At 42.8% G+C, this 288,358-nt stretch overlaps 2 protein-coding genes across 2 annotated transcripts; one reads left to right on the forward strand and one right to left on the reverse strand.

The window, feature by feature from the left end:
- Positions 1-377: 377 nt before the first annotated feature.
- On the forward strand, positions 378-182,262 carry EXT1 (exostosin glycosyltransferase 1). The gene is made up of 11 exons (XM_063173264.1): positions 378-1,431; positions 151,731-151,824; positions 154,462-154,569; positions 158,133-158,252; positions 163,162-163,294; positions 164,642-164,760; positions 165,482-165,577; positions 168,664-168,753; positions 172,506-172,666; positions 173,648-173,819; positions 176,798-182,262. Exons 1-11 carry the CDS (start codon positions 485-487, stop codon positions 176,981-176,983), a joined length of 2,226 nt encoding a protein of 741 aa, XP_063029334.1. The 5' UTR covers positions 378-484; the 3' UTR covers positions 176,984-182,262.
- An 83,810-nt stretch (positions 182,263-266,072) lies between these two features.
- MED30 (mediator complex subunit 30) lies at positions 266,073-283,449 on the reverse strand. Its single transcript, XM_063173274.1, has 5 exons — positions 283,353-283,449; positions 282,825-283,029; positions 281,822-281,980; positions 278,644-278,754; positions 266,073-267,625 (listed from the first exon to the last, which is right to left on the reverse strand). Exons 2-5 carry the CDS (start codon positions 282,996-282,998, stop codon positions 267,530-267,532), a joined length of 540 nt encoding a protein of 179 aa, XP_063029344.1. The 5' UTR covers positions 282,999-283,029; positions 283,353-283,449; the 3' UTR covers positions 266,073-267,529.
- Positions 283,450-288,358: the final 4,909 nt, after the last annotated feature.

Here is a 288,358-nt window from a genome sequence, read left to right on the forward strand (position 1 = left end):
CGTGGGGTGCCGGGCGATGCGGGGCTTTGTCAGGCTGCGGCGCGGCGGCCGCGGGCTGTGAGCCGGCGGGGCTGGGCTGGGCCGGGCCGGGCTGGGCTGGGCTGGGCTGGCGGCGCGGGGCGGAGAGGGGTGGGCGGGAGCGTGGCGGAGCCGAGCGCCGGCAGCGGCGGGAAGGCGGGAGCGGCGCTGCCCGGTGCCCGCCCCGCGCGGGGGGCCGGCCCTGAGTGCATGCGGGGCGCCCCGCCGGGCCGCCGCCGGGCCGCCGCCCGCCGCCCCTGAGACACCGGCGGCGAGAAAGTTGCGGCGGTCGCCCACATGCGCGGCCGCGGCCGGCGGCTTGGGGAACGGCGCCGAGCGGAGGTGGGCGAAGAGAGTTTGAAGCGCTCGCCGGCGGGAAGATGGCGGAGCGGAGCTGAGAGCGGCGCCCGGCGAGCTCGGGCTGCCCCCGCCTTCCTCCGCAGCCCCCCGGACCCCCGCCGGACACATGCAGGCCAAAAAACGCTACCTGACGCTGCTCTCTGCCGGCACCTGTCTTGCCCTGCTGCTCTACCTGGGAGGTGTGCGGCTGCGGGCGGCCCGGCACTCGCCGCCCGGTAGCCGGCATGGCCCGCGCCCCGGCGGCGCCGAGCGGCCCTGGCCCCGCTTCCCCGACGCCCTGCGGCCCTTCGCGCCCGCCGAGCGCCCGGGCCCCGAGGGCGGCGGGCGCGTCTCCCCCCGTCAGCGGCGGGACGCCAGCGCCGGCCTCTACCGCGGGCGCCGCTGCCGCATGGAGTCCTGCTTCGACTTCGCCCAGTGCCGGAAAAACGGCTTCAAGGTCTACGTGTACCCGCAGCAGAAGGGGGAGAAGATCGCCGAGAGCTACCAAAACGTCCTGGCCGCTATCGAGGGCTCCCGGTTCTACACCTCGGACCCCGGGCAGGCCTGCCTTTTCGTCCTCAGCCTGGACACGCTGGACCGAGACCAGCTCTCGCCCCAGTATGTGCACAACCTCCGCTCCAAGGTGCAGAGCCTCCACCTGTGGAACAACGGCAGAAACCACCTAATTTTTAATTTATACTCCGGCACCTGGCCCGACTACACTGAGGATGTGGGGTTCGACATTGGCCAGGCTATGCTGGCCAAAGCCAGCATCAGTACTGAAAACTTCAGACCCAACTTTGACGTTTCTATCCCGCTCTTTTCTAAGGATCATCCTAGGACAGGAGGGGAGAAGGGATTTTTGAGGTTTAACACCATCCCTCCTCTCAGGAAGTACATGTTGGTATTCAAGGGGAAAAGGTACCTGACGGGGATAGGGTCAGACACCAGGAATGCCTTATATCACGTCCATAACGGAGAGGATGTTGTCCTCCTGACCACCTGCAAGCATGGCAAAGACTGGCAAAAGCACAAGGATTCGCGCTGCGATCGAGACAACGCCGAATACGAAAAGTAAGTGAGCGGTGCCCCTTCCCCGTGCTTGTGTCCGCAGGGCATGCCGGCGTGCCGCCGCCGGGCAGATGGGAGCAGATGTGTGCCGGTGCGCTGGCGGCGGCCGGAGGAAGGCGTTCCTCGCTGCTTTGGGCGAGCTGGTGCCTTCATCGCTGCTTTGGGCGAGCCCGTGCCTTCTCCCGGCACCCGTGAGGCGGCCGGCCGGCTCCGTGCTGCCTCGGCCGGGGAGCTGGCGCGGCGGCACTGAAGGGCGATGCTGTGTCCTGCCCGGGGACGGTGACCTGCATGCGCAGCCTGATGGCTTTCCAAACCTTGCCAGCGGCCGAGGTGCTCTTGGAGGATACGCTGGCATTTGGCACTGCTTTTTGTCCCCCAGTGCCTCTTAGGCCCTGTGCCTTCCCTGCCCTGAGACAAAGTTTGTACGAGTGTTCAGGTCTCTCCAGGTCGCATGTGAGCCAGGCTCCCAGAGTGGGTTTGTTGCTGAGGGTGATGTCTGGGATGCGCTTTCCAAAAAGCACTGCCTGGCGTGTGACCTGTGTCTGTGTATCTCCACAGACAAGTCTGTAACTTGCCTTGCCGTGTTTTTCCTCTTAGTTCAAACCAGCACAGTATCAGTGAAAGAAGGAGTGTTGGCTGTGTTTGTGTCCTGTGTCTGAGTTTCTGGTTTTCACATGTGAGAGGATACACCAGTGATGCGAGCTCAGTGTGTGCTTTCTGTGAATACCTGGTTGCTTACCTTTCCTCGACTTTTTTTTTTTATTTGTTGGTAATGTCACTGTGAAGCCAAATTTTGTCTTGCTGTGCTGCTGCCCTTGTCTTCCAGTCTGCTTTTTAGGTTTGTATATATAGCTGCCGGGAAAATCGCTTCTGGGAATTACCTCCAGGATTGCGATGCTGACTAAGCCCTTTGCAGCTGATTAGTTTATTTAAATGCCGACCACCGCTATGTTTGCTGCAGAATAGGTTCCTGTATATGAAGTTTTTCACATGAGAATATTTCCTGGGTAGCACGGATTACACGCTGAATTAAAACAGACCAGCCGTACAGCAGTGCGTGATGTGCAGTGGAGCTGCACCCAGAGCTGCCAGCGGCTGGAGGGTTTTGTGGTGCACAGGGGAACGTGGGTGGAAAAATACTTCTGGAGAGCATTTGGGAAGAAACTACGCTGGCATTAATACTGATGAAAATTTCCGACTGGCTGTCTGTTTCTCCACCGAAACTATCCCCGGGGGTTGGGAAGAGACCGGGAAGGTCAGCATTGCAAAGTCGAGAAGCCTGCGTGAACTCTGCTCACCTTTTGGTTACTGTAATTCTGCTGCAGAGGGGGAGGAAAGAGCAGTGCAAATACTCAGTGGACTTTTAATCCCGTTCATTTTCAGGAAACTGATGGGCAAATGGTGAAATAATGCACATGTGCAGGTGATACAGCATCAGTGCCAAATGATCAGTAGAGATACTAAGCTAAGCTCATGTTATTTATCACCTGGGAGTCCCTTTGGCTTGTGATCTCCTTCAGGGAATATATGCTTTGTGGGAAAGAAGGGAGACCTGACAGTTGCAGGCTTTCAGGGTGTATTGGTTTTTTGGTTTTGGATCTGGGCAATTGGAGCTAATTTACAGATGGGGGAAAATCCTGTTTATTTGCTGTATACTACAGTGTGTGTGCTGTCAAGTTGTCATAAAACCAAACATACTTGCCTGTGGTTTCACAGGTGTGAGTCTGATTTTTTTACAGCTATACCATTTGGTCTAATAAAAGATAGACCTCTCCCTGAGAGTTCTGCTCCCCCTAAGTGTCTGTGCCACTTATTGTGGTGAGATTTGTCTATAGCAGCCCTCGGGGGTAGGATAGCGTGCACCCAGCTGTACACACTATGCCACGCTGTTCATACAGGAAGCACACGCTGCTAGGATGCAGCTGGATCTGGGGGGGGTCTTCAACATTTGTTGCAATGCTGCTGTTAAAAGACAGGAACTAAAAACTGATGCTGTCAAGAAAATAAGATTACGCCAAGAACTGAGGCAAGCTCAGTCTGTGGTCAGGCTGCTGAGGTGGAGGGGTTTGCTCTAGTGGACTGCAGCAGATGTGCAGCTCTTTGACCCCACATCTTAGGGGAGCGAGGACACCTGACGGGGTGTGCTGCAGCCCCTTCCCCCGGTGCCTCGGTGCCGATGCACAGCCGAGTGTGCCATCTGCTGCTCTGCCAGCGCCGCGTCCTGCCAGCCCCTGTGTCTTCTGCTGCCTCCTCTGTGCCCGCAGGGACCGTGCCTGGGGCTCCACTCCCTTCATAAAGTCTGCTAGGGTCACATCCCCAAGGTAGCATGACACAGCTGTCCAGTTGAAATGCTTCTGCGCTGATGTGTAACTCAGATGTGAAAGCTGTGGGAAGAACTCCATTTTTCATCCCACATAAAGCAGCATCCGATCTTCAGTGAGGCTGTAGTGCTTGGAAAGAAGTGTCTCTAAATATATCTGGGCCTTGAAAACTGCACATGGAGTGGCTCTTGTGAGGCATTTGGGACTTGGGTTTAACAATGCATCTTCATGGTTTTAATAAAAAAAAAGGAAAAACATACTCTCCAGGATACGTCTGTTGGCATATCCATATACAATTGGCAGTTGCATATTGTGCTTTTCTGATTTTTCTATCCTCTGCCGTGATACTTACACCACTTCATGTGAAAGACAGTAGTGTAGGTGCCCTGGCCATGGAGAGAGCTGGTCTTGGGATACCAGTGCTTGCCAGGGTGATGTATGAATGATTTGGTCTAGGTTAGAGGCCTTGCCAAGCCAGGTAAATTAGGTGACCAGATTATAAAATGCGCTGACCTTGTGTTAGCAGGGTAGTGGTGTTATGATGTGTTGGGTGTGGGGCTGCACAAATCAAATTAATTTGTGATGGGGTTTCATCTAGAGTGTAACATTTGATACTGGGTTCACATGAGGTCCACCTGTCTGCTGGATGTGGTGTTTCCTCTCTAGGAGATTGAAAAGGCCAAGCAAGGTGACTTCCTGACCTCTGGAAAAATGTGTAGAGTGTCTTTCTTTGTTTGGGGAAAGCATGGATGGGCATGTGTGTATTTGACTGTCTCTGTGAATTGTATTGAAAGATCCATCTGTATGTCACAGCTAATTAATCTGCATCCTAGTTATGCATCTCAGCAGATAAAGCTGAGGCAGACTAAAATGAATTACATTATCATGATTAGACCGCTGGCAAACAGGATATAAAAGGAAACAAAGAAAACCTCTGGTTTTCTTTACAGTGTCCTTGGTTGTCAGTGGTGGCCTTTGTCACCCAGCTAAGGCAGCTGGGCTTTCTGAATTCCTCCACAATAAGATTTCAGCCTCAAGCTTTCCATTTCACAAAGGGTTAAGGGAATAAAAGCTGCTGCTGCTGAAGTTTGAAGACAGCCTCTTAAATATTTAATGACGGTCTAAATATATACATATGTACAATGTGTTTTAAACAAAGGCAGAATTCATATACAGGCTTAACTGGTTCCAAATAATTACTTTTTGGAAGGTAATATAAATTACTGTGGATACCAAAAGAAATGGAGGAATGTGATGTTCTAGTGAAGTCAGATGCAGAGAAGAAGTTTGCACCAAAATGAGAATCTTTCTAGGAAAGTAAAATAATGTCTGTGGTATATCCCCTGACCTGCAGCAACCCTGCCCTCAGAGGATGGAGAGGGTAGCAGAGATAGTATCAAAAAGCATAAGGTCTCACCAGAAGCTCATGCAGAGACACTTTTTCCTCATCCATGCTTGATATCTAAAGTTAATTATGAGAATGAAGCAAAAGGGGAAAAAAAAAAGGAGTAGAATGGAGGAGGAAAAGTGACAAAAAAATGTGTTTTTGGAGAAAAGTGAGCTATGGTGGAGGACAAATAGGTTAATGAGGTGTTCTTTATGGACTAGGTTTTTGACTGGTCAGTGCTCAAAAAGCCTGTGTGATCATGACTGACCTGAGAAAAGGAGGTAAAACATGCAGGACCTCATGAGTGGGACTGGTTCTGCCGGACGAGGTTGGAAGCATGTGGTGGTGGAGGAGGAGCCTATGGCAGGAGCTGCTCACGGATCTGCATGGGGCTGTGGGTGCTGGCAGAAGGGGAAAGCAGCAGCACCTTACACTCTGCGTGCTTACACCGGGGAGACATCTCTGCAGGGCACACAGTAGCACTAGGCAGGGCTGGATGTGTGCTTCTACAGGAGAATGTACCCAGCTGAACATTTTCATTGGTGCCTGGTACCCGGTAGGTTTACCTGGTGTGCACTCTACTGGTGGAACATGTGCCAATCACAGCTGAACCTGCCACCCTTGAAAAGCATGAGTGATGGTCGCTCATGCAATAGGCACAGAATGGGAAGAAAAGCAGGTTTTAGTTTTGCTTCCTTCCCACTAGGAATAAAATACACATACTGAAAAAAAGAAGTGGTAGAAGTACACATGAGGGATGACTGCCACTCAGCAGACTGGCAGGAGAATGTGAATTAAGGCTTAGGCTTGCCTGTCCAACATGTGATGATAATGTGAATGCTCCATATGCATGTATGTGCATGTTTCAAACAAAGGTGAAATTCTTGTACTTGTAATATACTGAGCTTCCGTGTATTGTACTAAAATACAAATGTAAATGCCACACTTAATCACTCACTGGATTATTTTTTTAATTATCTAAAAGCCTTCACAAGGCAGCTCATTTGCAGCTATTTAGGATGGGTCTGAGAAATCACCCAGGGTCAGGGTGGCTATTGTTCAGGACATCTGAAGTGAGATGGGGACCAGTCAGGGCATCTTGTATATCACCAGGCTGTTTTGGGAGCTTGGATAAAACTCAAAAACTACTGGGACTGCTGGGCATTTTCCCAGAGTAACTTGGCTCCTACAGAGACCTGTCCCCACCAGACTACTTTTAAATATTGATTTTTTTGAGGAACTGGAAATTTGCCTGGTTTACAATACATTTATCCAAAATGCAGTAAACAGGTAAATAACAAAGCTTTAATGAATGTCTGAGAATATAGGACTTGCTCTATTGTGTTCTTCCTCTTGCTCTCTGTATGTATTGCAGAGTGTCCTTATGTGCCTGTTGATGCTGATTTAATGCAAGTAGGGCCCTGAGGGGTAGGAGCTTCCAGAGGCTCCAGGCTGATGCCCTGACAGGAGCTGGGAGCAGGGGCAACAGGGGCATCCCTGAGCTCACAGGCAGCCGTGCACTCCTGAGCCTGGCTGCTTGCAGCAGGCTCTTCCCTCGGTGGATCCGTGTGGGAGCGGGTGGATCCGTGTGGAAGCGGGTGGATCTGCGTGGCACGGGTGGATCTGTGTATGGGAGCGGGTGATCTGTGTGTGGGAGCGAGTGGATCCATGCGTGGGAGCGGGTGGATCCGTGTGTGGGAGCGGGCGGATCTGTGTGGGGGAACGGGTGATCCGTGTGGGGGAACGCGTGATCCGCGTGTGGGAGCGGGTGGATCCATGTGCGTGTTCCCGGTGTTCCCGGTGCTGGGCACTGCCGCGTGTGTGGCCGGGTTGCAGGGTCAGGCACTGGCAGAGGAGCCCACCCTGCCCGCGGGCCTTAAACCAGGCGCCCTCCTAACCTCAAGTAATTAAGTTTTCTTGTGGGGTGAGTTATTATTATAATTGGTTGCCCCAGGCCTTTCTATGTCTTTCTATGAAGCATCTCATATGAGGCTGTGTGGTGACAAAGCATTACAGTAGATGGGTGATCTGGTCTGCAGCAGATGTTTTCTGCATGCAGAATGTATGTCAGCACAGCTTTCACAGCTCAGGGGGCTCTGCTTTTATTTTTCTTGCCTAGGAAAATTGATCTAGGATAGTTTATCGATAAATACTCATCATCGAAGAGACACCTGATGACAGAACAAAATTCAAAGAAAAATATTATCTGAGTCATCATTTTAAGTAGAATTAATCTGGAAACAAGTAGTTTCAAGGGCTTGTTGAACCCAGATCAGAATGGAGCTGAGAGTAACAGCTCCAGCTACCTATTTTGGCAAGAGAAAGTCCTCTTGTGCCTCCAGTGAGGTGGCCTCAGCAAGTAGGTGCTGCAGAGCATCCCTTGGTGTTCCTGCCTTCTTACCCTCCCTGTCTGGGTATTTCACAGGGCAAAGTCTGATTTCTGCAGGATGTTCTGTAGTGGCCTAAAGTAACCACTGAAACTGCTCCTAAGGGAGAGAGGTGACTGAATTTGGGATTCTCTGTGAGTTGTGTGCAGCTGCCTGCTGCTCCCTGCTGCATTGAGGGTGTTCCTGTTTGCATCCATGCATCTGTGAAGTGTTGCATCTCACTGGGAGAATGGGATGGAACAAGAGGAGTCCCAGCTCGAGACAAACCCGAACGGAAACGACTGCTGCTCTGACTGCTGCAGATAATCCTTTTGCCCCACATATAGTCCTGGAACAGCCTGCAGGAAAGTAAACCAGCAGCTGCTTGCAGGAGAGGGAAGTAAATGAAACTGGTCTGCACGAAGCACTTATTTACTCAACAGATGTGAGTCAAGAGAATGTGCTGTAATCTGATGATTTCTGGAGTATTATCTGTGATTGTTTTCCTTTTTTCTCTGAAGGCTTTCTTTCAGAAAATCCACAGAGTTTTGTGGTCTTGGGTAAACAAACTGTTTTGTTAACCAGAGAAGAATAATTGGTAGGTACATGGACAACTGTCTGGCCTGTGAATGGAGTTAAATGGTGTTCTGAGCTGCTAAGGTGACTGACTTCTCATGGACTTGGCTATATCTAGATGATAATGCAAGATTTATACTCTTGTCTCATGTCATATGGATATTAGTTTAGCCTGTGGGAATGTGTGAGTATAACTTTAGGTTATATTTAAGGTTCTACACCTTTCCACATTTCCATGTATTTGGGACATACAGGTTTCATTGAGCTGTAGATTTGTTCCTGTTCCTGTGTTGACCTAGCTATGCTGTGCTTTTATGTGAGGCTTTGTGTTGCTCTTTTTCAATACAAATTTCAGGAGCAAATAGGACATGTATCATCACTGTTTTGCCCTTAATTTGGGAGCCTCCTCAGTCAATTGTAAGGAGCATTGCTACTATGTAATGCTGATACAAGTCACCCCCAGTCTCTAGAGAAGCCAGGGAGGGAGGGAGCTGTGGCAGGGGTGCCTGAGATCCCAGGTGTGCGCAGGAGCTATTAAAGATTCTAGCCAGAGAATGGTGGGAGTCCTTTCTTCCACTTTTACGACAAATTGTAATTTGTAACAATTTGACAGCTGCACTAGAAGAAACTATCCTGGTAGTGTGGCTGGGGAGCCACATAGCCTGGGAGGGTGTTTGAAAGCCAAAAGGTGGGAGATCAGCCTACTGCTGTGGTGCAGGAGAAATTAGTTTAAGAAATTAATTCCAAATGAGAACGAAAGAGAAGAGATTCATTTCACATGGGAAGGGGGAAATAGTGTTGTAAGTAATACAGGCCCTATCTCAGCAAAATGTTGTCTTAACTGCTTTTCTGGGAAAAAGCTAGTATGAGTGCTGCCAGGCTGATGGCTTTCCAAGTGGAATCTGATTTCCTAAAATGTTATCATTTCTTAGAACAAGAAAACATAACTGTAAGCCAGTCAGGAGAGTTAGGCCTGCTCAATAATAGGAGAAAGAAGAGGCTGTTCTCTTTAAACATCTTGTGTTTCTGCACTTATCTCTCCCACCAGTTCTTGCTGAGATTTACCTTCAGTTTTTTGGGTGGTTTGGTGCTGTCTCCTTGGCCAGGATGCTAAATGGAGGTTCCCTGAAAGGTGGTAGGGGTGGGATGTTTGTGTCAGGGAAATAAGGCCCCCATTTCATACTCCAGTGAGACAGACTTCTCAACCCTCCTGCAGTCCCTGGGAGAAGTGAGGTGCTGGCAGAGCTGTTGCAGGAACTCCTGCCTTCTCTTGCCTGGATGTCTCAAGCCTGCAGTCTGACAGTCAGGATTGCCACTGGCAACCATGCTTATGTTTCCATATCCTTTTAAAATGGAAAGGAGTCATTGCTTTTCCTAGGCATTTTAGAGGTTTACTTTAGTGCTTTATAATGTTTAAAGCCTGCGTAAAACTGAAATACTACTTCTGTATCCCCTTCTCAGGAAGCATCAGTGAGCATCGGTCTAAAATTATTTTCCAATAAAAGGTGACAGTTGTCAGAAGCAGTACAAAGCAGCTCTAGCAGCTGTCCTCTGTGTGTCTGGTGAGGACAAATAACCTCTAAAGCTTTTTTCTGGGTTTTAGTTGTCCTGAGTGAGGACATGTTTGTATATGAACTTTTTAACTCTCCTTGCTTCACTCAGCTGCTACCAAAGACCATTGCTTTCCCAGGCACTGAAGCGCTGTTGTTCCTGATCACTTGTCCCAAGGACTCCTGTAGTGCAGTTAGCAAATTCAGTAAAGCTTCTGTAAGTTGACTTATTTCTCCATGATGGTTTCTAGTCCAGAAATACATGAGAACAAAATAATTCCTGGGTTCCTAAGTGAATTTTCCATTTATTCACTTTTTTCCCCCTCTAATATCCTCTTTGTGTTTATGAATGAAACAGAATTAGGGCTAATTTAGTTGATTGGCTGCAAAACAAAAGTATTCAATGCTAAGAATGGGAAATGAGAAGGCCTTTCTGAAATGTTACTTCTTTGCATAATTATAATAGATTATAATTATACATTTGGGTGTTTAGCAGTGGATTTGCTGTAAACACGGTCGTGGGAAATCTCTCGTCGCTCGCTTGTGTCGGTTCGAGTCCCAGTGCGGTCCCGCCAGTGGCTGTACCAGGATCCCTCACATCATCTTCTCTTTGGGCAGGGTGATGTGCCACAGAGAACACAGTCTCCACTTCCCTTCCCAGCTCCTCCTACGAAATTACAGCTGGTCGATATGGCCATGTCAGACTGTTGACACAAATCAATAAGATCAATCATTCTTCAGCTCCTAAACAAAATTGAGAGCGTGATGCTGACGGCCTGCGCGTAGCAGTAAATTCCTAAAGGAAAATTGCATACCGTAGTGTTTGCTGAGGGTATCTGTGGGGGATCCTATCCTGTTAATAATTAGTTCTCTGAGGCTGTAAAAAGGAGCATGGTATAAATAGTTTGCTAGAGCTGCAATGTGTGTTATGACCCCTGCAGCCTTCAGGTTGATGGAGAACATCACCTGACCAGCAGCAGTGTGGGAGACTGGGGAGCGTGGCAGTGTTTGGGTAGGAATCCTGTTTTTCTTCATTCTCCTAGAAGATCTTGACTTCTGATACTGGTTTTTGCCTGGCAAATAATTGCAGATATTTTATCACAATACTGGAATTCGTGGTGCAGTCAGGTAGTTCAGTGTGTTACTACCAGAAAGCCCATCAGAATTGTATTTTTTGTAGTAGTGAAGAATAAATTCAGAGACTGCTTCTAAAAATCAGAATCTTTGTCTGAAGGGAGGGAGAAATTTTTGTTACAATGTCTGAGTTTATATCTCTGAAGGCTTGTTTTGGTGTGCCTGCTCATAGGCTCAGTCAGCTGCTTCAGGAAGATAAACACATGAATGTTTAACTCTTAGGAGTTTGCCACTAACCATTGTGCTGGGTGCTAGCAGATTTTTCTTTTAATTAAATGTAATTTATCTAATCCTAATGGGAAACATAATTATAGGATTTATTTTTTAATACTGTGATTTCAGAATTATTTTGTAAAGAACAGTAACACTTCCCCCTTAAGGGCAGTTTAAAAATCAGCAAACAAAATAGAAAAAACTGAAGTACACTTTGCTAGAAGTAATAAATCTCAGACAAGATGCAAAAAATAAAAGGCAGCTGAAATGTTGGAGCTGCAGTAAAGCTGAAAATTAATGATCAGTAGGTTGCTGCTGCAAGAGAGAGTGAATGCATTATGGATTTGAGGAGACGCCTATAGCTTATTAAATGCCAGCAAATTTTTGCATAAGCAGTAGAAAACCCTGATCAGAAATTGTAAAAGGGTGTGAACTGCAGCTGGAAGATCCAGTGTCACAGAGGATGTATGCACCAATGTGTATGGTTGAAACATAAGAAAGTGCTTCACAGGATCATGCTCTAAAGTTGCATGCTAAGCTCCTTTAGTTTCTTATCGGGGGGATTTAAATGTTTCAGTAAGGCATGACTGTAGTTGCAGGAAGGGATTTATCATACTTTACATAAGAAGGTGTGTATAACTGTTCAAAATAATTTAAAACAAATAATATCCCTTCACCCTTCCACACTCCCTTACATTTTTTTTTCTCTAAACTCAAAAGCTAAGACTACTACTTGAATTGTAATGGAATAATATATCAAGTGAGTGATCACATCAGGCATGGACACTTACCAAATCACAGCGAGATAACTGTGAATAACTCTCTAGTTTCAACAATTTGCATGGCCATTAACAATTGATGGGTTTCCCTTAGAACCGCATTATCTGTGGCAGCAGGATCTATTCCTGTGCACTGCTCCTGCATACTAAGTGCCAGACAAATTCTCAAAACTGAGGATAATAAAAAATCTGATAGCAGCAAGGTGAATGAAGTAGGTAGAAATTTCAAGGCAACAGTTTTTGAAGATAGAGAAATATTTCAGGCAGTCCTGCATTTTAGTAACTGTTCTTCATCCCCTGTCCCTGCCTGCTTTTTTACTACAGTTCTGCAAGTTTTACTTCAGGCTGGTGTTACGTTTCTCTTCTCTGCCTGGCAACACTTCAGGTTTGATAGTCAGTGTGGCCTGTGGATCAGTTAAAGTAAGATTTTAAAATACTTTTTGTTACAGTTTTGTGTTGGATAGTTGTCTTCAGAAGCTTTTATGCATATTTGACAAAAGATAAAAATGGCACTGAATTTAGGTGTCCCAGATTGTTGGGTGGCTCTTTCATCGGAGGGATTTCAAGGAGGTGCCAAAGATGTGCTTTCCTGATTAGAATCATACCACGATTTTAATAAGTGAGCGACCCATCCCTTATTTCTAGTGCTTTCATCTCTGCTTGACAGCATGTCAGTTCTTTCCTGATTCCTCTACCAAGCTGACTTTTCCAGCCCCAAATCTTTCTCTTTTTATTTCTCTTTTTCACCTCTTTCCTCTCCCCGTTTCTCCTCACGGGCTGTTGTTGTGGCAAGATGAAAGCAGCTGAGTGAAGCGGTGGCGGGGAAGGCTCAGGAATCAAAGCACACAAGTGGCTGGAGCTGTGGGAAGGCAGGTGGGTGACACATCAAAGTCAGGGCTACGTGTGCTTGCTGCTCTCACCTCTCCTTGTAAATGACCCCCCTGCCATAAACAGAGTTCCTGGGGTTAATTTGTGAGTTCACACGCACACAAATGCAATTACTTCTCTATGGCCTTCCCAAAATTTACTTGCAGAGACCAGTAATAAAATCTCAGCTTTGTTCCTTGGAATATGGCTTTTGCAGATGTGGTGTGTAAGGAACAAGTACCTAAGCTGTTGATAGCAGGAGGTGGTTGTTCACCTTCAGCTGAGGGTAGCCCATCACCTTGTCCCATCTGCCTGTCAGTGTTGTTTCAGGGTTGCTGGAGGCAGGATGAGAGCTGGAAGGGCTGAGCAGCATCTGGCTGTCCCCAGCTGGGCCTTGCATGCCCAGAGACCCTGAGAAGGTGTTGTCAAGGGACCCCTTGGCTGGGGCAGGGAGCACCCGTCACTCAGCCGCAAATGGATGGTGCTTCCTGAGCTCTGTGCCCGGTGTGAAGGCTCCAGGTGCCCTCAGCTCAGTAGAAGCCCCAGACTCCCACTCATCTCTAAACTCTGTGCATGTCTCTTGATGTGGAGCTAACTATGGGGGTGGCTGTTTTCTCAGCTGTTGCCTCTCCTCAGATCCTCCTTTGTCTTTGCTGTGGAGCTCAGCAGTTGAGTACCTTGAGGTCTGGGTTGACTCTTGCTCTGTGTTTGTGCAGGGGGACCTGGTCCTTGTCTTAAGTGTTTGTGCTAAAGGTGTCAAAAAATCATTGCCATTCGTTGACATGGCTCTTCCTCACTGCCTGCTGATGGTTGTTTCAGTTACTGTTGCTGAGAACCAAAATAATCAGGGCACTTGTCTCTTTACTTTCTGTATCACAACATTAGTGAATTGCAGTGAAAACAGGTTTCCATCTTTTGTTTTATTAGCTATTTCTGATGACCTGTAATAATAACCCTTTTTAGCAAAAAGTGTTTTTACTCTTTCATTTTTAATGAAAATACTTTGACACAGGTCATAGTAAAATAATTCACAGTGTGTGAATTATTGTATTGTTATTACAGTGTGTGTGTGTTGTTTAGGTCTAAAACTGGTGGTATAAGAATTTAGAGATAGTGGTGTGATCCCTGGGTGCTCTGATGGTGTAGTTACTGGTTATAGCAATAGCTGTTACTTTAACTTTGGTCTCAGGGTAGCCATGTTTCACAATAATCAATGCACTGATTGCTGTAATTGCAGCTTGTGGTACCCTGGTCTAGGCCAAGAAAGTATGGAATTTAATGAATATTTGTAAACAAACTTGATTAGGAAGTAGGTTGAGGATATGCAGTGGTGGAGGGTAATAGAAGAGACCCATCCTCAGCTTTGATAAACAGAACAGATGGAAACGTGAAAATGAGCAGCAAAGCATGGAAACCATCCCACTGCTGTTTACCTTGCATTTATTGCTGCACCAGGTCCTAAAAAATCTCTACTTAAAAAAAAAAAATAGAAGCTGACTCCCCACTGCAATGAGATTTTGTGTACACAATTTCTCCTCTGCAGTTAAAGTTCTCCTCTGCAGAACTTAAAAGTATTATCAGACCTAATGTTGAAAACTGGATTTACAATGTAGGGCTGGTATCAGCCTTAAGTAAAGAAGTGTCTATTGTCACCCCATGATTGAATCATAATGCACTTAAAATGAAAAAGGAAACCATTGAAAATGGGAAGTAGATTTCATAGTGGTGCCTCTGGGGAGGTGAATGGCTGACATCTGGCAGTTGCTGGAAAGTTGGCTGTGTTTTATTGTCCTTTAGGAACTGCTTCCCATTTTTGCTGATTATTGGCTCTGGTTTTGTCCACATGTTTCAGATGCATGTCCTTCATCTCAGGTATAGAGGCTTGTTCTACACCTTCTGTCAGGCCATTTGGGAGTGTTTTGTATGAGTCTGGCAACTTAGCAGTAGAAGGGTATGTCAGGTTTTGGATGGTTTCTTTAAGGTTGCCTTTACACCTCCTTGCCTTCTCTCTTCTCTTTCTCCATCTTTAAGAATTTGACTTTTATTTGCAAGTTTTCCTGGCTGAGTGCATGAGTGTCTCTAACAAAAGTAGCATTAAATCCTGCTTACTTCACCTCTCCTTATTTTTTTCTTTTTTTTTCCTTATTTATTTAAAGCTTTTGGTTATCTGCAAAGTTTGGCATTAGTGGAACTGCATTAAAGGGAAATGCATAAGGAGCCTAGGCTGATGAATGGTTGCTCCTGCTGCAGGAGCTTGGAGGGGAGGGGGTTTCTCAGCATCTACAGTGCATTTGTTTGCTTCCTACCTACTGGTTTCCAACAGTATTAATTTTTATGCATTTATTGTATTTAATTAAAAGCAGAGCTGCTTACAGCAATGCTTGCGGAGATTCTGCCTCTCCCCCAAATGCAGCAAATAGGCATCTGGTATTTGTTTTGTATAATACAGTCCTCATAAAATGAAAAGTAATAAAACATAATTATCTGTAAAGGCTTGTTTTATAAGCCTAGGAATGAGCTTGTTCCTGCCTTGTTTTTGTCTAGTTGTAAGATGGTTTTAGCCCCTCTCCAGATTAATAGAGAATCAGTTATTACAGTGTTTTAAACCTTGGTGTGTATGAGTAGAAGGTGGGGTGAATGCATGCATGAGATAGCTCTGCTGGATCTCTAGAGGTGAGGATAGTCTTTCGGTTCCCTTTAGAAGTTTTTCCCTTACAACCAATGGGTTTTATTTGAAATGTTTGGTAAAGTAAGAGGGAGGAAAATCTGTGGGACTGCATGAACAGTATTTCTGAGTTATAGGCCTTAAAGTTGGGTTTGAGCCCTTTGTGCACACTGCTCATCCTTGGCAGTGTGAAGGACAGGTGTCATGGGTCTGTGCTCATGCTTGGATGTGTGTAGGATTCCTTGATTTGGCCCTCCCTGCATTACTGAACAGACTTTAACTGCTATGTGTCTTCATTTCTCAGAGTATTGCTGGCTTGATCCACCTCCAGCGGTCGTCAGGATTCCCAGCTCAGAATTCAGCAGTTTTGAGGAGCTAATTATACTAATTTCACCTTAGATTTGCTGCTTGCTATTTGTTTTTAGGCAGCTATGCCATTTGCTTGCCTTTTGCTTGCTGTAACCCTGCACAGTCCTGCCTGCTACCACATGCTACCCAGTATATTTTTCTGGGAAAAAGTGAAATCAGATCATCTAAACTGATTAGATTGTAAGGTGAGACATGCGAGCGGCTTATGGCTGTCTAATGATGAAGTGTGAAAACCAAATCCTTTTAGAAAACTCACAGTCTGAATTTATTACTTTTTTATTTTTCTTTAAATTAGTAGTAAGCAAGAATCCACTTTTTTTGTAGTGAAAGCTGAAAGCCATGGGGCTGCAATGCACCTTCAACTTCAGCAAGCTTTGGATATGTTTGCTTCACTCCTGTTCTGTGCATAATTAATTAAAGTGATAGAGGAGAGCTTTGCTAACCTTTATGTGAATTGTAGCCTTCTCAAAACCAGATATAACTTAGGTATTGCTTTTTCTCTGCAAGACAAGTCTTGTGATTTTGAATCTTGATGAGTGGCTGCTTTTGTTCTGCAAGTCTCAGAAACAATGGGGTTGGGAGCATAAAACAAATTGCCAAATGATAACACTTTGGAGAAAAAATCATCTTCAAGTGCCTCATTCCCTACATCTTTCATTCTGCAGAGGCTGCCTTGATGCAGCCCCACTGCTAGGGCAAGGAGATGCTCCCCCAGCCAGTCCTGCTTTCTGGGTGGCACAGTGCCTGGGCATGGCCATGTGCTGAGCTGCTGCTGCCCTGTATTGGAGTAATTTTCTTGAAAAACATTTTCCTTGAAATACACTTTTTATTCATCATATCTGGGGATACTGGTGTAATCTGCTCATTGCTGACTTCAGTTGTTTAACAGCACTGTTGTGGCTGCTCTGAGTCCTCAGCCAGAGCACGGCCAGCAGCAGCAGGGGAGGTGTTAGGAGGCTCCCAGCTGCCTTGTGTGATGTTGCTTTCCATGGCCAGAAGTCTTTGATCTATTCAAACAGAAGCCTGAGAAGTGGGGGATGGATGCCACATTGCAGGCTGATGTGTAAATGCATTCTTTTGCACCAAAGTCTCATTTAACCTCTAAGCTAAATGTGCCATGTATGTCAGAGGCTGCAGAGTCTGGCTACAAGTCAAATGGTCTGAGATGTTTGTCATCCCCACACAGTATATAATGTTCCATTTATGTTTTCATGCAAGATCTGGAATTCAAATGTTGTATTTTTTATCTATTCCTTATTGCTCTACTTAGGTGTAGAATAGGGATATATCTCCCTGGGAAGTTAACTGATCCTTATTTCATTCATGTCTCCAGAATGTTCTGAGACCAGTGTTGCTTTGCATTCACAGCAATAGAATTGAATTCAAAAGTTTAGATGCCTTCTGATTCAGACTTCTTATTTCTCAGGAATAATTGGGTTTTACTTTACTTTAGGCAAATTTGAAATGAAGCTTTTAGCTTCAGTCCTGCTATCAGTGTGACATGGACTCATCATTTGTTCTCTTAGGCATTGTGTGCGGAGTGATCGCTTTTGGCACGTTTTCTTTTAAATGCAACGCAAAGTGAAATCCTGTTATTTGCACACATCCTGTGGCATGCATATTCAAAGTATCTAGGCAACCTTTATGTAGATGACACTTTTAACTCAAACTTTTCCATCATTATGAGTGTGGTCCTGTGAAAAGAAGCAGGATAAAAAAGGGGGGGAAGAAAGGGCTGGCTTGAACTCACTTTGGGCAGCTTGAGTCACTTGTAAGACTCTTTATACGAAGTATGACACACACTGAAGATCTCTGCTACCTTACACTTAAAACATCAACTTCAAACTATTCTATGTTTTTCCTTTGAACTTGGGCAGGTAGGGGATCTCCTGGCTCTGCTGGAGATGATAGTAGATCTATCAGTAAAGGGGGGTTTCAGAGCTTCTGCAATCTCACACCAAGGAGTGGACTTCCTTGTGTGGTTCTTGGCTCCAGGCTCAGGAGGATGAGTGGTTCAAAATATCTGCAGCTGTAGCCCTGGGAGGTATGTGTGTTCTGACAGCTTTTGAGTTCAGCTGTGCTTCTCAGAAAATGAGAGCTGAATGGAAGACTTGAAAGACTTAAGGGGAAGCCACCATTGCAATCCCTGCAAGGAAGAAATGAAGCTTACACAAAGGACATTGTTTGAATAAAAGCGTGTCTGTGGGGTCAGGTGTGACCCTGACCCATCAATGGTGCAGATGGAGCAGGCATCACTACTGCAGCAGTTTGATCTCCGCTTGGGAATTGGTCTCCAAAGCCAAGGTCGCTGAGATATGTTGCACAAAGAAAGTTGTGGCCCCAACTTTGTATCAGGATGAATGTAATCTCTTGGAGCAGTTCTGCTTTAGCTAGATGGAGCAAGCATCCTCCAGGCAGGCAGGAAGCAGGGCCAGTGCAAACATCACACCGTGTGCTGTGGTTGCTTTGGCAGAAATGGGATTGGTGTCCTCATGCTTGATACTTACTGAATTGGGGCGAGGGTGATCAGCATGGTGCATGTTGGTGTTAAGGAACATGGTGGTGCTGTAGGTCAGTGTGCACAACAAAACAATCACATTTCCCCCCTGCCCCCCCCCCCATCAACAGGCAGCATACACAGATCTCACTTTGCTGCCCTGGTCTGGTGCTGGGGAACATGATATGTTCCCTCTGACCAACACTTGAGAGGATGAGGGTGTTTGGAGGACTGGTGCCAGAAGCCTGGGACTGTGGTTTGGGGGGATGAAAGGTTGTGTGTCTGTGATTTACATTTACTGGGAGGTGATTCCTTTGGGCTCTCATTGCATTCAGGGTGTCAGCCCACATACGAGTGATGGCATCTTCCCACATGTGATTGAGTTGGCCCAGAAGAGCAGGCTGAAGGGAAAGGTGAAAGGGATGGGAGGCACTGGATGCCATTGTTGCCTTGGGTGCTGGGTTTTAGGAGCTAGCAGCCCCAAGCAGCCCACTGAGGTCTCCCTGGAAGCTGATTCAGAACAGAAAATGAAGCTCAGGTTTCTCAAGAGTCTGGTTGCCAGATCCCCTTCTGCATACTCATGCCACCCCTCTGGTCTTTATCCATAGCTGAGCTGAGTGTTTAGCAATAGTAGGACAGTGAGTGTAGCTGTTTCTTAGGGAGTACTAAAAGGAAAAACCTGGGAATAGCCTGGAAAAATATTTTAAGTGTGGGGAGAAAAGATCCAGATTTTTGTGTTTGAATGCTTAGGACAGTAAGTGAAAGCTTCCTATTGCAAGTTAAAGCAACTATGCTTATAGCCAGAGGTTGGGTTTGGGGTTAAAAAAAAAATTATCATTATTATTAAAGGCCAGCTGTTTATATAATCTTGACTTAATTTCTGTGCTACAAAAGGCTAAAGCTGTTATCTAGGACTTCGTGATTAATGCCCAGTTTGCCTGTAATGAGGGTACCACTGCTAAGTATCCCCCTGCAGTGATTTCTTTATTTGACCTCATGTCCGTGGGTTGGTCATGAAAGCTTGGATGGATATTGACTACTCTGATCTTGACTGTGCTTTTAATTGCAGGGCAGCAAGAGTCAAGTGGGATAGCATTTTGGGTGGTTGGTGTGGGAATAAAGTGACATGGAAAACTGAACCCTGGTAGCTCCCATGGGACAGTGTGAGTTGTTACTGCACGATGGTGGGAGAAGCTGCCAAAGGAATGCCACAGTCCCGTTAAGTGGGACTGTTAGTGACATGGCTGAGTGAGTTCAGCAGTGGGAATGGTGTATTCTTGTATCTGCTTGTCCTCAAAACTGCTGGGGGAAGATACTCGGGTGAAGCAGCACTGGTGGAAAGAAGGGAGGAGGAAGAGACTCTGAGGATCTGGTGCTGAAATGCAGCTGTTTCTTGGGTGGGTTGTACTGAGTACTGGCAGTTTGCTGTCAGTGGTGCACTCCTGATGAAACATCTTCATGTAGGTGCTGTCTGTGTGCATCTGATTGTTGGGTAGGTTGGAAACAAGTGGAGGAAAGGACAGATACTCTTCTGTCAGGTGTAGGCTTATCTGCAAAAGGATTGAATCAGGGAAACAGCTGCTTTTGGCAGAGGATATATTCTCAGTTACTGGTGTTTTCATAGGCAAATAGCAATAAACTTGTGTGGGTGTGTGAGATATAAGAATGCATAGACAAAGATGCCATCTTTGAGCTTCCAAAGAAAAGCTAAAGTGAAGAGCTGGAGGCTGTAGACAGTGCAATATTTTCATAAGTATAGACATAAGTCTGACCTCTTCCTGTTTATCATCATATTTGTTAGAAATTATTCTGCTGAGGAACCTTGTGATTTTTGTAGTTAAGGGGAGATAATAAAGATGACCCTAAAGTAGGAGTGGCTTAGAAGAAAACCAATACACTTAAACAGTAAAATGCACTCCTGTAGCAGAAAGCATACTCATGATCAAGGGTGTGAAGGTTTATGCTTGCTTCTGTTGAAAAAAGGGGTCTCTGTTTGAGCTGTGCCAGGGTGTGTGGGATGACCTCTGTCCTGCTGGGGTGGCCCAGCGCCAGTGTTGATGTGTAATGGGTGAGACATCTGGGCATTAAGAGAAGTAGGGTGAGCATTAAGGAGCTCTCAAGGAGATAAATATTGTGTGTGAAAACCCAAGGATGGAAGGAGGGGGAGAATTAAGAATTAGAAAAGCAGCACTATATCTTTTATTATAACATCTTTTTCTTCCCTCTCAGCTCTGTTTCCTGTCATGTTTGTTAGGAGTAGGGTTGCAGTGTTTGGGTACTGAGCAGGTGAGAAGGTTACTGTCTCAATTTTTAATGTGATACAGTTGAAACAAATATGCCTGCAACAGAAATGCTCATCGTGGCTTGAAACACCTCAGTGTTGACCTGGAGAACTTCTGGTGTGAGGGCATTTGTATCTGGCATCTTGATTCACAACCAAACCAAATCTGAGAGCTGGCAGTGCTGAATTGTGCACCACAAGCCTGTGATTTCAAAGCACACACCTTGTATGAACTTGCTCCACTGCTCCAAATTTCATTAGAAACCAAACCAAAATGCCAAAGTGTGATCATCTGAGGTAGGTCTGGCAGGGTTTCTACTGAGACAGCTATACACTGAGGCATCCAGCTCTGTTCAGGTGCCATGTCACCTGAAACTGGTGTGAAACCAGTGTGGAGGCAGAAGGGGGTTAGCCTGCAGGGAGATGCATCTGCCCCACAGGCTTCCTGGGTGTTGCAGCCAGGCCTCTGGTTTAAAGAGTGTGATTTTCTTTTAAACATGGTAAAATGATGTGCAAGATGTATTTTTAATCAGAGCATGTTTGTTTTGTATCCCTTTGGCAGAGAGTTTATGTCGGTGTAATCACTGTAGCTAAATTGTCTTTTCTGTCTCACACCCATTATGCAAATGTTATATTACATCCTTATGTGTTTTAGTTTTGATTTTTGTTTTGTACAGAATCAGGCATGGCTGCATTTGGAAGCAGGTGTTGCAGTGGTATTTGAGACACTCTGCTGCTGCATGGGAAGGGGGATGGAGGAGCAGGCAGGAAGGGGAAGATGTGCATTAGGCACTGCCTGCTTTCTGTCCCTGTGCAGGGGCTGGTTCAGCAGCCACCTGAGCCTCAGCTTCTGGCAATGGAAACATCCAAAGGATATAATTGTCTGTGGTATTAAAATGCAATGCTTGAAAGTGTCTCACAACACAAAGATTTACTAAACATTGCATTTGGAGAACATTGGAAAGTGCTAAAATGGCCCTGGGTATGTATTTGGATAATGGGAACACAAACTGGATTCTTTGTACAGGATTTTTCTCCCCCTGCTTTCCTGTTTAACGCCTGTCTCTAAATAGTGGTTAATGAAATAAACTCTGAAGCCTGTTTGGATGCTGTATATTGACAAAAGCTGACTATTTCTCTTGTTAATTAAAAATCCTGCCTCTGTTTTTGCTCCAGTTTTTTTGTAATATCAGAAAAGCTGATCCAACATGCCTTGCACATTTTTCCTGTTACATTATGCCCTGAAAGTTTTGACCTCTAGCTTTTCATAGTGGATTGTAAATTATGTATGAAAATATTCTGTATTGTTGCCATATGAACTTCATGGAGATGGGGCGTCTTGAGTTGCTTGGTTTGGAAATGTTTCCATGTGCATCCCCAAACTCACAGCAGTATGCTATTTTGCACTCACTTGTACTGAAGATAACTTTTGTCTGTGCCGGCTGAAAACCTGGAGTTGCTCTTAGCCAGTTTAAGATAATGGATCACTTGTAAGAATGTTGCCTAGTATTTATTGCTGCTCACCAGAGGATAATTTCAATAAGAGTTTATCATATTTATTCAGCAGCAGACTAATAAATTCAGATTTGTTTAAACAAAGACTCGAGGAAGAACCTGCTAAACGCTTACGGTTTTATTCATGGCAGGCATAAGCTACTCCATTCCACTCAATGTGCTTCTACCTGCTTATGTCAGCAATTAGTTTGGCTCTTAATATCTTATTTTCAGCACTTTTTTTTCTTCTGGGTACAGCAGTTATATTCATCTCTGATGTAAGTGTGTTGTGGATAATGACATCTCTGATGCTGTTTGTCTGTTTAGGGGTTTGATTTGTTGTTGTGACAAAGTCTAGATAAGGAAAAATGCTGTTGCAGGAAGGAATGATCTAATATGCTGAACTCCAGTCTGGGAAGGTCTTGAATATGAATTCTCCTGTGCTGTGCTTGTGGCTTTGAAAAGTTCACTCAATCTGTCTTTCCCCTCCATATTTAAATACAATAAAGTATGGTATTTTTGTATGGAAAATGCGTGCAATTACATTTATAGTTTGAGATTTTTGCTAGGAGTCAATCTAAAAATGAAGAAACCAGGAGTGAAGTGAGTGGTCAAATGATGCCTGAGAGCACACATGAATGGGTGAGTGGTACATTTTGACATAATACGAGCTTAAAGCTGTATGTTAATCTCATATAACTTGCTCTACCTGTGTTTGGCATTGCTTCTGGAAGCCAAATGGATATTATTAAAACAAAAGCTTTCACCCAAACTGAAATTTCTGCACCAAAGTTTAATTTGCAGAACCATATCCTTTGTGGGAAGGGAGATAGTTTAAGTAGGTGAAGTATATTATTGGTGGTGTCCAGATTTTTCTCTGCTGTGGGCTGTATGTGATTTAAATGTCTCTGCAGGTTCAGAACTGATGTATGTATAGATCCCAGGTTTCATTTACACGCCTGCACATACACACACATCTTAAACAGAATTGAACACACCATGACTTTCTCTGTTTTGCTGGTTGTCATCCCACCAACTTGCCCCTTCTTTGCTTTTAATCATCTTCACTATTAGGTCACTGCAAACTCTCTGAAATAACACGCATTACATATGTTAGCTGTGAAAACCAAACAAACCCTCAGAGGTTAAAGAGTTGGTCTTACAGAGCACAGGCACCACAACTCAGACACCTGAAACAACTCAGCACATGAAATGAGGTTAGTTTTGCAGGCTTTGGTCTTGACTCTTTGGTAAATCCATTTCACATCTAGCCAGAGCAGTGGCAAGAGCAGCACAACCTGACCCAGGAGTCCTGTGCCCCTTTTTCTGCTGGGTGGTTTAAGCAGTGCTTGTGCTCCACCAGATATTTTGGCATTTACAGAAGATGGTGATATCTTAAAAAGCTCAGTGAAAGTCTGGTGTTTGGACCTGCAGAGTATGGAGGGTTAATATTGGGAGGAAAATGTAATGGATGGTGACCTTTTCTATGTAAAATTAAGCAAAGGAATGCCATGGTTATTAAACTGAAAATGCCTACTAACAGTTGTTGACTTTCTAGGAAACATTTGCATGTGTTGGTTTCTGTTCCATCACAAATGGATTTTTCTGTGTCCTGGGAGTGAATCATAATTTTTTCCACTTCGTTTTTAGTTAAAAAATAAAAGAAAGAAAACCCTTTTATAGTAGTGGTTGGAAAAACCAAAGAAGCCATAGGAGATAAATAAACTGATAGATTATTGAACTAAGCAATGGAAGTGACAGATTCTTGTGCCTTCAAATCCTTGCAAAAAAATTATTACTATGACCAATATGTTGGTTTCTTAACGTGATCTCCTCTTGCACTGCAAATGATTTTATGTGGGCACTGTGCGTTCTGAAATAGAGAGTAAAACAAAGAAAGTGGTGTATACATTTTTGCCATTAGCAGTAGTGTTTGAAGTCCAGTACTGGTGCAAGCTTAAAACAACAGAGAGTAAGAGAAATCTGCTCAGTTTTTTATTTCTTAAAGTCTTCCAATATAGATTTAAAACACCTGGGCATGTGTGTCTGTGCAGTCTCTGGGCCACAAGTGGTTATGTGCCTGATGACCTTCCTCAGGCACCACTTACCTGGCAGCCTCAAAGATAAACTTGCAGTTAGTATTTGATGCACAGATGTTACAGGGTTTTAATTGCTATTGTGTCTGGACTGGTGGCAGGGCTCTGTGATTGTTGTGTGCATGGAATTAATGCTAGAAGGTGGATATCAGAACTGAAATGGTGTTGTGCTGGGGCTCATGGATGTGTGGATGGTACAAGATGGGGCTCTTAACGCAAAGCTGCTGTTGTTGGCTGCATCTGCCCTTCTGGAGAGGCCAGAGTCTCCATGTGGTGTTCAAAGCTGATACTTTTTATTCCACCTGATGTGATCTTGCAAGACCTCTCTGTTAAAATAGCCAGAGGTGGTTTTAAATGGTGCTCTCCTGTGTTATCAACAGGGAGTGTACCACACCACCAAGCTGTCTGGAGATAGTCACTCCCTCTGTCTACACTGCTGGGGGAGAGCTGGGTGTTTGATGGGAGAAGCTGGAATTTGGCTGGCACTGCTTCAGTGCCCAGGAAACACCAGTGTTCCCCTGCACGGCCTGGAATGGGGTGAGAAGTTGAACTTTGTTGTTATTCAGAGCAAAACAGTGATGGAAACTGAAAAATTCAGTTTGCAGCTATCAGTTTGGGGTAACTGATTTATTTTGAGGATAAAGGTGAGGAAGAGAACTGGGTGCCTTGGCAAATTGTATTTGTGCTGGCCTTGGAGTATCAGATGTTTGCCACTCCTAAATGCACAGGGACATTGAGGTCTGTATGTGGCTTTGTTACTAAATGGAGGTAGCAAAGATGAATGGCCTGCATGAGGTTTCTGCAGAGATACTTTGTCACTAACCATGTCAGTCTCACTTTAGGGTGGAGGTTACTGGCCTTAGGTGGGTTTTGGCCCTGACCTGTTAGCATGGGACTGGGGAAGGTGACATTGAAATTGCAGAGCACTGTCCTTGGGCCTGGGAGCCTCCTCTTAGCTAGTGACTGAAATCTGGTGTCAGGATTGTAAGGGGAGATTATAATGGCTGTGCAGCTGGGCAGCAGCTACCAGGAATACTGTTAATGAATGTTTATGACCCTTCCTGGTGCCTTCAGTGGTTTGGTGCAATAAATGGACACCTTTTTAGTGCTAGTTTGAAAAGGGACAAACTATTTTTGTTAGATTGGTCCTGATTTGCACCAAGCATGCTGTGACCTCTGCCAGTCTCTGTGCATTAACCAATTTCTTAAAGGTTTTACAGATATTTTCCATTAGCCACAGCATAGCTGTTGCCATGAATATTTAATGTCAAGAGCTGTACTTTTCATTACTTTTGTTCCTTTTTTCACTGCTCTCCTTTGACAAAAGTGGATATCTGCCCTCACAGACCAGGTGGTGGCTGCATGTGCTGCACACCCCACCTGTACCTTCCCCTTCTCTTTTTATTTGCAGTTTAGCGAGGCCCTAAACTTCTCCTCCTCCTCCTCCTCCTGGCCCTCCTCTGTAGCCCTCAGGGAGCAGTGCCCTTTCCAACAGGATTTGCAATTGAACTTCACTGAGCACAATGGCTGTCCCGTGCCTCTCTGGGCGCCGGGAGATGAATTCCCCACGCTTCATGGGTCGCTGGGCCTTCTTTATCTGCAACAGGAACAGAGGAATGCCTACAAGACAGAGCCACTTCTGAGGGCACACATGGATCTGCCGAGTCTGGGACACCCTCTGACTTTTATTTCTTTGCTGAAGGAGCCACATTCTTCTGATCTGTAGCCCAAGTACTCTTTGGTGGTAATTTGTTTGGTTAATACTTCTTCCCTTGTCATCCTTCTGTGTCTGTGTTGGCTCCTGTTCCCCACTTCCTGTGCATATCCACAGGCTGTGTTTTGTTCTCAAGGAAAGCTGTCTTCCATTTTCCAAGAGGAAGAATAATGCATGTCCAGGATACCCAGCTGCATGGGGCAAAGGTGGAGGTGTTATGGCATTAGGTTAAGTTTTGCTAAGTGAGTGAGGTATTGCTTAGCTACATTTGAATGTTTCCTAAACTAACGCAGAACAGCCCTGCCATTGCTGCAGCATAGAGGGGTTTGTGTCCCCAGCTGGCCAGTGGAATTGTAGGATGGGTGACGGAATTTGTCTGCACTTTGCAGCAGCTCTGTGTCAGCGCTGGGGGCAGGACATGGGACCCTTCTATGGCCATCTACATATCTTCTTCAATACAGATTTGGGGCTGAAGCTCTTGAGTTTGTCTCATGTGAACTGTGGTCACTATTGAATTGATGCCCATATGTGCATGTGCTGGTTAATGTGTAAATTGCCAAATCTGTTGGAAAGCCCCAGCAAGCCCTTTGTGCAGAAGCAGATTTCCACCCCTGCTGTGTTATGGTGGTGTGCTTTAGCAGCCTGTGCCTCACATTTGGGTTTCTGAAGTTTCAGAGACACTGAAGGGCACGCTGCTGTAACCATTGAGTGCTTCTGCAATTATCTCAACCATGGTCCATGCTGGCCCAGCTGGGGTAGGATGCTGCATGTGTTTGTCTGTTCAGAGAAGCTTTGTGCTGGTTGAAGACATCTTCCTGCTGGGGATTGTATCAGGAGGTCTCTTTTTAATTGTTAATTTAGATGTAACTTGTTACAGCCAAGTTATAACCACACATCCTGGATTAGTTTGTATGCCATCTCTTAGTGTCAGGCAGGACCACTGAGGGTTAGAAAAATATTTGATGGTACAAAGAAGGCTTGAGGGCAAGAGACTTATCCTTCACCATTATCTTTATGACTGGAGCAGCCACAATGCTTCATTCTCCAAAACTTCCTGCAAACTCTGGTCTCTGTAGTTCTGACACCAAGCTAAACCTGATCAATGGAGAATTTGAAACCTCCTGCTTTGCAAATTAGTTCCTGAAGCCTATGGTCACAGTTGTTGTGGGTACTGTAACTGCAGGGGCTGCATGTGCCCAGCATCTCTTATGGGTTTGGTTTTGCAGGATGTGAAAATTGAAACGTTCAGGTCTGGAGGCAGGTGCTGAGGAGTACATGGGAATGGAGGGCTAAGGCTTGAGAGGCCAAAGCACTTCTCATTGCAGCCTGCCTGGAGTGATGCTGGATTGTGACAACAGTCTGATTGGATTGGGCTTTGCACAATCTACTTAAAATTTTGCAATTGCTCTACAGGCAGGTAATAGCTTTGAGGCAGCAAATGCATTTGTTCTGTCTCACAGACCTGCCACTCTACCAGCCACCGCTGCTCATTGCAGCAGTCACAGACCTGTGAGGGGATGGGGCTGCTTGGTGCCACTCTGCCTGGCCCCCTGCATCTTTAGCAGAGGAGGGAGAGATGATGTGCACAAGACCTTTTCAGAAATAAAGGGAAATGCTCCTGGTGCCCTGCAGGCATGGAAAAGTGCACCGAAGGCAGAAGGAGTACAATTGGTGAATATTTAATCCTGGCTTCAGGTTTTACTTTCTAAGAATAAATAAGAAAATGTTTCTTGGGTGGAGAATTTTGAAGAAGTGTAAAGCATTACTGGAAAGCAAGTGGTGGCTGTATTGAGCTTCCTTTTTTCCCCAAGCAAAAAGCTTTTGTCTCCTTGCAGGTATTCCCCTTCATGTATGATATGCTTCCATGCCAGATTAAACTGTTGTAAGTAATCTTACCTCTTTTGGATTGAGGGAGTGACAACCGTGCTTGATCTCTTTGCCTTCCTCTCTGCACTGAGAAATGAACTGGGGCTGGGGTGTAGTTTTGTAGTGGAGAGCCTGGCTGCTGTCTTGTCAGCACAGGATTGCTAAACTACAGTCTCTGAATTGGACATGCATAATAAAAACATTACTAGCAAGCTTCTCTCTTTTTAAGCACCTTGGTAAGACACGCATTGGAAACATCCAGACTTCTCCGCTCTACTCTGTCCTGTCCCTGGGGGAAAGTCTCTGATTGCTCAAACTTGGATTTCCCTAAATGAGAGCTTACAAGCAATTGGGACACTTCCATCACTGCTCTAGCCTTCTATTCAAGATAATGTTAAGAGACATCATAACATCACAGTGTCAGAACAAACAAAGCACTATGTAATTTTATCCCATATTAATGCAGAGCGTCGCAGATGGTGCTATCATTAGACAGCAATCTATAAAAATGGCCCATGAGACAAAGCCCTGGCACAATTATTTATTCTTCAATTATTTATTCAGCCCTTTAGGATGTGTAATACTGACAGACAGCACAGAATGTACTGCCTACCAATTTGCAGATCTTGACTGAGTCCTCCATCCTCAATGGAATAAAACATGTATGGGGGAGGGTGATGTCGCATGGCTTTGAATTTTAGTTTTTGTTTGTTTTCCTGTTTATTACACGACTTTAAGGTTACCACTTTGAAGCAACCTCATCCACCCTGTTGTTCATCTGTTTATTTCAGTGAATTGCAAGGAAGATTTAATGTTCTGAACCTGAGGTTTTTAATCTCATGTGTGTTGGAGCCAGGGGTTGATTTCCCCACAGAACTAACATCAGCTGGCCAGCCTTGCAGGGCAGACTAATTGAGTGGGCGCCTGCTTTCCTGCCAGCCCTGTCAATCCAGGGAGCTCTGCTCTCAGCAGCTGACAGTGCTGTGTGTTCTGCACAGACCCACTGCTTTCCAGTTGGATTAATGGGTGAAGATGCAGGCTTGTTTGGTTGAGACTCTCTTGCCCAAGACATGACCCGGTCCTGACAGCTATTACTATTGTAGTGGCATTTTCAGTGAAGAATTTAACCCCTTGATGAATTTTTACTGTTGTTTTACCATCAAAGTGGTGTAAAAAAGTAAACACTTTCATCAAAAGGAACACATCTGCCTCTAAATGTACCTTTGCCTTCTGTGTGGTAAGACAAATATTTTTGTGGTTGCCCAGTAAACCAGAACTGGGAACTGATCTGGTTTAAAGCTAGGGACGGATTCAGGTTTAGGCTCTAAGTGACAATGAAATTGCTAAAGTGTCATTTTCTGAAATGGCTCCTATTAGTCAGAAAAATCCTCCTAAGCACCTATAGTATATAAACAGTAACATTAATTCTGTAGGATTTTAGAGTCCAAATAAATTGCAGATTTATCTGTCACTAGTGTCTGCTTTCTCTTTCTGGTGTATGTTGATTAGGTTCATCTCTTGACATCCATATTGTCAAAGACCCTGCCTTTTTTACTGAAACGTACCTTAAACTACTGCCTAAAGGTATTCTTCTGTATTGTTGGGTTTTTTTTATAAAATGAATCTATAATGTTCCATTGGAAAGTCTCCCCTCCTTCCCTACAGCACTTGTCTTCACATCTGTGATAAAAATTAACAACGGCCCCTTTCACTCAGAAAACCTGTTTCAGTTATTTATAGATTATATTAACTACATGTATTTAAAACTGTAAAATCCAACCCCACTCTTTTATTTGATGTTGAGTCATTCTGGCAAGCCCTTTGTATTAAGCTGGTAAATTTTGGGCTGGTGTAAGTAACCTCCTAATTTTTTAATTTGGTGGTAAATCTAAAACAAGTGTCTTATAACCAACAAGATAAAGTCTCTAATTAGATTAGTTTGCAATTTCTTGGTGCCTGTTTAGAGTGCTAAGTTAGCTATTTTTTTTTCTTGATGAGATAGGATCTCTTGGTCATTTACTTAATTTAAATACTTTCTTAAATTTGACTTAAATCTTACTCTGGATTTTAAAAGTAGATGGAGAAAATGTGTATGTATTGTGTATCTCAGCCCTGCAGGCAGCTGGAGCTGCCATTGCTTGGCAGAGCATTTAAGTTGTGTGGGAAGGAGCTGGGGGCTGCTGTGTTGTCACTTGTTTAACCCAGGCAGCCTCCTCTGGCTCCCCACTTTTACGTGGATCCCCTTCCCTTTTCCAGCCTCCATGAGTGAGGCTTTGCCTGCTTCAGCATTCCTGAGGCAGCAGTCCTGATCCAGGCTGTGCCTGTGTGGGGCTGGTCCCGTGTCCCCTGTGGGACATTTTGTGTGTGCTGGGCCCCGGGGACTTGTGGGGCTGTGCTGTGCTCATGCTGGCTCTGGTGGGAGAGCAGTGAAGCCAGCCTGACACTCCTCCATGGCTGCCAGCAGCTTGTGTCCAGGAGAGCTCTCCTGCAGGAGTGGGCTCACCTGCTGGGGTAATTTCACAATTTAATCCATTTTCAACCATCCTCCATTGTGTAGCTCATAGTCACACAAGCAGAAAAGGGAAAAACCTCACCTGCTTATTGCTTTGAGCTGTTTTTTTCTCCTGTGATAGTTTTAGATTTGAAAAGCTCCTGGAGTGGGACAGCAGGGAAAAGGGGCAGGCAGTGGCCATGGCTGTGCCCACCTGCAGCAGTCCAGGCCCACTTCTGCCATTGGAATGGAGAATATTCCCTTTCTGGGAAGTCACTTCCCAGTAAAGGCCACCAAAGCTTCCTATCCTCACCCTCCTGTTAAAAGAGCGACTAAGTGAATTCAGTGAGGGTGACTAAAAGAGCCAAGAGCAGTTCCCCAAGCACCATTTTTGCCATCTGTGCCCCTTAGGAGAGCTCTGCCATGGCAAATCCCCAGGGTCCTGCTCCCGCCCACCTTCCCGGGTGTGGGAGGGCAGCCAAAGCCGGATCCTTGGGATGTGACGCTGCTCTGAATTACCAATTGCTACGCTTGCCCAGGTCTGTTTGTCAGCACTATTCAGTGCTGCTTAATCCCCTTTTGTGTCCACTCTGGAAGGCCAGCTGGGGTTCTGTGAGTTGGTTCATGCTGTATTCACAGCCCTGGGGAGAAGGAAGGTGAGACCACAAATGGAAAGGTGCTGGGTGTGGAGATGCATGTGCATATGTGCTTGGCCTTCATGAGGTGTTCCTGTAAAGTTAAGAATATATCTGACCGATGCTAGCAACATAAGTAAAGCAAACAAATTAGTGGTAAAGTCTGGGAAATCTCTGCTGACATGCAGGCTTTAACCCAGGCAGTTGTGCCAAAAGATCCAGAAAAGGCTTAATGGCAGGAGATAATGCTGCTGTGTCAGCACGCATTTTCAGCCCTGGCTGTGAATTTCCTGGCTTTTGTGTACTTGAGTTAAACCCTGATGTTAGTAGCCCATCAGCCCCTCCAAATAAGTACCCTCAAACAAAGAGAGAATCAAATCCCAGCAGTTGGCTACTTAGTGGGGGAGACCGGTGGGTAATAACCAGGCATGAACCTGATGAGCACTGAGAGCAATGTTACAGTCTATGAGTGACCTATTATACCTACAGTAGTTTGGGTCAGTATGGACATTCCTGGCCAGAAATTCCCAGAAAAATATATTTAGTTCATGGATCAATAGCTAGAGCTAACAAGTCCTTGGGAGTCAGAGGTGCAGCCACCAGTAATCTTTGTGCTGTTGCTGATAGTGAAATGTGTGTGCTAAAAAAAAAATCTTTCTTAAGCAATTGTTTGATTATACTTTTAATGAATGCAGGCTGCAACCAAACACTTTCATGACAACTGTGTAATCTAATTACTGTAGCAATTTATCTATGGCTTTTTTATATTTTACTGTCTATTCCTTGCAACCTGCAAGTTCACAGGTGGGGGCATGTGCTGCAATAATCCCTGTTATGTCCTGGAAATGCCACATGACCTCCTGGGAGCATGGTAACGGTGGCAGCCAGGGCATTTGCTGTCTAAGGAAACATGATCCTTCTGACAGCACCAAAACAAGAAGACAGATACTGGAAAGAATAACAAAGATACCTAGCAACATTTCAGTGACAGCAGAATTTGATTTTGAGACTCAGAGTCTGTGCTGGAATCCATTAGGTTCTGATCCCCAGGTGTCCTACTCCTTCAATCTCTTCTAACAAGAAACATTCACGAGAAAGGAAAGGGAAATCTCTCTCTTGAACTTGAAGCTGTAACTGGTGTGTGAGTGAATCTATCTAATCCAGCAAAGCAGGGACAGGGTTTATCTTCTGCCTCAGCCAAGCCCTTCTCAGTGTCTGCAGTGTGGAAACGTACAAAAGTGTAATGTTCTTGGTAATCCATGCTATGTGTGTGCCTTGGAGTACTGTTGGGACAGCCATGCATTGAGTGTGGCCTGTTCATGCTATTGGCAGCCTGTCTGAGCTCAGCCATCCTGCTGGCCCCTCCTGAGCCCTGGGACTGGTGGATCCACCCCCAGTGACTGTCAAGGTTTAGCATGGTTGGAAGCATGGCCTTGAGTATCATCAGATCTGCTGACCAGATAAACTGGAGACATGAAATGTTAGAGGTGTTTTGGGCAAGGTGGGTTGTCTGGATTTGTGTGGTAGTTGCTAGAGAGAAATGCACACTCCAGGGTGCAATTCTTCCCCTCCTGATGCGGCATTAAAAATAGGTCAGATGACTCAGGCCCTAAAGCTCCACCATGAGCTCTGCAGAGAAGAGATGCCTAGTTCAGATTGTAGTTATTTGAAGAGGATATGACTTGTACTTGACTTAGATGAAAATGGGTTTGGACTTGTGCGTAAAACAAGTCTTAACAGAGGTGGTGCTCTCATGGAAGAACAAATGTTATTTGCACTACCTGTGGAATAACAAATGTTACTTCCACTACCTGTGGAAAAGCTGCATACTCAGGTTGCCTGGTAAATGAACATCTTTTTTTTTTCCCCTCTAGTTTTGGATGTTGTACTGTGACAAGGTTCAGAGGTACCATTCTGCATTCTTTTGGCATTGGAAATTTCCCTGGGTGTGTTTGCCCTTGCAGCAAGCTTACCCATGCGCATGTACAACGACCCATTTGCCCTCTCCCTTGGAATTGTCACAGTGGCCTTGCTGCTAAAGGGTTTTGTGTCAAGCAGTCTGTAGAGTTAAGAGTGGGGTCATCTATGTGTTTTAAGTCATGGGTTCTGTGAGCATGTTTGATTTGCAGAGATGATTTCTAAAAAGACCTGATGACTCTGGTTGCATACTGCTTACCATTATGAGTGATGTGTGCAGTCCGCTGTGAGGACACAGTGAAGGGCCCAAGAAATTACAGCTTACCTAGCTTCTGCCTTTGTTTAGTAGTGTTTGAATGGTGTGGTTGATATCTATACTATGGTGATTGGAGGTAGGAGGAGGAGATCTGTCCACAAGCCAATTCTTCTTTTAAATCACCGTAGCCCCCTGTGTCCAGATTGCTGAACAGAGCCTTTGGTCCTACTTCCCTCCTCCACCTTTAGTGAAGAACTTTGCCTTACACCATTGAACCCAGTGTGAGTTCAGGTAAAACCAGCTGTGCACCAGACCTAGTGAAGATAAAGTGACTGCCACACTTCAATACTGAAAGTGCTTCTAAAAAGCTCCTTTTCTATAAAAGGCAGCTTTTTGTGTCCACAGCTGACTTTGGAAGCTGGTGTTCTACAAGTGTCCTGTGCTCCTCATTCAGATGTGTAGTTGAAGAGGGACTGATGTTCAGAGGCTGGTGCAGCTGCTGCAAGGTTTTGGTCTGGAAACCTTCAGCTACATTTCACCCAAGGAGTTGAAAAGTCCTTAAGCAACCAGCACTTCCAAGTGGTAAGAAGGAAATGGAGCATCTTCATCACTTCATTTTGTGGAACTGGTACAACCCCTTACCTCTGTGAGTCAGATAATCACCTTCTACTTATTTTTCTCCAATGGGCCTCCAACTTCTCCAGTTGTATAAATACTGATGTAGCTGCCATGTAAACATACAGATCGTGCTTTCAGTAAAATCTGAATACACTAAATTTGAAAGTGAAGTTTATTCCACATTAGTCTGATATGCTGGTTTATGCTGAAAACACAATTTGGCCCATTCTTTCTTTGGGTTTTTAAAGAAGGGGAATGTCTGTTACTTTTACCTCTGTAGTACTTCAGATATGCAAATAAGAGCTAAAACAAGGACTATGTTTGTCAGTGATTTGTTGGCATACAAGAGTCATTTTTTACACAAAAGAAAGCAGAAAGGTTGGATGAAGCTCTGTCTTTGAAGATTTCTCACAGAGTTGTGGTTTTCACTGTTGGCTTCTGTGTGGTTTATTGTCCTTCTCAGGGTGGTGGTGGTGGTGGTGGACATGTTTTTCTGATTGCTCCAAGCTATGGTTGGTAGCCTGCCTGCAAGCCAGCTCTGAGTCCTGCAGGGCAGGATTACAGCATCAAAATATGCAATTAAATAATTTTTTTCTTTAAGTGACAGCAAAATAAAATGAAATTTTATAAAGGACGTGGGAGGAGGCAGGAATGAAGATTCTCTTTTCTCAGTTTCCCCTTCTCCACAAGGTTCTTTTGGATTGTAAAACCTGATGAAAAGGATGATATGGGAATGTTGTAGTGGTCCACAGTGCTGCACTTCTGCATTGGGCCACAGGTATGGGAAGGCATCTCACTGACAGACATGGAGAAAATTGTAGCTTCTCATAACTACATTGGCTGCTTCAAAAAAATGTACCATTTAATGGATATAATATTACAGAGCCTTAAGGGTGAGCCATGGTATATTGTTCAATAGCTGAATTCTGTCGTATACAAGTCTTCATTTTGGAGAGAAATGCTTTCAGGCCATGCAGAGAAAAATCCAATAAAGGTTTTAATCTGTAGGAAGCTGAATTTCCTCTGTGTTGTGTGAGACCTAGGTGCCACTTATATCTCATGTATCTGTCAAAATACTTCATAGGTGAATTAAAGTGGCATCTTGCATTCATGGTGACCCCCTGTTTTGGTGATAGTTTCCTCCCTGGGAGCATCGCAAGGAGCAGAGGTGTCTTTGTTTCACTTGGTCACTCACTTGCCTTTCAGTAACATCTTTTTTCTCAGGCCTCTATGCTAAATTAAGAAACACCAATCCATCTTCAGCTGGCATCCCACAGGCTGGCCTCATGCACTCCGTGCACAGCCTGTGTGCTCTAGGAATCATAGACCTGAAGTGGAAAGGAACCTCAGTGATCACCTGGTCTGGCTGTTCTTGGCAAATACATGAGCTAGACAATTTTCCCAGCACCCCGTCCAGCCAAACCCTAAACATATCCAGTGCTGGAGAGTCCACCACTTCCCTGGGGAGAATATTCCAGTGGCTGGTTGTTCTCATTGTGAAATTTTTTTGTCTTGTCATCAGTTGAAATCTCCTCAGAAGTAACTTGTACCCATTGCTCTTAATTTTCCCCTGTGACAGGAGCAGCGTCCCTGGGGCAGGAAGGTCTCCTGGCTGGGACAGTGAGGTGATGTGGTGTTTTTGCAGTTGCTCTTGAGCTGGGCTTTGCTCAGCAGAGGTGGCTGGGGCTGGCAGCTCGCTGTGTGCACAGAATGTGCCAGGCCAGGACGGCTCTGTGGCACCAGGGCTGTGCGTGTCACAGCCACCCCAGGCACACTTCTGCTCTTGCCTCCGTGTGGGGACAAAGGCTCTACTTGCTCATCTGCTTTAAAAGGGTCTGCAGGATGCTTTGAAACCAGTCATGAGAGTTTGATTTTGGGGAAAATCAGGATGTGAGTGAACAGAGGCAGTGGGGTGGGAGGGGGAAGCAGGCCAGCCTGTCTGCATGGCCTGGGTTGGGGTTTGAATGGGCCAAGAGTGGTGTGATGCTTGTGGGAGGATTAGAGCAATAAGGGCTTCAGTATCTCTGAAACAAGAAAAGAGTCTGGTGTATTGTGCTCATGTTCTTGAATAAAGCTATTTTACAGTCATTCTGGTAATAGGTTTTAGGGCCAAAGAGAAAATGTTTAGATTCTCTTTTTAAGGATAGTCTATTTGCATTAATTCCTTTGTGTTACATTGAAGTGAATGTCCTGGCAAAATGTCATTTGAAAGGATTATTTTCGAGTTTAAATGCATCCTGCCAATCCCTCCTTTCTTTGCTTCACCTCCAAGAAGAGCAGAGAAGTGTATGCTAAAAGAAATTTTGGCTTCCTAGCTATTTAGGGGCATAAGAGTAAAAATAATTTTGAAAGAACTTAAAGCTACCGAAATGGAAAACATTTATTTCTGCAGTTTATTGCAACTGAAGAAATTTGTTATATTTACCTCCTTCTTTTCAGTTTTGGTGTGAAGTGCATGGGTTTACAGCCTAAAAAAGGGTAGAAGCTTGGCTTGCATGGCCATTCTTATTACACAGTCTTGTCCAGCCCAGCTCTCACTTCTATCTTTGTTTACAACCCTTGTGAAGTTGTTTTTACTGAGATTTGATGTATGTAAATTCTGCTAAACAGTGATGAATTGAAAGTGAGGAATAATTTAGCACTTGATTTGGAGTAGTACTCTTGACACAGTGAAACTAGACTTTTATTGCATTCTAATTTTAATACATTTTTAAAAGAAAGGAAGATAATTGACTGTTTCTCACAGAATTTTATAAATGGATTTGTAACTCTTAGTGGTTCCAAAAAGAAGTAAACTTGAATGATGCATGAGAGGATGTGATCTATGACTTCTGGCACAAAATAAGCAATGCTCTGAGATGTACTTTACACAGATACTTCAGTATGAACAGAACTTTGCCATAGGCCCTTCCTCATCCACTTGTGAACATACTGTGTTCTTGTGACTGCTTATGAAGAGGTAGAAAAGTCAAGAATATTGGTATTTTCTGCTGTGACTTAGCAGATAAGCTTGATAGGGATTGAATATCACCTGTCCTGCTCTGTAAACCTAAAGCTATAGTCTGGGAGCTGTACATTCACAGGCAACTGGCCTTTCATTTTCTCTTGGTACTGATCGTGCAAAGCTGATTGTTGGTTTTGCTACAGCCCTCTTTTGCCATATGTGGTTATTACAGACTGAGGCCTTGCTTGTGTAGCACATTTTGTTCTTAAAAATACTTTAAACTTGTTTCTTTCTAGATGTTCACCTCTGATACCTTTTGACTGTACAGTGGAGATGCAGCAGGGGCCAATGGCAGTTCTGATGAGAGAAGGGATAGCAGAGAGCCCTTGCAGCAGTGATAGCACAGAACTCTTGCAGTGGTGATAGCAGAGAACTTTTGCAGCAGTGATAGCACTGCTAGAACAAAAGAGAATATTGCAGTATTTAAATCACAGAGTCTTTCAAACAGAGGTGAAGCTTCTGTGCTACCAAAACCAGGGTCTCCTGGTAGGTAAGCTTAAGTATGCTGTTCTGAGTCAAACAAAATGTATACTCTCCTCTGTGTGGTCATGCTCATAAAAGGTTTTACTCGAGGGAAACTGCCTGAGATTTTACATCTGGTTCTGTCATTCAGTTAAGGTGTCTCGTGCAGCACGACCAGGTCTTAACACTTTTCAGAAAAGAAGTTACCAAAAGCAGCTGTTTTATCAACTGGCTTACAGTTACAAAATTGTAACTGTACAATTACAATTGTAATTGGAAATGTATTCTTCTGATGCAATACATTACAATTTTCTCCCCAAAATACAGACATCAGCACATACATAAAGGCACTCTTTACCAAAAGAGACATGAGAATACTGACTGATATCCAAGAGATAGCATGCAGTTCATTCACTCGAGAAGTTGAAGAAATACCTCCTCAGCAGGAGGAAGAAGTAGGAACGCAGCTTGGAAAGCCTGAAAACCACACTGACATATGCTTCTTGTTCAGCAGCCACCTTGCCTAACCACAAGGTCGAGATTTCTCAGTTCCTCAGTCAGGTCTGTGCAGAGTGGTGCTGGGATCCATAAGTCAAGGTTATTCAGTATCATGATTGTTAAACTCCATTTGTCTTTCATTCTGTATTTATCAGAGAGATCCATGTAGAACTGAGTAAACAAACAAACAAAAAAGATATAATTTTAGTAGAGATTATTCTCAAAAACCCAGAGTTCAGAGGAAACTATGCAAAGTACATGTTTGTTTCCAAGGAAAACAGTAATGAGAAAGAGTTAGGTCGTTGTGGAAAAAAAACCCACATAAAAGATCTCTTTTAACAAGGACATGGTAACAAAGCTTATCTTCTTGGACAGCTTTGCCTAACAGATAAGGCCCTGGACTTGAAGTGGGTTCAAATCCCAGTTGTGCTGGAGAATTTTTGTCAATTTAGACCTCTCAGTTTGTGCCCTTGTAATTTCTTTTTGCAGAGAGGAAACAGTACAGTTTGTACTCTGAAAACTGTTCAGAGTAGAGATGAGGGCCTTGGGTGTGATGCAGGTGCAGGTTCCTGCCTGTGCTGGGATTTAGGGCCTGGGGCTTGAGCATGACAAGTGGTCCTGCTCACTTGTTTGTCCTGACTGAAGTACTTTCACCCTCCCTTGGCAGAAAAGTTGTTACCAATCGACAGCAATGTTCTCAGAGACCTTACACAGGTAAAATACCTCCCTTTTCCACCCCCAGCTTCAGAGAAAGCGAGTGTATTGGTCACTTCAGTGTGTTTGAGCCAAGGCCCAAATGCTGGTTAATTAAGCCTTGTAGCAGGCTTTTGGAGCGTCTAAGCATTGTCCCAGCTTTGCAGGTGGTGGATGAAGCATGGGAAGGTTAACTGGTGTGCTCAGGATTATACAGCCCTGTGATCCATCCCAAACCTACTCTCTTTGTATTCCTTCCTCTGTCTGAAGGTGAGGATTAATGTATCTTATGCTACTAAACCCAGCCTATAAGTGCTAGGCCAGTGTTAGAATAAGGTTGTCAAAGAGCTGGAGAATTGGAAGAGGGACAGAGATCTTACTTTCTGAATTGTGAGTCTTCACAGAAAATGAAGTCCTGTGTTGCTTGGTGTTACAAACCCTGGACCTGCCAACTCAGTGCTGGAACAAACCTTGAGTGATGGGTAGCAGTGCTTGCTTTTTTCTCAGTTCTCAGTATAATGTTGCAATCTTTGTTTTGTCTTTGTGGTATGCAGAGTTTTCTGTAAGCTGCAGAATTGCTGTAATATTGCTGACAGTGTCCTGAGATGTAGTGGAGAATGTGCTAGAAATGGGCAGGCAGTGCTGGTGGGCTCAACTTATTACCACAACTGTAAACTGTGAGAGGATGAAAACAATTGAATGAGAGTGTCTTAAATTTTTACAAAGCAGATTTAAATTCAGCATCTAATGAATTTTCACAAGGAGCGAGCCCAAATGGAGCATCTCAGTTAAATCAAAATTTAAGACTCACATTTCAGCATCCCACTGGGGAAAAACAGATTCTGTGTATTTTCTGTCATGTAAAAATTAACTGCAAAACCAAGTTCTTCTTCCCTACCCCCCAGCCTTCCAGGCCTACTTTAAATCTCCAAAAGAACCAGCAAACTATAGTCAGTCTATTGGGAAAAACCCTACAAACCCAAACCACCAAACAATTGCTAGAAAAATAATTTTCCGTTCTAGATATGTTTAAGGTAGTCATTGGGTCCAGCAGTATTTGTAGCATCAGAAGCACCTGCCACAGGGTTAGCCTTGGCCCTACTGCCTCACATTCCCTTCATGCATCTCTGCTTAACAAGCTGGAAACCTCTAAAGGGTGCCCAGGTACCTCGTGGAATTCTAGCTGCTCATAAATCAAAGTCAAGCAGAGGCTTTGTGAACCTTCTATTTAAGTATGTTTTAATTTTCAAGTGGTGGTGCTAGATTGTTGATAGTTATTTTTTCTTTAAACATTTTTTTAAAGTGTAAACATTATTTAATTAATTTCTAAGTGAGATAAGTAGTGGAAATCTGCCTGTTCTGAAGAAAGAGAATATTGTGGGTCAGTGAAAACTGACAAAAATAATGTTCTGTTTAAGAGCCTGTTAATTCCTTGGTTAACCAGCACAGTCCCAAACAAAATATGACCACAATCTGTGTGTTCATATTGGCCACAGCTCTTGGTATTACCATAGTATGGGAAAAAAATATTTCATGTTGAGCCTTGTTCAGAAGCCAGTGGTTAAGTTGTAGGTGATTTCAAAATGCAGTTACTCCCTACATAAAAAATGTACAGTAGAGAATATCAGCTTAACCATGTGGAGAAAAAAAGCCAGAAGAGAGAGTATGTTTTCAGTAGCAATTTAGTGCATGATTGATCTTACTGATAGCAGTAGTGCAGTGTTCATAGCTGAGTAAGCCCACCAGCAACAACTTGCTTGTAATGTCTGTGTGTTGGAAAAATGCAAAGGAAATAAAACAAATTTCAAGTAAAATTTACATTTGTGTTATAAAATTCAACATGTTAGAGTTAATTCCCTTTCCAAAACTCCTCTGTTTATGTGTTTATTTTGCCATTTCCTCTGACTCTTTTCTGTGTCTGTCTTGATATGTCTACTACATCTGGGTTTTTTTAATTAACACCTGAAAGACAAAAACAGTGTTATCAGAGGCAGTTGACTTTGCCACTTTGTGTTTATTTTCTTGTTAAATTGCCTGCAATGCTTCCTACCCTTTCACCCCTCCATTCCTCTGATAAGATACTTGATGAAGTCATTCAGTTTTTTTGCCTGTGAGTGTCCCAGAGGAATTGTCCATTGCCTGGGTTACAGAGACAAGAAACCATTCAGAGGGCACAGCATGGAGTGGCATGAAAGGCAGGTCCCCCCTCTGAGGACCTGGTGGCTCTCAGAGCAGCAGGGCCAGCTCTGAAGGGTGACACTGATTTGAGATTGTGCGGTTGTGCAACGTGGGCTGTGCACTCAGGGCACGGTTTTGCTCTAGTCATGCTTTGTGGTTGAGTTGTGACTTGGGTGTTAGTGAAGAAAAGCTTGTTTTCCCTGACGATGTGAAGGGAAGCTTGTAAGCTGAAGACTTCTACCTGTAGAAATTTGAATATGGAAGTTGTCAGAACCACGTGGCAGTGGGTGAGATGTCCCTTTTCACTCTGACCCATTCTTCAGCAGTTTCACATGTGTGTCTGGGCAGCCAGGGTGAGTGTACAGGATGTGTTCAGAACAGCTCTGGCACAGCTGGGGAGTCTTTATGTTTGTCCTTTCCTCTGCAGCCCTCCCTTCACTGCTTCCCTTTGTTACCAGGGTGCTCAGAGTAATAGGCATACTTCAGCATTGTAAAATCAGCATCTTTATATTGATTTATCCCTTTTCACTGCACAGCTTCTTTTCCCATCCAAAACAGGGCAATGGCTCTTACCTTCCTTTCCATCCCCTGCAAAGAATCAATTTGAGCACTGTTCTGGTAATAGCACCGAGTCCTGCATTGAGGCAGCAGTGACCCTTTCCCTCAAGCTCCTTGTGCTGCTCTGGCACACAAGAGAGTGTGTGCTCCTCCTTCTGTGCTCCTTGTCTGCTGACCTTCAGAAATAAGACTGCTGAGCTAAATTTCAGGTCCTGCCTGTTGGTACCTGTGTTCACAAACCTTAACATGGTCTGACAGGTTGATGTCTGCAAAATCTGTCTTCCCAAGAACAGAAAGTGTTCACATTGTTGGATGGGAGATATTCTTGAGCCTGATCCTTATTTGTTTGTCCAAAAAATTAAAATGCTGGAATAATAATGACAACACCTTGGAACACAGAACAGACTCAGTGTTATCTAGACCTGCATAGCCTTAACTTTGAAACAGCCTTCTGAATTTTCCCCATTTGGTTATATTTGTATATTGTTTTTCCTCTAAACTTCAGTTTTGATCAGTTTTGTGCCAGGACTGGGTTGTTGTTGTTTGGTTGGTTGGTTTTCTTGAATGACTGCAGTAGTTATGCCAGGATTTCTGGATTAATAGAACAGATTCAATGTCTGTGTAAGGGCCTGATATATTTCAGTTCCACTTGGGAGGATGCTGGTATCCAGCTTTTGAGAGTATATTAAACCATCACTGTGGGTCATAAATTGTTGTTGTAGTTTGTTCACAAAGTGCCTTGAGATTTGCATTCTCTGAACTGATAAATAAAATGAGTGATTGTGTTCTGAGTAAATTCAGGCTGTCATGGTGCTGTTCCTTTGAGGACTGGATGTTGCATGTTGGATTTTGTGTGCATGCTGTGTGAAGCTAGCCTTGTTTCATAAGAACTCACTCCACAGCCATTTAGTGTGAGGTGTTACCTTGTGGCCTGGGAACAGCGGGTTGTTTCAGCTTAGTTAGCTCAGTGGCAGCAGTTCTCCCAAGACCGTGCTCTCAGGTCGAAAGTCCATGGTTTGCACAATGGGCTTTAGACTGCTTTCAGTTCCTTTTGTGTGGTTTCCACTCCTTTTTACTCATTCATGACTGCCACATCATTTTTGTGCTGGGAAGAAGAAAGTGAGTTGTTTCCTTTGGGAGGTATCTTTCTGCCTCTAAAGAAGCAGCTTTCAGTATTTGTTTCCTGCTGCTGTACTTCTATCACCAGATCAGCTTCTGTTTTGCTTCTACAGTCTCTGCTTTCAGATGGGTTAAACAGGGCAGTGAGCTGTACAGACTATTGTAGGACATGCTCATCTATGCCTGTTCTGGTTTGTAAAGTAAGCTTAAGGTGCAGTGTCTGACTGATGGCCTGGGTGAGTGGTGATTGTGTGCCACTGGCATGTCACAGCAGTAAGGTGCTCTGGTGAGTGCTACTTCCATCAGTAATTTCTTAAAGAAGTATTTTCTTTGTCAAGATGCACTGAGTGAGATTTGTATATAAAAGTGTGTAACATCTCTGAGATGTATAAAGTACCTGCTGGTAAAGAGGAGTTTGTAGTGCTCTGAATTAGTCTTCTGAAACCTTAATACACCCAGGACGTGCAACCAACCTCCTGTTGTACACAGTGAAAAGAGAGAGCAGCTCCAGAGGCTCGTGTTGCCCTCCTCAGGTTGGTATCTACATGGTTTACATCCATGCCACTGCAGACATGGACAGATGGGATACACTGGGTTTTGAGGAAACCAATCTCTTTTTCTTGACTCAGAGAGTCTGTGGAGCTGACTTACAGTGCCTGGCTTTCAGGTGTCTGAGGTTAGGTGTCAGGAGACCTATCCTAAATCTCTCACTCCAGCTGTGGATCCTGAACAGAGGTCAAGAACTTTAATTAACACCTTTGTCTCTCATCAAATTATTTTACTATATAAGCTCTGGATATTGTGGCTGTAATTGTGTCCTATTTTGAGGCAATTTTAAGAAATAAAAAAATTCCTCTTCCTTAGGCTAGTTATGTCTGGGTGTGTTTACCCTGTTCAGTAGAGCTTTTCTTAGAGACACATCTAGAACGTGTGGAGCTTCTCAGAAAATGAACAGAAGGAGATTTCTGGAACGTCTGTTGTGAAGGAAAAGGAGTATTTTCTGTGAAGAATGTAGCAAGAATTAACAGACATAAAGCAAATTACCGTCTGAAATGTTGAGCCTTTGGGAGGTTTCAAAAGACCAAAGGAGATCATGGAAAACACATTCTGCTAATGTAGGACACAGCTTAGTCCATGAAAATTACTAATTTCTGGAAACTTCTTGTAATCATGTCAAACTCCTTACTAAACCATCTGGGCTTTTTTCCATTCTTGGCTCAGTTAGTATGTGTAGCCTCTTTTATTTGGCATGAATAGTATGGGGGCTGAAACAAAAGACTCCAGAGTAGGCTAAGGAAACTTTCTCAAAGATCAATTTTATTAAGAGACCACGTGAGACAGAGTTTTGCCCCACTTTGGGACTTTGTAGAATCTCAAGGAGCTAATGTGGCAGGTAGTGAAGGAGCAAGGAACAGTCATGCTAAATTGGGTGCAGGTGCAAGGAGATGGCTGAACCTTGCCCAGAGTCATTGAGTGAGTCAATGTGTATGTGCCTGCCTCCTAGCAGCACGAAATAACTTTAGAAGCTCAATTATCTAATCAAGATAACAAGGCATTTGAGGAAGGATCTTTCCCGTCTGGATCATTTTATTGGATCAGCTAAATTGTATGACTTTGTTAGCTGTAATGTGCCTCAATTGAAAGCTACAGCTTGTGGAAGAAGATGGAGAGGGTGGCCTGGAGTGAGCCATGCCAAATTGCAAAATTCAGATCTGGATCTTGTGCTCTCCTGAAATTACAGTAGTCTGGGCACACATCTGATCAAGTTGTTTGGCATATTTGGAAGTGTGTCTTTCTTTGTCCTCCAGTGTTGTTTGGTTGTTCAAGAGTCATCTCGCTTTGAAATGGCTGGTCTCTCTTCTGCAGTTGTCAAATGCCAGGGTAAGAATTTTGGAGGGAAATTGCTTTGTCTTGAGCTTAGGTGGATCAAAGATGTGTATGTATGTGAGTGTATGTGGAGATTTCACGTCACATGGTATGGGAAGAGATTCCACTTGGGAATGAGACAGGCAGCAGGTATCAACATGCCCAAATATATATTGACAAATGCATTTGATGTGCCTGTCAGAATAGAGCTTGCTCCCTGAGAGAGGGCAGCTGTCTGCTGCTGACTGGAGAGGTGTTTTTGAGCAAATGGATCTTTGTCATCTTTCCATCTGGTAATGTGGATGTGCTAAATTGGTGGAAAGGAAGTAGGAGGGAGGTGCAGGAGCCTACCTGCCAGTTGACAGTGTTTTGCTCAGTTCCTTTTCTCTCCAAAAAGCTGCCATCAGAACTGGTTTTCTTACCAATTCTAAAAAGTTATTAAAATACCCAGAAAGAGAATAGTTGTATTCCTAGACACTAAGTATGATCTATGTAGAACATTTTTGTAGTAATAAACTTAGTGTGGTCTTAAGCACCAGTGGAAAGGCAGACACACTTCCCAAGGAAGCTTTCCCTTGTTTCCTGTAGTTTGTGTTCTACTAATTAGGTCAGTTGGTTTACTTGAGCTATACAGAGATTTGTTGAAGTGCCTGCTTACAGAAGAAGGCATGGCCATCTCCCTGCAAAAAAGATGGCAGTTCTGAACAAAAATATTGTTCTTTCTTGGTCCCTGGTTTTATTTTTACCAGGCGACGTGATGTCTGCCAGTTCCCTTTGTAAAAACCTGTGTTACTTTTAATAAATGCCAGAAGTCTGGTGTGGAAACTGAAAATTAAGATATTTGCAAGTTTGCAACTGTTTGTGATTGGAATGTGGGTTGTTGCTTTCAGTCAAAGAGAGACTGAATATTTAATTATAAGGATGATTCCAATTAAAATGCTTATTGTTTTGCTTTCCCTCTAATATGGGAAAATGCAGACCCTGTTCTGTAAAAGTTCCCCATGGCTACTTTAGAACAAATATATAGTTATTCCTTCTTCATTACTCTTCACCACTAATTATAAATCACTGGATCACCAGTGTCTGACTCTACTTGCAGTTAAGAATTTATCTGCATTATTCTGGAACTTCCTCTTTTTCCCTGAGGTTTTAACGGGCGATGGCTGTATCAGATTAGAAGGAAAAAGAAAACTTAGACTCATTACATAGGTCTGAGTTGAGGACCAGGGGCTATGATCTGACTACATTCTCTCATTCATTTTTTACTCCACAAATAGTGATGCATTCTTGCCAGCAGGCGAATTTAATTCCTTGGCAGTCCACAAAGTTCCTTCCTCCCACTGCCGGCTGTTCAAAAAGTAACCTGCTATTAATGTTCATGCTATTAAAGATGTTCATAGTATATGGTCCTTTACTGTGTTCCTTATTTTCCAGGATCTATAAGGACCCATATTGTCTAATCTGGGATCCATTGGTTAAAATAGCCATTCCTTCCAGAGCTACAAAAGAGGAAAAGTGCTGTGCCCAGTGGTTGGGGTTTATAGGGTTGGTACTTTGCTGTCAGTGCAAATATTTGAAAGTTCATTTTTTGCATATTTTACTATTTAAATCTATCTGTTATTCTTAAAAACACATAAAGAATTTTTCTTATGCTAATTAAAAGCACATTATGTGTTTTTAGACCAAAACAACTGATGCAAGATTTTTTAAATGGATTGTTTCAGAAATTTTTTTGAGCTGTTTTAGGAAAGAAATTGGGCAAAGAGAAACTATTCTTTTCTTGTTTATTTTTCCCCCCCCCCCATCTCATGATTTTGACTAAAGATACTTTTGAGGCTTTAAAAAAAATATAGTTCTGTCTTGTTGGAAAAGATGAGTCTGTTGTAATCACTAGACAGACATTTGTACAGTAAAGGTGTGAAACCATGAGATAATCGGTTTGGAGATGCTGGGAAGAACAATTTGTCTTGTTCTTGGTCTTCTAGAAAGCAAACACAGTGGTAAAGGTTGTTTCATGCCTCTTAGTTTATTTTTGTGGTCATTACTTTAACCGTAATCCTTTTTTTTCTCTTGTTGCCTTGAGGATGGATTTTGATGAACCACCAAATTTTGTAGTATTGGCAGTAGATTGCAGGTAGACTGTTATGTAGAAAAGCATTATGATTTCTTTGCTTTTTGGCTCATTTGGTTGTCTGATTCCAGTGGTGCCAAATGCCAAGAGGTTAGAGTTCTTGTCACCCCTGTACCTTTGGTGAATTTGAATTTATACTTAAACTGTGCCATATCTATTGTTTCAAATTAATTTCTGGTTCACACATTTTTCGAGGCCATTCATTTGAGTTGCTTCATGCTTTCTGAGGGTTCAGCCCTGAGTGAAGTGACCGTGACAAAATCCATCCTCTGGGATTGGGGGTGGGAAGGAGTGGGACTCCTTCTGTAATGAAAGGGAATTCAGTGAGAGGTTCTGATTTCTCTCCAAAGAGTTCGTTACATTTCCTAGCAAAGGCCAGATACTTGTTACTAAAAACTGTTAATTGGATTGAATATGCTTGCAAACAATCATGGGGATAGTAACAAAGAGCTGTCGGAGAGAATGGACAATGCCTTGTTCTGAGCTTCAGGATAAATGACAGTCCCGTGCTCATTATGAACTGATGGGGTGTTTCTCCACAGTTAAGGTTGCAACTACTTTCCCATTGTATTTTGTTTCATCAGGTTATTTGTTTTGTTGTATGGGAAAACTTGGATTCAAAAATATCTTTTGTCAGTTAGTTAACTTTATTTTTAACAAAGCTTTTTTTGTGTGTTTCCAGTGCTAATTGAAGTCCATCAGTGGCTATATGATTTAATGGCCTTAATAGGAATCTCTGAGCACAAACAAAACAGAGTGCTATAAATCACAGCATGTGCAGAGAAATGTAATTCCTTTCTGTGGAGAGGTAAAGAGCAAAATTACTGAGCTGTATTATATTGCATGCCCTGCAGGTCATCTGAAGAACTGGGATTTCAGAGTTACTCGCTTTTGTAGAATAATGTCACATAAACAGAGTAAAGTACAAATATCAGTGACTTCTTTGTTTCCTTTGTGTGGCCATAAGCAGTGCTGCTGTTGCTGAAGAGTTTTAGCAGTTTACTGTGCTCCCCATACTCGTAGGTGCATGGACAGTAATTTAGCTTAGCACATTTGGTGGCAAATATTCTTGTAAAATAACTGAAGGTAGTTGTTTCTCAAATATCCACCTCTCTGTGGTTCTTGTAACCAAGGTAATTTGCCTGTGATATTATATGGAGATACCTTACTTCTATTGGGATAATATAATTGTATTTCATTTTCAAGTAGTTGGCAACTGTGCAGAAATTTTTGTGTGAAGATGAGGAGAACTGCTGTGCAATTGCTGGGGTGCATGGAATATTGTGCTAGCATCTGTTTCCCAACATACTGTATTTTAGTGTACGGACTATAGCATCAATCTTTTTCTCCTTTTGCTAGCAAGACAAGTTTTAAATTCAAAAAAAAAAATACAGCAAACATTCACAGACATATTCCAGTAAAAACTGCAGTTGGATAGGTGTGATTTCCTATCTTTTCTCTCTTAACCTTATTAGCTAGAAAATCTAGGATGTCATCTCAGACTAATTGTGCTGCTGGAGTGTATGCATTTTACTGAGCTGAGGGATATCTTTTAATGTACATAGAGATTTAATTATCAGTATACCTCTTGACAGCATTTCAGGAATGGTAGAGAAGAGAACAAGTGGGCTATATTTTAAGCTATCATTGACATCTTCAAACTCCATAGGATGTTGACAATGCATAATGTGATGTAAAATTCCATGGTGGGAAATTGAGAACTACTGTCAAGACTCAGATTTAAAACAAAAAAGAAAATTGCAGAAGGAAGGAAATAAGCTGTGGATGGCAGGTTATTTCTTCTTGAAATAATGTGTCAAAAATATGTATTTTATTGCTGCTCTTTGCATCCTTCTGCTACCTTACATGCAGAACTACCTACTGTATCTTCTGTGTTACCCCTTCCCAAAGGGAAACCAGTGGTGCAAAGATGAGTTGCTGAAGCTGGTAAACTCCTAAGCTGTGTTAGTCCATGTGCTGTTTCCTGCTCTGCACTAGGATTGATGGAAAAGGAAGTCAGTTAGTTGCTCTAATGGGAAACATGCAGAGAGTCCCAGTGTGAGGTGGATGCATCCAAACCTCTAAAGAGCACAGCACTTCTGGCTGTTGGCTGGGATCAGCTCTGAGGAGCAGGAGGTTCACAGGAGGTGAGCTGGGTTTCCTTTAATGAAAAACCAAACAGCACTTCAAGCTAGATAGCAAGTTCTTAGCTTGGGTTTGTATTTGTAGAAAGAAGTGAAATTTTATATTTATGATATTACCAACTTTTATTTCGAATAGTTGGGACTGGAGGGGGGAGGGGATTGTAGAGAAAGAAACAAACCTGAAAAACCACTATAAAATAAACCAAGACATTTCTAGTTACACATGCAAAACCTGAAGGTAAGATTTGAAAACAAATGAATCACATTTACACTCACTTAAATGCTCTTACCTTTTGATATGGTATAATGGCACATGTAGGTCCTTGAACCAAAGTGCAATAAACCTTCTGCCTTGTTTCTTTTGTTCCAGCAATGCTGTAAACCATTTAGGATTAACATTTGTAATCTGGTGCTGCTTCCTGGACTGAAGTATCACTGTGTAAAGTGCTCTTGTGTGTTTGCTGTCATTCCTCATTACTCACATGCAAGCAGCAGTCGGCGTTGATGGCATGTGACTTTGCCTTGCTCATGCTGCCTTGGTGTGGATAGGAAGGTCGTCTGCCTCAGTTGCAAATATTGGAATTTTAGACCACAAAAGCATAACCCTTTCCTTTTTTTTTTTCCCCTCACTGAAATGCTTTGATATGGTAATGATCAAAATATGGTGTGATTCCAAAAGAGGTATACAAACTTTCTTGTTCTTGGCATAAAAATATTACTCTCTGGAAACACCTTCTGTGTCAAATGATGGATATGTTCCTGTGATTTATGTAAGTGATTGTCAGGAGGTTTTGTGGCTCATCCAGTTTTAGCAGTCAAGTACTCTTTCCTTGTCACTTATGACATACTTGATGAATTTTCATGATTAGCTAACGTGCTTCGTAATTGTCAAAACTTTGCAATGGTATTCCTTGGAAAATTGAGAAGGAGGAAGTCAGCTCTACCTCCCACTTCTTTTGCACAGCCACACTTTTTTCTTCAGTTCTCTTTTATTTACCCTGTCCAGTAGCCTTTTGGAAAACTCTCAGTTAGCTTTGGTTAACTCTTTCTCAGATTCACACTTTGTTTGTCTGTTCTTTAACAAACAGCTGTGTTGTTCTTGGCTTGGGCACAGGAATACCACAGTACAGCAACATGTAAATTGTATTTAACAGGATGGCTTTGGTAGTAAAAGACAGAATGCTACTGAGAATGTGACACGGATATTTTTCATCTCATATTTTATCACTTGTGTTTTCTGGAGAAATACTGTCAAAACTGTGGGGTTTGTTTTCCTATACATAACCTTTTCAGATGCCCTTGGTCTCTCTTTTGAGTTGGTGTGCACCTCGTTGCCTTGCTGTCCCCATCATTAGTTCAGACACTCCAGCAACCTGTCAAGTACATCCTTCCTGTCACCAGAGAGATTAAGTTCTTTATGGTGTCTTTTATAAAGGTTTAAATCTGTGATTCTGTGATTTCTGGCTTGGTTGGTGACAGGTGAGGCCCCTAATGGGCAGCCTCTGTGCCACTGGGGAAGGACCCCACCATTAGAGGCAGCAAGGCCAGCACCTCCCTGCTGCTCTCGCTGCCCCTGTCACTTAGCTGTCTCACATGGCTGGCAGTAATTACAGTGCGGGGACCTGGGCAGCAAGGGAAAATGCAGAGGAGCCTTGTGGTCCTGCTTGGGGTCTCCTGCACTCTGGGAAAAGGCAGAGAGGGCACCACAGGGTCTGGCTGGCGGTTCCAGGGTCAGCTCTGGCAGATGGCCATGCCCGTGCTTGGTGTCACCCCTCTGGGCAGAGCTGGGTCCCTGCTCATGCAGGCAGTGCAAAGAGTGCTCCTGGCTCTGCTCTGAGCACTGTGTGCCTGTTCTTTAAGCTAAGCCCACTTACTCTTGCAGAGTGCAGGATTACTCCCTGAAAGGCAGAGGATCAGGTGTTCTTGCTGTGTTTGTGGGGCTGGCCAGGGTCCCCCTGACATCCCTCCCCGACGCTGGGTGTGCAGAGTCTGTCATGTCCTTCTGCCAGGCTCAGCTGGCTGCTGTGCACATACCTTGTATTGGGCTGTCACCCAGAGCTCCTGAGGGCAGGTGTCCAGAGATCCCTGTCTGATGTGCAACATCTTTGAGGGGAGAACACGTACACTGCACCCTGCAAGGTTCTGAGGGTGTATATTATCAATTCTTTTCCCTCCTACCTTCCATTTCAAACCTTTCTGTGAACTTTAATCCTGCCATTAATTTGCCTGAAGGAAACATGAGTCGACTGTTCTTGAATCTCAGTATTGAATCCTTGTTGCATCAGGAGTTTGTCTCTGGAGGCAGGGGCTCTGGGTGCCCAGAAGAGGATGCCCTGCTCCCGTGTTGCCAGCAACACAGCATCCATCAGGAATGCTGTGGAAGTGAGGCCAAGCAGTCACTGCTGTTGTCATCACATGTTTGACCTGCTTTGTGCCAGGGACACCAAGAAGTTACCAATGGTTGCAATTGGTGCAGCATTGCTTGTTGCTAAAATAGTGTGATGGGGTTTTGTATTTTTTTTTCTTTTCCTTGATAAAGTTTGGAAATTTAATCCTTTGTCCTTGAAAAGTCTCCACAAAAATAAAATCTCTCCGAGAAGAGAAACTGGTGGATGTGCTTTCTGAATTGCTTGCATAAATAACTAGAAAACTCATTTTCTTGTCTCTTCAAAACATCACAGCCCAGTGTACCTGATGGGGTGCAGTGTTCCAGGCTTGCCCCCTGGGTCACGCAGAGGCCGGTGTGTGATTATGCCAGTCTGTTTGCAGGAAAGCTGCAATGGTGAGACCTACTCAAATCTATAGTGAGTGTAAGAAAATATTCTACTGGGTTCTCTATTGCTTCTCTCTCCACAGTGTTTAGCCTGCTTCTCTGTCTTCTTCATCAAAACCCACTTGATTTTGTCTTTGAAATCTAGACTCATCACTTCTCATGAATCTTGTGGTGAAGTTGTTTGTTTTGTGGAAAAGGGGCATTAAAATTTTAAAACTTTAAAAATGGATAGTCAGAATGAAATTTGAAAATAAGTGTTCGTAGTGGAAGTTCCACAGCTGTTACCAGGTGATGGCTCTTCAAAGGCTTTGACATTTTTACTGTTGGTTTAAGTGGGGGTGAATCTATGCTGGAGTCTGGTCCTTCTGACAATCCAACCCACATGGCATTATAGGAAGACATAATGTAGAAGCAGAGGGGAGTGGGGAGTATTTTAAAGCAAGTAGAAGTGGACAGTAACTGAAAGCTTTCTAAAATCCCATGAACTGAACTTCAGTTTTGGTGGATCTTATTGCAGATGCCATTTTAAAAGCTGTCATTTCAGCAAAGGAAGGAGCAAGGCCCCCTCTCTAGGTCAGTTCAGCATCAGAGGCTTGAGAAGAACTTGGAATGAAAATGTAAAAATTAATTTTGAAGAGATTTTCTGATTTTTCTGTTTAGAAGGTTGACTGCATTAACAAAGTGCAATGATGGCTCTGTGAGTAGAGCAGTGAGTAGATACCCAGTGACATGGACACTCATCCCTACCCCTGAGTCCCCCCAAGGCTGGGGAAGGGGGGTGGGTGGCGAGGACAGGCTGCCTGCCTCAGGAATCCATCACCTTGGCATTTGGGCAGATCACTTGCTCCAACGACACTTCAGGGGGAGCTTTCTGGTTGCCTCTGCATTCCTGGATAATTCCGGAAAAGGCTGCCCCAGCAACTAACTGATCACAGAGCTGCTATAAAGCAAATTCCTGGATGACACCACGGTGCGGGGTTGCAGCCTGAGTTTGCTCTTTCTGCCCTGCACGGAGGCGTGCAGGGCTGCGCCTGTGCGGGCACGCTGAGCTCCATCCGCAGCCGTCCCTCCTGGCCAGGGGGAATGGGTGACCGGGGCTCTCGTGTGCTTTGGTGCTAACACAGAGCTGACAGCAATATTGATGAGTGGTGGTTGAGTTGTGCTGGAATAGCTGAGACTGGTAATATTTATGGCTGCATTAAACCCCACAGCCTAAATGCTCTCCCTCCTGCATTTCCACCTGCTTTAGATGTGTTTCCAACAGTGGATTTCCAGTGCATTAGTGTGTGTGTGTGTACATGTGTGCATGTGCACGGATTAATCTCCAAAGTGGTCATTTCCAGCAGAGTCTTAATCTGCAGTTTCCTTTGTGAGGAGCTGTCTGTCTGGAGAGTAAATTTGAGCCTTTATAGCAGCAGGTCACATGCAGGGCAGTCAGCCAGCGTGGATTTTCCTAGTTCTGCTATGCAGGAGACCTAAATCTTTTTACCTGACTGGGTTTTCCTTCTCAGCAGTGATTTGTCTGTGATCCTTCCCTGCTCAAGCCCAGATTTCTCTCTTGAGCAGGCATTACCCAATTTCTCTGTGTAGCTTATGCTTTTTTCTGCCAGTATCTTCCTGTGGCTTGGACCTTACAGCTCCTCAAGGACTGAGCTGACATCAGCAGTTCTGCCTTTATTTATTGTCCTCCCTCCAGCAAAGCAGCATGGATGGTGTTTAATCTACAGTGGTTCCTCCACTTGGCTGCCCCTGTTCTTCTCACATTTGTTACTGAGTCTAATCTTGTATTCCATGAATAGCAGCATATATGAAAATATCGACATGCTTTGTGCTGGCAAACACTGTGTTATGTACTGTGACCACACAGGGAGCTGGAAATTTCCCTGGGTATTTGTAATGGTGAAGTTGCCCTGGAGCATGGTTTTTCCCATTGTGACCATCACAGTAGCTGACAGAGCTCTCATGCAAAATTTCATGAAGATGATAATATTACAAATAGTAGGGCTGTTGCAGGATATTCTTTTTCTCAGTTACATGATACAAAGTGAGATTAAAGCTAAGTGAACTTTCTGACCAGTACAAGAAGAATGTTGCTCACAAAGGAGTCAGTGACCACCTTTTAAAGGACCAGGCTTCATTGCTAGAAAATCTGGATAAGCAAAGCCAGTTAGTGCTTCTGAAAAAAAGCAATTAGATTTTTGTAATATAGATGAAATCAATTTGATTTTTCTAATGCTTACAAATTCAGGTTCCTAAATGATATTAATCAACATGGCATAGGAGAATCAGTTGCTTTTTACAGTAACTAGAGCAGCTGTGCCCTGGGCTATGGCCCCAGCCTCTCCAGTTAAGGGATATTGTATGAGATATGATGTGAAGAAAGCTAAGAGCAGGCATTGCTGTGCTCTTCTGAGTGAGAGCATTTTGTTCTTTGTTGGAAGCTGAGATTGAAAGGGTGAGGTAACTTTTTCTGAGAATACTTGTAAAGAGTATCAGAGTTTTATTGATAATTATAGCTCCTTTTCCTTCACCTTCTGTTATCTCTTTAGTTATTTACCTGTGTGAAGGTGCAGAGGGCTGATGTGAAAACTGTGATGCACACAACCCCGTGTCCGTATTTTCAACAATTGTTGAGTTCAGAAAGGGATACTTGTCTCTCTGTTTTATTGTTCAGCTATCTTGAAGGAATCTTTTGTATTTCTTTTCTACTAAAGCTTTCTTTATTTTTCCTGGGTGTGTTGATCCTGTCTGTTACCTTCAGAAGTTTTGAATTCCGTCCTACCATGTGGTTTTTCAGCATCTCTGTCTTTTGACTGTCACTTGCAAACTCCTGGCCAGCCGGATGGTGTCACCTGGATTTGGCCTGGGGGCCCTTGCATATGAAAGGATCCTTGCTGGGTCCCTTGCTGATGGTGTCAATGTGCATTAGGACTTCTCCAGTGGAGCAAGGAGGAAAGGAGAGGCAAATCAGCATCCCCTTGTGAAGGCAAAGCACTTATGTTAAAATGTGAATGGTTTCATCCAGATGTGAAATGGCCTTCAGAAGTACTGGCATGGAAGGAAGTGGCGGGATTTGGTTTCAAATAGCACTGTCAGCTTGTGCCTTCTTGAAATCTCTCTTAGATCTTGTTTTGCATGAAGGCAGATGAAATGCTGACAGTGCATTTGAAACCAAAGCTGTTAACATCCATAAGTTTAATAAATGTTTATTTACGTCACCAAGGTAGACATAAGATCTGAAGAACATGTACTAGAGAAAAATCTTCATATTGGTAAAAGAGATATTGGGTCTCTCTGCTAATGGTTATTCAGTGGTTCAGTTCATAGTCCCCAAATGCTGAAATGCTGAATTTCAGGCTGGGAGCCACTGGGATGGGCAGGTCCCTGGGTGATGAAGGTGCTCCGTGCTGCTGAATCGACTGCAGGGGGCTGGAGCTGGCTGGGGGGTCTCAGACCCATCAGCAGGGTCTGAGGGTGGTGCAGCAGAGCTGGATGGCTCGGGCAGTGTGTGTCCATCCTGCCACAGCTAATGTCTGTCTGCTACAAGAAACGTGCAAGAGCTGCTATCCACATTGATATTCACATTCAGGAAGTTCTCAGCAATTAAGCACTTTCTTTTTAATGTAAGTTTTCTTTTGCACAGTGAATGATTTATGACAAGGTTTTAAAATTTATTGCTTTGACTATGCCTGCATACTTTGAACACTCTAAATAAAAATCAGAAACCTTTGAAACTAACTCGTAAATATTCAGAATATAATGCTTTTTGGAGGATGTGCAATGTAGTTATCACCAGTCAGTTACAGAAAGATATTTACACAATGTAGGCATTGTTACTTAAACTCCTAGTAATACAATTATTCCATTAGTTACCAAATCCTGAAATAACCTGAAGCCCCTGAGATCTGAGGTAGTTAATGCCAAAGGGAATATGTTGCATTTTAAACAAAGCAAGCTATTTTAAACAAGGATTAGTTACTTGTCTTTTGTCTAATGCTTTGCAGTGTATATTTGAAAAGAAGATTCACATTTTCTGTCTGCTCAGGTAACAGTGAACTTTTCTTACTGGATTTTGGAACCATAGCGTTTCCTAACCACACACAGATAAGGAAAAGCTGTCCCCTCCCCCCAAGTCATTTGAAGTTCTCAGCCCATTTGTCACAGAGAGATATGTCACCCTAAAACAAATCTGGTATGCAGGAGAGCACTCAGCCACTGTTCTCTGGGGTAGAAAACCAGCATTGGTCACCTTGCTGGTGAGAGCAAATCATCAGGACTGTCCATGCAAACCAGATTTATGTACATAAACCAGATTACTGGGTTGGAGGATGTGAGCCCTGCAAAGGTGGGTTCTCAGGATGTGGAGGTAATTTATTTTTGTTTTGAACAGATGGGGAAGGTGGATAGTTGTTGTTGTAGGGGGAGCAGATGGACGTTCTGTTTCTCTGACTGCCAGTGAGTTTTTATTCTCAGCCTTCAGAAGTATTTCCCAGGTGTTTTGTGCTGGGCAGGGGTCCATAGCTGGGGAGCCTGGCAGGTTTTTCTGTTCATAGCATCAGTACCCTTCACTAGTGTGTGACAGCAGGTCACACAAGTGTGACATCCCCAGACATCTATGTGAGTCCCCCCTGTGGTTTTAGTAATCAGGCATTTAGGTGCTTAAATCCCTGTTCAAGGCCTGGGAGAGTTTGGGTGCATAGTCACTGGCCTGTTTTGGCCCCAGGATGGTTGTGTGACCCCCAAATGATTTTTGAAGCTGTCTGTACATGCTGCAGGATTGGGCCTTCCAGACTTGCCTCCTTCACTTTGGCTATGCAGGGGCATGTCATTGGGTCAGAAAACAGGCTGGAAATAATAGTGAGGTAATTTCCTTAGCTCCCTTTTGACTTGATTCCTCTGATTCTGTGATGGTAGTTTTTGAAATTGTTTAAGCCATGCAGCAGCAGTGAGAGTATTAAGTATGTTATAGGGGTGATCAAAGGCTTGTGGCTGAGCTAATTTCAGGCTTGTATTTAGTTAAACACTCTCTGTATTGGGTAATGACAAAATGGTGTCCTTCATGAGAGTCCTTCCATTGTTTTTTCTCCAGCCCAAATAATTATTGATGGGAAAGTAGGAACAAGAGTAAGAAAGGGCTTAATTCATACAAGAGTCATCATCTTAAATATGTTCATTGTAGACTGTAATTTTCTTTTGCCTTGAGCATTGTTTAAGTAAGTTTATATTAAGCATTGATCCTATTTTGTTGAAATATTTGCATGGTTCATGCTTTTGATTTGTTAAACAGTGCATTTGTAGTCACACCCATTCAGGAAATCTATGCCAGCCAGCCATAATTTTACTTGATATTAAGTTGTACATGATGGCTTTGAAAACAAGCAGCTTGTAGGATTGTGTACTCTCTGTTTCTTTTGAGTCTCTTCCAGAATTACAGTATAAGTGTGTTTCTGGTTCTGCCTGAAATTTTGACTCTGTGGCATTTGCTTTCAAAAGACTTCTGGTGAGGAAAGAGTCCATGTGCTACCAGACAACCTAAAATGGAAGAACTAATAATGAAGCTCTGTTTCTCTGTAAACTTAGGTACTTTGGGTATTTGGATACATTTTTCTAAATCAATTCTGACAAGAGATTCAAAACTTTCTAGCAGCCTAGAAAATAGCTTCAGTAATTAAAATTTCTGTGTAAATAACAAAACTGATTTTTTAAAATTTCCTTTTAAGGAGAGACAATCTGATAAGCAGAATATAAGCAAGTACCCAGGTGGGAAACAGTTACTTTCTTGTGTTCTTGCATTCATGTTGGTAATTGAGAACAAAATCCAGATGCCTCCAATGTCAGGTATTTAGAACAAGTATGTGCAAGGTGCTGTTCAAGGAGACAAACCAAATCAAAACTGGAAACTGCTGCATTGCCAATTAGTTCTTCCTTTGATTCTTTGCTGTAGACTGAAACGTTACCGAATTAAGATTGTGGAGATAAATATTTCTTCGGCAAGTTTAGCAAAATAAATTTTAAACTCACAGCAGACACATTCTTACTATACAAATTTCTCTTTATTCTTATTCCTTGCTGTGGTCTGTGCCTGTCTTTTGAGCAGAGTGATTTTGTTTTGGGGTTGTTTCTCTTTGCAGGTAGTGCAGCCACTGCAGCTGTGTAATGGTGAGTTTTGCACTGGGCCAGGATCTGTTGTCAGTTTGGAGGTGCTTCACTCTCAGTGGTGATGATTTCCTTTCCACCAGCACAAACTCTCTAAGTGCACAATTGCTGCATTTTCTGTGCAATCAGAAACCTTTTCTGCACTAAAATACTTGTGTGCAGAGGTTATGTTTTATCCTGTGGACTTGTGAAACACTCACCTCCTTTAGGTGTAGAGGACTAAACTGTGACAGAAGCACAGTCCTGTAGGAATTAACAGGTCTTTCCTCAATGTGCTTCTTAGTCTGGAAATTTAAAGCCAATTTTGGTGAGAGGAATCTTTCCTGCCTCCTCCACGTTGCTCTGGTCACTGCCTTTTACTTTTTGTTTGCTTACCTTAGTAGCTGTAATTACAATATGATGTCCTGTCCTTAATGGAGTTTTTCCTTCTTTCTGTGAAATATTTCTGCCTCTTGTAATGAAACACATGGTTGCTTGATTTTTTTTTTTTTTAAAGATGAGATAGAAATTCTGATTTCAAGGCTCAGAGCATCTGCCTGTATGAGGGATTGGGTGCTGTATTGCCTGAATTTCCAGGGCCCAGCATTTTATGTGTGAGCAATTAAGTACTTCACCAGTTTCTGCTTTTGGGATTCCTGGCTACCTGTACTGCTTTGTCTGTTCTGTTGCAATACTCAGCACATAGTCATAATCCCTGGTTTGAGAGATAGTAATTATTGAGCAGATGCAGCATACAATGATAGTGAGGCTTTTAAGCAGCTTACTGATAAAGCAGTTTAAAGAATGTTTACCAGCTATAGTAACATTACTTCTGGTTGCCTGTCTTAATTCATTTCAGATTAATCTGTCTTATAGTCAGAAGGAAAATGAAGTGAGTCAATAACTTAAAGAGTTATGTAAAATCTGTACAGTGCTAAATAATTGTGCAGTTTTATGTATGCTGCTGAAATTGGAATGTCAATTTGACAGAAATTTGCCAAAACAGAATGCTAGATGATCCTACCTCTTCCTCAAATAAAAGCCTTGAAACTTCCCGTTATGTACTGCTTGGGAGTTTACCAATCTTGTCTTCTTTCACAGGATGTCTTAGGCATGCTTGTTTTTCTGTACGGCAGTTCACTAAATGTGCCTGTGTTGTGTGTGGGAATGTGGGGGTGTCTTTCAGAGAATGATGGTCAGAGGTGTATGTGAATATGTACACAAACAGTATGCCCCATTCCCAGCCACTCATGTTGAACAAATAACCAGCTGAATCAGATAAGGATATGACAAATGAGATACATCTAATTGTATCAAGAGCAAACAGACTAAAAGTGACTAAATATTTTGGCAGAGGGCCCTACTGAGGAAACTAGATAAAGTGTTTCTGTTACATTGTGTGGGAAGGAAGAGAGGGTCTGAATTCTCCCCTCCTCCAAAGCTCTTAAGCCCAAAATATGATTCTCTTTGACTGTTTAGAGCTGTTGAAAAATTGGCAAAAGGCAAGCTTGGGGCATGCCAGTGCCAGATATTAAAACTCATCATGTGGAACCCATGGCTAAATCTTTTTGCTTATTGAACTTTCTATAGTTTGTGACTGTTAGTTAGTTTTTCCTATTTATTTTAGAAAAGGGCCAGTGGGAAAAGTCTGGGCTCCCCACCCTAAAGAAAATAAATTGTGATTTCATCATGTTTTGGCCCAATCTCTGTTCTTTATTTCATTGCAGGCATTCAAATCTGCTCTGATTGTTGGTTCTGCTCTTTTACTGCATCCAACTCAAGCTTTGCAAATGTAGCTTAGGGCTTATTCCAATGTATAATTTCAGCTGCTCTGTGTCAGCTGTTCTGTAACAAGGTTCATCCAATTTCCTTAGTTGCTTAGTTCCTATTCAACTTCAAGCTCTGAAGGTTGCTTAGACAAGAATCTCCCTTTTTTGCATTTGATTTTTTTTTCTCCCCTCATGGTTAGTGTAAGTTGCTAGGAACAGGGAGTACAAACTGAATTTAAGGGCATGGTAGTCTTTTGCATCCATTAGAAACATTTTGTGTCCATCACCTCACTGCTCAACGTGGACAAATGTCTGTGCCTGATTGTTGAATGCAAGACAAGTTAGTTGATGAATTTGTTTAGGTTTCAGTGTGCACAGGACTCTGTTGCACAAAATTATGCCCTCTTTTTTATAACACTGGTTTCTTTGATTCTTTTCTGGGAAAGTGTGCATCTGAAGCCTATATATCTATTAGCTTTCTTCACTGCCATTTAGATTAAGCTAAAATGCAAGCTTCAGTGCAGTGTATGTATAACCTGATGTGTTTTGTAGTATCATCAACAAAGACTACATGGCCACTTTTTCATTTATCCATTATCAGTGACAGTTCATGAGAAAAATTCCTTTACTTTGAAGGCCAAATGTGTGACTTCATTCTGTGTGCCTTGGGACAACTTTTCTTATGTAGTAACTGGATATGCAGACACTGTATCAGTCTTGAGAGCTGAATTATTTTGGTAAATGAAGCTTATAATTGTTGTACTCCATTTTCTCCTGTGTAGCTTACTGCCTTGACCTGAGTTTGTAAATCAGACAAACAGTACCAAACATGTTGTAGCTCAGTCTCTAGATGGGAGTCCTGCTTCCTCCAGACCAGAGCCCTGAGCTGCTTTGAGTGTGGCAGTGTAGCAAACAGATGTGGAAGCCCCAGCCATCAGGTTTAGGGGTACTTGGAGAGTTGGAGTAGGGAGAGGAAGGAGCTGTTTGATTTTAATATCTGTCTTGGGATAGAGGAGGTGAGAGAGCATGAAGAGGAAACCCGCTCCTTTGGGAATCCTGGCTCATTGCAAATGGCAGTTTCAGCATGAACCTGACCCCAGACCTGGCTCTGCCCCCTCCCTTGGTTTCTGACAAAACTTGTTAAGTGCACACAGCTCCTTCTTATGTGACCTTGACCTCTGCAAAGGTCTTTGCAGAATGAATGCTGATTTTTGCCAAAGGTGGATGTTTGCTCGCTTGCTTGCAAAAGTGTTGAATAACATGTGCCAGCTGGAAAAGAGGAGATAGTTTTTTCTCTCATGTGCTTGTGAACACAAATAACATGTATTATGATAATAATACATCACTCAGAAAGCAACACTTCAGTGCTTCTCTGTATATGCTAGGATGTGAGTTAAAGTGAAGCAACAAAGATTGGGGAACATCCTGTGGGAAGAAAATACAGTGCTTTCTGCTTTTTCACAGGAGAATTGAGATTTACATTTGAAAACATTTGGTTCATCAGCTTTTGTGTCTTGTTTTTTGCCATTGAAAAAGTAGGTGAAATAGGATAGGTTGGCTGTGGAAAAGCAGAGCTACAGAAATGGAGCACAGCCAGCATTTGTTTCTGGCTTGTTAAAACAGACCATGCAGATGTCTAGTAAGAATGCCAAGACTCACTCTCAGCAAAGTTGAAGATTTTCAAACTTTCTTACATACCCTAACACTGATTTCGTACCTTATGAGGGAGAATCTGCTTCAGTGAAGTGCTGGTACTGTTTCCTGTATGACTTTGTAACTTCTGCAAAAGCCTTCTCAGTCTGAAGCCTTGACTGTCCTGAGCTTGTGGAGCTTGGGAGCCCTGTTGAGAATGGATGCACACTGGGTGTTTGAAGGTGGGAATGATCAGACAAGCATGGTTAGGGAGTATGGGTATGAGATTGGAGCTGCTCAAAAATACAGGTTTTTGTGTTTCTTGGGTTTTAGGTCATGAAACCACCATTAGTGCTAATAGGAATTTGTGTGGCCTAATCTTCATAAACAGCATTAACATGCACCCCACAATACTTCATGTGTTAATGTGCATGAAAACTGGCTTTCAGCTAGCATATTTGAAGGAGGCAAGATGGGGTTTTGGAGGTCATTATTACCACACATTAAAGTAAAATTTATGTTGCACAACTCAAAACTCTCAAACAGATGGAGCTGGAATTGCTCCCAGCATCTGGCTAGAACGCCAGAGCTTCCTCAGGAAGGGGGAGAAGCGATGTAAGAATTCAAACCATCCCTCCACTCCTTTTAAGTAAACCCTAACCATGCAAAGTGAGGAAGCTGTGGCACAAAAAGCTTTCTTTGCCACCCAACACATCCTATTTTGTCTTTCCTTGGGGGTTTAAAATTAACAGGATGGTCTCCAGGCCATTGCTGTTGGGGTGTGGGTTTGCAGGACAGCCAATGTGTGGTGTGTCCTTGTGGGAGAGGGAGAGTGACCCTCCAGCCTTGCACTTGCTGTGTGCTGGCATCTCCTGCCTGCCAGAGGAGCAGTCCTGAAATGTACCAAATGCAAGGCTTGAGGTCTTTGCTGTATAGCAGGAGAGCAGTGTCTTGGGCTGAGTCAAAGATGGAGAGGCACGAGAGGAGTGTAGTTGGAGGAAGATGGCTTTGAGGCAAGGTGCTTGCACAGGTGTTCTCCAGGCTTTTGTCCCTGACTTGAAAGAGCTGCTGAATACTATGGGATGTGTAAGCTGCCACTAACCTGGGAATCTGGGAGTTTCTGCCACGCTTGATACTGAGGGAGTCAGGCTGATTTTTCTTCTGGCGAGTCACCTTTCTGTGCAAACTCTTGTTTCTGTAGTGGCTCCCTTTTCACTTTTGTTTGATTACTGTGTGAAAATAAAAACACTGAGAAAACTAGATGTGTGCCAGTTTTTAACTTAGAAGTGAGATTACCTTAGCCTTTGCCACACATTATTTAAAATATTGCTCTTTATGTCTTGATATACATTTTAATGCCCTTATATTTCCCTGCTTGTAGACAGGATCTTCATGAGGAAGGGCCAGAAACATTACCTACTAAACCAGGAATTTTTGTAGTCTGTAAACTACACCATAAATTTTAACCTGACCATTTAGATAGAAAAAGGCCCGCTACCCATAATTAGCACTGTGTTCGAAGCCTGTGCTGCTTGCATATTGTTTAAAGAATTTAAGAGAAATGAATTTCATATGTGAGGCTTTCTTTGTAAGCAAAGGGTAAACCAAAAGGAATTTCCTGGGATTGTTGCATATATTAGATCTGAAGAGCTTTTGGGGCGGTGGTGTGTTTAAAATATTGTGAAAAGCAAACCTTAAGCACAGAAATTGAGGTCATTAGGATTTCTTTGTACTGAGAAATGCTTGCATATGGACCAAAGCAAGGAGTTTATCTGGCTACCTGCCACTGCCTCCTACCTCACTCTTCATAGAAAGCATTTTCTTCCAAACACAGCAGAATGGGAGCTCAGCTTAAAAGAGCCTTGTGGTTTAGATGCCTTTACAATCACTATGCAGGCAGGGGAAAAAACATATGACTGAGATCCTGTTACGTAATTCGGGGCTCCTACATGCAGAAAATGAAAACTGAATTTTAAAAAAATGAAACTGAATTTAAAAAAAATCTCCCCAAGGATGTGTTGTAGTTCAGTCAGGAATAATACTCTGTTCACAAGAGTGAAAGCTAGGGAAAAAACTTCTGGGTTAATGCAGATTTAATTTGTGATTTTTAGCTTTTGGTAAAGTAATTCTCTCACACAAGTAGAAGAAGAGCCTAAACTAAGGCAACTCTGCTCTTTATAACAAGATGCAGGACTTAGTCTAACAACAGAAATGATGGCTCTTTCTTTTGCTCTTCCCACTTGTACAATTTTAACGGCACGGGAGGAACTGTGTGTACTAGTAGCCTTGGGCTTTTTAAAATTCTGATCTTTGGTGTACTATAAAATATGTCCATGGGTTATAATTAGTGGAAGCCCCCCAATAATTAAATGACATCTGCTTTTCATCGGAATGGTGGCTCAGTTAACCCCAGAGCCGTGTTTTTCACTGGCTTTCCGCAGCCCCCAGGATCCGGGCACGGCTGTTTGCACTGCGTGCTGCAGCCCGTCCCTGCCCGGGAGGATTAACGCACACAGAGAGTCCTGCACTGTCCTGTTTGGCAGCCAGCACGGGGAAAGTGCCATCTGCATGGCAGCTGCTGTGCTCTGGCCTCCATTAATTTATCTCATATTGCATAATAGCCAACAGTTTTTTCCTTTGTGCAATATTTGACCTTCTGGGACAATCATTTTCTCCTGGCATGTGTGGGTGGGTTTTTTTCCCTTATCTCTTCTGTGACAAGCCTCATTTCAGGCCATGCTTTCAGGTCCTTTTGTAACTTTCTGCCACCTTGATCTGGTTTTGCTCTGCTGGGTGAGTGTGGGCTCTTAGGGTGGGAAGGCTCATGCAGCTCCTGCCTGTGAGTGTGCGTGCGGTCCCCAGTGTCCTGCTCCTCTCTCCTCACCTCCATCCCCAGCATGCTCATGGATTGAGAGAGAAGGTCTGCCTGAGACTACTTTTGAGACACATACTAAGGAGGGAAGTAAAAGCTTCTGTTGATGAATTTATGTTGTAAGTGCAAGTAGTGGGTCTTGTTGCTTTCAGGCAATCTCACAAGTTACTTAATTGAAACTCCTACAAATTTCACGTAGCCCCAGTGGTTTAGCTCCTATCTGTTTTGTTCTCTAATCAAACAGAAAACCCCAAATCAGCTCATTTGGACACAATTACAGTGCAACATCTGTTTGAAAAGCAAACAATGTTTGTGAATAGTTATGGTTATGAAATGGTTGCTCCGAAACAGAAACCAAACACTAAATGAAACAAAAGTCCCCAGCTTCTACAGTTTTGCTCCATGAATTTACTGCATCTGCAGAAGAGGACAAGGGAGTAAACACAGAATAAAGGAATGCAGCTTGAAAGTAACCCATTTATTCAGTTAGAGTTTTTCTCATTATTGTTGTCTAGTTGTAAATAGCTTTGAGGATTACATTCATATGATCTACACCAGGTTCATTCATTCAAACTATTTCTAACCAGGTATTTATTTTACCTGTAAATCAAGTTTATCTTACTGCTTTCTTGCAGAATGTGGCCATGTCACAAAGAGAATGTTTGATTGGAAATAAATTAAGATTGCTTTTGGTTTGGCTTTCATTCCTCCAGATGTGAATGGGAGTCTGTCTCATCCCCCACTCCTTTGTTTTTTTCTTTCTCTGGGGGGAAATTACTCAAATTACTCAAATTTTTATTTTACTATGACAGAGCATCATGCGTGGACCACTAGAAGCAGAGGGCAGATAAAAGGTTAAGTTTTTGTATTCTTCTATATCTGATAAAGAATTCTCACCATTTTTACCAGAGCTGTTCCAGCTCTAGAGCCCTCTGCCAGTCCTCATCTGTTGTGTGAAAAAAAAAAGAGTATATAGATGGATTTTACTTTAGTTGCTAGGGGGTTTTGTATTCATAGGTTAAAGGTATTTGTAGCTGGCTTTGAGATGTAACAACTCTACATTTTTACTTAGGATCAGAAGAAAGATACACATCCTGTCATTTTAAATGCACGAGGGAAATTACATTAAAGTAACATTTCCACACGAAAAAAATAATCCATTAGGTTGTTCATGGATTCTTCAAATGTGCTGAATATTTTTAGATGCTGCTGCTGAATTCAGTAGCACACCAGTGCTGTTTAGATTTGGCAATTAATCCCCTAACTTCACCTTTAGCGCTGGTTTTGAAGCTTTCTGGCTTGTTGTGTAATTTCAGCAAATTGCCCTGTTCTCCTGTGAGGCACACATGGAGGCCAAAGGAAGGTGGCCCCAGTTTGGGGGTAGATGAAGCTCCTTTGAGCAGCTGCTTTGGGGGTGCTGCTGTGTGTGAGGCAGTAGCAGGGTGTCCACCCAGGGAGCCTGTGGCAGGAGTGGGGCTTTGAGAGCCAGGGAGTCCTCCTGGAGAGAGGGTGGGAGACAGGCAGTGAAAACCCTCTGTGATTTGGTGTGAAATGCCCATGCAATGCGTCTCGTTAGAGCAGGCTGGCTGGGAACCTCCTTTAGTTAAGCCCTGGAATGAAGCACAGCACTGGTTTGCCTGCCTTGTCTTTCCCCTGAGATTTTTGGATAGGGTTATGCTGTTCCAACCACCAAGTGCAAGAGCCTTAAAGCTCTCTCCCCCAAGAGAGGTGGAAGAGGAGGTTAGGATGTTTTCATCATTAGACAGGCTATTCTTTTTGGCATGAAAAAATACGATTTGGAAAGATTGTTTTGTGCTCTGTGTGCTGCTGGACAGGTGCAGGACAAGAATTGGGGCCAAATCTCTCTTAGTTTTCCCATGGTCCTGGCCATCCCTGTTGGGCTGCCTGGCCCCAGGAGGCAAAAGTGGAGGGGCCATGGGGAATTTTGTGCCCCTCTGGCAGCCCTTGGGTGGGATGCCCTGGTGTCTTCACTCTCATTGTCTGCCTCTACTTTCAGCTGCTCTTGACACCAGGTAGAAATGAGTGGAAGAAGCAGGCAAGGCTCCTGGGATGCCAGCTGCAGTGTAGCAGGAGAAAAAATGCTCCATCCAGAGTGTCTTTCTCATCCCCCAGCTGATAGCAAAGCAATGGGGAGTGGGTAGGATTAAACCCCTGGTGGAAATTGAAAGTGCTCCCATCTTGCAGCCTTCAGTTTAATTTTGCTATTTTTAAATCAAACTTTTGCTCAGTGGTTTTGAGTCTAGACTTTTTGATAGGAAAGCAAGGGAATAAAATATCCTCTTGTGCAGGTTGTGTTTGCAAAATGAAACACTTCCTCCCCCACTTCCTCTTATACCAAACAGATCCCTCCCACAAGAAAACTGGCGAATCTCAGAGCTGATCCCAACCCTGTGAAAAGTGTCAGAGCAAAATAAAGACTCCCAAAGCAAGTGATATTATAAAAAAGGGAGGGAACAGGAAAACCCTTGACTTTCGTGTGAAGCTCAGCTTGTTTGGAGGGCAGTAGATGCCAGCTTTCACTGCAGACCCAGTTTATTGTCCCTGCCCTGGAGATTATCACCTCCTCTTTCCATTTGATCATCAAGGAAAATGGAGACAGTTTCTCAAAGTGCATACAAAATACAATGCAATTGCTACTGCATTACTTTTTCACAAGGTATTATATTTGCAGATCAGGGAAGGATCAGATCAAAGGAGAGAGGGAAAAATGAATGATGCCAATAGGAACAAATCAGAAATTGTGATTGCTGGGAGTTTGAGCTTTCCACATTAGCAACCAATGCCTCTGTTCTGCTGGGAGAACAAGTCAGTTTTGGACCTATTTCAGATGCTGGTTAGTCATGTTTTCCAGCCAGAGAGGAAAATTTTCCCAGTCTGCTCCCCATGACTTGTATCCAACTGTGTGGACAGTTTTCCATCCTGGAAAACTTGAAATCAGAGTGGAGTGGGGGAAGGTGGATGAAAGAGGTGGCTGTTCCATAATTTTGTAGGTAGCATTGGCATGTTGGAAGATGATGCTTCCTTCTGACAACAGAGCTAGAAGGAAATAGCATGTTTAAAAATGCTACACAAATGCAAAACAGATATTGTGGGTTTGATATAATGTAGATCAGAAGGCTTAAGTATGTTTTAGATGGGAAAACTGTTGAACTTCATTATTTTCTGTTGGGCAGCTGTCAAAAAACCCAGCCCAAACCCTTCTTGAATTTTCAAAGAATAATTCAGCTTTCAGAGTATTTCCATGGATGGGGGAAGACTTGATTTGCAAGATGATTTTCTTTGCCATGCTACTGGCACAGGCTTGCACTTAGTGTAGGTGCTTCTATTTTTTTTTTTTTGCTGTATGTGTCTTCTGTCACATAGCATATTTCTAGACAGCCTCTCTCTCTGGGCTCTGCACAAAAACATCTAATTGAAAATGAATGTAGAAACAGCTGATGTTCAGTGGTGTTCAAATTTTGGATTCAGCTCATCTACTGAGCTCTGTGTTACACCAGTGGAAAAATGCTGGCTGTGTTTCATCACATCTGACTGTTGACTAAGTTAGATGCATTTTAGCTGTTGCCAGATGTACAAGATACAGTAAAATGAACATTTCCTGTAGCAAATTAAGACTTTTTGGCTTTGTGACGATATTGGCAGAAGCTGCTTGTTTGCACTGGGGATTTGGCCAGATTGTGCTGGTCAATACAGACAATAAATTAAGTTAGAAGAGGAGATCTCCTGATCTAGCTGAATTTATCTTATTCTTCTGATTAGCTAAGTTTGGGGGTTGCAGCCTTCTATTGTCATTCCTGACTGTGATACTGGTGCTAGATACACCCACCATTAAGCACAGCCAAATGCCTTGTGGCATTTCTTAGCCAGACTGAACCAGTGAAGACAAGCTTTTCTGGAAGGGGGGCATCTTGGACGAAATGACTGACTGTGTGTGTTTCCAAATCCCAGTCTGTCATGAACTGAGACACTGTGGAGTCAGGAACACAATGCATGACTCACTTCATCATGTGACGGAACACATCAGGGCTAGGCTGGATGGGGCACTGAGCAACATGGAAAATGTCCCTGCCCATGGCAGGGGTTGGAACCAGATGGTCTTTAAGGTCTCTTCCAACCCAAACCATTCAATGATCCAGTGTTTTTGGGATTTTGGCAAAGAGATAGCTCGTCACATGAAGGCTTGCTAGTTTGTAGATAGACTGCTCAGAGACAGACAGGAGGTCCATGACTCTCTTAGCCCTGAACTGCTTGAGGCTGAAGTGCTTACTGGATTGTATTTTAGGGTCGTTTCTAATTCTTCATCATGCTCACCGATTCCCAGGAGTGGGAACTGTGCATGTATCTGGACTGTGGGGTGTTGTCCTGCAGCTGCTGCTGTTGTGCATTAGCAGTTGTGGAGTCTAAACGGTTTAGAGAGTTGGGGTTTGCTTTTCTGTGTCCCTGCAATTGCTTACTGAAGGGGTGCTGCCTGTTCTGAGCAGTAGATGAGTGGCTCTGGTGGATACAAGAAATAAACCAGGAAATTTGCCATGTTAACATGAGCTCACTGATGGATAGAGTAAGCAAGGATCACAGGGAGAGCAGAAGAGCTGGGTTAAGGCATTTCTGTCTCTTGTCCTCTAGCTGACTTGGAATTTACTGCTTGAAAAGCTTTTAAGTGCTGTTAGGGCAGGCAAACTGGGGTGGGGGAAAAAGGCAGCTGTTTGTTTAAGAGCCCTGGTTATGGTTGAGTATCTGTGTCAGAGGCCTTAGAAAAGCAGTGACATTGTAAATACCTGACATTTGCTGAGCTTTAAAGGGGAAGGTTATCAGCCTCTGAAAAAAACCAAAACTACTCACAGAGCCACCCAGCTCTGAGAGCTGAGCAAAGGAATTTTTTTTTAACTGGTGCAACATTTAGTATATTTAAAATTATTGTCACCTAGAAGTGGTTTAAAAATTCCCACCCATTCTGTTGGCTGCAGTAAGTTGACCTGAGTGGTGTCTGCGAGTGAGAAAGTGCAGAACTCCTGGCTTGGCTTGAGTGAGAGAAGGGGTCACAGCCAGGCTGGGCTAGTCTTGCCTGAATTTAGATATTCAAGAGAAGAACATCTGTGTTAATACCTATGAATGTAGTGCAGTCAGTAGAAACACTGTAGTCTTTGAGGGAATGGTTTCATCCATGGCACCTGTTTTGAGATGGAAAGCCATGGAGCTGTGCTAGACCTGAGACTTTTGATCTTCACAGAATGACAGGAGAGGTGGCTCCTCTCTGCCAGCACCAGCACTGTCATGTAATGGGAAAATTCCCACAAGCTGAAATTCAGGGATTGGAGGTATCCATCTGTCTCTTGTCATGTCTGGCCTGGTTGCCATTGAAGGAAGGCTGCCCTGTGCTGGAGCCATCCTAGCAACTGCATGGGAAGAAGTTACCTGCCTTGCACCTATTGTCTTGCTGTAAGACACAGGGTCCACAAAGCAGTAGCTGCAGCTCTTTAGGGAGCTGAAAGCTTGGAAAGCCTGGGGAAAAAATGCTGTGCTAATAATGTATGAAGTGTATAAGCTATGCCTTGTTTAAAACAGATGTATGTGTCCCCAAGGATTGTAGTAAATGGGGCAAGGAAAGGTTTGACCCAAGTTGTAGCATTGCTTTATATCTGTCTCCTTCAAAAATGAAAACAGGTTTAAAGAAGGTGGTCCCTTTGGGAATACCTTTAAATAAATAAATGCATTTACAGTTATCTACTATTACCAGATCCCTTGGCTATTGAAAGCAAAGCTCACGATTTGCATTAGCAAACTAACCCTGCTATTTTCGAAAAAAAAAAGTATTGTGGAAGGCTGGTGGAGGGAGGATATCTCTCTATCACATTTGGTGACCTGTATTAATGCAGTGGGAAAGACACTTAGAAATTCATCCAACTGGGGAATTCATCAATATCTCACCCAAAAGCCCCAAATCCTTAGGGCCAGTCTAGATCCTGTTTACTCCTGTAAATAATCCCATGCAAATCAATTTACTTTCATGGGTAGACTAAACAGGATTTGTCTGTAATTAGCATGAAGTGGAACAGATTGCAGGCGTGCTTATCTTCACATATAGAGGTGCAGCCAGCAGAGGTTGAACACTGGGTGTTGCATCATCAACAGAGCAAGGACAGCAGGGACTGGTGGATACTGGGAAGCTTTGCTTGAATGGAGGACCTTGGCCTTTGTCATGATTCTCCAGTAAATGCTATGAAAACAAGCTAACTTCAAAACAAGTTTTCCAGATCAAAACAGTGCAAGGTAAAACCTCATGTGAGATTGGATTCCTTCTGTTTTACTTTTCCCTGACACAGCACTGAGTTCAGAGATGAATGCAGCCTCAGTTGTTCTTAGTTATGTTGCATTTTTCAGATTAAACCCAGTGGTAGTTCTGACTCTAATTGTAAAGCATATTTCATCTTTAATTTATTAGTTCTAATACATTATTATTTAATATTTCATCTCCCAATTGGCTTTAAGTAGCTTTTTCTTAATACTTGAATCCCCCAAGTGACAATAGTTTACTTACTGGTTTAAGCTCAATTTGTGCTTCATATGCTGTCAAGATGAGGGCAACTTTAAATCAGGCCTTTTTCAAAGATTTTAGGTGGGGCTGTTTTTTATCTGTTGGGTGTTAAGCAGTGATGGCCCCACACACATATCATCACACCAAGTGGGTTATATCTAAGATGATGTTGTACATTTTAACATGCTGGATGATGCCTCCAGATGTGTTTGGATGGATCTCTTCCCAGCGTGAAACTTGTTTGTGTCCTCAGGGTCTGAGAACGTGTGGGCCCCTTGCTGCCATGGCTCATATGTGAATGCAGCCTTTGTCCTTAAAGTTGGCCTCCTAATGTTTTGTGTTGCATTTGAAGGATGTTTGGTTACACTCCCTCAAAATGAAGGTTTGATTTTCCTTTGTAGCTTAGATTGGTTTTTGGTCCATTAAGTATCACTTAGTTCCGTGCTTGCTGTGGCAGGGACAATAGTTCACATATAGAGGAGGAAATTCCCTCTCCTCTGATACAAGTTGAAGGTGTATTTTTGCTCTATATATGGATGGTAATAAAATGCCTTAGTAACCTTTTTAAAAAATATTTTAGTACTTCAATGGTACTTCTTATGTGCTGGATACCAAGCCAATATTTGCAAAAACTAAATCTTGTGTTGTGCAAGACACCACGGTCTCATCCACGTGACTCGAACTTGCCTAAGCCAAGTTAATATAGAAAAATAGGAGTGAGGTCAGTAGAACAGCATTAAATTTGCTCATGCAAAACTAAAAGGAAAAGTTGGCCTTTACAAAGGTTAGTTTTTGCTGGCAAATGCATAGGGAGTAGATGCATAATGATAATGGTTTTATGGAGCTTTTTCCTTTCAGTTTGGTGAAAACTATAGGTTTAGTAATTAACTTAGGAATAAGAAAGCCTTAGCCTGAATGAAATTAGAAGGAAAATAACACTGAATTTAGCAGGAGTTAAATTTGCTCAGGGATGAGTAAACCTGCCTTTTCATTTCTGATTTGTGAGCTGCTAGAGCTGGGGGTTTGAACAAACAAAAGTGGAATGGCAGCCTGAGGAGATTTATTTACACAGTATGTGCAGTGGCTGTTAATTGCGTTGGTTGAAGAAAATAAAATTGGATATGTTTGATATATTGATATGAATAAATAAAGCAGAATCTGTTTCCTAAGTGGAGCACTGGTATTTGCATTTACTCTGTGTGTGTGTGTGTGTGTGTGTGTGTCAATGGGGGTCTGGCAGTTTGCAGCCTGTGCAGGACTCCCTGCAGGGTAGGAACCCACCTCGTGATAACCAGTGAGTAAGCTCTTGAAAACCTAATACAGATAGGAAAAAAATCTTAATTGATTTGATGTGATAGCAAGCATTTTGGGGAAGATCTGTCACTGAGGCAGGAAATGACCCAGTGCTTAATATCTGGGTTTGACCTTGCTTGTCAGTTTTAGTAATAATGAACACTTAATATTTGCAGCTAAGCCTGCAAACAACAGAAGGGAAATTACAGGCAGGTTTCAAATCCATGTGCAGAAATGAGCAAACCAGAAATTTTTCATGCCTTGTACTGAATAACATAAATATTTTATTTAGATTTAAGGAATAACGTTTAAAGTGAAAAGTGACAGCTAGCTGAAAAATGGCCCTGAGTGTTGAACTGAAAGGCATGTACTTGAAGTAGATTTTTAGGGATTTTTAAATTTTTTTTTCAAGTTGGGTCACTTCATACTTTCCAGATGCAAACCCTCCTGGTTATATTTGCTGGCTCCCCAGTACTGGTGCATGTGTATCCTGTTGTGCAGCATCCACCAACAGAGCAGCCTCTGGCCCTTTTTCATGTTTGGGAAGTTCCCAAGCAACAGGGTGGGCATTGCAGAGCCCCAGAGCACCCAGGAGCAGCTTTTGGAGCTTGGGGCTGGCTGATGGCTCCTGCACTGATTGCTCCTGGGCTGCCCAGCCAAGGCCAGCTGAAGGGAAGGCTGGTGCTGCAGTGGAGCACCTGAGGTGAACGTGGGGCTGGGGCCCCCAGGTGTGGGGAGGGCAAGGACAGCCCAGGCAGCTCCTCACTGTGCTCAGGCACCCTCACCTGGGAGCTGGGGAGCCTGAACCCCGGGCACCTCGCAGGTTCTTTGCCTGGCTCTTGTGTTTTAAAGCTTCTTGATAATTGATCACACCAATTGGTCACCGAGGCCACTGGAGTCCACCTTCCCCAGGTGGAGACCCTGGCAGTGTCAGGGGCGAGCAGCTGGCTGCCAGGCTGGCCATGCACCCCGGGACACAGCCTGTGGACCCCTGCCTCAGCCAGGGGAGGAGTGGGCATGGCTGTGGTAATCACATATCCTATGAACGGAGAGAGACATTATTCTCTCCCAGGATTTTCCTGGGAAGCTGTGAGAAGATGTGAGAAAGCTCAGAGAAAACAATTCTTATCTCATTTGCTGCACCTGTCGTTGTGCACATGTGGAATGTGTTATGGAGATTGTTTCCTAAAAGGTAGTTTCCTAATTGGACTCTGGTGATGGTGTTTTGATTGATTGGTCAGTTAGGTCAAAGCTGTATCAGACTGTCTGGCAAGGGCCATTGGTTTTTCAAGCAGTGTAGTATGGAATAGTGTAGTAAGAATAAAGCAATTGATCAGCCTTCTGCAATCATGGAGTCATTCCCCATTCAAGGGCTCGATGCTGCTGTGCATGGTGGTGTGTGTCTGTGTCTCATGAGAGGGAGAGGAGGGAAGCCCATGTTTCTCTGCCAGCCATCAATGCAGTCAGTGGGTAAGGCTGGGCTCTCTGAAGGATTGCTTTGAGGTGGTCACTGGCTCCTGTGCAGAGCAGCTGCAGGCAGATGGTTCCTTGCATGAGTGTGTCCATGTGAGAGGCTGTGGGTGCTGCCAGCAGCCACAGTGATAGCCTGCCCATGTCCTTACCAGCTCCCTGCTTACATCCCAGCCACAGGAGTGCAGGGGCCACCAGCCAAATCAGCAGCCATGCTGGCACCTCCCTTGTCTTAGCTATGGGCAATGCACACTCCTATTCCCATGATTAATCTCTTTTCACTGTCACACAAACTTCAGGGCTGCCACACTCATTCAGCAGCTGACTGACAGGCCTGCTGTAGCATTTGATCTGCAGCTCAAGGAAGGGTGCTTGTCCTGGTGCATGTTTTGGCAGATCTGTCAGCTCTCTTTTAATTTTATAATTGCTACTTCAGGGTTCAAAACTGCTGCTTTTTTTTTTGATTGTATTGAGATAGTTGTAACTTCATTAAGACAGCTGTAAAAGTGTAGCTAAGGCTAGCACCACATGGGCTAGCGGAAGGAAGGTCTTTATTAACAAATAGATCTGTTTCTGTTCACAGTATCTGTGAAATTTGCCATGTTTTGCCCAAATCCAAAACCAAAGAGCAAGTGAGAAAATCTGCTCTTTCAATATTTTCTCATGCCATGTTTCTTGTAGCAGAGAGATAAGAACACTGGGCTGTTGTTGCAACTGGCAACCAAAGTCAGTTTGCATGAGAGCAGAGGTGACAAGCTGGAGGGATGGCTTTTGGGAGCCAGTGCCCTGGATCCATGTGTCCATTGACAGGGGGTCACATATTGCTGCACAAGCAGGGCTTGGTGTGTGTGATTCAATCCGTCACAAATTTTCCCATCCAGGTTTACAAACCATTGGGACAGGGCTTAAAACTAGAATTTCTAAGCAGCTCCAGCACTCTATGAACGGGGGCTCTGTTATAATAAGAAACTAGCAGACAACTGCTCCTTCTGCTGTTGTGCAGCTCTCTGCATGGGGCTGCCCTCACAGCAGGACCATGTGTCTGTGCAGGCTATAATGAGACAGAGTTCTGGCTGGTTTTGTTTATGAGTGAAGGGCAGAGCTTTAAAAAAGCCCACTTGCTAGCTGTGAGTAAAGCTATGTGGTTTGACCAGAGAAGGAGATTAAGGTATAAATTCACCCTGCTTTTTTTTAAAGTTTTAATTAAAAGAGGAAGGTCTGACCTTTCTGTGCCAAGACAGCCTTTCAAATTAATTTAAAATGCATTAGTGAGCTCTGCTGAGGTCTACAAGTAGATGACTCTTCTGTCACCACTGCTGCTCATTCCTTTCCCAAGAAGCAAGAAAACTAAACTCTGCCATCTGATACAGTTTTGAAACCTAGAGTTGAACGGCACATTTATTGGGCAAGGGAGAAAACAAATCTTGTTAAAACAAGATAAACAGCAATTTATAGTCTATATGGGAGCTGTGTGAAGGGTTGGACAAATAGGAAGGCAGCAGCTCAAGCTGGGTTTCCACAGTGGGCACCCTGAAGTTACTCTAAAGAAGTGGAAGAGCAGTAGTGCAATTCTGGCCTTGATTTACATCTCATTTTTAAACAGCAAATCTAGCTGAAGGGAATAAAGTAATTTCCATGCCATGGGAGTAGCTCCCAGATCTCTCTTCTGTGCAGCTGAATAAAGAGTCATTTTACAAAGACCTTTTCCCTAATAAATAGCAAAGCAATCTCATAAAGAAAGTAATGTGCTTTTTAGGCTCAGTAACCATATTGAATTAAATGTTATGCACAGTGTAATTACATTTGCCTGTCAGTTGTATTAATGTGAATTTCCTTGATTAATTTTTCAAGTTAGTTGATATTAAGTAGGTAGGAAGTTTAACATCCCCTTAGACCTCCTCTGTCAGCCTGGCTCAGCTAGTGGAGGGAGGGCATAGCTGAGCACAGTCAGTGTTCAGTGTTATTTAATTAACTCAGCCTCTTTAATAAGCACCTGGAATCTTCATCTTCCCAGTCATCTGTAGTCATCTGACACAGCTGGGTCCAGTGTGACTCCTGAGCTGTGAGGAGCACTCCTGTCAGGTGGGGGGCAGCACTTGGAAGCAGCGTGAATGCCCAGATCCACAAGTTTTTACAAGGTGGTGATGGTGGAGGGGTTTGTGAAATGGTGAACTGCTGCTTTGACCATGTGCCTGTGCCATGTTCAGAGTGGCACTGTGAGTGTGCAAGTTCAGTCATTTCCTTGAAGTTGTGTGGAGTATGTGACTGCCAAGGATGTGGAGGAGTAGTTTGAGAGCAGAAGTGAATAACAGAAGCCTTATCAGGACAAGATAGTGCACTGCTTTACATACACATCCCAGCTGATTTCTTCCAGTTATCATCCTGAATGTCAGCTCACTGCCTTTCCCAAAAGCTGTCACTTATTGTGCTGCAGAGGCTCTGTTTATTTCTTGAGGCTTTGTGTTTGGGTCTCAGCCACACAGAGGATATTCATTGCTCAGACATACCTGGCTGGCCAGTTACCATATCCAGTGATCTCACAACATGCAGCACAAACTCTTGAAACCAGTGGATGTTGAGATGTAAGTCTGACCTTCTCTGAATTAATAAAATGCTTGAAGCTATTTTAGAGAGGAAGCTGCAGTCATCTGCACAGTGGGGGTCTGTGCATTACAGCTGTGCTGCTTTTTGCTTGGTGTCTGCAAACTTTATATCAGGTTTCAGTTACTGATTCATCTCTCAAACATGTGTGTTTACTCAGGGAGCATGGGGAGTCCTGGCGTAAGTGTGAAGTAGGAATGAACTGAAACAAGCCCACGGACATGGGGACCCTTCTTTTGTGAATTGGTCTGGATTATAGTGATCCAAATAAACAATCATTTGGATGCATCCATTCTGCAGCACTCTAACACACAGCTCTTGGGAGATGAAAAAAGTTTGTTTAGTGTTTCCTTAGTTAGAAGGAAGAAATGGGAGCCTGGCTGTAGAAAAATGTTTCAAGACTGGTAGTCTGTTTCATGTTATAGGGCTTGCCATATTTGATCCACCAAATTTCTTAAATATTGGTGCTCTCCACAACTGATTAGCAGTTAACATCTGTAAAGCCATGGGGTGCACTGTATTTTGTTTCCAGTGCACATACCTTATGCTCCTTAATCCCATTCTTTAAATATTTCAAAGCAGTTTGGGAAAACATACAAAGCCAAGTACACCTGATCAAGTAAGCAGAGATTTGGGAACAACTGGAAGCACTGTATAGGAAGGTCCAACATAAACAAGGTTATTGCTTTAGCAGGATTTTATTTACTCTTGCCCTACTGTTCCCCTATGGAGCATATACTGTAGCAAACCATATGCTGCATGCAAAGTTCAAAGTACCCTGCCAAGCTGCAAGACAGTATGGTCAGGAACTGATTCTCCATGCCTTGCTTTTTTTGCTTTCTTTCCCCCCTGTTCCAAGTAGTTGGCATATTTGCCAGTTTTTAGCTTATTCTCATTTAAAAGAAAATTAAAAAAAGAAACCCCCCCCCCCCCCCCACACACACACACCTCCCTCCAACCAACACTTGGAAGAATTAATTGGAAGATAAAAGATTACCCACAGGCTTCTCTCTACTTTTAGAGCTAGCGAGAGGAATACACTGTTTCAGCTGCCTGTCATTTCCAGGTCCTGCCTGAGCTGGACTGGGTCCTTGCCAGGCCATACATGGTTTGTTGGGAGCAAGTATTTCTTTTTCTATGTGACCAGTGCCTTATCAAATAAGAGAAAGTGAGATCCTGGCTTGATTAAATAATAGTGTGAAAGTTGTTTGCTTGTCAGTTCAGTGTAGCCATTTTTGTACCTGGAGTTAAAGATGGCAGAAAATGAAGTGGATAGAGAAACTCAAATCACGGCACCTAGCTGTTGCAAGCCTCAGGGTACAAGAAATAAAAATGACCAGACTCCAAATTTCTTACATGGTTGGTTGACAACCTACAGTAAATGAGGCTGTATACCTTGTCTTTCTACAGAAGTAATTTCTTCTGTGGAATGGGAGTGTTCATAAATGTTGCATGAGTACGATGAGAACAAATTAATTCATTATTGCCTAAACGTTGACCAAACTTGTATTTTCTTGATTCAGTCATGTTTGTACCTAACAGCGTGAGTGAAGGTTTAGTAACCACAGTGTTGAATGTCATGCTAAGGAAGAGCATGGGCTTCACCATTGAGACATAGAAAGCCTGGATAATCAGGGGAGCAGTTACATTTTTAAAGCTGTAGCAGATTTACCTTCACATTTCTAAATAGCCTGCATCTCTTCTGTTCTTTGGATCAGCTTCTGTCTTTTTGCTATAGGGCAGAAAAGAAATTGGCCTTGTTCCATATTGAAGGGGAAGAAACAGTTTTGTGGGGAAATCCACTTGCTCAAGGGCTCTTATGGGTTGGAAGTATTTTGAAATACTTGTGATTTGGATCATAATGAGTTATGCTACTGATTCAAGTCAAAACTCCTTTTAACCTCCTTTAAGGAGGTGTGAGTATTCATGTGTATTGCTGGTAATGGTAAGTCATGTTTGGCATTGATTACAGATATTTTTGGTGTGCCCAGAGTGCCTAAATGCCTCTCAGTGGATGGTAGGGAATAGGCTGGGATTGCTGCAGGCAGCTGAGAGCTCTGGCACTGTCTCAGCAGTCAGACAGGAGCAGCAAAGCGCTGTGCAAGACCTCTTGGTGTTCTGGAGAGGTTATCTGGATGGCACTTGATAACCTTCTACAGATGAGACTCAGACCATACCTCTTGTGTTCTCCTCATGTAAATAAAGGCTGCTTAAGCAGGCCTGCTGCTCAGGAAAACCTGAGTTATTCAGGCAGTAATGTGCCTTAGGAAAAGAGCTGCAGCAGTTTCTCAGGGAAAGTCTGATTCATCACTTGTCTGCATGCCTGGACAAGAAAAGGGTCATATTTCTGCTAGACACCAAAGCAAGGGGGGGAGGGTGTTTTTGACTTGATTTATCAACTAGGAGAGATGAATTAGAACCCTCAGGGGAGGGAAAACTTCACAGAAACTGAAATATTTTTACATTGCAGATGATTGTGGCCTCCAGACTTTTTCTTGTATGGCATTTATGCAAGCACACATTCCAAAACAAAATTAAACAAACAGTCCCTTGAAGACTCCTAATTAGCCACTTTGCTCAATACTCAATTAGAATAACCATATAGGTAAAATATGACTGCAGTGCAGAGAATCTCATTTGAAGTAGCAGTCCATAAGTAATGTTTAGGAACAAGTAATAGAGTTCATCAATGAATGCATTTTGCTTGGAGCAAATTCGGCGCTGCAGACGATTGGCAGGGCAGGGTGAGATGCTATAAACCTGATGGAGTCTTGTAATTTAAAACAGAGGCCTGGAGTTCAGAAGATTAGGAAAGATCATGCCTCTGCCAGAAACCTTAATGTGACCTCAGGCAAGTCACTTTACCTTTCTGTGCCTTATCTGAATAAATATCTCTGTTTCCTATCTGTAAGATGAAGATAGTGTTCATACGTGTCCTGAAACGCAAGTGTTAATAACATAAACAGAAACCATCAGATAGGAAGCTCTCCAGAAGAACAAAAGCTGAGTTGTATACATTTGTACAGCCCTCGTTTGCAAGTGGTTTTTTCTTAGGCCACTTGCAAGTACATACTGTATTGGGACTTCCTTGGCTTGCCCTCCGTGTGAGGAGGGTAGGTCTGAACAAGACATTTGGATTCAGACCCTCTGAATACAGAGGGGCAGAGAGCAGCTGGATTTTGTAGCCGGACTTACAGTGGAGTGTTGGATATTATTGTTAGCTGCACAGTGATTAAACTTTGCTTTGGAGCCTGACACTAGAGCTCAGATAGGAAGTGAGATTTTGTGGCTAGACTCTGTTTCTACCAAAGCATGTTAACTAAAAAAGCATTAAACAAATTCCACTACTTAGAAATTACCATCTCTGCAAGTACCTATTAGTTTCAATTCCTCAAAAGGGCACAACTCTCACAACTAGTAAATTATACTTACTGTTAATGACATTTAAACTGTGCTAGTAGATAGTTTTAGCTGACTCACATGCTTTTCATAGTCCAGAGAGAATTACCTAGAAGTTATAACACTGTAGGCTTGTGTTCTCCCCGCCCCACATCTCCAGCTTCTCTTACAGTCACATTAAAGTGTGTGCAATGTACTTGCTCACACTTTGCTAACTGTTCATGCAAGTGAAGACCTTACTGAGGGATGCCTCCTCAGAAAGGCATTTTGTCAAGTGAATCATGCTTTTGAAGTGTTGTGTCCCAGGTGAGGTATAATGCAAAATTCAAGGAAAGATTAGAGGAATGCCTGAATATTTCTGGAAGAATAGCAGGCAACACTTAATATAGGTGTTAAAGTCATGGCTTTATTAAAGTATTAATAAATACTTTATTATTATTAAAGTATTAAGTTATTAAAGTATTAATATCACAGAATTAAACGAGCTGTCATTTAAAGAAGTGCTTTGCCTAAAGAACAAAAAAAAGAAAGGTTTAAAAACATTTTTTACAACTCTGAGGAAATTTTATATGTGTCTCAGGTGGTAACTTGAATTATCTGGGGACAGCATCTTTTAGCTATATTCCAGGCAATTGTGAATTACTGGATGCTGAGAAGACCAGGATCTTCTTGAAAATAAGTTGCAGCCCAGCTTGTGACTTTGATAATGCATTTCTGTATGTGAGATCAAACAAAGGCTGCAGAAGTGGCTGCAGAGCTGAAGCTGCAGACACTGGAAATGGGGGAGGGCTGTGAGGATGGCCACAGCAGCACAGGCTTGCATGAAGGAACACTTGCAGCTTTGTGTATTGTTCACAGAGTAGGAACATTTGATAGGTCATAAAATCCTTTGCTTAAATTCAAAAGCAGTGTTATGGTTCATGGAAGAACACTTTGGGAAGTTCTAAAAGATTTTGCTTTTCCAAGGTTGTATGCCCAGGATGTGGGAAACTGAGTCACTTTGTAGTTTCTTGGGATTCAGACAACCAAAAATTCAAAAAAGGCACTAATGAAGTAGGTGAAAATGTAGCCCTTTATTCATTCTTTATGATAGACAGGAAAGGAAAGGTCACAATTAGTAACAGTTTGACATAAAACTGTTTAAATATTTTGTACTTTTCCTACCTTTACTTGTAATATTCAAATCAGGTGTTCTACCTGCAGGAACTTTCTAACAGGTCATTAAAAACAACCCAGCAGTTATGAATCGATTTATTCTAAATTTTCATTTTAAATGACATTTGTATAATTTTCCAAAAGGGTTGAAGCTTTCATAAAACTTATTTCAATAATTTTTATTTTTCCCAAAAAAAGCTTCCCAAAAGGAGCCAGGTCGTGTATCTTTACTTATCATCCTGATTAAATCTCTCCATACTGGAGACAGTTATCATTTCCTTCCCAACCTTTCCTTGTCTTTTGAAAATACCAATAGGTAATTTTAGCAACATAGATAAGGAATTCCATTATAACTGGGAAGCCAATTATCTGTCAAGATGTTACTGCAATATTATTAGAAAACTGGATACTTAAGCAGCAGGTAATTTTTTTTGTATTTCCTGCATAACTATCATGTACTCTGTTTTGATTAGATTCTAATGATACTGAGAACATTTTAAACAAATACTCTCAGTCCGTGCAAATGAGAAACATTTTACTTCTCCATTGTGCAGCAATGGTAATTAATACATCTTGTAATATTCAAACTATTCCTGATTGAATCATGGTGCACCAAAGAGGACTTTGTAAGCTCTGGGAGAAAAAAGGAAATGTCATAAATTGCATTATTGTGCCTAAATGTGTCTGCCAACCGTGATGTTGTACCTATAGATTTCCTTGCCCCTAATCCAGCTCCTACCCTGGCCCACCCATGGTGAGTGGGACCAACTCAGTTTTCCATCATTTTTATGATGCCAGCAGGCTTTGCAGTGCTGGGCCCAGCAGACTGGCCAGTTCCTGTCCAACAACTCCCTCAGTGGCTTCACCCTGCACTTAGCAGTGCTTTGTCCTGGTAGTGCACACCCTCTCCAGAAGAGCAGTCCCAGCATCCAGGCACGTGCAGCCTAAGCCATTTCTGCCCAGGATGACCCTCACTGGCTGGTGGTAAGCTTGGATTCTGGTAGAAGTGTGTTTCATATTAGTCAGCATAAGGGCTGTGCCAAGGAGTATCTGCTTGGAACAAGCTACCTTGGTGAGTTGTCCCTTGAGGACCATTGCCAAGCTTACATGCAAGTGGCCTTTGGGATTAAAAAACCTTAAATGCTCCAGTTAATTACTAATTTTGCCAATCCCTTACCTCAGTGATGAAATATGTGCAAGCCAGAGAAAGAAGTTTGTTTTGGTTTTGAATTGAGTATATTCTAACTTTAGCAGCACCTTTCTTAAGGCCCCCTGATTAAGGAGGGGATGCATTTTTAGGGGAGCACTGCCAACCCAACAACAGCAGAGAAAAAAATAAATAAAAGAACCCTTGTGTTATTTTATGTTAGCTCTCTTATTCTCCAATTCCTTTACAGAAGTTTGTTGTAACTATGTAAATTTAGAGGAAAGAAATTGCTGTTTTCCAAATGCTTTATTTCAACTTTGTTAGGCAGCTTCACTCTTTCCCCTGTGTCATCAGCTTCCCCTTGTTGTTTGCATGGCTCTTTTCTGTATCTACAGGAAGCAGGTTTGTAAAAATAGGAAAATGTGCAGTTAAAACATAATAAAAAAGTCAGATAGCTCATGGGCATGGACACTAATCGGGTTTTAGGGTTTCCAGTATCTGTATTTTGTGTAAGAGCCCCCCTCTGTTGCTCTCCATATTGGTTCATGACTGGATGATAAGCAGGCAGTAGCCTTGAACACCATCATTTGCAAAACTTCATTTTCTGTGTGTTTGGGCATGTCAGCAGCCTTTGAAGATTTATTAATAACAGATTATACTCTTTTTAAGGGGTGTTTTCAAGTTCCTGCCTTAGATGAGGGAGTGGCTCATTTACCTCTGCAACCACCCATATCTAACTGCCTAAACCAAATAGCTTCAAACTCCTTTTATAACATAACTGCCAAAACCCGCCAGAAGATCCCTCCTGGGTGAAAGGTTGTTCAGAAGAGCATCCCTCCTGCTCCTGGGGATGGCTCTGTGGGTCTGTGTAGGTTGCACACGAGCTGCTGCACATTGCTAGACTTCTTTCTTTACCTGCTTGTCTAAAGCACCAGAATGAATTCCTTGTGCTTCTGCATTTTTTTCCCTTTGAAAACTGAAAGGCATTTGGTACGGGTAAAGTGTTAACAGTAAGTCACCATGAGTTGCACCAGAAGACACAGAAAGGAAGAAATTTGATTCAATTCAGCAGATTCAGTTTAGATGTAGTTTGGCAATTTTTTGTTTGAGTTAACCATGTAGGATTAGTACTTCTGAACACTTCTGTTTTGTAAAAAACAGAGTAAAAGGAGAAGCAGAGTGAGAACAAGAGGTACTTTAATACTTGTGAAGTACTACAGAAGTGCCAGTGAATCAACTTCCATTTAGCTGTTCCCGAGTTGTAGTTGTACCTTCCCAGTGCCGGTGCTAACATTTGCCACAGAGCACACAAATCTTGGATCTTTCTGTGGGAAAATACTTGGGGCTTCAGACACTGACAATTTTTTAATTATGGCCTGTGGCAATCCCAGCTTTACGGAAGGAATTTCATGGGGAACTGGCATTTCTGTCCATCAGTGTACCTCATTTACATTTTTAAAATATTTTGATTGTGCTTAAATAACTGGTAATCGAGTGCAGGTGGTAGATTTTGAGTATGTTCTTCATTACTTTTGGCAGGAAAAGAGAAAGCTATCTTTATTCATAAATACTTATTCTTTCCAGAACTTAAATGCTGAGATTCCTTCTTTGTGGGAAAGAGAGTTTCATTTCTCAACCCATGGTTCAGATCTATGACTTGCCCTTTTTGGGACACACATACTAAATACACTTTTAATCTCACAATATGCCCAGGTGTTCATTTTCTTTTTTCTTTCAGTTCCAGAGCTGTAAGTAATTCTGGACTCATTCCATCCACCTGGTTGAGTGTTTTTTTCTATTCTTGATTTCTATTTTTCTCCTTCTCTTTCCCCATCTCCCTCGTGTTTCATTTCCTCAGCTTTTCTGCCAGAACAGCTTTTTGTTTCAATCACCTCAGGGAATGGAGTGGCCATAATGAATTGGGTATTTTATAGGGGCTCCATGGAGGAGTCAGGTGTGGCAGGAGCGGTCATGAGGCAGCGCTGCAGCAAAGCTCCCAGCCCAGGGCAGCTGCCTGGCACAGGGCACAGGGCACAGGGCAGGGCACAGGGCAGCTGCCTGGCAGTGCCTGTGGCTGGTGGGTCTCTCACTTTTTGCAGTGGCTCCTGGTCCATGAAACACAACCTCCCTTCAGTGGGGTTGGGGAATATTTCTGGGAGCAGAGATACAACTGCCGCAGAGATCTGTGCTCTTCCGTCCTTACTAATCAAGAGTGCTGATGAAACATTTGTTTGTCAGGGTTGGGTGTTTAGCTAAATATAGGAATAAATTTTTTGTAGTATGAAGATGAACATCAAGGATCTTAGCACAGGGTAATGTCAGTGAAATGCAGATGGAATGAATGTCTCTTGTCAAGCTATTATCCTTCCTATGATCTAAGGAGGTGCTGGATGGGAGTGATTCATTTCTGTTTGCGCCTTTATTTGTTTGTTCTGTCCTAGGTTATTGTTACCTGTATTGCTGTCCCATCCTCAGCTTCAGGCATGGAACAGGATTCCCTAAGAATCCTAAACAATGATACACATTTGCAAGAAATGATCTCGTTTCTGGCACTGGGACAAGAAAAACTCTTGCCCTGATCTCATTTGTCTAAGCTGCTGTTGTAAAATTCCATGAAGTTAATCCTTGTTCCAGTCTTGGACACTGATGTTTTCACTTGATACCCAACTAAAATGCATTTTGTTGCAACTGGAGGTATTTTGTCCATTTACCATTGGTCATAGGAATCTTAAACTTTTTTTTTTAATTTTATTTTTTTTTCAGCTTAACTTTTTATGTTTTTATTTCTTAACCCTCTTTTATTTTTTTACTTTGTGCAACTAATTCTATTCTAATTCCTTCAGTCATTGGTTAAATTTCTTAAATATCTTCTGACTTTTGCTTCCCTATTCAGGGCCTGGGCTGCTTTAAATTTGTCTGCTGCTGTATCTCTGTTAATGCATTGTCTGAGCCTGGACACAGGAATGTGACTGAGGTCTCACAAAGGCTGAATAAACAGAGCAATTATCTCCCAATTATCTCCCATTTCTTATGTATGCCATTTCTGTTCCTAAAACTCAAGATTTTGGGGTTTTTTGTAGCAGCATAACTTTGTTGACTCATGTTTGTGTTGTGAATTGCTATGACCCTCATATTCTCATTTCTGGTTCTGGTATTTGTGCCTCAGTGTTTGCTTCCAAAGTGTATTATTTAGCTTGTTAATTAGCTCTTCTGAGTGTACTAAGTTCTTTGGAATCAAGAGTAGCTCATATTTTCCCATGTGGAGAGGTTTTTTTCCTCTTTATCCCTGCTCTTTCTTCTGTTGCTATGTGAAAGACAACACACACAGACAACAAAGAAACTGCCAGATATTCAGAAGAAACAGAGACGCTTAGAATATACAAAATAAGCAGGATTAAAAAAAAAAAAAGGAAAATATTTTTCTTTCTTAGCTGTGGTAATTTTAACTGCGTTTTTATGAATGGTAGGGGAAACAGATATCTAACGTACAGTTTTAATGGATTGAAGGGTAAATTGAGAGAGCAAATTCTAAAAAAAAGAAAAAGAAGGTAAAAACATGCCACAACAAAATGGAAGGAACTATTCAATATATTGCTTAGTATTTCTAGGGATGATGTTATGATTTAGCCAGCTAGAAATGGCCATAGGAGCTTTTGTATATATGATGGATAGTGGAATAATTCATGGTTTACTTTAATTTTTCAATTCAAATATGTTTGCACATGAATTACTGTTTGTCCTGGGTATATTAAAACATCATCTTACTGGATAAATAGATAGATCAATGCATTCAATGTTAATCAGGTCTTCAAATTTATTTTAGCTGAGAGTCATGAGGCTGAAGTCTTCTAAACATATGCATTTCTCAGTGATTTTGACTTTTAATTCAGCCAGGAAACGGGGGTTTAAAGTAGATTGCTAATATGATTGTTCTGGGAAGGGAAAATACGGGGTGGAATGAGCTTATTCCAGTAAAAATGTTTTGAAATTCACCAAATGGACAGTGAGCCTTCAGTTTGTATTGTCTGATACCACACCGTCAATGTTATTGGCCAATATAAATTCTTCAAATGTCCTGTACTGTAAATAAAAACCTTTTCCTGGGGAAATTTTAGGGTAAGAATAGCTCAGACTTTATGCCTAAGTAAATGCTTCACTTTTATCCCAAATTTGTAATAAGAATATTTGTGCTGCTTGTTACTGTTGCTCTCAAACCACTGAACTCTCCTCTCCAAATACAAATCTCACATGGCCATCGAGCGAGGTGGAGCACTTGTGTTTTGGGAGTGTTCGCCTTGCTGAGTCCCACCAGGAAGGATCCCTCTTTTCAGGGCAGCATGTACCTGCTGCCTCCTCCTGCCACGTCAGGACACTTGGAGTTTGGCTGTTACAACTTACCTGTCTTGATTCCTTTTTCTCTGTCCTCTGAGGCAGCGGGATTCCAAGGATCAGGAATACATCAGAGGATGCACAGTGACACACAGCTGTTGTGGATGGTGGAGTTCTTCATGGGCTCTGCTGGAGGTGGTCTGTGGCACAAAAGGTGGGACTGTGTGGCCTCGGAACAGAGGGGATGGGGCAGGAGCCAGCTGTTGGGTACCTTAGTTGCTGTTATCTCCGACCAATCCAATCTCCAATCCCTTTCCTTTTTCGTGCTGGTGGTGAGGCTACCAATGAATCCTGCATTTTGACCCACCCATGGCTACTATTGCCACTCACCCTTTCATTAGCCTTTGTCCTTTCCTTTTGCCCTAAGGAAGCAATTTGTGAGTACTCAGGGATGCAACAGCAAGCACTGGGAAGAGAGGTCATCCAAAGTTTGGAGGGTTGCTAATTAGATTTTTTCTTCATTAATTAGTCAAAGCTAATTAGTGTCTGTCTTTGCAGAGATCCTGCTGCAAACACAAGAAGAGAGTAGTTAAGTCAGGAACTTTAAAGCACCCTTGTGTTACTAACAGTGCCAACAGACATTAACCCCCTGTCCTCCTATCCTTTCCAGTTTTTGGACTTTCCGTGGTGGGTAAGATTTACCTGTTGCCAGACAATGCTATTGAAATGCCCTGAAGTCAGATAATGTGTCTAAATCACCAGCCAAGCCAGACAGGACAGCAATTCCTTCTGCTTACATCTTGGAGGCAGCTTTGCATCTGGAGGAGGGAATCCAGGGCTCGCTGGGGGCTTGCTTTGAACATGTCCCCTCTGTCTCTGCCCTTTCTCCTCCTGGGCTGACCCAGCTGTAAAAGTGTCAGCCTGGCTGGCCATCCCCAACCAGCCAGACATGATGCATCGTTCCTCTGGCTCTCCCCTGTGTTCTGGTGACTGCCAGGCTCAGGGAAGCTTTTTGCTGGACAGCTGGTGCAGAAGAGAGGTGTGGCACTCCCACTGCCAGCCTCCATGCTTATTTTGGTGAAAATCAATTGTTTTCCAGGCACTCCTGTTCCATAGAGCAAAGCTCTGGTGTTGTTTATCAGTGTAAAAGGAAATTAGGATTCCTAGCATTACCTGTTAACTTTACCAGGGAAAAAGAGATTCCTGGAATTTAAAACTACCCCGTTGGGGTTTTTTTCTATTTTTAATTATAAATTAGTATGCAAATAGTCCAAAGTCACTTGGACTGCTGTTGTAAACTTCAGTGAATGGGAAAAGCTCTCTATGATAGCTGAAGGGATGAAAGCAGCATGTAGAAAATGCCTGATAGCTGCTAAGTGAGAAGGGGAATAGGGCAAGGGACTGAGCTTGCTCACAGCCTGGAGGTCTTGTGACACAGCAGATGTCCCCTGTGTTTGGTGGCCTGGGCCCCTTGGGAGGGTGCAGCTCAGCATCAGTCTGTCATGCTGCTGCTGCCTGGTCTGGGGCAGGGTGTGCACTCAGAGTCCTGCTGTGGTTTGATCCTCGCCAGTGAGGATCCCAGCATCCCTCATGGGGGGCAATTGTAAATGTTTCCGTGCCCAGGTAGGTACCAATGAGGACATGCTACCCAAAGCATCAAATAACTCTGTGCTGCTCTGTGAACCAGCAGTACAGTGTGATCTGATGTACAAATATTTAGGCTGGAAACTCCCAGTTCAGGATCCTTGTGCAGAGCTGTGTGTGTCACCACACACCTGCTGTGAGCACTGAGTGACTTGACCACAATCTCCAGAAATGATCTTTGCTTACCTTAGTGAAGCTGAGATCAGAGTCAGATGTCTATCTGACGCTTTTGTTGAGCACACAGATATAACAACCCTACCTTCTCTTCCAGCATTAATTATTGATCACAAAAAACTTTTTTTGAACACAGCATTATATTATTACTATTACTTTTATATATATCTTTCCTTCTTTTTACTCTTCTTGGCTTATGGGCTGTTGCTGTCACAGAGGTTGTCAGGAGGGTGGCTGTCTACAGCTGTCAGCTAAGAGAGACCACTTTAATTACTTTTTTTTCATTTTATATTCAAGTCACCGTTTTAGCCATGCTGAGGTTGAGTTCTCAGAACTTGGAGATAGCTTCTGCTGAGCCCAGTGGGGAGCCCCATCCCTTTTCTTTGGAAGTCCTTCTTTGTTTCCCTCCCCACTAACACTGTTAAGGAGCAGATATTATCCTTTTTGATATGCTTGATACAAAAATTAGCTTTGATTCAATACCTGATATTCCTAAAACTTTCTATTGTACTGTTTAATGTCTGGCATTTATGGTATTGGAATTGTATCTATCTCTGTAAGGCTTTTTTGTTGGCAACATCTAATTTTTAATGAGTAGAAAATTCAGGAATGTTAACATAAGTATCAGACAGTCAGGAATATCAGTCTTTCAAGCCCTGTGCTGCTCTGATTTAATATGCATGACAGTCTCTTAGAAACTTCCTTCAGGTTATTTCATTAATTCAATGGTGTAGTTTTATGTTGGGCATTTACTGGCTGAGAGAAGGATTGGACTGGATCTCAAATATTTGCCATGCTGTGCCATCATGTGCCACACTTAAAATGTATCATGTATGGGAGCTGATAATTCAGATGTGACAGAGTCCAGGCATCAGCAGGAAAACTCAGGTGTGACAGAGTTCAGGCATCAGCAGAAAAGGTGGTGGTGGAAAGCAGAGCCATTTCCCCACAGTGCCTGGCTCTGTGCTGGCAGTGCTGCTGTGCCCTGTCTGCCTGCAGCCACACCACTGGTGTGTGACTTGGTGCCCTTGGCACTGCAGTTTCCCCACTTCTTGGGAACATCACTTCAGCTATCATAGGGAGCTTTTTTTCCTTGCTTGCATGTTGGGCTGGGACTGGAAGGGCAGGTGCTAATCTCTGAGTCCAGTGTAAGTCTGGAGTGGTCTTCCCTTTGAAGTCAGCGCTGTTTCCTCTACGTTTGCATCTGTGCTACTGAGATCCAGATCTGGTACAAGGTGACAGGAGCTTTTCTTGCCCTTTTTTGTTTTTTGTTGCTGAAGTGCTGCTACTTAGAGAAGATGTTAGGTTTCACTCATACCTAAATCAACACAGATGTTTCTCTGAACAGAAATTTCCACTATGGGCTAAGCTAATGTAGTTTCTTAAAGTCAAATATCTCTGAATCATTCTGAGTTTTTCTGTTTACAAGGGATTTTTCTAAAATCATATTAAATCCCCAGTTACTTCTCCAAGAGGTTTTATTATAGGAACTTGGTAATATGCTGCCAAGTTTCCTCAACCCTCCTCCTATCCCACTGCTTCCTAGATCTTAAAAGAAGGTTGAGAGCTCCTCATATCCATTGAAATAGTTACTGGTATAATTTTAAAGTAAAGTCTTTTCTTTACATGTGTGCTTTGCCTCTCTGTCCCAATGAACTCTGTGTTTGATCTGCCATGCTGGGTGGTGAGGTCTGATGGAGAGGCTGCTCTGCCCTGGCTGGCCTGGCTGCTTTCTGGCCCTGTGTTTAGTAAAGCTATTGCTAGTAACTGGTTAAATGGATAAGATCACTTGGGCAGCCTAATCCCAATAGCCTTATCTTACTGAGAGCAGTTTGCAATTATAACGAAACACGTTCCAATGTAAATGCTTAAGCACCTTACACATTAACCCACTCAGATGCCTTTCCTTGAGTGGGAGTCCTCATGGAGTTGGGGTAGACATAGCAGCTGCATCCCTTGTCCCTCCCCCTGAACATCCCCTGTGGGTAGGGCAGCCACTTCACCTGGAGAAGGCAACAGCTTGGAAGAGTGTGCCCTGATCAGGTGAGGTGTATGGACCCTGCCGGGAGGGATGGCCAGCTTGCTTCTCTTATGTCAGTTTGGATGTTTCCTGTACCAGAGCAGCACTGCTATCGTTTCACCCCAAGGAAGGAGTTGCAGTGGTGGGGAGGGATGGCCTGATGGGTGTCCTGAGAGCAAACATGGAGCTGCAGAGCACCACTCACTGTTTTAAACAGAGCTCTTGCCCCTGCAGGGACTGCTGCAGGCTCTGCATCCCCCTCCACCATCAGCATCACTTGATTGGCCAGGATGGTTCATAGCTTGGACAAAAAGGAAAATTATTCCCTTTGGCTGCATGAGTCTAGACAGGAGCAGAAGCATTTTAGGCATGTTCTATTTTGTTTTGGTTTGTTGGTGATAATTTTTTTTTAACTGAGGAGTGTAAGATGAGGCTGCATTCTTTGGTACAAAATTAGTGTTAGATTGCTCTGGCTCAGCAGAGCAGGACGTGAATTCCTGCCTGCAGTTAACTGTGAGAGCCTGGGAGTCACTTTGTAAGGCTTGTGGTTTCATGCTCCTGCAGCCCCATGTGCTTTTCCATTTTTCAGATTGTGGGGTTTAGGGGTTTGGTTTTGTTTTTTAGGGGTTTGTTTTTTTCTTTGCTTTTTTCCCGCTTTTTGTATGTTCCAGAGTTGTGTTCTGTTTTGGGGTTTTTTACCCTTTTTTTTTTTTTGATTGCATGCCAAACTGTAATACAGAAGACTTTAAAGCACTTCACATTCAGCCTTCCTGAAAAGTAGACAATTCTGGGCTGGAACACCATAAACTAATAGGGCAGAAAAAAAGCATCATAGTCCAAAACCAAGGATTCTCAAGTAAAAGGCAATGCAGACCACCCCAGTATGGATGGATGTCACGCTCTTAAATGTTTGTTTAGCTGGGACTTAGAGAGTATATTGTCAAGCTGCAAAACAGACTAGAAGATAAACTGTTGGGAAGGTCATTACCAAAATATCTAGAGAGTCCAACATTATCAGCTGCAAACTACTGTCCTTGGCAGTTGCTTGGGCTCTGCAGCCAGAGGACAATGGCACCTGTAGGCTTTAACCATCAGTTTGAGCCACAGGCTGCAATACTTGCATCAGACAGCAGCTCCCAAGTGCTGTTTCAGCAGATGTAATGAAGGGGAACAGAAGCCAAGCTGGAGGGAAGCAGGACCAGCAGCATCAGTTATAAGGCTTAGCTTCTGAGATTTCCTCCTCTCCTGCTTCTGTCTCCTCACCATGGGTCATGGGTGCATAAGTGGCCTTTGTGCTTATTATCCCTCTTAATCTTTCCCAGTGCAGTTCTCCATCCGTGATAGAAGTGCCTTGCCTTCTTATTTGAAAAGCAAATAAGGGCAAAATAATGGAGAGCCTTTTTATAAATATGGAAAGAAAGAAGCTGGGGCTTGTGTGTATGAAAGAACTCACAATGGAGCCTGCCTTGTGCTGTTTATACAACCTGGGTTTAGATCTAAACACTACCCAAGAAGTGTCAGTGACCATAAATGGGGAGGGCTAATGCACAGCTGGTTTTATGGGTAGGTTAAAGCAGAGATCACTGGAGTGAGACTCATAACCCTTGAAGAATTGAATGAGGAGCAGCTGCTTAAGGCCTTATTCCCATTCATAATGCCTGTGCAAGTGCACTCGAGGCTGGTTACTCGTTTTGGAGACACGAGGCAGAAAATGCATAAACAACAGAGCCGGGGAGAAAACCACGGAGATTGTTCCTACTCTGTTGATCTCAGTTCAAATCTGATTGCTGTAAAACCAAGTTTAATTCATGTCAGGCACCTCCGCTCACATAAAGCCGGAGTTGGGGGCCAGCCCTACTCAGTATCTGTCTTCTCAGAGGCTGGGTCAAATTCATAGGAGAGATGAACACCCTGTCTTTTGGAGACTGAGTGCACATTTTCTGAATACCTGACAGTCTTTAGATATTTCAGTCATCACCAGGTAGGAGGAGCTGTGCTCTGGAGGCAGGGGGTCCCTGCAGGGCCAGTTCCAGGGCAGGTCAGGCTGCTGGGGCAGCAGAGCGTGCCACTGGTGGGGCCCTGGCTGGGGGCCCTTCCCATGGAAATCTGGGCTGGGGAATAGCACTCAGGGAAGGTCCTGCCTGCCTGGGGAGGACATTAGCACAGGCATTGTGTAGGGATGTCCTGGGTTAGACAGAACATCTCTGCCTGCCAGTGCTGTTGCAGCATTCCTGCTGTTCTCCCTGACGCCCAGAAAGGTCGATGATTTCTTCTAAAATGTCTTTTTTTTAATTGTGGGGTTTTCTAAAGATCATTAAGTGTGAAAAGGAGAAAAGCATATTTATGTGAACTGTGGGTTAAAGATAAAGGGGAATGGGATATTTAAAGACTCATAAAAAACATTGAAGATTTTTAAATTGCAATGGTTCTGTCAGTGTGGATATGCAGGGGGTTGTGCATGTATGTAGATAATTTTCAGTGGATTTGTGCATGTCTTTCTTATGCAGTGTTGATAGTGTTCATATTGAAGAGAACATCCTATAAATGACTTTAATCAGTCTGTTCCTTTCCCTGTAACAATAAAATCTTTGCATTAGCTTTCCATATGTCTGCATTTCTAATAGAGACGCTGTGCTGAACGCAATTTGGCCAAGTTAAAAAATAAGTTTTGCTTAAGAATGAGGAACTGATGGAGAGCTCAACTCTTTTCTTGCTGGGGTTGATGTAAATCATGAGTAAGTTTATTGGAGTTGATTACATTATAGTGGTGCAAGGAAACTCTATAATGAGATGTGAGTCAGGCTCAGAAAGTCCCATGCAGAGATGCCAAATGGCAGCATGGGATCATCAGAAAATCCCACAGAGCAACTTGAAAGTTAATTATTAGGGACATTTTCTCTTCTGGAGCAAAGTCTGTTGTTTATTGAATCAGGTTATGAACCTGCACAAATCCTGCTATGATTATTAGGCCAAGATCACACCACACCATAGAAAAAATGTGTTTTCTTTCTCCTATTTATTTGTTAGTCTTATGTGTTATCCTATTTTATGCCTTGTGTTTCCCTTGTGTTTTCCATCTGGCAGCTTCTACTCTGTGTATCTTTTCAGATAAGGATGAGGGTGGAAAAGGAAGGTTTTTCCCCTGGAAATATGAAGGACTAGCAGAAAGAGTCCCTTCTGCTAGCAAGTAGATTAACAGTTTAACCCATAAGCACCTTCACTGAACTTCTTCAGAGTTGGCGGCATATTTGTGCTGCTGCACATGGGAGAAGGCTCTCTTGGCTCACATCTTTATGTCAGTTCCTACCAAGAAGACCAGAAGAAATTGATAACATCTTATCTGACTTGAGCAATAGCTTCGGCCATCAGCCAGGGAGGATTTCCCGTCATGGAACAGAGGGATGTTTCAGTTGAACCTCATTGATGCTATTTCTAATCCTAAACTAATTAATGAGCAAAACTGTACCCCAGAGAGACATTCTGGTATGTTCTTTATGAATTCACACTTCCTCATGAGTAAGAAATCATTGTGGTTAAAACTGATAAGAGGAAACTCTTGCAAGGACTGCAGGATGCTCATGTGGTGGAGGTTGTAGGTGTCCTTCAGCTTATTTATGAGTAATGCCAGAAGAGTGGGAAGGACAAAGAAAAGATCATTAAGGGCCAGTGCTATCCCAAAAAGGAAACAGAAAAATTTGGAAGAGAATCAGACATGAGTGCTGTATGCAAGAGCCTGTTTCAGGCTTCCTATGGGAGACTGGGCATTCAGAGGTTGGTGAGTGCAGGAAGGATCACTGTCACCAGGATAAATACATGCTGCTCTGAGGATGAAAGCTCTGGTTGCAAGGACATTTCCATAGAAATCTTTTGGAACAGGGAAATAAAAAGTTTCTGTAGTGGAATAGTGAACAAGTCCAAGATGTTTCACCAGCCAAGATATCTGGAGAGCCAAGAAGTGGGGACATACACCCTGGGGGAAGGGAGTGCCATGGTGCTGAGACTCAGACTTTAAATCCTGAAAAAAAACCTGATGGGGAAGGTGATGCCTGGTAGACCAAAGCCCCCCAAAAGGGGTGAAACACAGTTGCACATGGGATACTTCTGGCCTGAGCTGTTCTCTCTGGTATGCACTGATATGTTACTCTGCCCCATTTCTGCCTTTTCAATGTCAAACAATGCATGGTTTTTCCTCCCCACAGCTTCTCTGGGGAATGGGAAGTTTGGGAGTTTTCTCCTTGGCGTGATAACTAACATCCTTTGTGGTCCAGAAGGAACCTCCCTGGGCCGTGTGAGCAGCTCTGCACATCCAGCCAGATGCAATACTGCACATGAGCTGCTTACCCAAGGGAAAGCAGAGTGGGAAGCCAAGTTCTTGGGAATGAGGAGTGGAAAGCTGAGTCACCAGACCAGCCTACCCCTGAGCTTTGCTCTTTTTGCTAAAAAGTGGACACAAGGCTGTTGCAAACACAGTAATTGTACTCCCTGTGTCTCTACTTTTGAAATCAGGCTGGAGAAGAGCTGTGAATTAATCCTGTGTTAGGGAAGGATGGGTAAAATGGGCTGTTACAGGCAGGAGGTGAGAGCTGCCCTGCCCCAGCACATGCAGCCTCCCTGGGCAAGCACTGCCTGAGCCCTGGGAAGGATCTGGGGGCACCCAGGGGCTGGGGCTGGGACAGGAGTTGGGCTGCTGCATGGCTTGTCTGGTGCCAGGTGTATTGCTTGTGCTAGAAAGCAGTATAGCCTTTCAGAAAAATGAGACTGGAGGGAAAAGGAACAGTTATTAAAAGTATCATTAATACATAAAGTTTTCATAAAACTTGGCTCCAAAGAAAATAAAAAGAAATCTCTGTATCGTGTGAGTGGAGTCACCAAGGAAAGCATTCACAGGGCTTGGAACAACCAACGCCTGCATCGTGCTGGGTGCAGTGTCCTTGGAGCTGCCTCTGGGACAGAGGAACATTTTTCAGAGGGGTAAGAAGGTTGCTCTCTGGCACGCTGAATGTTTGTCAAGTAAAAAAAGTCACGCAATTCCCATGAACTTGTAAACTAGCTGTTCATAGTTCTGGCATTACCTCTTTAAAAGCAATGTGAGCCATCTCTGGCTGTGGATACTGTAGTCATCACAGAGTGACTTCAGAAATGTGAGTCAGATCATGACACCGGCTTCCTGCTTGCTGAGTAATCAGTCTGACTTTGGTATGCACACCCAGCCCATTCCCCCTGTGCCACGTGTTTTATCCGGGCTTTTTTATTCCGTTTCTTTCTTGAATTTATTTATGGGTTGATTTGTTGAGCAGTTGACTTGAGCCAAGCACACCAAAGCATTTTGCATTCCAGGGTGTATTTTATTAATTTTCTGTTTGGAATTATTACTGGTGTTGGTGAGAGCCCCGCAGGGGAGGGGGCTGAGAAGCCTCTGCTTTGTGCTTTGGTGCCAGGGTATCTGCTTGCTCAGGCTTTACATGAGCTTGCAGCACCGAGGACCAAGGAGGGAGATGGGGAAGTATGGCTCAGACTCCCTGAATCAGGGAGGTTTAGGGAGATGCTGTTTGAATTGACTCCCCACCAGCTGAACACAATACATCATGGATCTGGGCTGAGGCTGATGTTTTAATGGTTTGATTAGTTTAGGAAGAATACTTCTATTGTGTGTCTTCGATTATGTTAAGTACTGTGTGAAGTTGTTATATCAGGATGAGCTTAGATTGCTTTTCTGTATATAGTACAGTCTGCGCTGTCTATCCAGGATCCTACCAGTAAGCTGCTGGAATCCTCTTAAGTAAGGAGCTGTTAAATTAATAAAGCTGTTAATCACATGGGGGTAAAAAAAGAGATAGAGAGGAGGAGAAAAGTCTTATGTAGAAATGCCAAATTGTAGCTTGAAGGTTTCCACATGGGATGGTCTCGCAGTGCTGGGTAGAACAGTTCTTGTGTTAGAGAGCTGTTTTTCATACGGTGATTTTTATACAGCTTTTTTCTTAGATATCTTCTGTGTCAGAGTTTGCTCCTAATCAAACGTAACACTTAGATTGCACTGTGCTTCTTAAATGTTAATCCCAACAGAACCCCATTATACTCAGTAAAACCCTGTTATTATTATCCTCTGCACAGAGGCAAGAATTGCAGGCAGGGAAGTGAATTGCTAAAGCTCTTCTGCAGAGTTGCCATCAGTTCCAGTTCAAGACTGACAACCTGTGTTCACACCATGGCACTTTGCTTTCACTGTAAATACAGTTTTAGGACTATGTAAAAGGTATTTTAGGTGTATTTAAGTATGACAGAATTGACTTAGGTGTTACTGAAGTCAATAGGATTTAGGTGGCTTGCCATACAGTCCAGTCCAGTACTTTCAAAATTTGGCTTTGTCTCCATTACTCATCAGAGTTGCATGAAAGAAAAGGCTCTGAAATGGAATGTGATAAATAATTTACATAGAATATAGTTGAAAATTTACTTTTTCTGTATGATTAGCTATATGCAGCTCTTAATCTGTGTAAGCAATGACCTGGGTTTGATTGCTCTTTTTTTACCAAACATGGCTCTAACACAGAGTGCAGCTGTGGCAGACATGGATGTATATGTATCTGATTGTTCACATGTTGAAATAAACAGGGTCCTTGCCAGACAGTTTGATGTCAGTGTGGTTTTAGTCTTTGCTCCTTTTTTCAGGGAGGAAGTGATTGCTATGGCTCAGCCTTTTAGCACAGGATGCCCTGTCTCAAGTGCATATTTTGACTGAGATCACAGAATCAGAATAGTTTGGGTTGGAAGGGATTTTTAAAGGTCATCTAGTTCCTACCACCCCACAAATGAGGAGAGACATCTTCAGCTAGATCAGATTGCTCAGAGCCCTATCCAGTCTGACCCTGAACACTTCCATGAGCTTGTTCATGTCTTGGTCTAGAAAATTCTTGTATGTCAGATGTCCAGCATGACATACTGGCAAATGAAAGCAATTAAATGTAAGAAAAAAAAAGCAGAATTAAAAAAAAAATACACCTCTATGGAGTGTTGGGAGCTGCAAGCAGAGCAGCAATGCTGATCTGTGTGCAGGGGCCAGGCCCATACAGAGATGTGAGTGGTATGTGTCACCAGGAAACCTACAGGCAATCTTAAGCCATAATCTGTCAGTGGTTTTGCATTTCCCTTTGAAGTCAGGGGAACTGTGTTCCTCTAGCATGACCTTTGTATCCTTCTTTGGATCTTATTGTGTGGACTGGAGGCCAGCATGTCATTACAAAGGGGCAGAAAAGCAGAGCTGTCTGGGCTTCTTTGTTGTTTTAAGACCTTTTCTGTTACAAACTTTGCCTGGACAGTCAGGGAGGGAAAGGGAAGTGGCAGTGCTGGCACACCACTGCTGCCCCCCAGCTGAGCACCAGCCTCAGCCACACTGCCCACCGTGGGTGTGCCTGGCTCTGCAGAGTCACCCCTGCCTAGCCTTGTGCACCAAACTGCTCCTGACTGCTGCAGCTGAACATCCACATCCACTCATCTGGGCTGGTGGGCTTTTGTCCTGTGAACAGCTAGCAAAGGCACCTCATAGCAGTAGCTGATGTTTTTTGGCAGGAAGGGCAGGGTATCTGGCCTCATCTCCACTGAATCCCAGCTCTTGGCCTTGGTTCAGAGAGAGGCACTCAGAGCAGATCCAGTTGACTGAGAAAATCTCTTTTTCAGATGATGAGCTGTGTCAGAGGGATAAGGCTTTCGAGGAATGGCACTCCCAAGCCTAACTTTAGCACTTTGGCTGGAACTGCAGTGCTGCATATGAGATGCAGCAGGATTAGAAAGGTCAGTCAACAGAAGCACTTCCCTGGCAAACTCAGGGCTTGACAGTGACCCAGAGCTGCTGCCAGCTGTTGCCTGCTGCATGGCTCCAGGCCATTCAAGGCTGTCTTGCTCCATTGCCACCAATGGGGCTGGCAGATCTGATGGCAGCCTCTCAGTGTTGTACAGCCAGCCATGGCCAGACATCACATGTGCTCTTTCAGACAAGAGCTCCATCAACATTGAGGCCATGAAGCCACACGACAGAGGTGCTGGTGCTGACAAATGTGTCCTGCCATCCCTTGAGCACCTCTGCCCAATGCAGTCCCCCTGCACAAGTGCTGGGATGAGCAGCCCTGCCCTGTGCTCCTCAGAATCCTCCTCCAGACCTTGCACATCCTAGCAGGAGGGCTCTAAGAGCATCTCATCTCCATCTGATACTTGGCTTGCATTGTATCAAAGGCAAAATTACTCCAAACAACCCACCACCAGACCAAAAGATCTGTGTTATCTCTTGCAACTGAAGTAATCCAAAAAGCCTTGAATGTCCTTTAGAGTACTCTGAGTTGAGAGACACACTTTTGCACCTTGGGAAGAGTAAGTGATGCTGACCTCAGACACAGGCAGCAGCAATATCTTTAATCTCATGTTGTACTGGATTCTTAATCTCCCTTACATTGCTGTATCTCATTTGCACATATTTTCCTGTGAACGTAGAGATAGGGGCTTTTTTCAAATATTAATCAGCCTGACTGATAGTAGAGATTTGTGCATCTGACAGCATGACATCAGTTCTGTGCAAGCCTGGTTGTTTGCAAGCCATTATAGAGCACCTCCTTGAAACAAGTGTTTCACAGGCAAGATTGGGATTTTTAGGTGTAAGTTTTCCAACTTGTATTTACTTCAATAAAAAGAAGAAGGACATAATTCTTAGGCATATTAATATCCTTATGTTGCCATCTCAAATATTGTTAGAAGTTAGTTGAGATCTTAAAATCCAATTTGTATCTGATAGCCCAATATATGTTAAGATTACCATGGAGATAAGTGGAAGTGTGTCTTGCTTTCTCTCCTTCCCTCAGTACCTCAGAACCTGCCTCTCTCACCTGGAGTGTTATCAAGAGAGAGAAACTAATGAGCAGCTGAAATAGTGCAAGATTGATCACAGCACAGGATCAGTGATAAATGGCACCCTGTGCTGCTATTGGAGAAATGCAGGGTGTGGAGCTGCAGCTCTGTTTCTGCCAGCATTTAGAAAATCCACCTTTGGTTACAGAGCAAGGAAGGCAGAATTGGGATTTGTTTCTTGTTTGTGGAGATCTACCCTTTTTTATCTCATTTTTTTGAGATTTTTTTTATTTTTGAAATCCAAAGCAGGCAGTGCAGCTGCTCACTCCTGCCAGCAGGGCTGGGCCAGGCTCCAGCAGGGCCAGCACAGGGCAGTGGTCGGGGCAGGACAGTGTGCTGGTGGTGCAGAGCTGCTCTGGAGTCCTGCTGGTGTGGGACTGGTGACTGGTGACCAGTGGGACAAGAAGGTGAGCAGCTCTCATTTGCTTGTGAAGCATCCCCAGTTTTACCAAAAGCTCTGCAGCAGCTTGTCATCTGAGAGGCACAGAAATGTTCTTACAATGACCTTTTTTGTTTAATTTTTTTTCTCCCAGCCCTTTCTTTACGAAAGGTGTTGCATCCTGGTTGCTGTCAGTTTAGGAGTTTGTTAAACCATTCCAGACATGTTTGTAGAATATCTGTTCTGAGTGTAATCTACACTGTGCTCCCTGGACCCTTCCTCTCTGTCACAGAAAAAGAAGCTTAATAGAGTTAAATGCAAAATACAATTTCCACTGAACTGTGAGAATTGACTGCATAAGCCTCCTCTGTAAACAGAAAGCACCAATTTGTACAGCTCTGCAGTTAAATACTGGAGATTAATTTTTTACAAATGTTTGTATTTAAATATAATATACATCCTAAGCCTTTTCCCTTTTTCTTCTTCTTCTGCCTTTCATTTGTAACAGGCATGGAGTTAGTTAGAATTACTTCTTTCCGAAAACAAAGGGGTCTAATTTCTGAACCTCGTGCTAGGCATGGAAAAGTTTGCTTCCCTAAACAGGATTTACGCACTCAGCCTCCCCAGCTGCTGCAGGCAGTGTGTCCCAGGCTGCACAGAGCTGTGCCCTGTGCTGCCCTTGCAGGGCTGCCTGAGCCTTGCCTGCAGGGCTTGTGGGCAGCTCCTCTTCCTCCCCACTCATCTCTGTAGTGCTTCATCTCTTCACGTTATTTTGGGAGTGATGGGTGCAAGAAGGAGAACATCTCCTCCAACTCTCTTCACAGTGTCTCCTTGCATCCATGCATGTTTCAAAAGTGCAATAAATAAGTGTTCTGGCCCAGATTCAGTTGCTGTGGGGGAGTTTCAATGGTTTGAAGTGCTGGTGCATCTGTCAGGCAGTGTGAGTTGTCTCTGATGGGGTCTCTGGGTGTGTCTTGCTGGGGACCAGGCGCTGGGAGGAGAGCAGTGCCCCCATCCATCTCATCAGCCTCTGCAGCAGCTGTGCTCCCACCCTGCCTTCACACACAGCCTCTCCACTGCCAGCTTCTGGGTTTGCTTGTGTAGCACATTGCCTCCAGAATGAAATTACTCTTTCTCTTGGGGAAAATAAGTCTCCTCAGCTTTATAGGCAAATTAGTCTCAAGGTGTTTAAGGAGGACTTACAGTGCAGTAGCCTTGTGGATGACATTGGAGACAAATATGAACAGCAGTACCTCAGGTTTTTTCAGTTTTCTTTTGTCTGTCACTCATTTATTTAATTAACTTAATCCCTTAATTAAAGCAATAGTAAGAAATGAAACATTAGAAAATCATGCCGCTTCACACTTCATTAATAATCTCAAGAGTGTTTCTACCACTGTATCTTTTAACCTGTATTTATTTTTAAAAGAATATTGAGGAGGATGCATCTTCTGTTATTTTCTCTTGTCATGTTTGCTATTACCTTTCTGCTTTTTATATATTTGAATGATTGCCTTGAAAGTACATGATTGGCACACATAGATATTTATGTGCCTAACCATCTGCAGATCAAGTAATCTGTAGGAATTAATGCTGAAATTCATGTTGATGTAGTTCAGGAAAAATAAGGCAGAATAGGAATAACCCTTTCAGAAAAGCCACGAAATGTAAAAAAGGCCTATGTTGCAGCATGTGAGTAACAGAGCTCTACAAAAGAGAAATGACAGTGACATCGAAGCCATCACTAAGCACTTCACAGCTTTCCTTTGGCATTGTAAACCCTTTGAGCTCTGTTCTTGTGGTTGATGTGATGCCTGCTGGACCCCGTGCTGTGTTTTACAGCCTCCCAGTAATTCTCTTCCCCAGCATATATTCTCTGTATGCATTGGTGCTGTGTGACCCTGCTGCCTGGCCTGCTGAAGACAAATACCCAACCAAACTCAAATCCATTGCCCATGTCCTGTCTGTGTAGCACTTAATCTTGGGAATGACCCCCCTCTTAATTTTTCTTGCTGAGCCTGTCCACAGAGGCAGCAATGCTTTATCTGTGTGAATTAAAAACCTGAATAAAAGGCAGTGTCTCAACAGCTCTCATTATTTATCTACCTTTATGTTTGTCTTATAGAACAAATAAAAGTGCATTGGGCAGTATGTGATGTGGAACAGCTGAGGAGCTTGGCTTGGCTTTCTCCAGCTGGTATCCAGAGTGGCTTCAAAGCTTTGTGACCTCTTTATCATGTTCACAGATAAGCCTTGGAGTGGGGAGGGAGGCAGAGGCTGCATCAGTGGGTACTGAGACAGTCTCCAGCTTAGTTCTCTGGCTGAGTTGACTGCAGGTGTCTGCAGTTTTTGTGCCTCGTGTAGTGGCAGATCACCCAGGGAGGTGCCAGTGCTCATTATGTCTGAGTATGCAGCTTTGGTTAGCTACCAGTTACTCCTTGGCTGATCATCTCCAGGCACAGGTGTTCACCTGAGCACAGCAGCTTTGTGCACCATCGACTTACAAGGCAGTAGGGTCACAAATAGGGGCATGCAATTTTTACTAGGTCATGAGAGGTGGTTATTATACTGTTGCTGAGTTATAACATCTTCATAGAAGATGCTTGTGGCAAGGGAGATTCAATTTAGGGGTGACTGATTTACGAGATTGCACCAGTGATATATGCATCAATCTGTGCACAAGCTGCTCAAAATGGATGCATGGGGAGTACTTCTCTGGGCATAAATGTACTATATATTATAAATTCATAATGCTTATGTAGACCAGTTTATGCCTTCCCAGTAGTATGTGGAAGGAGCAGGGAATAGAGAGATACCTGCCTCCACTAAAACATGGAACATCATACTGGAGGTGCCAATATCTCAAGGATCAGAAGGGACTTCTTAAGTGCATTCATTACACATCAATCTCACATGTGTGTGCTAAGACACATACGTAAATGAGTACTGGAAGACTGAGTTATGTATTCCATGTATGTAAATGCCTGCTCATGCACTTAGAAGTATACTGTTGGCTGTAGGTTGCAAGTATAGCAAAACCATATGCCTTAAAAAATAACTTCAGCTCTGTGCTGTGAAATGGAAGAGAAATGCAGTGTAATGTGTGGAGCTGCAGTCACTCCTTTTACCTCTGGGATTTTGACACATCCATTAACAAGGAGACCTTGGTGGTGCAGTTGTTTTCAATCACTGTCAGTCTCATGGAAAATTCAGAGGAAAAAATGCACAAATGACTGGTGATGTTGTTTAAGCGATAGTGCTGAAACTCATTCATTTAATTTGAGTTATATATGACCATATAAATAAAATATGTGTGTATGTGTACATAATATTCTCATATGTATGATTAAATGTTTGTATGGTACCTTCCATTCAAAAATGTTAGGTTGTGTAACAACATAAAAGACCTTAAAGTTAGGGGAAAAAATTAACTTGTATGCAAACACAATTTATTTCTTCTTGCTCATTAGTAAAAGAACACAATTACCAAGAAACAGGTTATCCACCCAACAGCATGTAGAAAGGCATTGTTTAACTTAGAAAACCAGAGTGGAGTGTAATGCAGTATGCAGCTGAACTGATGACTTGAAGACCGGGTATTCATTGTACCCCAAGTGGGGCTGGAGGTGACTGGGGGTAAGTAACTTGGTTTTAGATGGAAAGGGATTTTATTGGCTGCAAGATTGTCTGGGAACCTGAGTATACATAATGGTATATGCATAAGGAAAAGTCAATAAACGATATGCAAAAATAATAAAAGAGATTGAAATAAGTAAGATAGAGATGAGTCTCAGCAGCAAAATCCAGATGTGGATTTCATAGCAGATACTTTTTAAATGAAAAATTTTGGGAACTATTTTCCCTTTCTCCTTCCAGCTTCCTCTTGCTTGGGCCCCTCTCTAATATAAGCCACATAAGAGAAATGCCAGTCATAATCTAATATTGCACTTGGTGAATGTGAAATATTAAGAAACAATGGGGAAATGAGAAAAAGAGACTGTAGGAGAACCAGTCTCCAGACCTGGCCTCTCTTTCAGGGGTTTATCCATTCTGGGAAAGAGGATATACAGTATTTTCAGTAATGTTTTCCACAGTTATTCATTTGCAGCTTTGTTTTTGGCCTGGTCCTCAGGTCTCTGATATTTTTCTTTGTTCTTATTTGTGATGTGAGTCTGATATCCACCATCATCGCCAATAACCTGAAAACAAATTACTTTCATAAACTGGGTAAGTTAAACCTCTGACTGTCCATAGCCTCCACTGCCATTAATGGCCTTTTTGTTCATGCCCCCAGACGCCAGTCTTAAAAAATCCTTGTGCCTAGACATGACTCAGAGGATAGATGTTCAAGCATGAATGACAAATTGGTTTATCGCAAATATATGAAAAAGAAATGAGGTGCGACGATGTCAAAGTTAGATAGGCTTCTGAAAAGCCAGCGTGACCTTGTGCAATGTGTGTGCCTAGTTGCTAAATTTAACTGGGTAAAGGCTTGTTAAGAAAGTGCTAATGCTCCTTTTCCAGGAGGAAAATGGGCCTTTTGGGTTCCCTAGGCACCTGACCTCTTTCGGAGCAAATATTGAATAGCTTGCACATCCCGACCTGCTTCTATTTACAACCCTTCCAGCTGAGCCCAAGGAAATACTGCTGGGAGCAGGGGAGGAGGAGACCAAAGCACACACCAAGCAGGAGAAAGACCCACATCTTCTCTTCACTACTTTGTACAGCGGGTCTCATAGAAGTAAAGACTGCCCTGTTACCCTGTTGGAAATGAAATCTGTGCTAAGGCCAAACAGGAGATAGGAGGGAGCTCATGGCCCTGCTTTTCACAGCTCCATTTTGGCCTGGCAGCTGTTGCAGTGCCCAGCAGGAGTGTGCCATCCCTGGCACACAGCTTCATTTCCTGAGCCATGGAGGCTGTCTTGGGTGGGATGACACCTGTAGCTTCAGGTGTTTTCCTTGCTGTTCACCCTCAGCGTGGCCAAATGTCCTCCCCACCAGCTGTGCAGCAGTCCTGGCCTGGCCACTCCCAGCTGCATCCTCTTGGCCACCTCAGGGGCAAAATGCATAGCTAGCCAGGCAGCTTGGAACTGCAGTGCTGTCTGGTTCAAGGACTTTTCCTACTCCCCTGGGCTACAATGTGGCCTCACTTGGGCTTTCTGTAGAAACTCAATTGCCCTACATATTTCTGGAGGCACGTCACCTTTGCTCTGTCAGCTGGGGCCATGCAGGCTGTTGACAGCAGTGGAAAGATGACTTCATGCGTCTTGCAGTCTGTGCTCCCGTCTCTGCTTTCCAGGCTGGGCAGCATTTAAGGTTTTTCTTTCTGTTGGTTTTGGTTTGGTTTGTTGTTTTTTTTTTTTTTTTGTTTTTTTTTTTTAATTTTTTTTTACTGAAGGAGCTACCCTGACTTACACTCCAGTTATGATTCACTGTAATCATCAGGTCCTTTTCTGAAAGGCTGTAATCTATTAGTCGCTCCTCACCCCACATGAAGTGTATTAATAACAACAGGAAAGGTTCATTTCAGAAAGTCCTTTGTAAACTGTGCATTGGGCACAATTGCATGGCAAAGCAGAAACCTTGCAGACTACAGAGTTATAAATCCCAAAGAGCTTTACCAGAAAAATTGGGTAGCCCTGTTTCCATTTTATGGATGTGGAAACCAGCTCATGGAGAAGGCACCTGACAGGAGTTTTACCATCCCAGAGGGAGCTGGATGGGCAGAGATGGAAGGAGCCTAGTGATCTGTAGCTCCTGCCCTGTCCTGTGCCTACCCTGCCAGCAGGAAATGAGTGCTGTGCTCTGCTTATCTCTTATCTGACCCACTTCTTCACAATATTTCCCTCTTAATTCTTGTCTTTCAAGCACAGTGGTGTGGTGGGATGGGGATTCTCATCGCTACATGCACCAGAGAGATAAATGTTATGTCCCAGTGTAAGCTTATTTGTGTAAGCTGGCCCACTGGCATTTTTGCTTTGAAGAGTCAGCTCTTTTGAAACACCCCTGTTGCAATAGCTCACAGAGGGTACAAATCAGCAAAATAGGAAGATAGGTGGTTTGCAGATAGTTTACTGGCTGGAGGTGTTTGGACCTTGAGTCACTCACCATCACTTTGCTTTGCATACAAAATATCATGTATCAAATTACCCCTATGCATTTTTGTCTTCTTTTTCTATGCCTCCAAGGTCTGACAGTAACAATTACTCTGCTTTCATAAACCTGCTGGACAGCAGTGCAGATGCTTGGTCACATCTCCTATTTATTTGACTTGTTTAGGCTTGCAGTGATAATTGTTTTTTCTCTGAAGCATATGATATAACCCACGAGGCCCGTGTGAGGCTGCCATGAGCCATGCAACGCAGCAATCACTGGCAAATGCTGATTACCTTTGTGCTCAGATGATTTGAGAGGATGTTGCATGAAGGTGTAAATAGATAATTTTCTTTAGCTTCTGTTAGCAATGCAACCAAAGGGATTCCCCCTCATTTAGCATTATTCCAATTCAATTTGCAGCAGCCTTGTCAGCCAAGAAATACCCTGGTGAGCTTCTGGTCAAGAGTGGCTTTCTAAGTACCACTAGAAAAGCAGCCAGCCCTCCCAGAAAAAATGAGTCCTTTTTCTTGTCCATGTTTGTTGCTACTAGCAAGTTCTATTATTTAGGCTGCCTGGTAATAGTTTGAAGGCATAAAAAAAGTATTAAATAATTTGTCTGCTTTCTTTTACACTTATTTACAGAAAATCAAAATTAATAGTTGTCTTTGAACTGAGGGGGATTCTTTTCACTTTGCCATTTTCTTCTCCTTTTTCTTCATGTTGAATCAAGACTCCTGGGTCCTGCAGTGAAGAAAACTAGCAGCCTTATTGGTAAAACTTAGAAGGTTTGAGAATGGGGTGGAAGTCTCTCAAGGAGAATTCTGTTTTCTTTTCAAGAACAGTTACACTTGCTCCTAAATGGATTATCTTCTTCAGCAGGACAGCCCTGAGTGTGAGGGAATATTTTCTTTTTTAATGGAGATTTAACGGACTTTTTAAATTGCCAGTGTAGCAGCAAAGTACTTTAATACGGGGAAAGACTGGAAACTGAAGAGTTTATGTGGATGATTATGGTGGCACTGTGGGCTTTATTTTGGCAGATTAGACAAAATTCTTCTTTTATTTTCTTTGTTTTGTTGCTGGATTTTTGATCTTTGCCTGGGAGGGGGCTGCTGGTTGAGCATAATGGTGGCCATGGATGTCACAGTCTTCTCTCTCAAAAGGTCTGCTGCCATTGGAGCTAGTGCCACACTGTGGGATGGATCTGGGCTCATCTCATTCCCTCTGTCTCTGTGCTAGGTGTGTGTTACCCCAAAGGGATGACCCAAGTGGGCAGGTGTGAGGCTTTTAACTCCGAGTGCACAATTGGGTTATGGTGATCCTTCTGCCCAGTTTTGCTCTGTGTCTAGATCCAGCTGGAGAAAACTCAGTGCTTTGACTAACTACTGTTACTTGGTTCCAGTACTTCCCCGTCAGGTATTTTAATTAAACAAGTTCTAGTTCTCTCTTAGCATAAATGCAAACTTCACACCCATAACTCTCATAATTTTGGCTTAGTTTGTAGCCTCCACCAAGAGCCAGCACACTGCCACGTTGGAAATTTTAGACTCACACAGGATGACTGCTGCTTTGAAAATCAGATAAATATCTTTTTACTGCCTCATAAACAATAAAAATGCAGAAGGACCAAGGTCCTGCATTTGTGCAGATTCAAATCTGAGAAGAAGCTGTGTTGGAGAAGGAAAGCCAGAGTGTTTTTGCAGGGATGAAGGGAAGGGTGTGGCTGAAGAGCCCCTCTTGGGCCAGGAATTGTGGCTGGACTTTCAGATCATAGCCAGACTGTGCCCTGCCGTGGAGACATCTCACCTTCCCCTTCCCCTTCCCCTTCCCCTTCCTCTTCCCCTTCTCCTTACCCTTCCCCTACCCCTACCCCTTCCCCTTCCCTTAGTGGTGGCAGAGCAAATCTGGTAGGAGAGAGTCTGTGGGTCACAATTCATAGAGGGAAAATTACAAAACACCTAATTTGTAAAAACAAATGTCCACACAAGGCTAATTCTTCTTGTGTTTGTTATGAAATAATTCTGGTATGTTTTACTTTTCCTACTCAGCTTTCAGCTTTAAACCAGGTCTTCCTTATTTAGTCCCTCATGTGTGGATGCCATTTCCTCCAAGCTGGCTGCTAGATGAGGGCAGGCATCCTCCAGCTGTGACTGCCCCAGCAGCCAGAGGGTCAGGGATGGATGCAGGTGTGTTGGGTGGCCCCCCTGAGCTGGGGGTGCCCACCAGGACTGCCATGACCTGCAAATGCACTCGGCATTCACCACCCCCTTTGGCCAGGGAAGCATTCATGGTGCAGGAATTACCAGTCCCATTACCTCTCAAGTGCCAGGGAAATGAAGCTTTTGCATTACAAGCCCATGGTAAATCACAGGGAGGGATGACAGCATTGTTAGCATGGGCAAAGATACTGTAATTTATGTATAAATAACTCAGAGGAGACAGAGGTGTCAAGATAATTCAGCTACCTTAAAATGCCTTCTCACATTCTGTAGAGATGCCTGTGATTTACACACCATAGTTCACAGCATTTTCCTAATTACACAGGGATTTTGTGGGTGTTCATTCCTGCAGGTTACAGCCCCCAGCGGTAACCCACTTTTCCAGGAGGTCCTGGAGGACATGGGACAGGTTTGCTTCTTCCTCTTCTGTTTTCCGGGCTGGGCTGGGACAGTGGAGAAAGTGTGTCCTTTGCCAGTGTGCCTTTCCTCAGCAAGTTCACACAGTATCCCAGAGCCACCAGCCACAAACTGCCCCAGGAGAAGGGGCACCAGGCAAAGCACACAATGCCTCCTGCAGTGACAGGCCATGCCATTGGTTTTCATCAGTTCTCAAGGCTTTTTTTGAGATGGATTTTTGCTTACAATTAAGCTTGTCTTTACAAATGGGGGACGTTTCACCAGTTCCCTTTGGTCATACTGTTTACTTGCTGAGGAGCAGTGTGGCTGTCAGGTTTAATTCTGCACCTACATGAACTTGTTTAGATTTGTCTGCCTCCTGGTGGCTAATGCCAAGTGTCTGAAGGCACTGTTTCCTGTTTAACTGTGTGGGAGAAGATGTATTTTTAATAAAAGGTTTAAAAGAGCTTGGCATTACTGGGCCTACAAATCATCAGAACATTTCAGGAGCCTTAATGTGTTCCAGCACAGCTGAGTTTTCAACTCATTATTGGCACATTCAGTAGCATTTGTATTTTTGTGTTAGCAGTGTAGTGACCTTTTACTGACTGTAGTCTTCAGCCAGGTGAACTGCTCCATCTAGTTTTTGGGGTACAGTTTGAGCTCCTCCTGTGGGATCTCCTGGACAGGAAACCCACAACAATGCTGCCTCAGGTGGGTGGACCTGCAGTGCTGATATTTCTTCCAGGTAATTTTCAGAGAAATAAGTCTTAGACTTTTTGGGTAGACCTGGCATGAAGTGGGCTGGATCACAGGCATTTTCTGCACTTCTAGTTCTCTTTCCTTGCCATGCAGATTTTGTCCTGGCACTCTACCTAAGGACCACTGGCATTAGACTTGAAAGGCAGTAGCATGAGCATACATTACAGTAGATCCTGGTGTGGTTGATGATTCTACTTGTGTTACAGAAATTTCCATTCCTAGAAGAGCCAAGTAGAAAAACAGCTTTTGAGTCCTGGAGCTTTCAATTGCAGAACAGTTTAATGGAAGTGCTGCATTTCTCCAGAAATTCATCACATGTTGCAAACAGCAGTCAAGTTGCATCATAGCCCAGTAAGGTCTGGGCAGGCTCCTCCACCCATTATAATGACAGGAAAAAGAGAAGTGGTTCAGGTACTGTATGTGGACACTGAAGGTGTAGAGAGAGAGGAGTCCAGACTTACTGTACACACACACAAATAAAAATAACTCTAAAAGAGCTGAGGCAGCAGCCTCAGCTTGTCTGATGCCTTTGTTTGGGGGACAAAAGCATGTTTTTCATTTCCATTAAGCTTAATATGATTGAACTAACAAGAATTGAAATGCCCCCCTCATCGCTGCTGAGAGGTGCTTCCATCTGTGGCTGCTGTCATCATGTTGGAGTGTTGAGGACCACTTGCAGCATGTCCTTCATTGCACCATCTGAGTGTGAGCTTGAGGGTGCTCTGCCACACCTGACAGAGGAGGTGTGAGAATTTGATAATAGTTGTACCATGTATGCAATATTTTGAGCTATTTTTTTAGTTTGCCTCCATCCAACTCAGAGCACAGCAGGAGCAAGTGGAAAAAAACCAACTTGTGATGAGCTGCAGGCAGGCTGGGCCGGGGAAGAAGCACCCTACCAGTCTCCTTGGGGAAAAAACAAATGAGGCTGTAGACATTGAACAGTTTTGGAAGCTTCACCCTTGGGTTTTTTTAAGGGGAGGGTGGGGAAACTCAGGCCTTGAAGCTGCAGTGGTAGAGCAGGACCTTCTGGTGGGCACACCTTGGGCACCATCTTCAGATGAGGAGCTGGTAGAGACGGGGACTTCAGGGTATGGGTTGAAGTATTTTGTGGTATCATTTCCTGGCAGAGCAGTAGTATTACCTTCTGCTGCTGTATCTAGAAAACCAGTCTTTCTGCAGTCTTCTTTTCCAATAGGGGACTTTTGTCTTAAATACAGAACTTGATAAAAATAATGATTCATCTGCTATTCTCATGCTGGAAAGCAGTTGTTCGGTGAATAGTTTAATGTCTGAACCTTTAAAATAGAAGGAATGACTTAGACATTTTATAGGTTTTTTTCTAACTTTAGCCTGAGAGACGGCGAGCAGGGGATTCAACTTGAAGAGAAAAACACATGTGCACCAAGGGAATTGTGGGTTTGGGGTTTCTTTCCAAGCTTTGCTTGGCTTTTGTGGGCTCCAGCCCCATGCTCCCCTGGCCATGCTTCCTGCTGCAGGACGACTGCAGGGCTCAGGGAGAGTGAAGGTTGTGGTGTCCTTCAGAAAATCCAGCTTTCCAAAGGTTTGGAATAAAGATTTTGCAACTGAGCTGCAGAGTTTTTGAGGGGAATTCTTTGGGGATGGAAACAAACAGCTCATCATAGCATTTCACAGGATTTAGCAAAAGGCAGTGCTTCAGCAAGGGACTGTGTGGGTATTTGGAGCTTTTTTAGTAATGGCATGGGGGAATTTTTTCCTAGTAGAGTGTATACAACTGACTTCTGAATGGAATAGATTCCTTTTAGAAACTGGAACTGATGTTAAACTGTGATTTGACCCACTGATGAATTAATAAAACACTGAAGCACTACAAATTTTAAACAACTCCCAGTCCCACAGGAAATTCAGAGCAGAGCCCGGACCAGCGCCTATATCTGTCGCTGTGGGAGCAGACTTCCCCAGAGACTGATTAGGGTGTGAAATCCCTGGCAGTTCCTCCTCACCACCTATCTGGGAGAAGCTGCAGCTGAAGTGAGCCTTCCTGCAGGGAGTCTGAATATTTTGGCTAATCACCTTTTTTCCCACGGTTTTCCCCCCCCATTTCATTTTTTTTTTAAATTGCTTGAATTTCCAATGAGCTAAAAATATGCAGAGTGCACGTGCCTAGATGCCTCCATAGGTCTCAGCATACCTTCTCTGGAAATAATGGAGAAAAATCCAAAATGTGGTGCCAAGAGGATCATTTGCAAGGGAATGAATTTGCAGTCAGCTGTAGCATTGCCATGGTAAACAGGCAGGCTTGTAGGGGTTTAAAATCCTCAAAGGGTCTTGCAGAGCTCTGGAGATACAGAGTAAAAATGAGTTTAAAATTGCAAGCTCACTGCCACGTTGGGGGAAGGCTGCTGCAGCAAGACATTGTTTAAGGGCTCTGTTTTCAGCATGCTTCTGAAAATGTGCTCTTGGAAACAGGGATTTGTGCCTAAATGGGAATCCAGACATACAAAACACTTCATTTATTCATGTAAATGTCTGTATAAAAATGCAAATGTAGTACCTATGGCGATTGCCTCCATATTGGGCTACAGTATAGCATATAAAAGGCATACTGATGAGTTTTCAGTGAATTTTCTGAAAATACTTGAACAGTTATGGGCTCTGATGTATAGAGTTACCTTCTAAAGTAATTTAAAGAATTAGATATTTGGTTTTGCATCCCAATGGCTCAGCTTCCCCACAACTTAGAAAATACTTCTGATTTAAAAGACATCTGAATCTAGAAATCAGCTTTATTTCTAATTTTGCTGATGGTTAACTTCAGTCTGGGGCATATTTCTTAGATAGTTCCAACCTCAGCTTATGTATTTATTTACTTCATTTAGGGTTTTGTAATTTTTTTTAAAAGCATGCTTTGATCTTCAGGCAGATGCAGTACAGCTGAATCCAAACAACAGTAATTGAAAAGGATGGCTGAGGACTGAAACTGGCTGTACCTGGCAAAAAAAAAAAGCAATAGATAGTAACACTGGACTTGCTGAAGAGTCCACTTAAAATTGGTGATTAATTTCAATTTTTAAACTGTCCCTCATTTGATATGATGTCTTGCCATGTTGCAAGTATCATTTGATAGTCTCCTGTTAAGAATTGCAAATAAGGATGTTTTGGCTGACACTTCAATAAAATAGCAGCTGATTTGGAAAGATGTGAATAATGTTGGTGAGTTGTGCATAACCTGTGCCAGCACTAATGCTCTGCTGCCAGTCGCATGAGGAAGAGTTAAAATACCATGCTGCCTGTGCTGCCATTCTCCCAGCACTGCTTTTGACAAGAACAAGGAGCTTTATCTGTGGGTAAGGCCAGACAGACACTGTCTGAGCTGTCTTCCCAGGAGAGCAAGAAACAAAAAAATGAGAAGAAATGAAAAAAGAGCAAACTCTGGCATGTGAACATGCACATGGGGACAGACACGCACCTCCCCTCCCTTAACTCATCTTGGGGAAAGCAGCATTCCTTATCTGCAGCTTATTGTGGGGCAAGGATACACAGTAATGTGCATGCAGGCGCTGGATGTTCCTTTATCAGTCCCATCTGGACACGTTCAGCTCACTTCCCAGGATGTGGGGATGGTCTAGAGGGGTTTATGTTTTCCATGCTGAGAGTCTGTTTTGCAATAAAGAAAAAAATAATGAAGTTTGGTCACTCCTGATGCTACATATTTCAGAGTACACCTGCCCCACAAGGTCCATTTCCACAGTGTTGGCTCTTTCTAATCTTCAAATTGAGACCCTGAGCTCTGGTGGATCAAACATAATAGGGTTATATTTAAATGTATGAATATGCAATGCCCACTCTCACTCTCTTTTCTCTTTGCTTGTTTTCCTGGTGGTTTTCCCTGCCTGCCTTTCCTGCTGCTTTCTCCCTCCCCACCTATTAAAAATAAAACCCGCCTGGCTGAAATGGATGGGGTTTGTTGCTGCAGGCTCAGATTTCCAGAGCCTTGTCAGACAACAAAGAGAGCAATGCACTGGGGTTGCCTTTATGCAGCCTGAGAAGCTCCTGTTGATCAAATTTGCCACGTCCTGGTTGAAGAAGCTTTCCTGGAGCAGGAGCGATCCGCTGTCTCCAGACAGCCCTGTCACAGGGTGCCTGCTGCCTCCCTTGGCTCTCTGCTCAGCCAAGCCAAACTGCCTGGAGATGCCTAATGAGGGACAAGCCAGGATGCTTTGTGCTCTAATTAATAAAAAATTAACCTCTGGTCGCTGGCTGCTTCCAGCACTCCCAGCAGCACTTGTTTGCAGGGAGGCAGCTATTATTTTCTGTCTCATTCTTTTAGACAGGCACAAATAGAGACAAGGGAATCACCCTTTGCCAGGAGCTTTTCCAGAGTTTTTTTAGACAGCATCATACATCCATGTATGAAGGTTTTTAAGTCATTCTGGGATTGAGTGTTCAAGTAATGAACTGTATTTAACTTTTGAGCTGCCTGGATCCCATTGCAGCCCTTCAGCAGCAGCATTTAGGAGTTTCTGCCCTGTTTTACTAAACACCATCGACTGCTCCCAGTCGTTAAATAGTTAAAGATTACTTTAATCTATAATATTGTTTTGGGGATGGATTTTCTTCTCCCTACTTTTGCTCTTTCTCAGTCATCTTAGTGAACTTGCAATGAGGAAATTGTCCAAAAGATGAATTTTTTGTTTTTCTCAGGTCAGGGGGAAAGGAAGAGAAATATGTTATGACTTGCTGGCTTTGAGGGAACAGACTTTCTAGCCCTGTGTGTTCTCGCCAGCATGAGTGAATTCCTTGTTGCCCAGGAGCAGGGAGAGTTTTGGGTTCCACCCGTTGTTTCCTGTCCAGCCACTGACTTTCTGTGACCTTGGAGGAGGTACTAAACCTGCCAACTTTATTCTCTCTGACTGTAAATCAGCCATTATTTCTGTAACAGAAAAGGAATTTTTGTTTAAAATTAATGGCAGAGGTTTGGGGTCTGACTTCTCAGCTCCATGCAACACTGGAGACTGTAGAGTAGTTAAATTGGTTGGGCTCAATCTTTGAATGTCTTCTGCTCCATAGTACGAGTACTATAGTTACGAAGGCTGGTGGAGTGTTAATTCTTCCTACGATGACTTTCTGGCATTTTCAGGCATGTGCAGGATGCAGAGAACTTTCATTTTTCATATGTTATGCAGAGGAAGATGATATTAATGCAGGGTAGACTATACTCTTGAGGGGTGTGTGCCAGCAGTTTTTGAGAGGTGAGCGGGTCTGTGGTAGTCAGTGTTTGGCACCAAACATCGTCTTGGTATGATTTTGAATTACTTTCACAGTACATAATTGCAAGCCTGGAGGAAGATTACAACACTGCCCCACAGGTGCTGTGCTTTTACTAATTTGTTTCAAACGTGCTCAACAGATGAGCAACTGTGACATAATACCACTTCCTGAATTTCCTTTCATTTTGGCCACTGATAAAGGTTTTATTTGATGAACAGTAGAATGAATAAACCTGAGGTGTCAGCCTTGATTTTTGTGGCATGCTGGCTCTTCAAGGCAAGAAAAGGAAGGGTAGAAGAGAGTTCAAATTTATCATCTTGAGAAGTCTGATTACCATGTAAAGAAACAGATGTTATCATCCGTCGCACAGAATAGCCCTGCCAGATTTCTGCAAGACAGTGCATTAAATACCTGATAGTGGCACAACAATGTAGTAGATCTTAAATACCTTCTACCTGTGTCAGTGGCTGAGGTGTAGAAGTCCTCAGGAGCTGTTGCAGGTTCAGAGGCAGCCTATCTGAAAGGTGATGCGTGGTGACATGGTGCCAGGCTGGAAAAGCTGTCCCAGTGCTTGTATTCCAACACATCGTGCTTCCAGCCCTGGGCCACCATCACTGGGCACAATAGGTTTCATCTTCTCCCGCAGGAATACCCTGCTTTATGTTTCCATTGTGTTGAAGTGTTGCTGTCCACCAACTAATAGTGGAGGTCAGTGTTGGTTCCTTACTGAAGATGAAGGGAGACAATCATGCAGGCTGGAAAGAGCAGGATGCTGTTTGCAAGTAGGAAAGTCTGTGGGAATCATCAGCTTTTTTTGTGGGTCAGGAGGGGGCTCTTCTTGTTCTTTGTTTCTTTCAAAGAAGAAAAAAATACCACCTTTTGAAGAATATTCCTCAAGGTAAATAAATTTTGGCCAAGGAAGAACATTTGGGAAATAATTTTTTATAGAGCTAAGGGGTGCTATCTGATGAGAATGCTTTGCTGTATTCTTCAGCTAAATCAATAAATAAATATACATAAACATATGCATAGATAGAAGTACGCCAGCTTGGTCTTCTTGTTTGTTACTGTTGTCTTTGGCACTGAAACAATGTATTTCTTAAAATAACACAGGAGACTATCTTTGTTGCGTTAAGAAATCTGAGTAAAAGAATAAAGCCATCTCAGTGAGCCAAATTGTTGGTGATCTAGCACACCACTTTTTTACACTTTTTGAAAAAATTTCTAGTCACAAAGTGTGACAGTTGAAAATGAAGCAGCACCTTGTTTGCTTGGCCTCTGCAAATCTAATAGTAATCTCCAAAAAATTACCTATTTCTAGTCTAAATGTTTAATGGGTAACTGCCTACAAGTGGCAGAAATTAATCAAAATGAGAATGCTTTTAAGCCAGATCTTTTAGCTTCTTTTCAATAATAGATAATTATTGACATTTCTAGGAAGCAGATGGAGTCCCGGAATAGCAGCAGTACAATAAGTCCTTCAGTCTTTCTTTCAACTTGAGCTTGGGACTCTTCCTCTCGGAAGAAGCAAAATCTTGAGTGTTGATGGCAACAGCAATGCTCCCTGCAATTGAAAATTAGCTGTTTCCACCATTTAGTAATTTCTGGTTTGAAGCACTTTCAGTGTTTGAGGTCTGTGCTGAGAATTGCTAGCGAGAGAAACAATAACTGATGTTATAATTTTTGTGGTGCAGAAATATTAGCTCTCTGGCAAGTGGACTAAACATACCAGACTCATTTCTCATAGGACACCAGAAAAGGTTCAGTGCAGAATGTAACTCAGACAAATTGTTGGTATTTCAGAGCACAGACCAGGAAGGATTAATTTTTCCAATAACTCTCTTCATGCGATCAGAAATTTTGAGTGGCAGCAACCCATTTGGCAAATGACATCGCTAATGTCGTCTGCAAATCTAACTTCTCTCCTAAACTAGAGAGTGTATTTTTTTTGTTGATGAATGCTGCTGTAGGTATAAAATTCTCCTGTATCCAAAATGAGAATGTAACCCTCATTTCAGATGTGTGTGCTGAAGGAGAAAGGAAGAGAGTTGTTATTGCCTTAAGTCCTTCAGGGCTGTTGGTTTATCAGGCTTGGCAGGATTTGGTTGTAGTTCAAAGTGCAAATTCTTGAAAGAGTGGAGATGGCTGCTGAGCCTTACTGAAATTGTTTTATTTTTCAGTCTTTTGTGTTAAGAGAAAGCTGTGGTTCATGTAACTTCAGAACCCTCTTTTCTTCAATCTCAGGAATTTCTTGCATGTGTGTCCCCAGTGTATAACATGTGCACATTTCTAATGTAGAAGTGCAAACTCAGATATGTGAAATGTATTTTTGCTGTGTTGAGACCTACACAGGTATGCTTGGTTCTTGCTAATATACAAGCATATATACATGCATGAAAAGGTCTTGAGTTTGAGGTGTATTTAAGTGTGTAGTTCAGTCTGTGAACCTCTCATTTAAGTTCTATTCCAAATTAATTTTGATATTGCTTTTAATCTCAAAGACATCAACACATTTCTTTAAAAACTGTAAATCAGTCCCTTTGTAGATTTCCCAGCTCTGTCAGGTTCAGAAGTGGTAAAGCCTATTTCAGAAAGTGCTTTTTGCAGTATTTCTAAATGTGAGTGCGGCTTCTGCAGTTGTTCTTCATAAAAAGCACTTTTTGACAATTTCAGAAAATGTAAATTTAATCTTGATAAGTGCTTTCCCTGAATGCAACCTTTCCTCTGTAGTGAGAGAGTGTATATTACATCAGCATAAATGCATTCAAATAGCTCTATATACAGGCAAGTGACATCTCATTCAAAAGATGTTCTAGGATCATTTCGAAGACCCTATTATCCAGCAGAAAGTTTAGTGTAGATTAGGGAAAATGTAATACAGTTTTTGGTTTTCTGTGTTTTTCCCCCTGTGTAACAAAGTGATTCAGGACTTAGCCTAGAAATAATTTTCCACACTATCTTCTGAGCTGATCACTGTCATTATTTTAGGTTTAGAAAGCGCTATTCATTAATTTTTTCTGCCCTGTAATACAGACAGAGTTAGTAGGTAATGCAGAGCTTTCTATTGTAAAAAAATTGCATAGGTAAAATGGAAAGACTGGAGTCTTTTATTTCTTACACGTTGATGTTTTTTTCCCATTTGCAAATGAAATTTTAAGTTTTTCAATAGTATTTTTGAAAACTTTCACATCCTACCTTTCGGAAGAGTCATGGGGAGTAATATAGCAAAATTGTTTGAAAACAAACAGTAATTTTTCAGGGATCTTGTTGTGTACGAGTAGTGTAAGTATGAATGAATTACCTGGCTTGTAAATCCTGAAACATTAGTGGGATGTTGGGGGTTGAAAACCATTCCAGATTTATATTTTCTCCAGGTATTCAGCATCCCATCAATATTCTGGTTTGCACAGATACAGTTGAAAGGGAAGCCTTCTCAGAGCCCCGTGCTGCTTTAATGAGGGTGCGGTGTGTCAGTCACAGCGGAGCCGTTCCCCTCTGGACAAAGCTCTGCTGGGTTTGGAGGTGCCTGCACAGCCTTGCTTCCTTGTCAACACCAAGCAGAGCCCAGGAGCAGGATCCAGGCACCACAAGCAGACAAAATCTATCTAAGGCATCTGCCCAGGCCTGGAATGTGTAGTTCAGGATGCAGTGGATGTCTGCACCCTTTTGGAGCAAGTGGCAGCTGTAGGCTGGGTAGGAGACCCTAGGAAGCCTCAAAAGGTAGCAGATGTCTGCATCTGGGCATAGCTTAAGCTGCTCAAGAGAGCAGGAGAGGGATCAGTACCAGTTAAACCTTATTAGACTTTTTTTTTTGGCAAATTTCAATGAGTACTTGATGACATCTTTGTGGTGTGTGGATGTGTGTGTGGGTTACAGTAGTAGGAAACCTGATGCTGGATTTTATCATCAGCATGCATCTTCTGCCTTGATTTTCCCATCATTGTGGTTTAACCCCAGGCAGCAGCCAAGCCCCAAGCAGCCATTTGCTCACTCCCCCACCAGTGGGACTGGGGACTGAATTGAAAGAGTAAAAGCTAGAAAATTTGTGGGTTGAGATAAGGACAGTTTAATAGGGAAGGAAAAAACCATACATGCAAACAAAGGAAAACAAGGAGTTAATTCACTGCTGCTCGTGGCCTGGCAGGTGTTCAGCCATTTCCGAGAGAGCAGGGCCCCATAATGCATGATGGTGACTTGGCAAGACAAATGTCATCACTCCAAATGTCTCCCTTCTTCCCCCAACTTTATATCCTGAGCATGATGTTATGTGGTCTGGAATATGCCTTCAATCAGTTTGTGTCACCTGTCCTAGCTGTGTCTCCTCCCAGTCTCCCAGGCCCCCCCAGCTTCCCTGCCAGGATGACAGTACAAAAAGCAGAAAAGGCCTTTGTTCTGTGTAAGCCCTAGACAGCAATAACAGAAGCATCTCTATATTATCAACTTTTGTGTTCAGCACGAATCCAAAACACAGCCCCACACCAGCTACTGTGAAGAAAATTACCCCAGCCAAAACCAGCACACCTGTATGTTAGTTGAAAGGGCTTTCTCAGATGGATTGTGCTAGTCCAGAGCACTGTTCTTGGACTGGTTTAGGGCCCCTAAATCTCTTGCTTACATATTATTAGTCCAGTTGTTTACATTCCTGTCCAGGCTGTTCAGGCAGTGCCTGTGCCTCAGTGGAAGGCGCCATTGGCTTCTAATGTTGTGACTCTCAAATAAGCTCAATTTCAAAGTTTGTGGAAATCAAGCTTTTTAAAAATCTGATGACTGAATGGGAATGTGAAGCTAAGAACTTGGCAGCAGAGAGAAAAACGAGAGGATTCATCTTCTTTAGCTTAACACTTTGGAGGTTTCAGCATTTGCCCATTGCCTTGAATTCTGCTATGATTCATGCATGTGGATGTGCAGAGGAGTTCCTGGGTAAAGTATGCGTGGGCATATAGATGTGCTCTGGTGAATACCGTGGTGGATGGTGATTTGGTTGAATTGCAGGTTTCTATAGACAAGAACAAGCGGGAGAACTATAGCAAACGTGAGCGTGATTAGAATTTCCAGCAAGAAACCCTTTGGTCAGCAGGAAAGGGGAAAAGCAAAGCAGTTTGACATGTGAGAACAAGAACATTTCCTATTGCCTAGACTGCTCCTTGAGACTTTGAAATGCCCTCTTTGTCGAGGAAGCATGCAAATGTTCTCATTATTTTCTATAATTTGCATTATTAAACAAAAGTTATTACCCAGGCTCAAGCTTTCTCAGAGCACTGAGTCAAAGATACTGTTTTGCTTGCTGACACTGCATGCTCAAATGAACCTAATGGTGTTCTGTGCAGAAGTATTTTATCTTTAAGGACCCTTAATTGCTTTAACATGCCGTGCTGTAAACAGCCTGAATCACCGATAAACAACAGTCCTTTCCAGCTCTGTTGTTAGGTAGGGTTAAAGGCTCTGGCTCAAATTAAGAGTTAATCCTTATTCTTAAATAAGGGGAACTAAGTCCTTGAAAGAAAAAGTTAAAAAACCACCTTCAGTAGTTTCTAATCCCGATTTTTAGCCCTGGGTGCTTCCAGAGCAGTCTCATCTCTGATTCTGGAATCCTATTTCTGGCTCGTTTTTTCTATCATCTGTGTTTGTCTCTCTCCCTGTTGATCATGGACTGACATCGCTCTTTGAGGCTTGCCAGTTTTTTTTTCCTTTTTCTGAAGGTCCACCCCTTTGCAGACACTCTGTCTTTCTTTGATAGTCTAGAGGTGCCCTGATGGAGCGAGGCTCTCCTCTCCTCCAGCAGTGCTGCAGAACATGCTTTCCCTGAAGGATCTGGGGCAAGATGGATGCTCACCATGGAGAAATAATGCCTTTGGTCATAGCAGGAGCCCTGTGGCTGCTGAGGGCAAGGAGTGAGGGGTAATGGGGATCTGTGAGACTGATTCCCAAAACTGGCACCAGTGCCTCAGATTTTAAAACCAAACCCTGTGAAATGAGTGGAGAGTTTTCCATTGTGTTTTTCCTACCCAGGCTGAGGGTGGTCTGAGTGACGTGGGTTCAGGGTGAAATGCAGCGCTGGCAGCAGCTGCCTGGCTGTGGGGAGCCTGCTGCAGAGAGTGCAGCAGTGCTGCCCTGCTGCTCCTCTTTATTCCCCATAAGGAAGAGACTAAATGAGTTGTTGATGTCTGAGAAAGGCAAAGGGCAGGGGAAAAAGCAATAAAGTGCTTGTCTGGCACGCAGGCTGGAGCAGCAGGGAGGGAAGCCGTGGGAGATGGAGGGCTGGCACCAATTCCAGCCTTCTGTCCTGCACCAAGCTGTGCTGAAGAGCGTGTTTGGCTGCAAAAGTACAGATACTTCTCTATCCTGGAGGTCAGTTTGCTTATTCATTTCTCATCACTGGCTTTCCATTTACACCAGGAAGCAGTTTAACTCTTCGAAGGACTTGGCTGGCATGAGGGGTTGCTCTGGTGCCCATGTGGCCATATCACATCTGCGTATCTTACCCTATGCTTTTGTCTCTAAGGATTTTGAGTGCTGGTGAGGATGTTTCCCATGATCCAGCTCTCCTGCATGTGTACACACACATAGTGGGAGGTCTCTATATGAGTTTTGATTCCAGTTGTGGGATGACTACAGGATGGTTGGAGTGCTGTAATAACTAAAAGGCAATTTCTTTAATCCAGACTGGCCTCTGCTCTGCTTGAAAAACTACTTGTTTGCTCTTAGCCCCTCAAATACTCTTCTGTAAACAGCACTGAAGAGTGGATGCTCCTAATCTGTCCCAGCATCAATCCAGCATGTCCTAGCTTACCAGAACCATTTCCATGTGGCAGATCTACTTGATTAAATGGGTGTGAGGTTGGCTCCCCAGTAGTAACCCTTGTGCCAAATGGGATAGCTGCTGATGCTGTGGTCACAGAATCAGGTGACTCCACAGGTGGCCTCTGTAAAAGGGAGTAAAAGGGCATTTCCCCTGGTTGAGACAAAGCGTGGCTGCACAAACTTGATGTCCTTCACTTAGCTCCTCAGCCAGAGGGAGTGCTTCCTGCTGCAGCTTCCCAGCCTTGCTTGGCAAAAGGCAGCAGGGGATGCTGGTGGCTCTCTGGAACAAGGGCATTGCCTGGACGCTGGTCACCCTGGAAGACTGGGATGGAATCATATTTTATGCAGATTAATCCTTGAGTCCACATGAGTATTTAAATAAGTTGAATTGGGAGACATGATTGTGATTAGGCTACTTCATCTTCTTAACTTGGAATACTTTCTCCTTAAGGGTGTTCAAACAATGGAGTTGAGCCTTCAGATTCATAGCTGCCACTTTATTATCCTATTAGTCAATTATGGCTGCTGAAGAGCAGGACTAAGTGACAGTATGGCAGATTACAGCAATTTATTTGCAGTTCTGTTAGTCTGGTACCACATATCATCAGGCTGTTTAAATTTAATGATAGGGTTTTTGCATGTGTTTTAGTGCTGTTAAAGTTGTAATCAAAATGTGTAGGAAAACCCCCACTGACCTGCATAAATACTCCCATCTTCAGCACTGCTTTCATGCCCTGTTGTAATCCTTGTTAGCAGAGCTGACTCACTAATTAGGAGAAGCAACCTGCCTTAGAAATAATAGATTTTTTTTCTTGTTTTTACCACTTTACAAAGCTTTGAGGAATAGAAGTTGGTGGTGACCTTCGTTTGGCTCTGCTTTTGAGATGTTCTCTCACCACCCACCTGATTGAAATTAAAATGTAGAAACAGGTACGTGTTATTTTGTTTACCATAAGCCCAGCATGGAAATTCCTTGTGGGGGAAAACAGTCACCCACTGGACCTCAGCCATCAGGAGGGCCCTGGTGATGTTGTTCTTGAAGAGGTGTCTGCAGTCAAACAGTGCAGCCTCCAGCATGGTCCCAGCTCCCATCACCTTTGATCTTCAGAGATCACTGTGTTATAAAATCGAACGAGGCCAGAGTTTGAGAAGAAAAATGCTTTTGTTTATTAAAACAAACTGCAGAGGACGGAGAGTTTGAGGTAAGCCCAAACTCCCACACAACAGCCCAAAAATATCAATGTGTCCCAAAACACGCTGGGTGCTCCCCAAATAGTAAGTCACTCAGAAGGAGAAGAGCACCAAACACAACCAAAACCCCCATTTTATAACCCCTCTCAGATCCAGGATTGGCAGGGTTTTGGATCCGTGCATTGATGGGTCGGTGTCCGGCGTTCTCATTGGTCTTTATCGATATTCATTCTGGACCAGTCATTTTCTTGGGGCTTTGAACATTGGCCATGTCCCCTGTCCAATCACCTTCCACCACCCTTCGACCATCGCCCCCACCAAACCCTGGATCCCCCCTCCCCAGGACTCACAACAAATATTCATCAACCCACCTCAAAACAACAGTTCTCAACTCAGCCCTAATTTAACACAAACTGAACACCATTTATAACAACTGTTGCAGAGGAATGGAGAAACCAGCAAAATTTTGTCCCTTCATGGGACATGTAACTGCAGAGGTCTGAAAGCAGGCTTGAGCATCCTCCAAAGCATTATCCGTGACCTTTCAGTGGAAGTTGGTCAAGCTTACAAGCTGACTGCTGGTGACCATCTGCTTCCTTGAGAGACTCAGCCTGAGGACTGCGATGCATTGCTGCTGCTGCCCTGAGGTATAGCCATTCAGTGGAGCATCCAAAAGCTTCCTGGCCAGAATTCATAAACACTTGGCTTCTGAAAAATTTGAGAGATTTTTTTCAAGGATTTGGTGTCTTAACTGGGATATTCAGTCATTTTGTCCTGCACTGAAATAAAGGTGTAATCATCAAACTTGTGAGCATACGCAGCCAACACACTCAGAGCCCATGTAGGGGAGATGGATGTGGTTGCAACTGCTGTTTGCTTTGATGCAAAGCAGCAACCTAAATGAAATAGGGATATGTGGAATGAAATTTAGGGATAGTGTTTTGTGACATGTGGGGAGCTCCTACAAAGAGCTGCTAAGCACTGAGTGCATAAAGCATGTTGCTTATATGGAGGAGAATGGGTGGCCAGGAGACAAACAGCTCTGGGAAAAATACATGCAGAATGAGTTTCTGTTTAATGCCCAGAAACAGTAGAGGATCATGAGAAGGCCTGGATGGAGCTTGTAGCTACAAGTGGACAGACCTTTCTCCTCTTTTGCCCTCAAGAGGAGCTGGCAGGCTTCAATTTTGTTTTTTTCCTCTGCAGCTCAGCTTTTTGGTTGAGTTGGGGCAGGGATTTTTACTTGTCTTTCCATTCACCTGCATTGATTCAGTGACTGTGCATGAGCTGCATGGATCCTGCTGCAGCCCTTCAGCAGCAGCACTTTGGGTTTTCTGCTGTTTTACCAAACCACCATCAAAGCCCCCCAAAGGGTGATCCTCACCAACCCTCTCCCACCTGCCTCTGCCCTGCACTGGAGCTTTCCCGGGGGAAGCCAGCCAAGAGCCTGTGACTCCTGTCCACAGGAGCCCCATGGACCTCGGTCTGCAGTCCTGCAGCCATTGGCACAGAAACTGCAGGGGCACTGCCTTCCCTGGGATTTCTGTGAGGCTGGGATAGTCCTGCCTTTCCTTTGGAGGGACCAATATTCTCTGATTGGTGTTCAGCAGCTGCTAATTAGTGAGTAATGTTATGTAAAGCTGAGCTGGGCTTCCAGAAATATACCAGTCGTGTATGAGTGAGGGAATGGTTTACAGACAACGAGCGTTATTTTGTGCAAGGGCAGGGACAATTAAATGGATTTTGTTTGAGCTGTTAACCAGGAGGCATAATACCATTTATTACATCCATATTGGGAATATGTCACATAAAAACATAATTGATGGAAGTATTATCTTGCTTAATTGGGAAATCGAAAAAGCCACTTCCCGTTTATTTACAGTTTATTAGTAACAGTATCTCCTGTTTGGTCTGGGATGGTTTGTACATAAGTCACAGGCTTTGTGCATTAGATTCAGTATATAATTCTCTTAAAAGACTCCTCAGTCCTTTAAGAGAGAAAACTGAGAAAGCTGGCTCCTCATTTTAGAAATGACAGCTTCTGTTGAATGCGCTGCTGAAGCCTCACAGTATTTTACAAAGGCGTGGTACTACCAACAGCTAGGATAACTGACAGATTCAGAGGAAAAATAACAAAAATACTGTTTTCTATTTTATTTAATAGGCAAATGCCCTAAATCTTTTGTTGCCTTTTGTTGCCTCTCTTCATGAGGAGTTTCACCTTGACTCTGCTTGACAGTGCCTTGCATAGTCAGGATAATTATTTTCCCAGTAGTGTTTGACGGTGTTTCTCTGGTGATTTTGAGGATATTCTTCCAGTAACAAGAAACTTACTTTTAAAGGGAAAATACAATTATGAAATAATGAAAATATGTGAAGAGTCTGAGGCAGAGATAAAACTTCAAATGGAGAAGAACAGGAAATGAAAGAAGAATTGGCCCCATTTGGATTTTAAGCTCTTGCTTTGCTTTTCAACTTCATTTTTAAATCAAGATGCTACCAGAAATCCAGACTTTTTCAGCCACCTAAAATATTAAAACCAAAAATAACAAGTATTTGATTTTGCATCAAAAAAAATTAACTGTTTTACTAAAAATACTGATTTCAGTGAATGGGCAGTTTCTGCTGAGAAGAAATTAATTAGGGAAGGATTTGAGTTTTTGTCACAATCAGCTTTAATGAAGATGTTATTTTCAGTCTAAAGCACTTTTTCTTTCAACTGTGGAACTCATTTTAGTGAATGTAAGACACATTTCCTTATCATCCCAGGGATGTTTATCTTGCAACTGCATCCAGAGCACAGCAGGAGAAGGTGGGTAGACTTGCCATGGGTGGGCAGCAAGGGTGGGACAATAATGTTATTGTGCTTGGAGTGCTCTGGTGTTCTCCTGCTGGGCGCAGAGATGCATCCACTGCCCCAAGGTGTTCACCCAAAGTGAACCTGGGCCCATGTTGGTTTTGGGTCCTTGTTCAGTGCCTGAGAGGTGTTGCCATGAGGGCAGGGCAGCGAGGCTGAAAAACAGTTGGTTTTATTCTCTCACTGTGAAAACAGATTTTAAAGAAACTTCCAAGCAGAAGCTCACTGTCTGAAACATATGGACATTTTTCAAGCAGAGTAATTTATTAACCTCTATGCAAGTACGCAGAAGGCTACTGAGATACTGTTTTCAAGTTTGATACAAAATGAGAGAAAATAGTATTTCTGAAAGAAAAATTACTCCTTTGGAGTCTCTGCTCCCCACTGCACTTTTTTGCCCTCTTGAGCTGAGTGGTTAAGGTATCACCAAAACTGAAATGATGAGAAGGAAAGTGATTTAAGCAGCGAGCCAAAACTTGTCCACATTAAACCAGGAGAACATTCCTGAGCTGCAGCCCATCACATCAAACTGGTCAAAACCTTTTGACTGACTTACAGCCCAGGACATGTCATTACACCTCTCTTGTGTTTGGTCTCCACTCCCTGCGTGGCAAGAACCAAATCCTGCTCTGTCTCTGTGATATTTTGGATGAGCATTGGTTGTTCAGCTGTTTTACTGGGGGACATTGCTGTACAGTGCAGGTTGTTGGCCAAGGGGGTGCCAAACCAAATAGACATTCATCCAGCTCCTAACAGGGCTTAGCATATGAGCACAGCTCTTTACACAACTCTTCCTCTCTCTTGCTTTCTGTTTTCTAATCGCCACCTTGAAATACAGGTTTATTTTCTGGCAGTGTTTTAAAATCCGTAGCATTATGAATGGTTATGAATGGGCAGTGGGTTAAAGCACAGAAAGTTCAAAAGCAGAGTTCATCAGTGCGGTAGAGTGAAGTCCAGGTCTCTGAACACACAGCCAACCCTGCCAAATAACCTTTCAAAAATTGGCTGATTTAAAAACTAGCTTGGGCCAGGATTTGCTCTGGTCCATCAGACATTCATTACTTCTGCTCTTGAGTTGCATGATGTCCTTATCTTTATCGGGAAAATGGCTCAAATCATTGGGAGCTGCTTGAAATGATTGGTGACGTGACAGAGCCTCTTATTTACTCCTAGAATAACCATAAACATTGCATGAATGCTGTGACATGCCCTGTGCCTGCTGCTGGCTATTGCCTGGAGCCTGGAGCCAGACACTTGGCTGTGCACTCGTGAGGCAGCTCCCTGAGATCACACTGGGACTGCTCTTGCAGAGAGAGCAGCTGGGGTGCAGCAGCGACTGCATCTTCCGTGTGCATCTGCGAGCTCTGCAGCCTAAATGATTAGCAGCATTCAGTCTGAAATTGGACAAGATGAGAAGTTCTAACCAGATGATGTCAGAAATGTATTATTTAGAACTCTTTACCATAAGAGATAACGTTAAATTGTTATTTAAAATGTTTCTTTATGAGAGGGGAGGGCAGTGTGGAAGCTCCATACAGGTCTTTGTGTGCCATGTCCTTGTACAGTGCTGCCCAGGCCAAAGGGGTACAGGAGATACATGGACTGCCTCTCACCCAGGTGGACATTTGTCCAGAAGTTCTCCCTACACCAGATCAAGGAGACAGTTTTCACTGCTGTCTGGCCCACATAATTCCCTAGTGAGGCAAAATAGCCATGGTGGGGACACAAGACTCCTGCTCATGCTGAAGAGCTGTCCCACATCACTGCTCATGGCTGTCAGGTACCATCAGACTAGTTCAGGGGTGGCTGCCTGACATGGGGGCATGTGATCTGCCTTCCCTGGTGCCCTTGGTGTCCCATTTACTTGTCTGCCAAAGACCAAATAAATAAAAAGTTTCCTTGTTACTTGCAGTGGACCATGTCAGCATGAATTAAATTGCTACTTCGGTTCATTTCTCAGCACTGTGATTGTTCACACCCTTTCTCCCTCACCTCTTTTTGTGGTAAATTACCAAAATTATGGGTTTGAGGCAGATATGGTGCTGAGGTGAGTGACAGCAACAGGTCAAGAGGCAGCTTGGAGCTGTGCTCCAAATGCTCATGATGACTTCCTTTCCCTGGGGATCTAGAGCAATCCAAGCCCTTTCTAGTGCTCTCAGTGGCCGTATACCAGAACTGAACACTCCAGGCCAGATTTGCAGGACTGCATAGGGCACTGTTCACATATTTATTTCAAAAGGAAGTTAAATGCATGTATAGCTTTAAACCTTGCTCATGTTCTCCCACTAGGGAGATGTAGTTGGAAACATTGGCTTTGCTAAGTGTTGCAAGTGGTTTTCAGGATTAGGCCTTTAAATCTCATTGTGCCAATCAAGCAGACAAATACAAAATTATGTTCTCTCATCCCGTTGTGTAGAAATGAGTCTCTCATACCTGGATTTGCACAGTGCTGGGAGGTATCACATCTCAGTAGTTATCATGGGAGCTTGTCATCCCCCAGCCTGGATGAAGAGATGCTGTGTGATTCAGCTCTGCTGCCTGCTGCTCAGCACCATGCCAAGGAGGGAGGGAGAAGCCCTAGATGGCATTTCCATCTCTAGAATTTTTCTTCCTATTGTCATTTCTTCTTAGCTAGTGCCAAGCAAAAAAGCAGTAAGTTGTTCAAACAGATGTCTTTTGGCTCTCCAGCAGCATGAAATGCCACATCTCCTAAGAACCATCCAGTTGCAAGCAAAATGCAGTTGGCCAGGCACTGAAGAGCATTGTCTCTGAGGTCAAGGGGGCTATTTTTTGCTCTTTGGTGTGTAGGAATGTGCAGGAGGTGAATCTGAAGAGTTAAAGACATGTTCTTGGGTGGATTAGAAGGATTTAGGATGAGACTTCCCCACCAAGTGAAAGGGTAAACATACATTGGATGATGTAGAAGCTGTTTCTGGTGCAAACATCATTTCCTCCCAAAGATGCATTCAGGTGATACAAATGGCTGGACACAGGGGAGTCACAAAACACGCTTGTGAAAAAACAAAACCTCAGAGTTTTGGGCATTAGCCTGAAAACTGAATCCAGAGTTTCAAGGCTCTGCTGGAATATAGCCTTGCAGTCTGTTCAAAGGCAATTTAAAAACAAAATTAAGTATTTGCTACCAAGGGTCTGATGCAAGAAAACCTTCTACTAGCTGCACAAGAGGCGGAGTGGCTCCTGTCATTATCCCTTTTTCCACTGAAGTCTCTCCACTCTCTGTGGCTTTGTTGTTCCCTTCTCCTCATTCCCTGCTCTCCCCTCTATGCAGTGCCATAGGGATGTGAGCATCCTTTCTGAGTGCTGGGGTATCCCTGACCCTGCTCTAGACTTGGGTTTGAAAGTATGATGCCTGACTCAATAAAACCAGGTCAAGGGGATCAGTGCTGAGACATTCACTTTGGATAGTTTATTATCCCAACAAATGTGAAATTATTATGAAAGTAATCATAAGGAACAAAGGAGCTGTGGTTAACAAAGGGCACCCTGGCTGCTGAACCAACTGAGCTGAGCATGTCCCTCATCACCTCTGCACTGGTTTTAGCCAAACTTTTGTATTTTCAGGGACAGCTGTATTCCCTCTTATGTCAACATTATCCTGGATCCAGTCCCCTTTACTGTAAAAACTTGTCTCTGAGAAATTGAACAAAGAATTTTTCTGATCTCTTGAATATAAAATTCCTAAAAATAGTCCATGGGAACAGTTTTACACTTGAAGAGCAAAATCGTGCACAAATGTTGTAATGCAGATTTGTATCCTAATTATTTTTTCTTACTAACAGGCATAGTTTTGCTACAGTGTTAACAACAAGTCCATAACACTGAAGGTTTATCCACTTAGAAGAACTTGGTGTTTTCCTTCCTCTCCTTAGGGCTTTACTGAGAGAGCACAGAATCAAACTATTAAATGTCATCCCAAAAATCCCGAAGTTAAACGCCCCATTAATTCTGCACCCTTCCTTACACCAGGAAATACCAGCTAGTTCAGCTGGATGGCCCCAGGTTAGTACAATGAGTAAAAAGATTTAAACTGGGCAAAAGGCAAGAGTCCTTAACTGAAAAAATACAACAGAAGTGCTATAGTTAAAATACTGTGTTTGAGAGCACTCCTTAGATCAGGATCATGTGATCAGATTATTTTAGAGTTGGCTGAAGCACACAGAAACACAGACAGTGTTGTCAAAGGATCTTGTGTTAGTGGCAGGGATGCTGTTCCAGGCTGTTCTGCCTAAGCCACTGTCACTCTCATCCTCTTTCCTAATGAATGGTGCAGTGCATCCACTGTGCCAGCAAGGGCCCCTCAGCTGTGAACAGACCTCAGACCAGTTTGAGTGGAAGGGGGTGAGCTGGATCTGAGTGTGTTTGAGTGTGAGCCCATGTATGTCAATTCTCCCTACCTACAAGTTGGTGTAAGAGCTAATCCCTCCTAACACCTGCGTGCTGTTAGCTCAGTGCTAGGGCAAACAGGGTGGACAATAGGGTATTCTTAAAATCCCTCATGGCAAAGCATGCAAAAGCCATTCCAGGACATATACAGAGAGATTTCTGTATGTCTGCATTCTGCCTGTAAGTGTTGTAGAAACATCCAAAGTATTGGGCTGCATGTTCACTGGGGAAAACATGTGGTAAGCCATTGTGCTTCTTCTGTGACTCCTGAAAAGCAGAGATGTGAGCTGGCAGGGGCTGGTGATTGACACATTGTGGTGCTGCAGATGAACACACTGTGCTAGCTCTTTGGTGTCAAGTGCTTTTGTAGCCTCACATCTTTATTTTCCATGGACAGATGTCCAAATGATGGTCTGGTGGAGAGCTGGGGTCAGGCTGGAGCATCACCTCCCTGCAGCGGAGGCGTTAGCAGTGCTTCCCTTCCACCAGGTGCTGCATTGGCCCCCTGGGTCTGAGGCTGTTGCAAACAGGGCTGTGGTGCTGGGAGCCTGGGCTGGTGCTACTGCCCCAGCCTTGTGCAGCATGGGTCCATCTGGGAGCTTTATCACAGCTGTTTGTTTTTAATCTGTTGATGTATCCAAGGTAGGCTGAAGAAGAAGCTGTGCTTCTTTCCAGAATGCAATCTTGAGAGTCACACAGGACTTCTGCAATGCCTACAGTGAAAGGACAAGAGGAAATGGCCTTAAGCTGAGACAGAGTAGGTTCAGATTAGATATTAGAAAAAAAATTTTAGAGTGGTCTCTAGGCACTACAATACGTTACTCAAGGAGGTCATGGAGTCACCATCCTTGGAGGTGTTTAAGAGCCATCTGGATTTGGTGCTGGATGATGTGGTTTAGTGTTTTAGGGGTTCCAGTGGTAGTGCTGGGTTGGTGGACGGTTGGATAATCTTAAACATCTCTTCAACTGTGATGATTTTATGGTTCTATGATAGACCCTGGAGAAAAGGAGGGTATGGAGGCACTGGCTTGGGAAATGTCTTTGCCCTCTCAGCTTGCTGAAAACCTTGTCTAGAGAGACTTGAGCAGTTTTCTAAGAGGAGTTGTGTCCTCTCCTCCAGTGGGATGTCCCATGTGATGAGCACATCTACCCTTCTGTTTGACATGATGATGTTTAGCTGCTGCTCCATGAAGCTGATGTAGTAGTCAAGAGTTCCTCAATACCAGAGGTACTTAGAGTGCCAAGGCCCCCCTCCTGTTTTCCCTATGAATAAGTAAAAACCTGTTCTTTTTTGACCCCCAAAGAGATGTCTGAATTCAGTAAATAAACCATAGGCAGCCCCAGACAATTCAATTATAGACTGTCACCTGGATTTAAATCACAGATATGTGCTTATAGTCAATGCTCTTTGTGTTGTGACAATTTCAGACTTCTTCCCACCTTATTTTCCTCTCTGAACAGCTAAAATGAAAATACTGAACGAGCATTAAATAAGCTAAAGCTTGTCAGGAAGATCTGAGAGTGTATACTGCTGTTTCAGAGGCGAGCCAAAAGCTGTGTGCATATAATACATATTGTCAGTTATTAGGCCCTGCTTGAGCAAGAAAAAAAAGTGTCATCTGCTTTGTAACAAAAATGTAGAAGAAATTTTGCTCTACTCCTGAAATTGTCTGTATTGGGACAGTAATATTTTACAGTGATTGGCATTAAGGCAGATGATACTGACTACGCTTGATTAGCTTGTTGCAAGCAAGTATTTTAGGTTTCTCAAAGAATCACCAACAAAGGTATTGGCAAAAGCAGGGTTAATATAAAAGTGAAAAAGTTCAGTGAAAAAAGTTTGAGTGACAAAGTTCATTGATAAGGTTCTCTGTACTATTCACTCTATAGTTAAGGCACACAGAGAAAAATTGTACTAAAATCTAGAATCAACATCGAAGACTAAATCAACCTAAAATTATCTTCATGGAGACAGGGGATGGGAAGAAGGTAATGATGGGAAAGGGTTAGGATCATCTTGTGTTGATTCACAAGGTTTGGAGTGGACCCCCTTGCCAAACTTAGCCCCAGACTGGACCCGTGGTTTATGCCTAAAGGTTAGGCCTAAGCAGCACTTGATTTCACAACACCTAATCAAAAGTCTAATTTAAACATTTAAAAATAGATTCTGTAGAATTTGCTATAACCACTACAGTAACTCATTGTTAGGCCTAACTTACTTATTAATTTTACATACCTAAGAATCTAAGAGAACAACATTAGTGGTATATTTGCTGTAGCATATTTCCATTCACACACACAGTGCTGAAGGGGAATGTACAAAGCACATACCTGGGAAAAATTCCCCCCAGGTTCAGTGAAGTACTCACATCAAATGCCTTTGTATCTTCTTAACAGGCAAAGGTTGAGCCGTGAGGAGTGGGGGTATCAGCCCAGGCTTCATTTTTGGCTTTTGGCAGTGGTCCTCCAAGTTACAGTGATCTTGAGAGTTCACTAACTCTGAGAGGATTCCCCTTCACAGCCTTTGTGGTCCAGGAGAGCTCAAAGGGTCTCATTTAAGGCTGCTGTTTATAGGGTTACAAGAGAAATTTGCTTTAGTCATAATAATTTTCAAAGTGGCCACAGTTTAGGTCAATAACTTTCTTTGAAAGTTTGATAGCAAAAATGTTGTTCAACCTGAGGACTGTTACTCAGGCAGCAAAAACAAGTTTCCATGGCTGTTTATTAAAAACTAGGAGCTTGTTAGAGGTCATTTCCTCCTGGGAGCAGACATTTTTTCTGATAAGGTCAAGAGGAGCTTAGCTCAGGTGCTGTTCATCAAGGCCAAAGCCTAGAAAGCATTTATTACATCACAGGAGTGGGATGTAATCACATAGCTTAAGATGGCACTGAAATAGGATCTGGTGCGACCAACCTTTTTAAAGTTTCACAACCTTTGCATGTTTGGTGGATGAGTCTGTAGATAAGCAGAGAAATGGCTGATTGCAGTTTCAAAGTGGTACATTATAACCAAGTATGTAAATATGTAGAGCTTATAGGACAAGAAAGCTTCAAAGTGGGGCAAAGGAGGCAGTCTCCTGTTATTCAAGGGTTCAAAGGTCTTCAGCAACAGGCTGAGGATAGAAGAAGGCTCAGGAGCATCATAAGTGGCAAAGGTTCTCAGGTATTTAATGAAATCAATTGATCCATGTAACGACTTTGATGAATTTTCCATGAGGGAATGTGATTGCACCCGTGCACATTAACAACCACATGGACTCCCAGGAGCACAGTGCTCCCACTGCTCAGAGGCTGTGCTGTGTGACAGTCCCCATGGCATCCTTTGGTCAGCAGCAGCTCCAGCAGGCAGGGCTTCGGGGCAAAGGCTGGCAGTAATTGAGAGCATTTATGAGGAGGTTTTTGTCATTTGTTTGCACAATCACAAAAGCTTTGTTTTCAGACCTCAGTGGTTGTAGGTAGCTCTGACAATGCAGTCAGCAAATAAATTACTGCAATGCATAGTTCTTTGATTTGGATATGAGGAAAAATAAATTAATTTGAAAGCTTTTTGAAGGAATAATCGGCTATGTCAAGCCATGCAGACAGTCCTCCTGACATAATGGGCCACAATAGGAAACTCAAATAATTCACCTCACTGCCAAAGCCTCCCCTTGTGCTCCTGACCTTCTGCACACTCTGTGCTTTTGCTTTCTGCAGGCTTCACCTGCACCTGTGAAAGAAATTTCTACAAGTAGGAATTAAAACTAGTTTCAAGCTGTCACTGCTTCTCAGTCCCCTGCAACTTGTTTTCCATCTGTTGCTCCTCATAGCCTTCCTTCTCCTGCAGATGTGGGAGAGGGTTCCTTTGCTTCTCCTGAATGAACTGTCTCCTTGCCAAGTGACATCTGTAGGCAGCCTCCTCCAGCCTCTGGCTGTGGTCAGTACTATATGTGAGGAAGGCCTTACAGTCCCCAAGGGTGACTATAAAGTAGTTCCCCCAAAGTTTAGCTTCCCCCACACCTCCAGTCCAAAGTATGCCACAGACTTAATTTAAACATCCCTCACTCATTTTATGTGAAATATAATGTAGCCATGCTAGTCATGTAATTTATTGCTCATCCTTTCTCTGATCCTCCAGAAGTTCCTGGCCTGAATTTTATTTAGAGACAATTAGTGCCATGTCTTAATTATAAACTATGGACTGGGGAGAAAAAAAATCTTCTAGTGCTTTAAATCCATCTTTTTTGTTGTTGTTGTTGTTGGCTATTCTTATTGTACAGCTAAAAACAAATGGGAATGCCAAGTGTCTTCTGCTTTATACTTCTTGTTGTTCTGCATTCCATATGGGACTGGCTCTGCTCTCATCCTCAAACTTGCTTTCTTTTTGGGAAGCTGTTTCTGCTCCTTCACATTAGTGATACTTGGACCCAGACCAGATTCTATTGTGCAAGCATTCGTGGCTGCCTGAGCTGTGCCATTCATAACCTACCACTGAGCTTGAATGGTCCTTTTCTCTTCCTTCATCCCATTGCTTTCATATTTTTCTTGCCCTTCTGACAGTTGCCATACATCTTGCTGTACGTCTAGTCACCTGCAGAGTCAGTCACTTTGCAGGTTCTCCTCTCTTCCAGGTCACTGCATGCTCAAAGTAAACACTTTGAAAATTAAGTATAAGGAGTTGGGAGCCGACAGGGCATTTCTGCTTCCTTATGTACATGCCTTAAATATTGCTGCTAAAAATAAGTGGAGAAAAATGTGAAAAGTGTCGTGTTAAAACTGATAGTGTTCCCCGGGAGAGGGGTGTTGTTCTTCTCCAGCTTTATTGGTCTTCTGACCTAATTCACCCACCCCCAGAAAAGTTGTCTGCACTTACTCCTTTTCTTTAATTAAGAAGAATGCAGCCAGCAGTGTCAATTCATGCTGAGACCATCCCACTCAGCTGTCAAGCCCCATGGGAGTTGCCATGTCCCCTGCAGCCCCCAGCCCTTTCCCAGGGGCTAAGTGCTGCCACTGATGGATTCCTGATGCTCTGGTGCCTGCAGCCATGAGCAGTGCTTGATTTATGGAGCCTGCTGAGAGCACAGAGCCCTGGTGGCATGAAAAAGGCTCGGGTGCATCCTGACAGCACAGGGTTGGCAGTGCCAAGGGATCTGCCTGCTGTTCTAGCTCAGCCACTGATCTGTTGTATGATGGGGAAGTCCCAGATTTTTTGATGACTTACAGATATAGTTTTAGTGTCTTTCAGTAGAGGAGCAGTCCCTTAAGTACAGCTAGAGGAACCACAGCTTGGTCTTACTTGACTGTGGTGCAGCTGGAATGTAATGAACTATAACAAAAATACCAAGTTGCTCATCAGGCAAAAAACCCAGCTGTTTGGTATTAATGTTTTCAAGAAGTAATTTTGTGCCCAGTGTATACTGACAGAGTATTTTTGTTTGTGCTAACACTGTATAATAAAATTCTTGGAGAGTTAATAAATAGGGAAGGGGTTTTTTGTGGTGGTTGTTGCTGTTGGGTGGTTGTTACTGAGCACAGCAGTGCACCTCCTGTGCTTTCGAGGCTGATTGGAGCTCCAACTGATGCCATGCAATGGTGAACGATACAATTTCTCCAGTAGCTGGTGGAATTCAAACCAGCTGTTGGAACTTGTACCCACACAGCCCCTGAGTCTGCAAGGGGAGAAAAAAAAGAAACAACAGTTCAATGAAACAATCAAGAACAAGGCATCTGCCTTTTCCTCTAGACTCACTTTGCACAAGTGCTGTCAATTAGAATTTGAGATTTCTCAGCCAAGGTGCTTCCTGCGGAGGGAGGTGGGAGGAGCACAGCTGATCAGGGGCATGGATGTGACTCGCAGTAACAAATGAGCTGTGGCATTGCTTGGATTGAGAGAGGAGTTTTACCAGCGCTGATGGTGGATTATTTGTGTATTTAAATTCTGCTGCAAATTAAACAGACATGGAAACCTCTCAGGATATTCATGTTTCCTCACTAGGTGTAGTAGTTATGTAGCAAATGTATTAACCACAGGTTTGCACCAAACATGCAAAAACAAATTAGAAATAGGGAAATACAAACACATTTTCTCATTAGGGGATATAAGTATGTGCTGACTGTAGTACAAATACAATTTTTATTCCATTTGTGTAACCTTTGGTATTTTAATGAAGTCCTGTTCCTGTGTACAGCGTATGGTTCACTGTCAGATAATTTAACACTAAGAAAATCTGTCTTGAATAAATTAGAATATATTTGCAAATTAATTGGTTAATTAGATTTTAGACATCTCTTGAGGACAGGAGAGAAACAGATGTGTGCAAAAGCCACACAGATAGTTTGGGGATGAGTGTTTCTTGTAGGGTTTTATCACTCAGTTTTGTGAAAAACAGCCTTTCACAAGTGCCAAAGATTAAAAAACTCTCGGCTTTAAATGCAGAACATTAAACTCCAATTTCTGTGGTGCTGCTGATTTTTTCTGGGGCACAGGCAGAGCCATTTGGACCTGTTTGCTGAATGACTGCACTCAGAATATGCAAGGTATCTCTTGAGCTGCTTTTTTTTCTAGGAGTATCCGTGAAGCCGTCTGGAAATCCTCTGAACTAAACACTGGCAGATCAGCAGAGAGATGCCAGCTGGCATCGTGGTGAAGTCAGGCAACTCATAAGAAGAAGCAGGTCTAAGATGGAGCCCAGGATTTAGAAGAACAGTCACCGAAGAAGGAAAACTGACAGGGCAGGTTTTTTTCTCAGCTACGTCGGTGTAAATCCAGAGCAACTCCACTGAGATTCACACCAGAGTAACTGAGAGCAGAATCTGGCCAACATCATCCACTGACCTCAGGAGAGGGCTCGGATGGAGAATAATTCCCTTGCCTTCCTCTTGCAAGTCTTTTGCACCTGATTTTTAGAGAGGCACGAGTTCAATTTTACTCACTTTGGGGACAGACATAGTACAATCATATGGTAGCTACTGATTTATTTTTACTGATTGGTAAAAGTAATAAGATTCTGCTTAAAAAAATATACACTTCTGTATTCTTTATTGACTTAGACCCCTTCAAAAACAAATTCTGAGTAAATCTTCTTTGGAAACCGAGGAAATTCAAATTTTATGGCCTCAAGTTGGTCCAGAAGCTGAGTAGGAGAGGATTTTCAGCTTAAAAGCAGTTCAGCAGCTCTCTGCAATCTGGGCTGATCCTAAGAGCAGCAGAGGTGGGTAGCTGGTGCTACCTCATCCACTTTTCAGCTCTGCTGGAACAGTGCTGCAGTCTCAGCCCAAACCAGAGGACATTGATCAGTCCCTCTTGGAAGACAGCCGGTGATCACATTACTTTGTTTGCGTGGTTTTATCTCCAGGATCCCATTTTGGGTGTGTTCACAACCATTTGGCAATGGTAGTTAAATGGCCTGATCGTTAAAAGCAATATTTGCAGTGTACAGTAAGACAAACAAGAGGCCATTTGTGTGCGTCATGGATCGTTTCACAAGCAGTGCCCGGGCTGTGCACGGAGCTGGCGCGGTGCTGCCCGCACTCGTCACAGGCAGGAGCGCTTCTCCTGCTGGCCCGACCTCTCTTGGGCACCAGGACCCTGGTGCTGCTGGGAAGAACCTTCAAGTCATGGTCTTTCTTTGACCTTGGTGTGTTTTTCTAAGCAGCAGACAGAGCAAAGTGAAAGCCTTGTTGCTGTCGATGTGTGAAAACTGCAGCCAGGTTTTTCAAGCTCCAGAGGCTGAAGCTGCAGGGCTGAGCTTGCAGGGGATGCCCACAGCTGCACCGTGGCTCTGCACAGGAGGCACCAAAGGAGGCCATGGGGCTGCTGGGCACAGTCACCATGTGTCCTTGGCCTGGGACTGCTGTCAGCAGCCACATGCCTTCAGGAAGAGAGCACAGCTTTTAACAGGGTTGTTGTAGACTGGGATGTGCAAAAACTTGGCCATGGTGACCTCGATGCACTAATTTATGAGAGCATCTGGAGTGGCCCCTGAGGGCAGCATGACTGCAGTGTGTGGGTAAGAAGCTCGTGTGGCTGGATCGTGCCAGCAGGCTGCTGTCCTGTCCTTTGGTGACCCGGCCACTGCTGGGTCCCAGGCAGCCCCTGGGGCTGTCTCTGCTGGGTGCTTGGCCTTTCAGTCCTGTTAACCCCAGAGCCCAGCTCTCCTTTGGCAGGCAGGGAGCTCCTGTTCCTCTGCAGTAGCTGGCTGTCTCCTGAGCCTGCTCCCTTCTGGCCTTGGCCCTTCTTTCCTCTCCTGTGCAGCAGGGTGCCTGCTTTTAGTGGGATCTGGTTTGTATCACTGGAAAAGCAGCACTACACCACCATCCCTGCCTGGGGGCTGTGGAACAGTGTATCCTCCAGCCCAGCCAGAGCTGCCCTTCCCTCCTAGTTATGCAGACTAGTTATGTTCCTGCAAATAAGTAAGAGTGTAGCTGCATTAGGACCTGAGGCTAGGAGACTGCTGGTCTGCAGCTGGGATGAGTATAAGCAGCTACAGAAGATGCCCATGGACATTTCCCTGGAGCATTTATCTGAATGGACAGAGTGCTGATTCCTTGGGCAAAATGAATTTGTACATTTGTCAGGAGTCTGGGGGTTGAGGAGACACCCAGAAATTACCAGCTACAATAGAATGCACAGAGTAATGGGTTAATATTATCTTCCATAACTTCTCTATGGGGCTTTTGTCAAATCTGTGATTCAAGTAGTGTTTTCTGAGGCTTTTGACATTTGTGGCAGCACTGGGACAGACAGTAAGGTCGTGTGTCACTTTAAAGGCTTAATTTTTTCCGGATTTCTCACAAAACTGGAGCTGAAAGGTCTCTCATGAATTTCTTGGGGAATCTGCTGAGGCAGCAATCATGTTATCCTTCAAAACTCCATGAAAAAGGTTACCACAGAATCATGCCAAACGTGCCAGGCTGAAGGAGAAGGGGCTGAGAGGCTGCTTTCACACCTGTGAAACCACAGCCAGCTCGAGATGCCATGGCGTGGGCAAAACACAAACCACACATCTCCTTGCATGGTAAGGTTTCTGCCAGAGATGTATTTATTCACTAGAGTAAGAAAGCCCAAAGTAGGGGAAGGTATAAACCAAAAAAAAACTGTATTTGAGGTGCGACTGCAGTGCTCAGACCTTCCTCCCCTCTGAACACAAACTAACCTGGGGCACGATAAAACAAGCAAGGAGCTGCCTGCCAATTTATTTCTCATTCTTTCTCCATTTCTGCAAACCTCCCACAGCAGATTATTAATTTGTGATGAAAAGCTAGTTCTAAACAGGACATCTCAGTGCAAAAGACAATAAACACTGATGTTCCCAACTAAATTACAAAGGTCTTGGTAGGTTTTGTGTAAGAACTGGCTGCATTACTAGACAGAGATCATAAACCTTTGAAAGGCAGAGGGAGGAGAAAAGAAAATATTCCATGTAGGGAAAATGTGATTGTGTTAATGACTTTGCTAATCCCTACGCATCCAGTTTTATCCATTCATGCTTCCAGCATCTGCGGATGAACTCGGGAGGGCTTCAGAAATCCATTAAAACAAGATCATTTTATATTTCCATCTAGGCATAATAATTTATTGGTTTGGGGTTTTTCCCCCTTCTACTCTGCTAATTTATGAATGCCTCTCTTAAGTTTGCCAAAATGATAATCAGCCTTGATACTTTATTTGGGATGATCATCCTTGTGGAAAAGTCTTGTAGTGAATTTTATAGGAATGAAACCAGTTGAGATCTATAGAAATACAATATTGATCTCAGTTCAAAAAAAAAAAAAAAAGAAAATACACATTTGTAACTGTCCATCCATCAGATGAATAATTCTTGAGTAAGGTGAGTGTGCTGGTCTGAAGCAGAAAAATCCTGAAGGTTATTTGTTATGGGGTGTAGGCAGTTGTTATTTAGTCCTACAGAATTTGTTGTACCTCCAGTAAGGCTGTCTAAGTAGTGCCTGGAATGCTTATCAGAAGATACCCTGAGGCATTTCAGTACTAATGTAATTGGATGAAGTTTACATGATGGAATATTGGAGGTAGAGCTTTTGTGCTCAGGACTGTGGAAAAGCCCCAGATAGGAGTAGCTTTTACAGGAAATGGAGGGCCAGATGGAGCAGGAGATTACAGTGTCTGACCTCCTGCGAGCCCATGGTGTCACCCCGTGCTGCAGGCAGTGGCAGAGGATGGGTTACTGCGTGTCCTGGCTGAGCACTGCCTTCCCCTTCCCAGAGATCCCTTCATGAGCAGCCACCAGCTCTGCTGGCACTTTGGTTCAGTGCTTAAAGTACCTTCAGTGCCCAGCATTACTACAGATTTCTATTGATGTTTGTTTCACTTTTAACTTCCACCTCTTGATCCTTGTTATGCCCTTTTTCAGCAGGTTGAAGAACTCTTGCTTCCTTTTATTTTTCTCCCTGTAGAGCCACTTATATGCTGTAATCAAGCCACTTCTCCCTCTTCTCACTGATAAGCTGAACAAGCTGAGGTCTTTCAGTCTCTCTCAGAAGGGTATTTACTACAGTCCTTTAAATAACTTCTCTGTCCCTTTTCTCTGTCTTCAATTATTCACTATCTTTATAAAATGTGGAGATGTTAGCAAAGTGTATTTTCTGGTGCCTGCCTCACTGACTCGAAGTACAAAGGGACAATTTCTTCTCTGTGTGTACATGGTTGATGTGTCTAAGGATTCATTTGCTTTTCTGTAACAGCCTTGAGCTGCTTGTCCACAATGACACTCTAATTCTATACAGAATTGTTCCATTCTAAGGTAAAAAGTCTTGTTTCAGATGTCAAGCATTATATTTTGGCTTAGTGAATTTTATAGTCTCTTAAATAGATGTAAAAGATGTCTGTGCTACATGAGGATGCTCCAGAACCCTGCTCCAGGTCTGCACCTTTTTAGCCTCCAATGTTGGCAAAAATTGCTGACGCATCTAACACATGATTTGAGGCACTGCTGTAGGAAAATGCCTCTATCACAGCCCATCTGGAGTCTGAGAAGGGCAGCTGGGGGAGAGCAGCTGCTCAGAAGTTTGTAGGGACAGCTCTAGGTCTTATTTATACCCCTTGGGGACACAACACACAAAACCCAGACTCAGCTGGGAACTATGCAGCCTGTTCTCCCACTAGCACAGGGGGCTGCCCTTACAGTTTTTGAGAGGTAGGAAGTTGAAGTTACCCTGATAGAGAATTCTCTTTTACAGATGTCTTTTCACATGCTCTGTGCTTATGACTGGAATTTCAAAAATATGTTAAATATTTTAAAACTAATACCAGCATTAACCCACCAGTATAAAAAGCAGTTGCATGTTGCACTGCATCATTGCATGGCCTCTCTTACAGTCGAGACTTTTCCCATCCATCTGTTGGCTGTTAGCATTTGGCTGAAGAGCTGTTGTTCATCTGACTAATCTCGTCACTGCTGGCATCCTCTCCCAAACCCTTTTGTCTGGACAGTCATGTTTTCCTTGGCAATCTGCAAAGCACACCGGATCATAGGTCCCTCTGAGCACTTGCATGCTGATGCCTCTCCCTTTCCATTTGTCCTTGCACCTTCATGGCTTGGGCAGATACTGAAGGCAGGGCAGGGAGCAGGGAGAGAGCAAAGGGCTTTTTTTGGCAGGCAGAGTCATTGTGGCCCTGCACACTTCCTGTGGGAATGGAGGAGGTGTCTGGCAGTGTCCCAGGGATGGGGCTGGTAGAGCTGCTCCCTGCTGTGAGTGTGCTTCGGCTACTGGTCCCAGAACAGAGTTGCAAATACACTTAGGAGTTCCCTGCTCTCCTACAGCTCATGTGAAGTGTTTCAGTGTGTGGCAGATTATAGGAGAAGGTGCCAACATATGCCTAACCTGATCTGTGCTTCTCATTGGGGTTCTGGCTACAAAACCTACCAGCTTTAGATTTCCTTGCTGAGGTATAAAATTTCTCGTGGTTAAGACTTTATTTGGAGTAGAGATGCCTCTCTGCAAAAGAGGGAGTCTTTTAAAGTCTGCACAAACTAGTAAGTAATTCTGAGACAACTGAATTTGTTGGTTTCTTTAAAGAAACATAATTATTTTAAAATGACAAACTGTTCCTTTTGTTGATAAATGTTTTATATCTTTGCTGCTATGCCGGAATAGTTTGTGTAAATAATTTATTAGCTTGCAAACAGACGTAGCACGTTCAGGCAAACACTGCCCAGCGGGGCAGGAATGCTAAAAAGGGGAAACAGGGTTGAGAGCAGTGCTGAGCACCGAGAGCAGGAGTGGGTATCAGTAGGGACAGAGAAACACCATCTGCAGCTCATAGGCTCTGCCCAACATAGCTCAGATGCCTGACACTGTGGTGAGGCACTGGAGGTGCAGATGTGAGCAGCCAGGCAGTCACCATCAGCAGGTGTGTCCGTGGGACACTTAGGAGCAAAGTGACTGTGGTGCTCAGAGCTATGAAATGATCTGGTTTACATAATGTTTGGCATTTAACCTTTTCAAACTGGTTTTCTTGCTTTGCATGCTTAAAAAGAGCTCTCCTTCAGTTTGCTGTGGTTGGTTATTCCTGTAACTTGGTTCTCAAAATGGGCCTTGTTTTTTGAAAAAGTATTTTTTCAAAAATCATGTGTCAGGTTCTTTTATGTGTCAGGGCAGGGTCAGGCAGGAGAAGAAGGCTAAACACATGCATCAGTGGTTTCTAGATGAAAGTCCTTTCTAAATAGTGTGGAAGTGTGTGCATATAAGTATGCATGGATGCAAATGTGCTTCTGGGGTTTTTTAGACAGCAATTTTGCCTGAAAGTACTATATGTCACAATGGGGACTTAGAGAACCATAGGAAGGTCTGGGTCTGGTCCAATCCCTGCTGTGGACAGGCCATCTTTCAATAGATCAGATTGCTCCAAACCCCAACCAGTCTGACCTTGAACACTTCCAGTGACATCCTGAATTTCCCTGGGCAATCTATTCCAGTGTCTCAGTACCCTTGAAGTGAAAACTTCCTTCCTTGCATCCAATCTAAACTTCTTTCAGTTTGAAATTATTATCTTTTGTACCTGTGAAAGAGGATAAAACTCTTTCCAGCCTTACTGAATGTAGTATAGACACCCTGCTCTGGTTCAACATCAACTGAAGATCACTGGAGTTTCCTCAAGAATACTGTGGAAGGTAGGAAACACCTAATAAAAACCATCTGCAGGTCTAAACTGATGCTTGATGGCATGCAGCTCACTCTGGCTGAGGAGGAGAGGAGAAGGGCTCCAAAGGGCCCTTGGTGATGCACAAATGAAGGGGAGCAGTGTACTAGTTATAGTTGCCTTTTTTGCTGAGAAAAATAAATAAGAGAAAACTTGGATTTTACTGTAGTCAGCAGAAGTGAGCGAGCCCAGAGGAGCAGATCTGCAGAGTGACAGATTCCATTTTACCTGGCCACTCAGTGAAGCACAGTCCTGGTTCTCAAACCACACATGGCATGGCCTTGATTTAGCTTTATCTAGGCAAAACTGTGAATGGTTATAGGAGGCATCACCAAAAAACATTATCAGTGGATTTTTCCTGCTATATTCTCTTTTCTCTCTCTTAGAAAATAAAAATTATTTTAATACTGACTGTTGACTGCAATAAGGAAAAAAAAATTGCCTTTCCTACCCTTCTAGAGTTCACACTCCTGCTCTGCTTTATTGCAGAAGTTTGTCCTCATTAAATCCAGAAGATCATCTGCTCTCAGCCAGTGGAAACTATCCTGGACTGTTAACAGTGCCGGGATTTTACCCTAAAATTCAGAGTTACAAAACCAAAATACAGAGTTAGGGTTGTTCCCCTCTCCCCACTTTGTGTCCTAATCCTATTTTTGAGGCAGCTTTGTCTCATTTGTAGAAAGGAGGAAGAAAATACTTGGAGATCCTGATATGAAGGCAAGTAGAAGAATTAATTATCAGCCAGAATAACAAAGTATCTGGATGTGTTGTGGTGTACTTCTCCTGGGCACTAAGCTACAGGTGACTCTGCATGAGTAAAAAATCAAAATCACTTCTCTATTTCATTCAAAGTTTTTCCTTGGATTTGCTGAACTAATTTCTCCTCCAAGCATGGTCACATTTTAGGTCAGCATGCCTAGACAACATGGGGCTGTGCCAGCAGTTCCTGTGTGAAGTCTCTTTGTTTTTTTGGAAACAAATCCAGTCATTCATAGAAATGAACTCCTGCATAATTAGAGCCAGCATTGCACATCATCTTTGCTTTCCATTTTTAGATGGTACGTCTGGAGGACTATAACTTTTAAAGATGCCAACAAGCCACTTAGGAGCTCGATAGCTGTTATGGGAAAATCTGTGGAGCTGAATAGGAAATGATAAGCTTCATAAGGACTATTCTAAATTGTTTGCTAAAGAGCTCAGCCAGACATTCCAAGCAAGAATAGAAACTATAGCCCCTTCTAAAAGCAAGAATAGAAACTATAGCCCCTTCTAATTTGATCTTCAGGGGATTGTACTTTCTCTACAGTCCTGCTGAAGCCCCAGTCCTACAGGCAGCTTAACGGAGAGTCCTCTGGTCTCTTCTGGGTCCAGTTTTTGGACTGTTGCATAAATGGGTGCAGAGCACTGCTTTTATCCATTTTTTACCCTCTGGGGCGTGTAATCAACCTTTTTTCTATCTAGATTTTTTAAAACATTCAGTAACCACAGACACTGAAGTGTGAAAGTCTAGAAAACTGATCCTCTTCAGCATTTTTTAACCTCAAGTTTTTAATAAGGAGCTATTTAAAAATAAGAAAGATTTGGAGGCCTTTTATTTTTTTGACAGGTAGGTAGCAGTCATCACCTTCAGTGCCAACAGGTGTGTTGACAGGTGAACTCTCTCACAATAAGTCTTTTATATCTCTGGATGCTGAGGCTCTCAGGTATGTCTTGTAATCTCAAAATTAGAGTGGGTAGCAGATGAACTAAAATTTGTTTCTTTGTTCAGAAAATGCAGTATAGATTTTTCTTTGTTTGAATCTTTAATCCAAACTGGTTCTTTAACAACTGAAATTCCAGTTGTGGTTTGGTTTTTTAGCTTGTTGGGTGTTTTGGTTTGGGGTTTTTTTTGTTTTTTTTTTTTTTTTTTTTTTTTTTTTTTTTTTTTTTGTTTTTTTTTTTTTTTTTTTAAGTTAGACAATAAATCAATAAGAACATTGTCCTTGCAGTGGGAAATTACCCCAAGGATGTTCACTGCTGGACTGTCACAGCATGTGAGTTCAGTTAATGGGAGTAGATGGAGCTATTTAGGACAAGTGTTTGACACTGTTTCATGGCTATGAGAAGGCTAAAGTCCAAACAAAGTCACTCTGTGAAGGACAGAATAGACTATCCCAAATTTTAAAAATAAATATCATAGAATTACAGAATTATTTGTGTTGAGAGGCATATTTTAAGATCATCTAGTCCAGCCTCTCTGCCATGGGCAGGCAGAACACTTCCAGGGATGGGACATCCTAGGCATTTCTAGACAATCTAATCTAAGTGCCTCATCACCCTCACACTGGAAAAATCCTTCCTTATGTCTGATGTAAATCCAACACTTTAAATTTAAAAGTATTACTTTTGTCACTACAGGATGTGGTAAAAATTCTTCTTTCCATCTTTCATATAAGCCCCCTTTATTGTATATTGAAAAGCCACAGTAAGGACTCACTGGAGTCTTTTCCAGGCTGAACAGCCCAAACTCTCAGCCTTTCTTTGTAGGACAGGTGCTCCAGCCCTCTGATTGTCTCTGTGGCCTTCTCTGGAGCTGCTCCAACAGGTCCATGTCCTTCTTGTGTTGAGGACCCCAGAGCTGGACACGGTGTTCCAGGTGGGGTCTCACCAGAGTGGAATAGAGGGGGAGAACCATCTCTGTAACCTGCTGGTCACACTTCTTTTGATGCAGCCCAGTATAGAAGTTTCCTGTTGCAACACCAAAGCAGACTGTCAAGAGTTAGATACTAGTTAGTTTCAACTTACTCCTGCATTTTTCCTTGCAGAATACTGAGGAGCAAGGCTGAGTAGATGAAACCCAAGTTCAACTACATGGTGGTTTCATTGGTGGAGGTGCTGGTTTGTTCTCCTGCCAGCAGACTGGGGTTCTTTATGTTAAAATATTCTAAAAGGAGTTTGTGATCTCCAGGAAATGGCAAGGTAGAGGTACCATAATGATGCAAAGTGCTGGTGTTACTTATTGTCAGAAGAATCCTGTTAGTAGTGGCTGTCTGAGCCACATCTTAATAGCTTGGTCTGATCTTTACCTTGGAAGGGTCCAGCACCTTGGTGGTCAGTAAGTGCCAGCTGGGCACTTTTCAGACAGAGTATTCAAACATGCTTTTGTCACTTCAGAGTGCATGTCAGGGGAGATGGGGCCAGGTAAAATCTTAGCGTGTGGCTTTGTGTGTGCGTGTTCCTGGGTGTGCATCCACGCGTGCGTGCATCAGTATCCCTGCTTTCCCACTGACCTGGAGGGTGTTTACCATGTGTGGGGCTGCCTTTACATTCTTAACAAGATACAGGCAAGCACTGCATTTGCTTCTCCGTGGATTGTTCTTGTTCAGGCATGAGGTGAGTTTTCTTGCTGCCAGCACAGCGAGGTGCGGCTGTGAAACAGGAGCTCTTAGAGGACTTCAAAGCCTGGGAGCTGGTGTTTGGTTTTAGAAGAAGCACTACACAGTGCCATGAGCAGGTTGCTGGTAACATGGGTGTAACACTACCTAGAGAGGCACCTCTGCAAGGTTTGCCTCTGACATGCCACTTACAAACCTACTCTGGTACACTTGCTAAATAAGCAGTTACCTTTAATTATCAAATGATGGTGGTGAGACCACATTTACTGTGTAAGATTCTGGGTGGCCTAGCTGCTACACTGGGAGCCAGTTGGATAGCATTTTGCAATCCAAGTGTTGTGCATGCCTTGCATGCATCATATAGATTTACAGGATGTTATGTGTAAATATTTAGACAGAAATCTTTAGAGCATTTTTATTTGTTGGAATGCACATTGACGTTAACGGCTTGTGTATCCAAATGTTTTTCTGCATAATATTGAAGTGAACTGAATCCAGCAGTGATGTCACTGGAGACTTTAAAGATATTTTCAGTTTTAAGGGCTACTGTCCATCTTAACTGTAAAATAAAGTTTCTTTAGCAGTGCATTAAAATGAAAAGTCCATTTCCCTGTTTTTCTTTGCTAATCCAACCTTCTGAACTAAAGGAAGATGCTGACATGAAATGGAGAAAATAGTTGTGCTTCACAGTTAGTTGCTGCATGCTTTCATTTTCATTGCAAGGCCTAGTAGAATTATTGAGAGTTTTCAGACTGGGCTAGTGCTCATAGCCATACTCTGCTCATAGCCATACTCTGCTCATACCCATGCTCTGCTCATACCCATTCTCAGCCATTACCACTGTTCTGAAGTCTCTCTTCACTGCTGCTGCAGTTAGTAGCATCCCTTGGAGTCCAGCAGCCTGGGCAGTGAGGTGGCAGTGGCTGCAGTGATAAGCTGGACTGATAGAAATATTCCAATGGCTGCCTTTCAGCACTTGGCAAGAAAATCCTTTTTATGTTAGTTTCAAGGTCGTCAGATATCATTATAGCCAAGTATTAAAAATTTCAAAGAAAGGAGGCAGTGTGTTTGATTTATAGAATAATTATCTAGCTTTCGCTTTAACTTGGCTTTGGCAATGGTTTTGCAAGCACTCGAAAATTAAATCCATTTTTTATGGCACTACAAGGTATTATCTCACAGCAAATGATAATTAAACACCTGTGAAATCAATTAGCCTTTTAAACAGGGAAAAAAAGTTTTCCAATTATGTTTTTGCACCTCCAAACTTTCTAATTCCAGAACCAGCACTTGCAGAGCAGGAGATGCACTGCCAGTGGCCAGAGCATTCAGATCCCCCCAAAGCTTTGTGCAGCCGTAAATCCAGAAGCGAGCACTCGCGGTGACGGCTCCTTCCAGGCAGGATGTGTGAGCCTTCCCAGCTCAGGCCTGGGCAGCTCTCTGTCTCACACACAGCCGAGCTGTCAGCCCTTCTACAAAGGCACTTACTCACTTGGTGCTTTCAATGCCAACTTTTACTTGACAGTTTATTTAAAAGCCAACATACCTTAGTGGAAACCAAGCAACGAGACGCTCCGTGTGACTGAGTGGGGTTTCTTCTCAGGCTCTCCAGCCAGGAGTTCAGAGCCATCTGTATTAAGCATTTACATATGGAAAAGTGGCCAATTGGTTAATAGCTGAAAATTAATATACTGGAAAACTGAGAAACACTTCTCCATTTACCCTTGTGTTACAGGTTTTAGTGTCTGTCTTTGTTGTAGGACTTTATACGATACAGAAACTTCTGGAGGATGCAGTGTGCTTGCAGATTCGGAGAGGGAGCCTTGGACATAGTTGGTTAAGTGCCATCACAATTTTTTGGCTCAGGAAGTAAAAAAGCATCTCTAGTCGCATCTGACTTCTACAGCGGAATGTGCTGATAGTCCCTGCCAAAGATGAGCTCCAGCATCTTCCAAAAGATGGATTATGTGTGGCACTGTTAAAATATGTACTGCTGGGTTAAATCCATTGCATTTGATTTGAGTTAAACCTGTTGTATTTGGCTTGGGTTCTGCTCCTGTATTTCCATCTGAATTTTAATAGCCATAACATGCAGCTGGATTTCAGTGAGTGCTGCATCACCAGAGAGGAAGAAGTAAGGTCAGTGCTGTGGTTAGCATTCTCAAGGTCCCTCTAGCTGCTGGAGAAGCCACCAGTCATTTGTGTCTCGGGTTTCATCTATGAAACAGGAATGGTGATTGTATCCTGTCAAAAAACATGTTGTCTACATGACAGGTGACATACAGCTAGATAAAGTGTTACGATAATCACTGCATCTATACATATCTGCTGGTCTAAACAGTCTTTTTAGATTTTAGACCTCTCTTCAATCAGTGGTGATAAAGAACTGACTCTCAAAAAAATAGTTTATACTCAAATTGATAGTGAAAATATTTTCCAGGCTAGTTTATAAGCTCTACAGTGTAGTGACATGGGGAAATGCTTGAGCTGTAGGAAGGAATGTATGGCATGGCTGATTAGTCAATGCAGAGCTTCTGCAGCCTGCCAGGCCTCTTTGGGATAATGGAGAACCAGGAATGCCAAACAGCCTTCTAATCCATGTGCTGATTGACATGGTCGGCACATCAGAAGAAAAAAAAAGAAAAAAGGGGGATGGGGGCAGGGGAAAGACAGAAGCTGTGTGTTGGATCAAGGAGTTAAAATGGTAGGAGCCTTTGGCCAGGCAGTGTTTCTCCTTTGGATAATTGCCCACACAGCACTGCAGTGTTTACACCTGGGTGATCGATGGGGCCAGACATATTTCCTCAACTATGGGTGGTGGCAGGGAGGGAATAATTCAATTAAGTTGTGAATAAATTAGAATTGATTGCAAATAGAGCTATTCTTTTATGCTGCCTAAAAAGGTACTAGCTGCGAACAAGGTACACTTAATCATTATAAAAAGAAGCCTGAAAGTTAATAAAACATGCCTCTAATACTTACAGAGGGATGCCAGCTTTGGATTAAATCTTTAGCTATTTTAGTTTTGAAGACCCAACTGTCATTTTTAAGGCATATGCATTTTGGATTTTAACATTTGAATGCTGCAGCTGAGACCCAGGCCAAGCCGACCCTAAAATTGGCAGTAAAATGTTACCTCTGTGCGAGCGTGCAGAATGAAGAGATCAGGAATGTATGAGCAATAAGCATGTGCCCCAACTCCCCGCCAGTCTTCTAATGTGGAAACCTGGAGCTTTCTGGAAATAAATACCTTCTGAGCAAAGGAGAGGACTCCTCTAAAAGCTTTTCTACAGTAAATGCTAGGGAAGATAAACTGCCAGGAGGAAAGGAAAGTGCCAGAAGTAGTGCAACACCTAAGCAGTGCTGCTTTGTAAGTAAGGAAGTGCCCAGCCAGCCCCTGCTCAGTGCTCTGCAGTGCTGGTCTTTGCTCTCATTTTCTGGAGCCTGAAAAACCTCCACAGCTGGGTAAAAAAAGAGGGTAGGCAGGTCTCCTTTACCCCTGTAGGCAGGTAAAGGAGAGCTGTCCACACAAGCTGGCAGCTCCAAGTTTGCAGAAACTACAGCAATGCAAGCTGGAAGACCATAACAAATGTCCCTGCCATCTTCAGATGTTACCAGCTAATGGTAATAAGTAGTTCTGGAAACAGATCTAACCCCCAATGCTGGGGAGAAGAATAAGAGGAAACCCTGGAAGAACCTCTTCTAAACACTTGACTGTTTTCTCTATAGCTTAGGATGCTCCTCCAGTTGCAAGTGGACGTTCTCATTCTTGATTGCCTCCCTGAGGTTTTGCTGAGATTAGTCAGTGGAGATAGGTGGGAAATAAAGCCTGTTGTTGATGCAGTACTGATGTTTGCATTAAATGCCAGATTGGTGCTTAATGTACAACATCAGTAGTCTAACTGAGAGGGTGTTCCTGGAAGTCTGTACCAGCTCTGATTTCTCTCCTGGACAAGTGAAGGAGAAATTTCAAGTCCAGCAATCACTTAATTCAGATACTTACCCTTAATCATAGAGATAATTTCACTCACTTCACTGAAAGTATTTTAAGTCTGAGTTAAGGAGAGCACAGAGATGCTTTCAGGTGTAATGCTGTATGCTTTCTACTATGTGGTGAAAAATGTACATAAACATTTTGCAGTTCCTGTCAGAATGCTGGCAAAAATCAAATCTGCTGCTGTGTGCATGGTTCTCTCTGGGCTGAATGGGAAGGAGTCTGAAAGTGAAAACTGCCCTGAGCCTTCTGTCCTCACTGTGGCCTGTGGGCTAGAGTTTCATTTACCAAGTGATGTTTTTGTGGCAAAGGTCTCTTCCAAATGCTGCCTGGCAGTCCAAAAAAAAAAAAAAGAAATGGTCTCTGCTGCAAGTTTTACTCTGAAATACTGTTTGGTACATGTACATTATTTCCTCTGTAAGTGATGCTTCCAGTTACAAAGCCTGACAGAAATGTTTGGGGCTGGTTACAAGTATTGCACAAAAAGTGTTCCCAAATTTGTATTTAAACATCCTGGGCCATCTTCTGTCTTCCAGCTAAGGCAGAGTGCTCCTATTGCTTGGCATGCTACCCATGGACTCTTAGGAGTAGAAATAGCACTTCATGTTTGCAAATTTCAAATAGATGCTTGATCCCAGAGTGGTCTCTGAGGGGTTTAAAGTGGGCATGGGTCCCTTATCACTGAGCTCAAAGATCCCATTGAGTCACCTTAGAGCATTTTGGTTGAAATTGCAGGGAAATTTGTTCAATAGAATCTCTGCTGTGATTCGTTCACTTCAGCAGCTCTTGATGGATATTACTTTACTCTGGATCTGTTCCTTCTGGTTTTGTGGATCCTCCCTGAAGCAAGTAGTTATTTTGTGCCCATACAAAGTTAGGATGGGGTTTTCTGTGTACATATGATGTAGATAAATTGCTTGATGACCAGGAACTGTGCTATTACAGACCTCTGCAATAAATCACACGTTAAGTTTTAAAAGGCTCAAAAATAGGAGCAAGATGCTAACTGGTGGAAAATTGAGGTTTTTTGAGGTGGAAAATGGTTAACAAAATCCTCTTTTTTTTTTCCCCTTTCTAAATCTATCCTAATACCAGCAAGTTAGATATGAAAGAAAAGGTGCCCAGTATAGGATGCCACTGGGATATGAAAGACTCACTTGCAGTGACCTTGCTCTCTGCTTTCCTTTCTGTTCTGGTTTTGCCATCAATGTTTTGTGGATAATGTTGCATTCCAGGGTATTAACAGGATTTTACTTTTTTATCTAGCCAATGATGGGGAACTTCTGCCTGGTGTATTCTAGCCCTACAGGGTATTCTATTTTTGGTATTTATTAATTTTGTTGTCCTACAATACACAGTAAAAGCAATGAGCCTCAGACCTCTCAATATGTAAAAAAGGAATGCTTAAAAATGGCAACTTTTTTAAAAATTTGAGGGTTTTGTATTCCAGTTCTAGTATTTTCTCCTGTATGCTGTATCAGTGCTGACTGGTGAAGCTGGGACATGGCTGCCAATCTCAATCCCACACAGAGAAAAATAAATAGCTGCCATTCAGATAGAATATGTATATATGTATTTTAACCAAAGCTGAGATAGGATCCAAAAGAAAAAAGGGACTTTGAAGTCTGTTTTGTAGTTTTAATTAATGCAATGAGGGGTTTTATTTTACTCTCAGTGGAGATAATCTTAATCCATTCACAGTGACCTTTTCTTGTGCAAATTAGCTATACACGCTTGTTTAAGCAAATGGGCCTTTGCAAGATGTCTCTTCCTAAAGACAGAGCTTATAATTGAAAATTGGCTTACTCCCATCTGTCTGGCCTGTGTGAGAATACAAACATAGATCCTAACTTCTTTGTATGTAAAATACAATCATGTATATATGTATATGTGTGCACATAGACACACATACAAAAAAAATTGCTCTGCCTGCAGGACATGATAAAATTAGACTACTGGTGTCAAAAAAATTCATTGCTACAAGTTGCTGTCAAAATAGCACCCATGTGCAGAGTCCTGGACACTCTGGAGAAAGGAGGGTGTTCAATCTGGATCCTTTTGACTCAGACGAGGTCAATGCCATTGACAGTGCCATGGGCTTGTCAGAAGTACAATTTGCTAATAACAGGCGGGAAGCTGTTGGGATTTGATGTGTGGTTTTGGTGAATGATTTCGTGGTGGTTGATGTAATTGGGAAAAAAACCCCAGAAGTGTCTATCAGCACTTTAGTTCAGAGAAGCATGGATCATTGCAGCTATGTGATTAATTGCCAAAATCTGCTCATATATTCCTCTCTCCACACTTAACAATAACCACCAAGTGAGTCATTGTATCCCCCCATCCCTTTTTTAGTGCCTGCTTGATAAGGAAATATTTCTTTGGCATAGCTTGAATATTTTTTTGCTTTGTACAAACCTCTTGTGAACACAGCTATGCATGGCTTTGACTAAATCTGAATAGAAATCAGGGTCACAGAAGTACTGCAACAATGCTTTGGGTATCAAAATATTTAATGTGAGTTTGTTCTTGGAAGTCGTGCACTGTTTATCCAGAACTGGCTCATTATTGCAAAGGCAAAATGACTTCCTTCCTTATCAATCTCATTACCACTCTCCCCAGCATTCTCCCACGGTGCTTGCTCCTGAGGATGAGCAGAAAGGAGCCAGGGAGGAGGCTGACATGCATGGAGGGAGTCAGTTAACCTGGTGCTGAACGGTCTGGGTTGGGGGATGATTTTATCCAGATGTGTCTCAACAGCTGTTTGCATTTTCACGCCCAGTTACTCTAGGACTCACTGCTAATTGAATTTTCTCTTTTCTGCCCTGTTCTTGTTAGGTATGATTACCGTGAAATGCTGCACAATGCCACTTTCTGTCTGGTTCCCCGTGGCCGCAGGCTTGGCTCTTTCAGGTTTTTGGAAGCCTTGCAGGTAAGAGCTGCAGTTTAAAGCAGTGACTACGCTGGCTGTGATTCAGTGTGCAATAGCAGGGAGGGGGGGAGGAGGGAAATGTGTTTCATTTCCCTAGTGGACAGTAATCCACTTTGCAAAAGCCTCTATTCATACTTCTGGAGCAATTGGCAGCTTCTTCCCAGGAGGGGCTGAGGCACTGAACTCATCTGAAGGTTGGATTGCTCTATCTCCAGGAAAAGGGTTTCCCTGGATGTGGTGAGGCTGAGCGATTGGTTAAGAACAGTATTTTGTCAAGCTATGAGGCTTCCCCTGGGAGACACTGGCCTTTATATGTAAGCCCTGGGGCAGTGAAAATAGCTTTTTGTTTGCACTTAGCCAAAACAGACCTGCTTATGCATTGCCAGTTTTGAGGTGGTGCTTGCTGAACATATAGAACATGGCCTGGAGGTGTTAAAGCTCCAGATGGAAGCTTTACATGAAAGTAGACATAAGCTGATCTCAGGGAGTTCGTGTGCTGTCTGGGACAGCACCTGAATATCCTTCACCTTTTAAAAAATTGGTTAGTGGGCCCCTTTTTACTGTGGGCCAGCCACAGAAGGCAATACAAAAGGGCTCTGGAGTCCCTGTGGCCAGGCAGCACAGTGGTCAAGCCTGACACCTGCCTGTCTGGCAGGGTTTTTTTTTTGGCAAACATCAGCCTAATCCTGGATCTTCAGTCAGGCATAGAGAGCATTTTGTGAGGAGCTGCAGCTTCCCTGTGGACCTGGCATCTGGATTTCCATGGGGGCTGGAGTGGAGAGAAGGAGGTGCTTGGTTTCAGTGAAATGGCAAATGAACACACCTTGCAGGGTCCTGCCTCCAGGAGTTGTTTTGCCATTTGGAAAGTGTCACAGCATTGACAGTAAAGCTGTCAGTGAATGACATCCCATCCCTTTTCATCATCAACCATACAATGTCCCAGCCACTGTTAGAGAGTGTTGTTCACTGCAGTGCTGAGCAGGACTCAGGTACTTAAGTGTAGGTGTTTTATGTCATTTTAGAAGCCCAGGGTACCCAGAAACCCTTCTGGCTTTCTGCTGCTTCTCCAGAAGGACTCCAGTAGATCCTGTGTCATGTCTGCCCACCTTTGATGGGTTTTTTGGATACCCTACATGCCTTGGACACATAGGTGTAATCACTGAACCCCACACCTGCAATCAAATTTGAGATCCAAGTTCTGGACTGTCACTTGCCTCTTTCTCCTACTAAAGAGAAGATTAATAGCCTGAAAAGTGCTGTTTTCTCTCCAGTCTCTTCAGAGGAAGAAGTGGGACTGGCTTGTATGAGATGACAAGTCACTTCAGATCCTCCTGAAGAGCACTCCTCAGCTCTTCTCTCGTCTTGGCTCAAAGTCATGCAGCTTCTGTTAAATACATCATCTCAGGAGGGGAAAGCAAGGGTTGCACCACACTGCACAGCACTTGTGGGCTCCTGGTCAGTGATAAAATGTAGGCAACTGTGGATTTTGATATCAGGCCAGCAGCAGTATTCACCAATAATGATGTATTCCCAGTTTCTGTCCGGATCCAGGTGATGCTGAACGATTAGTGCAACGTTTTAAACGTGAAAACACATTACTAAGTGTTTTTAGTTGGCTTTTTTATGCATTGATGTAATTCCTTACAGAAGATCACAGTTGTTTACACATTATAATCACTGCTGTAATGTAGACTTGACCAGTCTGAGATGCTCTGCATGATGCATCTTACCAAGAAAGGTACAGCAGTCTGAAAGATTCCCCTTTATTCCATCTTTTGGAAGGCCTGAACCCTAGTCTGGACCAAACTCAGAACACTTAAGCTTGGTTTGATCCAAAAGAAACTGAACCAGAGCACAGGTTTGATAAAAATCCTCTGGTACTAGGTTATTTCATCTCATCAGAAGGTGTTTGGTTTGGATCCTTGTTGAGATTGAGCTGACCAGAACATAGTGGTGATCATTTGTTTATGGAAATACTGACCTATTTGCTAAGTATTCACAAACTGCCCGTGCAGAAGAACTGGTAAAACTCACAAAAGTTTAATTAGTTTACACAGATCATACTGGTAAGAAATAAGAAATGGATACTAAATGTGTATGGGGTTTTTTTTTGTTTGTTTTGGGACATACAACAGTTCTTTTTTTTGTAGACAGGTGATGACAGACGAGTTGTATTTGTGCAGTTGCCTCTATTTGGAAAGTTGATACCAAACAGGATAGAGAATGTACTCCTTCATGGGAAAGGTGATGAGGAGTTAAATACAATCTGTATTTTCTGTAGGGTTATCACTAACGTACTATAAAACTGGGGAAGTTGCTCCTTGCTAAGTGGTTCACAAAGCAGCAAGGAAGGCCATCATTTTGTATTAAATTCTCCAGTGTCCCATCTGCTGCACTGAACAGTTCTGCCCTTGTCTGGCAGCGTAAGCACCAGATTGCAAATGCCACTGTCCATGCAATCCCCACCTTTCAGTGCATATGAATGAGCCCAGAATGGAAAACTGTAAACACTTGGGCTGCCCTGCTGTGGCTTCTGGTGTTCTTTGCCATGTGGCCTCACCTGAGCTGGTGCAGAGAGGGGGTCAGGGTGCTGGTGGAGAGCTGGGACTGCTGCTGACGGCAGCTCTGTGCCCACAGGCCGCCTGCGTCCCGGTCATGCTCAGCAATGGATGGGAGCTGCCGTTCTCGGAAGTGATTGATTGGAACCAAGCTGCCATCATCGGCGATGAGAGATTGTTATTACAGGTAAGGAACAGACCACGGCCTTCACTTGATTATTGCTGCCACCATCTCAGTGGACAGGGAAGATGAATCCAAAAGGTCAGCGTTGTAAAAGATTCTTTTATCATGAAGGGACTCTCTGTGTCAGGCTGGCTGTGAGCTCATTAATATGACATTATTTGACCTGAAGGTCATTGCAGCCACCAGGCCAAATTCTTAAGTGCAGGAGACTTTTATTTTTGCGAAGAGCGTGAAACCTCTTCTGGTGTGGAGCACTTGGATGCCAATCTGAAGTAGACCTGTCCAGGTACTGGGATGAAATGGGAAAACATTTGAGGGTGGATTCTGCCCCAGTCCTTAAAAAATAGTTTATCCTCAGGGGTATCCTCAGGAAAGCAGGTATTTTCTCAGGCAGGAGTTATCATCTAACAATTTGATGAGAAGCACAATCTCTCCCCTTTCTGATATGTGGACCATGTAGCATTGCTTTTTGAAGCAGTGTTCCTGTCACTTACAGTTAATCTTGAGGTCATAGAACAAAAATGGGCTGAGAAGTTACAAATTCCCTGTTACTTCCAGCATCTGCTTTGGTTTTAAATGCACTTTGGTTGTTTTGTTTTTTTCAGCTGTGTTAGTGGGTATTACAGTCCAAATATATTCTGTAAATTCTGCAGAAACGTTCACATTAGTAGGAGTTCTTGGAAAATTGTTTTTTCTAAAGTGCCATTGTCCAGCATAAGGCTGAGATCCACAAGATCTGGAATAAGCACAAAGTAGCCACTAAGAGCAACATTTTTTTTTTTGATCCTTGAGTTTAGTGTCCTCCACAGGGAGAAGCCCTCAAAGGTACTGGTGTGGTGGCACCCCAAAACAAAGTATCTTTGCCGTGTCATCACATGTCTGTTTACTTGTCTAAGGAAGTAAATATTTGTGAAGAGCTGGCCTAGCAAGACTTGCATGGAGTGCCTATTCTACTTAATATCATACAAGCTGCAAATATAAAAGGGCCATTTGATTTTTGCTTCTGTGGACAGCACATTTTTTCTGAGCAAAATTATGTCTCTCCTTAAATAACAATAATTTGCTGATCTTCATGTTTTCCGGTAACGTGCCGTTCGTTCACTTCACACAGCTGCTTCCATATTGAACAGCTACTGCTCTGTTATTAACAGTGTTTTTAAAGAACTGGCAGAGGGCCTGAATGTCTGCTCTGGGAAATGTTTTTGTTATGTTACAGTCTTTCATTTCCTGTTTGAGAGCAACTCGGATGTTTTTATTTGCATATTCTCCTCATCATAGTGCTGGGAGCTTTTCTGCATTTATTTGTGCAGGGTGGTTTTTCCCTCCCCCCTACTCATTGCTGAAATGACCTTTTATTAAAGTTCTAATAATTCCAATGTAATCATGCTGGATTTGTATTAATACATCATTTTCCCCACCTGTCTTTCTGGACAAGTAGATTAATAGGCAAATGCATTTAAAATGGGAGCTCTGATTTTTCTTTCCAGCTGTTGCAACAGAGCCTCCATCAAGGCTCTTTTTAACCTTGACACTGTGTTTGCTGGCACTCAGGAGTATGGTATGGTGTGTAAAATGATAACTTTGTGCAGTAACCTTCATAGTCAGAGCAGCATTCCCTTTCATAAGATGTAGTGGGGATTGAGTATTGATTTTATGGGTGAATTACACATGTGTGCATACACACTACACAAGGTTGCACATACTGCATTAAATGTTTATTGAGAAAATGCTGTATTGCCACTAAGAAGTGACTTTAATCCTGTCTTTGCTACTAATAATGTTTCTGGGTGTGACTAATACACATCTGTGCAGCCAGTACAGGTAATGTTTATTATCCTTCTGCTTATTGTAGCACATCATGAATAGTGATGTGATCTCTTAGACATGTGCCAATACATGTTTTCAGGTTCTGTCTTTACTTTTGCAGGGAGTATTTTACCTTAAGACTTATCTTTTACTTAAAGGGCCTGTAGGGGAGGGAAATACAGCAGCATCTCGGGCAATCTGACCCCATTTTCTTCTGCTCCACCTTGCTGCAGTGCTAACTCATAAGCCCAAAGTCTGTATTATATTAGCAGTGTCTCTAAGATGATGGTCTAAGAGTTGAAGGGCTGAGAGAGCAAACACTGGCCCATCTGACACTGCACCCAGTGGAGCCATGGGCAAAGTGTCCAGACCTGGTTGCAAACTCTGCAAGTAAAGAATTTGGTGGTTCTTGTAAAAATTTTTTACATGTAAATTTTTAAAGTTGCAAATTTTCTTCAGGAAAGAGGGTTCATGGGAAATAATTTGATTTGGGAACACGTGAAAGCAAATAATGATCGCCAGCTCTTCTCAGAATATTTTAGGAATAAGCAGAGTGTGTTTTGATCAGGAAAGGGTTGAATGTGGTGGGATGCAGGCAAACTTCAGAATAAGCTGGAATGCACAAGGACACAATCACTCACTTTTGTGATTTCTAACTGAAATCACAGAATTGTTTAAGCTGGAAAAGACCTCTAAGCTCATCGAGACCAACCACTAAATTATGCCAACTTGTCAGATACTGACTTCTCATAAATCTTTTTACCCGAGTCATTAGTTTTAAAAGCAAATACCTGGGCTGTGTGTGTGTGAACACAACTGTTCATTTCTAGAGAAAGATGATCACAAAGCAGCAGCATATTCTAAATGCCTTTCTAGTGCTGTGGCTAGCTCTCATCACTGCAACAAATTTCAGTAAATCCCCTTGATAATGTCACTTTGCATTGTCCAAGTTGTACTGGAGGCCTTGGTCAATTTCCTAAGTTAAAAAATGGCATATACACACTTTAGTTTCGAGAAGGACATGGGGATGGTGAGAGAGGTAGACATGAAGCCCTTCCCTTCTGATCTAGTGAGCAGTTACATTTTTTAATGGAGAAGTGCTGTAGCAGGACAATTCAGGGTTTATTTGTAAGGCAACTTATACAACAATTCATGTGTAGATTGTGGAAAGAGGGCAAAAATGAGCACTGTTTTCCCTTGTGAATAACAGATGTTGTGGAAGATGTTATTCTTTCCACCTAAGGTAATAACTAAAATGCAATTTGATCCGTGGGCTCCCAAAAAGTGGAGTCTTACTTAAAGTGTTGCTGTGTTTTCCTTAGGACACTTAGTGTTGCCATGCTGTGGTAAATGCAGTTCCAGATCCCATTAATATACTTGGAATGTGGGGATTATTGTTGGACTCTCAGCCCCTGCAGGTACTAGGTTGTTAAAATACCAGTCCATGAAGAGTTTTGTGGGATGAAAATCACAAGGGCTGCATGGAGGGGCTCCTTACTATGCCACACCACTCATTACCATAAACAATCAAAAATGAAAAGCAGATTAAAAAATTAATATATTCAATATCAGAGGTTATAAAGGGTTGTATCTCATTTGTTTTACATCAAGGTTTTAACTGCTGACACACATCTCCACTGGACTGGAGTGCTGAAGCTGTACAACCTGCTAATGGAGGAGAGGGCTTGTCAGCAGCATATTAATTTGATGAGATTGTGTTGTTTCTAAAGCTTCTGACTATATTACATCCTGTATTACAGATTCCTTCTACAATCAGGTCTATCCATCAGGATAAAATCCTAGCACTTAGACAGCAGACACAGTTCTTGTGGGAGGCTTATTTTTCTTCAGTTGAGAAGATTGTATTGACTACACTAGAGGTAAGTAAAAATTGCCTGAGACTTTGCCAAGCAGTGAGATTTCCATACCTGTCCGACTACTCCTGTCCTCAGCTGGCTTCAGACCTTGGTTTTCATGACATGCAATTGGTCACTGGGAAAAAAGCTCAGCATCTTGATGAGTTTTCCCCCCTAAGGAAATACTTTCTTCATTATTGGAATCCACATTAGAAAACTGACACGGTGAAAAATGGGAGCTACCCCACACGTGGGAAAGTTGTCATGTGTGATCTTGACTTTGCAGGGCTTTATGGCTTATGAATCACTATCCTTGTCATTGGTAGTAAATGTATTTCTTAAGAAACCTTTCTGGAATTCTTTTTGGAAATATGGTACTGTAGAGCTCTTTCTTGACCATTCCTTAACATTTTGAGGCCTCGTGATGGGGGCATTGATCTGGCTCGACAAAAAGGGGGGGTTGTAAATTCTGTATGTTATCTTCACACACAGGAGAAGGGAAAGGCCTGATCATTCTTGTAAATTATTAATATACAATCATAATTAGACTGCTATTAAAAGAGGAGACAGATGATCTCAAATGTGGAGAGAATCCTTTCTGAATTGAAAGACAGGGGAAAGATGAAAGGCTCTTCAGAAGTAGGGCCCAAGCTGCAGTTTCAAAAGCAGGTTTCTTTTCTAACTGTTTTGCAATTATTCACATAATTTTTTGACACATTTGTACCACTGAAAGGGGCTCACTTTGTAGGTGCTAATGCAGTCGTCTTATGCTAATGCTTCTGCAATTGCAGCTGTCTTTGTGCACAGTTGAAATGCACAGTTGATAAGGCTCCACATTTCCTGCTGTACCTGCTTCTCCCTGAAAACTGCAAATGAGTGCCCATGGCTGATCAATCTCCAGCTGCTGCAAGGCAGTCCCTTAGGTTTTTCCATGCCAGTGAAGAAAATCAGGCAGGGAACATTTGCAGAGCCCCTGGCATAGCTATCCTCACAGTGTTCCCATTGCCCTCAGAAGAGCATGTCTTCATCTGTGCTACCTGTTGGGAGCTGCTCTTCATCCTCAAACTCCTCATGAGCACTGATGAGGTAGTGATAATTACCACAGCCCACACCAGGATCAGACAAAGGTGGAAGACCATGTGCCATTGCTCACAGTTTAATTAAGCCTCCCGGAAGTGCTCCCAGGGTCCATCAGGTGCCTCAGGAATCCTCTGCCTTCCCTGCATGTGCCCTGTTGTTGGTAGGGGTTGCTAAAAGGACAGGGGCACATGGCTGTTCCCACTGCCCCTCTCCTGCCTGTGCTGGCCCTGAGCTCCAGGGCACATAAAACCCACAGATCCCACAGCCTTGGTGTCCATCACATCAAGTTCCAGTGTGCACACATGTGTCTTTGGTGCTGCTTTGGGACACATTGGCCCATGTGGCTTCAGGAGCCCAAGGGACAGCAAAACCTCTAAAGCTAAAGCTTATGGGTAACCAGCAAGCTGGAGTTTCTGCTCAGACCAGAAAAATCAAAGTCAAGACAAAAGTCTTCCCAGAAGATTTAGTTTAATGAAACGAATTAATGTATGCCTGGTGTTGCTGTTCTGGGTTTTTTCATCTGTTTGGGAGACTGATTTTGGTTTGAGATTTTGTTGTTGTTGTTGTTGTTTTTTAATTCAGGACTCAAGCTTTTGAGACAGCTAAGAGGGATTATATTCTTTTCACTCATTTCACATTTCAACTTGCCTAAGTAAAGTTCCATGTTAACTTTCCTTAGGAAAGGATTAATACAGCTGAGAGTGACTTTTGTTGTCTGAAACCTGCAAGCAAGCAGTATATCCTCTTTGTAAAATCTAACGCCTGGAAGTAAATTCCTAGCAGGATTTTTTTTTTGTATGTGGATGTGATCAGTTGTATTACTGTTGCGCCAGAGTGCTCTGATGATTCCAGATATCATCAGAATAATCACTTGCCCACTAACTGCAGTGCCAGTGTATGTCCCTGTCTGAGGATATCAGCACAGAAAAAGTCTTCACCAAATCACATGTCTGCAAGGACATCACAGCCCTTTATTCTGCACACCTCTGGAAACTTTAAATCACATTTTAAGTTCCTAGATCATCTCACAGCATTTGGTGGCTGTTGTGGTTCAACCCCAGGCAGCAGCCAAGCCCCAGGCAGCTGCTCACTCACTCTCCCACCAGTGTGGTCAGGGAGGGAGCTGGAAGGGTAAAAGACAGAAAACTCATGGGTTGGGATAAATGCAGTTTAATAGGGAAAGCAAAAGCTACTTAAAAAATGAAGCAAAACAAGGAATTAAGTCACTGCTTCCCACTGGCAGGGCACCATCACGTGTAATGGTGACTTGAGGAAACAAACACAATCACTCCAAATGTTTTCCTCTTCCTCCTTCTTCCCCTCACTTTATATCCTGAGCATGATGTCATTTGGTCTGGAATTTCCCTTAGGCCAGTTTGGGTCGCCCATGCTGGCTGTGTCTCCTCCCAGCCCCCCAGGCACCCCCAATTTCCTCGACACTGTGGCTGTATGAAAAGCAGAAAAGGCCTTGGCTCTGTGCAAGCCCTGCTCAGCAATAACAAAAACATCTCTACAGGTGTAAACCCTGTGTTGCCAGAGATCCTAAGCCCTTTCTTCTCTTATTAAACTTCTTGTCATGCCTCATCATTGGAGAGACCAGGTAAATGCTGTCTCTGCAATATGTGCAACACTGTACACTCTACCTTTTAATTCCTTGTGTCCTCCTTGTTATTTTTTTTACACTTTTTAGTTCTCTTTCTGCCAGGTTTTCCCCCTCTGTCCTGACAGCTAGGTTGCATATGTAGGCCCAGGAGAGTGATGAATTAGTGCTGCACTTTCTCCTGTGGTGCACCACCTCAGCAGCTCCCCAGGAGGATGCAGCAGCCCTCAGGTGAGGTTGGGGAGGCTGAGGGGCTCCCAGGCAGCCGGAGCTGCCGTGGCACCGGGGCTGGAGCTGCGCCGGCTCCGGGCGCGGAACACGAGCCTCGTGTTTGCCCCGCGGCCTTGCTGGCTGCCAGTGCCCAGAAAACTCCTCTGCCTGGGTAAACCTCCTGGCCAGGCAAATTTACAGACTTCTACTTGTCCAATTCTGCCCCAGTTCTGAGACAGCAAGAGGGAGGAGCTGCAGTATTTATGCTTTGTGGTAAACACTCAAAAAATACTTTCCAGGTTCTCTCTTGTTTAGTGGCATAACTTGCAGTTGGGTAAACAACAGTCATTGTCTGTGTTTTTTCCTGTCCCCACTGCCATGTGGGAGATTTGACAACTGATACCCTCACTTCTCAACTAGAAATATTCACATACATTCTTGTCAGTGATGGCATTACAGTCCTAAGTCTGTTATTCCAAAACAAAAAGTTAAATTAACTTACTCATGTGAGTGAATTACTGCATATTAGCTATGGTAATTGGCTGTAGGCAAAATTCAGAAAAGTATGCATTTAACATCTGCCCCAGTTTAGCAGTACATGTATTGCTACCAGCAGTGGATTGTCTAACACAATGTAACTGGTGTTTTAATCTTTTCTTGTCATGGCAATCAAAAATTCCAGGAAGACGGCTGCTTGTGGCAATACTTATTCATGTATTGACCAAATGTCCCTGAACTTAGGAGCTTACAGATATTTTAGCTTGCTTAGAGTGCAGCAGCTGCTTTTGTTCTTCTTGTGGTGGGTCTTTTTGCTTGTTTTTTGGTTTTTCTACACTTCAGCCGAGCTTCAGAGACATGAAGTTTCACCCAGGTACGTCTGTGTTAAGGCCAGAGACATTGGGTGAGAACAACCAACATGTTCTTGGCACTCAAGCCCTGTGCACTGCATAAACTGCCAGATACATGGAAAACTCCTTGGAAGATAACAAAAGATGAGCTGCAGAAGAGGGCAGAGCATTCCTGCTTAGCCAGCTTGGGGGAAAATTCATCCTTCACCACCCACTGGCCCTTTGCAACATTCCATCTCCAGACCTGCTAACTTCTAATGCTCCAAGGGAAAGCAAATCTGTAAGAATATGTGGCTCAAGAGTGTACTGCACTTAGAAAGTTGCACCTTCTTTGGAGGCTGAATTTGTCCTATTAGAGATTCCCACCACTGAATCTTGTTGTGCCTTTGCAGGAAGTTTAAAGGATTTCCCATCAGTGTAAGAACCACTCTTGTTCCTGCAATCAGGCATCCCATGTGAAGCAACTGTAATTTCATAAATACACACTAATTGTATGGCCTGGTATTGTTTTTTCTTTTTTTGCTTGTGGTATTCTAGGTGATAAAGTAGATGACATAGCAATCTGATCTGATCTCAAAAATCTAAGAATCTCTGGTTTTGGCACCCCATAGAGTCAGGCAGTAGTTGGGAAGAGATCATGTTTCATCCAATGAGGAACTGTTGCAGAACTGAGATGTGGAATCAGTGATGCATCTGAATGCTAATATCCCTTTATAATTAAGAAAAAAATAATAATTAGTGCAGCCTGATTTGCTGAAAGTCTTTTTGGTTTTGAATACTCTCCTTATCTCCTAATATTATCTGGCTTTTTAATGCCATCTTCAAATAATTGTCTTCTGTGAGTTCTGGATAGTAAAGCTGACAATGAACTAATCAGGCTTACAACTGCTAAGATACTCAAATAGACAAAATATTTGACTTGAATTATAAAAAGCAATAAATTGTATGGTCCCTGTGTCCAGAGAGACTAATCAGGCGCTCTAAAACCTATGGCACAAAGCCTGAGCTGCTGAAGTGGTGTCAGAGTGTGCAGGTTCTGAGTCCTTTTAAGAGAGATCAAGGAGGAGAGTCTAGTAATTTGTGTGCCTCAGCTTTTTGCAGAATGGGTGATGATTCCAGTCAGCTGGAGTCCCTGAAGCTTCAACCAGTGACTATGACAGTCTATTTAAAAATCATTATTTCTCTTGTTTTCCAGATTATTCAGGACAGAATATTTAAGCACATATCACGTAACAGCTTAATATGGAACAAACATCCTGGAGGGTTATTTGTACTGCCACAATATTCCTCATATCTGGGAGATTTTCCTTACTACTATGCTAATCTTGGTGAGTGAATCCTTGCTATAATGTAGTAACATCTGGAATTTCTAGTGGAATTTTAAAGTTTTGTCTTTGAGTAGCATGTGCCAAGTGACTTACCATTCATTTCTAGTTAATGATGCCTTTCATTTATCCTGTCTCAGTCTTCACTGCCCACTGTAGACTGTAACATCTGACTCATCAACATGCATCATGTGCCTCTTGCTTGCAGAGATTGTTTAAAAAAAAAAGTATGTTCCCTCATACTTTTCAGTTGCTGGTAATTAATGCCTGAGTTGCTGACCCATTCATGGCCTGAGGGTACATAAGAGGAATAGCTTTTTGCTTTCTGTGTTTATTTCTGCTTGGCAAATTGGGAAAGTGGTAATTTACCCATGACACTTTTTATTGGAGTGCACACTTGGTATGGATTTACTCTGCATACCATGTGTCTTCATATGAATCCCACTAGAAGGAATGAATAGAGCTTAGGGTTCATGGCTTTTTCCTGAAGCAGAGCTTGAACAATGAGTTCTGCAGGCGAATGTGCCTCCAGGCTGAAGGGATCCTGCTTACCAGACTGCTGCTACTTTTGGCTCAGCCTCTGCCATCCCACTTGTGTGGATCTGTACTGCTCACCTGCTAAAAATTGACAGTTACTGTGTTAAAAAAGGGAGAAGAAGGTTTCTGTGCTAATTCTGATGAAAAACAACTATGACCCCCACACTGATGAATTTAGATAAGGTTGAGAGCAGTAAGGAAGGGTAGGCGCCAGTAGGATGTGTTATTCCTGGCAAAAAAGGAAATCATAGCGAGACAAAAATTTAAAAATGGAAGGCAAGGATGCAAGCAGAATTATCAGCTCAGGATGTAATTGAAGATTCATGTGGATAGGAATCAACCCAGAAAGAGCAAAAATCTGACACAGGCTGTAATGGAACTGAGGAAAATGAATAAGCTCCTGGAATTTGTGGAGATAATCTGTAAAAAAACATCAAGCATCCAGAGCCAGGCAGCAAAACAGAGCCTGTGTCGAGAAAGACATTTGGCTGAACAAACTAGATGTCAATATTGTGGGACAAGCTGGATGAAAAAGAGAGATAACAGAACATCTGTGGAAAGAGTGAGTAAGAAAAGGAAATAATTGTTTTGGAGTCCGGTATTTCAGAGTGGAAGTTAAAGGTGCCGAGTGGGAGTTAAAGGGAAGTGTGATCTCCTCTGAAGCATCTGGTATCTGAGAGGAAGGGAGATGACCTAAAAAAACCTGGCAAGGTTTGCATTAAGTGCAGATTGTTTTTTCCATCCCCAAAGTCCTTTAATCTGTAATAACTGGGGCGATTTTGTCTTTACTGAACACGTCTCTCTTCACTTCAGGTCTGAAGCCTCTTTCCACATTCACTGCCGTTATCCACGCAGTTACTCCCCTGGTTTCCCAATCTCAGCCTGTGCTGAAACTCCTGGTTGCTGTAGCCAAGTCCCAGTACTGTGCACAGGTAAGCAGCACTGTTTGGCTGTCAGTCACAGCAGAGACAAACCACTCTGCCGGGAATGTGGAGCCTTGTGAGTCAGCCCTGTTTCAGCCCTCTGTTTCAATTCTGATGTTTCTTTCCTCTGAGATTTCTATGGTCTGTGACCTACATGCATGGGAAGTAAAAATTCTGAGTATAATGGGAGTGGAATAGAGATAGTAATTAAACCCATTGTTACATAAGACAGGTAAAGTAATGAGTGCACTTTAAAGACCAGCATTGTGTGTGCTGCAAACTGCACAAGGATGCCTATGCCTCATGAGCTGTTACATGATCTTCCTTCCTTCTGCTGTGACTCTTAATCTCATCAGTGCCAGGATTTTGGCTTCTCTAAATAAAACCCTGGGGAGTTCAGTAGGAGCACCCTCTTGCAGTGGAGTGTCACAAGCAGTTTTGCCTTTGATGAGAGCCACAGTAAATCAGTCACATCTGTATCATATGGCTGAAACAGAGACTTCCCAAGTTTCTGCCCAACCTATATTTACCAGAGAGGATATATATTGTAAGTAGTTGGATTGGGTGAAATCAATGTAGGAAGTGTTATTTTTATGCAGATTTGTTACATTGCCTTGGATTTTGAAAATCCTAATTTGAATCTAACACATCTGTCTGGAAATCTGAGACCTTAGAGTATGGGCTGCGTTGCTGCAAAGGTCTTTGATCATGGTCCAATATTCTCTTTCAGATTATTGTTTTATGGAATTGTGATAAACCCCTCCCAGCCAAACACCGCTGGCCTGCCACTTCTGTGCCTGTCATAGTCATTGAAGGAGAAAGCAAGGTAGGTGGAGAGGAGCATGGTAAAAGGTTGCCTGCATTCTCTGATGGGACGGGAATGTATTTTTGCAGCGCCTTTGGTGAAAGCTTTGTAGTTCCCAACAAAATGACAGCTCCCTTCTATTCCTTGGCCTTTTGTACCAGCTTAGTTGCAGATTCGTGTTTCATGCATGGGCCCTGTGCACTCAGAAATCATCAGCATGACAATTAATGCCCTGAATCTGGGATTCAGAGGTGGGACTCAGTTTTGAAATGTGACCCCAGCAGCAGAGAGGGCTGACCCCATCGTTGGAGATTCCATCTCTCTGCAGGTGCATGAAAGTAGTGATGCAGCTGCACTCCTTGAGTCTAAGTCACATGCAAGACTTGGGGGTCAGCTATGGACTCAAAAGCAGAGTTAAAAATGAGAAATTGCCTTTGAAAAGTATCTTCTTTTATGGTACTTGAGAGGTACTGCTGCCATAAAAAAAAAAGGGGGCTTGGAACACTTGTGTGGGAACAAAATCACCATGTCATCTCTTGCTGTGCAACACACATGTCTTGTTTGTACTTTCACAAAGTGAAAATAGATGCCATCAGATGAGAAAAGACTCACTTAAGTGGATGAATCCTTTCCAAATGCAGGCCTGAGAGGAGCAAGATTTCTTGCTTCTAGAATCTGAAACAGATTTGAGCTGGACCTCTGTGCAGTCTCTGTCAGCTGGCTCCAGAGCTCTGTGTTGGCAAAGGGAACTTTTAGTTGCTTTGCCTGTACAATCCTATTTTGAATTTGTAATTTTGTCTTTGGTATTTTCTCCTTATCACGTTAACAACACTCTGCAAGGTTGGCAGCTAAAGGCTCTGGCCCTAGCTAGCCACATAAACAGTATCAGGAGAATTGCTGCAGGGCCAAGAAAGGTTGTAGAGATTTCTGAGCCTTTTGAATGTTCTGAGTGTTTTTATTTTCTTTTTGTAAAACTAGCAGAGGTGAGATAGAGGAGAAATCTCTGACCAGTACTATAATGTTTGTAGAAATTGGCCCCAGGCACTGTTTAGATTACAAATGAGTCTCCTGAGTACATAAAGGTGTGTTTATAGTGGACAGTCTCTTCCCTCTAATATCCCAGCATATTCCCAATGGCTTCTTATGTGCAAAGCTGGTTTTTTGGACTGAGTTTGCAGAGCCAGAGCAACACAGTTCAAAAGTTGCACAAAGAAACTGCTTTTCATCTCCAAACTTGGCCAAGGCCTGCTGGCAGGCACCAGTACTCCATGCAGCTGATCATGGTGGTCTGCCTTTACCAAACATTCACTCTTCCCTTGAAATCAAATATTATAACACCCATTTTACAAAATGGTACTTTAGCTATTAAAAAATACATGGCAAGTCCTGACTGGTGTACTACTTAAAATTTTTGCACAATCTGTAAAAGATTAGGGATGAGAACAGCTGATCCTGTGTTTGTGCAGTGGGTGTTTGCTCTACAAGCCCCCTGGTCCCTGTACTGCAGACAGAACTAGCTGGCCAGCTCTTGCTAGAACCCACCTTGCAGCTCCAGCCTGTCTCTGCCAGGGTGCCACCACCTGCTGCCTGCTTGCTCTGCTTCATCTTAGTGTAAGCAGAGCAAAACCCTCAGCCCCAGGCAGATCACCTCTTCCTCAGAGCCCTGCCTCCCTGCACCAAGGCCATCACAGTGATGAAGGGGTCTGTCTCCAGACAGACATTGTGGGCATCTTGATTATGGAGACAGATCTTTCTCTGAATCAAGGCATAGATTCCAAAGACCTGTTCCCAAACAGGTTGCAGGGAATGTAGAACTGACCATGTCAATTAGGAGGGTTGTGTAAAACTTCTCCATGTCCCTGTTTCTGTACAGTGGATTCCTCTTACTGGGCTTGACCTTTGAAGTTTTCTCTTGGCATAGTAAATTGGTAGAGAAGTCTAGTAATTAACCAGGCTGTTTGTCTTAGTAAATGAGGGAAACAAACTGTGTTGTGTCCTTGTTATTCTTCATGAGTTCTCAAAAGGTGCTATTTAGTGTGTTAAAGAAACCATATGGATTTTCATTTCTTGCTGTTATCTTTTTGATCCAGCTTTCCCATCTATTTCCTATTACTTTGAGGACTATCTGCTATATCTTTAAAAAGCTTATTCTGTAAATAGGTTTTTTATATATAGAATGGTGTGAATTGAAAGGGCTTTAAAGACTATCCAGTGCCAACCCCTCTGCCATGGACCAAGAAACCTCCCACTAGACCAGGTTGCTCAGAGCCCTGTGCAGCCTGGCCTTGAGCACTCCCAGGGATGGGGCATCCACAGCTCCTCTGGGCAACCTGTTACAGTGCCTCACCACCCTCACAGTAAAGATTTTTTTCCTAATACCTAATCTAAACCTCCTCTCTGTCAGTTTGAATTCATTCCCCCTTGTGCTGTCTCTACATGCTCTTATAAAACATCCCTCTCCATCTTTCTTTCAGGCTCCCTGCAGGTACTGGAAGGCCATTTAAGAATGTGACTTCTTAAAATGCTACAATACCTGTATAATTCCTCATGCAGATAAAGCTTGATTTGAGCTTTAAAAGCTTGAGTTCTTTAGTATGTTCTCCTTTTCTGATGGAGAAGGTTGCATCATCCTGGCATTATAACATCCTTCACACACAGCCTGGGCTGTTTGGTTTCCCAGCTGTGTAAGCTTATGAAGGCTGCAAAGTCCTTCTCAGCGTTCATTACCTCTGATCCTCACACCCTGTAGGAGAGCAGAGGGACAGTCCTAGCCACCAGGGAAAATATCCTCCACAAAGAAGCTGTAGGCACATCTAATTATCAGTACAGACCAGTGCAGTTTGTCACTAAAGGAAAGCAGCCTGCTGCAAAGAGGGAGGTCTGTTCAGAAATTACTCCTCAGATAGAAGGTATAGGCTGACTGCTGGAGTGACAAAAATGACACTCCTTCACTTTTGAGCTGAAGGGTCCTTTCCATCAGACAGAAATATGCCACCTACCTCAGACAAGAGGAAATAAGAGTGAGGAATAAAATTAAGTATTTGCCTTGGAAATGAATCCTTCAAGTGATTTTTATTTCCTCCCCTTCTTGCCTTGAATATGCACAGGTTATGAGCAGTCGCTTCCTACCCTACGACAACATCGTGACAGACGCAGTGCTGAGCCTGGATGAGGACACCGTGCTTTCAACCACTGAGGTAAGGGTCTCTGCTTTCAGCCACTGAGGTAAGAGTCTCTGCTTTCAACCACTGAGGTAAGTAAGGGTCTCTGGGACTCTGCTTGGCTCCTGGGCTCATCCTGAGCACAGCAGGTTCGCTCTTCTCTTGCCATTGCCAGTGAGCAAATGTTACAAGATTTCCTGCTGCACTGCTCAGATTTAGGGTGTTGCACTCGTTTCTGCAGCCCTGCCACTGCCTGCCATCAGAGGAGCTTTCGCCCTGGTTAATTGGCTCATCATTAGCATATGGTGCTTCCGTTCTTTATTATTTTAGTAACATAGCTGCAGGCGGGTGTAGGCAGCCGAGAGCAGTCAGCTTTAATATTCTGCTCTCACTTTTGTGATTGGGGTGGCTTCCCCTCCCACAGTATCAGTAGAGGGTGTGGGGAGAGGGGGAAGGCTTGTCAGCAGAGAGGGACTGCTATCACTCCAAAATACAGCATTGCCACCCTGGTACAGATTTCACTGAGGAATGCTCTTTCTCCATTGTGTCAGCCCATAAAATTGGAGTTCTTTGCTAGTTTAGGTGCTCGAGTGTCTGTGCCAAGAGCAAGATAGCACTAAGAAAAGAAAAATACTGTAGAAAACCAATTTTTACAACTGGGATGAGTATTGATTTTTCGAACCTCTTCCTGAGAACCACAAGGGAAACCAATGACAGTTTATATAGAGTGCAATATTTGGGAAATACATTATTAATGATGGCCGGGGAATAGCTTGAAAAACTCGATTTTCTTTTGTTTTCCCTTTTTACCTCCATGTCCATGGTCATTCTGCTCTCCCCACTTCACCTACATGAAAATGCATTTCTGTCAGTGATGAGGATCTTTCACTGATGCTGCCAGTACTTATATATCAGTGAAGAAATGTGTAACATTAGTCTTCAGTCACTGCTATGTACCCTAAGATGTCACTGAATTTGTTCTAAATGGATGAGATTGCAACTGCTCTTCTCCCCTGTACAGATGTTGTGCTGTGGTTAGACTGCCAAAGAAATAGCCTTGGTAGCCCTCTTTTGCTTCAAAAATGAAAGAAATAGTTGACATTGAACCTGTTTGATGCCAATGTTACACCTTGGTAGTTTCTGCTAGATGAGGAAGAATATGGCTGCTGCCAAAGCACTTGTGTGCAAAGCCCTGCACAGCCCAAAGAAACCCCAAAGCAATAAAAGACATTTCTCCTTGGGCTGGACTTTCTAAGCAGGTTGTTGCTCAGGATGAAGGGTCCCATCTCAGCTGCCCTGGGGATCATGGTAACACTTCTAAGGTGCTTCATTGCACTGACAGGGTATTTACAGCAATCCAGCCTGTGGATTCCCTGAGGATTTGAGGCTTTGTTTTGTTTTGACTGGTATTTAGTCATCCTGCAAACTTCAGAGTCATACAGGCTTCTGGAACACATATGAAATATGAAATAAATAGTGTTTCTCATTTGACTTGGCCATGTTTTACCCTAAACATTTTGAAGCACAAATACTTGCTGTTGTGTGAGGCAGCCTACACTTTTCTTTGTGGCTTTGTTACTTTGCTTTGTTTTCTTTGTTGCTCCTGTGAGCAACTTATAGCTGATCCTGTGTTTGTGCAGTGGGTGTTTGCTCTACGAGCCCCCTGGTCCCTGTGCTGCAGACAGAACCAGCTGGCCAGCTCTTGCTAGAGCCCACCTTGCAGCTCCAGCCTGTCTCTGCCAGGGTGCCACCACCAGCAGCTCTGCTTGGTGGCTCTCCATGAAGAGAGAACTCTCTATTGCTTCACTTCCCCCACGGTACAGCTTACACCAGTGTGATGTGACATCTCCTTTGAAACTAGCTACTCATGGAGGGTTGTGGTGGCACAGCTACAAGGCCCAGAAAAGGCAGTTTAGAAACATGGTCAAAGACAATCACATTCCCACTGAGAGCAGCAGTCACCAGGCACATCCTCTGGACTGTCTGATCCCGGTATGTAAAGGTTTTCCACTCTCAACAGAGCGGGGGGTGATTGTTCTGTGAGAGGAGCTGTTCCACAGGCACAGAGGGTGTGTGCATGGGAAGTCATTAGGAGTCAGCATGGGTCATGATCCAGAGGTTTAAGAGATTGCCAGCCTGGTTCGGTTTTCCTGGTGATCAGCCAAGAGTGGCAGTGCTGCTGGAAATTACTTAGGATGAGACCTGAGGGGTTTTTCTAATAAATGGAGTTTTCTCTTAGGGTGGTTGCTTTACTGCATCTTCCTAGTGCAAGGGCAGATACTTGAAAGCACAAGAGAGGGCATGGGTGCAGCAATTTTATTATTTATTTAAGTTTGAGATTCTCAGACTTCTGTAAAGAAAACAGATGTCACGTTTTATGGGAAAGGCCTTTATAGAGAAAAAAACCCTTCAGTTCTTTCATGTGGTATTGATTTGGATGAGATCAGAACTATCACAACGGTAACTGGTTTGTGCACATTGTCTTTCTGGTTGGCCTCAGATTCCTGAAACAACTTTAAAGAAAATAACCAGGCCCTAACTTTGTATTTCAGCCCATGTGCGACTCTTCTGTTTCATAAAAACACTGTAAATGTGAGAAGTCTGACAGTAATCAACAAAAAATGGGACTGTTCTCAGAGCAGCTATTCTTTACCTAACCTCTACACCCTTAACTTTGACTGCATTCTTGGAAGGTTTTTCAAACATTTTTGAGCGAAGTTTTAGGTCCCTCTGGTACTGAGGGGAGCCTAATGTGCAGTGCAGAAACAAAGCCCTCTTTTTTTGGGTTTGAATAGAACAATAAGAATTGTGTATAACTCTTAAAAAATTTCAGTTTAGCTTGAGCTCCAAAATCTAAGTTGAAGGGTGGGGACTGCCAACCATTGATAAAATCTTTCCATATATATTTTTACCAAACTCTTGTCAAATATCAGGCTGACAATCCTTTTGCAAGCTACCCAGATCATCCCTTTCCTAATATCACTAGATTTTGTTTGGGAGGATCATGGAGTAGCAATGTCCTGTCATTTCTCAATTCTCAGAGATTTGAGTTATTAGAGTAGCTACAGCAAGACAATAAAATAAAAAAATGCCATTGGCAGCATTTCAGCATTTGACATAGTCTTGTGTCTCATACAATATAAAGCATTTTTCATAAAGTTTGAGCTCCCTATGCAATTTAACTAAATGGGAATTTTATCTTCCTCTTTATTAAGCTATATCTTGAACCTTTTTGGTCATCTTGACAGTCTTGAAAGTATGACTGACATGGTCTTCAGAAGGTTGAAAACAGAAAATATAAAAGGACTCCACACTGACTGTTTTATTTTCACTGAGCCACCTTTACCATTTAAAGTGCTTGACTTCTGATTTTCCAAGCTCTGTGTTAACAGTGATTATAATGGTAGGTGCAATGCATGAAGATGTGCAGAAATTTCAGTTTACCACATGGCCATTACCCCTTGGTGTTGCATCAAGGTATAAATACATGCACCTACACCCATTTTTTCTGTAACTTGAAAAGGTTTGATATGTAAAGGGCAAGCTTGAAAATGTTAATGTAATGCTGTGATGCTCTAGACTCCCTTTAACAGGAACCATTAAAATGTGCATAATTATAGGGCAAAATGTCAAGCAGTCAGTTTAATTTACTGATGAATACACAGAATTACTGTTTTGCAACAGTTCCAAGATTTTGAACTGCGAATTAGTGGCAAGGTTGTATTTTGTTTTGTTGACATTTGTTGAAATAGTTTCAGTATTCATTTGGCCTGTACCTTTGTCCACAGGTGGATTTTGCCTTTACAGTTTGGCAGAGCTTTCCAGAGAGGATTGTAGGCTATCCTGCACGCAGTCACTTCTGGGACAACACTAAGGAAAGGTGGGGGTATACCTCCAAATGGACTAATGACTATTCCATGGTATTGACAGGAGCTGCTATTTACCACAAGTAAGAATCCAGAGCATCTGCTATCCTTCTTCTGTATGAAACATAATAGTAAAGAGGGGGTGGGGTGTGAAGAACATTCTTCTGGGGAGGGGGAAAAAAGATAGTAAGTGGGTCTACTTTTTATGGGGTAATAATTTAAGTTCTTGGTTGAGCTCTGGGGATCTGGTAATCATTACTGCACTTGTTGGGTCTCTTTGAAGTCACTTGTGTTTTGAGGCAGTCGGACTGCTCTTTTTAACATCAGGAATTACATACTTCAAAGAGTTCCCGAATTCATTAAGCTGCTTGGCTGAATGGCCTGTAGCATAGCAGAAAGGAGGTTACTTCCAGACCAGCTCTGGGTATGTGTTGGCTGACAGCTACAGACTGCAAAGTCTTCTGGCTACTCTAGAAATGTAGTACAATGGGCATGCGACAGTTCAGCATATTGCAGCATGTTGGAGAAAACCTATGCAGTTAGAACTTCAGCAGACCAAGGTCCTCTCTACATTTAAAGAAAAAGAAAATTCTGGAATCTCTAATCCACACCCCCACTAAGGAGAAGACAGGCCACAGGGGATGATACAGACTCAAAGGAGAATAATTTCAACAATGAGAAGAGTATAGGGCAGTTTTAATGCAAGTTCTTTCCAACTGAACAGTTTGGGAAGAAAATAGGGAGGATGAATTCATCAGTGTTGTCTATCATATTGTAGCACAGTGGGGCTCTCCTTCCTCCTTGTCCATTATCTTGATACTTAGACCCACATTGTTTCCTTCAACGTGGTTGCAGAAAAGGTACACATGTTCTCTTTCTCCTTTAGCACTCTTTGCTGTCCTGATGAGACACGGATTTTCCCTTCTTGTTGGAGGGTGAGACCAAAGAAAGGAAGTGCTGTATGGGGAGATGAGTACAAAACTTAGGTTTCAATTGAGACAGAAATGTCCTGGATACCTGAAAGCCCAGTGACTTGTATTAATAACACTGCTGTTGCTTTTCAGATATTATCACTACCTGTACACTCATTACCTGCCTGCCAGCCTAAAGAATATGGTGGACCAACTGGCCAATTGTGAGGACATTCTTATGAATTTTTTGGTGTCAGCCGTGACAAAATTGCCTCCAATCAAAGTAACACAGAAAAAACAGTATAAGGAGACCATGATGGGACAGGTATGTAATCACAGCATGTTTCAGCAGTTGGGATGTATTGATAATGTAACAGGTTCACTTCTGAGTTAGGCTTACAGAGTGGTACAATTCTGTCAAATATTTTTGCAGTTTCTAGTTTAGCAGAACTGTGAATAGACTTTAGATATGCTTATTATAATGAAGAAAAAAGAAAACCAGCAAACATCTACTGTGAATGCTGTTTCCCTTCATAGTTTTCTGACATGATGTTACTCATGGTGATCCCAAACTCTTGAAACTGATGACTACGGTGACTGAATTCCAGTTAAACCCTAATTTTCTAAGTATTCTAGACTGAAGACCTAGTCATGGAATGCTAGAAGCATAAGTAAATTCTAGAAATATTTTCTATTTTTTATCATTATTGATTAATATAATGTACCAGGCTGTCCCTGTGCTATTTTAAATTATATAGTGTGATTCAAGCACTGACACTGAACTGTCACAACAGAGATAATTTGTGATATGCAAGTGTTTTTTCCCCACAGGAAACATTTTATCCCACAGTCATGCCATCACTCATTGGCAGCCATGAAGTGCTTGTTTTAGTTCTTCTTCCAGATACTGGATAAGCCTTCTGTCCTTGCAGAAGTACCTCTAGTAACAGGGGTACATGGTAGTGTGGGGACACTTGTCCTCCTGCCCTGTGTGAGAGAGCAATGAGGGGAATAGCAAGTCCTGAGCAGCCTCCCCTCTGAGCTGCCATGGTGTCAGTGATCTCAGTGCAAGCAGCACCACTATTATTGGGGGGCAGGTGAAACAAGGACCCTCGATTTTCCCCTCCCATTTTCCCCTGGTAGCATTACTCAGATCTTTGACTGGGGAGTTGCCATGTCAGTGTGTAAACTGCATTATCTCTGTGTCACTGTGCTGGCACCTGAGGTGGCATTGGTAGCATTCAGCAGTTCTGACTCGTCTGGGTGCCCAGGAGACCTTCTGTGAACAAGAAGGTCCCATCCAGAAAGTCCCTATTGCTTCCAGCTTCAGCCTCACCTCTCCACAGGGCTGTGCTTTGGCTGTTTGGCAAAGATGGAGCATTCATTTTTCATCTTACAGCACGGGTGACTCGAGTCAGCCATGAACTATAACTCTCCTACAGACAAGTTGTTCCTGCAGCTTTGGGAAATGTAATGGACCATGTTCATAATTCCTTGAAAGACAAATAAAAAATTAACATAACCTCAGTGTTGTGACAGAGATGAATAGTCATATGGAAATTTGGTGTTAATGGCCAAAATACCTGCTATAATCCTCTAGCAACAAGCTTTTACTTGCTCTTTAGTGGCTCTGTATAATCAGGAGGCTGCAATCAATGCACAATATAATCTACCACTTGAGCTGAACTGGACAGGCCTTATCACAGTCATTTGGCAAGTCCCTGACTTTATCTATTTCTTCATGTTTTAATTTACATCCTTTGACTTTATCAATTTATATTTGTTTTTAATATAGTGGAAACATAAGTGCTATAGAGAGATGCATGGGAAGTGGCACAAAAAACCCCTAGGTTCTCAACATTAATACTTTATCTTAAATAATAGTTTTATTATGTTTGTAAATGTTCTTTAGGTACAGACAATGAATAATAGCAGCTTTAAAGCTGCAAGGGCCTTTTTTTTCCAGAGCTGCTGAGTTTCAATGGACTTCCACAGGGATTACAGCTGCCCTGAACTTTGGAAAATCATGCCAGAATATTTTGCATGTATGCAGTCAAAGACCATGGTGTTTTCCTTGGGTCAGAGTTAAATATGATGTAGTGTGGGACTCCATTTTTTGTCAGTGAGACAGTGCTGATGCACTGGACTTGGCCAGAGGGATTCCTGGAAGCACCTTGCTTTTCACTGCAGGGCACACACACAAGAGGTAATGGCAAGCACATAAGACCATCTAAGTTGCAAGCTGGTTGAAATTACTTGTCTATAAATTCCTGCAGATCTGAACAGCAAAAGTTCAGGTTTGACCCTGAATAATTGTTTTCCTTCTATGGCTGAAGACCATGGGCAGCAACTGGCCTGGCCTTGGGTGTGCGCCTCTGCTGGAAAGCAATGGCCCTCTGTTTTTTCCTGGTGGTTTTTAAGAACTTGTTGTATCTCTGAAATAGCTGGAGGGTTTGAAGGAAAGAACAGTGGGGGATAAGGTGAAATAGAGTGCTGGCAAGATTTGGGAGTGCTGCTTGTGGCTGTTGTGTTCCACAGGCTGGCTCGTGGTCGAGCTCATGTTTCCACTCAGCCCTGTCCTCTGCTGTCTTTGGGAAGTCAGGCGTGTCCAGCTCGGCACTGCTGGATCTGCTGTGGGCAGGGTGTTCTTGCCCTCTTTGAGCCCCCCAGGCGGGTTCCGGCCGCCACAGAGCCGCGTGTCCCTGAGGCCTGGCACAGTGGGGCGCCATGGTGAACGCCTGGCCCAGCTCCCGCCATTCATTCTCGCCATTCCCTCCATTCCCACCATTCCCTCCATTCCCGCCATTCCCACCATTCCCTCCATTCCCGCCATTCCCACCATTCCCACCATTCCCACCATTCCCACCATTCCCTCCATTCCCTCCATTCCCACCATTCCCTCCATTCCCGCCATTCCCACCATTCCCACCATTCCCTCCATTCCCACCATTCCCACCATTCCCACCATTCCCACCATTCCCACCATTCCCACCATTCCCTCCATTCCCACCATTCCCACCATTCCCTCCATTCCCACCATTCCCTCCATTCCCGCCATTCCCACCATTCCCACCATTCCCTCCATTCCCACCATTCCCACCATTCCCTCCATTCCCACCATTCCCTCCATTCCCTCCATTCCCGCCATTCCCACCATTCTCTCCATTCCCTCCATTCCCACCATTCCCTCCATTCCCACCATTCCCTCCATTCCCTCCATTCCCGCCATTCCCACCATTCCCTCCATTCCCACCATCCTGTGTGCCAAGGGTGACCCTGATCTCTGCTCTCCTCTCCTCACAGACGTCCCGGGCCTCGCGCTGGGCCGACCCCGACCACTTTGCCCAGCGGCAGAGCTGCATGAACACTTTTGCCAGCTGGTTTGGCTATATGCCGCTGATCCACTCGCAGATGAGGCTCGACCCTGTCCTCTTTAAAGACCAGGTCTCCATCCTGAGGAAGAAGTACCGAGACATTGAACGACTCTGAGGCCGCTGCCGAGGGAGCCGGACTGTGCGCCGGCAGCGAGCGCCCGACCCCGCCGGCCGCGGCTCCGCGCCCAACCGCCGGCACGCTGCTGTCGCTGGGACTAGGTCGTGTACAGTTTCATTATGGAACATTAAATAATTATTTTTGAAATGATTGCTATGCAGGTTTAAACTTTTTTAATGATCAAAAAAAAAAACCCTATTAAAAACAGAGTTCTTTCTTTAATCAAAATTGTGTTGGTTGTGAATATTTCAGAGCTGCCATTTCTTTCTTTTATGCATTTGATTGTCAATGCAATTTTCATTCCTTTTTCCCTGCGCAGTTAAACGCTGGAATCTCACTGGGGGAAAATGCAGCAGGTTCAGAAACAAACTGAGCACAAACAGGACAGAACTGAAGTATTAATCTTTCTTGTTTACTACCAACTTTTTTTTCCAGTTTTCCCCAAGCCAGTAGCAGCCCCTGTAGCTGAAATCCTTTGGACAGCTGGAAAACTAGAGAATCTCCAAGGAGCCAAATGAGAGGGCAGATCCTTCTGGTTGGGGACCTCTGTTTTAAAGGCAATCAGCCTTGCCTTGAAGGGAGAGAGGAGCATTATTGTGGAGGAGCACAACATGGAGCACAGGGACACACGTGCACAGCAGGGCTGCAGGGCCGTGTGTTGTGCTCAGGGAGGCACGCCTGAGTGTCCCTGCCCATGGATGGCACAGCACCCCGGGGCATGGTGGTCCTGTGGGACACCCAGAGCTGTGCAAGTCCCTGCTGCAGGCAGTAGTGCCTCTTGGCAGCTAAACATCCAGAAGTAGATTTGTTCTGAGGGTAAAAGGAGTGGTGATGGAAAGCAAGAAAGCACTTTGGTGCTTGCAGTGCAGGTATTTGGCCTGTAACTGGCTTATTTGAAATCAAAGCATGGGCTTCTCTTTTTTCCTTTTTTTTTTTTTTTTTTTTTTGGAAGTGCAAATATATAGAAACATTCCCTCATGGAGGTCTGACACCTGAAGTAAAGCATATGGTCAGACACTGGGTCCTGGCACCAGTGGTGTTCCCAGGCATGCTTGGGGCAGGGTAACTCATACAAAAAACCTGCTTCTGAAAGATGAGTGCTGCTCGTGCTCCAAAATGGTTTTAGCATTTCAAATATAAGTGGTTTTAAATTGAAATATTCCAGTTGTTTATTTTTTTGTAGTCTTTTGCTTATTTATGTGTTTCTTCGCATTGAAGAGTGAAAACAGAAGCAGTGATTTGGGTCAGGAAGATGCCATTCCAGTTTGCTAAGAAAATAAGCACTTTAAAAATGTTTCAAACCCTCACATTTTGGGGTGCTCTGTAATTATCCCCACCCCAAGAGGAGCTCTTTTAAGTCACAGCAAGAGGGTTTAGTGCTGATGCCCAGAAGACCAGCAAGCCTTTCTATACCTCACTTCTTTGTAAGCAGGCAGTCTGGTAGCAGGGATGAAGAGTAGCAACTCTTCAGTCACTACCAGTCCCATCTAGTAGGGATGAAGAGTAATTGGACCAGAATGACCACCTGTTTCCTTCAGGCTCAGGCACCTATTTAATATGCAGCTTTAAGCAACTCACATAACCAGGGCATGCCTCAATTTCCTCTTTGTAAAAGTAATTGTTACTGATTGTAGAGAGAATGCTGTGAAGCTCAAATAATTTCTCTTGCTGTTAAGATTATTATTCCTAAACAGAAAGTTGCTGTCAAAGTGAAAAGTACATGTTGCTAAATGTTGAATGCAACCTGACATGTGAAGACTTGCAGAGGGTGCTTTGCTTTGCATATGTATTGCAGTATTTGAACAGAGCATGTCAAGTTAGGACAGGACCATCAGGTTCCTGGCATTTTGTTTTAGAATCATAGAATGGTTTGGGTTGGAAAGGATCTTGAAAATCATTTGGTTCCAATCCCTCTGCCATGGGCAGGGACATCTTCCACTAGACCAGGTTGCTCAGAGCCTCATCCAGCCTGGCTTTGGACACCTCCAGGGTGTTCTGTGCAACCTGTTCCAGTGCCTCACCACCCTCACAGTAAAGAATTTCTTCCTAATACCTGATCTGAATCTACCTTCTTTCAGTTGAAAACCATTACCCCTTGACCTGTCACTACATACCCTTGTAAATCTGAACCAAATCTTTAAAGGAATCTGCCAAAACGTGTGAGACTGCAGTGACTTAAGTTGCTGAAAGGAAGAGGTGCCACTTTTCCCTCAGTTCCCATTGCTCTCCCAGTCCCTGGCCATGCAGTCTCACCTGATACCTTCGGCCATGGTGGTGGCCACCAGATGCTTCTGTGAGCCCATTCAGCTCTCTAAACTCATGGAAAACTGTCCAGTGATTTATTGGCTTTTTCTAATACCAATCTAGAGAGTTAAATCAGCATATGGAGAGAAATGTCAAGAGGCAGCAGTAGGTAGGCAAGGCCAGGGAGGGAAGGGGAGCAGGATATATTTCAGTCTGTGTTTGGGTGAGCTGCTAATTCAGCCACCCACATCTTGTAAGAATCTGAACCTCACTTCCCTGTGCTCTCAGGTCTGTGCTTGGTGATCTGCATGGGAAGGTGAAATCCACTGATTCTATTTTCCAGAGTGAGAGGCTCAGTGGCTCCCATGACTTGGAGATCACGTAGCTCATTCAAGGACTGGAACAGACCTTCTCCTTAGACTCCCTTTTTGGAGAATGTGCCAAACACTGGATGAGGCTTTCAGGGCTCACGTTTTTGCTCATGTGCCATGTGCAGGTGAGTGAGCACCCATGTCCACCAGAGCATCTGCACCTCTGGGAAGCAGTCACTGGTCTGTAGCCAACAAGAGAGACCCGTACTAAAGCAAAATTACAGTTCTGCTTGGGTTTTAGTAAATGCCATTTGGGTTGGAGTTTCAGTTAGAAAGAGAGTAACTAACTATTTTTGGAGTGCAGCAAGTCAGGCCAAGCTTTTAAGCTGTTTGACATTCTGTTATCGTCACTTTTTGGGGTGGCTGAAAGAGACTGTGCTAAAGTTCACTCTCAGTGTGATTCGAGGCCCCTTGTGTTTACTGATTGCTAATTAAGCAAGTGACAATGGAAGGCTTAGCTCCAGAGGGATGAGGATAGGTAGGAGCATTTCCCTTTGCGTGTGTTGCCGGGGTGCAGCCGGCGTGCTGGGAAGGAATGTCCCTCGCGGCCGTCGCTCTCCGTGCCCGCAGCCCCGGGCTGCAGGGGAAGAGCTGGACACAGACCCAGCTCAGAGACTCTGTGTGTTACCCTCACTGTGGCCATCGCTGGCCAGTGCTCCTGAGAACAGCAGGCAAAGCCTCCCACGTCCACCTGTGTTGGACAGAGCTGTGTTGTTTCCTTTGTGAATGAAATCACTCTTCTGTCGTGTCCTAGGTGCAAGTTAATGGTTCTTTATTCTTTTTTTTCTCCTCTCCCAATTCAGATGGTGCTGAAACAAGGTTCATTCCTTGTTGCTCCTTTTGTAGGTTTTTTTTATTATTATTTTTCATTAACAGCAGGCTATGTTAGCCTTTACTTTACAGGTACTTGAATGCCTGATGACTTGACTGAGTGTTACGCATGTGGCCTTTTGTAAAGGTTACTGACCTTAATTTAATCAGGGGTGAGATGGGTGGATGAATGTGAATAGATCCATGCCATTAAAACAGAATAGAAGTAGGGATTAGAGTTTGGGAGAACTGATGAATTTTTAATTGAATTTATTAAAGGTAAAAAAAAAAATTAGAAACCCTTCCCAGTTATAATTGAATGAGATCTATTGCTGGAGAAAGGTTTCATGAGAAAAATGTGACACAAAAATAGGGGCAAACTTCCAAGATAGAAAGTGCCTGGCACTCCTTGCAGTCCCTTGGGCCTGCACAAGATTTTATTTGCCCTCTTTCTATTTTGTGAAAATCTCTAATGATTACCATACCTTTTTCTAGATGTGAATGTTTAAGCTTTGTAATAATTTCATAGTGAACACACTGGTGTGCTAATGCATGGCTATTGAGCACTTTGATCTTTTCCATTGGAAAACATCATGGATTTGATCAATTTCAGGTTGCAATTTTTCTTTTAGAGCCAATTTTGGCAAAGAAATTAATTTTTCGCCAATGAGCGCCTTTTAAAATAGCTCATTTACCAAAAGATGTCGTTTGGAGAATGGAAGTCATCATTTGAAGCAATGAAAGAAAGAGCTAGATGTAGACTCAGATTTTTTAAAAATCTTTACATGCCCAGTGTACAATGTTGTGTCCTCCTCTTTTGCACTCCCCTACTGAAACTAAAGGAATACCATAACATCTGTTATCCATCGACAACAATTTGTTAATTCCTCCGCTTAAACATCCTCTTACAGCAGAGGGTGGTTTGGTTGTCTGCTCTTTTTTTTTTTTTTTTTTTTTCCATTCCCAGGCGGGCTCTGATGTCTATTCTGGAAATGTGGCCTTCAAGGGCATCAGCCTGACAGAGCCATTTCCCTGGGCTGTAGTGGGATTTCACAGGATGCACCTGTGGTCTTCCAAGGAGGGACCTGCCCCACGCAGGGTCTTGGCTGGTGTCTGCTGGAAATAAAATTGCATCTTCCAAAATTTTGTACATCTCACCCTTGTTTAAAACTAAGTCAAGCTGGCCTTTATACCACTATTTTAACTGTCTTCACACACATTTTTTGAGTTGGAATTAAATTAGAGGGAGTTAAATTAGGCAAGGGTTAAACTGGGGGGCTGGGTGGGTATGGGACTCATCAGATGCTTTGAGATGCTCCCTCCCATTCTTTCACAATGTTTTTAGTGATTATTTCACAGTGGTTAGTGATGATCCAATGGGCCTTGCGACCTTGTACATAATTCTGTATATTTATTTTGAGAGAAAATATGTATAGTGTTTGGATTATGAGAATGGAAACCTGAACTGAGAATTCTTAGGTTGGCAAATGTAAAGCAAAAAGGCAAACAAAAATACAATCTTATTTTGTATAAAATGTACATTTTTGAGAAAAATTTTCTAATGCATTACCAATGTTTTCATAGTGCTGCCACATTTTTTTAAAGTGTTTCTCCCTCTTTGTTTGACTATTGACAATATGGTGCAATTAAACCTAAAGCAAATGTGTGAATGAGAGAAAAAGAGAGAATGAGAAATTTAAAAGCCATATAATTTGGTTTACTTCATTAACCTGTATACCATCATAGGTTTACCATCTAAGATAGGTTGGTTTTATAGATAGTGTCACCAAAGACTTTTTTTCTTCAGATTTATTTTGAAAAGTTGTTAATAAAGGACGTACATTTCTGTTACAGTGTGTTCTTATTTTCAAGGTAGAATAACAAATCTTTGGTTTGGTTCTTGAGAATGCAAATTTGGAAGCACAGTTGCCACATATGTCAATCTGGGGCAGTTAAATGAAAGGCTCTTTATCTGCTCTCTCCTCAGCCTGAACTGAGCGTTGGCTCTGTGCATATCCTGTGTCTCTTGTGCACTGACAAACGTGTGGTGTAGCATGTGGACACAGTGTCCTAATCCAGCAGCACTGACAGGCGTTTGCAGTCCTACCTGAGGGCAGAGCTTTGGTCTGTGTCACTTGTGTAAAGCAGGACAGTGTCCCTGCATTGTGACACAGTCATTGGTAGGAACAGTGACTTTTAGAAGGAGTCACTGTAGTGTGTACGTGCAAAAACAATCGCTCCAACAGCTTCAAAGGAGGCCTTTGAAGACTGATGCCTGCAGGCTGAGGATATATTGATTTATGACCCATATTTATTGTTGGGGGGTATCAGAATCCGGTCACAGTCACAGGGGTTTGCATTCAGCCCACCTGACTCTATATGTGCACAAAGCATCCCCTTTCTCTCTATCAGAGCTTGGCCTTGCTGTCTCCCTTCACAGCTGATGAACAGAACAAAGAACTGCTGGGGATGTCTCTCCTCACCTGTTTCAGACATGGGCTTTAGCATGAGATGAATTGTGCCTCACCTGTGCTGGTTTCTCTCTGCTGATGGTGCAAGCACCCTGATTGCAGGATCTGCAGCACAGATGCCAACATCTGGTCAGATGAATCCCACCCTGGGAAAGCTCCTGATAACACCAGTGGGCCCAGGATCATGGCTTGTACGTTTGAGGGCTCAGTCACTGGTTTGTTCCCATCAGAGATGTTCAGGCTGGCCTCATCCCTTCTGGGGGTCAGACTGCCAGGGCATGCACAGGTCCTTATACTGTCAGCCCATCTGAGCTGCCAGTCATGGAAGACTGATGTATCTTCAGAAGAGGTTGAAAGATGTGAGTTTGCTCTTCTGGTTTTCAGTGCCACTACAGATTCCTTCAAAACTGTGTCCCAGCAGTCAGTGGTGTTTGATACTGGCTATGGGCTTCTCCCTGCCAGAAAGTGAACACAAAATGCTTCCCTGAAAATGATCTCATAACACTCCTTCAGCACTTGAATTTTGTGGTTTTGCTATGTTATTTATACAAAACAGCTTGTGGTGGAATTAATTTGACTAAATGCAAATACATCTGTAGATGCCACCAGAAGGCTGGTGTCTCCATTGGCATTCAGCATGGACTGACTGGTGAAGAGCTGTAGTCTGAAACCTGACTTTCATGCTATATTTACCTTGGAGGTGGGGATTTAAATGTGGGGCGGAGTGTGTCAGGTTTGCATCTGCCCCCTCCAGCTTTATTTCATCAGAAAAGGGTCCAGTCTGTGTGCTCCATTGTGGCCCCGATGCCTTGTGAAGGCTGACCTAGAACAGAGACTGAGCTAAAGAAAAAAATAGGGATTTATTAAAATGCCTCAATGGATATACCTTGGGCAGCACAAGAGCCCAGCCAGGGCTACAGCCAAGATGAACCCAAAATGGTCACAAAATGGACAACTGGTCACAGGGTCTCTCACTTTTATAAGTTCTGGTCCATTAGAATCTGGGAGTTAATTGTCCAGTTACAGCTTTAGCCCATGAAGTCCCATCTTTCTTGTTTTTCTCTCTTCAGTCCACATTGTTTATGCTCTTGGCCTCTCAGGATCCAAATCCTGAAATTTGGATCATTTGTCCTTGGGTCCCCAGCTAGAGAAGGAATTGTTTTGTCTACCTACTCTGTGAAGAAATCTTACTATCCCCTAATATGAAGCTCAGAAGTACACACTAAAGCAATACAGAATCTGAAAAATACAAAAGCTGAAACCTGAGGCATCAGCCCTGTGATGTGAACCAAAATGAGGCAAAGGAGAAAACTGGGATTGTCCCCTCAGAAGTGCCATGTTGCCCTCAGTGCAGCCCTCAGTAGCCTGCAGAGGAAGGGGAGATCAAATCCAAAACCAATCAGGTGAGGAGGATCCCTGGGGACCTGTGCCCACTTCACCTCTGCTCTAGAGAAAAGTGGTCCATAAAGGAAGAAAAGCCTGCCCTGGAGATCTCTGTGTTGATGTGTTGAGTGAGAGAATCCCACACTGGTGTCAGTTTTGTCTGCTAGCCTGCCACACTGGGAATGAAAACTGTTCTTAGCTGGAACACACCAAAGCCAGGTCTGTGCAGTCCCTGGGACCTTGCTTCCTTTCATGAAGTGAGGATCTGCCCCACAATATTTAGCACATAATCAGTTCAACTTTGAATGCACTCTTGAGAGCTTTCTTGAACAGCCTCACTGAAGCCTGTTGTGCTGTCACTTGAATGGAGGTAGATAAGAGAGTTGGCACTAACCAAAGCCTCATTTTATTTTTGTTTTTAAATGATTAGCAGAGAGAAAAGAAACAAGTGTCTGCTTTCCCTTTCTAAAGCTGTTAGCTAATCGTATCCACAATGTTATCGGAGAGAAACAGATTTTACTCAAGATTTTGAGCTGTGTGAGGTGACATTGAAGTCACTGCATAATATGGTTTATTCCACACTTCATTTCCCTGCATGACTTCAGGGCTGTGTGCAGGTTTTATGAGCTGCCAGCTCCAGGTACTGCCAGTCCTGGGAAGCTGAATTTGCACATCCCCTGCATTTCTATTGCGCATTAAGGCTGGATGGGTTCTCCATGCTGCAGTGGCTGCTCTGTGCAGCTTGAGCTCTTACCTCTCTCCTTTCTGTAATTAACTATTGTCTTGCTGGTGGTGGGGAGGAAAATTATGGAACAGCTATATTTCTTTGGAGAAAATGTAAGTTAAAGCCATTTCTGAGATTCCAGAAGAAGAATGTAGTGTTATCACAAACTGCTGAGGTAATGGCTGCAAAAGATACAACACTTTCTCAAAGTTTTGGCAGAAATGAGAATTTTAAGTGTGTAAAATATTTTCCCTCAAGTTCATCCCTTCCCCTCTACAGAGACTTAGCTCCCATTCACAATCAAAAAACAACCACAAATCAGTTGCTGGCAATTGAGAGATACATTGAGTTTTCTTTGTTTCTAAAAAATGATCCACAGTCAGTTCCTCCTTGTTTTAAGCACCCCGAGGTCTGTGGCACTCCCAGGGAGGATTTGATTTGGTAGCCATGAAGATGACAGAGATTCTTCCCACAGTTTTAGGAATAATTTGGGATCTGTTAGGACATCTTCATAGAATCATAGAATGGTTTGGTTTGGAAGAGACATCATTAAAGATCATCTAGTTCATTTAGACCATCTTGACTTGGAGAGATACCTGCAGTAACTCTGGTCTGATGTTTCAAAATGTTCAGCTTTTAGTTCCACCATGGTCTGCTCTGTGGATACTAGGCTGGGTCTTTTTCTGAAAATCTGCCCCATTTTACAGTCTCATCACTTAAACTTCTGTGAATCTGTACAATGCAGTAGATAAGGTGTACATGACTCATATCCACACTATTGCTACCTCTGATGGAGCATCAGGGAGCTGGGAAGAGAGAATGAAAATGGACAAGTTAAGAGTACCTGAAACTGTATTCAAAAATCAAGAATTTAAAACAGAGTAATGGAGGTCAACATATCAGGAAAAAAGATGGATTTTCCTCTTGCTTTGATTGGTGTAAATCCCTCTTGGTGGTGGTGAAGACAATGGATTGTTTTCAGCCCAAGAAAGGACAGAATTAGACTTTCAAAGCATGATGTTAAAATACCTTTTTATCCAGTGATGTCTTGGTACTTCTAGATAACAAAGCACATTTACAACAGCCCCTTGTGAAAGACTGCTGGGAAAATAGAGTCCTCTGCTTTCCCTGAAACAGGCAGTTAAAGTGCCATGTTAATGCCAGCCAGTGACTACATTAAGATTATTTTTAATATCCAGGAAATCCTCAAGAGAAGCTAAAATAAAACATTTGTCACATTATAACTTTTAAAGAAAATGTATACCAGTTCATTTCCCTTCCATTTCCATTTCCCTCAGAACCTTAATAGAATTGTTGCTACTAGGGCTAAAACTGAGTCTAGCCCAGGAAGATCTAAAAATTGGGAATTGTTTATGATACCAAGCAATAATGTTGTTCTCAAAATCCATGGATGATTTAAATGCAATCCCTTTAAGTGTTGAAATCTGTCTAGATTGCTCCAAAGGCAAATAAGTCAAATGTAATTTTTTGTCTCCCTCTCTTAGAGCAGGACCAAATTCTGCTTTCAGCATAAAAACACTGGAGTGAATCCAAAATTATTGTGCTCCTCATGCCTTCCCTGAGCCCCAGGCTGGGGTCCCACAGGAGATTTGTGCCCTTCCTTGGCTGTGAGGCCTTGGGGAGAGCGTGGCTTGGCCTGACACGTCCCCTCACAGGGCCTTTGCTGTGCTCACTGTGCTGTTGGGCAGTACAAGTCCAAAAGTGGGACATGATCCCAGATGGGGATGGGGCTTTGCCTCCCTGAATTCCATTCTACGGCCCTGGTAACAGAATTCAAGTCTGATACATTTAGAGGGGTAACGTCAGTAGTAACTGAGGTCTTGAGGAAGATGTTTTTCATGAAACGAGATCAAGGACTGATTGATGTGATTTTTGGTCTGTCTTTGGGTAGGACTCTTGCTCCACTTCCCAACTCTTCTAATTATTTAGTCTGAGGTAAAAAAACATTTAACGTCTCTGCACCTCACTGTTCCTAAACAGCAAGTAGATATTCATAAATACCCTCACTTTGCCATGAGAAATGTGAACTGCAGGGGTTCATAGCTGGAGCTTTGTGGTCCTCAGGTGAAATATTCAGTCTAAGAGTAAATTTTTATTACATGGTGCAGAAGCCCTGGAACTGGTATGGAGAATAGGGGAGAGCACTGGGTGTGGCTGCTTCTGACCCCTTTTGCTACAAGTGTGGTTGTGGTTTCCACTCATTTGTTCTATTTAACCTCTAACTGAAGAGAAGGTTTGGAAAAATGCAATGATTTATGGTGACACGCAGCAAAAACAATATCACAGTCACAGCCACTTACAAAAATGGTTGAAAGTCATTAATCCTGTATAACAAAGGGGCAGACTTTTGAGGCCCAATCTTGTAAGGCATGGCTAGCCCAGCCTGTTGAGCCCCAGCTCATTACAGTTATGGATACAGCCTGTCTGCAGGTCCAGCTGTTCTGGAGGTTATCCATGCCCTCGTGTTACACACGTCCATGTGCTAGCAGGGGAAAAAGGCAAATCAGTGCCAGGACCAGAAGAAGAGCCCAGCTTTGCCAGCAACTATCATCTTTCTAGAACTGTGTTGTCTTTTTTTATATCTCCACAGCTCTGACATTGTATATTCCCCAGGTGTCAGGTAAATGAAGAAATCTGAGCCTTCACACAGCCTTTGGATTTGAGCTTTCTGAGGACAGCCTGCCTAGTCTGTGTGTTTGGACCGATGCCGTGCGAATGAGTGAAGTCCTGCTGTATTATGCAGCTGGCACATGTCACCACTTATTTAATTTTCCAAGATTGCATGCACCAATCTAAGTTTTCTTGGATTTTTACAAAAAAAAAAAAAAAAAAAAAGACAAAAAACAAATAAAAAAAAAACAGCTGTGCTGTTTAAACTAAGGAAATTATCAGAATTTATTTATGACCCCTGACTGCTCATCCTGACAGGGCAAACTCATTGGGAATGTGGAGTCAGTGCCAAGCTGACCTCTGGAAGGTGCTGTGGAATCCAGTGTGCTGGCAGGAAAGGGTGTGTGTGTGCGTGCAGCAATGATGGAAAAAATACAGAGGTGCCCAGACAATTTGTTTTGCATCCTGAGATTTTTCCAGCAATGGCCTCTAGTGCTTTTCATGTTATGCATCAAATGTGATCAGCCACATGGCACAGTCTGGTGAAGTAAATGCATTGGGTCACTAAAGTGCATTAAGTGCCATTTACTGCATCGATTTAATTCTGTCCCTGGTCAAACTTATAATAACTGTCTCTCTCCCTTACTGCTGCTTTCCCTTTTCCCTTTACTGCTGAGCAGGCAATAGCATCTCTTTTCTTGCCCAGCAGAGTCACTCAGCCTAGCTGATAGCCTGAGCCTGCTGCCTTCATCCTGCCCTGAGCAATGCAGGGGATCAGAGCCTGTAGATCCAGGCTGGCAACCTGCATGGGCTCAGCATGGCTTTGGGGAGCCTGGAAAGCCTTTGGCTTTTTTTACTCTCAGTGCCAGGGCATGGCAGCTCTGCTACTAGAGAAATTCAAACCTGCCCACAATGATTTTTTTCTCTTGTAAGCTATGCTTTTCCTGTGGAAGATTTCCCTTAGCAGAGCAGGAGTTGTGCAGGATGAAAGATGCGAGTGTGTTAGCATGGTTGGGATTGAGTCTGGAGAATGGATGTCCCTACCAGAAGAGTTTCTTCTGCAGGAATTCGTTTATGTCATTTGCACTGTGTCCCCATCTCTCCCTGTGTAAGTGCCAGAGCAGATTGGAGGTCAGCGCTCAGATTAATTCTCCATGTAGAAAAAAGCTTTCTCTTTCTTTCTTTTTTCCCCTCTCAAGTGCTTACACAACCTCTTTTTTTCACTAAAGAGTGCTGACTCTTTGCTTTTCCACTTTAAATTTCCAAAACACTGGTTTAAGTGTGCTCTGTCTTGCACTACTTTGCAATTATCCCTTTTAATCTGGTTACAAGGTTATGCTACTTCAAATTTAAATCACATCATATTAGGAGGTTTTGCAAACCTTGTGTGAACAATGAACTTTTCACATGTAACTCCAGAATCTCCTTGAATCTAAAAGAATTCCTTTGTGATAGAAAGTTAGTGAACAAATACTCAGAAGTAAGGCAGCACATTTCAACCCACAGCATAATTAATTTCAATGCTCCAGCATGGGTTGGACAGTGAGGAAGGTGCTGCTGGATAAGATCTTTGCATCACTGCTGCTCCTGGAGCCTCAGTTCTCTCCTCTGTGCTCCAAAGCAGCCAACTTCAAAGGGGTCCCCATAAAATATGCTATGGTGCAATTTTACACACAGAGTACATAATTGTTTTTAACTGATCTGATTGTATTTCTGTTCAGCATCCACAGCTCCTGTCTTTGCCTTCTGAAGTGTCCTCCTGAAGTGAGGCTGATGTGGGCCCAGGAACAGGGCCAGTTCCACTGGTGAGCTCCAGCTGCTGTGTGCCAATGCACTGACAAAGCAGCTGTAAAGCCCATTGTGCTGGGTTTATATTTCCTCGGCTGCATCAGAGTGGCTCTGGGCAGCTGGGGCACAGCAGAAAACAGGGACCTTGATGTTTAATATTTACTGTGTGTCCTCTATCAGGGTGTGGATCTTGCCTTGGCAAGGAGCTGTGTAGCACATCCCTCCTCTGTGGCTGTTGTACACTCAGGGAAGGCCTCTGCACAGGTGTCCCTCTGGGGCACCAGGGCACTGTCACTTTGCTACTGACAGCACTGCAGGCCTGAGATTTTCCTCACTAGGTGTCTAGTGTATTTAAAAATACTTAAGGGAAAGAAGGGGACAACCTAATGATGCTGAAGGTACCAATGAAAAGATAAAGCTGCCACTGGAGCAGCTGCAGAGAGAGCAGCCCCCAGGAGCTGGTGAGGCTTTAGCAAGCTGGGGCTGTGAGATGAGCCCGGCCTGGAGCTGGCCTTGGCACTGGGGCTGCCGGGGCAGTGGCATCTCCCAGGGCTGGTGTGGGCCTTGGGGAGCCACATCTGCTCCCCAGCTGCTTCAGAGGGGCTTTCTGTGCAGACAGAGGAGGAGGAAAGGGTAGGGACAAAGGCACCTCACCTTCCAGGGAAGCTGTGAGATGAGAGCCAAGGGAAAGGAGACTTTGAAGCTTTGCTTCCCATTATCACAGTCAATGCTCCATTGTAGAGCATATTTCTTTGTCTGCTTCTTCTTCTCTGCTCTTTTTTTCCTTCTTTTTATTTATTTTTTAAAGAAATTCACATTTTATGACCAATTAACAAATTATTTGCCTAGAGAGCAAGTGAACAGAAAGATGTGGTAGAACATATGGAGGAACACACTGTGCTTGGTCCCTGCAGATTTGAACTGAGAAGCAAGGTCCAGGAATAATAAGTTTATGAGCAGAATAGGCTGGAAATAGACTTTGGAAGAGGAAGAGAAGGTAAACGGGAACCAAGTTCCATGTCATTTCTCCCTGAAAATTGCAGACAAGGTGAAGAAAAGCCCTAAGGAAGCATTAAAAAATATGAGAGCAATCAGGGAAAGTGGCAAAGGTTTCCAAACTGGAAAGGAAATACAAATTGGGACAGATTTTTTATGAAGAGCAAAAGCATCAAAATTACAATTCAGAATGTACAGAATCAAGGAGGTTGGGAGTGATCAAGTCCACCCTATGACCAAGCGTGACCTTGTCAGCCAGACCGTGGGGCTAAGTGCCACATCTGTCTTTACTTAAACACCTCCAGTGACTCCACCACCTCCCTGGGAACCCATTCCAATGTCCAACCACCTTTTCTGTGGAGAAATTCTTCCTAATATCCAACCTAAACCTCCCCTGGCACAGCCTAAGACTCCATATAGCCATGAGAGAACAGTGGGTGTTCTGTCCTGGGGCATTTCAGGGACTAGAGGGAGACAAACCCCAACCTGCTGGTGGAGGTGGGAGGGGTGTGTGAAGGAAGTGAGTTGGAGCAGAAGGTCATTTGTATTTGTTTCGTTCTTTTGCAAGAAATCCCTGGAGAAAAACATTGTAGGGGACAAGCTGAGGATTTGAAGAGTGGGAGAAAAAAATCAGCCTGAGTCTGGGCTGGGCCATGTCAGAAACTGGTTGTTTAGCAAAGACAGCATGTAAGGGCTGTCTCTGAGGCATGGAAATTTGACTGGCTCATGTGATTTCCACTATTAATATTCTGTAACATGCTAATAAAGGCATCAAGTCCTGCTGCTGGGCTATGGCATGCTGGCCCCAGAGCCATGACTGCAGTGTTTGGAATGGAGGGTACAGAGGAGAGCAGGGAGGGCTTACATATACTCCGGACTGAAAATGGGGAAAGGCCAGGAAATGACTCCAGCTATGGAGCTGGAACAGCACAGGGTCTGTTCTCCAGGCCTGAGGTTGGATGTCACAGCTTCCACTCACCTCTACCTCTTCCCTTCCCTCTCTTTCCACCCTCAAACCCAACATGCATGTGGTCAGATGCTGGTAGGGACAATTCCCAACCTGTGCCATCCCTAAAATGGCGTGTGGGTGATGTCTGGGGCAGGGAGCTGGTACAGCCAGATCCACACCAGGCAGGAGCACAGGCAGCTGGGTGCTCTGACCCTGCAGAAATACTGCCAGGATGTTCATGGCTCAGACAGGGGAGCTAGAATACACAGCCAATGCTTGGTGATGCCTGGGGAGCTTGAACAGCCAGAAAAACCACCAGAGCAGAGAACATGTTGTACAGATGGCTTATTGCAGTTCTTTGATTTGGTAGATCCTGATTTTGCTTTTAATGTGTGTTGGTGGCATTGGCCGAGGTCAGGAGGTGTCTCTGTGCCAGCAGGAGAAGGGGCTCTCCCTGAGGGGGTCTGGCTGCTGGGTCCCTGCCCCTCTTTCCCTTCCACTCACGGCCGCCATTCCCACCTCCTGGGAATGTTCTGGGTCAGGCTGCTCTCGCTGCCCGACTTGGGCTAGGCTGGATCACAGCCATGATCTCCTGACCAGGGAATCGCTCCCTGGCTCTCACTGACACTTAACCAGGCTATTCACAGACAGGATTTTTGTTCCCAAGGGCTCAGCTCCCATTTAGGCACCTGCAGATAAGGGTCAAATTTCCTGAAGTGCTCATCAGGCAGCTGCCTCCCCTGGGGCATCTAATCATAGATTAAAAAAAAAAAAAGTATGCTGAACTGTTCAGAAAGATCCAGCCATTTGTAAGCCCGTAGGAGCAATGATTGTTCTTTATTTTACATCCTTAGTGTTGGGCCCATGAGCTGATAATTTCTATAAAATTAACTCCTTAGTTTCCCCCTTGGAAGAACAGATAACATTTTATTTGTGTTTTTTTTGGAAGCAGAAGATGCTGATGGAAGATGAAGGCTTCAGATTGTGTCCCTGTCTTGCTGCATGAAGAAGCTGTTTGCTCAATTGGCACTACAGGCAAAAATTGAATTCCTGTTTTGCTTAGTGTTAACAGATGGATACTGAATGAAGAACACTGGATGAAGTATTAATTTTTAAACATATATGAAGAAGACAGAAGCCCACCTAGAACAAACCCATTTATGTTTTAAAGGCAGGTTAACATTTTCTTTTGGGCTGTTTGCTATCAGGGTGAGAAAAGCATTAGTTCTAATAACTAGGTTGCTGCTCAGCCACAAAATGATGAGTCTTTCTGCCTTAGAAAGCAACATTCAATGACAAAAATAAGGACTAAATTGCCTAAAGCAGTTGTGTCCCATCTTTCAACCAAGAGATCACACAACTTAAAGACACTAGAGCTCTGCACAACTTCCTAAAGCAGGGTTGGATGAGTCTATGGTGCATGAGAAAAATATTGTTGCCCTTGATCACACAATGGAAGAGGTTGTTGCAGTTCAGAGATGTAGGCAGGGAGTTGGCTGTGGTGAAAATGGACCCTTCAGTCTGGCTGTACCTGGGTGGAGTGGTGGATTTGCACTGGACTGTCAGGGCTTTTCTCCTTCTGGGCACAGCTTGAGAGGACATGGGGGAGGGATATGATGCAGCAGGGACACATTCCCTTCTTTGGTCTATTACGGAGATGTTGCAAGAATTTGGCCAGATCACTTCTCAATTTCTGGCATCAGTTTCTCTGCCAATAAAACAGGAATGATGCCATCAGCTCCAAGACGGAGGTTAGAAAGCACTAATGAAGGGCTGTCTGCAATTACATCCAAATTTAGAAGGAAAATGGGCTCTTGTTCCCCTGGACCTAATGTAATAAATAAATAAATGGAGCAGTCCTGGCTTTATTGCCAATTCTATCTGATTAGAAGGAACTTAATTTCTGATATTTTTTCTGCTGGTGGCTGTATTACAAAGGCACCCCGCAGAACCAGCTTGACCTCTGGGTTCCTCATAATTTTCCTGCGTATGAAGTTACTCTCTCACAGAATTAGTTTCCTCAGCATGCTTTTGTGGGGCTGATGCTTTAAATCAGGCCGAGCAAGCAGCTGCAGCCCTGACATGGTCATTTTACAGCTGGCTGCTGTTTGTCGCCTCTCCCTCTTTCCCAGCTGCCAAGTACTGTTTTACCTTTCTTATTGCTGTGGAGATGACATTATCTTACACTTGAGAATTTCCCTGCCATAGAGTTGTTCTGGATAATGTTTGTGTACAGATGATGTTTATGAAAGCCAGGGGGCAATTTACTTACTGCAGTGGGCACCATTGCAATGTGCAAAATCATCCTACACAAATACCATTGACTGAATGGCTCCCTTCCTTCTCATAATTCATTAGCAGAACTGGTTACCTGGGGATGGGAGGGAATCTCCATCACTTGGAGACTAAATCAGCCTGACTGCTTCCCAAGGAGAGTGCTCTTGCTGAATTGCATGGCATTGGGCTGGATGGGGGCATTGCCAGGGAAAACTGATGGGCTCCCTTATGCAGGTGGGCAGATGAGACACCCACGGTGAGCTGGCTGGCCTTAAAGCCTGAAAATCCACTGCTGCAATGCTGGCTGTTCCAACACAGAAATCAAAAGACTGATGGATAAAATATGTCCCTCTTTCTTTCTGAAATCTTTCCAAAGGCCAGGCCTGTGATATGGATTGGGCACACCAGTTTGCTCCAGAAATGGTAGATCCAGCTTGCATGGAAAACTTAATTACTTTCCCCGCCTGGGCCCCTTGACTTATTGCTGTCTGTGGAAATCTGAGTAAATACTGTCTGGATTGATGACAGTCAATGGAAAAGAGCTTTCTCCAGCCAAGAAGAAGGAAAGAGAGTGTTGAGCCAAAGTCCTTCCTCTGGATGCATTGCTCTCCCAAATTCAGCTGCTTCTCGTGGCCTGAGGAGAGGTTGAAATGCCTTATCATGAAAACTCTGCTTTGAAGTAGTTTCCCAAGATCCTTTTCCATATTCATCATGAGGCTTCTTTACACCAGCAGCCAATTCTGACCACCTGTAACCACCCTTTATTTACTTGTTGGGTGAGGATCATGCCTGGAAAGCTGATGTTAGGACCAGGATGGATGTTGGCATGAGCTGGTGCTGCATGCAGGGTGGCAGGAAGATTCTTAGGCTGGTGCTTGTGGTGTGGCCCTGAAGATCAGGACTAGAAATCAACAGCACTACTCAGCTTTTAAACATACTAAAATTATTATGAGGTGTCCCCTTTTAGTTATTTTGCACTTTAGCTGGGACTATAAAAGTACCTGCTTGTGAGAAGAAGTTGTTTTTGTTATTGATCATCTATTGATCCATGCAAAGACCAGGTTTATACTGTTTTCTTAATGTTGTGCAAAGAAAATGAAAATATTTATGGTTGGGAATACTTGTTTTATGCTCTCCATGATGTCAGTAGCCACCCACCCTCCTTTGGTGCTGCCTTGTCAGTAAATTCATCAGGGCAGGGGAATTCCTGGTTAGCACTTACCGTAGTGAAACTCTGAACTCCTGACTCCCTGCAATGGATAACCTCCTCCTGTCAGGTACAAAATATCTTTACCTCTAGACAGTGATAAAGGGGGTGTGTAAGAAGGTAAACAGATTCCTCATCCCTGGAAATATTCAGGTCAGGCTCTGGGAAACTTGGAGGAAGGTGTCCCTGCCTGTGGCAGGAGGGCTGGAACTAGATGACCTTTAAAGGTCCCTTTCAGCCCAAACTGTTCCATGTCTCTGTGATGATTCTGTGACAGTGATTTCACTGCATGTGGTGCAGGTGATCAGCAGCTGTGGTCCCACTCCTGCCCCTGGTGCCTGGGGCTGGCAGAAGCTGGGCTCTTGTCCTGGCAGCTGGTGGGTGTAAGGGACACTTGTGCTCACCCTGGTGCTGACTTCCATGAGATGAACTTCTGCAGCCCAAGCCTTCAGAGAGGTGACCAGAGAGCCATTCCCTGTGCCCCAGCTCACTCCAGGCTCTCTGAAATGTCCCTCTATTTACTAGTTTCAAAATACAGGCCAGTAGCAGAGACTGTCCCCCATGATAAAGACTCTGCAAAATCAGCCCCCTTGGTCTCCACGAGCCTCCTGGGATGTGAGGAGCAATGCAGCTCTGACTTGCATGAGTTAGGAATTTGCCTGTGCCCGGGCACAACTGGAACTGAGAACATACCCATAAGACCAGCTCCACTGTATTTTTGTGTCTGTTGGAACTTCCCTGTGCTGGGTTGTGTAGATCATTAATGACTGTGTCATTGCCTTCCTGTGCAGCCAATATAAATTAGCATAATCCATTTTCACTTAACATAGCCCTCAGAAGACAAAGATTTCAGCAGTCATGTCTGTTCTCCTCCCTTAGGCAAAATGCTAAAATCAAGCTTGGAAGTGAAAAATTGAAAAATCACCTCCTGGAGCTTAACATGGTGGTTACAACACAAGAATTGGTTGTAATTGACCCATGTAATTGACCCATGGATTATGGGTCAATTCCTTGTAGAGTGCAGGAAGATCTTCTGGTTTCTGATAGCTGTCCCAGTTCATTCAAGCCATGTGGTTAGATCAGGCAAATGTTAGTTTTTCTCTAGGAGGATAGGAAAAAATAACCTCAGGAACCAACCTCAAGTTGGACCAGGGGAAGTTTAGAGTGGATATCAGGAAAATTTTCTTCCCCAAAATGGTTGTCAAGCATTGGAACTGACTGCTCAAGGAGGTGGTGGAGCTACCACCTATGGAGGTATTTAAAAGGTGTGTAGATGTGTCAGGTAGGGACATGGTTTAGTGTTGGCCTGGGCAGTGCTGGGTTAATAGCTGGGTTAATAGCTGGGTTAATACCCTTAAAGATATTTTCAAAACTAAATAATTCTGTGCATAGCTATTTCTGTCTAGCTCCCACACCCTATATTTTATCTGCTTTCTTTTGCTGCTCAGAGTCATCCATTGAAATGTACACTTATAAAAGACGTGTGGAGTCAGATGGGATACCAGCTCCTTCTTGACTGTGGATGAAGGCAGGTCCTCAGTGGCATTGGACAAAATCTGTGTAGCTCTTACAGGGACTGATTCTGTCTTACAAATTAGACCATCTGCTTCCATGATACCAAGTTTTTTAGGTCTTTGACTGCCTACCTCTGCACTCCTGACTCGCAGGCCCCTTTGTCTGTCCAGCAGTAATTTTCCCTCTCTACTACTCTGTGTCAGCAAGTTATGAAGAAAATAAAAAGCTTTCAGCAGTAGCCCTGAGGTTAGAGGAAAATGTCCTGATGACAAATATTCCTGTTAGCTCCAGAAATTTTGGAATTAATAATATTAATCTCTCCCATTTGTAATACAGACTGTGGCTCCACAGCACAGAACAACAAAGACTTGTGGTGTAATCCTCCTTTCTGTACCTGTCCTGCAGCATGTGTAGTTATCCCTTTTGTATGACTGGGAGAAAGAATATGCAAGAAAGTGATCAGAGAGGCCACAGGTCTTGCTCAAGAACTCAGTGGTCTGCAGCAGGTCTGTGTGTTCCCATCTCCCTTTGTCTTTCCCTTTTATTCTGTCCCTAGGTGACACAAGTGGAGCTGCTTTCCATAAGAAAACGTGTTTTTGTATGGCTGTGTCTGGTCTTCCCCATGACCTACCTCAAGCTTGTTTCTTTTGGATCTTGGCATGCACAAGCACTTCCCAAACTCTCTCCCACTGAGCCTTTCATTCTCTAAGGATTATCCTTTTATCAGCAAAACTAACCTACAAACCCACTGCAATCAGTCAGAGGAATCCAGCTGATTTAGAGAGCATTTTGGCAGGTGACAAAATGAGAAGGACAGATGATGAAGATCACATGCAGCAGGATTGGGAAGCTCAGACTGGGGACTTTCCAATAAATGTCTTCTGTTATGAAATGTGTCACAGGATTCTTTCTATCTAGGACTGATTTTCTTGGGATAGTTTGAAGAACAAGGCTGCAGAGTGCTACAGAAAGAGCCTTTGTTTGTTTCTTTGTTCTTAAGCTATGGAAGGGAGCTCAGGAAGCTGAACTGTTCTGACCCTTGACCAGGAGCACACACATGTTGCTGAGATTATTTTGCAATATTGATTGTGTGCTTGGTAATACTATATCTTGTGCTTGCACATAGACCTTCTCACCCTTGTTTTGGTGTCTTCATCCAAACCCCTCACTCTGCTCTGAGTGCCAGCTGTTTCCATCTAACTCAGTGGGATCAAAGCAGTAATGGACTCTGATAATGCTTCACAAGCCAAAGCTTATTGAGGCAGTAAGAAAGATGAGCAGCAGGGTGTCCATACAGTGACTTATCCCATCACTGACAGCAAACATAAGATCATGGTGATGCTGTGCCTTCTGAGCCCTGCCAGGAGCTCCTGGAGTCCCATTGCCTGGCAGCAGCAGCCCACTCTGCACACACCTTTGGACTGAGCTGTCCCTTGGCTCCACCTGAGCAGTGGGAGCAGCAAAGCACACCTTACACTAACAGCTCTGCCCACACTGCTGCTGCCAGGCTGGGCACAGGGTGCTGGCAGTCTGTCTGTCCCAGCACTGGCACTGGCCAGAGGCAGGGCATCAGCAGCCTGCCTTTGTGACAATATTGGCCGTGGGCAGGGTAGGCAGAGTGTCATGGCCACTGCCTGGTGACATGGTGAGGTGGCCGTGGCCTGTTACTGTATTTGGCACAGATATCTCTGTTTGAATCCATCCTTCTCAGCTCATCTGGAATAACCATCAGCACTGATAATATCAACAGAAACACCTCATCTCTACTCCAGCCCATCCCCTTCCCTTCCATCCCCTGAGCAAACAGAGGAAGGAGGGTCACATGCTCTCTACTCTTGTGACCTGGCTGTCATTTACATTTACCCAGGACTTTACACCGCAGCATCTCAAAGCCCTTTGTGCCACTGCGGTAAGCAGGTTTTTTCCTCCACTGTGGAAAGGAGGAGAACACGAATGGCAGGCACAGCCCTGGGCAGTAGTGGGGCCAGAGACCTGAATGTGGCACCTCTCTGATCCTGCAGGGAAACAAAAGCACCATCAGGTTCCCGTGGTCCAGCTGGCATCTGTGGCATCCACCGTGCAACATAGGAGGTGGGACTCCATTTCCATGTCTCCTCTGAGACCTCATCCAGCCCTCCCCCTGTGGTGCTCCACACTCCCATGCACTCCCATATTTTCTTCACTCACTTTGGGGTATGTGTGGAATATGCCTTAAGACAGTGAGTTCAAGCAGGGTTTGTTAAGCAGGATGTGTTCTTTGACATCTCCTGTGCTGTGCCATGTGGCAGGAAACCCTTTCTCACAGCTGTAAGTATCTACCCCATAAACAATATATGTGCTTAGTCAGAGCCTCATTTTACTTCAGCTGCTCTTTTGTCATGAGCAATATTCTTTTAATATTTACAGTGTTTTTCTGGTGCTAGCATTCATATCCCCTCAGAAGAAAAGCTGTCTTTACCAATGTACTGTATTAACATTCCTATCCTGAATCCTTCAAACATATTGACTTTTCAGAATAAAGTGGAAGAAGTCCAGAATTGCTTGAATCAATGATGTAGGCATATTTACTGAAATTCTCTTGGGCAAAGGCTGACACATCTAAAGATTCACTTAAAAAATTCTGGCACATTATGATCTTATTGAATAAAAATGAGTCTATCCAGGAAAACAGTGCAATCCTGTTAAGTATTTTCAGATCCTGTGGGACAAAGGTGTTCTAGAAAAGTGAGATGGTGTTTATTAGGACTGAGCTGGATTAAGATCATGGAGTGTGAATAGCTCACTAAAGAGTTCGCATGTTAAAAGGAGACAGAGAAATAGCAACAACAGTTTATGCTCTCCATGCTCTCCAATATCAACCAGTTACAGGAAATACTTGTGCTGGCTTGGTATTACACTGACAGTAACCAGTCCTTCAGCAGGGACCAGCTCACCAAAGGCATGTGCAGTGCACATGGCAGACATTAGGAACGATGCTCTGAAGGTGCAGGGCTGCAGCTTTCAGGTGCTTCAGTCCTTCCATCGTTTCACAGCATCCTTTGCTTGCAGGCCAGCAGTGCTCAGCACAAGCAAGGTGCCCTGCACTGGTTTAGTTTTCTGAAAGTTCCTGAAAAGTGTCCTCTTGGTAGAGCTATGGACCCATCTGATCTGGGGGTTTGAAGCCATATGGGAATCCTGGAGACACTCCAAGGAGGGGATGTAACACGAGGATGAGGGAAAGGGAGGAAAGCTCTGACAAGGGTGGGGAGGATCAGGACTCTTCAGTGCCTTGCCCCTGGCCAAAGAAAGATCCTCCAAGGAAGAGGATGCTGCTGACAGAGGCTCTGCTCTGTCCATGCTAAAGCAAAGTCCTTGCAGCTATGTTGTGGGGATTGTAGAAGTCCCAAGGACATGTTAGTGCCTGTGAAGTGTTTACTGAAGAGGTCAGAGAACATTTTTGTTCCCCTTTACATCCTGCTTCCATGCAGGCTGGTTCTGGAACAAGCTGCTGGTTCCCAGGGGTGTGGAGGGAGATGCCTTCACACTATCCCCAGCACAGAAATGTGCCCACATTGATGGGAGGGCATTTGCCTGACAGGGCAACAGGGGTAGTTTGAACAGCCATTTTCTGTCTTCTCCACCCTATGTGCAATTTACTTCATGAGCTTGCAGCCAGATCATGTGGATTAATTAACATATATTAATAAAAACAAAGGCATTTACTCCTTAAAAACAATGCAGTTCTCTCCTCACTTGAGGAAGACCTCAATGTCTCTGATGTTCTTCCTCACTTGTGTGGGTCTCTCTGAGCTAATACTCAGTCTCTACTTTCTTTTCATCCTTTAAACCTTCATACTGCAATGCGCTGTCTCAAAAGCAATATCCACTATGCAAATTATTGGCAGAAAGAGATCATTTTGTATCCAAGGTCAGCACACATTTACACTGAATTCATTATACAGCAATTGGTTTGGAAGGGCTTTTGAATGCTAAGATTGTTTATACAGTTTTTATTTCTTTATCTTATGCAGAGTTGGACTTGCACCTAGAAAGATATTTTGATGTTTTAATGGAAATCTCTAGTCATTTTGCACAGAGAATTGGAAAGAAATAGGAGTGCTGAAAAGGACTCTCTGTCCCTTGCTATTGCTCTCTGAATCTGCAAACAGACCTGGAGCAGCTGGCTGCACATACAGCCCCAGCCTTTGTAGATGTACAGCAGGCATGTGTAAAGGAAAGCCTGACTCCAAATCAGACCCTCTCCACTAATGGTTGGCAGTCACATGCCCTGGCCACTGTGCTTCACTGTGTCAGGCAGGATCTGTCATGGCAAATGATATGAGTGATGCTGGTTGGCATCTTGTGACATCTGAGGAATCTGGAAAATTGTAACATGATAAAATTCCTTCTTTTTCATTAGTTTATCTTTTAAGGAGATCTTCCTGATAGTCATGCCTCCTGAGAAGTTTCTTTCTTTTTTTTTTTTTTTCCCTTTTTAGGGAAAGAATTTCCATCTAATCAAAATGAGAAACTTGAAAGCATCCCACTGAAAATTAAAAAAAATTAAAAAAAAATTAAAAAATCATTCCTGAAAGCCATTCACTTTGAAAGTATTCAGCAATTTGTACCAGAAAACCCTTCCACTGGAAATATTGTTTAGTGACTGTACATAAAACTTAGCTGAGTAAAAAGTTCCTTCCATCTGAGGGATTAGAAATCAGACTATGTGAGAAAAATGCCTTCCCGGTCACATTTTTACGCAATCGTTTCATGGAGTTTGACTGCCCCACAGCAGTCTATCTTTAGCAGGATCATTATGAGCTATTGGATACTGAATTAACAAAATGCCAGCTGTATTCTAGGGGTAGAAGGGTGTAAATCAATAGTAGCTGGAAATAAAGAGTGTTGTCCAATAGCTAAATGACGAAAATCAGAGCTCACATGTTTGTACGCTTCACTCAACCTGAGCTACTGATTCCTACTGTGACCTTGGGCAATCTTTTGACCTCTTTGCACTTTGTACAGTTTTACTACATAATTGACAAGCAGAAAGGCTTTGCCAATCCCTGATTTATGCATCAAAATCTTGTATATTTGGGGAGATTGATTTTCAGAAATATTTCCTACTTCCACAGTGGTCCTAAGCAAACAATTCTTTAGAGTGCTCTCCAGTTTCTAAAATGGGAGTGGAATGTAAAAGAAGGAAGATACCAAGAACCAATATTAGGGAAGATGAGCATGTAAGTATCATAAGCTGCCATACTAAAAGAGCAATCCTCTCCTGGAAGGATGTCTCCTTGAATGGGTGCAGCCATGCAGAGTTGCAGTAACTCCATCTGGTCCGGAATCTGCTTAATAAGTCAGTCATTTATTGCCCATGTATTTTACATGAATCCCTGAGGGATAGAAAATAATAATCCAGGCCCAGATGTGAGCAAAAGGGGCCTGACTTGCTTGTCCTGCCTGCACAGGAATACTCAGAGCATCAGCTTAGCTTCTGGATGCTTCAGAGAAGTAAAAACCCCTTTTGATGCCCTCTTGCCAGGAAGTTTTGTGAAGCATGTTATAACTGAAAAACTGCTGGGGAAGGGGAAGAGTGCATGCAAACCAGAACTTTTTCCATGGAAAAAAAAACCACAGGGCAGAGAGGGGAAAAGAAACTGAAATGAGATATTATTTGTCCTGGCTACAATCCACTGTCACAAAAAAAGAGCACCAGGAAAACCTGGGATATTTGAGTCTAAGACTTGTGTTTATGCTTAAATTTTGTATTACTAGTTTCTAAAAAAATAATTGAACCATACTATATTACATGATTAATGGTTTATTCATTAATTTCTCAGCTTTTTGTTAACCAAGAAGTGTGTTACAGCTAATCTGAAGCAGATGTTTAGGGAAGGCCTGGGACAACACACAACATTTTCAATATTCAGATAATATAGATATTGTCAGTCCATAGCATCTAAAGGAGCTCAGTTATCCAAAATTTCTTTTGAAAAACAAGCAGGGGACTTGAGTGCTCTTTCTGTGATTTACTCTGTTCCCTGAATGTGGAAGATGTCAGCCATGACAATAGTTAGTGATTTATGTTAAAGTTGAATAATTTGCCCAAAAATTGCAGGTGCTCTTGTGCTGTGGTGCAGAGCAGGTGACCCAAGCCTTCTTCTCCACACTGCTAAGTGGGCTTTGGCTTTGGTGTTTGTGGTATGGGTGCTTCTGGGTGTCTCTGACCAAAAAAACAAAACCAAAAAAAGCTAAAATACTAATGCTGCTTGAGGGTCTCAGATGTATTGCATGGGGCCCAAAGGAAATGTGGGTCCTGCTGGTGTGCAATCAGAATGGCAGGGGGAGCTGGCTGCTGGGCTCCAGAGACTGAACTTGGGCCTGCAGTGGTTTTGCACTGCCGGGTCAGGGGCTCAGCAGCTCTGGTGGAGGCTGCTCAAACAGAGCAGTGAGTCCCAAATGTCCTTCGTGCCTTTAGTGCTGCTGACTGCCCCACATCCCACCTGGCCAGCCTGCATGGAGAGCTCAGAGCACACTGCTCGGCCCAGGTGGCTGCAGCCTCTTGCAGGATCACTTTGTTTGGAGAGGGAAATGTGAATTTGAGAAGAGCTCGTCTCATTGTCTTTGCTGTATGTGGCATTCACATTCTCTGAAAAAATCCTTTCGCCCAGGATTTTTCTCCTGGGAAGCTGAGGAGCCTTAGAGAAAGGAAAACAACTCTTATCTCATTTGCTTCTCCTCTGTTTTGCTCATGTGGAATGTGTTTGGAGATTGTTTACCCACAGGTGATTGTTTCATTGGATTCTGGTGAGAGTTGTTTTGACTCTTTGGCCAAGCAGAGCCAAGCTGTGTCAGGACGCTGGAAAGAGTCACGAGTTTTCACTATTATCTTTTTAGCATTTCGTAAGTATTCTTTCTGTATTCTTTAGTATAGTATAGTATAGTATTCTTTAATGTAATGTACTATCATAAAGCAATAAATGAGCCTTCTGAGAACATGGAGTCAGATGCATCATTCCTGCCTTCATCGACACACTCCCAGCAAACACAATAGCTCCCAGCAAATAGTAGGTTTTTCACTTATTTGACTGAGGCAGAAAGATATTCCTTCAGTCTCCCAATATTTTAGAGTAACAACATCTATGAAAGGTCTGTCAAATGAAAAAGAATTTCAAGGAGTCAAAGAGCAAGTTTGCCCAAACTATTTATTGTTATGGGAGATTACAGACAGTGATTTGCAAGAAAAGTGGAAAAAAAAGACCAAACCCTTGTATTTGGGCGGTCCCAGTAGCAGTGAGGAGGGTGCCTTCACACAGCAGAGGAGGACGCTGGAGCTCTGCAGAAGGAAACTTCTCTGACTTTAATTTCTTATGACAAACAAGAGCCATTCAACATCAACCACACAAGCAAAGAACCTCTAGTTTCTCCACAGCTCCAACTGACTTGCAGGTGGTTACAGACCATGACTATTCAAATACTTCTTGATTCAAATAATGCCTGGCAGTGGTGTCTGTTCAGTATAGCTGTATATAGGAAAAAGGGTTTAGAAATTTTATGTTTATTACAGTCCAGATTCACTCTTGCCCCCAAAGTGCCATGACAGGAGTGAATAAAATGAACTTACTATCTTGGGAATAATGTGGATTCTATAGTTGGATGATGCTTCCAGGTTAAATTAATCTAGTAACCTGTATTACTTTGAGAAGTGCTAAGAGGAGGGAACTCTGAGATGGAAACTATGACAGCACTGGAAGCAGGGAATAGGATTTAAACATGGAAGCAGAGGGCTGTGTAAGGAGAATATGGTTTCTTTTTATGGTTCAATTTTATGAAATGTCTGTGTTTCTATCATCTGGCTCCTTACCACCATTTTGTACAAATGGGAATTTGACTGTAGGAAAAGGATTGTGTGTCTTTCCTCAGCTCTTGTCCCAGAGAGTGACCTGCATGGCTGTGAGTAATTTCACACTTCCTCTTTGTTAAAATAGGATCTCCTTAAATTATTTTATGTAATTTTTAATTTTTGAAATTAGATTTCAACACTGCCTCTTTTTTTGTTTTAAAGTGATAGAGAAAAGAAAAATCCTATTTCAGTTTTTACCCACTTAATTATTTTTCCCTTTGACAGGAAGGAAGATGTAAATAAGCAGTACTGAGTGTTTGCCTAAGAGGAACACTTCTGATTAATTTTTTTTCCTTATTCACCTCATTGAAAGAGAGAAGGTCATCTCTGTCTTACACAAAATCAAATTTAGACTGGAACTTCTTTCTTTAGGAAAAAATTCTCACTCTTCTTCCCAACTTCTTTGTGCCTACCCACTCTTTATTTCACTCTTTCAAAGAAGAGAATTTACTAAATAAAACTTAGGGTTATATTTGGATATAGTTCTAGTTTTTCATTTAGTAAAAGAATTTCCTTTTCATCTTTTTTTCCAACTAATTAAAGCTACAAAATGAGTGCACCTTCAATATCTGATTTATTTTTCCTCTTAAAAGTCTGCCCATGATTAATTTTTCTCTAATTCTATGCAATCTTTTCAGACTGAAATTCCTTACTTTTAAAAAAATGTGTTGCTGCACATTAACATTTACTTTGCGAGAACAAAATATATATCTGTGATACTAATACTCAGATTTTATAGTGGACCCCAGTGTGTGCTTTGGGAGATTGGCAGTGAATACTTCTGAGGTAGGATGACCTCTGAGGTAGGATGTGTAGGCAAAAGGTGAGGGACAACTGCCTTGGGCAGAAGTTAAGCTCTCAGTATATTACAGTGACAGTTCCCCTTCAGCTTCCCCTCTTGCATTGACTTTTGTACCTTCTAGGGGTTACAAACCAAAAGCTGAGCAGTGCCAATTTCACCTATTATTTCTTGATCAGTTCTGTTTCTGCTACATCTTTTTAGAAAGGAGGTGACCCAATGTAATTTTCAGGACAATTTTAGGAGGTTTTTTTCAGCTTTTTACTCTCTGTAGTTCACCTCTAACTGGAAATTTTCAAAGCACATTAATGGTGTTTCCCATAGCTGAACTTTTCAATGACTTTTCTGCAATGTAATCTCTTGGCAGATCACTGCAAAGCTGAGTTTCATTCTCCATGTACTAATGTTCCACTCTATGACTTTGTGAGTGATCTTTAACTCCTCTATTTTTATTTTCTTAATTTGTGCAATGAGGATAGTGACTGCTTTTCATCTTTAATAGTGGGAATGTGAACTGCTCCAGCAGGATTCAGCATCAGTACTGTGCCTATGACTTCATTTATCTGAGGTTTAGTTACTTTCACATACATTTTTTAAAGCTTCCTTAACTCAAGCTTTGCATTAATTTTGCTGATTGTTATCTCAGTGGTGTCCTTGCATTCTTTTCCTCCACACTGTTTCTATTGCTATGAAACTGCAAACAGGACATGGCCATGACACATCAGGTGCTCAGCTCTCCTGCTCTGAGCCTGCCAGCATTGGTCTCCATACATTTCACCCAGGGGTTTTCCCATTCAGCACAAACAGAACAGAAAATGCAAAGAAATAGTTTGCAACCTACACAATAAATGACTCAAGGAATAAAACCAGACAAAAAACAGAGATGTGAAAAATGGGTGAAGAAAGTTGAACCCCAGCTGCAGCACTGGATGTCCTGTCCTGCTCTTACTGAAACAGTGACTATGATTCCCCTGGAGTTAGCCATGGATGAACCAATATATATAGATTTTTTGCTATGTATATGGATCTCTACCCACAAAAGAACTGAGGCATCTACTCCCACTGCTTCCCTTTCAGCAGCCTGAGCAGGCCTATATTTTTCCTTTGCTTTGTTGCTCTTCTCTCTTTCCTCTCTGGTCTTCTCTAGGCAGAAATTCTCCATCAGTTGTGAAGGACTGCAGCCCTCATCCAGACTTCATTTCAGCCCTTTGCTCTTTACGCGATTTGTGAACAGAGAACTAAATTTATCTCCCCTTGTTATTATTTAATTCTGCAATTAGATTGCATTGGTTTGCAAGGCACTTGAGGTTGTAGATTTCAGGAGAGGTGGCATACAAAATAAATGTCTATTGACTTGGCAAGGCTGAGGGTGTCTCATTGATTCCAGTGTTCTCTGTATTATTCTCTGTCTGTTCCATGCTCAATATCCCGTACCTTTTAATTATTTTTTTTTTTTTTTAAGTGCTGCTGCATGTTTAATGCATGTCTTCATTGAGCTGTTCACAGTAATGCCTGTATCTTTTTCTGTGGCTGTAACAACAAATTCAGAGCACATAAATGTTTACAAGTAGTTTTAAACTGTTTCCCACAAACCACATGCCTAGGCTGAGTTTCCTCTAGAATGCTGCTGTCCAATTACCTGCTTTGGTTTAGTTCATTTGAAGCTCCTTACAATCTTGTGTCTTAGCTAGGCTGAACTATTTTTGTTTCATCAGCATATTTTATTCCTTCCCTTTTCCTTTCTGCAGGTTAATGAATGTGTATTTTTATTACACTTTGTGATGAGCTGCAGTGAGATATATGGCTGTTTCTTTGAAAGGGAAATGAGACAGCTGTCTATGGAGAATGACCCCAGTGTTGGGTTACAATCTCTGGACAATGCTATTTGTTGACCTCCTGGGAATGGGTTTACTTCTTTTTATGGCACCTTAAATTGCAATTATTTACAAGCATAAGAAAACATGATTTTTCTTTACCTTCATTTATCTGAAGATCAAACAGCCTCTTATTATTGTGAATATAGTCTGACAAAGTCCCTGAATTACTGGAATAAAAGTTTCCCCCCAATTTTATGGATAGAAATCAAAATAACTCAGGAAAAAAGATTACAAAAGATAACAGGAAAGAGTGCTACCCATCCCAGTTTCTTAGGCATGGCACTGAAAAACAATAATGCTTTTAAGATACTTTTCCAGTCTTCAGCAACTTGGGTTTCTCAGGGATTTTCACAGGTAGAGTCCATATTTGTTGTCTCCTCACAGCAATCATTTAACCCAGGATAAAGAAAACTCTGGTAAAAAATAGTGGATATTTTCTGAGTGGTTCCTGCTCTGATGGCTGCTTCTGATGGTGAGGTTCTCTGGGTAGTTTCTGCAGCAAAAAGAAAATTGTTTTCAGGTCCAGGCTTGGACCACTGGTCTCTCTACTGGAGAGAACATGCTGTGAATGTATCTGTGTGTCTTCAACACAGCCATCATCATCATGCCCTTGGCTCCAGGACAGCTGTCTCTGCATGGTAAACACTCCCAAATGGTTGCATTGCTGTTGTCCATAATTTCACATCAGAAAGGGAGGAAAAAACATGGCTTTAACCCCTGTGGAGAAATATCCCTGAGGCTTCTCCAAATCTGCACACCAAGCCAAGGACAGTCACTGGTAGAGGCAGCTTTTCTGCCTTTAGTTGTAGGCTCTGCCCTTGCTCCTTTTTTCCTCAGTTGCTGGATAATCTCTGTTCCTAATCTTGCCTTTAACTGGCATTGGCCAGAGACTCTCAATGGATTTATTCCTTATCATGGCTAAGTTTTTCCATGATCTTGCAGGGCCTTCCATTTCTCCCTTCTCACCTGGCTAGCTGTTGTCCCCTACAGATCACAGGATTGCAGAATAATTGGTCCTGAAAGGAACATCAGGAGATTTCTGGTCCAACCTCAGCTCAAAGAAGATCTGAAATCAGACTAAGTTGTTCAGGGCTTTATCTAGTTTAGTCTTGCAAACTTCCCAGGGAGGAGACAGCACAAGCTCTCTGGGTAACCTGCTCCAATATCTGATTGTCCTCTTGTGGGTAAAGTTTTGCATGATACCCCAGTAAACATTTAGTGTTCAAACTGATGCCCAGTGTCTCTCATCTCCCCAGCATCACTCTGCTGGTCATCTTCTTGGTGGCCTCTTTGTTGGTGCTGGCAGGCTGCTACAATGTCCACTTGAAGCCATCTCTTCTCCAGGCTGAACAAATCTGGTGCTGCAGATCCTAACACTTTTTCTTCTCCATTTTTTCAATGTATTTCTTGTACTGAGGAGCTCAAGAGAATACAGTGTCTAGATGTGCCCAGCAGGAGCTGAGTGGGAGGAGAGTCCCTCCCCACAAGCTCCTGACTGTGCTCCCACCAGCCCAGGCCACCTTTCCAGCCAGGACACGCTCCTGATGCTCAGTCAATGCTCTGTCTGCCAGGAGTCCTCAGTCAGCCCAGCCTGCCTTGGGTAGAGCACAACCCATTAATCACTCTCTTCTGAGCAAAACCCTCCAGCCAGGTTTTACCCACACAGTTGATTGCCCACCCATCCAGACCACAGTGTCTTCAGGTACAAAAGTTGCTGGGAACACTGTCGAAAGCCCTGCTAAATCTGACCTAAGTGTTATCCACTGATTATCCCCTGTACAGAAACCCAGCTATTTGATCATAGAAAACAATAGGTTCAATCAGAAATTATTTACATTCAGTAAATCCAAGATGACTTAGGTTTCCTTGCTGTGCTTTTCCAAATTGTTGGGATGGAACCTGTTGAACCCCAGAGTCCCGGAAATGTTTTCAGAATCTAATTGCTTTATCATTTTTTATATGTTGACCTTGAGTTCACTTTTGAGTTTACTTTTTCTCATTCAGGAATGTGCATTTCTCTCTTTGACAAAACTTGATCCTCCTCCCTCATAAACAGTGAAGGAAGTTAATTTAATTTTTCTCTAATGTCTACCTCTTTTGGCATCTGCTCTTGTGTCTCTAGAGACACAAATGATTCTTTTCTTGACCTCATCTTCTTTATATATTTGAAAAAAGTTTTATTATTTACCTCAAGTCGTTATGCAGTCTTAATTTCACCCTTTCATTAGCTTTTCCAGTTTGTTTGGTGTACATTTTTTTTTTACAGCCCATGTTACATGATTTCTCTGTCTTCCTTAGTACAGTACCTGCTGGGCTTAATGATTTATGTAATTACCTTCAATTAATTTTTGTTAAATCTGAATTTCTTGCAGTTCATCTAGCAGGAACAAAAGAACATTCAACTTTATTTTTTGTATCACTTTTTTATTTTCTGAATTATTTTCTAATATTGCTGTTCTCTATAATGCTGATTACTTGCAGTCCCATACCCATATGAGGAAACCTGCAAATACATAAGATTTCATTTTATTTTTAATCCTGCTCCTCTCTCCTGTTTGGGGAATAGAGGAGCAATGAAGCAACCCAGGACATGTGGGCCCCAGTGAGAACCTTGTCTCAGTCCAGCACTGCAATCTATTTTACATACCTATGACATCTCAGTTAGCAAAACTCCTGGCTGTGGTGCTGTCTGTCCAGTGCCTTCCTGCCAGCAAAACCCTCTGAGGAGGAAAGCATACTTTCATCAACTCTGCAAGCATCTGAGAAAGACCTGACTAAATAACATTTCCCAGGTGTTGGGAGACCAGAACAGCAGATTTAATGCTCTATCTCCTTTGGGGCTTGCACAGTGTCCCTGAATCCATGGGATTCATCGCATAACAGAACCTTTGGTAATATGCAATGAAGTACCCAAAGGTCCTTGCCAGAATGGAGCCACTGGCAAAGCAAAGGCCTGGTGTCGTTGCCTGGTTGTATCTGTCCAGAAGGGCTGGTGGGCGTTTTTGAAAGGGTGGGAGCCGTCTTGTTTCTTTGAGTTGTATATGGGATTTACAAGCATATGGTACAATGTTCTTCCTAGGAAAGGATCAGAGACAGATTTGCCCTTGGGATTGTTTGTTGCTTGGTGTTTTTTTAAAAGAAATCTCTGGTATGCTTTTTACTTCCTTAGTTCTTGCACTTGGGTTATTTAGGATCCCAGTTCTGTGTGATGTTTATTTCAGTAAAGACTTTGTTCTCAGAAGTTCTGGTTACGTATAGAAAGTTGCTCCTTTGCTTCAGCACAGAACATTTCCTTATCTGTGTATTTTAAAACATATAATAAATCTCATGTAATTAATAATGGAGCATTTTACTGAATACCTGTGAATTAGTAGGTCTTGAAAAAAAAAGATCAGTGTAATTAAGTAAAGAATCTTAAAAATAAGTAACTAGTCATAAGAGACACAACTGTAGGCAGTTCTCTCTACTGCTTTAATCAGAAGCTGACCCTGCTCTTGGATCTCTAATTTTATCCTTGTTCTCTTTCAAAGATGGGTCTTTTTTCCCCCCTCAGTTTAGTTTTTGGCAGGGAAGAAGGGTGATTAAAAACAGTTAAACAATTAAAAATATTCCCAACTGTTAGTCTGTTCTGCTTCTTTAAACATTTTGCAAATAGGTGCATGCTTCAATATATACAATATGTACATATAATATTTACAGAGATACAGTTTTCTAAAAGCAGGCTGATGCCATTAATCTCAGCTCCACACCCCTGTAGACAATTACTTGACATGATTTCTAGATGTGTTGTGTCAGTAGCTCCTTCTTCACTGCTTGGAAGAGTTTATTGCTTTAAGAATTGCAATTGGTGCCTTTACCCACATGGTCCATCCTTGCTAGGGAAGAAAGTGAGGGTTCAAGAACTGCTCAAGGCCCTCCTTGAAATCTCATAACAAAACAGGAGATGGCACCTCACCAGACCAGCATCCTCTGATCCAGCCATCTAATTTGTGTTTAGGGATTGCTCATACATGCCTTTCTCATTTCATAAAGGAAGGCATTAATAATTCCTGGCAGGGGACAAGTATTTCCCTCTCCAGCTCTTTTACCACCCGTGAAGATCACAGAATAAAGCCACAACTGAAGGACATTGTCTGACATTCAAAGAGTGGAGATTTTTGTCTGGGGCTCTACAGCAGTCAAGGGGCAACTGTGGGAAGATGCCCAAGCCTGGCACTTCTCATGCCTGTCCCCATGGGACTCTGGCTGCCTCACTGTGCATTGCTGGTGGTGCAGTCTGGGTGGCCAAAGGAGGTGACAAAACAACCTTGAAGGTGCCGTGTCCCCCGAGGGCTGGGGACAGCACGTGCTGCTGGTCCTGCTGGACCCAGCGGAGTGCCTGGTGCATGGCCCACACTCAGTGTTCCAGGCTGGAGCCGTCTCCAGCAGCATGGGCTAGGGCAGGACAGATGGCCCCTTCCTCACCCCTGCTGAGGGCAGTTTTTCTTCCAACCTCATGCTCATGTCAGATATGAGATATGTGAGTAGCCCAAGTCCTGCCTCTAACCAGGGGTACTGGCTTAGCCTGGGATGGAGTCTCTGCTTTTGCACTGAACAATGCAAATGGATGTTGGTGATTTCAGGGCAGGAGTTACTCTGTCTCCCGCAACCTACACTGGGCACAGACATTCCCATCTGCACAAACACACCATGTGTGGCATTCACATTCTCTGATAAAATCTCTTCACCCAGGATTTTTCTCCTGGGAAGCTGAGGAGCCTTAGAGAAAGGAAAACAACTCTTATCTCATTTGCTTCTCCTCTGTTTTGCTCATGTGGAATGTGTTTGGAGATTGTTTACCCACAGGTGATTGTTTCATTGGATTCTGGTGAGAGTTGTTTTGACTCTTTGGCCAAGCAGGGCCAAGCTGTGTCAGGACGCTGGAAAGAGTCACGAGTTTTCATTATTATCTTTTTAGCATTTAGTAAGTATCTTTTCTGTATTCTTTAGTATAGTATAATATAGTATAGTATAGTATAGTATAGTATAGTATAGTATAGTATAGTATAGTATAGTATAGTATAGTACAGTATAGTATTCTTTAACATGTTATAGTATTATAAAATAGTAGATTAGCCTTCTGAGAACATGGAGTCAGATTCATCATTCCTCCCTGCTACAGGAAATACAATAAGCATGCATACACGCATCAAAACTCCAAACTCATCCTTATCTTACCACTGTAAATGCTGTGCCAGAGCCCTTTGTCCAAAGCCTCGGGGTGAGCAGCCATGCCCTGTTGCTGCATTGTGTCTACCAAAAATGTAATTTCATACTGTATACCTTTGTCTTATAACCCTGAATTAATTTATGGAGAGTCATTGTGATTGCCAACTCAGTAAATACTGCTTTAATTTCTGAAGCAGAAAAGAAGGAGTGAATAGTGAGCTTGAAATGATTCACTTAAATTTCCAATGTGAAGCAGAAATCCCAATTTGCCCATGTGGAAAGAAAAATACAATGTTTTGCTGTTCATGGATTTGAAATAGAGATACTGCTCACCAGAATAATAGGAAAATCACCAGACAAGTCTTCTGAGTTTGTGTGGTGACCTTTCTAGCCTGTCCAAAGTCAGTCAAGACATTTTAAAACAAAAAATTTACCGAATATTATAAGCTAAGAATTGGTATGAAAACTGAAAGACAGAATGACAGAATGAATTTCTTGGCATGAGAAAAGAATTAAATGGAATTCAGCCCATCCAATGTGATGTATGCACTTAGACTGACACGACAGGGCAATACAGACTCCCACCAGTCACACTCTTTTTTGTCTTGCAGGAGATGCTGTAGATATATACACATCGTGGCTATATCACTTCTTTTCCCTTGGTCTATGCTCTATTCATGAAATTACATGTGTCATTTTGGCTTACAGAAATATTTTGTTGAAACAGAAACACAAACCTGCTGTGTTGCCTGTGGTTCGCTCTGTGAAATTTTAGATCATTACTTTCAGTGTTTTAGAGCTTCAGGCACTGCTTTGCAGGGATGGTCCAGTGAGCTGTGTTGCCCATTGCAATTAAAACGTGTGAGATTGCTTTAAAAATGTGGTATTTGTGAGAAATTAAACAGTCATTCAAATCTGTTGGGAAAATTTTCTAACACAGCTCCAGTATGTTCTCATCTGCTCTCTGCTTCCATTATTGATTGTAATGGAAAAGATGTATTCCATGGAAATTACTTACACCGGATGACTAGAATTTCATAAGGGAAGGTCACAGAATAAATGAAAATTAGCTTTATATGATTTTGCTTTGTAATTGGAGACAGATCTTCAAATAGTGTAAAATGGCAAGTTTTGATGAGATCAAGAGTGGTAAAGAAATTTACTTTGGCTTGGCAGCTCTGCACTACAGAACTCAATCAGAAATGTAATACTTCTTAGTAAATTTCTGAGTGAAATCTTAATTTTCTGTTGATTTTATTCACCTATCTTTAAAAATAATTTTTTTCAAGATCAGCTAGGCTTCATAGAAGAAATCCCTTCCTTACTGAAGCTGATGAAGAAAAAAGCATCTTGCTGTTTTCACTGGAGCATATGCAAAATGAGTGCCTTCAGATGCTGCTAGCAAAAATGAAGGGAATGGAGGGAGAAAACCAGGCAGTGGCTACATTATAGTTCTCAAGATAGAAAATTACTGTGCTGCACTCAGTATTTGCTCTTGCATAACATGGAGGTGTCCTGATCTCTTCTGCACTCAACACTTCGTGCCCACAGAATAGAAAGGGGAGTTTAATAGTCCCAAAAGTTATGGCCTTACACTGTAGGAGTACATCATGAAAGTACAGGAAAGAGCAAAGCACTGCAGCTGCTCAGGGTATGTGTTTGTAGGAGAAGAACAGATAAGTAGTCAAAAAGATGTGAAGGAATTCTGCATCCAGGTGTGACTGCTGCATGCTTGGAGATGAGAATGAAAGGCAAAAAAGGAATGGAGAGGAATTCATCAGTTAGTGTCATGGTTTAGGCCTGGCAAAGCCAGAGCCCCCATGAGTATACCCTCTCCCTGGTGTCTGCTGTGAGATGTGACCAGGAATAAGCAAAGCAGGCTCCAGCTTAAACATAAAGAAAAGTTTATTAACTAAACTACACAAACAATTACTAAACTACACACAAAAGAAAAAGAAAACACAAGGAAAATGAAAACCTCACAAAAACACTCTCCTCCTCCTCCCCCCTAAATTCCCAATGCAATACATCATCCAAAATCACCAGTTCTGGGTCCAGCACCACCCTTTAGAATGCTCAACTTTCAGTTCCTCAAGAGGAGAGGGAGTCCTTCCATGTGTCGTGGTGGCCTTTTCCGTCCTTGTTCCGGTGCTCTCACCACCGAACCAGAATCAGGGCTGCTTCCAGGGTTGTCTTTTTAAGGATGCTTTGTCCAGTTCCAGAAAAGCACAGTCTTCCACCTTTGGGACATCTGTCCCCCCCATATTTTATATACCCCCTGGGGCCGAGGGGTACCCACACTGAATCTTCTTTGGCTCTGGGACATTTCTCCCCCTGGACTCAGTCTCTGTATCACACGGAAACATGGCTCTGTCCATGGCTACACAAAAGAGTCCAGCATAAAATGCCACTCCATCTTCTCCATTCTTCTAACATCTCTCACTCTCTCTTTGGTCCAGACCTCCATCACTCGCTCATTTTCTTTGTCCTCCTCCACTCTTATCACTCGTCTAGGAAGGGTTAATGTTCTGTAAGGTTTTCATTGTCCAAAAAGGGTTAAAAACTCCTCCCAGCGGCTGGACTCCTGGCTGCACCCCCCCCATCTCCTCAGCTGGGCTGCCTGCTGCCAGCACATATTTACTGAATTTCAAGGTAACGGCACACAAACACAGGCTGCACTCTCTCTCTCTGTCTGTCTCCAAGGGGGGGGGGGAAATGGCTGCCCGACGTCTCTTGGGGCTCCTCCACCCTTCCATCCTCCAAGGCCTCCTCACTCCCATCTCTGTCCAGGCCCAGGCCTACCACATGGCTGCCCCTCCCCCGCCCAGCAGCAGCGGCTGGACGGGGGAAGGGAGATCCGACCTCCGTCCCTCCAAGTCCCAAGAGAGCCTCCCAGGGCCGAAGCTCTGCTTTTAACCCCTGGGTGTTCTCGGAGGTGTGTCCTAAAACCCACTGGCTACACCAGGTGCCAGTATCAAAATCCAAGCACCCATTGGTTTAACCACAACATCCCAGAATTCCCACTTCTTCCTGGTCAAACCACCACAGTTAGATCTGTCTTCATCTAGCACCAGTGCATGAAGCCATTGCAAGGTCATGTGAGTTCTCATACAAAATACTGTTACGCAAGCTACTCAAGATGGGATGAATTTTAATATTTCAGACAAGTTTATGCACTTTGGAAATTTTTTTTTTTTTGCTAATATGTACTACATTGCTTTTTCGTGTACTGATTTCTAGAATTGTACGGTAATTTTTCTAATGTGGCCTTGCAGATGGACTTGACCATAAATCTGTGCATGGGATGTGCAAGGATGTCATATAAACCTTTCAGCCTGGGAAGTTATGGTTATTCTACTAAGGGGAACTGCAGCTGCTGGTATCTGTGAGTCAAATAAACTTCTGTCTCATTATCATATTGCTATTTAAAAATATGGAACAAACATCTGTCTTCAAATAATAACAGAAAAGCTGATTGTTCTGTGTCTTGAGGGCATGAGTTTCTGAGGTCAGTAGGGACAGGAAAAAAGTACTGAAATAACGTGAAAATGTTGGAGGTTTGTGGGTATCTCTGAAAAATAATTGAGCTTCTGTTTAATTTCAGTGAGGCCCTAGGATCTGGAAAATATTCTTGATCTACCAGACATTTGTGGAGTTAGCGCTCCTTAAGGAAATGTTTTTATATGATTTCTAATTATATTCTTTTCTAATGAATGGAGACAATTTCAGATGATTTGTGGTAGGAGATAGACAGAAGTGTTGAAAAATCAGATGGGAACAATGTGCACTGATGACTTTCCTGGAGTCTCTGTAGGATGATTATTGTTGCCTTTTACCAGACATAGAGAGGAAAGTGTATCAGTGAATTGGTAAAAGGTCATTCTACATTTCTTTCTTATTTCCCTAAGAATACAAAGGTTAATCTTTATTTAAGTCCTGTCTCTCTGAAGCAGATCCATTAGAAAGTCAAGGATCAAGCTCTCATGATAGACATCCTTAGAATAGTCACAGAGTGATGCTTTCCTTCCCCTCCACCCACGGTCTCTAGAGAGCTGGTGGCATCCAGCACTGGCTCTTTTCCCACACATAAAGCCTTGGAGAGCCAGGGCTAGTCCACATGGTCCTTCCTATTCCTTCCTTCAATTTCCCATCTTTCCTTTCAGCACCTTGTATGACAAGTCTTACTGATATTGAGGTATTAATGTTTAACCTGGCTCTCTGCTGAGGTACAGGACGCCATCAGCCACATATGACAGCTGCTCTAGCCTCCTGCTCTGAGCAGGGCTATCTTACTCCAGGTATCTCAGAGCCTTGTCCAGGCTGGTTTTGAATACTTCCAAAGATGGAGACAGGGCACTGTCTCTCCTGGGCCCCTGATCCTAAGTGAATTTTCCTTTCTTGTGCTAGTTTGAAGATTCCCTTGCTGGAACCTGTGACCTTTGCCTTATCCTTTTGCTGACCCTGAGCAGAGGGGTACTGGGACCATCCTGGGGATGCTGTCCAACAGGGGATGAGCACAGGAGGCAGTCCTCTCACCATACATCTGGAAGTGTTCCATCCTTCTCCTTTTAAAGGAAGGTGTCAAAGACCTCCACCTCCACCTCTACTGCTTTAGGCATCCTCTCTCTTCTACTCATTACAGATTGACTCAAACAATGAGGCAAGACTTCAAAGTAAGCATAAGAAAGACTACTACTCTAAGAGTCAAAACTATAGCAATTTTCACTTATACCACCTTTAGCAAAGCAATATTCACATCCAGTTCTTTCACCTTCTCACCATTACCAGTGCCCTGCAGCATCACGGTTCACAGGATAGGTCCACTTGTCAGGAAAGAATTTTCTCTTGTATTTGAATTGGTTCAGTGTTTAATTTCATTGCTATTCCCTTCTCACCACCTCCATTCTTGCCTCCAGGTTGTGCCTTGTGACAGGAAAGGACAAAAGACCCTTCTGCCTTCTCTAAGGTCTTCCCAGCCCAGAAGGGAGCTATCCCCAGCTCTCCTGAATCAGGGGCTCAGAATTAGCTCTGCAACCATCTCTGATAGCACTGCTGCACACATGGGATCTTCCAAGAGGGCAGAGCCAACATCTGGAGGCTAGAAACCGTGTCAGCCATCCTAAGCTATCTGGTTCCTATTCCTGAACTGGGACTTTCAGGTAAATAACTCCAATCATTGCAATTTCTTCTCCTAGGAGAATGTTACCAAGACTTTTATTGGTTTTATTGACCTGCCTTGCTTTCCTGTAGCCCTGCAGCTCTGCAATATTCTCTCTGAAATAAGGGGACTCGTAATTCACAGGGTTTATTTGACAGCCTTTGTGTGGTCAGGGAAAGGGAAAACAATGCTGGGGAGGCACATTTCCCTGTTCCACTTGCTGTGATCCCAGTATGTTTTGTGTCTCTGCCTGAGCTAATGGGGTCATGTAGTAGGCACAGACTGAAAATATCCTGTGGTTGTAATGTTCAGATCTTCAGAATGTTTGCTGAGGCTGACTCACAAACAGGTTTATCAATCAAACCAGCGTGAATATTTTGTCAATGAGATATTTTTAGAATAATAAATGGACAAGCAATGTATTTAAAAGACGGTCTTATTTCATAAATATTTCCATGAAAGCTTGAGGAAGTTTAATTATATGACAATCCTTCACCCTATTGTGGAGGAACAGAATTAAAACTAGCTTCACTTTCCCTCCTCAGCAGCTCTGTGGTTTCTGATCATACCTGTAATTGTTCAGAAGCTCTGCTTTAAATGACTGTTAAATGATTCAGGAATCACATTTATGTGGAGCACTTATTCCACTGATCTTCCCAAAAAGCCATGATGGGAAAACCATAGTTCTTTTTATAAAGGACAGCTCTTAAAGCTGCTGTATTTCTTAGTTTTGCCAATGTGCATCTTCTCCAATACAGCTTTGGGTAATTTTTAATTTTTCTCTATAGAAAACCATACTAATTAGCTTGATTAGGTAAGTATTTAGTGAACCAGCAAGTTGCCTGCATAGCCTAGCAAAGCTGTTAGAAAAGGTTTCAGCAACTGAAGCTCACGGGAATATACAGCTTAAACTTCTCAGAATGAGAGCAGGCATCCAATCAATATTTAAGCCTATTTCACAACCTTTCTCTCTGTGATTTTTAACTTGCTGCTCAGCTAACCAAAAGCCTGTGATATGACACTTTCTATTTTAGTATGTCTTTTTTTTGCCAAGATTGAGAGGGGAATTCTTAATACTGAAAATCATTAGAAGTAGTTCACCTCATGATTTCTTTGTTAGACTACAAACAGAATTATAGATGGATTCAGGATTATGGGGTCTGAATACTTCATATTGACAAGAGGTCAGACTCCACTCTAAGGTATACCAATGCAAATCAGAAGATTTTTTTTTTTTCCCCAAAATTCAGTGTAGTTACTTTAGTTTTAGATGGTATAACTTTTAAGATTATTTTCAGGAAGGAAGTTCTTACAAAGCAGGAAGTGGTACATATGTATAAATTACTATTCTTATCAATTTCCACTTTTGGTTTTCACTGAATAATCCTTTGCTGGTGAAGTTTAGGGACTCGAACAGACATTTGTTAGCTCCACAAAGGAAAGTGTAAAGTACAGTGAAGGCTCCCTTTAATTTTCTTTAACCTCAAGCCAAGTTACTACCAGCATGACCATGAAAGTAGTATTACTTCCTGAATACACAGCCTTGATGAGCAATAAATTTGTCTTTCATGACAGGTTTATTGTTTTGTTGAGGAATTGCTTGAAAGGTATTTCATTGTATATAGTGAAGGTGTAATTGGGCTACAGCAGCCTATTCCTTTAATATGTTAGGCAATAATTTCATGTCACCTTTTTGTATACAGGGATTTCATTCTGTTAAACTGATTGATTACTTTATCATGATTCATTTGCTGGCATTTGTATAAAGCAGTGTCTTGCTGAAGGGAGAAGTATAAAACTTTAGTCCTGTGCCAAGAGGGCAGGATCTGTGTGAGAGAAGATGACAGCAAAGCAGTGGGTGCTGGACAGAGAGGTCTGCAGGGCATTCAGACCAATAAGTTGTCCAGTCTCTCTTTCCATCCTAGACAGACACAATTAAACCCATCATTTGTCTTCCCTGTCAGACATTTATGTAAATTGCTCTTAACAGTCCTGGTCATCGCTTGTGGCCTGAATCTGCAGGTACACAAACCTCTCTCTGATGCCTCTCTCCACTGCCATTGGAGAAGCCCAAAGAGGCAAAGATGTACTTTGGAAAATTGCACCCTATCATGATTGAGCAGTGCCTCACCATCCATGAAAAACAAATTGTCCCTAAGTTCTGAAAAATATTTATCATTGGTTTCTCAAAACAATCTGCTGCTGTTCTGACAATCATCTAAATTGGATTGTGCTGAGGAAAAGCTGACCTTCTCCTTTCTCCAGTGAGGTCTTCTATTGGAATTTGATAAATAAAATCAGTCAAAACCCCTTTACATTTTCTCCTAGAATATTTCCCTAGATGGAAGCCAAAGTGAGGAATATAAGGCTAAATTCTCTCTTGACATAAATCCATTGAACCTAAATTAATCTACCTCTTAGAACAGCCTGATTGTGGTAACAGGTGAAGTATCCTTTTAGCACAGCACCCAGGACCTAAACTAAGTTACATCAGCAGAAAATTTGTTTTGCTGTGGCTGCAGTCAGAGAGCTCTGATTTTAGCATCACACTAATAAATGTTCCATGCAATGCTTCATGATGAGATTTAGGCGATAAAATTTACTTGTGTTTCCTTACAATTTTAATTTACAAAATTGATCCAGACAGAAAACAAGAAGATTTTCTTTCAGAACCAACAAGGATGTTCCCGTGAAGTTTTGGAGAAAATCTATTAAGCTATGTTTGAATCTCACTTCATTAAACATTTAGGCTGACTTGCTGTTTTGATATTTGTTATAATGGCTTTTGTGTCTTGCTGAAAAACTTGTTGCACTGTTGTTCTCAGTCAGAATTTCCAGAGTGCTAGTTATGTGTGAAGAAGCAAGCATAAATGAAAACACTGAAGAAATTATATCTGCCTGAATATTTTTGCCTAATGTTATTTTGAGGAACGCAAAGCACAGCCTGCAATGTGCGGGTTCCCAGCCATTATCAAACCCAAATTCCCCTGGATGAAGCAAGACAGACTCTTGCCTCTGTATTGTCTGTCCCATCTCTATATTTGTCTGTGTAAGTTTTCCTGTTGAGGTGCAGTTTTGATGCACGTTAATCACTCTGAGCAGTCTGCACAAGGCTGGTCCTGCCCTGCACCGTGCCATCTCCTGCCAGCAGGCTTCACTGCTAATCCGCCGTGGAGGATGCTTCATTTGCCACCAGGTGGGTTGCACACAGGGGCTGTGTTGTCCCACTTTTCTTGCTGCTGTCCAGAAAATTGCAATCACGCTTTAAAATGGACAAGTGGAAAAAGGCAGCATTGCATGCCGTGCACACATTCTGCCTCATTTAGCACCTACGTACCAAAAAAAAAAAAAAGTTAATAGAGCTGCCAAACCAATTACATTAGATTAAATTAGATTAGTGAGCCAAAAAATAAAGACATCATGGCAGACAGGTCTAGGAATGCTGTGGCAAAAGGGAGTATGGGACGCCCAGCTCTAGAAAAATATTAATTTACTCAGTAAGCTACCACTATAATAAAAATATTTTAAAAATGTCAAATGGAACTAAAACATTTTAGAAATGTGGTGCATTAGCCAAAATTTTAAACATTTGCCTTGAGCTCCATAAATGTAAAATGATGGAATGTGCTTAGCAGGCAATACAGATTATCTTTATCTGAATTAAACTGCACATGTTCATTGTAATGCAGGCCAGTTATAAATGCAATACAGACCACATCTCCTTAATCTCATCTAATGATGACATCTATGCTTTTCTCTTACTTTGAAAAGTGATGATCATTTCTGTCTTGGGGTATTATTTCTGTTGACTGAAAAGATAAATATTAAACATTAGTGATCAACACTCCCTCAACACCCAAACCAATCAATGCTTTGATTACTCTAATTAGGGTACTGGACTGGGTGTCAGAAGGAACATTTACTACACTTTCTATCAATAATCTTGGAAATCACTGCTATTCTCTGGGTTTAGGTCCTGCACCAGATGGCAGAGATAAAGCAGAAGAAGCCTCCTCTGTCAATCCCTACCTGGTTTATACAGATGAACTGTGAGTTGTAGGGCTCTTGGACACTTTTGACAAAGACTGTAGAAAACATGCACACAGTGGGTGTTCTCAGATAAAAGAGCCAGCCCTCCCAGAATGTGCAACACCTCCAGGGGTTTCAGAAATATCCTCCAATTGTCTGAATAGGAGACAATAAGAGAGAAAACCAAGCTCCCTATTGTTATGAGTAAATCTGTGAAGAAAAGAGTCAACCTTTTCTGTAGTACAGGAGTTACAATCCTTCTAAAAAGTGTACTATTTAAAAAGCACCAACCCAGTAAATTTTCTGGACTTTGAAAGCAGATGTCTTGATAATCCTTGCTTTAATTGACCATGAAAGTTTCTCAGCAAAGCAACTGGGGACTTTACAAATTGTATGCTTGAGATGATATTTTGGGCAGGTTAGGATTCCTGCATCCTCTTATTGAAACCTGCAGCCAGGCAAACAGTTCTATTAGGTAGGAAACAACAAGGGTTGGTAAGTCAAAGGGCAAAAATGGTGACTGTTGTGATAGCAGTTAGAAAGGAAGGGAACTGGCTGCAGAGAGGGAAGAGGATCTGAGTTCACCTGTGGTTAAAGAGTGGTTGCAGTATATGGAAATCATCTGTGGGTGCTGCAGTAATATTTGAGGAAGGCTATTGAGTAAAGCAAATTGATAGTCTGGGTCAGAAATACTGTTAAGTCTTGTTTAAAAATCAGGCAGCATCAGAAAGCTGGTGACACTGTGTGGCAGTGATGGATTAACCCTTTGCTTGACAGGTGACTGAATATGCTTCCTCTCAATCTGTTTGCCCAGGGACAAGAAGTAGAAATCTTGTCACATTGGCACAGCTGTGCAGGGGGTACAAGGTCTGAGCAGGCACAGTACAGCCCCAGATGGAGCTGCTGGGGGGCTCTGGGACCCTTTGTGCCTGTTCCAGCATGGCTATCCTCCTCCTCTTCCTTCACCTCCTCCTCCTCCTTCTCTCTGCTCTCCTCCAGAGTTTAAATACAGGTGCTTTTCTCTATTGTCAAGACTGCCAGAGGGAAATTTAGGATTTTGTTGCCAGTTTCCCTTTATCTTTTGGGCTTGCTAGGAAAGATCAGAGGAGGAGCTTTTCCTTCCCATTTATCTCACACCATAACTCTCAACACCATATGGGGGATCTGCTGGCTCCAAACAGCATATGCAGGTACACTGCTCTGGCACACACACGAGCTTCATGTGAGATGCCTTGATTCAACATGACTTCCAAACCAGAGGAGAAGCAGCATGCTCCAGACAAGTCAGACATGGCTGGCAGCCGTTCAGTAGGCCAAGCTGTCCAGCTGCACTCCCAGGCATGCCGTGGCTGGAACCTGAGGGCTCTCAGGCCAGCAGGGATGGCTGCTGTGTGGCTGGAGACTCACAGGCCCTCAGGCCAGCAGGGATGGCTGCTGTGTGGCTGTGGCTGGGACTCACAGGCCCTCAGGCCAGCAGGGATGGCTGCTGTGTGGCTGTGGCTGGGACTCACAGGCCCTCAGGCCAGCAGGGATGGCTGCTGTGTGGCTGTGGCTGGGACTCACAGGCCCTCAGGCCAGCAGGGATGGCTGCTGTGTGGCTGGGACCCGCGGGCTCTCTGGCCAGCAGGGATGGCTGCTGTGTGGCTGGGACCCGGGGGCTCTCTGGCCAGCAGGGATGGCTGCTCACCTGCCCAGGGCAGTGGCCCGGCCTGGCAGCCAGCCGGGCTCTCCCACTGCCAGTGGCCACAGCCACAGCTGGGCCTCTCCAGGGGCTCTTGGAGAGATGCCTCCCACCAGATGCCCACAGAGGGGATGGGAGGCGGGGCCGGGAGGCAAAGACTGAGCCCAGTGAGCTCCTGGCTGCTGAAGTTGTGGCTGGTTCCAGCTGACAGAACCATGCCCAAAGCAATCACTCACCTGCCTGAAGCCCAGGAGCTCCATATGGAACGGGACGCTTTGGCCTCTGGTTGCTTCAGCAGGTTTCCGTCTCACACTAAGAGGTGTTCAACAGGATCAAAACTGACATTTTTCTACATTTGTATGTAGTTCAGACAAGGACAACCCAAAAAGTAAGTGCAAAAGCAAGCTGAGAGTTACTGGCTCAGGTTATCTTCAAGAGAGCTGGAGGGAAAAGATAGGGATATGGGTGGTGGAGGGAAATAGGAATCTCCAGAGCCAGTTTGTCAGATTAAACTGTTGTTTTCCTCTCTAAGTCAAGCATCAACAAGACCTGGGCTTGCTTCTTCAGGTGAGCTCTGTGAGTCATGACAACTCTGGACACATAGGACACATCTGGTGGCACATTGAGAGGGGGTGGCCAGCTGAGGAAAGTGACTAGCAATGGTCACATGCAATACTAAAGGACAGCTCATACCTTATGAGCTTTTTCTTCAGTTTTTTCTTCCCTATTTTTCCTTCTCATGTAATTTTTCAGGCATTTGGATCAAAGCACATATGGACAGTGCCCAAACAACAAGAGCTTTGACTGTGCAGGAAGAGGCTACTACCCAGAGGAACTTAGTAGCCCTGCCTGCTATGATTTTAAGTTTAAATTTTTCCCATTACATTAAATTGACAGTTTGGATTTCTTCTGTCTCTAATCACCAGTTTATATCCTGAGATTGCAAAGCAGGTGCAGAGGGGGATAAATGTTGCTTGCTGAAAAGGGCATGGCACAAGACTTGTTGCCACAAGGGCATTAAACTCCTGAGGTTATGTGGAAGTTGAACCTCCTGATATATAAAGATATATAAGCATAAATCTCTCTAGTGAATTTCAGAATCTCCCTGACACAGGAATACTGAGCCTAAGGCATATTAATATGGAGCTTCTGCAAGAGGTATTTCTGTGTAAATTGGACTTGTTACTCCAGATGATTATAGTTTCTTTTCCAAAGAGCACAACTGCACTAGAGAAACCAATATAATTTAGAAAGAGACCACTAGAAGCCAGTTCTGTGAAAGGAATGAGTTTTATGTGGCCATACTAAATTTAGGTGTGACAGATATACTGAAGGAAAACTGCTTTAAAATAACACATGTGCCTCAGAAGTTGTGGCTATCTGCCCATCCTTTCCTGCTTGCACTAAGTTACCCAGATGTATGTGTGCCTCCTTGCTTGGAAAATACTTTCTAACTCCCTTGCCTTTACGACCAACTGGCCCAAGTCCAAAGCCTTGGTAGTGTCATATTTCTGTCTGCATGCCTCAGTGTTCACAGCAAAAGTAATCATGGCAACTAGTGTCAGGTAAGTACCCTGGTGTCTGGATGGATGGATGGATGGATGGATGGATGGATGGATGGATGGATGGATGGATGGATGGAAGGAAGGAAGAACACTGCTGGAGATTAGTTTCTCTGTGTTAACACTAAAATCCATAAGAAGGTGGGGTCAAATCGTCCTTACTTCTTACTATGAGACTATGCCAATGGATGTTATGTCTTATACAGGGAGGAGGCAGGGGCTGATTTTAACCTTTTTCTGGTCAAGTTGTGTGTACAGCAGCTGGTGTGTTATATTGGGCAGTGGGGCAGATGGCGCTTTCTATACCCAATGGCTGCTGTCCAACAAACACATTTTTCCATAAAATACGGAAGAGCGGCATCTTTTTTGTGAACATGCACCTTGTTTTAATGGTGTTTTTATTTCCTCACAGCTGTGGAACCACATCTCAGGTGGTTCCTTGGCCTTACCCTTGAGATGTTTCAGAAATTGAAGCAAGACCGTGATGCAGAACACCACTTGCTGTGGCAGTCGTTGCACTTGCAGCCCAGACAAAACACATGCAGCTTGCCCAGGAGCTTGTAGACTGAACTCAAAAGCTGAGATGACAGTAGCAGAGAGGTGGCTTTTCTTCTTGAAACATAGTTGCCATTTTTTTATAATACTTAACCAGAAACAAAGGAATTTAGGGTTTTTCACTTGTTGACTGCCATAAGCAGCTCACAGGACACGAGTAAATTTATAAATGGATTTCTCAATCAAATATTAGGAAATCACCAGGCTCTGGGGCTCTTGTAGATGCATACCATTTTTATTTATTTCTGTTCAGATTTTAAAGTGTGCAGTGGTACAGTGGCAGCTCTGGCTCATTATAGAATAGTGCATCTTCAAAAAGGTTCACCTTCCACCTTATCAGAATTCCTTGATCCTATTTCTTCTTTAAAGATAGAGAACATTTTTTGGGAGGTAACAAATCAGGAAATATATGTTTTGCTGCTATCTTTAATGTGAAGCTAGTGTGTGATGGTAAAACAGATAGATTAGGCCAAAATGTGAAAACTGAAATAAACAAGATAAATGAACCCAGATCAGACAGCGATGAGGTCTCGCAATGATCACTTTGAAAACATTGGTCTTATGTCCAAGGTGTCTCTGTTTCCACAACATAAAAGCCAAGATGAAAGAGCCTGTCTGTTTTTACAGGGACGGTGCTGGATTTCTGCACCAAAAACTAAAAAATGTTATGTTGTTATGATGGAAATGACACTATAGCAAGAAAAAATAGGATAGGAATGCTACTGTTATAGTAAAAAAAGTCCAGTTAATAAAGAACACAGTATACCTGTAAAACACATACTTCTCTTCATAAGAGAAATGCTTATTAGAGAAGCCCCTTCTTCAGATAGTGTGGGGATTTCGAGACACTTTGACTATGTATTAAAAATAATTTATTGAGATGCATTCCAGTATCTTATTTATATCATAGTACATCACTGTATTTCTTGCTTGAGTCTTTGGAGCTTTTGACACATCAGCCTTGATATGCATAAGTTTATTGCTTCTTTTGTTATGTCAGTGGTCATGAATTCCTAACTCTTTGAAGTAGGTTTTTTAAAAGAGTGAGTGGAAAAAAATATTCTCAGTAAACATCTGTTAAGATCGGGAGACACAAGAAAGGAAACTTTGCTGTCACAGTAGCCTTCTTTGTTCAGTGTAATCTAACTAGTCATCTCCTGTACTTGGAGCTATCTTGTCAGCTAGGTATTGTTTCTCTTCTGCTGAGCAAAATCAGACTGACTTTTGTGTTACTAATTCCCTGAGGAAACCAGAACTGTTACACTTCTGAAGCATTTCTCAAAGTATTACCATCTTACATCACATTCTGTGCCAGATTGGGGATTTCCATTTCTTATCTGGCTCCTCAGTGTTCAGCCCCTGCACCCCCTTTGCAACTCCCTCCACATGATGTGGACACCATAAAGATTTTCTCTCCATGCACAACATATAAAACAAGGGCTTTTTTTTCCTTAGTGGCCTGTCCCCATCTTCCAGCCAGCATTTGCTTGGACGAAAGCCAGCTGTGTCTGAAATCACTGAGAGAAAAGCAGTGCTATCAAAAGACTGCCAAATAATGCAGGAGGGAGTTGAAAGAGATGCTCTGAGATAATATTTCAAGGCAACCCAAGCTTTCTGCTACATTTTCTTTTGGATCAGCCTGCAAACCAGGGAAGGTTCAATCAGATTTCAGGACATAGAACCTTATTTCTGAGCCTTTTTCCCTCCGTACCTTATTATACTGTAGTCTTCAGGTGGCCCTTCTTGGCTGGTCAAGATAGGACTTCGAGGTCAGCAGTGAGTGCTCTGCAGGTTGCTTCAGAAGTGAGGCAAATTGCTCACAGTCTCCTTTACCACTCCTTTCTGGTAAAACTGTTAATGATCTTCATAAGCAAACTGTGGCAGTGCATGAACTATTAACCTTAATCCATTTGACATTCTCCCTTCCATGTTTTAATTATATTTACAGCTTTCAAGGAGGTTCTTGGCCTTTCTCTTTTTATCCTGGGCTTTTCTCAGTGGACCTCAGCTTTACTTCACTTCTCCTGTATGCACTTAGTAACGTGTGCAATGTACCTTTCTTGTTGCCACAAGGTTTGGCTTGTATGAAGTGAAAAATAGGAACATAAGCCTATTTCTATATTCTTATTTTCAGGACATTTATTTACTGGAGATTTTTTGAACCCTTTGCATGAAATCACAATAAGTCAGGTTAAAAAAGGGAAAAAAATTCTAATTGATGCTGAAGGGTGTCCAACAGAAAATGTTCTTTCGCAGTTGGCAGCTTGACATTGATTCTCCCTTGATTTCTGGAACCTTCTCCTCCCAGTGTGGTTGCTGAAGTCCCAAGTAGAGGCATATATGTTGTATATTGGTGCATATTGTGTATTTTTTTCACATAAGTGCTGAGCTCAATATAAAAGAAATAGGGTTTAAACTGTAGAAAAGTAGCTCACAGCACAGTTCTGAAAAGAAAAGATCATCAGCTCCATGGAGCTGATGGTCTTTGTCAGCAGGCAGTGATTCACAGCTACCAGAGCAGCTCTCTTCTGTCACTTCAGAGGAATAAGTCCCATCCATACCAGTCTGGCAGGCCTCAGCTGTCATTGTAGGTCTCAGAGGCAAGAATCCAAAGCAGCTCAATCCAGCTTGAGCCATTCTGTGGCTGTGACAGTGCAGTTGGTTGTGCCACTGCAGGTGCTTTTGGTGTCTCTTTCTCTGTGAGTGACCCTGTGAAAGTGATGGGTCCCTGGAAATTCAGACCCTATTTGGCAACTTCATGTGGTTGTCCTGGGTACTCAAAAGCATCACAAAAGATAGAATATGTTTTTTTGCCATGATTATCTCTTTCATAGAACCCAAACCAGACCATGCTTGTATTCCCACAGCACATTGTTTCCTGTCCTTTCTGTAGCTATAGGGTGTCTACTGTCAGTCATTACTGAAAAGTCCAGGCACCTCTCAATACATAATGTCACTGATGTAGGGAAGCAGAGTGAATGCCATTCACTCTGGCAGGGAGGGATTAAAGTCCAGCATGAAGAAAATTGAAAAAGAGAGACTCAAACTAATTTCCAACCAAATGTCCAACTTCGTTTCTTACTCTGATGATGATCTTTTGTTGGTGATTAATGAAAGATGCTGAAATGATCAATAGCTGGATAAGATGACAAATGGTCAGACCAAAGGCTTATGCAGTTTTCTACTCTTGTGTGTATGGAAGACTGAAAATGTTTGTATAAGGAAGGCCAAGAACAAGATAAACATATGTGATCCTGGGAGCAGCTTTCAGTCACTTTCAGCTCAGAGACCTTCTGTACCAGAAATGGTTGTTGCTTCCTCTCCCATCAACATTTGGGTTTTCTGTGAAATCGTGCAACAAAATTTCATGCACAAACCCCTTTGGTAAAGAGCAATCCCTTATTGGCTGATCTCCTTTATTCACCTCTTTGGCAGCTCCTTCAAAGGCCTATCATAGATTTCTAAGGTAGGACTTATAATAGCTGCACTGATTTCCAAAGATACATCACATGCATTTAGGCATCCCCGGTTCCTATTTTTACTGCAATTCCTAATTTGTCTGTTAGTTGTGTCAGTTTTAGACATCAATATCTCCCTTGATCTCTGTACAAAAAGGGACATTGCAGTTTCTCAGTTCCAAAGTGGTTTTAAGGGAGAAGTTAAGGTTTCACAGCAGACTATTCAAGAAATTCAGATTTTTAATTTGCATAGGTTCATCTTGATAGTATTTGAATGCTCTGCACTGATGCCTTAAGTGATTAGTATCTATTACGTGATGGTTACTTTTCATCCCTGAATTGGAGTGAACTCTGTTCCCTGGAATGTTTTATTTTGGTACAGCTTTATCAGTTTTGGTTTTGTTTAGCTTTGTTTTCTTGGAAAAATGCACATGTTATTCTGTATTTACTTTCGAAAAGGCAAGGTTAGAGAGACTAAATAAATATTCTGTATTTATTTTAGAGAGACAAGGTTAGGTTGAGGGAGCTCAACAGTCACAGGCTGACCAGTTCTGCTTCCACAGATAAGCTTTGCCCTAGTTTTAGAGAGGTTCAGTTGCATCAGAAGAGCAAAGTTACCGAGTACATGTTTTATTGAGGGCTTTAAGCAGTATTTAAGGTACTTTGGGCTCAAGATGGGAATTATTTGAATGACTGATCACATTGTGAATTGCATTTTTGTTGTGTTTGAAAAGACAATACAAGATCTGAAGGAAAATTCTGGTTTTTCAGGGTCAGCTCTACCATATGAAGTGCTGTGTGAATCTCTGGTGTACAACCTGAGTGTCTTACACACGGAATCATTATCACTAGGTTGGAAGAGACCTTCAAGCTCATTGAGTCCAACTCAGCCCTAACACCTCAACTAAACCCTGGCACCAAGTCCCAAATCCGGTCTTTTTTTAAACACATCCAGGAATGGGGACTACACCACTTCCCTGGGCAGACCATTACAGTACTTTATCACTCTTTCCATAAAAACTTTTTTCTAATATCCAGTCTAAACTTCCCTTGGCACAGCTTGAGACTGTGTCCTCTCATTCTGTCAGTTGCTGTCTGGAGAAAGAGACCAACCCCCAGCTGACCACGGCCGCCTTTCAGGGAGTTGTAGAGAGTGATAAGGGCACCTCTGAGTCTCCTCTTCTCCAGGCTAAACACCCCCAGCCCCCTCAGTCGTTCCTCACAGGGTTTGTGTTCCAAGCCCCTCAGCAGCCTCGTTGCTGCCTCTGGACACGCTCAAGTGTCTCAACGTCCTTCCCAAACTGAGGGGCCAGAGCTGGACACAGCACTCAAGGTGCAGCCCCACTAGTGCCAGTACAGGGGAAGGATGACCTCCCTGCTCCTGCTGGCCACACTGTTCCTGACACAGGCCAGGATGCCATTGGTGTTCTTGGCCACCAGGGCACACTGCTGGCTCATGCCCAGTTGGCTGCTGACCAGCACCCCCAGGTCCCTTTCTGCCTGAGCACTGTCCAGCCACACCGTCCCCAGCCTGTAACACTGCAGAGGTTATTGTGGCCTAAATGCAGGACTTGGCACTTGGACTTATTAAACATCATCTTACTGGACTCTGCCCATCCATCCAACCATTCCAGGTCTCTCTGCAGAGCCCTCCTACCTTCCAACAGAATGACACACACTCCCAGCTTGGTGTCATCTGCAAATTTACTAATGAAAGACTCAATCCCCTCATCCATGTGGTCAATAAAAGTATTGAACAGCACTGGCCCCAGCACAGACCCCTGAGGGACAGCCCTGCTGACTGGCCCCAGCTGGATGCAGCACTGTTCACCACCACCCTCTGGGCCCAGCCAGTTCCTATCCCAGCACAGAGTGCTCCTGTCCAAGCCGTGGGCTGCAGCTTTCCCAGGAGTGTGCTGTGGGAGACAGTGGCAAAGGCCTTGCTGAAGTCCAAATAGACAACATCCACAGCCTTTCCTGCATCCACCAGGCAGGTCACTTGGTCATTAAAGGAGATCAGGTTGGTCAAACATGACCTACCCCTCCTAAACCCTGCTGGCTGGGTCTGATACCCTGGCCATCCTGTAAGTGCTGCATGATGACACTGCGTACAAACTGTTCCATTGCCTTACCAGGTACTGAGGTCAGGCTGACTGGCCTGTAATTACCAGGATCCTCCTTTCCAGCCTTTTTGTGAATGGGCATCCTACTGGCCATCTTCCAGTCCTCTGGAACCTCACCTGTGAGCCAGGACTGTTGGTAAATGATGGAGAGTGGCTTCACAAGCTCATCTGCCAGCTCCCTCATCACCCTGGGATGGAGCCCATCTGGTCCCATAGATCACACTAGTGATAAAGGAGTGAACAGCTGAAGTCAGTCACAGACAGGCATGAAACACATTCCAGCTAACTGCAGAATCCATGTGGAAGTCCTCATGCAACCAGTTAATATTGACAGGGAATGACTACTCCACCAGCAAAGACCAAGAGGATTGTCCCAGGGGAGGTAGGTTTGGGCTCCAAATTTCTGAGTCCTGTGACACACCAGATTCTCTCCTCACATGGATTCTGCCTGTGGTTTCAAGTTCACAGACCATGGATTGGCTGAGAAATTAACACTGAGAAAAAGTTCAGCAGAGGGAGCTTTCTCATTAATATTAATGTGTTCAGGTGTGTCATGGGATAACTGAACAAGTGCATTCCTGGTGCTAAGGAACTGAGTTTATGTTCATGCTAGCACTCTGTGAGATGCTCTGTGTAGCCACCAAAAGGCTGTTTCAAAGTAGCATGAAGTCTTTCTGTATTGAAGAGGTTGAGACTGATGTTTTCTAGCCCTGCTAGTTCAGGTGCCTCTGCTGTGGTCATTTTAAATGCTCTCAGGCTGAAGATGAGCAACAGAAAGCAATAAAAACCAAGAAAGTACTCACTAGAAATTTGGTATGAAGGAGGGCATCTCAGCTTGCTGGTGCACTCCAAAATTTTTTCATACATACATCCAGTATTAAACTCAGACTCATAATTTCCTTTAGGCTGTGATTTCAGGTGTCTCAGCTTATTCATAGGTACGCAAAAAATTCAAAAGTCTCATACAGTCCAGAAACTTCCTAATGGCCCAGACAGGTCCATAAAGCAAGTAAGCCCTGGTAAAGAAATAGCAACCATAATAGTTGCAGATTGCTTCCTAGGGATTTATGCCTTCCCTTAAGAGCATGGAGACAGGCAGAGGTGGCTGGGTCACCCCTGCTGGGGGATGCATCCAGGGGCAGCCCTCATCTGGTCCTTCTGCAACCTACAGAGCCCTTCCAAGGTATTGCTCTTTACTCCCACCTGAGCCAGTTATAAGGGGGCTGTGCAGTTTAATACGAGGTGTAAGAGATAAACCAGGTTTTAGTTCCTCCCAGTCACTGGAACAGTGCAGCCACTGTTGTGCTACTGACAGCATTCCCCCAGGCTCCTTGGCCTGGTTACAGCTTGGGTAGCTGCAATCTGCCTACTTTCAGTCTCCCCAGAGATCCTGTTGGCAGCATTATTCTTTTTCCACTTCTTGTCCTAATTTAGTTGGGTTATCTTGCTGTGCACTGTTAAATGCTGCCACAATCCATATCAGAGGTGGCTACATGTCAGGTTTGGGTAAAACAATCTCTCATTAGGGGAGCCTTGTCTTCCAGGCTTTGCTCCTCTGAATAATCCAGAGGTGTGTAATTAGGCTTCCAGAGGTCCAGTGGTACTACTGGGCAATGCTCTCAGAAGAATAACATCACTCAAATGGCCTAGAGCTTTACGCCCATCTACACAAAATCCTTGCAGGAAATGTGAAGTCTTTGTTTAAATTTTCTGTTTCAAATCAATTAGAAAATAAACATAACACTGGGGGGAGGAAAGTGAAAAAACTGAAGGGATTTATCTTGCCTGCTCTGAAACCATTAAAAGCTTGAGGCTTTGAATATTCCTGTATACTGAACCATGATATCCACAGTCTTTCAGCTCAATTTGGGTTCACTGGAAGTCAGAATTAAAAATGCAGCCCACTGGGCCTGTGTGTAAATGAATTAAAACCAGTAGAGCAAAGATTCCACTGTTTTAGGAGTTTTGCACAGATCCACAATTTATAAAGACGCTGATAAATAACTTGGAGAAAATATTTTTAAAATAAAGGCAAAATACTTGTATGTCTCTTTCACTAGTAGCCATCCACTTTTCTTCCCTCCTCAAGTCTCTAAGCAGCTGATTAGTGGTCCCTGGTGAGAGGTGCCCATCTGAAGGTGAGGCAAAGAAGGTGCATTATCCCTGGGCTACCTTTTGCTCTTCTCTGGCTGGGGAGCAGGCTTTTATTCATCAATTGACAGGAGGGAGTGCAGGCACCCAGTCTAAGTAAATAATGGGAAAGACATCTAAATTTCCTGCATGTGATGTAAAATATAACCTTGATCTTTCATTCTTGAGCAACAAGGCACAGCAGCTGTGAGTTTCATCCAACAGGAACTTTATACAATACATATGCACATATTTAAAAATTGCACAACTTTTAGATAAGTTATTCATGCATTTGTTTTCAGATGCAGTCAATATCTACACTGGCAAGAGATTTTTAGGTTTTGATATATGGCTCTGATGGCTGCCTTTGTAGGGAGAAATGCATCCTTAAACACTGCACTGTCAAAGTAATATCCACAAATCGTTCAGCGCCCATCACTGGCAGATAGTAAATATTTTATACCTTACTGAAAAATAATATTTCTTCTTCTCAAGTATTGCTCGTGTGTTCCCTTTGGGCAACTCTCAGAATAGCCTTTTGGGATTAATAAAAACTAATAGTTCCCTTTATGCTTTTAAAGCTTTTGTCACATGGGCTCCCAAAGCACTTCCACGGCAGCAATCCTAGTCACTTACTTTGGAAAACAAATATACATTAAGGGATTATAGGGAAAGCAAAACTTCTTTCCTCTATTCCAGCATGAAGATGTCACCCATGCTGTGTGCAGGACTGCCACTAGCATGGATGGTGTCTCTGCAGGGCTGGCATGGAGGAGCAGCCCTGCTCCAGAAAGATGCATCAAAACACTGTACAAAGAAAATAAATGGTGTGCCTGGGGCAGGCTGCTGGGCTCAGAGGAAAGGCTATGAATAAAGGTGTCATATATCCTTCTGGTTTTTAATCCACATTATTGTTATTTCCCATATACTGATCCATCTTTTTATTGCTGTATTTGCAGCTGGATTGAAATTATTTGGTTTAATGATAATTTTTGCTTTAGGAACAGATGTGCCTTACATTATTTCAGATAAAACCAACACTGAGCAGGATTGTTGCAGGGGCATTCTGGCTAGCCCACAGGCACCTCTGTTTTCTCTACTTTCAGGTTACAGGTTGTTGATGATGCTGGCCCAAGCTTCATTTGCCATGATTATGGTTTTGAGAAGCAGCAGTATGTTATTATGTCCCTGGAAGCTGGACATTATAAAGGGAATAATAATAATAATAATAATAATAATAATAATAATAATAATAATAATAATAATAATAATAATAATAATAATAATAATGATAATAATAATAATAATAATTATAATGCTTCCAGAACATTCTGACAATGATCTAACATTCTGCCCTTCAGCTATTCCTCCAAACAACATTTCCAGTATGTATTCTTCCCTTTCAAATGTCTAATGGAGTGTTGAGCCAGCAAGACAGCTGGGAAGTTCGAGTTTCTGCCTGCACAATGGTAGCAGTGTCTGTGCTGTCAAAATTACCTCTCCATTTTTTCCTGCTTGTGCTGAAAAAGATCTTTCTAACATTTGAAAAATATACTGTGTGCTGAGAGATCTTATGTTCCTTTGCTGGTTTAGTTCAAGAAAAGCTAATTAAAAAATTCAATTCTAGTGTTATTCAAATACCCAGTGATACCTCAAACACTGGTTTCATGACGGTTTATTTTAAATACATGATTTCATGGTGTGTGGAAGGATCAGCACAGCGTATCACTGCTTGGCTAATGAGGTGATGGGCACTGCATAAAACCTGAAAAGAAGCATCAGCCCAGCTCTATAGATATTTCCAGACTAGATTGACACAATACCTGCTGATACTGGCACTTATCCATGAAATCCACCTCTGGATTGCACTTAACCAAGAAATTTCATCATGGTCTGTGGAGTTTTGCAGCTGAAGGGGAGAACAGGATCTTGCCCATTTTTATTGCACACCTAATTTCTGTTGAACGGTGGATTTTGTGATTTATTTTTCAGCCAATGCACAAAACTGCTTCAAAACATCAGACATGTGAATTGGCACTTTTTGACCTGAGCTGCAAGACAAAGAAGGTTTATACAGATCTGCAATATCCATTTTGACCTCTCTGTCTTTGATGGTAACAGCACATGTTCAGCATGAGCTCAGCTTTTAATATATAAGTGGCCCCCTTGGGGATCTGTTCTAAAGAAACTTGGGCTTATCAATGATGGAAATAAATGTTTTTCTCTTTAAGGGAGAGGGGGAAGCAGGTAAGGAGTACTCTGCTCCTTGGATATGGAAGGTACATGTGAATACAAGGTGCCATTTATCATTATTTGATATATAGCAAAATACAGTAATTTCACTTAGCAGCAGGTTTTAAGAAGATTAAACATGCTAGGAAAATTGTTTTAGAATAACAGTGTAACAGGATATTGTAAATTATTTTGCAGTAGGCTGTCATGCTATGTCACCATAATTCTTCAATATTTAATTAAAACCCACAGCAAATTAATATTCAGGTCCTGTCAAGAAAACTAATTGGATACAGGGACCAGCTGCTGCAGAAGTTGGGATGTCAGCTTCAGATGGTAATGTGAATGGTTCTCACTGGCTTGTGGGTACCTGTTTAAAGCACTCATCATAGAATCACAGAATTACAGAAACATGGATAGAATGGTTTGGGTTGGGAGGGACATTAAAACTTCTAGTTGCAATCCCCTTGCCATGAGCAGAAACCTTCCACTAGACCAGGTTACTCAAAGCTCCATCCAGCTTGGCTTGTACTCCTCAAAGGATGGGGCATCCAAAGATTCTCTGGGGAGCCCGTGCCAGTGCCTCATAGTGAAGATCACCATGGACTTATGGACAAGACTGATTTTGTTTATAACAAAGTCTTTGCAATTTAGAGAGAAAGACTTATCTTTATTGATAAAACATGATCTGAATATGATAAAATATGAACTAAATCCTATTTAATTTACAGACTGGAGTTTTATTTAAAGCAATTCTAAGATGATGCTCTGTGATAGAAAATTCTCTTCAGGGAAAGGTGACAGCCACTAGTGTCCATGGTTTTAGGCACCTCTGCTTCTGCATACCCAATAGACCTTCAGTTTCTTCCCCTGTCTCTGAGATTAAACTCTTTCAAGGTAAGGGTGGATACTTCAAATCATTAGTCCCCTTGTTAGCATTGTAATCCTTGCACTGGTCTCAGCCACCACTCAGCCACCACTCCACTACATATTTATGGTGGAGTGACTGTGGGAACTGTAGTACCCATTGGAATGGGGCCAGCCACACTGACCAGGTTTCAGGCTAAATAACGAAAGCCCTGACATTAAATACATCACAATGAATCACACTTCAATTCAAGATGATATTTTATAGCTCTGCAGTATCAGAGATGTGTATGTTTTTTTTTTTTAATAAGTTTTAAATTACTAGGATTTTCTACAGCTCATTTGTAAACTCACAAGTACAGGGCATTGCAAGGTATCTGTATTTCAGTGTTTATCAGAACGTAGAGCACTGTTTGCAAATTGCTCAGGAGTAGGAAAAAATCCCCATGAAAACTGGCATAAATGGGACTTATAAATATTGTGTTAGTATGGGCTATGTAATTCTCCTACTCTTGCAGTACTATACAATATCCACAAAGATACTCTCTTTTCTAGTAAATTGTTGTGATTTTTTTCCATCATTGATTTATATTGAAGTGCTGAACTCCAACACTTTTGTTCCTAGCTAGCAATTAAGATGAAAGCAGTGTCCTTTCTGAGAATGGCATTCATTCAGGCAATACAGAGACTTGACACAGTTTTGCTCTTTTACTCAGCAGTTTTTTTCAAAACAATAGAAAGGAACTCTATTTCATTGCCTCAAAAATAAAGAAAGAGGGGAAAAAAAAAAAAAACAAAGAAAAAAGGCAGTAAAAATTGAGCTTACAAAGAGAGGAGAAATGGGGTTTGCGGGGAGCCAATGTCATGCTGTGTGGAAGCTAATATAGCAAATTCAGAGTAAATGCAAATGTACTATGTTAGGCAAATTAGAGATGGTTGAATTAATCTTGAGTAAGTGACCAACATTGTCCTGCTTCTGTCTGGGTTCTCCACTTGATGCTGATTTCTGGTTATGCTCTTGTTGCTATTTAAGAAGATTCTTCTATGGGTTACTCCTGTGAGTACCTGAGCTGCTTGCAGACATCAAGGACATCAAGAATTCTCTTGAACCAGTGATGAAATGCCAGTCCCAGTGGGTCTGGGGTTCAGCAGGAGTCCTTGCCCTGGGACTTGCTCCCAGCTCCTCTGAGACTGTCAAGGATCTCAGCCTAGGCCTTGATGGCCTGGATCTGGCCCTGGGGAGCTCTGCATTCCCTGCTGAGCCTCATGCTCAAGTTTCCAGGTGCTGGTCTCATGGCCCTCACGCAGTGGATGGGAGACACAAACACCCATGCAGTGGAAGAGTTCCAGGTGGGCAGAAACCATTGCCTGGCTGAGAGCTCTTTATCCCCCTCATCTAGAGAGTGGTGCTGGGTGAGCTGCAACACCAAGTGGGTGACACACTCAGTCCTGCCTATATCCTTTTTTCTGTCTTGGCAGTGCTTGGGCAGGGTCTCTTTGCAGGCCAGTGGCACAACTGCTGTGGAGGAAGACCAACACCTTTCAGACTTCACCAGAGGCAGACCAACATCTTTCTAGGCTTTGGTACAACATCAGGTAGTAAACACCTCCTCTTGTAGTGCTTGTTCTGCCACAGAGAACAGTATTGCTCTGCACTGTATTGGTGTATATCTTCCACATGCAATTCCTGCTAATTTAAAGAATTATTTAGCTGTGCCATGCTCACAGGCTCATGCCAACACGATAATGGAATTCTGTACTGGCTACGGGTGTAGCCAGATGTTCACAATTTTCCTCCCTCTTTCTGCACAGATTTTATGTAAATTGCAGGAAGAACAGCACTGCCATCACCACCTTCTCCATTAATAAATTCTGTTAACAGGGTCCATGCCTCTACAACTCAGCCCACAAGGGACAAGCTGCTGGGTGTGATCCCTACTTTTGTGAGTTAAGGATGCTCAGTGGTGGGAAGGTAAGGGCCACTGGTGCCATTTCTTCAGTCACCTGCTCCTGCTGGTGTAAATCACACGTAACCACCGTTGGCTGATCTACACTGAAGTGTTGTCAGGAGAGAACCAGGCTCAGCAAACTCAGGAAGAATTAGATAAGCAAAAAGTTACAGGGTGATCAGAAGGTGATGACAGAAACACAGCAGGAAATCCAGACTTGTAGGGTGTGACAGTTTTGCAGAAACTTTTTTCCTAGGGATTGTTTTTCCACAGTTGGTGTGATTTTACTGAGTACCTACAGAGAGAAGAGTTGGCCTCACTCTCTCTGTTTTCCACTATTCAGTCCCCTCTTCAGAGGATTTACTTGTGATTTACACTTGCAGAAGTGAGAAGAGATTCAAGCTGTGCTCATGCAATTATACCAAACAGGGGAGAGAGGCCAGCAGAGCTGGATTTGGTGGATTTTGGGGCTGGGGCTATTTTTGCACAGCTGTGCTCCCTGCTCAGCCATTCAAACCACTCCACTGTGAGACAAAGCGGATGCAGCCATTCTGAAGTCCAAGCAGTTTCAGTTCAGGGCTGCTTTTCAACTCATAACAACATCTGTGCTAGGAAAGTATTTAAATATGAGCTCACTTTTATCAACTTCATTGCAGTATTTAAGCTTAAGCATGTGCTTAAATGTTTTTCTGAAGTGGGCCCTTGGTTTGATAGCATTTTATACATGATGTCAAAGCTAATGAGCATCAGGCCACTACTCAAGAGTGTGAGAGTACCCATTTACAGAGGTCTAGAAATGTAATTTATAATTCAAGTCTTTCAAGGGAAGGATAATTGTCTGATTTTGCACTGCTGCATGGGAGAAAATAAAAGTGGGTTTTGTGTTTGTGTGCATTGTGCTTTTTGGGTTTGTGTAATTTTGTTTTATAGATTGCTTCATGTTTTGGGGCATTGAAGTCTACCTGATGCTGTAAAATGCTTCCAATAAAGCCAAGTCTTGCACCTTGCCACAGCTGTGGGATTTTGTGGAAGTGTTATACTTGTTGCAGACTCCATCTGTGGTCTTGCTCACCCCAAGTGCTCAATAATTACATGCTAACTTCACACCCTGACACAGGGATGATGATGGATGGTCTCTGGCCAGAGTGATCCCTGCTCTCTGGTCACTTGAGCTGCCTTGCCAATGAGGCTGCCTTTCTGTTTACTCAGTTAATGAGGATCAGCATTACAAACTGCTCGGCAGGGATTCAGTATACATTACCAGTTAATAGACATAATTGAGTGGAAGGAAAACTAGTTTCTGATGTCACAAAATGTCTCTTGTGATAAAGCATTTGGAATATAATGGTTAACATTTCATTTAGCAACTGATGAAGATTTGTGTACTGGTTGATACCTATTGTTTGTGAAATCATAATGACATAAAAATTGCTAGCAGATACATTCCAGTCATATTGGGTGAAGGCTTCCTCTCCATTTTTCTTGTCTTTCCAGTCTCCAAACATGCCATCATACACCTAGTGCCAGGATTTGAGTATCTGTTTTTCTGTCTCCATATCTAGACTCCTGAAAAGATAGCCAAATCTTTCTTGTTTTGTTTTGTGGTTTGTTTTCTTTTTCACAGAAACCTAAACACTGAGATCAGTGGGAGTTGAAGACTGACTAATATTTCAAATTGGGCAACTTAACTATGCTATAGGACATATGTTTTTAGCAGATCAATAGACAAGCATCAGGAAAGAGCATGTAGGATAATTTTTAGGCTTGGTAGGACCACTAAGACTTTGGGTTGTGCATGGTACAGACTTTTTTGGCACTTGGTACAGACTTTTGGCACATTCCCCTTTGGCACCATTAAGAATCTTGGCTCTGAGCTGGGAAAACAGCTAGCAAACTAGCATTATTTACCTGCTTGTTGACCATCCATATTCTGATTTGACAAGTATTCATCAATATGTTATTTTATTTTGAAAAAAAAAATAAGACTCAACTGAGACAGTATTTTACTTTATTTTTTTTCCCCAGTACATTGTCATATCAGTTTCAACAAAAAAGATATATTTAACTCACAGATATATTTGCTTTTCTAACAGGAAAAACCTTGAGAATAAAAGAAAACAGGAATACATTGGGGGACATAAACAGTAGTTTTCTGTCTATATGGAAATAAATAACATCTAAAAATCTTTTTCCTTCCTACTTTAGTAGACTAAAATCCTAAAAGCTTCTTATGTGTGCTGGCTGACTAAAAATAAAGAGCATTTATCACATTATCATTCACACAAAAACTGCCTGCACAGCCTGTGTAGTCCCCAAGCTGCTGGAGGCAGGAAGGATATTTCATGTCAGTACCAGTTTATGTGGCTGAGTTCTTCTCTTGCTTTCTCTCCGGAACAGGATATTAGACAACACACGCTTTCAGGCTGATGTGTTATGACCAACATTAACTTCTTAAGCTTGAAAATACAAGTTGTTAGTCAAAATGCTGGCAATTATTTTAGTACTGGTAGTGCTTTTATAAATATTAATCAGACTAAACAAGAAAGAAGATACCAGAAAATAGAGCAGTTAAACTCGAGGCTTTGCAGACTGCATGGGCTGTAATTTGCCTCATCCTGTGCGTTGGCAGGTTGGTGCTCTCCATGGACTTGTCTTAGAAGCCAAGCACATGTTTCTGGAAGCATCCCCGTGAGTCTCCTGTCTGCTGGTGCACCTTAATTTGGCTAAGGAGGGACTACGGGGGCCTGTGGGTGCAAAGAAGAAGGTGATTTGTACTGCCTTGTGGAAAAGTAATCAGGAAGTCATTTTCTGGTGAGGAAGGATCCAGGGTATGGGCTTAGGAACTCTTTGGGAGCCACCCTTTGTACAGCCCAAGCCAAGAGACCATGTGAGCTGTACTTTCTGATGTTATATCTGATTTCTTGGGGTATGGCTGGAAGATGAGGGGAGTTCTTGAGGTGATGCTGGCAGGCTTTGCCTCAGACGGACCTACAATTGTTCCCACTGGCATACTGAGAAAGCTGACTTCTCCAAAATCACTTGGATGGAAAGGGGAGAGGAGAGATCCACCATGGTCTGCGCTTTGTGCTGGTACTGGGTCCTGCTTCAGGGCAAGGTGGCACCATCACAAGCCAGAGCAGCACACAGGTGTGTCCAGCACATTAGCAATGGGTCTCAGACCACAGATGTCAGTCAGGTAGAAATAAACTGCAAAGCATCTGGAGGGAGATGTCAGGGGTGGTCAGGACTGCAGCACTACCCTGGAGTGGCATGTACCCATCATGGCTATCTGTAAGTTGTCCAGCCTTTGCTGACACTACCTGCTTATGAGAAACTTGCAGAGATGTAAGAGATGAAAAGAAGGCCACCATGAAAAGCTAACTGTGCAAAACTTCTGTTCTTTTAATATTCACTTGCATTTTAAAGCATTGGATCTCCATTCATTTAAGAAGACTTCCCTGACTCTCTCTGGTAACTGTGCATCATCACTTCCCTCAATCTTTTTTAATCTGAGTGCAGATGGTTAACACCACAAAAAATGGATGGATGGAGGTACAATCAGTTTTCTCTGTCTAGAATCCACAAAGGCTTCCTCCTCACCTGACACTGGAAAATTATCCTGTAACACCAGCCCATGCTGGCAAGGTCAGGTCTGCCATACCCTGGGGAACATTAACCTAAATATACTTCTTGAAATATGTGTGAGTGGCTCAGGGGAAATCTCTCTCAGACAAATTTCCAGACAGGGTTAATGCCTTTACTTTCCTTTGTTCCAACTTGGACATTTTGTCAAACCTGGAGACTGTTAACAGTCCAGGGATGAGGAAGGTGATCAGGGTGCAAAGGTGAAAAATGAAAAGAAAAAACTAGGGTAAAAAACCCAAGAAGTAGGAAGGAAGCTACTGGTTATGAGATCCAACCCATGCTGTGGCTCATTATTATTACTTGCAACTGCAAATGTTGATGAAGTGCTGCAGAGTGCCAGTAATTAGTAGGCATGGCTCTCCAACTGCTGCAGCATGTGGTCAATGAGTTCCTGCCTCCAAGAGATGTTCTGCACTGTAAGAAGAGAGATTTATGTTACTGACAAACATAAAGAGAGACTGAAATACAGCCTATATGTCACATTAGGAATGAGATTTCTCCTACACCTACGTATCTGCAGAAATTATCTCAGGCTGGAGAGCTGGTGAGAGGTGAGGCTCAGCATCTAGGGTGCAAGTCAGAATATAAATCTTTTCTTCTCTTCAGACTCCCACCAATCTGTTCAGCAGTATCTGAGAAAAAGAAATCAAACCCACGCAACCTGGAATGCTGTTGGGTGGCTTAGTGACAATCATTTATGCATACCCAACAGCATTGGCACTATGGCTGATGCCTTCCACAGTTTCCATGTCTGTGTTGTATAAAATTCTCTTAATTATATTCCTAGTCAAACTCTTTCTGCCCCTTGTAGGCTATTTGTCTTTTACAAGCCTGGTAAATAGGATATGAGCAAAGAAACCCATAAAGTTCAAGAAAGGACAGAACACTGAGCTCACTAGTGGCAATTAACAGGAGTTGATATGGTGCCAGGTTAAGTGGGAGCAGTGATGGGGCTACAGTCATCCCTTGGAGGCTTGCACTGTGTGCCACTTGGTTGGTGTGTAGGGACAGGGGCCTGAATTCCCCTTTGTTCCTGGGTAGATCCCACTCCTCCTTCAGTGCTGAACGTAGCTTTGCACTGCAGACCAACCTTTTGGCACGTTGTTTTTCTAGTGCAGTGTACAGCTCAGCTTCAGGTTTCCAGCCTCTGAACTGCTGAATGAAGTCCTTTAGAACCTCATGAGGATGAAGAACATCTTGGGTGGCAAAGATTAAGTTCTTCTAGTTATATACTACTATGTCAAATACTTTCCTGGCAATCTTTCATTAAGCTAGATCTTAACATGAGTTTGTCATTTACTCCCACTTGTGCTAAAATGCAGATCTAGGAATTAGCTCCTCTGTTAGCTAGGTAACTTCTTTCAACTTCTGTTCTAATTTTAGAAGATTGACTTACAACTGTAAGCTCCTCAAGCTGTCAGTATTCTTTACATTTAAACAGTTATTCTGCCTTGCTTACACTTGGCCCTGATATTTTTACAGATAATGACCATATTCTCTCCCAGCCTTCACTTTGATAGGATAGAAAAGTCAACATTTTCTAGTGTTGCCTTAAAAAATAAATGTTAAAGTTCCAGAACATCCTACAAGGCCTGGTCTCCCCCACTGAATTCTTCTTTGTTACCACATGGCAGGAGAACTGGGTATGAGACTCCAGTTACAATCTTAACAAAGTTTTGCTCAGCTCAAGGCACTAAGTCTGCCTTGTGCATGCAGGAACTACCTTGCCTGTAAGCTCTTTGGTGAGGATGTGGGACTACATTAATGTAATTGTCCTCCAGCTTTCAAATCTTCAAATGGTTTCACATTTGCCTCTAGTTCTGCTCGTAGGAGGGGCACCTCTTTTTTCTCCTATAGAAAGAACCAGAATCTAAATTAGGAGCAGACTGACAAATATTTTAATAAAATACATTCTGCCGTTTTGTTTGATACTGGGAATGGGCAGCTTATAGATCAGAGAACATTTTACATGTTAGTCTAGGCTTGGCTTCCTATGAGCCCATGCCTCTACAAGCACGCGCTGCACGTGTGTGCATGTATGGATGTGTATGTGTTATTAATAAGTTTTCAACTCCTTGACTAATTTCAAACATATTTGACAATCTTAGTGGTACTGTATCCCTACAGATTTAATGAAAATCAGCAGCCAAGAGGAGGAAAGAGCTGTGCTGTCATCTCCACTGAAGGAAAGGTTGCAGACAAGCTTCCCTTAACCCTTTCTTAGATACTAGGAAACCCTGTCAGGTTCCCAGACATGTGAAACAGTAATTTGGAGCTCATGGGTTGTTATATATTATATAGTCAAGCCAGAACACAAATCCATAGGAAACCAGCTTGCATTAGTTCTGCTGCTCTGAGCTATTTGCTGTATTTGTGTATTTTCCCTTGCTTAAAGAATTGATATCTCTGAAAATGCATATCCACCCTTGTCTTCTTACGGTCTTGTAATATGTATGGAAATTGTGTATCTGCAGACATATATTTGAATACATCTCATGAATGAATTTGTCTTTCATTCACACCCACTCCCCCGCTGTATCTCTACTTCTTTATATATTCCAGCTGTTTAGATGATCCATATTTATTTCTCAATCTATAGATTTTATTGACAACCTTACAGACAAGCACACTGCCACCATCCAAATCTTCTCTCTGCTTACCGCCAGGTGTTAGACCTACAGATAAATTTGCTGTGGCTGTTTACAGGATGAAGAAAAAACAACATGAATTGAAGGTAATAAGATCTCTGTGGAAGGAGGTACGGCCATGGCATTGCACAGTTTATAGATACCCCAGAGGTTCTGACTGGAACCAAGATTTGGCCCCAACTCAAGCCAGAGATCAATAGCTATGCTGTTAGCAATATATATCTGTTAACAAAACATTGGTCCAAGTTACTTAGTCCAATAGTTCACTAACTGCAATACTGCATGTGGTGCTGGGAAACTGTTCCAAGGGCTTTTAAAGAGAAAATAACAGTCCTTCTTGGGTGCTCTGTGTTTTCACAATAAACAACCATAAATAAGATGCTGCTAGTAGACTCCATTTTCTCTGATTACACAGCTCCCTGCCTTTCTGTCCATCAGCCACACACTAAATCTCTCTCTTTCCTTGAAGTATCTTACACTGTGCAAAATCAATATGCTGTCAGAGTACTTTGCTACCTGACTGGTGACACCAGTGTGGCATCTCCCCTGGGAGCCTGACTGTGTGTGGGAGAAAAAATTCACCCTGTCCTAGGCTGGATTTAGAGGGGGTCTGAGAAGTCAGATGCTGTGGGGGACTTTGGCATTTTTTTGGCTCCAGCTCACTTCTGGATCTCTGCACCTGGCCCCTTCAGTTCACAGCCCCCAGGGGCCTCCAACATCCCATGCCTCAGCAAACTTGGCCAGACCACAGCCACAGCAGCAGCAGAGTGAGCTTCTGCCAGCTCCCAGCTCAGCATTATCAGTGTTAAAATATTTACTGCATGTGCAATTCTCAACAGCTCTTAACTCTGGCAAATGAAAACCAATTTTAACCGGAACACTCCAAAACACTTCTCTGCAATGAGGGCTATCTATCTGTCTGACAAATTCAGGATTGCTTCCCCCAGCTGTTTTGGCATTAGAGCTGTTAAAAAAAAAAAAAAAAAGAGTTGCAACAATTTTCTGCTTTATAGATGTTGAAAAAAAAATCATTCTCTTTGTATTAAAAGCTGGTGGTATCTTCATGCCAACAAATCAAATGAGATTTCAATTGCAGGAGCAAATAGAAAAATTCTGCCTGATCAATAGACATTCAAAGTGTTATCAGGAATTAGCCAGAGGGAGCTGGGATGGAAATGCCTGCTGATGTCAGCCACTATATGTAATGTCCTGTCTCAGGGCAGTTTGAACCCTGCAGGGCTGTGGATTGATCCAGATTTTAGGGCACAGAACCATAAGGCCCTGTGGTCTGCCAAACCACTCACATGTGTGATGCCAGGCATGTGACTGAACCCTATTCCTTCCTACTGAGCACCCAGACACTCACTCAACTCACAGCTGGAACATCTGATGGGCTCTTTGAGGGTCCCAGTCAGCATAAAATCTACAAAATTCAGCTTTGCTTTTGCTTCCCACTTAGTTTAGCCTCATTGCTGCATTTGCAGGTTCAGCGTGTGTATGACCAAGCTGTGAAAACAGCAACCAAACAAAATGATACCCTAAGGTCTGATCAGCAGCTCTCTGGAATTTACTTCTTTCAGGCTATCATCCTCAATTTTAAATTGGAGCAGGGAGCACAGCATGGTCATTTTATTGATTGGATTAGAGAAAAATTGAGCCGGCTGATCTGTATGATGACATTATTGAGCTGTGTTTGCAGCTATGACAGAAACAAAGAGTTTTTATTGGATTACTGGAGCACAGGGAGAAAAGGGGAGAGAAAAGGCAATGCAGAGGTGAGCAGGTATTAGGCTTGGTGCCTCTGTGCTCAGCCTCTCCAGCAAGGGCTCTCTCTTTGCTAGCCTGGCTACCCAGCTCATTGCTGGGCTGCTGCTGCCTTCCCAAACAACCACGTATCCAGAGAGACAGGAATTAGCTGCAGTCCCTCATTAGTGGGTGCTCACATCACACTTGTTCATCACCCAGATAAGAATATTTGCGACTTAAAAAAAACCAACAAAAGCCACAAATATTCTCTTTAAGGGATATTTTTGTGCAAGCCAGGTGTTTAAAAACAGTGGTGTTGCATGACACCTACTGACAAGCAAGGCATATCACAGTTCAGTGTGTAGGCAGCGGAGTTGTTTAGCTTATTTTTACTGGTGATTTATTTTTACATTTGTTAAAAGTATATGATTGAAAAGGAAGGAATTGATATTTTGCACCATGTGAATATGTGACAGTGAGTGACTGGCACATATACATATGTGTATGTGTGTGTGTGTGTATAAATGTACCCTACCCTATATTTTATGTACCTCTTTTGCATGTGTAGTTTATAGACTAGTGTTAAAACTACCATGTCCAGCAGCTTTGTTGATTCATTTTATTGGTGGCTGAGGAAGAATGTTAGTTGCAAATGTTGTACTCAGTACAAGAGAGCAACCTACAGGTTATGCTTTTGAAATGATAATATATTTTATTTATATGGTGCCTGTCAGTCATAGAAGTCTCCTGTGAAATATTACTGAAATGAAATGCAGCTATGACTCCATATTAAAATGACACAGTCTGATTCTCCACTGCCTTGCATGCTGTGCCCTTAAACTGTTGAAATCAAACCATGTGGAGAAGAAAACCATACAAGTATGAAGTGGCCTTACAAAATAAGAACATTTTTCAGTTGCTTTGCTCTGGTATGTTTTGTCCTAGTAAATGATCAGGAAGAATTCAGAGCCATGACTGTGTTGAGCTCCTCTTGGGGTTTTATCTCCAGACCAAAACATCCATTATCTTGTCAGTTCTCCTGCGGCACAGGTAGGAGGTCAGAGGGACACATGAGCAGGTGTCAGAGAGACCCCACCAAAGGCCATCAGCCTGAGTCAGGATTTCACCCAAGAGCTGTTTTAGAAGGAAGAGTTCCTGCATCACAGCTCAGCCCAGCTCAGCCCTGATCTGCCAACTGAAAACACTGAGGGAAATGGATCTTGTGAGGCTCATCAGCACAATTCAAACCTTAAATGAAAGCAACAAGCAAACAAATGAGCTGTAATTTTATCAGGTGGAAACACAAATCAGAGGAGCTGTAAGTTTGCAGCAGCTGAGACTTCACTCTTTAAATAAGTTGCACAAAGCCACTGCTGCAACTGGAGTGTTTTTCACCTCAGAAGGCAGCAAGTGGGCCCCATGCCCAAGGAGGAGATATCAACACTGTACATTTTTGGAGATATCATCTCCATGCTGTGAAATTGCCCGTGTGCTAGACTTGTATGGATTTCAATGGGAAAGCTCACCATGAAACCACACGGCACCAAGCCCATGCAGAGTTTTGAAGAAGATACTAGAGATAATGTCAAAATTGCCATGAAAATGGGACCAATGGCTAACAATACCGCCAAAATTGGTCCCATACTTCATTTAAAATGCCGTCAAAATAATTCTGGAGCTGAAAGAATCTCAACAAGCATCATTATCAGCTGCACTTTTCTTCTAAGAATGAAATACAATGGGAAAAATTGTCTTTGTGGATAACCCACTGCTTCAAGGTAAAAGGACTGCAAAAAATTGCTCCATTAGAGTTTAGAAGTTGACACATCAGGCTACAAAATTCCATACAAACAACACAGCTCTCATTTAAAAAACACAAAATCATACACAGTGATGGCATTTTTATCCAAGCTCCCCAAACAGCTGTTTTCCTTAGTGCTGGACACATCTATGTATATCCCTACATGTGTCTGACTTTCACAGAAAATAGGTGCACTGAACACATTTGCTTCCTCAGCCTTGCTGAAAAACAGCTCCTTGCTGCTGCCCAGGATGACCTTAAATGAGAAACTCCTGGAAATGAGCACACCAGCTTCCTGCTGGGGGAAGGGACCTCATAGCTGCCTAGGGCTAGAGAACAGGCCCAGGGTGCCCAGAGCAGTGGCCAGGCTGGAGGGACTGGCAGTGCACCCTCTGCTCCCCCTTTAAGGACACTGTTAATGTGATCAGTTCCTTACTTAAAGGATGCCAGTGATGGATCCTGTGAGGAGCAGAAGCATAAAATTTAACAATAAAAATGTAAAGGCTGGTAAAACTTTGACATTGGTGAGATCTAATTGAAAATGGCATGATCCTGTCAGAGGTTTCTTGTTTGGTCACTGGAAGAGGTCTGAAAAAAACCACCAAAAACACTACTACAAAGAAGAGTTCTGCATTGGCAAGGCATCCTGCCCTGCTGTGCTTCATCCTTGCACTGGTAGGACCAGTTTACTCAGGAGATGTTCACCTACTTAATTTTAAGTTAAAAAAAAAATTAGAATATTTTAAAGCCTCAGGGAAGAGTTATGAGCTTAAACACATTTTTTTAAATTTAATGGTAATGTTTTTATACTGATTCTTTAAAATTATTTGAATGCCCATGGGAGATTATGGTAGTGTTATGTTTACACCAGAGATACTGAGAACACAGGTCCCCTCTAATTTACTCAGTACAACTCCACAGACTTCAAGCAGGTCATAGAGGAAGCAAAGGAGGGCAGAAGTTAACCCTGCAGATGTTTGTCTTGCTGAACTCCATTAGTTCATCTGCTGGTGCTCAGCTGGCACACAGCTTGGACTAGGATGAGCATTCCCCTGGCCAGGGACAGTTGCAGCTGTGACATTCTTTGCACAGGGGTGTGTTAGCTGGAGATGCTTGTCTTAGGACACAGCCTAAACAGTATTTTGGTATGCAGTGGTGGCTATAAACATAAACATGGAGGTTGTGTGTGATAGTTAATTTAACTAATGTGTTTATTTACTGGCTTGCTGTCTTTTTGTGTTTGGAAAAGATGACTCATCTGCTACTTGATCCTGCCAATGTTTATTCTGCTGGTGGACTCCCTCTTTACTGAGCAATGACAGCAATCCCACTCATATCAGGCCTATTAGTGAACATTCTCTCACAGGATCAGGTCACAGGCTGCCAGGAAATAAAAGTATCTACCTCCTCACCTCCAGCTGGGGTAGAATTTCAAGGATGCTCATGTCATCATGGACTGTTACCAGGTCTCAAAGCAACACATTGGCTATGTCCAGTTTTTCTAGGGATAACATTTTAAAGGGCACAACATGCAAGGAGGGATTTTTATGTCACTCATCTGAGCACACGACACTGAAGCTCTCACAGGACTTTCTGCCTCATGCTCGGTGGTGCTCCGGTTCCTCCAGTGCCAGAGGCACACAAATGTCTAAGACAGTGGCTGGCCAGCAAAGCAGGGAGTTGTCTGAGGCTGAGAGAATAGAGAGAAAGCAGCTGCATGCACAAAAACCATCAAGGTTCCTGGGGCCAGGATGAGGGGCACAGCAAACCCACGGTGCCCCAGGGTGGGTCAGGACACCTGATGAAGGCACATTAAAGGCCTCTTCTTCCACCACTGCTGCTCCCTGCAAGGGCTGTACAGACAGCCCATGACTGTGCTGAGCAGCCATGGAGTGCCAGGGGACATCAAGGAAACTGTAATTCAGTCACAGGTGCTTTTCCTTCTTGGAAACCTTTTGGGCTTGTGCCACCTCTGCATCACAGAATGGTTTGGCTTGGAAGGGACCTCAAAGATCATGTAGCTCCATCCCCTCTGCCATGGGCAGGGACATCAACCACTAGATCAAGTTGCTCAGGGCCCCATCCAACCTGGCCTTGAACACTTCTTAGGCTCCCCAAGAACATCTAGCCACAGCCTGGGAGCAGGAATGGTCAGGGCCTGCCCAAGTAGGCAGTTTATATGTGGTTCTCTGCCTCTGCCAGCTTTGATGCTATCTGGCCTGTGTGACACCATGCCTCTGTTTATGTTTAATGTATTGGACACCTGCAATTTCTATATGACCACTCTTACTTTGGGTTCCACACCAGAACTATAAAGTAGCTGTTTCAGTTGTTTCTCATTTGTAATCACAGGAGTCTGGCTCTTAATTGCCAACTACATCAATATCTCTGAAAACTTGCTGCCTTTGAGGATCCATCTGGGCCTTGGCTTTTTGATTACACAGATGTTAAGCACCTAAGGACTAAAACAGATATTTAATACTTGTAGATAATATTATAGGGTTTGTTGAAAAAGAGCTGACAAAGATTTAGTAAACACCAATGTTGTGCACTTTGGGGCTTTCTAAACTTGAACTTGGCATCATTCATCTACCTAGGTATCCTTGCAAATCTTTGCTTCCCAGTGGAGTCAGATTTGGAATGAGTTTTGGTGTCTAAAGGGATATCTAAGTCCACCCCAAGACCCAAGTTCACCCAGGATCCCCCAGCTCAGCCACCAGACAACCTCCATTCTCCCAAGTCAGGCTACTTGTGAGCCATGGGGGGGCCCAGCCAGTGTCCCTGGAAGGACTGGCAAAGCCCAGGACCAGCCACCTTCTTGTAGCTGGAGCACCAGTCACCGGAGCATCATGGAGGAGAGGACAGAAGAGGACACAGAGCACCAAAGCAAGCAAGAACTGAGAATAAGTTTCCAAGTTGTGCTGAGTGCAGCAGAGCAATGCCCCTCCTATTTCACAGATTCATAGACTCATAGATTTGTAGATCCACAGAATGGTTTAGGATGGAAAGCACATTAAATATCATCTAGATCCAAGCCCCCTTCCATGGGCATGGAAACCTTACACTAGATTAGGTCACATGGACAGTCTTTTTTGCTCCTCTCCAGAAGCAGGTTTGGAAAGAGGTTCCTCAGCTGTAGATGGTGCTGATCTCCAACCCTCTGTCTGCTCAGGCAGTCCCAGCTCTCACCTCACTTTACCCACTGTATCTCCCACCCTCCATTTTTTAATCACAGGCACTCTACTTGCCCCAGAGATGCCAGCTTTAATTGTGTGGCCCTTGTGCACAAGCTATATGCTTTCCTTTCTTTCCTTACACCAGAATAGTGCAGCACACAATATAATGGGATAATGTGCTAAAATGAGATGCCAGGGCTGTCTCTTCAAAGGGCTAGGCTGCCAAACATTACACCCACTGGATGTTAAATGAAGGTGATGACTAAGTGTTCACACAGTGGCTTGCTTTTGCTGAAGAGTTTGGCAGACTGACGTAAATTGAAAGCCTGCTGCGGGCAGATTTCCTCCTACTATTTTTGATTTCATGCAAATAAGAATTGCAGGACGCCAGGCAATTTCTACCTGTGACTGACATATTTAGTGTTGACAGTCCCACACTGTTTTTATATCTAGAAGTGTGGATTTAATGATACATGCAGGGCAGTTGCAGTTTGCAATATCTCATCACAGACCCATCTCCAGTTCCTCTCCCCTGTTCCCAGCAGGCTGCATCCAGCCCCATGGCAAGGCTTCCTCGGACACATGCATGGCCATAAATTGTTGCAGTCTGCTGCCAAACTCCCAAAGAAAACACAACAGTACAATATTTTCTGCTAACAAGCTTTTGTTCTGTGTGTTTCGCTCGCCGATTCTGCTGGATAAAAACTTCCTGATAGGATTAAGGGGTAGCTTAGTCAAACAAAAATTCTCCATCTTCCAGCTGATCCAGGCAAAGAAGCATCTACTGCTCAAAAGCATTTAAGGTAAACTGAAAAAGTCTAGGAGGGAGGCTCAGCAGGTGCAGGGCTTCTGGGAGAGGAACAGAGACATCTGCTTTTGGGGTGATGGGGAGACAGTGGGAAGCAGCTGCACAGGGGAGCAGAAGCCCCACGAGAGTGGAAACTGGAATGTGTTGCAAGAGTCTGGAGCACCAGGGGCAAGTGCAGCTTTGCTCCCTCAGCTTTGGGTCATACCTGTGTGTCACAAGAAGTGCAGGGTAGGGATGGCAGTCACACCCTGCAGCCACCTGCCAGCAGCACTGCTGCCCCCAGGCCAGGGGCCATGCCTGCAGACAGGGCTGGCTGCACAGACCTTTGGGAAAGCTCACTAAGCTCACTTCTGGATAGATAACCTCTGAGCTCTTTTATGCTTGTCTCTGCCAGCCCAGAAATTTTCTTCTTTATATTTGAGTGTACTATCCAGCCACCATGAAATGTGGTGGTTTCACATAATGTTTTCCCCACAGCAACCAGTTATGAAATAAAATCTCAAGGAGGAAAGGAGACTAGGAAGTTAGGATGGTAACCAGAACAGGTGACAGAAGTCAATGTTCTAATTTCCATCACTCTCTCATTCAGACCAGAACTTTCCACTGCAGCAATTGCCCATTTGGAGGCATGTACCCTCTCCTTGCAGGTATTCTGCAGCAGATGCCTGTCTTTCCGTACCATGTTTTAAACAAGGCTGAGGCTGTGCCTCCCTGCCCACAGGCATTTGCAACAAGCTATACACACACAGCTTGGCCAGGGGCACGGTGTGGACTGCAGCCCAAAATTCAGGGGCTGTCCTGGAGGCCACTGGAAATCCATGCATCTAACATACAGCCTCAGTCTCCACCAGGGTCCCCATGGAGGACTTAATAATTTTTGGTGGTTTTCCTCCTAAATGTTTGAACTGATGTGAGATTGTTTCCCACAGTGCTGTTTTGACTTTAGGAGGAGAAGGGAAGCTTCATGATTTTCTGGGATAGTGGTAACTAATGGATGGTGGACAGATCCAAACTTGGGGAATCTTGCCCACAATGCCTGTGGAAAAGTGTCTCTGAATGAACTATCCTCAGACAGTTATTTAGTAGTGCACATATATCTGTGGGAAGCTAAATTGAAAGGGAACTGAGGGCTACAGCTCCTAGCAGTATGAGGCATCCTGGGCACGTCACCTCTTACTCCATAATTCACACAGGCTCCTGAGACATCTCACCCCGACAGGAGCAGAAAAGCAGGTGCCAAATCAGGCTGAAGGTGTCTTTATTGACGTGCCTCAGAAATTGCTTCAGCTCTAACCTTGTGGCTGGCACAATGTCCCACGATGCTGTATTCCCCCTGATATGTTCACAAGAGCACCTGTTTCCTTGAGCATTCAGGTTCCACTGGGAGAGAACAAGTGGAACAAAAATGAGAAACTCATGAATTGAGATAAAGATAGTTTAATAGGTGAGGGAAAGAGAAAAAAACAAGTGGGATTACTCACCCTATCCCACAGGCAATCCAGCAGAGCAATGACCACCTTGGAAGCCAAAACTCCATAGTTCACTTCCTCTACCCATTTTTATTCCTGAGCATGTCAATCGCTATACAGTATGGAATACTCCTTTGGCCAGTTTGGGTCAGTTGTGGCTCCCAGCTCCACTGGAAAGCTGAGTCTGACTTCACCAATTCCAGCTGGTTCTAAGCACTGCAGTTCAGATAATGGACACAGGATTTCAGTGCTAACACTCTATGTGCAAAAGCTAATGAACAAACTACCTACACCTGGACATGGCTAAAATGTCTTTTTTATGGCTAGATATTTCATAGGAGAACTCTTTCCTATATGTTTGAGCTGTTAAACCTAAACCAGTGAGTCAGGGCTACAACACTGGGACCAAAGACCTCAGTAAGTGTTTGTGTTTACAGTCCAGCTTCTGTTTACATTCCTCCCTTCAGCAGCTGACATCAAAGGGGGAAAAAGAAGTGGGTGGCCTATCCCAGGGCTGATACTAATAATTGCAATTAGGAAGCTTCATAAGAATACACCCAACATTTAAACAGAGCATCCAGTGTTTTTGTAGCTTTGCTACACTACTTAACTTTGGTTGCTAATTTAACTAAAAAAGGTCAAACTATTTTTTTAATCACAAACATCCAATTTGTTTAGGCTTTTATGGATTTCCAAGAGCTCATGAACAAAAACCTGAATCCATCATGTTCATTATTTCTTCTGATCAACCAAGTTAAAGTTTCTTTGAAGACACAACATCATTTGAGCCCATTGCATGCACCCCACCAGTGAGAAAACAGCTGCATCCTACCACCATGTCTCTGCCTATCTGTGCAGACTGTCTCTCTCTTTATTGACATTCAAAGCATTGACAGGAATCAGCCCACCTTGCCTCAGCTATGCCCACTAGCTCATCAACCTCATTGTTTTGTACCTCTCCTAGAGCCTGCTGCTTATTTTCCATGCTCCTTGCATCCACATACAGACAATGCATTAATATTCTTCATCTTCTCTTGTTGAGCTACTCCAGCCTCAGTCTTACCTGTAGGCTGGAAGTACATGTCAGATTATTTGAGTTGGGTGAAAATTTCTCCTCCTTCCTTCACACTGAATTTTACAGCTATCCAATAATGGGTTTGGAACTGGGGGTTTGGTACCCTGTTCTGGCAGAGTAACATTAAACAAAATTGCTTGTATCTAAAAGTAATACATGACAATTTTGCTCTCTGACAGAACCTGGCACACTGCAATCTCTAAAGGGAGATGAATGAATATGTGAAAACATTTTCAGAACAGTTGCTTGTCAATAACAAGTCAATATGAAATCAAGATAGAATTTATACTTTATCTCTTCATAAACACTTACTGAGCTATGTTTCAAACATCATTCAGCATGAACCTTCTGCAGGCCCAAGAATGAAGTACTTGATCTTTCTAGAGTTTTCAGTTCAGAAGGAGACGACACACTTGAATATTTGTCTCCTGGACAGCAGGCACAGATTACAACCCTTTCAGAATTTCTTTGTGGAGTGAGGAAATCATGATCCTCTTTCATTTTGCTCTCAATTTCCTGAGAAAATTCTGGGCATAGCAACACATAGCAATTTCCTACAAGGAGTTCTACATGTTAATTAAATCTCCTGAGAGTCATCTCTCCTAGGCTGAAACAAGAGCCAGACATTTGCCAAATTACATCATTTCACCATGAGCAACTTCTCTAAGTCTCACCCGTGTCAGCCATGACAAAAATTGTGGTCATGCCCTGATCATTTCTCCTTAAGACTACTAGAGCCTTCTCTTAATTTTCACTTTTTTCCTTTGCAACCTATTTCAAATGTCTCAGTAAATCATCTGCCTCAACAGCAGCACCTCTGAATTCTTCCATCATCTTCCTTTGCCCTCCTGCATTAAATTTCAGCTACCTGTGCTTCCCTTCAAGGATCCCCAGAACACTGCCCTGACTTATGGCACCAGCTGCAGCATTTCCTGCCCTCATTTCCACTCAGCCAGTTCATCACACCCTGGTGACACCTTTATCGTCTCCTCCACGCCCCAGACCATCCTCAAAAATGGAATTCTTCTTGTATGCAGTTTAGAAAGGAATGCACTTCTGTTTTCATACATCCTTTCTCAAAGTACACCTTCCTCTGTGGATATGTGCTCCTCCAGCCCTTCCTACTCCATTATGATATTCAGACAAGGTCAAATATTGCCAAAACTATCACACTGTGGCCACTAATGACCACCAGGCTTGTGTTTACAATTCACTGGTTAAAAGCCCCTGATGGCAGCAGCATTTTTCAAGCCCTGTACAGTATCTACCTACTTCTAGACATCAACAACTGATAAAACTAAGAGGCTTGGAATAAAGTTCTAGTTTCCTTCTTGTTCTACACATGGAGTCCTGTTACATTTTTAAAAACAGTCCCTTCAGAGGTACAAAAAGAGTCAAAGTGAAGATCAGGTTTTCCTGAGACCTCCTCTATCCTGGACTGGCTGGCTGAGGCTGCCCAGGACACCTTTGTTCTCCGGCCATAAGGAGTCTTCAGATTTGGCCCTAGATGCTCTCCTTATTTAGAGAACTCCTAGAAGACAAGAGGCTCTGCAGGCTCATGGCTCCAACAAGTGGTGGAGGATCTCACCTGAGTATTGGAGTCCCATCAAACCTAGTGGCTTTCCTATTGAAAAAGGATGTTTTTTCCGGCCATACAAAATGTGAACAATGTGAGGCTGGGTCTGTTATCATATGTGTCCACCTGGGCTTAAAACCACAACATTGTGTTTGTAGTGAGAACAGTTACAGGACTCTGCTTCTTATGCACCATTTAGAAGTGTGTGAAGAGACCATAAGAAATAGGATGTGTTGTATATTTTCTACAATGCAGTATTATCTGGAAATTTTGAAAGGATCTAGTGAGAAAGTATTGCAACCATATCTCACACTTAAGCCAATAACTGCAAATTCACTGGCATCACAGAAGCAGTATTGGAATTATGCAAAAACTATCTCTCTCTTATTCCTTTGGCCTTACCTACTGTAGCTAAAGGGAGCACTTGCTCATTCTCTTTCTGAAATTTTGGGTTGACCCCGCCTGGATGCTACGTACCCACCAAAGCCACTCTATCACTCCTCTCCTAAGCTGGACAGGGGAGACAAAATATAACAGAAGGCCCATGGGTTGAGATAAGGGTGGAGAGAGATCATACACCAGTTCTTGTCATGGGCAGAACAGGGTCAACTTAGGAAAATTAGTTTAATTTGTTACCAATAAAAATCAGAGTAAAATTGTGATTAAAAAAAAATCTTAAATCACTTTCCCCTCCCTCCTCTCTTCCTCCCAGGCTCTACATCTAAGTTCTCTGAATCCTCCCCCCAGCAGTACAGGGGAACAAGGAATGGGGGCTGTGGTCAGTTCATTACACCTTGTCTCAGCTACTCCTTCCTCCTCATTGGGAGGATTCCTCACATTCCTCCCCTGCTCCAGCATGGGCCCCTTACACGGGGTGCAGTCCTCAGGAACAGGCTGCTGCAATGGGAGTCCCTTGCAGGGTCACAAGTCCTGCCAGGAAACCTGCTCCAGCCTGAGCTTCTGCCCTCAGGGGTCCCTGCCAAGAGCCTGATCCAGCACAGGCTTCCCAAGGAGTCACAGCCTCTTTTGGGCACCCACCTGGTCCAGGCATGGGGCTCTCCAGGGGCTGCAGGTGGACCTCTGCTCCACCATGGATCCCCATGGGCTGCAGGGGCACAGCTGCCTCACCGTGCTCTGCTCCATGGGTTGCAGTGAAATCTCTGCTCCAGCCCCTGGAGCACCTCCTGCCTCTCCTTCCTCACTGACCTGGGGGCTGCAGGGCTGTTTCTCTCACATATTCTGACTCCTCCAAGCAGTTTTTTCTCTTTCTTGAATACATCATCCCAGAGGTGCTACCACAGGCTGATGGTCTCAGCCTTGGCCAGCAGCAAGTCCATCCTGGAGCCTGCAGGCATTGGCTCTGACAGACATGAGAGAAGCTTTCAGCAGCTTCTCACAGAAGCCACCCATGTAGCCACCCACTACCTAAACTGCCACAAAACCCCAACACAGCAGTATTTTCTACTTTTCCCTTTTCTGGATCAGCTATTTGATTTGCACTCAGAAGCTGTATCTTCCAACAAATATAAATTATGCACACAGTCTGTGTCATCTGTTTTCATGCAATACATGTTTGCCTTCTCTCTCTGCAGTGAGGCTTCTGTGTATGCAAAAAAAGAGACTTGCATACGAGAGCACACCTTCCAGACACCAAGCTGGCTCCTTTGGGGCAGGACTCACTCTGCTGCACCATCCCCACCTCAGTCTGAGCCTGATGTGCTCCCAGAGATCAGAGAGCTGAGTTTGGGTCCTGTGAGGCAGTGCTTTAAATGCCGGTGGGACGGGTGCTGCATCCCATGGCGCAGTCTCTTGTGCCTCACTGACGAAATGCCCCCTAGTGCCAGTTCCCAAGAGTGAGAGGTGATGAAAGGGTCAGCACGGACTTTGCCAACATTTAGATCTTATCTAGGGATCACAGCAGCTCAGTTACATCAAGGCTTTGGCAAGATTGTGAGTTCCTGTTAGCAAAACCTGGGCTTCAGTGTTACAGTAACACACACATCTACGGGCTAAATGGGATTTGAACACAGGTATTGGTGTCGTTGTTGGACACTGCACTCGAAGCATCCATGCAACAGTACTCAGCATCCAACACTTAAACAACAAAGCAATTGCACACATAAATAGCCAGAATTAACCAGGTTTCATTACTTGCTGTGTTATGTAATGATGCAACATCACAGTTATTGTATTTTACAAATTGGTCCCTTCACACTTGTTCCAGAGAGATGTAGACTAATGAAGCAAAGTTCTGTCATGGACTCAAGAGGCAGAAATGTCTCCGTAGATATTTTAAAAAGACCCTTGCTTGAAGAATTAATGTTGATAGAATAAAATGAAGATTGGAACAGGCTCTCTAGTCAAGCAATTCTTCCTATTACAGCTATCTCTCAGAAATAACATGTGCGTTCCTAAAGCTGTGCCTTCTGGAAATTTTGAGGAAATTTATAGGCCTTAAAAGTCAATGTTCTTAGACATGGATAGACACAGAAGAGAGGCACAATACAGAACAGAACTCTCTCAATTAAATGCTTAAAATGTTCCAGTAACAAACTCCCCCACATTAAACGAGATGACAGCTAACTGAGGCATTTCTGATGTGTTCAGCTGCTTTGGTGCCACACAAGCAGATATCATCTCTAGAAGGTACAAGATCCAGCCTACAAAGGCTACTTTGTGCACTGTTTCTCTGAAACAATTTTTAAAGCAATTACTTGGAAATTATGTTCCACTGCATTTGCCATTAGCTTCAGTGGAATCAGGCTTTCATCCATTTCATATCAGCTTTAGGGCTGTTTTTTTTCTGTTTTCCTATTTCTGGCATGATCCAGTTCAAAGAGTAGCTGCAATCTGTCATCTCTTGGTGGATACTAAATGTATGTTGGGGGGAGGCAGGGGAATTAAAAAACCCCAACCTGCCAAGTCTTTCAGCCTTCAACCTTTGGTGCAGTACAAGGTTTACAAGATGATTTAAAATCTGCATGTGTAGGAAATAAGGAAGATGGGCTGACTCTATACAGAAAATGGGTTTGGGACAGACACAGATTGATGGCTTTGTGACAATGACACTAAAGTTAATAGCTGATACAGGCAGACAACAGAGTCTATTTTAAATTTCAAATTGAACTCTGTGTCGCTCACAGCATCATACTGACCATTCATTGCTAGACCTAATTTTTTTCTGCTAATGACTACAAGAAGCAGAATAGATAATGATGTGCTCTGCTGAACACTTGGGAAATGGCATTAACTGATTCTCCCCCCCCTCTTCCTGTTTTAAAAACAACCATTTAATGATTACTAGGGGTGGCTATCCTTGAACACTCCTGAAGGGTAAAAATTAGTCACTCCTCTGGGGACATCTCTGTCGCCTTTCCTTTCCTCTTTGGAGACAGAAGGGGTGTAAATTGTGCTTGCAACAGACTGGGAAGGCTGAAACTGCTAAAATATAAGACCTTGACAAAAACCCTGGAGATGATGTATCACCAGTCTCCTGGGCAGTTGCACTCCACATTCACATTTGCACACTGCAGATAATTCCTGCCTCTCAAAAGCCTGAACCCAAACTTCAAATGCAAATTGTCTTGGAGCTGGAAATGGAAACCTGCATGCACTGAGACAGTTATTCACATATTTAAATAAAAAGCTGACAAACAAAAACCAAATCCTTCAGTCCAGGGGGAAGCATTTCTTTGCTGTCTGTTTCTGCCATTAATCCCTCCTGTTTATCTAACCTGCACTTCAGGGGCACAGATACCCATTGGTTTTGTACATCTCCACTGATAGAAACAGAGATCTTGCTTGGCATACCAATGCATGGCTGATCACCAGAGACTTGGCTTTATTACATGTCAGTGAAAGGCCTTTAAAAAGCACACCAACCATAATACAAGGGGCTTCTGAAATTTTATATGCATGGCACATAAAAGCAACTGAATTTGGGAATAAATATTTGTGCCTCAGACCTAAACACAGCCAGCACACATGCCTGAGGTGAGTGTTGCTGGCCTTATGCTGCAAGTCTGGGCTCTGTCACTGAAACCACTTTTCTTGGTAGGTGCTGTGTTAATGTGTGGCAAAATGGTAGTAGTGCATTTCACATTTTGCTTGCAAACTGTACTTCAAAGTATCAGCAGGCTGAAATTTCCACCTGCTTTCCTTACTCCAGTCTGTGACACGTTTGCACATCTGAAGGATTTACTGTTTCTCTGCCTAATTTTCTGTTCAACAGGAAAACTAGCTGAATTGTTCACATCAAGTTCAAAAGCTCTAATATGAAAGCCACATACTTTTTGCTTGAATTAATTCCAACCCCACTCTGGCTTTGTAAAACTAATTTAAATTATAGCAGTGTCTGCAACTTCCTGTCATAATAAAGTAAAATAAAAAAATCTAATTGTATGTGGCCTTACTACTACCATGAATCTGCTTATTGCTTTCTAAATGGTATGGTGGGGCTCATATTTTCAATAAAATCTAAGCTACCAAATTATTTTGATGAGAAATTGGGACTGTGACAATCATAAATATACATGTAAAATCCCATTTTCTTTTCTGTGAGGAAGAGCAATGCCTATATTCTATTTCCATCCCTTACTTCTGTCTTCTGTGAGTGCTGGAGGGTATTTAAGATGTGGTTACTTAGACTATTCACAATCTTTAAAAAAAAAGTTCTTGTCTCTAGAAAGTAATTGAAAACTTCCACATCAAAAAAAAATATATGTAATGTGTGTAAATGCTATAAAAGTAACATGTGGTTTACATAACCATTTTGTAATGGTGCTTCATATCTGAGGCAATATGTGATCAGATATTTTACATGCTTAGATCATGTGTGTCTGTGTCTGTGCTGTGTCTGCCCTCTGTGTCTGTGCTCTCCTGGAGCAGACTGTGACAGCAGATCATGCTGCAAGGCATGCAAGCACTGCAGCTGGTTTTGTTATAAGATGGGGAAGGGTGGATAAACAGCAACACGTGTGCCGTTAGTAAAAGGCTTTACAAGTTCTACTGAGTCAACAGGCAGTAATCAGGTATCAACTACTTCACTAGGAAATGCATCAAAACTAGGAGTGGGAGGCTTGGGATGTGAGGTGGGGAAGCAAAGAGTGAGAAACGAGGTTCATTTCTTTGTCTGCTCCAATTTCATTCCTTTAATAGAAATTCCATGTGGGCATATTAACCTGAGGAGGAATTTCAGCAGCAAATCATCACAAAGAAGGCAGGAAAGCCTCTTTAATACTTGCAGGTGCCATCCAGTCCAGGTGCTCTCAGGAGCTCATTATCTGACAGTCATCTGATAAATATGCTTTACAACTGTACAGTCTAAAGGTGGAAAAACAAGTCAGGTCAGCTCAGTCCACCTCTTGCTCTGCCAATCCAACACAGGATTCTTTTTTTTTCGTTTTCCCAACATTTTGTTTAGCCTTGTTGTGCTGTTTTGCTTTAAAATTTTCATGTAACCCAAGAGGTATCTTCTAAACTGCAAGGGAAATTAGTACTTCATATCTTGATGCTAAGAGGTTTCCCTCTTCACTGCTGTTTGGTGAAATAAGTTATTGTTTACCTTCTTTCACTGTTCTATAGTAGAGCTACTCTAAATCATTCTAATTACCTCCCCTTTGCATCTACCCAAGAATTTCTGTATTTGAGCCTTGTCTTTGCTTTCACAAGTTATTCTAATCATTATTCATATGGGACCACATCAGTATTCTTCTCTTCTACTGTGTTAGTATTACGGTGACCCCAAAACTAATTCAGTATTTCATGCAGAATTACAATATCAGAACTATTAATTTCAGAGCAAGAGCTCTCACACTCCCTACTATGCAATATTTGGACATGCATCCCAAAACTTCAGTGGCTTTTTCCCTCTCACTGTATCCACATTTATCTCTTTAATGCAGATTTAAAATGTGCTTTCCCAAGTCCTCTTTCATTGCCTATATGTTATGGCCAGGGAGTACCCACTCAAGTTTTGATTGTTGCTGTTGTATTTCTTTATATTTTCCCATTAATTTTTGAAAGTTTTCCCACTCCAACAATGTATTTCAGTAACAGACTGTCTTCATGAACTTCCTCCCCCTTCTCCAGGATGGTAAATACCACTAAACCCACTATATGATTATAGAACAACTGCATTTCTATCCATTGCTACTCAGACAACTTTAAAATCACAAATCTTTCTTTCTTTCTTATAAGGCAAATCTGAATTTATTTTTCAAGCAAGATTTCATGATAAGCATACAAAGTCACAGGAGAAAATTTTAGCACAGACATGTATGTAATTCATTCCATTCATCCACTCCATTTCAACCCCATTCTGGAACATTGCTCTGTAGCTTTGGAGCAGGGGCAGTCAGCTGAAAGTGAGAGCCCAAGTGGCCTAAGCACATCAGGTCTTTTATAGGATTTAGGCAAAAAAATCAGAGTTTCTACAACTTCAGCAGTGATTATCAGATACCATCAGCTGCTGGGAACACGTGCAGAAGCAGAACTCCAAACAAGCTGAACATGGAGGCACTCAATGAACTGTGATGCTCCCAGAGTTAAGGAGACACATGGAAACTTGCCTCTGTTTGTTTACCTCAAACGCACTGATGGTCTTTGCTGGGCCTAGTCTGGTCAGAAGTGCTGGAAAACACAGATTCTGCTTCTGACTAAATTCAATCAATACAAACACTGTTGCAAATGATTCTTCACAGTGTTATTTGTTCTGTAGTGTTGTAACAGATGCCAGAATGCCCTTACGCAACATGAGCAAAAAAAATCGTTAACATTTACACAGACGTTAGACTTAACAAAAGTTTTACTATATTGTATTTATTCAGCTCTTACATTCCACTTTTCCATTACATTGTGTTAAATAAAAACTGACATTGATACATATTTTCTGTCACTTTAATGAATATCCTGCAATATGTATCAGTCAGCTTGTTCTTTTTACCTATGGAATAACCTTCCAAGTCAGGAAAAGGCCCTTCTCTTTTAAAGCCTTGATGCTCTACCACATCAGACTTCATTATTATTACATAAGGGGAATGAGAAAACTACTCACTTCCTTCCCCAAATATTATTTCTGCACTGATGTATTTGTAAATTCCTTTATAATCCCCCATTTCCTCTGCTAGCATGAAGCAATTAAACTAATCCATCCTCTGTCAACCCCAGCCAACTCATAGTGCCTTTGGGTGCCACTGTACATTTTTTAAAGTTTTTTTCAACTTCAGGTCTTAAACCTGTATCTGGAACTTACTGTTCTCCACAGCAATAGTCAGCTACCTTCAGCTGTAGTGCTTTTAGTTTATGCAGCCATCCTGCACACCAATGAAATCTTGATTCCTATGAGACCAGAATCCTTGTCCTCCTCCCTCTAAATCCATTCTTTAGTGATTAATTTGAGTAGCATTTGTGCAAAAGTTCCAGCTTCTCCATCAGTAAGAAATACTACAGTCAGAGCAGGGTTTTTCTACGGGACAACAAGCATAGTCATGGATTTGGCCTTGCTGCCTCTATGGAAGACAAGAGGCAAGGTAAGCTCCTTGCATCTTTCCTGAGCAAGGCATAAATCTGCTCTGAACTTCTGTCTTTTTATGTAAGAAAAACCTTGGACTTTGCATAGTGCCTAGCAGGCATCTTCTGTGCTGTGACCCAGCACCACATGCTCAATAGCCGTTACTTTGTCTACAAAGGTGTTGGATTAATGGTGGCATTTTAGAGTGCGTGTTAACTTGGACTATTTTCCACAAATGTGCTTTAAATTATTCTGCATTGTAGCTCTACTCTCCCAGGTTCTATCTGGGCAAAACAAAGCCCCAGGAAATCCAAACCTCTCAAATATTTTTGTATTCCAAAAATGTAACGATCATACATTCTGGTATCTGCTTTTGGAAGTGTCAGTATGTTTATCCTGCTTCTACCTTATCAAAAATATAAAAAATAGCCACAGAATCATAGAATAATTTAAGATGGAAAAGACCTTTATGATCATTGAGTCCAACCATTAGTAAGCAGTTAAACTTATTACCAGTCACATGAAAATGATGCTCCAAGTGAAGAGGGGGCACTTCCAGAGCCAGTCAGAACTCTGTGTGTTCAGGAGGGACAGCAAGCCCAGCACTGTTGCAGCCAGCAATTCTGAGAGCCACCAGCCTCATGAGGAAAGCAGGGCAGTGCCAGAAGCATGAAGATAATTTCAATGATATATAATGATATAACAGTCAATGATACATAAACCAAACACTGAAACATCTGTGTTTGTATTGCTTTACTGGTATTTGTAAATACCTCATCTGGTGCCATTTCATTAAGCAGCAGTTAAAGTTCAGTTAGCATTAATAAAATATTAAATTTCAGAACATGCTGACACCCAGTAATTCATTCAAGTGTTTCACAGCTGAGGAATCACCACTTTTCTTCAAACTGTCATCTTCTTGGCCAGATCCTATACTTATCCATGGATCCGATAGCATTTGAATTATATTCACTACCCTTACTTTCATCTGTGTAAGTCAAAGTGTATGGTTTTGGTCCAGCACCTTGCACAGTCCTGCTTTGACAGTATTTACTGTGATAATTTACAATTCTGTCTATTTCTGCACTTTGCAATTTAGCTACTGCCCATCTATTCTGGTAGTGGTTTGAAGTGTTTCTCCTCTCTCCCAGATGAAAAACTGTAGCACAGACCTTGGCTACTGCTAGCAGCTGCACAGAGAAAGCTGAATATTTTATCACCCAGACATCTACTTGCAATAGCTGCACTCTTAACTCACATTTTAGGTTACTTCTGTACTGTTTGTGTGTAATAAAAAAGTCACCAAACTTTAAACACATTTAGTAAGAAGACCTAGATGCCATTTGAGCCGTACAGTGAAGTCTAATCTCCATTTTTCATATTTGTTCCAAAAATAGAACAAAAATATGAAGAACTGAGAATTTTACATAATTAAGATGATGGTGCCATTTCAGAATCCACTTCAAATACTTCTTCTAGACTACTTGCATGCTTATGCATGCACTGAACAGAAAGCTGCCACTACAGCATGCAAATAGATAAATGCATTTGCATTTTAAACCAACAACAAAGAAAAATCTCTACTTGCAGTCATCTCTTTTTCAAAAGTTTTGCATATGGAATAGTTACAACTCACAGCTGCAGAAAAAACTATTATTTCTGACCAGCAAATCTGCCATAGTGGTGAATCCAAACAGGGAACAAACAATTCTGCTGCAGCCTTTGCCACAGAGTAAGAGATCTACTCTTGCATTTGCCACATGGGAGAAAAGAGAGAGATCTTATTTGTAAGGTGTTTTGACATCTACTCACACCTGAGTATTGTCATACTTTCAACTCTAGGTACACTAATCAAAATCAACTTTTTTTACCACTTTATTTTCAACTGTAGGACTGGATGCTCATTTATCTGTTAATATTTATGGCCTTTGAAAAGAGAAACAAGACAACTATGTTGTACCTATTTTCAGGGAAGTCACAGAATGTTAACCAGGATCTCTTACAAGTGATTTTTACCTCAAGGAGTAGACAAATGGTTTGAAATTATTAAAAAAACAGAATTAAAGAGAGTGATAGAACAACAAAACCCCTGTGAGGGTGGTGAGACACTGGAACAGGTTGCCCAGAGAAGGTGCAGATGTCCCATCCATGGCAGTGCTCAAGGTGAGGCTGCAGGGGTCTCTGAGCAACCCTGTCTGTGGCAGAGGTGTTGGAACAAGATGATCCTCAGGGTCCCTTCCAACACAAACCAGCCTATAACTCTATGAAAATCAGTGTAACCTTTTAAAATCCATGAATCTCAAATCAGTAAGCACTCAGTATCAAACCATTAGACTGCAAAAAAGGTAGCTTTTAAAAGGATACCATTTAACTGGACAGTTCAGGAGGTCCTGAACAAGTTTTTCACACAAAACTACTATGGAGTCTGGCTGGGCATGGAATAAGAGTTAAAAGTGATACACAAGAAGCAAATACTGAGGATGGCTAGTTTTCAACCTGACAAATACTAAGAGTAAAGTGCCCTATGGATTTATACTGAAACTGTTGTTTTATGTATCTTTTAATCTGAAGAAAGAGACATAGTACACTGGTAGTATTTGTAGATAATAAAATTTTTCAATATTACTTTCAGGGCAAATGAAAATTGTGAGGAGCAACAAAGTTAGAACAAAGAAAGATGGAGGTTTACGATTAACTCAAAATAATGAACTGTTCATATACTCCAAATTTACTAGGATTGATAGCCACAGGGAAAAGATTAATGAGGTCTTTATTCAGTGCATTCTGATAAACAAAACCAAAGTATTCCAACCATAAATACAGAAATACACCACCAGTCACAGTTGTTCAGAGCCAGCATGGCTTCATGAGGGGATGTCCTACTTGATGAACCTGATTTCCTTCTACAACAAGTAAACCCGCCTAGGTGATCTAGGAAAGCCAGCAGATGAGATCTTTTGGGACTTCAGCAAAGCTTTCAGATACTGTCTCTCACAGAAGCCTTCTGGACAAAGTGTCCAGCACACAGCTGGATATCTGAGTCACATGACATGTAAGCAACTGGCTGATGGGTTGGGCACAAAGTGTTACAGTGAATGGGCACATCAGAGTGGTGACTGTCCCTTACAGTGAACGGGCACATCAGACTGGTGACTGTCCCTTACAGTGAATGGGCACATCAGACTGGTGACTGTCCCAGTGAATGGGGCACATCAGAGTGGTGACTGTCCCTTACAGTGAACGGACACATCAGAGTGGTGACTGTCCCTTACAGTGAATGGGGCACATCACACTGGTGACTGTCACCAGTGGGGTCCTGCAGGACTCCATCCTTGGCCCTGTGCTCTTCAATGCAGGACTGGAAGGAATACTGAGTAAGTTTGTGGATGACACTGAATTGGGAGGAGCTGTCAACTCCCTTGGGGTCAGAAAGGCCCTGCAGAGACCTCCACAAATTAAAGGGTTGGGCAATCTCCAACTGTGTGAAGTTTAACAAGGGCAAGTGTCAGATTCTGCACCTGGCATGGGGCAGCCCTGGCTGTGTGTACAGACTGGGGAATGAGAGGCTCCAGAGCAGAGCCATGGAAAGGGACCTGGGGGTCCTGGTGGATGGCAAATTGAACATGAGCCAGCAGTGCCCTGGCAGCCAGGAGGGCCAACCCTGTCCTGGGAGCATCAGGGACAGCATCACCAGCTGGGCAAGGGAGGGGATTGTCCTGCTCTCTCTGCACTGCAGATAATATAAAAAATACTGCAGACTGAATTGCAGTATCTGATTGCTGATTTCAGCCCTCTAGTTTTCTGGAGTAACTTTCCTGTCTTGCAACTTTTCCTCTCTGTAGAGCCTATTTGCACTACAGAATAAACTGCATATAAACATATGTTTTTATAATTTTTAATTGTATTAGAAAGAAAATCCAGAAACACTTAATTTATAAAACCCCTTTCTGCATAGGAATCCAAACTACTACAGTAAATTACTGAGGCTGTAAGCAGAATCACAGAGGTAAAACTTACACAATGAATCTTCTATAAAAACAAACCCAAAACCATTTACATTACTAGAAAACAACCCAACATTTTAATCTTTGAGACTTTTCAAACATTACTGTAATATAATTGTGGAAAAATATGTTACTTCTTAGAAGGAAGTTAAGTATATCCAAACAGATTTGTATCTTCTTCAGTTACAAAGATTGATTTTCCTTGTTCAGTTCCTCATTGCCAACATGGCATTTATGTCCCAAATAAGATTTCGTAACTGATCCATGATCTGCTTCAGCTGCTGATTCTTCTGTTTCAGTTTCTGTGGGAAGAGTTTATTAGAAGTTTTTTTTGTGAACAGTTCAAATAGTGCACTCAAAAATTCAACAAAAGTTACAGTACTATGAAATGCCATATAAATCTTTTTCTCAGCTGTCAGTGAGCACTATTAGTGGGATAATACATCCTCTTTAAAGCACATTCTAAAAATACAAGAAAGCCTCAAAAGTTAAGGACCATTGCTAGAGGGGAATGCTGGTTTGTTTCACAGCAGCCTTTTATCAAAACACCTGACACCTTCAAAAGCTGGAGGCTTGTGGGGATAGGTCCTCACTTTGAAAAGTCTAAAAGAGAGCATCCTAAGCTGGAAGAAAAAATATGGGAAGAAGGTAAATTTATGTGAATATATGTTTTATAAATTTGGTTTCAAGAAAAATGAGGCATTAACAATAAGTTTGAACAAAGCACAGGGTATAGGTGAAATAAATTAAGCTTTTGCAGCCCTTCTACTATGTAGGTCAACTGTAATGCTTTAAGAGTCCTATCTTGAAAAAGGTTTTCCCAAGCATGCTGAATTTTTAAAAATTATATATTTGTTTTTGCAAACTGCAGAAGCATTTGGAGGAATAGGAGAACAGCAAACTAGCTTTCATTTGGTTGCATAGCCAAAACTCAGAAATTATGTCTCTACAGAAGAAAGATCATGGCATCAAGACATCACACAATTTCACTAAACTTTCATGTTTCACTATAATACCCATATTTATTGTTTCATTTATTCATTTTCCTGCTCAAATCAAAGCTGTTAAAAAGTAAGTTAGGTTGTTGTTAACAGCGCCCAGTTTGTCTTTCATTTCATTCTGATTTGATAAGATGTCAGCCTTCCAACATCAGAGATCAAACTATTTATTCATTAGGGAAGTCCGGAGTTCCAAGTAAAGTAAAAGCCCAGGAAAGACTTGCTTCCATCAAAACAGAACAAAATCTTTCAGGTTTGATGTAACTTTTTCTATTTGCACTACACAAAAGGCATTAAAAGCATGACTCAAATCAGTAACACAACTGAAGTTACTGAAACAGAGAGAAAATGAAGCAATACTCTGAAAATTAGTCTCCTGAATTTTGATGCAGTCAACACAACAATATTTTTAAATTGCCAGCTGGTCAGCTGGGAGAGAAGTCCAGAGGAAAAAAGGAAGCCTATTCACTTCAGACCTGTAAAAACCAGTCTGCAGTAATATGGTAATTAGGCTTAGATTACATGGGGACCATAGTAAGGGAAACATTCCTAAATACAGACTTTGCAGGACACTGGAAGAGATAACACTCAGATCTAGACTCCCAAGAAGGATACAAAAACATGCAGGACAGTTCATGTGCACTAACATGGAATTCCTAACCAAGCATTTGACAGGCTGAAAAGTGTTTTAAAGAAAAATATGCACATTTATCTAATGCCTCTTTCTTTTCCATTTGCTGATGCAAGACTTCACAATATAGAGCAGAGATTCACCTCCTAACTACAGACAAGAGAGAAAGCTAAGCAGCATGTAATTACCACAGCACTGAAATGACAGAATTGCAAGGGTCTTCCTACCAAAGGTCATAAATGCAAAATCCTGATGCTTGAGAAAGCACAAGAGGGATGAGATAAACAAGCATGCTCATACCTGTGGCATTTTTAAACATAATTCTGTTTGCCATCCCAACATCCAATCCTGAAGAAATCAGTGACTGTTACATCAAAACTATCAGTTTAATGCAAGCTGTAACTCCCTCATACCATGCCATTTCAAGGTATTTCAAAACCCACATCAATGGAAATGAAGGCTGAACAATTGGTGATGGTAACTGCAGTCACAGACAGAAGTAAGAACCATTGACCTCTGTTTTCTCTCTCCATCCATGTCTAATGGTACTGTTAAATGCTGTTACTCACATGAACTTTGAGTAAGCTATGCCTGAAAGACTCATTCTGTAATACTGTTTTCCTTTCTTGTGAAAGCATTATGACACTGTAAATTGTTTGATCTTTCTCTGATGCTGCTAGACAGGGGAACATTTAGACAGGATTTCACTTGTTTTCAAAGCATCTGTAAGGACAAGAAGTATAAATTTGTTTATTTATCTGAAGATAATTTTAGATCCTCATTTTTAGTGAGGAGCTAATTTCTTAGCTCTTCTACTTATTCTGGAATCAGAAAAAACATCTAAGATGAAGCACAATCCCTGGGTTGCTAGGCTGTTGAAAGAATAAAGAGAGGAGAAAAAAAATCTACTTCAGAGAGCACAGTCTCCTAATTGAAATGCATACAGTGATCTTTGTTACTGATCTTTGACAGGCAGTGGTCCACACCACAAAGTACTACATAATTAATATGTTCTGCACCACTGGAAGTGCTGGCCTCTGCTTAAGACTTTGCTGAGCCAGTAACATCTCAACTCAAGCCTAACCTTGAAAAGCTAGGTGAAATGGTCTTCTTGGGAAATGGGCAAAATCTTTAAGCAGCTTTTGCAGCAGTGACAAATTTTCATTTGAACAGATTGCTTGCAAGTTGTCTCCCACTCTTTCCTCCTTCTGTTGAAATGACTTAGTTGAACTCTAGGCTGCTTCTCAGGATTAACAGTTGTATGAAACAAGAAAAAGTACTTCATCCTACATACATGCTTCTGCTTCTGACTGTTTTTAGATGGCACAGGGAAAATCTATGAGGCAGTTTATAATGAGTTTAAGAGCCCTAAATTCAAGTTACATCTCTCAGGCCTGTTTCTGTTAGTTCCTTCCTGTCAGAAAAGTGATCTGACTGCAAAGCTACCCTAGGGGGTCTTCTTTGGTGATATTAATTTTCAGTGGGGACCATTTTGACTGACCTTGCAAGTATTATGGCCATCATGATGGGGCTGGCAAGGACTGCACTTCCCAGTAACCAACGAGACCTCAGCTGGCTTAGGTTGGGTAGGTCATTTATGAAAACATTTACTGAAGCACAAAACCCACATAAATGAAATGAGGTGGGAGAACCATAACAAAGATCCAGGAAACAGCTGTCTTTCAAGGAAGAAAAGCTGCCATAAAGAACCTGCCATGTTTCATACAGATTTGGGTTCAGTAGGACATGGTAATTTCAACTTTGACTGAAATCCATTTTTTACCTAAAGTCCTTTTTGCTTCACTTGCATTTCATTAGAAATCAGTGCAGTCTAGACCAATTCACAATCAGAGATGTATCAAAACCTTCCTTTGCACAGTGTTCTTGTCTCTCTCCTCGTTTAAGCTCATGTATCCTTCAAATTTTAAAACAAAAACATCCCTGTGAGTCATTATGCTGCACTCAATCCACTTGTTAGAAATCCCTTATTCAGGTAAAGGAAATAATGTGAACACCATGGAAGAGTAAGATCATATTCCAAGTGGTGCTTGTAAAAACATCAACAGTACCCATCTAAGTTGTACAGGGTCTTCTTTTGCTTAAGAAAAAAACCAAGAAAAGATCTGTTTCTATCTTGAAAATCTTGTATTGAAGACCATTCTCCTGAATGCTGTGCCAGCTGTGGTTTTTACCTGCTCTATTCAAGATCTACCACAGTACAGGCCAGAAGGACATCTCAGTATCTCAGTGTAACATTAAATATTAATAACCACAGTACTTTTACTTGCATAAATCTTAGCAAAATTTTAAAAAATTACTTTGTTGATTAAGAGTCTACTATAGAGAAATTGGATCACATTCTTTCCTAGGAGTATGGAATCATGGAACAGTTTGGGTTGGAAGGGACCTTTAAAGGTCATTCAGTCCAACCCTGCAATCATCACGGACATCTTCAACTAAATCAGGTTGCTCACAGCCCAGTACAACCTGACTGTGAATGTTCCCAGGGATGGGGCATCTACCACCTCTCAGGACAAGTATTTTATCTCCCTCAGCCTAAAAAATGTCTCCCTTATATTTCATCAAAATTGGACTTCTTTTAGTTCAAAGCCATTACCCCTTGTGTCCTACCACACCAGGCCCTGCTAAAAAGTTTGTTCCCATCTTTCTTATAAGGCTCCTTTAGGTACTGAAAGGCTTCTGTAAGATCCCCTGGTGTCTTCTCTCCTTCAGACTGAACAGCCTCAACTCTCAGCCTTTCCCCATAGGAGAAGTGTTCCATCCCTCTGATAATTTTTGTAGCCCTCCTCTGAGGCCACTCCAACAGTTCCCTGGCTTTCCTGCGCTGAGGAGCCCAGAGCTGGACACAAGACTCATGTTACTCCTTTGGACCATTGAACTGCTGTAGGAAGTGATTCTTGAAGGCCTTATGAAGGTGACAGTGGCCTCTGTGTTTCCAGGCAAGCCAAGCCCAAGAAATTCCTACAGAAACACGATGTTTGTAATAGGAAGGTGACATTTACTCTGTTCTTTTTTTAAATGAATCCTTCATAATGAAATCTCTGAAGTATGAAAGTGGAAAAACCTGCTTTTTTCCTTTGCTAGTTAAGAAACTATCACAATGCTATATGCATATAGCATATGTTACATGCACATAGCTGGAAAAATTATTATGGAAAAAGTGCCCCCAACACTTTGGTTGAACTCTCTTAAAGCTGTCAAGCAGAGTCTTAACTTATGGCTGCTCAACTGATACCAAGGCTCATTTTCCATCATAATAAATGCATATATCAATCTATTTTTATTTTTTCCAAAGGGATGAAATATATTCATCACTAATACAGTAACTGCTGTGCAATTAAACATTAACACACTCACTGTCCAGTATCTACAGCTTTTCCTGATGTCACCCACAGGCATGACTGTTCTACACTTAGCAGAAATGAGAGACTGAATTTTCTGCCTTGCATCTCATCTGACAGCTGAAAGGAAAACTGCTCCTTCTGCATGTGTAACCCTGTGCTCCTGAAACAGAAACACCAGTGACAACCTGTGCTCTGCTGCAAGCTCAATACTTTTCACCTATTGACCCAGACAGGATTGTATTTATGCACTGATCTGTTGTTCTGAGGAATAACCACCTTCATTCAAATAGATGGATGTTTGCTTCATACCAATTATTTATCGTTTGACAATGAGGTCTGAGGTCTTGTTTACTGAGTACCATCTAAGCTCTGTAGCTTGTAATGGAATTGTTCATTCCCCAAGGTGCTTCTCCACCACACTCCTCAGTGTTACATCCCCATTCTTTATATGAAAATCCCCCAGATCTATGATCCTCAGCTACAGATGGCAAACTCAGTCACATGAACACTACAGATAAAACTGCACTGCTGCCAACTTTGTCCAAAGATATTTAAGATTCATGTTCATCTCTAAATTTTGTATTTTAACAGCTTCCCACATATTCAAAGCTACCATGAGCCATAAGGGGAAGAATGAACAACTACCACAGATAATTCGTGGCAGAGAAAAAAAAATTCAGCTCCTAAGAGCTGCCTTAGTTAGCTACTCACTACACACAATAAATCCTTCCTTCTCATTCCCAAATTCCCTGCTTACTCCATAGCCTAATGCCAGTCAGGCAATTCACAAACCAGGATTTTTATAATCTTATTTACTACAATACTGATTCAATCTAAATATTGCCTAGTCTGCCACAAAAGCAGAATAGCTCAAAGAACTCTTGCAGAATAGAAAGTGGGAAGGGGGGAAAAGGAACCAAATGTGGTAATGCAATAAAGGTTGTATAATATACATCTATATGAGGACAAAAGGGGACAGTTGGGATTTTATAGGCAGCTTTATGCCCACCTTTTCCTAACTTTTTTCAACTTTGTAAGTTTGATATGGTTTTGATATGGATACAATGTGAAAAAATTTGTGTGCAACATTTTATACAAAACTCAAAAGGAAATAATTTATGATCTGGAATAAAAATACATCTGAGTCCTGAGAAAGCTGGTTTATGACATAACAAGACCACTCTACTTAATTTTCTACTGGAGAGGGGGGATATGCTCCTGATGAAAAAGGAAACATTTCAGCTCATTTCCAAGAAAGACAGCGAGGGGGATCCAGAAAACCACAGGCTACTCAGCCTAACTCTTGACTCCAGAAAGACTGTGCAGCAAATCCTTCAGAAAGTCATATCCAGACACACATGATAAGGTGACTGGGAACAGCCACACTGGATTTGCTACAGATGCCTTGTGCCTGACCAACATGACAGCCCTTCTATTGAGAAATGACTGGCTGTGTGGCATGGGGAGAGCAGGAGATTTTCTTCACTTCCATAAAGTAAAATCATTAATAGGTCAAGCCTTTGACACAGCCTCGCATTGCCTTTGAGCAAACTGGAGAGATGTGGTTTGGATAGGTGAATTACTGGGTTGATGGAAAACTGGCAGGACTATGGGATTCTAAATGCTGGGATCATCAGTATTAAGATCAAGTGCTAGTTGGTCACCCTTGAAGCTTCTCATATTGATACTCAGGTGAATATTCTTAATATCCTCATTAATGACCAATCACACTTAATGACCTAATCACCATATCAAAGTTATCAAATTGATGGGCAATGCCAAAATATACTCAGTGGTGGCATACTGGATTCAGAGGAGCCTCTTCAGGTGGGAAAGGCAGGCCAACACCTATCTCAGGAACTTCAATTAAAGCAACATCCTACATCTGCACACAGAATAAACTCATACAACAGCACAGGCAGAGGGCTGACTGAATAGAAATGAAATTTGCAGAAAGGGATCTGAGGTCCTTTTAGATACTTTCTAACAAGTTTAACAGGAGTCATCAGCAGATCTTTTTTGCAACAAGGAAGACAAACTGCCCTCTGCCCTATATTAGCAAAAGTGTACCTCTCAGGTCAGGTGAGTACCTCTCATACTCTCCTCTGTTTGGCTCTGGAGAATGACTGACCAATTTAGGGATCAACACAAAGCTCTGTCATACCGGATAATGCCCAGTGGGGGGCCACCACAATGATTAAAGCTGTGTTTGTTCAATCTTAAGCAGAGAAGGCCAGAGGGAAGGATCACAGTGCTATCTTCAGCCACCTAATGAAGCTCACAGAAAAGAGAAAGCTGGACTCTTCTTGAGTATACAGAGCAAAAGGATGAGGGACAGTGAATAGACAAGTTACGACAAAAAAAAATTCCAATGTAACATTAGGAAAATTTTCACAGTAAAAGTCAACCATTAAGAAGGGCCCAGAAAAGACAGAATTTCAATCCTTACAGGTATTTGAAATGCTGGAGCATGGACATGACTTGGAGAAGCTGGATCTAATTTTGCTGGTTGACCCTGTCTTGGGCCGGGGGCTGAACCAGATAATCTCCAGACCTCCCACTGAGCCAAAATTCCTCTGGTTCTATCATTGCAGAGAGTCAGTTTGGTACTCAAAAATTCATGGAGTTGTCTCCAGTGCAGATTAATCTGCCCAGAAGGTGTCCAAGTAACTAATTCTCCCCCTCTCTCCAAAGCGTTCCTTCATGCACACTCATATTTTGGGTGAAAAAGGACTCTGCACATATCAAACCAATTAAAATAAATGCAAATACTCTGAAAGGTGGTTTAAAAGGAATTTAGGTTTTCTTCATAGTCCTAAACAGCATCAGCTGCCAGGCACAACTGTGCTACCAAAAAAAAGCCCAGAGCTAAACTTGTTACTTAAGCTTAACTTAAAAGTCTGTCACGTAGATTGTCTTTTTCTCCTTAGCAAGATCACTGTTAAACACTTAACAAACATTAGTTAAGAATATCAAATACAATTGTTTTCTAAGGGCTACCTGGAATGCCCAAATGCTATTTTGCTTTGTTTTCACCCAAATGTACCTACACTACTCATTATGTGAGGGTTTTCCTAAGTGCTTCATTGAAACCAGACTTACAGCATGAATGAAACCTAAGCTGTACTTGCTGCATTTCTAAAAGTGAGCACTAAAGAAAACCATTGATAGGGCAGCAAAACAGAATAAATAATTCTCAAATTTTGATTTGGTATTTCTGTTTCAAGTCCTGTCAAATGTACTACAAGACCACAGACTGAAGGTGAGCCTGACATCTTGAAAATAATACTGATCATTCTATACTTTAAAGATAAAAAACTTAAGAGACAGAATATTAAACACTTGAAAAACATGAGCAGGAGAGGAAATCTTGGGAACATCTTCCACTTGCTGCAAATAGATTAATTTCAATGAAAACTGGATCAAGACATGTACTAAAAGACCAATTCAAGTGCTAAACTGATTCTGGAACAGTAATTTATTCCGAAAAATTCAACCACCTCAACGATTTATAAGCCCTGAAAACATATACAGATAAAAAAGAATAAGATACATTTTTGGGAACTGCAGGAGAGAATTGTTTAAGACAGATAGAGGTAGCCAGTGCTCGAGAAATGGTTTGTTTTGTAATAATGGTAGAAGCTTCTTACTGTGGGCAAAACTCCCTTGTGCTATAAAGCTTAATAGGTTTTATTTAAACCTACAGTTGCTAATTACTACTGGATTGCTAGGACAGAAATTCATTGCCTTGTAAACTAATCTATATTTTAAATTAACAGACAAGTACTTACATAGCCAAGGTCAGCACATTCGACTTTCTGACCTAAAATGTCCCAAAATAGCAGAATAACTGAGTAAAAAGGTGTCACAGTAAACCAAGATGAAAAGCTCCTGCAGTTTTTAGGAACTCTGTTACATCATCAGGTTCTCCTGCCCCATGAACGGGATGGTGAGCACAGGAAGCACCTGATGCTCCCCTCCTCCTCCTCCTCCTGCTGAGGGTGCTCCCTTCCCAGACACCTGCAGTAGCAAAGGAAAGCTGCTGTTTTTCCAGTCAGTGGTTCATGGAATGAGGAGATTTTGATGTGAGAACATATGATCCACAAGGTTTATAAGAGCTATTACTAGTTTTGGCAGCACTCCACACAGTGGGGCAGTTTGTGTCTTTGACTAAAGAAATCACACTGGCTGGGGCATCACAGCAAGAAGGGCAAAATTCAGAGATCCATGGCAGTGTAAGAATTAATTCAAATATCACAATAGTGGCAAAGTCCTGGGTTATTGCAACAGTGATTTTTTGGTACCAATAACATGTAAGACTGAAAAAAATAATGCTTATCGAAGGAAAAAGGATTAGGTGAGAATAGGACAAGGAGCTGAAGGAAGATTTTGTCAAGAATATAAAAAGCTTATTTAACTACCATGTTGGTTTCTCTGTCACAGAATTCTCATCAACATTCTGTATCACTGAAATTTTCCTAAAATTTATTCATCAAATTGAGTTGGAGGTAGACATTACACACTAGAGAGGCCTGAAGAGCTGTCAGATGTGCCAGCTAGGAACCAGAGCAAGCCCTCCTTGAACCCAGCAGCCAGTGTTAGAAATTAGGCCAATTATCTGATTCTAGTACCTTTTCTTTGCAGGAAAAAAAAAAAAAAAAAAAAAAAAAAAAAAAAGGATTTATATATTTCTAGTCATAAAAGCGTTACCTAGTCTGTAATGTATTAAAATTTGAACTTTGAAAATGGTAATAGATGTGCTTATACAACTGGAGGGAGACAAAAGAAAAAAATCACTGAACTTTCAAAAAACAAGAAGTTTAACTTTCTTTTGCTGCAGTTACTAATACTTGTCCACAAGAATACTAGAGAAAGTTCAACTATCTTGTGAAGATTTCCTGAGGAAAATCTGGAAATTAGGTCTAGGCATTTAAGTATAAATACAGGATTTCACCCTATATTTACATGAACATTTCAATGCATTCTCAATTACCAGTTTGCTACCAATGGTCCTGCAACACCATCAACCTTCTTAAGGTTGAGAACTCTTCATAAAAATTTATGAAATTATTTTCACAAGATCACACCAAGGAGGTTTAAAACCATATTAGCATACAAGTACAACAACAAGGGCAAAACCATGTCACAGAACTATTAAAACCACAGCAAATATGGACAGTTAAGCTTATTAATACCTAAAGATTGCAAATAAATGTGCATTAATTCACAGTACAACATTACATACAATATAATATATTCAACCCTGCTACATCAGCAGTGAAGAGAAAGATTACAACAGGAGAGCTGACAACTTCATTTCTCTAAATTCACACAGTCCTCATTCTTTCCTGTACAATACACATGCATTTTTCTAAATAAATGGGTTATGAAAAATTCAATACATGTATGATTGTGGAAGACAAATTAAAACATTGGAAATATTTTAAAAGCTGAAAATCCATCAATTATTCATTCCATAAATAAATATTTTATCCATTTATTTCTTTTGTTCGGTTATTTTTGTAGATTATAACTCCTTCTTAATGAGCATTTGCATATATTACAGCTATAGAAATATGTATTTAATTCTATCTTTGTATTTTACAGATTGAAGAAACAATGTTCAAAATTGTGGTCTGCTAAAACTATGTATTTTTAATCTCTGTATTACATTAGCTTTTACTACAGCATAATTATTTTTAGATTTGAACCCCTCTTCACTAATTGTACCCAGTTGCACAATGCCACTCAAACTGAAAATTTAACATTTTAACTCATTTAACTTTTATAATTCATAGTACATTTTTCCTGAATGTGCCAAGATTCAGTAAATGTTCCTCTTTACAAAAGGAACAGTCTTCCTCAAACTGTCAAAATCCAGAAGGTAGCCCTGAAAGTTCTTTACCAATTCACATAATTGTAAAAATATTTACATCTGGTGTTCAATTATTTTTACACCTAAGGTAAGTTTTTAAGATAAATTAGTTCAATGGGCACCTTAGCTCAGTTTGTACTGTCAATATCTAGTGGGTAACACATAAACACAACACACTGTATTCATAAAAACAAATGTCAGTTTTAAAAGAGACACAAGTTAGAATTGTTAGAAAACCCAATTGTTACGAAACTCTACAGCCAGAGGTACAGCTAAAAAATAGTTAACTAAAAGGTCAATACTGAAATATTCATAAATAAAAAGCCTTTATTTCCAGTTTTCATGGCAGTCATCACACATTCCGTATTTAGGACAGCAATCTAGAAATTTAGGCTTTATGATGTGAAAATGACATTTCTCAGTTTATGCAAATTAATTTCAACTTTGTTACCTTATTAACTTCCATGATTTCCCTTCTCTCTTCGCTAGCAAAACGAAGCTGACTTGCAGCACCACGATCATCATGCTTGGAGCCATCTTCTTCAACATATGGAATAAGTTGCTGTGAAGACAAGAAACATCAGCTTTAGTTAAAAAAAAAAAAACAAAAAAAAAACAGAAAAAAAAGGGAAAAAAAGAAAAGAAGAAAAAAACTCAAATACTCAAATCCAAGAAATACATATGGTACTACCATTTTCTCCACAGGTTCTAACTACCCAAGAAAAAGTGAAGAGAAGCCTGCTTGTCACCTCAAACCTAAAGGCCTTGCAATGACCTCAGTTGGTTCTCCAGGTAAACAATGACTTCCAAAAGACACAATCTCAGACATTACCAAGCCTTGACCAAAGAAATTTTGTAACTGCAGGCAGATGCCAGTCCTTCCATTTTAAGATGTTTGTCATAGATAATCCTTATAGCTGAATTCTGCAGATTGGGGTTTTAAAATTCACTATTCCACACTAAGAAATAAAACCACAAACATAAAGTTCTCGTTATGATAAGTCATTTTAGTGATATCCTGAACATAAATATGACTGGCTATACACAGCTACTTGGCTAATACTCTAGTTATGATTTGCTGTTTTAATGAGCCTCTGTTTGGCTGCTCTTAAGACCAGGCCCACAGTTACCTAAAATGAGTTTTTCTGTAAGTATTTCTCACCATGGTCTCCTCAGACACACAGAAGCACAGTTTGGTTTAGGCTGGAGAGTATCACAGTGCACTGTCTTTTTTCTAAAGCTTGGACAAAGCCAAAATTCCTTGACAAAAAATTTTTAAGTGAATACTACTGTATGTTTTCTTCCTAAAAAAACAGATCTAAAAGAAACATACTAGATACAAAACAAAGACTTGTTTCTGCGTCAGAACACTCCCAAGCTACTAACAATTTCTTAAAGGACAACACCTCCACAAAGTCCATAGTCTGACATTGTTTTTTCTGTCCTGTACTATGCAAAAGTACATCCATGTTCACAAACATATTACAGACAAATGGAAGACTGATATTGATAAAAGTGAGCAAGAAGACATTATTTTAAAAGCCTGGGAGCAAGTTGCTCATCAAGTGCATATGAACTTCATACTTAGGTTGGGGTGCAATATTACAAAGTGTTCAGTGCCTCCAGCCTCTGATGGAAAACTTACTTTGATTTATACCACTAAAAATGTAATTTCCTTCTATACAAAAATGTTTGCAGCCATTCTTATTAAGCTTAGCAGAATGGACAAAAGCTACCACATTAAACAATGCTGTGAAAAAGTGGCAAATGTTCACCACTTACTACATTTGTAGGCCATAAAGAAGAAGTAGCAGGGCTGCTATATGCTCGTGGAAAAAACTCTCTGATGGAAAAATAAAGTAGCACTCAAAGAAGAACATTTCTTTAAAGCCTCCCTATCTTTCAGAAAAGATGACAGATAAAAAAAAAACTAAACAAAAAACAAACCTACCAAGAAAAGCTGAACTATACCTAATACACAAAAAAGCAGGAAATTTAATCTTTGTAGGCAGATCTCCTTCACAATTATCTCATGCCTTGCTATGTTGGTTAACAAAAAGTTAACAATACTTATTACACATCAGTACACATTACCAAAAATTATGAAAACATTTATATCAATAAAAATAGAATAAGCAATACTAGTAGGTATAGACTTCTCTTGACTGTGCAAAAAAAAATAGTTTTGTTGATATTCTGTAAAGACATGGTTAGAATATCAGCCACTAAATAATACAATTGAGACTATTATTGAACTACTGGAAAAAGAATTTAAGAAAACTGATCCAGGAGGAATGGTGTGTCACTGTCATTCACTCTAACCAATAAAAACATGAGGAGGCAGGCATCTACTAAGTTCAGAGAAGAAGAGACTGAGAAGATTGAAAAAAAAAACCCAACTATCAATAAAAAATTCTGCTGTGACTAAGTTATCAGTGAAACCTTGCATTTAAAATGCCTGAAGTGACTACTTATTTTCTCTATGGAGATTCTTTTCCATCCTGATAATGGGAAAAAAATGTGAAAAGTTATAGAAAAAAACAAACCAAATGCCACATCATTCCATTGTTATAAGGGAAAATAAGACACATGAAAAGCTTTTAAAGAGGACACAAGTTCAAGACACTGTGAAAACAGGTTTTATTTTCTTAAATGGGAAAACTAACTTATTCCCCTGCTTGCTGTCAGGTTTCCAAATACATTTTTCTGAAACCCTTGTCAAAAGTCAGCAACTGTAAACTGAAACAGCAGTCTAAAATGGACTGTACAGAATGGACTTCATTTCTTTACTCCTATTCAGTTAAGAGACTCACACTTCAAATATAATGCCTGTATGATTAAAATTCAATCAGAAGTCCATTAATAAAGTTGCCTCAGAATCCAGAGTCAGTAATTAAAGAATTTCAACGTTCTGGGTAATACAGAGCAGGAACAATTCAAATTATAACAAAACCTAGGGTTATATTACTAGAAATTCAAAACAACTTATGAGGAAGATGACATTTAAGATTTTATGAATGACAGCAGTATTATTAAGAAAAACTTTGGCAAATCCTCCCCCCTGGAAGTTTTATGTTGTAACTTTTCTACCACCACAGCACATTTAAGTTTGGTTCACACTGCCCAACAGGTTAGGAATGGCTGAGTGAGGGAACTATGGAGGCACAGACTATTGGCTAGATAAAGTATGTAATACTTATTTCTCAGGAGCCAGGCTGACAGGTGAGAGCTTGAAGCAGGCTTTTTACCACTTTTTTCCACTTGTAAAAAATTTGCCCTGATCCTCTTTTTTCCCCTAGGGGAAACAAATCGATGGAAGTACCAAGAAGTCAGAGGGGAAAAAAAGTTAAAATTTTAAATTAAGTCTGCTTTCTTAGAATCACAGAATCAATTAGGCTGGAAAAGACCTCTGAGACCAAGTCCAACTTATGACAGAACACCATGTCAACTAGACACTAAGTTGCACAATCTTTCAACAAACTCTAATTAATAAACAGAATTCAGTCCACTGAATAATTCCAGTATCATTGAAACCTGTTACGAGTCTCCTGCAACTGAGGAAGATGGATGATTTGCTATCCAGAGTGGTTATTGTGATTTAGAATTTATACATAAATAAAGATACTTACTTCTATGGGAACAGGATCGAGCCCAGCACAGTTTTCATTACATTTGTCATAGACTAATCTCAGTTTTCTGAAGAGTATTGATAGCTGGCGGAGATGTTCCTGCAGCTTTGCCAGTCTGTCTTGATATGTTGCAGTATGATAAGTAACACCATTTGGTAACTTAGAGAACCAAAACATTAAAAAATTAAAGTTTATGTCATATGAAATGAATAAAGATATCAGACAGGTTTTTGTATGTTTTAGAATAAGATAATCACACTTTTCTTATAGCAATCACTGAATTTTTTATTTTCTTTAGTAGCAAAATTACATATTTGATGTGCTCAATCACTGCTGTCAAACACCTTCATGTCTTCTACACTTTTGGTCATCATCAATCCCTCTGACTTTTCAGTGAGTGTCTTCACAATGCTTAAATATGACACCATTGTGACTGGGGTTGAGATTTTTTGTCTCAACCCCAGGTCATTCAATTCAGTGACACAAGAGTTATGAAAATACAGAAAGAATGGGAATGATTATTTATCTTGTACTCTTCACAGTGAAAACACAACAGAAATTTGTATGTTTTCTCAGTAAGTAGACCCAAATAAGGATTATGTTGTTTTTACTAACAAAAAAAAAAAAGTTTTAGGTGAAAAATATTAGAGAAAAAGATCAATGAAAATTCCTCTAAATTTACTCCCCGTATGTTAACATAAGCAGAGAAACATAACTGACATAAGAACAGACGTCATTGTACATAAAAGAAAACACAGTTACTAAGCATATTGAGAGGTTTTTTTATTGGGAGGGCAATGACAATTCAGCATTTCTGAATTTCACTTAATGTACAGGACTAAACAAATATATTAAGAGTAGCACTCACTTCTTGAACAAATTCTCTTTTTCAGAGCAGTTTGACTGAGTTTTCTAAACATCCTAAGGTGTCTCCTGAGTCTATACATACTGTGCGTCAGTGATAAAAACATGGAAGCTGGGTGTATGAATAGTTGTTTCTCACCTGCATGTTCCTCAGTAGCTGGAATATTTCCATGGTTCGGAAGACGATGTCCTGCACGGTCTCCTGGCCGATGCGGCAGAGCGAAGCCGTGTTCACCTCGCGGGCAGCCTGAGCCTGGGTCCCGGAGAAGGCGCCCGGCGGCATCCCTGCCCCGGCCAGGGGGGGAGTCGACATCTCCCGCCTCGACCCGTCACACCAGGGCAAGCTGCACAACAGGTGATGATGGAACGATCAAAAGCAAACTTCTGTAGGGTGGCAATCCCACTCCTCCCCGTACGCGGTTTTGTCCAACAGCTGAGGCCGGCTCAGGGCAGACACGGCTCCCTGAGGCACCGCAGCTTTACCGGGCGCTGGAACTGGGGGTGCCCCTCACGCATCTCCCTCCCCACAGAGCGGTCAGTGCGCTGCCCCTGCCCCGACCCGTCCCAAGGGGAACACGACAGAGAGGTTTTTGCTCAGCTCCAGCAGACAGAACCGCAGCCCTGGGCTCCGGTACCCGCCCGGCCACCCCTCCCTCCGCTGACCCACCGGCTCCCGGGGCGAAGCGGTGCCCCGGCCTCGCAGCGTTCCCCGGCCCCGCTCCGCCCGGCAGCTGCTCCGGACGCGCCGGTCCCGCCGCACTCGGGCCGTGCCCCGGATCTGCCGGCGGAAGCGCTTCCCGGCGCCCGGCGCCGTCACAGCCGGCGGGCGGCAGCGGCAGGCGGGGCTGGACCGGCTTGGGGCCGCCCCTGTACCGCTGCTCTCCGTTCAGTATCTCGCTCGGGAGCCGGAGCGTTTTCCTGGCTTGCGGAATCCAGTGCGGCTGTGCGGCAGGTCAGCCAGCATGCGGGCTCTTGAGATTGAATCCCCAGGCAGATTCACACATTCCCACCATCCCTCTGTCAGATCATAGAACAGTTTGAGTTGGAAGTGACTTAAAGATCATTTAATTCCAATCCCCCTGCCACGGGCAGGGGCGCCTTCCCCCAGCCCGGGTTGCTCAGAGCTCCGTCCTCCCTGGCCTTGAACCTGACAGGAGCGGGGCAGCCCCGGCTCCTCGGGCACCCTGCTCGGTTATACCACCACCCTCGCAGCTAAGGACTCCTTCCTAACACCTAAACCTACTGTTTTTCGGTCTGAAGCCATTCACCCTTTCTAATCACTAAAGTTCAGGATGAAGAGTCCCTCTCCACCATCCCTGCAGGGCCTTTAATGTACTGGAAGGCTGCTATGAGGTCTCCTCTCCTCCAGGCTGAACAGCCCCTACTCTCAGCCTGTCTTTGTAGGAGAGATGCTCCAGTCCCAGTCACACTGATAAACGGCTGAATATCTGTTTTGTGGGATGAGTATGTATTGCCAGTATACACTTTAAAACCTGTGCTAATTTTATAGCTTTATGGGTGCACTGCTTTTCCTTCCTGCATAGATACATTATTGCTAATACAGAAAAGCCTCAACACTTGGCCTTCCTGTGTCACAGTATTTGCTTGGATATAAACCAGCTCTGAGTGCTTGTACCACACGAGTACAATTGAGGCATTTTTGAAGCTCAGACAAGGCCTCCTATGTGAGGGAGAGGGGCACCCTCAAAAAGAAGCCAGACAGGTTCTGTGAGGCTTGACAGGAATGAGCTGTTTCTAGAGTAGCTAATGCTAACTGTCTGCCTAACAAAAACAATTCTTCATACGAAAAAGTCAGTAATTACCAGAGTTTCACTGTCTTTTCTAATTGACATCATATCTAGGATTCTGTATTTGAGTGATTGTGGCAGTAAGTATCTAAATATGCAGAAGAGGACATTTATGTACCTGCAACTTCTAATGAATTCTTAGCACAGTAAAGGTAGTTGTGCTGTATTAAAACTGATCTTACAAATGATTTTTTGTGTGAAATGTTTTACATTTGTAATCCTGTAGAAATAAATCAGAATTTTGATGCATGGTACACAGCAAAGAAAGAAGAAAGCAGTCAATGAACATTCAGGAACAGAACCATATAAACTTGCTGTCAGAGGCATTTTGCTTCATAAAACATTTTTTTACTTCAGAAACAGACTACTGAGGGGAAAGAGCACCCCCTTTCCTAAACTGAAGCTATTTGCTGCCTGGCTAAGTTCTCCCTAGTACTCTGCCTTACTCAAGCTGCAATATAAATAACTATATTTTAGTGAAGATCTTAGCATAAAGGATACAAATGTTTTCTTAGGCAGAGAGGAAAAATGGTTTATAGAAATAAGAGGAGGATATTTTCAGAAAGCAAAAGAACATCCCATGGTGTCTGGCTAGACAATACTTGGGAAGAGCAGCCTCTGGAGAACTTCAAAGGGCTTGTTTGAAGCTTTGCTTCTCATTTCACTGTACACTAAGAAAATGAGGCAAGAACTGTTCAAGTGTTGAGCACAAAGGATATGGTTTTCATCTTCTGATTGCATGCCCAAGAGCTCTGCTCACAATGCTGAACCTGCTGCCTCAAATCCGATGGCAGAAGAGTAATGAGGGATTCTGACCACCTACTGTTCAGGGCTGCTGGCAGACTCCATACAGAGTGGTATCCTGCAGTATAGGGCTGCCATGTACAGTACCACTGAAATACAGAGCCAAGTCTGCACATGGACAGTGCTGGAGAATGTTCCTGGGAGGCCTAATATTCTTCATTGCCACTCTCTGGAACCATCTGAGTCTGGGATTTCATTCCCAGACAAAGGAATCTTCTTTTAGATAAGAATGTTTTTCTGGTCGAAAGAGATAAGGATGAATTTGCTTTTAAAAGCAATCTATTAAGCAACCACTCTCTGTGTTCAGTTTGGGCCAAGTGGTTTCATCTGGAAGGTGTCCAAATCAGAGATCATCTTTTATATCCATTTCAGTTTCTGTGGCATCAGTTCAAACCAGTGTCTTAGGATTCTGCTGCCTTTGTTGTTGGCTTGTAGGGAAGCTACCAGAAACCTAACAAAGAGCCCATGTCTGTGTGTAATACTCTAGTCCAGTCAACTTTAACCCAAATTTGAAATTTGAAGGACTCTTTAAAGAGTAACTACTTCAGTGATTATAATTTTCACCATAATAATGGCTTTTGAAATTTTTTTTGTATTTTACGATATACCCTGAGCAACTCCAAAGATGGTTTTGCTGTGCTCTGTAAGGAGAGTAAAAATCCTCAGAAGTGAGGGAAAAGGATAATTGTTGCTTTTGTTCAAATAATTTTCTCTAAATCGGTTGATAACACTTGCAAGGCAATGTGAATCATTCTGTTTAAAAATAAACAGAACTGGTGAAATTCCTGGATTATCATCTGTTTTCCTCTAAGAAAGAAGAGTTTACTCCCTCACAAGTCTCCTCACACTATTCCTGAAGCAGCAGTGCTTTGTTAATGCTCTCAGGGTGACAGATGGGCTTAGGGGAAATGTGTTAACCACGGAAGGACTTTCATTCTCCACCCTGTCCCATTCAGTGTTTATGTGTTCATTCAAGGAGAAATAATGGGACTTTGTGGAACCTTTGCCAACAACAAACAGGCATGGCACAGTTTTACTGTTACCAAGCTGTGGTAGATAACAGTATAGCACATAACTGTTTTTAGTATGTGGCCAAGACTTAAGGTAGGTGGAGTTTAATTCAGCAGAGATTATGTTTATAGACCAGAGGAAACATTTAATGGCTGTGATTAGGTGAGGAGGACTGGGTGCTTGAGGAGTTTTTTTTGTGTGACAGGGGGGGGTTTTCAATGGTTTTTCCCACATCCAGGCAGGTATTTTCATGAACTATGAAAACATCCATTTAGAGGGAAGCAGGGCCATCTGTGGTAGTGCTATATAAGATGGGATAAATTAGACAGGCTCAGAGTCCAAAGCATCAGAGCAGAGAGTGACACTCCATGCCCCTGCTCAGTAGGGGTGAACACAGCTGTTTTGTGGACCAAGGGGAGGCTGGAGTTGAGCAATGAAGAGCTCTCTGCCTTTACAGGATTCTCTTGCACAACAACCCTTGGTGCTGTAGGTGATGGAAGGACAGCAAGGAGAGCGAGATGGAAGGGACTCAGCCTTGCTGCTTGCCTCTTGCTTCTGTCATCTGTGTACCCATAAGCAAACGTGTCTGTAGTTTGTGTGTGTTAATGACACGGTCTGCCGGGCCACTGAGAAGCAGGGTCATGCTGACTGGGTTTCATACAGGTAGTAACCAACTTCAGTGGTTTGAATTGGGCTGCCACAGCCCAACCTCTGAATGTTCACAGAGTGGCCAGAAAAAATGATCAGGAAACTGCTGATTTCAAAATGGCTTTATGTGGTGGAGTGGCTGCCAGGTGCCCACCACACCACTCCACCATCACACTCCCTCATTGTCCCCCTCTCCCTCCTCAGCAGTACAAGAGGAGAAAACAGGATGGAAACCTCGTGGGTTGAGGTCTGCATGTGGATGCACATCCTCCCACAGACTGGTCCGAATGGCGCTGCAGTGGCTTAGACGCTGTCGGGCTCGCATTGACTCCATAAGCAGGGTCAGTGTGTGGGTTGCTATATTTACTATATGGGTTTACTACTTCCCTTAGGATAAACATAAGCATTGACAGAATATGGGGAAGTCAGATGCAGAGTGACAGTCCAGCCTTCATGTGGGCTGTTTAAAACATGATGTGGCTTTTGGTTCACACTCTGCAGTGGGTCCTACACACCATTTCTTGATCTTGACAGGCATGTTGTATCATCAGTTCTCGCTTTCTCTGTAGTTACCTTCTTGACATTCAGCTCAGGAATGTTGCCCTTGGCCCATTTCATATTCCTTTAAACGCCGAAGAACTAGTTTTGTAGTCAGTTGTTTCTGGCATGAAGATTGTTATCCTTCCCCATGTTTTATGTGATGGGCTGTTATGCCCAGCAGCTGGTACTCTCCCTGTAACTGTGACAAAAGAAAAAAGGAGCAAAAAGAATACCTTATTCCAGGGTATCACAGTGCAGAAACATCATCCTGGTAATTTTTCTGCTTTTGCAGTTGTTCATTTGCTTGTCTCCAAAGACACATGTGGAAGTCTCAGCATAATCTTGACATTGTGGCTTCAGACCCAAACCCAGAAGCAGATGTATCATGTCTCCTTTGGTCTCTCACTACCCAGCACCTCTCCTGCAGCCTTCAATTGTATTGGTTCTCCAAGTGCTGAGACTGAAAATTATTTAAACAGAACAGTACCAAGTTTCTCTCCTTGCCTCAAAATAGCTGTGGGCAACCTGTGTCTTTTTGTACTGGGCTTTTAGACATTCCCCCCCCCCCCCCCAGTCCTATTTTTCCTGAGCAAATGGTGTCATATGGGACTAGCTGTTTGGAAGAAGAGGCATTCCAAATCAAAGTTTATATGAACTCTATGTCTTCATCAGCTAAATGTGCATTTGTGACGCCTGTGGATAAATTTTCAGCATGCTTGTTTGATGACTTCTCTTGGGGCTTGCAGAAAAATGGCTTGGAAATGGAACATTTGAAAAGAAGCGGATGCTGGCAAGAGAAAGCATTGCAATGAAATGTAAAATATGTGCACTGTAATTTATACAGGCAACTAGCTTCTGGAAA

Source organism: Melospiza melodia, chromosome 1, assembly GCF_035770615.1.
Source record: "Melospiza melodia melodia isolate bMelMel2 chromosome 1, bMelMel2.pri, whole genome shotgun sequence".
In the NCBI taxonomy this organism is placed as follows: Eukaryota; Metazoa; Chordata; class Aves; order Passeriformes; family Passerellidae; genus Melospiza; species Melospiza melodia.

Coding starts and splice junctions, on each gene's coding strand:
- EXT1 (XM_063173264.1), top strand. CDS start 485: ATGCAGGCCAAAAAACGCTACCTGACGCTGCTCTCTGCCGGCACCTGT. Junction 151,825..154,461: donor GGTTTTTGGAAGCCTTGCAG/GTAAGAGCTGCA, acceptor CTGTGCCCACAG/GCCGCCTGCGTCCCGGTCAT. Junction 165,578..168,663: donor TCATTGAAGGAGAAAGCAAG/GTAGGTGGAGAG, acceptor GAATATGCACAG/GTTATGAGCAGTCGCTTCCT.
- MED30 (XM_063173274.1), bottom strand. CDS start 282,998: ATGTCGACTCCCCCCCTGGCCGGGGCAGGGATGCCGCCGGGCGCCTTC. Junction 278,755..281,821: donor TCGATCCTGTTCCCATAGAA/GTAAGTATCTTT, acceptor TTGTCTTCACAG/CAACTTATTCCATATGTTGA. Junction 267,626..278,643: donor AAATCATGGAAGTTAATAAG/GTAACAAAGTTG, acceptor CTCTTCCCACAG/AAACTGAAACAGAAGAATCA.